The sequence below is a fragment of the Rhinatrema bivittatum genome, chromosome 14, assembly GCF_901001135.1.
Source record: "Rhinatrema bivittatum chromosome 14, aRhiBiv1.1, whole genome shotgun sequence".
Taxonomy (NCBI): domain Eukaryota; kingdom Metazoa; phylum Chordata; class Amphibia; order Gymnophiona; family Rhinatrematidae; genus Rhinatrema; species Rhinatrema bivittatum.
Window position 1 is genome coordinate 20,812,695 of NC_042628.1, and position 288,358 is coordinate 21,101,052.

At 46.4% G+C, this 288,358-nt stretch overlaps 2 protein-coding genes and 1 long non-coding RNA gene across 6 annotated transcripts; 1 reads left to right on the top strand and 2 right to left on the bottom strand.

Annotated features, from left to right (window-relative positions):
• Positions 1-893: 893 nt before the first annotated feature.
• On the bottom strand, positions 894-41,061 carry LOC115075727 (proline-, glutamic acid- and leucine-rich protein 1-like). 2 transcript variants are annotated; one of them, XM_029576413.1, is made up of 5 exons: positions 40,958-41,061; positions 10,433-10,610; positions 5,463-5,553; positions 4,691-5,243; positions 894-4,645 (listed from the first exon to the last, which is right to left on the bottom strand). In XM_029576413.1, the coding sequence occupies exons 1-5, from the start codon at positions 40,963-40,965 to the stop codon at positions 4,447-4,449; spliced, it is 1,029 nt and encodes a 342-aa protein (XP_029432273.1). In that variant the 5' UTR covers positions 40,966-41,061; the 3' UTR covers positions 894-4,446. The 2 variants fall into 2 exon arrangements, with proteins under 2 accessions (XP_029432273.1, XP_029432272.1); XM_029576412.1 differs by having other exon boundaries at positions 894-5,243.
• A 24,983-nt stretch (positions 41,062-66,044) lies between these two features.
• Positions 66,045-215,285, bottom strand: LOC115075742 (multidrug resistance-associated protein 1-like). 3 transcript variants are annotated; one of them, XM_029576438.1, is made up of 6 exons: positions 215,187-215,276; positions 77,330-77,530; positions 75,836-76,013; positions 74,291-74,452; positions 72,439-72,531; positions 66,045-66,214 (listed from the first exon to the last, which is right to left on the bottom strand). In XM_029576438.1, exons 1-6 carry the CDS (start codon positions 215,192-215,194, stop codon positions 66,095-66,097), a joined length of 762 nt encoding a protein of 253 aa, XP_029432298.1. In that variant the 5' UTR covers positions 215,195-215,276; the 3' UTR covers positions 66,045-66,094. The 3 variants fall into 3 exon arrangements, with proteins under 3 accessions (XP_029432298.1, XP_029432299.1, XP_029432300.1); XM_029576439.1 differs by lacking the exon at positions 215,187-215,276 and adding an exon at positions 88,753-88,800; XM_029576440.1 differs by lacking the exon at positions 77,330-77,530 and having other exon boundaries at positions 215,187-215,285.
• A 45,711-nt stretch (positions 215,286-260,996) lies between these two features.
• On the top strand, positions 260,997-266,971 carry LOC115075745. Its single transcript, XR_003852591.1, has 3 exons — positions 260,997-261,097; positions 265,024-265,096; positions 266,836-266,971. It is a non-coding gene; the product is annotated as an uncharacterized LOC115075745 (long non-coding RNA).
• The last annotated feature ends 21,387 nt before the right edge of the window (positions 266,972-288,358 follow it).

Sequence of the window (288,358 nt, forward strand, 5' to 3'; positions counted from 1 at the left end):
AAGCCTGTTGCTGCATTGTGTCACTTATTATATCACTATAAGCCTGTTGCTGCATTGTGTCACTTATTATATCACTATAAAGCCTGTTGCTGCATTGTGTCACTTATTATATCACTATAAAGCCTGTTGCTGCATTGTGTCACTTATTATATCACTATAAAGCCTGTTGCTGCATTGTGTCACTTATTATATCACTATAAAGCCTGTTGCTGCATTGTGTCACTTATTATATCACTATAAAGCCTGTTGCTGCATTGTGTCACTTATTATATCACTATAAAGCCTGTTGCTGCATTATGTCACTTATTATATCACTATAAAGCCTGTTGCTGCATTATGTCACTTATTATATCACTATAAAGCCTGTTGCTACATTATGTCACTTATTATATCACTATAAAGCCTGTTGCTGCATTATGTCACTTATTATATCACTATAAAGCCTGTTGCTGCATTATGTCACTTATTATATCACTATAAAGCCTGTTGCTGCATTGTGTCACTTATTATATCACTATAAAGCCTGTTGCTGCATTATGTCACTTATTATATCACTATAAAGCCTGTTGCTGCATTATGTCACTTATTATATCACTATAAAGCCTGTTGCTGCATTGTGTCACTTATTATATCACTATAAAGCCTGTTGCTGCATTATGTCACTTATTATATCACTATAAAGCCTGTTGCTGCATTATGTCACTTATTATATCACTATAAAGCCTGTTGCTGCATTATGTCACTTATTATATCACTATAAAGCCTGTTGCTGCATTATGTCACTTATTATATCACTATAAAGCCTGTTGCTGCATTATGTCACTTATTATATCACTATAAAGCCTGTTGCTACATTGTGCCACTTGTGTTTCTTGTAAAGCCTGTTGCTGCATTATGTCACTTGTAAACCGAGGTGAGGCACGGTATATAAAATATATAAATAAATAAAATCACATTAATAACCACTTGCCAACCTCAGCGAGTTATATATGGGAATGTTCTAAAGCGGTAATTAGGGGACATTGTATAGCAAAAGCGGCAGCTGATAAAAAGAAACGTGAAAGTAGCCGCCTCGTATTATTAAAAGAAATTAATGCCCTTTCAAAGCGGCGTTACCAGACTCAGTCGGAGCGTATCTACAAGCAACTAACAGAGGCTCGATTTAAATTGAACACATTAAATGAATGTCAGATTGCCCATCATTTAGAGCAGACTAAGCAAATTTATTTCGAGGGAAGTGATAAGGCCGCAAACTGCTGGTGCGCCAGCTAAAGGCACACATATCTCAAAGTATAGTCCCAAAAATAAAAAAGGATTCTAGTGATACAATCACTATGGACCCTACAGAAATCAGGAGATGCTTTACGGACTTTTATGCTTCCCTATATAGCTCAAATAATTCGATCCATGATTCAGATATCAAAAATTATCTAGCTACTGTGGAGCTCCCCATGTTAACCCCGAATCATCAACAAGCTCTAGACCACCCCATATTAGCTGAGGAAGTCAGTATGGCAATTAAATCACTTAACAATGGCAAATCGCCTGGTTTAGACGGACTATCTGGGGAATACTATAAAGCGCTCCCAGAGATTTTGGCTACTCACTTAATGGAACTGTTTAATCACATCCGAGAAGGCAGCTCCTTTTTCGCCCAATCCAACACAGCTGGGTAGGCTAAACTGGGCAAGGACCCTACCTTGCATGGGTCATATAGGCAGATATCAATCATCAATGAAGATCTAAAGCTTTTAGCTAGAATATTAGCGCTCCGGTTGAACAAATACTTACCCTTTTTCTGCTACACTTCGATCAGGTGGGTTTCGTGCCTCAACGCATGGTGACCGATAATGTGAGGAAGATTCTTGACTTTTCCCACCATACTAAGTGAGAATATAGCAGCTGCGCTACTCTCTATAGATACAGAGAACACCTTCCACATGGTCCACTGGCCTTATTTGTTTGAAACACTGATCAAAATGAATTTTGGCCCATTCTTTTTACAATGGATCTACCAGTTATATAACCAACTGCAGGCTATGGTTAAGGTGAATGGGGGATATGAGGATAGGTTTGCGATTGGCAGAGGTAGCCAACAGGGTTACCTGCTCTCCCCAATATTATTTGCCTTATTTTTGGAGCCCTTTGCAACCAGGATCCGGAAGTCATCCTCCATCTTGGGGATTCAACTGGGGAACCGCAGCTTTAAATTGTCACTTTTTGCAGATGACATCCTGTTTACCCTAGCACGCCCTACCCACTCTTTGACAAGGGTACAATCAGAATTAAATATTTAGCAGCGTGTCAGGGTTCAAAATGAATCTGGAAAAATCTGAGTTACTGAGTATAAATCTAACAGTGACACAAAATATAACTCTGAAGTTTCCCTTTCAGTGGGCCAAAAAGTCAATAAATATTTGGGAATTCACCTCAATGCAAATCTGGAGGACCTTTATAACCTTAATTATGTACCCCTCTCGAGAGCCACAGATAAAGATCTAGATAAGTGGCATAAAGGCCCATTTACGTGGATGGGGTGGGTCGTGATCATCATAATGAAAGTCCTACCCCGGTATCTATACCTATTTACTCCACTTCCCATATTCTTGTCGTCAGCCCTTCTCTGTAAAACGCAAAAGAAAATTTTTGACTTTATCTGGCACTGCAGGCCCCCTAGGGTGGCCAGACGCACCTTACAACAGGCTAAGATACACGGAGGTTTGGGAGTGCCAGATTTCCAAGCGTAGAAAGCAGCCGCACAAATGAAAGCAGTAATAGATATGGCAAGGGTACATGCTCCCAAACAATGGGTCACTGCTGATCAATTTATGCTCGGTGCGATGCCTATCAGAGCACTTCCATGGCAGCCGCGACAAACATGGAAACACATACATTGCTTACCCTGGTCTTTATTTATTAGTTTTTATATGTCGACATTCGTGGGTACATCATGCCGGTTTACAATATAACTGAAGGAGGAACTTTAAGGACCACATTACAGATTTGGGACAAATGGAAAGGCAAATTGGTTTGGAATCACACCTTTTACTATAAAACATTTGTATAATAACAAAGAGTTTGCTATAGGCTATCAGAGGCATTTCAAGATTGGCAACTGGCGGGCATCACCAATACAGGCCACTTACACTTCAGGGAGGCGAATTACTGACAATGGTGCAATTAATGGAAAAATACGCCTTAACATCGGCCAACTTTCTAATGTATGCTCAAGTCAGACATTTTATTAACGATATATGTAAAACGCAGAAACTTAGAGAATTGCAATCCCTTTTTGAGAATATATGCTTTGCAGCTGACACGCTAACCAAAATATATGGTATGTTGAATACAACCAGAACTCCCACTCTTAATCATATTTCCAAATGGGAAGTAGATCTAGTGGAGACTATTCCTGCCAAGTTGTGGGACGCTATCTTTCAGAGAGCCAGTAAATGTTTCATATTAGCACGTATACAGGACAATAGCTATAAAATGCTTTATAGATAGCACCTAGACCCTGAAAAACTACACAGGATATTCCCTGAGATCTCTAAGTGTTGGTGGGAATGCGGCGCAACAGGATCCTTCTTTCACATATAGTGGGAGTGTATAAAGATAGTCCCCTTCTGGCAATCCATTAAGCAGTGGATTAACCAACTTTAAGGCCTCCTTGTCAGTGGCTCCCATAGAAGGGTTGGATAAGCATCAGTAAAAGGTTATGCATATATATAGTGACTGCATCACGTATAGCTATTGCCCAGCATTGGAAATCCACAGATGTACCAACTCTGCAGGAGGTGGAGCTCAAACTGCAGAGCCACCGCTGCTTGGACTTCTTGACAGCGGTGAAACATGATAGAGTGGCCTCCCATTTTCAGGAATGGCAACCGCTTAGTACATGACCAACAGAGCAATAAGAACTACAAACTAACCACCTTCTGCAATGTGTTTTGCCCAAAACTACCTGGGAAAGCGGGAATGTTCAGGCCTTCACATAATCAGATGAGGAAGAAAAGATCAATTCTGAAACTCAGGATGCAATAATGTTTACGGACTTGTAATAATGTGCATTGACCTATTTATATTGATGAGTACAGTTGTGACAGAAGCTCAGCACCGCTATGACCGCAAACAACCCTGTCAACGGGTGATATCGCTGGACTGCGAAGATAGACTTTGGAGAACGTCCCATGGGATGAAAAACAATAGGGTATACTTGGGAGCGGGGGGATTAAACACTACAGAATGTTGTTCATGAGGAGTAAGAGTCAATACTCCTGAAACTGTTCTATTCTCTGTTTATTTTACATTATTGTATCCTGCACAACAGTTTGGACATTGTATTAAATTAAAATTTATTTATTTATTTTTTAATAGATGTACAGGGAGGTGGTGGGGATGGAAGGCAGGGATTAGAAATATTTCCCGGGGTGACGAGGAGAAGCATCACTGGGGGGGTGGCGGGGGCCTATTTGGCGGGGGCTGGGACAGGACCAGCGGCGATCCAGCTCCTGCCATTGCTGACAGAAGCTGGATTATCTGCTGCTGGCCCTGCACCAGCTCTGCCAAATGGGCCCCTAGGAGCCCCTCCAGTGCCTCCACCCTGCGGTCCAGCCGACCAATCGGTGCCAAGGCAGCATCCAGGCCTGCCTCGATTGAGGAAGGCCTGGATGCTGCCTCTTGCTCCTGGACCGCAGATGGAGCATCACTGGAGGGCTCCTCGTGCTCCTCGTCACTCCGGGAAACGGGGTAGGAAATGGGCAGGGAATGGGGCTGTGGGGGTGGCTGTGTTGGGGGTGGGCCTTCTGGCTCTTCCTCCTCAGCGGCCACGGCCGCCTCCTCCTCCTCCTCAGCGGCCACGGCCGCCTCCTCCTCCTCAGCCACGGCCTCCTCCTCCTCCTCCTCCTCAGTCTCCGTGGCCACGGCCTCCTCCTCCTCAGTCTCCGTGGCCTCCTCCTCCTCCTCCTCAGTCTCTGTGGCCACAGCCTCCTCCTCCTCAGTCACCGTGGCCACGACCTCCTCCTTAGTCACTGTGGCCACAACCTCCTCCTCCTCCTCCTTAGTCTCTATGGCCACGACCACCACCTCCTCCTCCTCAGTCTCTGTGGCCACGGCCTCCTCCTCCTTAGTCTCTATGGCCACGGCCTCCTCCTTAGTCTCCGTGGCCACGGCCTCCTCCTTAGTCTCCATGGCCACAGTCTCCATGGCCACGGCCTCATCCTCCGAGGTGGAACTGAAGGTGTCTGAAATCGGTAATAGCAAAAGATGTTGGGGGAAACAGAAAGACGGAAGGATAGAAGGAAAGATGTTTGGATAATACACAACAGATATAAACAAACCTTATCTTCACTCACAACAACTGTAATGATGGGAAGCCAAGGAAATGGACAAGTGCACGCATGAACATGAATATTATCGATTTAGGCAGTGTAACAATAGTCTGTAATTCCTAATATACTCACTATTCGGCTGCCCACGTCCGATGCGGAGGGCCAGGAACAACTCCCTCTCCTCCCGCCGCAGGCGTCTGGCCCTCTTCTTCAATGCCTCCACCTGGGGACAGAAATAAAAAATGCAAACATCACTATATGCACTACAGTATTTAATGCTGGGCCTGCACCTCCCACCCATCCTACAATTCCAGCTACCAAGGGAGGCCTTGCCCATACGCAGGGAGGGTAGGAATAAAAAGGAGAACAATACTATTTATTTATTTAAGGATTTTTATATACCGCGGCACATTTGGAACATCACCTCGGTTTACAATGGAACGTAATGCAGCAACAGGCTTTACATGTAACACAGCATAACGACGAATAATTCATACATTGAAACAGGGGTAGAACTGAAAAATTAGGGATAACTTAAACTTAATAAATTTAACACTTCATAATTAATTAACTTCATAATTAATTGGCATCAGAGTATGGGGGCATGATTATGGTACATATGGAACAGTCCATTATGTTCATGAAGCGAGGGGGGGAGAGCGCAGGGTACTGCAAAGCAGGGAAGAAGTCTTAGAGGGGGGAGGGCGAGAATGGTAGTGGTCAAGGGAAGATGACTAGAGTAAGGTCAAGTTAAGAGAAGGTCAGGAGTATGCCTGTTTGAAAAGCCAGGTTTTGAAGTTTTGTTTAAATTTCTTGGGGCATTGTTCCTGGCATAGATTAATTGGCATGTTATTCCAAAGAGTTGTTCCTGCGATGATAAGTGATCGTTCTCTGGTGGATACATGTTTAGTAAGTTTGGGTGAAGGAGTCTGGAGTTTTGCCTGGTGTTGTGTTCTGGTTGGTCTGTTTAGCTTACGGAAAATGAGTTGCTCAGAGAACCATTGCATATTTTGGTTGTGTATGGATTTATGTATGAGAGTGAGTGATTTATAAATTATCCTGGATGCGATAGGTAGCCAGTGTAGGAACTTGAGGACAGGAGTAATGAGGTCGTGACGGTGCGTGTTGGTGAGTATGCGAGCAGCTGCGTTTTGTAGCATCTGCAGCGGTTGTATTGAGTTCTTTGGAAGGCCTAGAAGAATGGAGTTGCCGTAATCAAGTTTGGCAAGGATTGTGGCTTGTAGTACTGTGTGGAAGTCGTTAGGGTGTAGGAGTGGCTTAATTCTTTTTAGTATGTGCAGCTTGAAGAAGCCATTTTTTATGGTGGTGGAGATGAATTTAGATTAAGGTGGTTATCAATCATAACTCAGAGGCTGCGAACATGTTGTGAGTTGGTGGAGGTGTTTGTGACGAGTTGGGGGATTGTGAGGTTTTGTGAAGTGTAAGGAGATTTATTATGAAGAGAAATAATGAAGAGCTAAGTTTTGCTGATGTTAAGAGCCAGAAAGTTGTCTGCGAGGAGCTTGTTTATGTCGGTGAGGGCTGAGTTCCAGGTTTTTAATGCATTTGGAAGTGAATCAGTTATGGGAATGAGGATCTGCATATCATCCGCGTAGATGAAGTGTAGGAGACCAAGTTTGGATAGGAGTTGACAAAGTGGGAGGAGGTAAATGTTGAATAGTGTTGATGAAAGAGAGGAGCCCTGGGGGACTCCTTATGATAGTTTGATCGGTTTTGATTTGCTGTGTCCGATTTTTACACTGTAGTGCCTGTCTTTAAGGTATGATTGAAACCAGAATAGGGGGTACCAGAGATGCCAATTTCTTTAAGGTGCATTAGGAGTGTGTTGTGATTGACCGTGTCAAAAGCAGATGAGATGTCCAGGTGTGTAAGTATGTAGGATTGCCCTTTGTCCAGAGTATGTATTCGGAGTGGGAAATGAGAAGGGTTTCGGTGCTGTGAAGTCTGCGAAATCCATATTGGGATGGGAGGAGTATTTAATGTTCATCAAGATATTCAGTGAGCTGCCGGTTGATGATTTTTTCCAGGATTTTGGAGAGGAAGGGGAGGTTCGAGACTGGGCGATAATTTGCAGGCTCGGCAGGGTCAAGTTTGGGTTTTTTTGAGGGTGGGTTTTATGATGGCATGTTTAAGTTGTTTTGGAACAACGCCAAGGGAGATAGATTTGTTGATAATGTTTGTTAAGGGTTTAGCTATTAGATTAGGGATAGTAAGAAGTGTCTTAGTGGGAATAGTGTCTGATGGATGCATCACAGGTTTGATTATTTTGAGTGTATTTTCTATTTCTAATATAGAAGTATTCTCAAAGGTAGTGAGTGAGGCTGTGGTGTTTGATTTTTGAGTGGAATTGTGTGGGGGAGAATTTTGGGTGGTGTTATAGTAGGGGGTGAGTATGGGTAAGTTAAAGATTGTGGGTGTAGAAGAAAAGCGTGCCATGAAAGAATAGGGCCAGTTTTTCGCATTTCGATTTTTCATCATTGTCAGGATTTGTGTTAAGGGGCAAGGTAATAAGGTTGGAGACGTATTGAAAAAGTGCTCGTGGGCTGAATTGGAACTGGTGAATTCTTAATGCATAAAAATCTTTTTTGGCTTTGTCAGTGGCTGTACGGTAGTTGTGGAGTAAAGCACGGAACTTTGCTTGTATGGTGGGGAGTTGTTTTTTACACCAGCTTTTTTCAAGTTTTCGGAGCTCCATTTTCATGGATCTGAGTTCTGGAGTGTACCAGGGTTTCTTTTTGATGTTATCAGTATTAATTTCTTTAGTTTGTATGGGGCATATTTTGTCAGCCACAGTACTGGTAAGTTGGAACCAGGATGATGTGGCCGTGTCAGCATCTGTGAGGTCTAATTTCGGGAGCTCTTCTAAGAGAGCTTCACTGTTTTCGGATTTGCATTGTTTTTGAAAATTTATGGGTTTTTTGGTAGGCATTGTGAGGGGAGTACTTTTTATGGTACAACTGGTGTCAATGCGGAAGTGATCGGACCACGGAATGGGAGTGCAAAGGGGTGTGTCAGTTTGTATGAGTGAGTTGGTGAAGATAAGGTCCATCGTGTGCCCTGCCATATGTGTGGGATTATTGACAATCTGTTTGAAGCCTAGAGCATTCATGGAGGCCAATATTGCTTCGCAGGAGGGGGGCAGCGGTCGACGTGGAGATTCAAATCTCCAAGAATGATAGCTGGGGTAGATATATTAAGATGTTTGGAAATGTATTCAGTAAGAGGGGAAGGGTTGTTTTCCAGAATGCCTGGGGGTGCATAAATTAGGCATATTTGGAGGGAGGGAGATTTAAAAAGACCTATTTTGAGTTTGTGTGGGGGAGGAATGGCTTGTAGCATAAGGTTGAATTTCTTTCTGGCCGCAAGGAGGATTCCACCTCCTTTTTTTGTGTCTTGGGAAAGAGAAAATGTTGTATGTGTCGGAGGGGAGTTGGTTTACTAATACTGTGTCTGTATCCTTTAGCCAAGACTCTGTGATAGCACATATGTCAGGGCTTTGGTCTGTGAGGATGTCATGTAGTAGGGAGGCCTTTTTTAAAATCGATTGTGCATTAAGAAGGAAAATGGTAAAGGTCACAATTCCGATAAGTTGTGTTAGGGGTGTTGCCATGATGGGGATAAGTGTTCTGTGGTGCTGGGTATGTTGTAAGTGTTTTGTTAATTTGTATGTGGTGTTGATATGTTTAAGGGGGGGGATGGGGAGTGGGTTCATACTGAGAAAATCAGGTGCTATCATTATCTGTAGGCTTCGAAAAGGGGGTGTGATAGGGACACAGTTGAAATTAAGATTCAAGGGGAAGAGGATCGGTACAAAAGGAGGAGGGGATAGAAGCGGACAGTGGGTGTTCCGGTGGGACTTGGTGGTAAAGGGAGAATTGAGGTCAGTGGGTATATAGTCTGTTGGAGAGTAGTGATTTTTGAGGGTGGATTTTTTTAGGTCCAAGGGTTCCACTGTGTGTGGTCTTTAGGAATCAGTGGTCTGTGATGAGTTGCCAAGTGCAGATCTGTCTCAGTTCCGGTTGCGTTTCCAGTTTCAAATGCGAGGAGTCCGTCGCAGGTTGTTAGTGTAGAGTGGGAGGAGGTATGAATTCTTGTTCCTTCTTAAGGGGACGCTGCTGGAATTTTAAAGCTTGAGCCACTTGTGGATCATATGTGTACGTCGTCTGAGATTCTAAGATGCTTGTATTGTTCGTAATTCACAGAAGGATCGCACAAAGAGGCGCAGTAAGGAGAATGCCCCTTAGGTCACGCTCCTCCGTGCGCGCGGCGCCGCAGGTGAGCACCCAGATTTAAAGGGCTTATCCTCTGTCTCCAGGATATGCCGTCGGTCGGTGGCCGAGTTCCGATTGGGTGGCGCTGGTAGTGGGGGCGCGGTCAGGGCCGGGCCATGCGGTTTGAAGGCCCAATCGGCGTTTTAGGGCCTCCAGGACTGTCGGCGTCGGGTCGGGCAGGCTCTTTCCCCGATGGGAGTGCGCTGATCGCGTAAGCCTAAGTCGGGGATGGCCGACGCGAAAAGGGTTCGCCGCAGGTGAGCGCCCAGATTTAAAGGGCTTACCCTCTGTCTCCAGGATATGCCGTCGGTCGGTGGCTGAGTTCCGATTGGGTGGCGCTGGTAGTGGGGGCGCGGTCAGGGCCGGGCCATGCGGTTTGAAGGCCCAATTGGCGTTTTAGGGCCTCCAGGACTGTCGGCGTCGGGTCGGGCAGGCTCTTTCCCCGATGGGAGTGCGCCGATCGCGTGAGCCTAAGTCGGGGACGGCCGGATGCGAAAAGGGTTCGCCACAGGTGAGCGCCCAGATTTAAAGGGCTTACCCTCTGTCTCCAGGATATGCCGGTCGGTGGCTGAGTTCCGATTGGGTGGCGCTGGTCGTGGGGAGCGCGATCAGGGCAGGGCCACGCAGTTTGAAGCCCAATCTATATTCACTACAGTATTTAATGCTGGGTCTGCACCTCCCACCCATCCTACAATTCAAGCTACCAAGGGAGGCCTCCCCCATACGCAGGGAGAAGAGAAATAAAAAATGCAAACATTTATTTAATGCTGGGCCACCCATCGTACAATTCGAGGCCTCAGCCATACTCACCTCCCTGGGGTAGCTTGCTTGGGCATTGAATCTCACCCTGAGTGCCTGCCAGGCAGCATCTGTCGTAGCCTGATTGCGCACGCACCCAGGGCGAAAATAGAGGTGCCTCTCATCCTCTTTCATTAGCTTTGCCAGGAGCCGCACATCTTTCTCCGAAAAATTTGGGAGGCGCCCCATCCTATAAAAGGCAACACTGCAAATATTACACAGGCCCTAAAACACCAATACACATCCTGTTAGGGAAACAGAACAAGCCAGGCTGCTGTGGATCCCTGCATGCACGCTAGCAGACTACTTCGCCTCAGTCACACAGACAGAGCCTCAAGAAATACAGAATAAAGAGACTAGAAAGCAGAACTAGAAATGTGCATACAAAAAGTGAACTGGAAACCAGAAATCAGAGCGTATGCACTGCAACAATGGAAAATCAAACATTACGCTCCTCATAAAACTTTAAAACAATAAAACCAAGAAATAAACACATCTAATTAGTAGAACCAGACTAATAAAATTAATAAATATTTTAAAACAGCTGATGAATAGAATATTCAGTAATGAAAAGCTCATATAATTTCCCCAAAATCAGTAAAATATCCCAAACACCTGACCTTTAAAACCCATAAGAACTTTAAAAATCCTCCAAGAAATACCTGGAATTTTCATTTACATTCACCTTGAAACTGTCATTGATTAGTGGGGGGTGGGACTGAGGATGCACAAACTTTCTCTTCTTTCTCACATATAAGAACATAAGAAATTGCCATGCTGGGTCAGACCAAGGGTCCATCAAGCCCAGCATCCTGTTTCCAACAGAGGCCAAATCAGGCCACAAGAACCTGGCAATTACCCAAACACTAAGAAGATCCCATGCTACTGATGCAATTAATAGCAGTGGCTATTCCCTAAGTAAACTTGATTAATAGCCGTTAATGGACTTCTCCAAGAACTTATCCAAACCTTTTTTGAACCCAGCTACACTAACTGCACTATCCACATACTCTGGCAACAAATTCCAGAGCTTTATTGTGCGTTGAGTGAAAAAGAATTTTCTCCGATTGGTCTTAAACGTGCTACTTGCTAACTTCATGGAATGCCCCCTAGTCCTTCTATTATTCGAAAGTGTAAATAACCGAGTCACATCTACTCGTTCAAGACCTCTCATGATCTTAAAGACCTCTATCATATCCCTCCTCAGCCGTCTCTTCTCCAAGCTGAACAGCCTTTTCCTCTTCAGCCTTTCCTCATAGGGGAGCTGTTCCATCCCCATTATCATTTTGGTTGCCCTTCTCTGTACCTTCTCCATCGCAACTATATCTTTTTTGAGATGTGGCGACCAGAATTGTAAACAGTATTCAAGGTGCGGTCTCACCATGGAGCGATATAGAGGCATTATGACATTTTCCGTTCTATTAACCATTCCTTTCCTAATAATTCCTAACATTCTGTTTGCTTTTTTGACTGCTGCAGCACACTGAACTGACGATTTTAAAGTATTATCCACTATGATGCCTAGATCTTTTTCCTGGGTGGTAGCTCCTAATATGGAACCTAACATCGTGTAACTTCAGCAAGGGTTATTTTTCCCTATATGCAACACCTTGCACTTGTCCACATTAAATTTCATCTGCCATTTGGATGCCCAATCTTCCAGGCTTGCAAGGTCCTCCTGTAATATATCACAGTCTGCTTGTGTCTTAACTACCCTAAATAATTTTGTATCATCCGCAAATTTGATAACCTCACTTGTCGTATTCCTTTCCAGATCATTTATATATATATATATTGAAAAGCATCGGTCCAAGTACAGATCCCTGAGGCACTCCACTGTTTACCCTTTTCCACTGAGAAAATTGACCATTTAATCCTACTCTCTGTTTACTGTCTTTTAACCAGTTTGTAATCCACGAAAGGACATCACCACCTATCCCATGACTTTTTAATTTTCATAGAAGCCTCTCATGAGGGACTTTGTCAAATGCCTTCTGAAAATCCAAATACACTACATCTACCGGTTCACCTTTATCCACACTCATTAATTCCTCTCCCTCACACACACACACTCGCATGTTCCTTTTCCCCTCAAACAAGCTCATTCATGCACACACTCCCTCTCATTTACACAAGCTCCCTCTTACTCACATGTTCCTTCTCACTCACACTGACACTGCTCTCTCAAATACAGACACACAAGCTCACACACTGGGCCTCTCTCTCCTGTCCACCAGCAATCCCAGGCCCTCCTCTTCATTCCAGCTGCCTTGGCCTCCTCTCCGTCTGGGCAGCCAGTGGGGTGGGACCTGCCGGACTGCCATAGCATCTTCTGAACTCTGGCAGCTGAGTTTGGATCCACCTGGGCCTCACAGCTGCCAGTGGATTGGGGTCCACTTGGTGGCACGTGGCATCTTCTTCACCTTGGCTGCCCATGGTCTGGGGGTCCTCTGGCTAGCCCATGGCATCTTCTGCACCTTGGATGCCCGTGCGTTGGGGGTCTGCTGGGCAGTCCGCAGCCTCCTCCTAACTTTGGTTGCAGGTGGCCCCTAAACCGCTGCCCCCCCCCTCTCCAAAGCCACCAGCCTGTGCAAATGCATGGCTTGCACAGTGGCTTGCACCAGCCCTGCAGGGAGGAAGGAGTAGAAGAACATGAGAAAACATTTACTGGTGGACGACACATGGAATACTCTACCAAGGGAGGCACCGACAAGTAAAACCAGGATGAAAGTTAAAAATGAGAACGGTGCTAAAGGACCAGTGGGAAGCTGTGAAAGGAAGGGACATACCCAAAGCAGCTCTAGAGGGCAGTATTGGGGAAATGGTCGAGAGCTGATGTAAATGCCCATTGCTGAAATCAACAAGTGGTAGAAAACGAGAGAGAACCTCCGTCTGCTCTTTATCTGTTTAAGCTTCACTTCCTTAGCCATGAAAACTGCTCCAACTGCCACCAGCTCAGCAGGGTTCAACATTTTACCACAAACTCAAGGTGGAATCCCTGTGTGACCTCCGACTGTCCTAGACCCGAACTAAGCGCACTTTCTGCACAAAGCGGGCCGGCCTGTTTATTCTCCCTTCCGTTGTGCGATGATAGATGCTTGGGCCACTCTGCAAGCCTTGTACTGCTCTCCTGCTGCTGCTCCTCACCTGTGCTATATTCCCCGCACAACGGAAATGAGCCAGCAAGGCAGAAAAGCAGCAAACCCAAAGGGCTAAAATACAATTTGGGATCTCGGGGAGAAATTTTAGTTGAGCTGAGAGGGGAAAACGCTTGCATTTGTGGTCTTACTTCCTGCTTGTCCCTGCTCTACTCATGCAGAGACAAATATCAGAGACCGGAAAGGCGACCAATCTGCAAAGCTATCGACGCTCTGGGGCAAGAGCACGTTCCAAAACAGAGGAAGAGTCCTAAAGCTCCCATTCAGACACGAACTGGAAATCAGTACAAGGAATGTTACAAAGTTGGAGAAGAACCTGCTCCCTGGGCCGGATGGGCTTGGAGAAGTGGCGATGGCCCAGACTTGGAATCCATGTTTTGTCAGGTTCTGAAGAGCGCCTGTCACTGCAACGACTGGGGAGAGTGAGAAGGGGGCAAACCCTGGGTAATGCTGAATGAAGACTCAAGCTGCAACCCTAGAGGGAGCAGGAAGAAACTGCCAGACCACAAATAAAGAAATAAAAGGCTGGAGGATACAGTCAGTTTGTCAGAAAAAGCTGAACGCTTCTTTTTTTGGGTGAGGGAGGGAGCGGCAGCAGATTCCACTTGCACCTTTGCACTTCCAGCTTGATTGGAACCAGGGCTGGGATATGGGGGTAACGAACCTGTTTTATAACCCCTCTCAACTCACCTAACCCGGGCAAGTCCTCAGCCAAGAGCCGGGCACCAGGATTCTTGCCAGAGCTCCGGAGTCATTAGCTCTAAACCCACCACTAGGTGTCGCCATTACACTTCATCTCCCAGGGCTGTGAACACAGCCTCTGCAACGTGTCTAGCCCCTGAAGCAGAATCAAACCCAGGCTCTCCGTCAGGCCAGACCCAGATGGCTTATTGGACCCGCTGACACTGCCCACCACCTCAGCCAGCTGCAACTTAAACAGAGCACTCATCCAAGAATCCCAATGTAGCGCGCAGAGGAGTGTGTCTGATTCTTCCACAGTAAAGGAACCAGATAAACAATCTTATCTGGTCAGGCAGCACTGACGGAGCCACCACCACCTGTTCTGTTGAAGGAATGGTCTTTGCAACTTTAGCTTCTGCATGGCAAACACCAACTGGTCCACTGGAAACTGGTTTGAGTCCAGTAGTATCCTTTAGAGCAGGGGTGGGCAATTCCGGTCCTCGAGGGCCGCAAACCGGTCGGGTTTTCAGGATATCCCTAATGAATAGAGATTTGCATGCACTCTGCCTCAGTCGTATGTAAATCGTTTTCATGCATATTCATTAGGGATATCCTGAAAACCCGACCGGTTTGCAGCCCTCGAGGACCGGAATTGCCCACCCCTGCATTAGAGCTTACACTGGGAATACTGCCACACAAATAATCCTTCTAATGCAAATGGAGAGCCCAGACCGTTCTGGGAAGCATAGGAAAGAAAGAGTCACCTATTTAAAATGCACTCGCGTGAGCACCGAGCCTCAACGTAAAAAGACGTGAGTAAAATCACACACATGCATTAGAGAACAGAGCCTCTGATGTAAGAAGATGCGAGTAAAAAAAAAATAACATGCAAGCACCTTCAGCTTTATTCGAGCAGTAGAAATGTTAACTCTGGGTGCAGTAAACTAAAGGCAGGCTAATGCATCGGGAGTGAAAAACAAAACAAGCAGGCTAAGCCAAAATGTGCATGCAAAAAAGCATGTTTTATGGACATATATTGCAAGTTCAGGATCCCCACACCATGAACTCCATGTTCAGGCCCAGTCCTGGGGCACACCTAGCCAGTCCGGTTTTCAGAATATTCACAATGAATATGTAGAAGCGAGGGCTGCCTGCTATGTGTTTTTGTATCTATTAGCAGTGTCCTGTCCTGAGGACTGGGTTGGGAGCCCCTGTCCCCGCTCTCCCCAGAACTTAAATTTCCAGCAGTATAAAACCTGAGTAATCCCAGCTCACCTCTTAGCATCGGGGAGTAATAGGTAATGCCTGGGGGGGGGGGGGGGGTGCGCGCTAAGTTGTGTGCACACTTTCTGCAAACCAAACTCCTTTTTATACAGAGAGTAAAGTTCCATGCTCCAAAACTAAATACACACAACCATGAGCTAACATGCATGCATGCGCCTTATTACTGCATCAGCTATTTTTAGGAGACGAGTTCTATCAGCTGTAGTAATATAATAATATATATATATAATATATATATAATAACATCACACAATCACACCAATTCATCATTGTCCAATAACTGCTATAAAATCATTATAATATACTTTAGATGATAATATAAAGGATAAGAGGTTACTTTTATGGGGTATATAGTTTTTAAGTGGATGAATGATCAATGGGTGTGACTGTGTGATATTAGGGGGTTAGGGTTGGTTAGGACTTGCCCGGACTGGGTGCATTCAAAATTGTGATTAAATATTGAATTCATTAGAATACAGATACTGTGATAAGATACATGTATGTTGAGGGGTAGTTGTATTGATGTATATGTACTGTTGAATATGGTGTCATTAGAAATGATGTGTTTAATGTAATGTAAATGATGTATTTAATGGTTGTTTTATTAAATGTGATATAATATATAATAATAAAGGATATAAACATTTTTGAAAGGTGATATTGAAGATAAATTTAAATTGATATTGTATATTTATGGCAATACTTTGGGAGTCCCTCAGTGTGTTGGATTGTGTACTACTGGATTACGACACTTTCATTTCTCCCCCTAAGCCTCTGACTAGATTGGGAAGTTAGTCTATATAAATAAAAATGTAAATGTTCGTTTGTTCAAAATCTTAAATCTTCCAAAGTTCTTCACCAATTGCTTTGAAATTTTGACACAACGTTGCAATCAAATACGCGCGTTTTTTATATACCTATATTATATAGATATCACACCTGTGACAGGTAAAAACATGTTTTTTGGGAAAAACAGCGCCATCTGTTGAACGTAAAAGTAACACACGTTATCTATCTAGATAAATGAAGCTTGACCGACGTGCCGCAAATGCGCAGTAGGGAGCAGCTCTACTGCGCATGTGCAGGCAGGAGCGCACGTCGGTCAGAGCGGAGCCAAGATGGCGTTGGGAGGAGCAGCAGTGGCGGAGCGGCAGCGATATCGGGCGTAGCAGCAGTGGTATGGGAGTGTTGGGCGGCCGAGCTACAATAGCTGGGAGGAGCGGCAGCAGCAATATCGAGCAGCTGAGGTGCGTGCCAGGGAGGGATCCTCGGAGACCTCCCGTTTCCGTGAGCGGGCCGCGCTGAAGAGCACAAGAGGGAAAGGGAAGGGGGTGTGGATGAGCTGGGAGAGGATTGAGAAAGGGAGGGGATGAGAGTGAGGGAATGGGATTGAGAGAGGGTGGGGAGTGACTGAGGGAAGGGGAGGGAGAATGAGGGGGGAGGTGAGATTGAGGGGAGGGAGAATGAGGGGAGAGGTGAGTGTGAGGGAAGGGAGTTTGAGTGGGGACAGGGGAGGGAGGGGAGTGACCAAGGGGGAGGAGGATGAGTGACTGAGGTAAATGAGCAAGGTGAAGGGGGAGTGAGGGAAAAGAACCAGACTGAGCCACTGCAACGCGTGGCTGGGTACAGCTAGTACATAAATAAAGATTGCACTGTAAATTAATTTGGAGTTTTTTTGTTTTAGTTTTATTCTACTTTTCTAGCAAATCATGAGTCCAGTCCTCCCAGTACACATAACTGGGATGAGGTAGGAGGGTCTTAGAAAGTGAAGGCAAATAAAATCTCTTCAGTTAGAATATTGCCGGTTGATATCACGGCAGGAGGGGCAGCTAACATTAAGGTAGAAGGTTAATAGTATCGACAGATGTCTTTTTGTGATATCTGGATGTTTGGAGGAATGGTAATAACATAAAAAGGATATTGGTAATTGGTGTAGTGGCAGCGCTCCCCCTCTGGGCTGTAAACTGTCTCACCCACCACAGCGTGCAATGTTTTCTTGGGCATTTGCATTATCAGATTGATGGAGAGCTCAACAGCAGCAACTATTGCATAAACCCCCCCCAATACAAAGTATTGGGATGTTAGTCCTCTTGAATGCATGGCAATAAGTTTCACAAAAAAAGAATAAGGGGATGCTTATTGATTGGGCATCTTTCATGAGCAGAGACTCCCTTCCTCAGGTCAGAACAGAATGAGCAGAGGATGCCATTACCAGAAAATAGAAGTGAATCATAAGAGGTGTCCTGAGCACACTGTTTAAACCACGGTTGGACACACGCCCACAACCCTTTATGCTATAAGGGGATTAGCATGTCCAAAATGCACATCCAAACCCCTCCGCCCCGCAAAATTAATAGCGCTCATCTCATCAAAAATTAATGCCTGCCCAGAGCAGGCTGTACATCATCCAACTTTATATTGTGGCGATATTAAGTCAGAGGAACCACAAGTTTATTAAAAAAAAAAAAAAAAGTGCCAGCGATCAGGTTAGGAAAAGAGACGCTAAATTAACAAGCCTCCATTTTTCTAACCCGTGGCTGTGCACAGGTAGGAAAATGGACACTCCTAAAGCTGAGCGTCTGGTTTCCTAACCCGCCTACAAGCCACCTGCTGCCAAGGAGGCGCTAGGAGCATACATTTGTCCCTAGCGCCTCTTTGGCAGCGTGACCTCCTCATTTAAATAGTCAATCTCAGGCCCAGGAGAGGTGCTGGGCGCAGGTTAGGAAAGCTCAGTTTTCCATGCTGATTTATTGCACTGGCCCCATAGTGTGAGAAGAACGCTAGATCTCAGAGTCTTTTCCTGCCACCACCCTGCACCAGGTGGGCCACAAAAAACAATAAGCCTTTCTCCAGGCCAATATGACCACAGGAACAAAAAACTTGGTGGGCCCTGCACTGCATACTCCACAGGCCAGATCCCGCCCACGAGCCATAGTATGGAGACCTCTGCCATAGCCCATTCTTGTGGTGGGATAGAGTGGATAAGACTAATATAACTATTTCTGCCTTAATCAGAGGACTGGCTCTTACAGTGAGCCTTAGGAGCCTGCAGCTAGGCCATAATTAAATCTGGAAATTAGTTCTTAGAACCTGCTGGTGAAACAGTAACTATTTAAAAATCTGTGCTGCAATAGTGGCTCATGATCAAAACCCTGCACCTCCACACACTGACGGCATCTAACAGACCAATTTGATGCTGCTCTTCAAAATGTCCATGCTCCAGCTGAATTACTTTAAAACGTTAACTTTAAAAAAAAAAAAAACAACTAGTATGGCCGAAGATGCGCACGCATTCAAGAATCTGCATCCAACCTAGACGTACACAATACGTACGCACGTCCCTTCAAATGGGTGTCGTACGTCCAAGTTGTGCACCCGTATTCAGGACATCACAGCCATCCTCTGCTCTACAGCAGATGTTTCTCACATCCATGACACACTGAACACGTGACCGTCATAAGGCTATATGTAAACATACACTCTTGACCCTTAACAATGGATGCAGAGCAGAACTAGGATATTACCCATAGAACTCTGATATTCTGGTTCTGATGACATCTCAGTACAAGCAAAACAAACTCCCTTTACTACCAGGCACAATAGCCCTTCTTATATGAAAAGGCAATAATTTACCACTAATGCATATCCTATTGAGAAAACACAACAAATAAGATTGATACAGTTGCCTACATGCTAGTAAAATACCTCACCTCTGGCACACACACAGAACAGACTTCACCAAGTACGGAAAGATCACAATTTATAAATATGGAGACAAACAGGAATGGAAAACCAAAAAGGCCACTCTGCATGCAGTGCAAACTTGGAGAAATGGAAAGAGAAATATAGCAGCTAACACAGTCCCAGGATCTGCAATAATGCACAGAAACTAATCTGCACAAAGTTACACCTGCATTATGGAACACATAACCCTATCTATGAAAAGGCAACACTACAAATATTAAATCAGGTCCCAAACACTAATTCACTTCCTATTAGGAAAACAGAACAAGCCAAGCTGCTATAGATCCCCACACAGAAATAACTGTAAAACTATATTAATAAATGTTTCAAAAACAGCTGATGAACTGAACAATGTCAAACAATTAAAACTCATAAAAATTAAAAAGTGGGGGAGTGAGAGGCGAAAGAGGCCGAAGGGAACAGCGTTTCTTTACAAACTTTTCTTCTACTATTACAAGTTACCTCTTGGACTTGGAGCCGCCGCCCGGTGAGCCACTTCCTGGTTCTCGCCCCTGACGTCAGCAAAGGGGAGGAGCCGGTAAGCTCAAAACCGGCACCTCTTGTGGAGTGAAACCGGGGAGTGAGAGGCGAAAGAGGCCGAAGGGAACAGCGTTACTTTACAAACTTTTCTTCTACTATTACAAGTTACCTCTTGGACTTGGAGCCGCCGCCCGGTGAGCCACTTCCTGGTTCTCGCCCCTGACGTCAGCAAAGGGGAGGAGCCGGTAAGCTCAAAACCGGCACCCCTTGCGACGCGTGCCGAAGCCGCGCGCGCCAAAGGGGCGCGCGCGGCTTTGTTTCCTGATACTGGAATCCAAGAAGGAAATGATTTAACTGAAACATATACGGAACAGTAAGTAAGCCTCTTAAATACCCCCTCACTCCCCCATCGGAGGTCCTGGGAATTAAGGTGTCTTTGAGAAATTATAAAGTACTGCCTCAACAAAAATGCCGCATATAAAGAGAAAGGGAAGACTACGCCCGGAGACCCCGACTGTGCTAGATCCTTCCCTTTCTCAGCCTTTAATAGAGAATTTTCTCAAAGTTGTAAATGTCAATACTCCTGGGGGCTCCGACTTGGATACTGAACAGGAGCAGGTTCAGGTATCCCAGGAGCAGTTCCAGATCACCTTAAGCCCAGGAGCGCCTTTGACTCCAGAGCCGCCGAAACCTCCTTTCAGACCAAATCCAGAAGTGCCAAGTCCTACTGAAGATGTTGGCCAGGCACTTAACATCGGGGGGGGAATTGGACCTGAAGGGGGAATGCAAGGGAATACCAGTAATCTCCTGTTAGATAACAGAGAAGTAAGCTTGCTGAGAATACCCCTATCTTCGACACCTGACGGAGCTATTGGAGGAGGAGTATCTTCAGATGTGAAGAAAAAGTACTACTCACAACCTGGAGAAGATATAGTCGAAAGAAAAACTAATCAAATGAAAGACAATCGTGGAATTACATTGGAAAATATTTGGGAAGTGTTAATAGATCTGAAAACCTCTATGAATAATTTAGAGGTTAAAATGTCTGGGGTACAAGTACAGGGTGAAATACTAGAAGAAAAAATTAAGAAAAATTCAGAAAAAAGTGAAAATATAGAAAAACAACTAAAACAAGTTCAGGAGGTTCAGACAGGATTGATTAAAGGGGAGATAGCTAATTCTAGGAAACTGGAGATGATTGAAAATAATCTACGTTATAACAACTTACGAATTTTGAACTTTCCTTCTGTTAATTTAATATCACCGTTAGAGCAATTTAAAAGATTTTTAATTGGAAATGTATTGATTTCTACTGAAAAGATTCTCTCAATTGAAAAAATCTTTTTTATTGCTCAAAGAAAGAGGAAGGATGCTAATTCTATAAATCAATCCCAACAAATTGTAAATCTTACAAACTATTTAGAAGAATCTATGGAAAATCAGGTTACTGTTAGAGGTACCTTATGTGTGAGGTTCTCAAAAATGGAGGATAGGGATAATATCTTAAAACTATTCTTAAAGAACCGAGAAAAATTATATCTTTCTGAAAAAATCTGGATTTACCCAGACATTACAAAGAACACCCAAATACGAAGAAAAAGCTTTATTCAGATGGGCCCCGAAGTTAAACAACTAGGAGCCCAAATGACAGTATATTTTCCTTGTAAATGCACTATAAAACATTTAAGTGAACGATTTGTATTTCTAGAACCATCTGAGCTTAGGAAATTCCTAGACTCTAGACAGGTTAAATAAGACATATATATATTCAGGTTGTACTCAGGCACTTAGTGAGTGACATTTAATTCACCTTATATTTGATTGTATTTTTTATATTTTTGCTCCTTAGTATTAAACCTAGGATTTTCAGATTCTTTATAACAGGGTCAATAGAGTTTTTCCTAATTTTGAAAATGTTTATTACTTACTTGCACTATGAATGCCCTAAGTTTGATTTGTAATTATACGGTCAAATAATTGTTGTAAAAATTCTATAAATAAAAAAAATAAATAAATAAATTAAAAAGTTGTCCAAATACCAATAAAATATTTCAAACAGCAGACTCATCACATAACACTCAATAATTAAAATGGCAGTCAATCAAGAAAAATAAACTTAAAATGCCACCTTTACTTACCCTCTCCAGCAACTCTCCTACTCCTTTCCCTTGAAAGCAAATACCAGGAGCAGCAGCAGCTGCTGAAGCTCTGTCCTTAAGGTCCTCTTCTTTAGGGCCCACAAGTTGCTCACACACACCCCAGTCACCTCCCTGCCCAGTCTCTGTCTCACACACACCCCCCCCCAGTCAAGGTGATGCGTTCAGGGAAAAATAACCCATGCTATAGTTACACAATGTTAGGTTCCATATTAGGAGCTACCACCCAAGAAAGATCTAGACTTCATAGTGGATAACACATTGAAATCGTCAGTTCAGTGTGCTTCGGCAGTCAAAAAAGCAAACAGAATGTGGGAATTATTAGAAAGGGAAAGGTGAATAAAATGGAGAAATTACTTACCTGATAATTTCATTTTCCTTAGTGTAGACAGATGGACTCGGAACCAATGGGATGTATAAAAGCTACTCCCGAACCGGGTGGGAGGCTGCCCGTGACCCACTTAGTACTGCCCTTGCAAATGCTGTGTCCTCCCGAGCCTGAACATCCAGGCAGTAAAACCAGGAGAAGGTGTGAATGGAGGACCATGTCGCCGCCCTGCAGATCTCGGCGGGTGACAGCATCTTGGTTTCCACCCAGGACACTGCCTGGGCTCCAGTAGAATGGGCCTTGACTTGTAAAGGCGGTGGCTTCCCTGCTTCCACGTAGGCCTCCTTGATGACTTCTTTGATCCAGCGGGCTATGGTTGCCCGCGAGGCCGCTTCCCCCTGCTTCTTTCCGCTGTGGAGGACGAATAGATGGTCCGTCTTTCGTACGGACTCTGAGCTTTCCAGGTATCTGGCTAGGAGCTTGCTGACGCTGAGATGTCGTAGACTTCGAGCCTCTTCCGAATTCTTCTGTTCATCTGGCGATGGTAGTGAGATGGTTTGGTTGAGGTGGAAGTGAGACACCACTTTAGGTAGGAACGACGGAACTGTGCGCAGCTGGATGGTTCCCGGAGTGAGCCTGAGGAACGGCTCCCGACAGGACAGTGCTTGTAGCTCCGATATACAACGAGCTGAACAGACTGCCAGCAGGAAGGCTGTTTTCAATGTTAATAGCCGGAGAGGCCTGAAGGAGGATCCTGATAGGTAATCTAGGACCAGGTTGAGGTTCCAAAGAGGCACCGGCCACCTTAGGGGTGGTCGGATGTGCTTGACTCCTTTTAAGAAGCGGGAGACATCCGAGTGAGAGGCTATGCTGCCACTCCCGCTCTTGGGTCAGTAGCATGACAAGGCTGCCACCTGTACCTTGATGGAGTTGAGGGACAATCCCTTCTGCAGGAATTCTAAAATGGTAGGAATTTTGATTGAGTGTGGTATGACATTGTGGTCCTCACACCAGGCTTTGAATACTCTCCAAACCCTTATGTATGTAAAGGATGTCGAGAATTTGCGTGCTCGAAGTAGGGTGTCAATTACTGCCCCCGAGGAACCTCTATTTAGGCGAGCCCCCTCGATGGCCAGGCCGTAAGAGAGAATCGAGCTGGGTCCTCGTGGAGGATCGGCCCCTGTTAGAGCAGGTCTCTGTGTGGAGGCAGCGGCAGGGGGTTCCCTGCCAGCAGTCTTCGCATATCTGCGTACCATGGTCTTCTTGGCGAGTCCAGGGGCCACTAGAAGTACTGGCCCCTTGTGGTGTTCTATCTTGTGATGATCGCTCCCAAAAGGGGCTATGGCAGAAAAGCGTATAACAGAGCCTCCTGTGGCCAGGTCTGTACCAGGGTATTGATTCCCTGGGACTGGGGTTTCCGCCTGCGGCTGAAGAAACTGGATACCTGGGCGTTGGACCGGCTTGCCAGGAGGTCCATGGCTGGTGTTCCCCAATTGTTTACTATCAATTGGAATGCTGTGGTTGACAGTTTCCATTCTCCTGGATCTAGGCTTTCCCTGCTGAGGTAGTCTGCTGTGACATTGTCTTTCCCGGCAATGTAGACGGCCGAAATCTCGTGGAGATTCACTTCCGCCCACGACATTAGGGGGTCTATTTCCAGTGACACCTGTTGGCTTCTGGTTCCTCCCTGACGGTTGATGTAGGCCACTGTTGTGGCGTTGTCTGACATTACTCTGACCGCTTTGCCTCGGAGTCTGTGAGCGAACCTTAGGCAGGCTAGCCTGACTGCCCAGGCTTCTAGGCGATTGATATTCCATCCCGACGCTTGTTCGTTCCATTGCCCTTAGGCGGTGAACTCCTGGCAGTGTGCTCCCCATCCTCATAGTCTGGCGTCCGTGGTGAGTAGGATCGAGGTTGGGGAGGATAGTCTCGTTCCCTGGCTCAGATGGGATTCTTGTAGCCCCCATCGTAGTTGGGCCCGAACTCTGTCCGGGAGCTGGAGCTGCACGGTGTAGTTCTGGGATAGAGGATTCCATCGTGATAGAAGAGAGCGTTGTAGGGGTCTCATGTGAGCCCTTGCCCATGGGACTACCCCAGTGTGGATGCCATGAGGCCGAGAACTTGTAGGTAATCCCATGCTGTGGGGCGAGGATCGCTCAACAGGGTTCGTAACTGGGTCATCAGTTTTGATCTCCTTGTCGGTGTCAGGATGACCTTGTCTCATTTGGTGTTGAACCGGACGCCCAGATATTCTAGAGATTGGGAAGGCTGCAGGCAGCTTTTGTTTGTGTTGATCACCCAACAGAGTCTCTCCAGTAGAGTTTTGACTCTGTTGGTGGCTTTCCTCTGGGGATTTCGCTCTGATCAGCCAATCGTCTAGATAAGGGTGCACGTGGATTCCTTCCTTCCTCAGTGCTGCTGCCACTACCACTATGAGCTTGGTGAATGTCCGGGGTACAGTGGCTAACCCGAAGAGTAGTGCCTGGGACTGGTAGTGGCGGTCCAGGATCGAGAAGCGTAGGAAACGCTGATGCTCTTGATGGATCGGGATGAGTAGGTAGGCCTCCAACAGATCCAGGGAGGTAAGGAACTCTCCCGGCTGTATCGCCCTTATTAACGAGCGTAGGGTTTCCATGAGGAAGCGGGGAATCTTCAGGTAACTGTTGACCGCCTTGAGGTCCAGGATAGGTCTGAACGTTCCTTCCTTCTTGGGAACGATAAAATAAATGGAATAATGGCCAGTATTTATTTGTTGTGGAGGCACCAGTGTTATTGCCTCTATGGATAACAACCTGGTCAGTGTAGCTTCCACTGCCAATCTTTTGGAAGGGTCGTGGCAGGGAGATTTCATGAACTTGTCCGGAGGGAGGTGGTGGAAATCCAGATAATATCCCTCTCGAATGATGGAGAGGACCCACTTGCCCAAAGTTATCTCAACCCATCTTTGGTAGAATAGGGCCAGTCTGCCCCCTATGGCTTCTTCCTTTAGACGGGTCATCTGATTCTCATGGTGGGGTGCGGCTGGGGCCTGGACACAAGCTGGCTCCTCTTTTATTGTGCTTGTTCCGAAAAGACTGACTCCAGCCTGCAGGGCGGGCCGCCTGATATGAGCTTCTATATGGGTTGAAGCGATGTAACCCTCTGCCCCTGGAGGTCCGTGGAAAGGATCGCTGGTTTCTCTTATTCCTGTCCTCCGATAGCCGCGGCAGTGGGGACTTGCCCCACTTGTTGGCTAGTTTCTCTAGTTCACTTCCGAATAGGAGTTGTCCCTTGAAGTCTTGTTTTGAAACTGACCAGTTTTGGAGCCAGATTTGTCTTCTGACTGCCACTGTGGATGAGACTCCTCTAGCTGCCGTGCATACCAGATCCGAAGCGGCGTCCGCGAGAAATGATACGGCTGGTTCCAGGGCTTCCCCAGGAGTGTTGTTCCTGGTTTGCGCTAAGCAGGTGCGTGTCACCATGGCACAGCAGGCCGCGATCTGTAAGGACATAGTGGAGACGACAAAGGACTGTTTGAGGATAAATTCCAGACGTCTGTCTTGAGCATCCTTGAGCGCTGCTCCTCCTTCCACTGGGATCGTGGTGCACTTTGAGAATGCACAGACCATGGCATCCACTTTTGGACATGCCAGGAGATCTTTGGCGGCGGGGTCCAGAGGGTACATGGTTGCCAGAGCCCAGCCCCCTTTGAATGTGATTTCTGGGGCCTCCCAATCAAGGTCAATTAGTTGCTGGACTGTTTGTAATAGTGGGAAGTGACGTGAGGTCTGACGAAGTCCCTCCAAAAGTGGGTTCGGCTTAGGTTCCCCCGAGGTGCTTGTGCCCGGGATGGCGAGCTCTTTCAAGCTTTGCGTGACTAGGTCATGGTTCGATGGGGCTCTGTCCCCGGAGGGAGTTCCCCTTCCTCCAGGGGTTCTGGCTCCTCCTCTGAGATGTCTATATCCCCGAAGGTGGGGCTTCTGGGCGGGTGGGCTCACTTCCCTGGGCTTAGAGGGCCCTGGTATGCTGGGGTCCTCTGGTGGTGCCTGTGGCCGCATTGCCAGAGGTCCCGGTTGCATGTGGACGAAGGTATGCACACCTTTGAAGAATTCCACCCAGGAGATCGAAGCTGGGTCTAGACTAAGGGGCGCCGCATCCCTGGGGTCCAGCGTACCGCTGGAAGGGGCGGCGCCCGGTACCGGCTGGGGAGGGTCATGAGCTAGGTCCCCTAGGGCTTTTTCGCAGTGAATGCACAGGGCCGTGGCATCCTCATGCTGTACCGCTCTAATATGGCATGCTGGGCAAAGGCGTTGAACTTTTGGCTTAATTTCAGGTGGAGCCATGGTTTTATGCACGTATATACAGTTGTGCGTCGAAGATGCGCGTGTAGGGCTGGTGTGCGCATATCTAGCAAGGTGCGCGCTGTTGCACGCACGGGTCGGAATTGTGTGCCCGGCACGGTAAGCGCATGGTTATGCGCTTAACTTGTCCGCCCAGCACTTGTGCGCGTGAGGTTGTGCGCACAAGGGATTTTGTGTGCACGGCTCGCCTGTGTGCGCACGGATCGAGACGGCAGACAGGGTGGTGAGCAGGCTAAGATGGCGACCACCTCGGAGGGTCTCCATGTGGGAGGACCCTCGGATCTGACCGGGGTCTGGCCCGGCTAGGACCTATCAACCCGGTGGCACTGGTCCCGGTTGGCGATCTGTGCGTCTCCTCGAGCTTCGGAGACTTTAAAATAGATTTCTACCATACCTTGTCCCGGCGCTTCCCGGTTTCGTTCCGGGCGGTCTCCAGCTGCGGGGGGAGAGGACAACTACCTTCACCGCCGCGCTCGAGGTTGTACCCGCTGCCTCTCAGCCTCACCCGATGTCGGGGGCTAGGTCCCTGCTGAAGGTCGGCCGCCGGACCGACACTCACCTCCGAGGGATCGCGGAAATCGCTTCGGGAATCTCGACTGGGGGAGGGACCCACCGGGTGTCACCGCAGGAGAGCGGGGCTCGTCTGTAGAGGTAAGATTTCTTCTTAATTTGGGCTTGTTTGGTAAAATTTACTCTAACGCTGTGCTAGCGTGCATAGAGCCCCTAACTGCTATGGAGACGGAAAATACTGAAGAGCTGCACTTCCTGCAGGGGTATATGTACTAGGGGCTGACGTCAGATTGAAATCTGATCCGTCTCCAACTGCTATCAGGAGTACATTATACCCATTGGTCTTGAGTCCATCTGCTACACGCTAGGAAATGAAAAATGTCATAATGCCTCTGTATCGCTCCATGGTGAGACTGCACCTTGGATACTGTGCAGGGGCAGATTGTGGGAAAATAGTGGCCCGGGGGGGGGATTTTTCTCCATACTGGCCCATGGGTACCCAATTACACAAACAATATAATTTACATATATATGCACACACCCCTTAAAACATGAAAAAAAGCTACCCGGCATGCACATGTTATAATATCCATGGGCCGCACCTACATATATCATTTATAAAATATTTCAGCAAGTACTTTCATTCAACAAGAAACCTGTTAGTTTGAGAACATTTACTATTTTCAGTAGAAGAGCAGGTGGCAGTACAACAGTCACCAGCAGCTTGAACCGACGGGCTTAATCCCAGAGTCAGAGCAAGCTGCTGACCTCACTCTACTGCTGAGGGTCCATTAGAAAGACAGAACTGGTTAAGTGTGAAAACTTACAGAGACTGCTGCTGGTTACCACTGAGCGAGAGAGCATAGGAATTCCTTATTAATCTGTATTAATTTATTTTATATTTATTGCAGTTTATAAATGCCCAAGCATATCATGTAAAAAGCAAGCAAAACAATCAGAATTAATGAATTCTTTCATGAATCCTCTTTGCAGAAAGCCAGAAATCATCAGAACTACAATAAAACTGCATTAATCATGAACACGTGCAGAGCAGAGCTAGGACAATTCACATTACAACATGAAAAAAAAAAATTTCAAATTCTTGTGTCACCTCAACAAAAAATATCCTTCCACTGCTATTTTGTGAAGTAACAAACTCCTGCAAAGAAAGAGGCATCTAGAACCTTGCCATACCAAACAGTCACAGCACTGACTCTCAGGATTCAAATAACAGCAACCTTACGAAAAAGCAGCAATGCAAATACTACACCAGTCCCTAGAACATTAATACATCACCTACTGGAGTAACAGAACAAGCTGGACTACTACTACAGAGAAACTACACGCTAGCAGAAATACTGCACTTCAGTCACACACAGGCAAAACAGAGAACAACACTTACCTAATATAGAAATGAGACTACAAATTAGAAACAGAATCACGCAAATAAAACTGAAATAGAAAGCCTGAGAAACTAGACTGTGAACAGAGGAATACTGAAGAAAGAGCAAAATACAAAAATATAAGAAATGCACATTCCCAAAGATGGCATATTCCAATTGCTAATATTTCAAAATAATTTATTTTTTTTTACCTTTGTTGTCTGATCTTTGTATTTTTCTAATCAGTTGGTCCTGGTCTCTTTTTCCCATTTTTCCCTTGTTGATCATTTCTTAATTCCTTTTCCTTGTCTGTCTTCTACTACTGTCTTCTTCCCTTCCTCTCACACACACACACTTTCTCTCACAGACTCCCTCACATACTCAAGCTCTCACTCTCTCACCCCCCCCCCACCTCAGGCTCCCATTCTAAACCCACACATACACACACACACACATTCAAGCTCCCATTCTAACCCCCCCCCACACACACACACACATTCAAGCTCCCATTCTAAACCACACACACGCACATTCAAGCTCCCATTCTAACCCCCCACACACACACACACGCACATTCAAGCTCCCATTCTAAACCACACACACACACATTCAAGCTCCCATTCTAAACCCACACACACACATTCAAGCTCCCATTCTAACCCCCCCCCACACACACACACACAAGCTCCCATTCTAACCCCCCCCCACACACACACACATTCAAGCTCCCATTCTAACCCCCCCACACACACGCACATTCAAGCTCCCATTCTAAACCACACACACGCACATTCAAGCTCCCATTCTAAATCCACACACACTAAATCCACACACACACATTCAAGCTCCCATTCTAAACCCCCCCCCACACACACACACATTCAAGCTCCCATTCTACCCCCCCCCCACACACACACATTCAAGCTCCCATTCTAACCCACACACACACACATTCAAGCTCCCATTCTAAACCCACACACACTCAAGCTCCAATTCTAAACCCACACACACACATTCAAGCTCCCATTCTAAACCACCCCCCACACACACACACTCTCAAGCTCCCATTCTAAACCCACACACACATTCAAGCTCTCATTCTAAATCCACACACACACACACACATTCAAGCTCCCATTCTAAACCCACACACATTCAAGCTCCAATTCTAAACACACACACACATTCAAGCTCCCATTCTAAACCCCCCACACACACACACTCTCAAGCTCCCATTCTAAACCCACACACACATTCAAGCTCTCATTCTAAATACACACACACACACACACATTCAAGCTCCCATTCTAAACCCACACACACATTCAAGCTCCCATTCTAAACACACACACACATTCAAGCTCCCATTCTAAACACACACACACATTCAAGCTCCCATTCTAAACACACATACACATTCAAGCTCCCATTCTAAACACACACACACATTCAAGCTCCCATTCTAAACACACACACACACACACACATTCAAGCTCCCATTCTCACCTACACACACACCCAGGCTCCCATTCTCACCACATATACACCCGTTCAAGCCCTAGCACAGCTTCCGCTCCCTCCCCAAGCAGGAAGATTGGTGCGTCTCTCCTGCTGCTGCCAGCCTCCTGCTATCTTCGAGCCGTACAGCCCACCGATCTTCCTGCTTCGGGGGAGAGGAAGCGGAAGCTGTGCGCAGCGCTTCCGCTCCCTCCCCCTCCCCAAACAGGAAGATTGGTGGACCCTACACCAGCAGGAGAGGCCGTGGGCCGCAGGCAGAGCCTAACCAGCCTGCGGCCTCTCCTGCCACCGGGTGTGCCGCTCCGTGGCTGAGCAAATGCACGGAATGCACACCTGGTCATGCCAGGCCTGGGTCCACCCAGGCCCACCCTTGGCTATGCCACTGCATAGGCCTCTAGAACCATGGCTGCAGCCACGGGACAAGAAAAGAAAACAAAAAAAAGGAAAATTAGTTTCTTACCTGATAATTTTCGTTCCTGTAGTACCAAGGATCAGTCCAGGACACCTGGGTTGTGACTCCGCACCAGTAGATGGAGACAGACTAAAACTTGTGGGCGGAGCCATATATGCCCCTGTGCCAGTCACAGCCCCTCAGTCATACGTAATGTCAAAGTAGAACACAACCAGAGAACTAAACTATCTATAAACCGCTAATAGAACGTGGAAAGAAACACCCCTCCTGGAAACGGACTCTCCAACCGAGAGAGCTAAACAAGCGGAACAGAATAATTCAGAACAAGAGCGGACTCTCCATTACTTCAGCGCAGCACTGCGGGCGGGATCCTGGACTGATCCTTGGTACTACAGGAACGAAAATTATCAGGTAAGAAACTAATTTTCCTTTCCCTGTACGTACCAGGATCAGTCCAGGACACCTGGGATGTACCAGAGCAAACCTAACGAGGGTGGGAAGCAGAGAGTCCCGCTCGGAGAACCCTCTCTCCAAAACCCCCGGAATCGGTAGCCCGGACATCCAACCGGTAATGCCTGATAAAGGTATGTAATGACTTCCAGGTAGCCGCCCTGCAAATCTCTTGAGGCGACACCTGCGAAGCTGCCGCCCAAGACGCCGCTTGAGGACGAGTCGAGTGAGCCCTAAGGCCCGCAGGAAGTGGTTTTCCCCCGTACCAAGTACGCCGACCCAATGTCCTCTTTGAGCCAACGGGCGATCGTTGTGCGTGACGCTGCGGCCCCTTTCTTTGGACCAGAGAACAGGACAAACAGATGATCTGTGACCCGAAACGGATTAGTGACCTCCAGATATTGAAGGAGGGATCTCCGCACGTCAAGCTTCCGTAAATCCCTTTCTTCTGGATCGGAGGACTCCCTTCCCGCGAAAGCGGGCAACTCCACCGATTGATTCACGTGAAAAAACGACACAACTTTCGGAAGAAAGGAGGGAACCGTCCGCAAAGAAACTCCGGAATCCGAACAACGCAAGAAAGGTTCCCTACAGGACAGGGCCTGTAACTCGGAAACACGCCGTGCCGAGGCAATCGCTACCAAGAACGCCGTTTTTTTTTTTAAAGTGAGATCCTTAAGAGTTGCGCGTTTCAAGGGCTCAAACGGCGCCGTGCAGAGAGCGGAGAGAATCCAATTGAGGTTCCAAGCCGGACAAGGGAGACGCAATGGAGGGCGAAGGTGCTTAGCACCCCGAAGGAAACGAGAAATATCCGGATGAAGCGCCAGGGACGTACCACGGACCTTACCTCGTAAACAACCAAGCGCCGCTACTTGGACACGTAGAGAACTGCACGCCAGACCTTTGGCCAGACCTGCCTGGAGGAACACCAGAATGTCGGAGACCGACGCCGAAATGGGGTCCACCCCACGCTGCACGCACCATTCCTCAAAGACCACCCAGACTCGGACATAAGCCAGAGACGTCGACTGTTTCCGGGAACGCAGCAACGTAGCCACCACCGCATCTGAGAAACCTTTTCTCTCCAGCCGCGTCCTCTCAAAAGCCATGCCGCGAGACAGAAGCGATCCGCATCCTCCAAACAGACAGGGCCCTGACGGAGTAGGCCCGCCATTCCTTGGAGCCGAAGGGGAGCCGCTACCGCCAGCTGGACGAGGTCCGCAAACCACGGCCGGCGCGGCCACTCCGGTGCCACCAAGATCACATTGGCCGGGTGCAACTCTATGCGCCGTAGAATCTTGCCGATCATCGGCCACGGGGGAAAACACGTAAAGCAGCACATCCGTCGGCCAGGGAAGCACCAACGCGTCGACGCCTTCTGCCCCCCGTTCTCGACGTCGACTGTAAAATCGCGGGGCCTTCACGTTGTGCCACGTGGCCATCAGATCCATGTGGGGCACACCCCACGTTTCGCAAATGAGAAGGAACGCTGCGTCCCCCAGCTCCCACTCTCCGGGATCTAGGCGCTGACGGCTGAGAAAATCCGCCTGCACGTTGTCGACTCCCGCAATGTGAGACGCTGCTATGTTGCTGAGATGCAGCTCCGACCAGGCCATCAAGCGCTGAGCCTCCTCCGCTACCTGGGGGCTCCTTGTCCCGCCTTGGCGGTTGAAGTATGCCACGGTGGTCGCATTGTCCGACAACACTCGGACTGCCCTTCCCCGCAGCAACGGCAGAAAAGCTTGCAGGGCCAGACGGACCGCTCTGGTCTCCGGGCGATTGATAGACCACTGGGCTTGTGACACTGACCATAGGCCTTGGACCGAGCTCCCTAGGCAGACCGCTCCCCAACCGGAGAGGCTTGCATCCGTGGTAACCACTGTCCAATCGGGCACTAGAAGGGAGACTCCAGAAGACAGATGACTGGGATCCCGCCACCAGAGCAGGCTGGACCTCTCCTCCAAGACCGGCTTCCAGCGGGACAGTAAGGACGACTGTAATGGTCGCAGATGAGCGAACGCCCAGGGCACCAGTGCTAGCGTTGAAGCCATAGACCCTAGGACCGTAAGGTAGTCGCAGACCCGCGGTTGGCGGAGAGACAATAAGCGCCTCACTTGAGATTGCAGTTTGCATACCCGGTTGTGCGACAGGAACACCTTGCCCTGTTTCGTGTCGAACACCGCTCCCAGATATTCCAAGGTCTGCGTGGGGGCCAGATGACTCTTTTTGAAGTTGACCACCCATCCTAGGGAATGCAGAAGATGGAGGACCCTGGCCACCGCCATCCGACACTGATCCTCGGACTTCGCCCGAATCAACCAATCGTCCAGATAAGGATGGACCAGGAGACCTTCCCGGCGCAACTGCGCTGCCACCACCACCATCACCTTTGTGAATGTACGGGGGGCCGTCGCGAGCCCAAACGGGAGCGCACGAAACTGGTAATGCCGTCCCAGAATGCAGACCTGAGGAAGCGCTGGAACGATGGCTGAATGCCTATGTGAAGATACGCCTCCGTGAGATCCAGGGAGGCCAGGAACTCGCCGGACAGAACCGCGGCTATGACGGAGCGAATCGTCTCCAGTTTGAAGTGAGGAACGCGAAGGCATCGGTTTACCCCTTTGAGATCCAGAATTGGTCTGGACGTGCCGTCTTTCTTTGGGACGATGAAGTAGATGGAATAACGGCCCTTGCCGTGTTGGCTGACCGGGACAGGGGAAATAGCCCCTAAGCCTTCCAAGCGTCGGATGGTGTCTAGCACCGCCACCTTCTTCTCGGGGGTCTTGCAGGGCGAGACGAGGAACTTGTCCCCTGGAGTGCGAGCAAAATCTAACGCGTAGCCGTGTCTTATCACGTTGAGGACCCACAGGCCCGACGTTACACCGGCCCATCTCTCGAAAAAAAGACATCAACCGCGCCCCGACGTTGGGAACGGAGTGCTGGGGCTGCGGCGGGAGATGGGCCGACCACCTTTCATTGTGAAGACTTGGCCCCTGTGATCGCCAGGGGTCCGCCTTGCCGTCCGAAGCGCTTCCCCCAAAAGGAATGCTGTTGCCACTGCGGGGTACGGGAGGAAAAAGACCTGGATCTAGCCTCGGGCAGCCTGAAAACCCTGTTTTCCCCCAGGGACATCATTAAATCGTCTAATTCCTTGCCAAACAGCAACTTACCTTTGAATGGTAGCGCCCCGAGGTGAGCCTTGGAAAAGCCGTCCGCCGCCCAGTTGCGTAGCCACCGGAGGCGACGCGCCGAAACAGCAGCCACCATAGATCTCGCCGAGGTGCGCTGCAGATCGTGGAGCGCATCTGCGCCATAAGCTATCGCCGCTTCCAACTTATCCGCCTGCGCTGCCTCGCCTGCAGAAAAATCCGCATTGGCTTGAAGAACCTGAGCCCAGCGCAAGCTAGCTCGCATCGCGAAAGTCGTGCAGATGGCGGCTCGTACTCCGAGCGCGGAGACCTCGAAAATATTCTTAAGCTGAACTTCCAGCTTCCTGTCCTGAAGATCCCTGAGGGCTGTCGCTCCTGTGACTGGGATGGTGGATCTCTTCGTTACCGCAGAAACCGCTGAATCCACCTTGGGCAGTTTGAGAAGGTCCAGCGCATCCTCCGGGAGCGGGTGAAGCTTGTCCATGGCTTTGCTGACCTTCAGACCCAATTCTGGAGTGTCCCATTCGCGAAACAGGATGTCCGTGAAGAAAAATGAAACGGAAAAGCAACTGCCGGGCCTGTGAGGCCTATCAGGACCGGATCCATGTTCGCCTCCTGCCGAACCACTACCGGAGGGGCCTCTATTCCCCGCTCTTGGAGAATGGCTGGAATTAGGGGCGGCAGTTCCTCCCTGCGGAAGAGCCGGACCACCTTGGGATCGTCTCCCTCCACTGCCTGTGATCCTTTTCCTGCGCCGGACGGAGCGGATCCGTCCGCTGCCACCTCGTCGGCCCCCCGTTGGGGCTCTTCAGTGGAATCAGTGTCCGAACCAGTGGAGGAATCTGAGTCTGCCTCCTGTGGGACGCCACGCGGAGGCCGTTTTGCCTTCGAAGCGCTCGGGGGCACCTCCGCAACCCCCGATGGCCTCTTGGACTTCTTCAGCCGTGGAGCCTTGCGGGATTCCCTCCGGCCGCGCTTGCTCTTCTTATATTTCAGGACTTTGCGCAGCAAGAGCGCAAAGTCCTCTGAAAACGAACCGGAACCGGAAGAAACTTCAGCGGGACTCCCCGGGGACCCCGAGGGACCCCTCTCCGTCGCAATTCGCTGAGGAGAAAACGCGGGGGGCAGGGCTGCAGGCCCTGCCGTTTCCCGCGCCATTTCGCGGCCCGTGGCCAAAATGGCCGCCGCACCCGCCCTGAGCGGGAAAAGCTCCTGGGGCTTCTCTATCGCGCCCCCCCCCCCCGCTCAGCGGCGCTCGCACGGGTCGCGACCGAGCCCCCCTCATCGCCCCGGACGACCCCTCATCGCCCGGGATGCAGGCCGCGCAAAGGCCGTCGCGTGAGAGGCGCGCGCGCCGAGCCGCAGGCCCGGCAAATCGAACCGCGAGGCATGCCGGCGAAAACGGCGCGAAGACGGGGAGCAACGGCAGGTAAGCAAAATAAAATTAGTGCGAACGGCCTCCCCCCTGTCAGCAGCGCCCCCCCCCCGAGAGCGGCGACGCAAAGAAACAAGAGAGCCGGCTCACAATAAAAAAACACTTTTTTTTTTTTTTTTACACAAAAAAGGCCTGTCGCTGACCAAGGTCCTGGAGCCCTAATCCAGCAGGGGTGAGAAACCGGGCTCCCCGGTGTCACCCCTGACGCTGCTACTTGGAATAGCCGGGTCCTCGACCCTAGCAGCGGCCTCAACCGGGGGAGGGTAGTCCCCTCAGGACCTCTCAACCCCCCTGGGAGGCAGGGCGGACGGGACGTCAGGGACAATTTAGTAAAAGAACCCAAATAAAACGCCTTATCCTAAACTGGCCTAAAATCAAGAAAAATATAACCAACCCTGAAGGAATACCAGAACCAGGGCAGGAAGGAGCTGTGACCGCACCTGCACCATCTACTGGAGACAGAGTAAGACTGAGGGGCTGTGACTGGCACAGGGGCATATATGGCTCCGCCCACAAGTTTTAGTCTGTCTCCATCTACTGGTGCGGAGTCACAACCCAGGTGTCCTGGACTGATCCTGGTACGTACAGGGAACCAGAAATGATCAGAGAGCCTCTGTGGAAGCTCCCTGCTCCACCAAAACTGCTGTGGGCCGGGTGTTAATTGCAGTGCTTCCATGGGCATGGGGCCGCTGCGAGCACCGCCAGTGTCACATGACTGCCCTGACCAGCCCACCAGGGCATGCCCGAAGCCCCAATAGGCCAATCCGCCCCTGATACTGTGTACAATTCTGGTCGCCACATCTCAAAAAAGATATAGTTGCGATGGAGAAGGTACAGAGAAGGGCAACCAAAATGAAAGTAGATGGAACAGCTCCCCTATGAGGAAATACTGAAGAGGTGAGGGCTGTTCAGCTTGGAGAAGAGACAGCTAAGGGGGGATATGATAGAGGTCTTTAAAAATCATGAGAGGTCTTGAACGAGTAGATGTGAATCGGTTATTTACACTTTCGGATAATAGAAGGACTAGGGGGCATTATATGAAGTTAGCAAGTAGCACATTTAAGACTAATCAGAGAAAATTCTTTTTCACTCAACACACAATTAAGCTCTGGAATTTGTTGCCAGAGGATGTGGTTAGTGCAGTTAGTGTAGCTGGGTTCAAAAAAGGTTTGGATAAGTTCTTGGAGGAGAAATCCATTAACTACTATTAATCAAGTTTACTTACGGAATAGCCACTGTTATTAATTGCATCAATTCTCCAACACCCACTTGTTCAAGGGAAAACCTTGCTCGGTGGTCTTTTTTGTACGGTGACTCTGTTTAAGGATAACCACTTTTTAGTTATCCCTCTCATTTGCCCCGTATATTGCTCTTTATTTTTCACATTTTATATTCATCTTTTTTGCTTTTTCACTTTTTACTTATAAAATCCCTTCTCCCTGGCTGCTTATCCGACCCACTTGTCCGTTTTTATTCTCATATACTTATCAAGGCTGCCGCCCTCATCACTTCCTTTGGGTTCGGCCAATTTGAATATGTCGGCTTTTGAGAAAAAGTGGGTATACGATAGCCCAGGGGTCCCCAAACCTGTCCTGGAGGGCCACCAGCCAGTCGGGTTTTTGGGATATCCTCAATGAATATGCATGAGAGAAAATTTGCATGCGCTGCCTCCATAACATGTAAATTTTCTCTCATGCATATTCATTGAGGATATCCCAAAAACCCGACTGGCTGGTGGCCCTCCAGGACAGGTTTGGGGACCACTGCGATAGCCCATACAGCACTCACATTCAATTATGGAAGAGATTTATTGACGACATATTCGTCATATGGCAAGGTGAAGAAGAAGAACTTAAGAAATTTATTCAATGGCTGAATGGATGTAACCCAATTTGCAGTTTACCAGTCAGTATAACAATCAAAGCATAGCATTTTTGGACATCCAAATTACATTAACGTATGAAGGTTTCAACTTTACGATTTTTCGTAAACCTACAGATAGGAATACACTGTTGCATTATTCTTCATTTCATCCAAATTATCTAAGAGACAATTTACCAGTGGGTCAGTTCCTCCGACTAAGAAGATTGTGTTCCTCAACATCAGAATTTAAGATCCAAGCGGAGGACATGGGGAGTAGGTTCTTGCAGCGGGGCTACCCAGCCTCCAGAGTGAAAAAAGCATATAATAGGACAAGATGGGCAAATAGAGATCTGCTTTTAAAACCTAAAGTTGACCAAATTAATGAGAGGTTAGTGTGTGTGTTACCATACACACCGCAAACACAGATGCTGAAGAAGAGCATTTTGAGACATTGGCCTATTTTACAAATACATCCCAGTTTTCGAGAGAAACCAATGTTTGCCCTCACAAAAGCTAAAAATTTAAAGGACCTGGTGGTCCATTCAAATCTGTTACCAATTAGTACAAGACCAAATGATCAACGAGGAAGTCAAAAAATCTGCGGAAAATGTAGTGCATGTAATTATTTATATGAGGGCACAGAATTAGACATCCCGGGACGAAGGACATTTCATTTTAGGGATCAATACACATGTGAGTCTACAAGGGTGGTATACGCTTTATGGTGTCCCTGTTACAAAGTATACATAGGTAAAACCATGCGGAAGATCAAAAATAGGGTACAGGAACATGTGTGTCACCTAAGACATCAAACAGAGGGTGCACCATTAACTGACCACTGGCAAGAGATGGGACATTCACCAGAAGAATTCAAAGTGGCAGTAATTTTTCAAATACAAGACCATCCACGAGGAGGCGACCTAAATTTGAAATTGATACAAATGGAGCAGAAATTCATTTATACCTGGGACACCATAGCCCCAAAAGGGTTAAACCGAGAAATTGATTGGACAGTTTATCTATAGGAGGGATGGCCCTTGGGAAAGGTGGAGGTGACTGACATGACATCATAGAATCGCGATAAGAATCGGAGAGGGGGGGGGGGGCAAAGTTGCACATCTGAGGGAGAAACATTGTTTAGTTAGGCAAGTAGGGAATTGGCAGACCAGTAATAAAAAGTTAGTGGGGATAATATCATGTATGATGGAAATATGGAGGAAGTTTTCAGATCTACTGATGAGCTCATAGTTCCATTTATTACTAGTGGCTACTAAGACAAGTGACTGTGTAAAGGAAGAAATATGATGGGTTGCTTAACACATTACATCACAAGATTAGACTCTGGATCCGGATGGGGAACCAATTAGGCCCCCACCAGGGCCGCTTATTTGTAAAGTAGGGATGGTTTAGTAAGAAGTGGAAAAGAGGACCGATAGACAAGATAGGGGAGAACCGCGTCCAGTAGGCGGGGCCTATTAAGAAGCAGGGAGGAGGATCGAGACAGGGGAGAGCTGTTTTTAGCAGGCGGCGTGTTTTATTAAATATTTCAGGAGAGATAAGGGAATAGGAAACAGTACTAAGGTGACAATGTTCACACACGTAGAATACATAAGAAACATGGAATACATATTTAGTTGATTAGGGGAGGGACTGCGCTAATCAGTTCTATACCGGAAACTGACATCACAAGCAAAGTGCGGACATGGAGGTGTTCAGTTCTCCATCAGGTCCACAGCACAATAGAATCGCAATGGGTGAAAGTAAGAACGGGCTTCCCCTAGGTCCGATACCTGTGACAGCGGGATTTCATTTGAAAGATAAAAAACATAAGGATAATAAATAAAGCATACAATAAAAAATAAGAGTAGATGAATAAAATTTGAGCGGGGGGCATAACAACCGGACTTGAACATAGGAACGGGAGACTGTGGAGGAAGTATTGGTAATTGAATTTGATTAAGTGCACCAGAGGTAGCCTCGGTCTGGGGAAGACAGGGAGGTGTCAGCCCGTGGTTGGTTTAAAAACAGGCTGAACAGGCAGAGACGCTAGAGTCGTGTACTGAAGGCGTCGCTTACATTACATACGTAGCACAAAAAAGTAAGTACTAAATACCTTAGAGGTGGTAGAAATTGTATTCATTCTGAAAGTTGGTTGTGAAAACACTGTATTTTATGTATTTAAGATAGGTTGACACTGTGAACCCAGACTGGACACTGTAGATTTCTCTCCCACAGTCCCTGAAGCAGGCACAAAGTCCGAAACATGGCCAATGTCGGGCCGGCGAATCCGAACCCATAGGAAGTGATGAGGGCGGCAGCCTTGATAAGTATATGAGAATAAAAACGGACAAGTGGGTCGGATAAGCAGCCAGGGAGAAGGGATTTTATAAGAAAAAAGCAAAAAAGATGAATATAAAATGTGAATAATAAAGAGCAATATACGGGGCAAATGAGAAGGATAACTAAAAAGTGGTTATCCTTAAACAGAGCCACCATACAAAAAAGACCACCGAGCAAGGTTTTCCCTTGAACAAGTGGGTGTTGGAGAATTATTCTGTAAAGGGAAAGAGGTTAGTTGGTGCATATTAATTGCATCAGTAGCATGGGATCCTCTTAGTGTTTGGGTAATTGCCAAGTTCTTGTAGCCTGGTTTGGCCTCTGTTGGATACAGGATGCTGGACTTGATGGACCCTTGGTCTGACTCAGCATGGCAATTTCTTATGTTCTAAAAGGACCCTGAAGCTCAGACTGTAAGCTCCCTGGGGCTGGGACTTACTGCACCTGAATTCTAATAATGCTGCAAACCACCTTGGGCATCCTTTGATGGGTGAAAAGGGAAAAAACAAACACTAAAGGAAGTCAGTGTTGGGGGTATTTAACTCCTATTCCTGCAGAACTCTGGGTTTTAAGTAATGACAAGAAATACAGAACTGAAATCCCAACATACTTTGGAAAAGGGATTTAATAGGACTGCGGGTGAAGTGGCCCAGTGTTATTGTAAATTTAGGACTAGCAGAAAAAAACTGGACCTTCACGACAGATTCTCCTCAGCCCCTCCATCTGCTGCACCTGGTCTCGACCCCCACCCCGTCTCCATTCGCCTGTGCGTCCTGGCTGCTAAATGGACTGACACCGCCCTCCCTTCTGACCAGTTTCCCCCCCCCCAAATCAAGAGGTAGCCACAAATCCCCCCCCCCCCGCCGCCGCATCCACCACCAACGAAAGAAGTGGCCCTCGTTGTGGAGGCCAAGGGAGAGTTGGGGCACCCCCTAGTACCCAGCCCCGGTCCATGTGACAAGGTGCCGGGTCTAGGACTAGGTGGAAAGGGAGGGGAAAGCAAGGGCCCAGAGCGGCCGGCTCAGACTACCGCGGTGCACGAGATGTTTGCCGCAAATGCATGCAGGAAGCTGAGGCAGCAGGGCCACAGGGCTCGGCGCCTGCTAATCGTTACCACAGTGGGAGGTGAAGAATTTCAGCCATTTTGGATTGCAGGGTGAGAGAAGGGAAAGGTAGATCAGATCGTTCAGATCCCAATTAACATGAGAACATAAGGAGTAACGGGAGAAAGGGGAGTTGAGCGAGTGAGTGAGGTAGGCTGAGGAGAGGGCCGGCGGGCAGCACACAGCCTCTCAGTCCCAGATATTTACCGCAGCATTTCTTATTCTCTGTAGAACAAGATGAGTTTTCAAACATCAGCGGGTCCATCACGTCTCCCACAGCCCCAGTTATACTTCCGTTTACCTTCTTCCTGCCCCCGCGGGCCAATGGGAAGCCTCCTCCCTTCTTCCGACCAGTGGGAGGAGGAAGCCTCTGATTGGCCGGTGGGGCAGGAAGACGGGGGCATCTCATAGCCATGGGGTGGTTTGGGGGGGAGAGGCTGGGAGGACTGGCAGTGCCAACCTCGCTTATTTACCGCGAGATTGGGCTTCTTTTTTGTAGTCATTCTCGGGTTTTTTTTCGATTCGCGGGTTGCTTTTAATTGGACTATTTTTTCTGCCAGTCGCTTGTTGGGCGGGACGTGTGCTCAGAATCATGTTACAGTGATTGGCTGCTGCTGCTACGATGAAGCCTGTCCATAGCAGGCGCACCCTATCCCTATATTGCAGCAGTAAGCCAATCAGAGCACAGCTGCAAGCCTTGTTGATGCACACGACAGAGCACATTTTGTGGGCAGGCCCAGCACGGCAGGCACAGTAACGCACGTGGGCAGACCTGGAACCAGAAGGCCAGCAGCAGGGCACAGCACAGTGTTGCCAACCTCGCTTATTTACCGCGAGATTGGGCTTCTTTTTGTAGTCATTCGCGGGTTTTTTTTCCGATTCGCGGGTTGTTTTTAATTGGGCTATTTTTTCTGCCAGTCGCGTTTTTTTGGGCTTGTTGGGCGGGACTTGTGCTCTGAATCATACAGTGATTGGCTGCTGCTGCTGCGATGAAGCCTGTCCATAGCAGGCGCACCCTATCCCTATATTGCAGCAGTAAGCCAATCAGAGCAGAAGCTGCGAGCCTTGTTGATGCACACGTCAGGAGCACATTTTGTGGGCAGACCTAGCACTGCACAGCATCGCAGGTGGGCGGAACGGGAAGGCCAGCAGCACAGCATTGGAGAGCAACAGCAAAGAAATCCAGAGTGTGCAGCTACAGCCAGGTATCAGGAGGGGAGGAATTAGTATGTTGGGAGGGGGAAATGAGAGTGTGGGGGCCAGAGATGTGCTCTGAGGGGTTAGGGAGGGGGGAATGAGAGTGTGGGGGCCAGAGATGTGCTCGGAGGGGTTAGGGAGGGGGGAATGAGAGTGTGGGGGCCAGAGATGTGCTCGGAGGGGTTAGGGAGGGGGGAATGAGAGTGTGGGGGCCAGAGATGTGCTCGGAGGGGTTAGGGAGGGGGGCATGAGAGTGTGGGGGCCAGAGATGTGCTCTGAGGGGGCTGGGGAGAGGGGACTGAGTATGTGGGGGCCAGAGATGTGCTGGGAGGAGGGAATCAGCGTGTGGGGGGCCAGAGATGTGCTCGGAGGGGTTAGGGAGGTGGGAATGTGTGTGAGGGGCCAGAGATGTGCTAGGAGGGGTTAGGGAGGGGGGAATCAGTGTGTGCGGGGCCATAGATGTGCTCGGAGGGGTTACGGAGGGGGGGAATGAGAGTGGAGGGGGGGGGGGCCAGAGATTTGCTTGTACGGGGGTGGGGAGAGGGGTATGAAAATGTGAGGGCATTAACTGCTATAAAAAAATAAAATGTTTCAATCTCATGTGTTTTGGGCTTTTTTTGGGCTTGTTTTTTTGGGAAAAAGTGCTTGTTCTTTCATGAAAACCTGGCAACACTGGCACAGCAGCAAAGGAATCTTTAGACTCTGCAGCTACAGTCAGGTATCAGGAGGGGAGGAATTAGTATGTTGGGAGGGGGGGAATGAGAATGTGGGGGTCAGAGATGTGCTCGGAGGGGGTAATGAGAGAGTGGGGGCCAGAGATGTGCTCAGAGGGAGGAATCAGTGTGTGGGGGCCAGGGATGTGCTTGGAGGAGGGAATGTGCATGAGGGAATTGACGTGTTTGTAGGGGGTGGGAGAGGGGAATGAGTGTGTGCCAGGGATGTGCTTGGTGGGGAGAGGGGAATGAGCATGAGGGAATTTGCTGTACCAGCTTCTTGCCAGGTATAAATATGCTGAAGCAATTTAATGAAAATATGTATGGTGACAATGCTGACAATATAGAGAATGAAGAACTGGCTGTTATCACTAATTGTCAGACCTTATTTTAGTTAACTGTTACAGGCTGATATAGTAAAAGTCGTGGGAGAGCGGGCGAGTGCCCAGGCCACTCTCCTGGGCGAGCGATTCAGGAGGGTGGCCTATGCAAATTAGGGCCCGTGGAAAAAAGAGGCGCTAGGGACACTAGTGTGTCCCTAGCGCCTCTTTTTTTGACAGGAGCGGCGGCTGTCAGCAAGTTTGACAGCCGACGCTCAATTGTGCCGTGTCGGATCTCAAACCCGCTGACAGCCTCGGGTTTGGAAACCGGACGCCGGCAAAATTGAGTGTCTGGTTTTCGAGCCGCGGGCCGATTTTACATTTTTTTTTAACTTTTGGGACCTCCAACTTGATATCGCCATGATATTAAGTCGGAGGGTGTACTCTATGCACTTTCCCGGCACTGGCAGAAATTAATGGCTACCTTTGGGTAGGCGCTAATTTCTGAAAGTAAAATGTGCGGCTTGGCTGCACATTTTAATTACTGAATTGCGCGGGAATAACGAATAGGGCCATCAACATGCATTTGCATGTTATGGGCGCTATTAGTTTCGGGGGGGGGGGGGGGGGGGGGGGAGGTTGGATGTGTGTTTTTGACACGCTATTACCCCTTACTGAATAAGGGATAAAGCTAGCGCATCGAAAACGCGTGTCCAAATATACTGTATCGGCCTGTGTGAGAGCTACAAAAATTTATTACAATAAAGTCAGCTGTTTTATGTGCTTTACAAAAGTATTTCAAGCATTAAATGCTATTAAAAATTTAAATTTCACGTGTTTTGGGCTTTTTTTGGGCTTGTTTTTTTGGAAAAAAGTGCTTGTTCTTTCATGAAAACCTGGCAACTCTGCTTCAGACTGTGCAGGTACAGCCAGGGATCAGGAGGGGAGGAATTAGTATGTTGGGAGGGGGGGATGAGAATGTGGGGGCCAGAAGGGAATGAGTATGTGAGGGCCAGAGATGTGCTCGAGGGGGGGAATCAGTGTGTGGGGGGCCAGAGATGTGCTCGGAAGGGTTAGGGAGGGGGGAATGAGAGTGTGGAGGCCAGAGATGTGCTTGGAGGGGGGTGGGGAGAGGGGAATGAGTATGTGAGGGCCAGAGATGTGCTTGGAGGGGGGGAATCAGTGTGTGTGTGTGGGGGGGGGCCAGAGATGTGCTCGGAAGGGTTAGGGAGGGGGGGAATAAGAGTGTGGAGGCCAGAGATGTGCTTGGAGGGGGGAGGGAAAAGCGGAATGAGTATGTGAGGGCGTTAAATGTTATAAAAAATTTAAAAAGTTGCAATCCCACGTGTTTTGGGCTTTTTTTTTTTTTTTGAAAAAAAGTGCTTGTTCTTTCATGAAAACCTGGCAACACTTGTCCAGGCCCCTGGCGGCCACGGGCTGGAAGCGCTGAGATTAAACACAGCAGTGAGCCACAAAGAAAAGAGGCCAGCTACCGGGAACCGCGATAGAGCAGGGATTCCTCAAAGCGGCAGTGAGTCGCAAGAATGAAGAGTCCGGTTGCTCCGTGGATTCTTACCCCCCCCCCCCCCCAACAATGAGCACGGCAGAACGCGTTTAAAGTAAAAGAGGCACTCAGCCATGCTGATTACAAATGGGGCAGTTGGAGCTCCCAGCGGCCGTAAAAGCAGGCAGATGGGAGGTGGGGGGGGGGGGGCAGCGGGAGCCTAGGGATATCCCAACAGCCAGAAGAAAGGCTTGAGTTCTGTGGCATACTTTTCTAAAATAAATGTTTGCTGGTTCAGTGCGGCTGAGAAGGCAGCGGCAGCACTAGGAAATCTGCCACTGCGAAATTAAAGGGGAACACAGCATTGGGGCTCTAAGCAAAGTGTGTGTGTGTGAGACAGACTGGGCAGGGAGGTGAGTGTGAGAGACAGAGGCTGGGCAGGGAGGTGACTGGGGTGAATGTGAGAGAGAGACTGGGCAGGGAGGTGACTGGGGTGAGAGACAGAGACTGGGCAGGGAGGTGACTGGGGTGTGTGTGTGAGAGACAGAGACTGGGCAGGGAGGTGACTGGTGTGTGTGTGTGGGAGGTTGAGCAGGTCTGGATAGGCATCCCAAAGCAGATCCCACACCCCAATCGCTTCCTCCTACTCTTAGGGAGGATTTGGAGGGGCAATTACATTCTAGGGGCAGTGTACTCAGGAAGGAAGCAGCTGTAATGGAAGGGGGCCCAGGGAAGGTATCAGCGAGAGGTCTATCTAGCCACCATGTGGGAGGTTGACCAGGTCCAGATAGGAGTCCCAAAGCAGATCCCACATCCCACCCCAAATCTCAAACCCCTTCTGGGAGAGTTGGACGTGCTCAATTTAGACGTCACGACTCTGGACGTGCAGAAGTCGGGAGTTCCACATTGGGATGTCCAGTTGGGATGTCCAGAGTCGGGACGTCCAAGTTGTTCTCGCCCAGCAGGGCAGCTTTCAGCCTGTTTGAAATTTGGGGTGGGATCTGCTTTGGCGGCTACAAAGACCTCTTGTGTCTACCTGTCCTGGGTTCCCTTCCATCACAGCCGCTGCCCTCCTGAGTACACTGCCCCTAGAATGTAATTGCTCCTCCGAGTCCTCCCTAAGGGTACAAGGAAGCGATTTTTTTTTTTAATGGAAAAGAATGATTCAGAAATTAAAAAAAAAAAAAAATTAAAGACATTCGCGACTTTCAATATTTTTTCAAAAGTTGGCCATCTTTTCAAAACTCTACCAATGGGGAAGTGTTTACGATTTAAAAAAAAATGAATCGTTTCCTCGCACCCTTAGGGAGGACTCGGAGGGGCAATTACACTCCAGGGGGAGTGCACTCAGGAGGGCAATGGCTGTAATGGAAGGGGGCCCAGGACAGGTGTCAGCGAGAGGTCTATCTAGCCGCTATGTGGGAGGTTGAGCAGGTCCCACATCCCACCCCAAATCTCAAACCCCTCCTGGGAGAGTTGCTTAACTTGGACGTCCCGACTCTGGACATCCAGAGTCGAGACGTCCAAGTTGTTCTGTCTCAGCAGGGCAGCTTTCAGCCTGTTTGAAATTTGGGGTGGGATGTGGGATCTGCTTTGGCGGCTACAAAGACCTCTTGTGTCTACCTGTCCTTGGTTCCCTTCCATCACAGCCGCTGCCCTCCTGAGTACACTGCCCCTAGAATGTAATTGCTCCTCCGAGTCCTCCTAAGGGTACGAGGAAGCGATTTATTTTTTTAATAGAAAAGAACGATTCAGAATTTTTTTTTTTTAATTAAAGACATTCGCGACTTTCAAAAGTTGGCCATCTTTTCAAAACTGTACCCATGGGGAAGTGTTGGACATAACCTGTCCGTTCTCTCTGCTGGGAATTTGCAGTTCTCACCCAGGTCGTTAATGTGGGCGCTTTCAACCAGGGATTTGAGATTTGGGGTGGGATGTGGGATCTGCTTTGGGACCCCTGTCTGGACCTGCTCAACCTGCTGAAACTCCCACATCGCTTCCTCGTACCCTTAGGGAGGACTCAGAGGGGCAATTACATTCCAGGGGGAGTGTACTCAGGAGGGCAGTGGCTGTGATGGAAGGGAGCCCAGGATCGGTAACAGCGAGAGGTCTATCTAGCCGCCATGTTGGAGGTTGAGCAGGTCCATATAGGATTCGCAAAGCAGATCCCACCCAAAATCTCAAATCCCTCCTGGGAGTGTTGGACATGCTCAACTGGCCGTCCCAACTCTGGACATCCAGAATGGCGGCTAGGGAGGATTCGAAGGGGTAATTACATTCCAGGTGGAGTGTACTCAGGAGGGCAGCGGCTGTGATGGAAGGGGGCCCTGCACAGGTAGTAGTGAGAGGTGTATCTAGCCGCCATGTGGGAGGTTCAGCAGGGGACGACCTCTTGCTGCTCTCACTCTCATATGCTCTCCCCCCACACACAAGCAAGCTCACATTCTCTGCAGACACACACATACAAGCTCTCAGTTTCTCACCCCTCCCCAGGCTTACATTCTTATGCACATTCAGGCACCCATTCTCACCCACAAATCTATGCTCTTATCCTCACCCACACAAACCCAGACTTTCATTCTCACCCGCACATACACATCTTGAAGCTGCCATTCTCACCCACACAAGCAATCCCAGACTCCCATTCTCACCCACACATGCACACATTTATGTTCCCATTCTCCACCACATATTCAAGCTTCCATTCTCACCCACACACAAACCCAGGCTTTTCTCTCACACGCACACACATACACATTCAAGCCTGTGAACAGCTTCTGCTTCCTCCCCCTCCCAAGCAGGAAGATCAGTTGGTCTCTCCTGCTGCCACCGGCCTCCTGCTATCTTTAGGCCCTCTGATCTTCCGGCTTGGGGAGGAGGAGAGGGATGGAGCGGAAGCTGGGTGCTGCCCTTCTGCTCCCTCCCTCCCAAAATGGGAAGATCGGCAGGCCATACGGCCGCAGGATTGCTTCCACGTGTGTGCCGTGCACCTAATGGCGCACGGGCGCTGGTTTCTCCTCTTCGCCGTGCGGAGATGGGATCCCTCGATGGGCTTGCAGGTCCGGTGCTCCACTTCTGGTTCCAATTGGGTGGGCAGCTGCCCGCCCAGGTTTGGAGGGGCCAGATGAGGTTCATCCCCGGCTACTGAGGGAGCTCAGAGATGTGATGGTGGGTCTGCTGCTTGACCTGTTCAATAGATCCATGGAAAAGGAATTGGAGAAGAGCAGTGGTGGTCCCACTTCATAAGTATGGGAGCAGAGAGGAGGCTGAAACCACAGGCTGGTTAGGCTCACCTCAATGGTGGGAAAATTAATGGAGACGCTGATATAGTCCTTGTGAATAGAATGAGAAGCTTGAGAGTGAGTACCAAGGTGGTGGAATGGATTACAAACTGGTTGACTTGTAGGAGACAGTTCTCTCTGAAGAGAGAACTGTGTTAAGTAATCGTTTTGGGGACCAGTTCTCTTCAATATGTTTGTGAGTGACACGGCGGAAAGGATAGAGGGTAAAGTTTATCTATTTGCAGATGATACTAAGATCTGCAAGAGTGGACACACCTGAAGGAATAGAGAAAATGAAAAGTGATTTAAGAGTGGTTGAAGATTTGGCAGCTGGGATTCAATGAGTGCAGAGTCATGCATATGGGATGCCAAAATCCAAAAGAGTAGTATGTGATGGGGGTGAAAACTAATGTTCATGGACCAAGAGAGGTTTGGGGTGATTGTGGCTGGCGATCTGAAGAAAGTGAAACAATGTGACAAGGAGAGAGCTATGGCCAGAGAAATTCTGGGCTGCATAGAGAAAGGAATTATTAGCATGAAAAAGGAGATGATAATGCCCTTATAAAGGTCCTTGGTGCCCATATTTCAAAAAGGATAGAGAAAGGATGGAGGTGGTTCAGAGATAGGTGACCAATGGGGCATGGGATAAATACTGTGGCTCTCTAAAGATTTAGAGGATGGAAATGAAGAAGAGGATGCATGGAGGTAACCTGCACGGAGTACCCTTAATAGAAGGCATAGGGATTACTACCCTCACTCAATAGCCTTGATGCTTTTGTCATAACTGCAACATCCCTCTCTGCTTTAACAGTGGAGCGGAACTGAGTACAGACTGCCATTCACTGCTGCTCTGTGGGCTTCCTGCCCCTCCCTTCCTGCTGTCGGGTCAGGGGGACTGGGCTGAAGCAGCAAGCAGGAGAGTTGGGCACTGTCCAGCAGAGTCAGACATAAGGGGAAAAGCACAGGACAACTCTTATGGCCAAGTTCCAAAGCAAAGAACATCAAGCAGCATTGTCTGAATTATCAAGAAGGCTCCTCACCTAGTAAAAATGTTGCTAGCAGTAAGTTTTGGGTTTGACAGTTACTACTCTTGAGAGAAATATGGGGGTATCCACAGCGCAGAAGATACTACCATAAGAAGCTTGCAGGGCAGACTGGATGGGTCATCTGGTCCTTTCCTGCCATCATTATGTTTCTGTGGTACTATATTCCTTATTCCCCTTCTCCTCCATTATTTCCCAGAATCCCTTCACACCCAAATCCCAGGGTCTTCTCCTTCCCTCTCATATCCCATTTCTCTCCATATTCCTGGATTATTTCTCCATTGCTACCTTCCCAGTATCTGGTCCCCCCCTCGCTCTCACTTTTCTCTATCCTTGGTCCTCTTTCCTACTCCATCACTCTGACCTTTATCCAGAGTCCTTCCTCCCTTCTTCCTTTACTTCAGTCCCTGATTTTCTCACTCTCTGTCACCTCTCTAGCACCCTCGCAATTTTCTCCCTCATACCTGATCCCCTCTCTCTCCCTCAGCCCCTCTTGGCTCCTCCCATGGTGTACTCATCTTGTCCTTCCAATCCTCTCCTTACCCCCACCCATCCCCCAGCATTCACCACTTCTCACCTCACTCCCTTTCAGCATTCACTCTCCTTCCCTTCCCACAAATTATTCTCACATGGCTGTATCCGTGGGTGACTTCCCTAACCTGCTTTTGACTGAGTCCCCAGTCCCTGCAGCACAGATGTCCAAAGCCTGGAGGAATGACTCTCCAAGCGAGCAGAGCATAGCAGAGAAGAGCGCTGTACTCGGGCTGCAGCAGGGAGCACAGGCTCTCTTCTGCATTCACTGCTGCTCTGTGGGCTTCCTGCCCCTCCTCCCTTCATGCTGTCTGGTTGCTGTGGGGTCAGGGGAATTGGGCTGAAGCAGCAAGCAGGAGAGTTGGACACTGTCCAGCAGAGTCAGAGCATGAGCCCAAGATAATCCTGGGGGGATTCTGCGCAAAAAAATTAAAATTCTGCAACAAAATATTGAAAACTCTGCGCACATTTTCTAATTTCTGCAAAACTCTGCACATCTATTTTTCAAAACACAATATATATTTTTTTTTTATTCACACTTTATTAATTTTTCAAAAGTGTACATTAAATCATACTTCCAGGCAAATAAAAATATGGATAAACATAATAACAATTTTTCATTACAACTCAATGTTTTCATCTACACATTTATGTTATCTCAGGCAAACAAAGAATGATTGGGGCCAAGACTAAGAAAACTTAGGGAGAAATCATAGAACCTTATTTTAGAATAACTGGCTTAACGTTTAACAAGTGGTGTCTTACTTTACTGACTGTCGATATTCCCTACTATGGGGCAGCCACATTTCTCGCATTTAAGAAGGATTTAAGCTGTTCAACAGCTGTAAATATAAAGCTTTCGCCTTTACCTTTAATGAAACACCTGCATGGGTATTTCAAAAGAAAAGTATAACCTAAGGCCAACACTTGCGGTCTTAGTTTAATAAATTCCTGCCTTCTTAACTGGGTAGGCCTAGAAAAATCGGGGAAAATCTTTACCGATTGACCATAGAAATTTTCTGCAATATTTTGAAAGTATGCTCTCATTACATTACTGATATCCCTTTCTGTAACAAAGGATACCAATAAAGTACCTCTGCCCAGAATTTCAATAGCAGAGCTTTCTATAAATTGCGTCAAATTTTCTAACAGGCCTAATTGGTTTCCTAAGATTCTCCCTTGTATCTTGGTAAGGAAATAAGCTTTATTAACTAAAGGCAAATTAGATTCTTGAAATTTCAAATTTTCAAGAAAGAACTTTTTTAAAGTACTTTGGACGTCCTCCCCCAAAGCACGCGGGAAATTTAGAAATCTCAGGTTCAAATGTCTGGTGTAATTCTCCAGCGATTCCAGTCTCTTAGACTGATTTCCAAGGTCTTTAATCAGCTTAACATTCACATTTTGAACTTGGACAGTTGTTTTCTCGATGTCTGTAAGCTTTTTTCCCCATTCTTTATAATGGCCGTCCACTTTAAGGGTCATGGATTGCATTTCGGCTTCCACTTTTCTATATCTACAGTCTGCTTCCTTCACAAACTGCCCAATGCCGGCCATTAATTCCCATAGTAGGTCCAGGGTCACAATGGGTGGTTTGGGGGGAATAATCAACTCACCCCTCTCCTGTTCCATCGTTAGTCCTGGAGTAGTCCCCATCTGAACTTCCAGCAACCTCTTCCTCTCCTCTCCGGGGGTTATAGGAGACACAGAAGGCTCCAGTTCTTCCACTCCCGATGCCCCTGCTGTTCCTAGCGGGCTTGAGGAGGTTCTCGAGGGCAGTGCTGCTTCTCCCTCTCGGCGTCCTCCATCCGGGGACAGAGTGATGTCATCAAGAATCGCTGCTTGCTGGAAGTCTACCCGTTCCACGGGCACCAGTGGGGGTCGGCAGTCCGGGGGACTGAGAGTCACTTCCCCAGGCAGCGCTGGAGCTCCCTCTCCAGACGCTGCAGCGGGGACATCGTCGCCCGTTGAAACACAATATTTTTTGCAAATTATTCTACATTACAGTGCAATGAGTGTCCTGGCAACTTGGCTCTTCTACCAGCACTGTCAATTAGGGATGTGCAGAGCAAAAGTTTAAGTTCATATGTCCATATGTCCAAAGGGGGTCCCATTTGCGGTCAATATGGACATAAACAAAATTCAATGAGTTGGGTATATGTTCATATGTCACCCATTAAAGTCAATGGGGGAAGGATTTCCAGCCTATTTTTGGCTGCAGAATTGGGGTTTTCTTATCAATTGGCCCAGGAGAGAGTTCCCTTTCCTTTCTGCAGGGAAGGACTCCCTGGAAAGGGTCCACCCCTAGAGTTGGGTGTACCCGGTGTTTACATTGGCGTCCAGTGAATATCGTTGGCGTCTAGTGAATTCAGACGGTACTTACGCACTTCAGCTGATGACAAAGGAATTGGAGCCTAGGATCTCTCACAAATAAGAATACATGTGGGAACACAAGGCCTGGATGAACAGGCACATCATTCGAGGACAGAGGTCAATCCCAGCTAGGGACACAAGGCCTGCATGAACAGGCACAGCAACCAGGTTAAAACACTTGTGGGAACACAAGGTCTGGATGAACAGGCAGGCACAGCAATGGAGTTAGAACACCAGTAGGAACACAAGGCCTGGATGAACAGGCACATCATTCGAGGACAGAGGTCAATCCCACCTAGGGACACAAGCCGCGGAGGAAAAGAAACTAACCAGGATTCCCTCAGTAACGGCGAGAGAAGATGGAAGAGCCCAGCGCCGAATCCGGAACACAAGGCCTGGATGAACAAGCACATCATTCGCGGACAGAGGTCGATCCCAGCTAGGGACACAAGGCCTGGATGAACAGGCACACAATCGAGTTAAAACACTGGAAGCTCGCCAGCATCTTTCTGATGCATGCTAGAATATTGGCAGCGGTATGGGCATGGACCGTCAGGTGGGTGTGCAGTAAAGCCCACCTCCACCCTCATGCTTGTTCAGGGAAGGACACCCTGGAACGGGTCCACCCCTAGAGTTGTGTGTACCCGGTGTTTACATTGGTGTCCAGTGAATATCGTTGGCGTCTAGTGAATTCCGTCTGTACTTACGCACTTCAGCTGATGACAAAGGAATTGGAGCCTAGGATCTCTCACAAATAAGAATACATGTGGGAACACAAAGCCTGGATGAACAGGCACATCATTCGAGGACAGAGGTCAATCCCAGCTAGGGACACAAGGCCTGCATGAACAGGCACAGCAACCAGGTTAAAACACTTGTGGGAACACAAGGCCTGGATGAAGAGGCGCAGCAGTCGAGCACAGAGGTCAATCCCAGCTAGGGACACAAGGCCTGGATGAACAGGCACAGCCACTGAGTTAAAACACTTGTGGGAACACAAGGCCTGGATGAAGAGGCGCAGCAGTCGAGCACAGAGGTCAATCCCAGCTAGGGACACAAGGCCTGGATGAACAGGCACAGCAACGGAGTTAAAACACTTGTGGGAACACAAGGCCTGGATGAAGAGGCGCAGCAGTCGAGCACAGAGGTCAATCCCACCTAGGGACACAAGCCGTGGAGGAAAAGAAACTAACCAGGATTCCCTCAGTAATGGCGAGTGAAGAGGGAAGAGCCCAGCGCCGAATCTCCGCCACTCCGGGTTCGGGGATCTGAACCAGACTCCCTTTCGATCGGCCGAGGGCGACGGCGGCCATCGCCCGTCCCTTCCGAATGGCTCTCGCCTATCTCTTAGGACCGACTGACCCATGTTGAACTGCTGTTCACATGGAACCCTTCTCCACTTCGGCCTTCAAAGTTCTCATTTGAATATTTGCTACTACCACCAAGATCTGCACCCGCATCGGCTCCACCCGGGCCCTCGCCCCAGGCTTCCGTGCCCACCACGGCGGCCCTCCTACTCGTCGCGGCTTAGCAACGTCGACCCATAAATATTCTGGGTTGGGTATCTTGATACATAAAGATTTGCATTTTGAACTGAAACAGTCTTAATAAAAATGGTTAATATAAAAAAAAAAAACCACTTGTGGGAACACAAGGTCTGGATGAACAGGCAGGCACATCATTCGACGACAGAGGTGAATCCCACCTAGGGACACAAGCCACGGAGGAAAAGAAACTAACCAGGATTCCCTCAGTAAAGGCGAATGAAGAGGGAAGAGCCCAGCGCTGAATCCCCGCCCATCCGGCGGGCGCGGGAAATGTGGCGTATGTAAGAACGCCTCCCCGGCGCCGCTCGGGGGCCCAAGTCCTTCAGATCGAGGCTCAGCCCGCGGACGGTGTTAGGCCAGTAGCGGCCCCCGGCGCGCCGGGACCGGGTCTTCTCGGAGTAGGGTTGTTTGGGAATGCAGGCCAAAGCGGGTGTTAAGCTCCATGTAAGGCTAAATACCGGCACGAGACCGATCAAACAGCTAGTAGCAATAGGAATCTCTGGATTGGCGCTCGCCTGGTTCAAATCGTTTCTAACCAACAGAAGTTATAAGGTAAAAATCCAGAACAAAGAATCACCACGCCACGACTCGGCCATCGGAGTCCCACAAGGTTCCTCTTTATCCCCTACACTCTTTAATATTTACCTCCTACCAGTCTGCCGACTCCTTACCAACCTCAATTTAATACACTTTCTCTATGTAGACGACATCCAGATCCTGATCCCCATCAAAGAATCATACTCGAAAACCCTCGAATACTGGGATTCCTGTCACCTAGAAATCAAAAGCCTCCTCAACAGCCTAAATCTGGTACTAAACTCCTCTAAAACTGAAGTATTACTCATAACTCCTGACAACAATCTCACAGCTTGTCTCCCAACCAACCTACAAACTACTAATGTGAGGGATCTAGGTGTGCTAATCGACAATTAACTGAACTTCAAAGCCCACATCAATAAAACCACCAAAGACTGCTTCTATAAACTGCAAGTTTTAAAAAGGATAAGACCACTCTTCCACGCCAAAGACTTCAGAACCATCCTCCAAGCCCTCATTTTCTACTACTGCAACTCTACATTACTCGGACTCCCTTCCTCATACACAAAACCACTCCAAATGGTTCAAAACGCAGCAGCCCGTCTACTAACACTAGGAAAAGAGACCACATTTCCCCAGTCCTAAAAGACCTCCACTGGTTACCAATTCAGTTCAGAGTCATTTACAAATCCATCACCTTGATATAAAAAATCATTCACCAACACACCATAATCGACCTACAAATTCCTCTCCGTTTATACAAATGCAAAAGACCGACCAGGGAAGCCTACAGAGGATGCCTCCTGTTCCACCCACCAAAACCACTAATCACAGCACCTTAAGAGATCGAGCCCTTTCCACAGCAGGCCCACCGTTATGGAACTCCATCCCCCCAGATCTCAGAAATGAACCTTGCCTCCTAACCTTTCGGAAAAGACTGAAGACATGGCTTTTCAGGCAAGCCTCCCCGAACTCCACCTAACACGCACCATCAATAAATTCTCTGCTCAGAAGCTTTATATATTGGACTCCATATTTATATTGTACTCTTGTATATTTATATTGTACACATGTATATAATTTTTAACCTCCTCTATCTCTCTTTATTTCTTACCCTCCCAGTTCATTAGCCCCTGTTAATTGTAACTGCATCTCTTCACCACGTGTATTTATGTTTTAGGTTGTTTTCTTTGCACCCCTGTTTTCTGTAAACTGACATGATGTTCAAGATTTCTTGAATGCCGGTATAAAAAAACCTTAAATAAATAAAATAAATAAGTAAGTACCGCAAGGGAAAGTTGAAAACAACTTTGAAGAGCGAGTTCAAGAGGGCGTGAAAGTGTAAAGAGGTAAATGGGTGGGGTCCGTGCAGTCCGCCCGCAGGATTCAACCCGGCGGGTTCGGTCGGACCGGGATTTCGGCGGATCCCCCACCCCCACCCTTTTCGCGGGGGTTGGGGGGGGCGGGGACCGCCTCCCGGAGGGCCCCGGCCCCCGCAGGGTGCATTTTCTCCGCGGCGGTGCGCCGCGACCGGCTACGGGTCACCTGGGAATGCCCAGGGGGGGGCAAGTGGCCCGCCGCTCCGGCAGCGCTTGTTATAGCCCCCCCCCCGGCAGCAGCTTCGCCGTTTCCCCCGGACAAGGGTCCACCTCCAAGTTCAACAATTTCTTCCTCTTTACTTTGTCTGTCGAGGCTTGACGTCTCTACAAGGGTTTGACCTTGATTGCTGTGCCCAGCGCCTGCTGTTTAATACCGCTCTTGCCGTACCGACCCGCAGGGTCGATATTTATATTATTACAGATAGCAATAGATGGAACGTAATATAGTTTTGTAAATCTATATGCTCCCAATCAGGACCAGGGGACATTCTTTAACGAAGTCAACAATCTTATCTTGTTGCATGGGAAGGGGAACCTCATTGTGGGGGGTGACCTCAATGTAGCCAGAAATACAGTCCTGGATGAACAAGTGTTCCGCAGGGTTCAACATTATCAGCCACCCTTTTTAATATTTATGTTTTACCTATATGTCACTTTTTAAATGGGCTTGGTTTCACATTTTATTTGTATGCTGACGATATTCAGTTTTTAGTACCTATTGAAAATTCAGTAGAGGCCACGTTAGAAATTGTTAAAATGTATATTTTATCTTTACAACAGCTACTTCAACAGTTGCGCTTAGTTCTGAATATGGACAAAACTGAAATTGTGCTTCTTGAACGCAAATGTCATGTTAAAAGTATTCCAGATTTGAGGTGAAATGCTAACACTAAAATAAGTCCTGTTTTTTATACCCGTGACTTAGGTATGATTATAGACACTGAATTCTCTTTTAAAAAGCATATTGCCGCCAAATTGAAAGATGGTTATTTTAAACTATTAACTTTAAGAAAGTTAAAGCCACTCTTAAATTTTAAAGATTTTAGATCCGTTTTACAGACCTTGATTTCTGCTAATTTAGATTACTGTAATTCTTTATTACTTGGCTTAGCTGTTTCAAATATTAGACCATTGCAGGTCTTGCAGAATGCAGCAGCACGTGTTCTGTCTGGTAAACGGAAATGCGACCAATATTACCGCCACATTGATCAAGTTTCATTGGCTTCCAATCCAATATCACATACAATATAAAGTGGCCTGTTAAATTCAAAATGTTGTACACGGGGAGATCTCATAATGCAGGCATCCAGGACATCGCTCGTTCGCATCCACCCCCGTTCACACCTTGAATAAATGCAACTGACAACAAACTTTGGGTTAACTGGGCCGCAGCTTTAATAACTTGGAGGTCCGAGCCATTGAATTAACATAACATTTTAACAACATCTCCGACCATCGTCCGCCACTCCTCTAGCAGGACGATCCCCCGCCAGCCATACGGCTCGTTCCTCGACCCTTCCCGGGTTCCGGCCCCCGCCATCTGCCAGCAAGGAGCCAACCCGGCGGCCCCCGCCGCTGACGAGCAAGGGGCCAGGCCAGGGGACTCCCGCCACTGACGAGCAAGGAGCCAGACCAGGGGACTCCCGCCACTGACGAGCAAGGAATCCACATCCGACAACTATCCCAGTTGTCCACCGTTCATTAATTACCACATAATTACATCTTACTCATTATGCTATACAAGCTGTACCGGCTCGGGCCATCCGCCAACTGCGACAAACAAGGAAACAACAAGTACAAACCAAACAAATTAGAAAAGGGGTGGGTGGGAGGGAAAACAGTCGACCGGCTCTCAGGGCAGTCGCGGCGAAGTGAAACCAACGCCGCCCTGCCCCGAGACTCCGCCCCCTCAAGATCCCCTCTGGGCTTCCCACCAATTACGGCCTGCCAACACCGCAGCCGTGCCTTGCCTACCCCTCCTCCTTACTCCACGCCCTCTGCTACTTCCCCTGACCCCTGCCTGACCTAACTGCCTCCCTTATGTGCTCCCCCCCCCCCCCCCGCTTTACCCTGCTCCCGACGCGCGCCTGAGCCTACATTATCCTGGCCAGCTGTGCACGGGGCCCAGCTGACCTTCCAGAAATGAACCTTGCCTCCTAACCTTTAGGAAAAGACTCAAGACATGGCTTTTCAGGCAAGCCTTCCCGAACTCCACCTAACACGCACCATCAATAAATTCTCTGCTGAGAAGCTTTATATATTGGACTCCATATTTATATTGTACTCTTGTATATTTATATTGTACACATGTATATAATTTTTAACCTCCTCTATCTCTCTTTATTTCTTAAACTCCCAGTTCATTAGCCCCTGTTAATTGTAACTGCATCTCTTCACCACGTGTACTGTATTTATGTTTTAGGTTGTTTTCTTTGCACCCCTGTTTTCTGTAAACCGACATCATGTGAACGATTTCATGAATGCCGGTATAAAAAAACTTTAAATAAATTAAATAAATAAGTACCGCAAGGGAAAGTTGAAAACAACTTTGAAGAGCGAGTTCAAGAGGGCGTGAAATTGTAAAGAGGTAAATGGGTGGGGTCCGTACAGTCCGCCCGCAGGATTCAACCCGGCGGGTTCGGTCGGACCGGGGGTTTCGGCGGATCCCCCACCCCCACCCCTTTCGCGGGGGGTGGGGGGGGGGGGGGCGGGGAACGCCTCCCGGATGGCCCCGGCCCCCGCAGGGCGCATTTCCTCCGCGGCGGTGTGCCACGACCGGCTCCGGGTCGGCTGGGAAGGCCCGGGGGGGGGGCAGGTGGCCCCCCCCCCCCCCCCCCCGGCAGCAGCTTCGCCGTTTCCCCCGGCGTTTCCTCCTTCCCCTTTGCCAACTGTTAACTAGTCTTAACCTCATTCACTACATCTATGCAGACGATGTTCAGATTCTTATTCCCATAACAGAATCTATTAAAAAGCCATCGCACTCTGGAACAGCAGCTTACAAGAAGCCATCACTAATGTCCTCAACAGTCTAAACCTGGTCCTCAATGCCTCTAAGACAGAACTCCTCTTCATTTCCTCCAACCAAGAAAACCTCCCGTCTCAGATCCATCACAAACACCTTCTCACCCACACTCATGTGAGAGACCTTGGAGTAATTATAGACAACCGTCTTCACCTAAAGAATATGATGAAAACCACAACTAAAGAGTGCAGACTTCAGGTGTTAAAAGGACTCAAACCTCTCCTATATTTTCATGACTTCAGGACTGTTCTCAAATCCCTAATATTTGGCAAAATTGACTACTGCAGCGCTCTCCTCATTGGCCTACCCAACTCAACAACCAAGCCCTTACAGATGATACAGAATGCCGCAGCGAGAATTTTGACAAGCACCAACCAGAGAGACCATATTACGCCCATCCTCCGTAATTTACACTGGTTACCAGTCAGTCACAGGGCTCTACACAAAGCTCTAACTCTAATTCACAAATCAATTCATAGCCTCCTCCATCTCGACCTCGAATTCCCACTCAAACTCTACACTTCCAACCGACCAATGAGAGAAACCTACAAAGGAGCACTACAAGCCCTGGGCCCCACCATCTAAAGCCACACGACTCATCTCTACCAGAGACCGAGCTTTTCCTACAGCAGGTCCAGCCATCTGGAACCACCTTCCTGCAGACCTCAGAATGGAACCGTGCCTACCAACATTTAAAAACAAACTCAAAACTTGGCTCTTCTTACAAGCCTTCCCTGATCCTTCAAACTTTCACTAGATAAGTACAACTACTCTGCTTTGAATATGGAACTTTGCCCCTCCAATATTCTCCTCATTTACTAGTTTGCTACCCTACTTAATATGCACTTCAGCTGATGACAAAGGAATTGGAAGATCTCTCAGAAATAATAATACGTGTGGGAACACAAGGTCTGGATGAACAGGCAGGCACAGCAATGGACTTAAAACAGCAGTAGGAACACAAGGCCTGGAGGAACAGGCACATTATTCGAGGACAGAGGTCAATCCCACCTAGGGACACAAGCCGCGTAGGAAAAGAAACTAACCAGGATTCCCTCAGTAACGGCGAGTGAAGAGCCCAGCGCCGAATCTCCGGCACTCCGGGTTCGGGGATCTGAACTCGACTCCCTTTCGATCGGCCCAGGGCGACAGAGGCCTTCGCCCGTCCCTTCCGAACGGCTCTCACCTATGTCTTAGGACCGACTGACCCATGTTGAACTGCTGTTCACATGGAACCCTTCTCCACCTCGGCCTTCAAGAAGAATGCTCAGTCTGTTTAAAATAAGAAAATTGAACAGACCCACTCAAGAAGAATGCTCAGTCTGTTTAAAACAACAACATGGAACAGCCCAGCTAGGGACACAAGGCCTGGAGGAACAGGCAGGCACAGCAATGGAGTTAAAACACCAGTAGGAACACAAAGCGTGGAGGAACAGGCACATGAACTAGGTTAAAACACTTGTGGGAACACAAGGCCTGGAGGAACAGGCACATCATTCGAGGACAGAGGTCAATCCCAGCTAGGGACACAAGGCCTGGAGGAACAGGCAGGCACAGCAATGGAGTTAAAACACTTGTGGGAACACAAGGCCTGGAGGAACAGGCACATCATTCGAGGACAGAGGTCAATCCCAGCTAGGGACACAAGGCCTGGAGGAACAGGCAGGCACAGCAATGGAGTTAAAACACTTGTGGGAACACAAGGCCTGGAGGAACAGGCACAACCATGGAGTTAAAACACCTGTGGGAACACAAGGCATGGATGAACGGGCACAGCAATGGAGGTATAACACTTGTAGGAACACAAGGGCTGCACAGTAAATGCCGGTCAGGCACAGCGATTCATGTCAAGAACATGTGCTGCAGTGCTTACATTATCTTGAGCATAGGAGGCAATTGGAACTGCTGCAAGGCTCCTTTCAATAGCTTTTATTCATCTTGCCATTCACAAGGAAAATCGGGAAAGCCAAGCAATGGCAGGTTAACTTTCAAAAACACTAGCATTTCCATCAAGACTGGTGACAGCCTTGAGCGGTGAGGGCTCATGATATCCCCTGTCATTGAAAAGACACGTTCACTGGGCACACTGGTTGGTGGACATGACAGATATCCTTCAGCCACTTTGGCTAGGTGTGGCCAGACAGTGGACTTGTGTGCCCAATATGCCAGCGGATCTGTCTGCGTGTTCTCTATCGGCTCTGAGAGATACCGTGTCACTGACAGCTCTGCTGCTGTCTCCTCCTGTGCTTGGGAGGGCTGAGAGTCACTCAATCCAGTTACTTTCTCTCTCGCCCGTTGCACAACTGATGTATCTTTATGGCCAACATGCCTTGGGCATTCTGACGTGGAGGAGGAGGCACTAATAATAGTATCTGTCACTGACACAGTCCTTCTCCTGCCAGGGCTAGCAGCAGCACAACTCTGTGACGTGCCTGCTGTTTCCACCTGTGCTTCAAGCCTAATCTGTCTCCGCCTATGGCGCTCCTGTTCACGGACCTGTGCTAACAACAGCTCCTTCACAAATGACAGACAATTGGTCTGTAGGGCGAGTTTACCTTTCACACGGGGATCACAGACAGAGGCGAGCATGTATGTGCTATCCTCTGTTAAAGGCCTTAATCTGTCTTTCACCTGCTGCTGCAAAACGTCCACACACTGCAGCACCTCAGCAGTCATTCCCTCTTGCCGTTTAATGCCCTCCAAATGGTCATCCAGGAATTTCACTATAGGGATGATGTCAGCCAAGGTGGAACTTCTGGAACTCAGCTCCTCCGTGACATCCTTGAAGGGCTGCAGGATTTTTACCAGCTGACTCATGACTAGCCAATCGTGATGCCCTAGGGGATTCTGCACACCTATGTCTATTGTACCAGAAAGTTCATGAAGGGGTGTCTGCAGCTCCAGTAACCTCTCCAGCATCATAAAGGTGGAATTCCACCGGGTGGCAACGTCTTGAATGAGACGCTTCTGAGGCATATCCAAATCAGTCTGCTTTTCTCGGAGAACCTGCCCCGCCCTGACACTTCTGTGGAAGTGTGCTGCTATGTTCCTGCACTTGTGTATTAACCTACGCAGGTATTCAGTCTCCTTGTCCTTGGACTCCAAGCCCAGACCTGACTTCACTACCAGATGCAGAGTGTGTGCAAAACATCAGATGTTCTTAAACCGCCCATCGCTTATTGCCTTAACCATGTTTGCACCGTTGTCTGTGACAAAAAAGCCTGCCCGCGTTTTACTGTCTCGCTGGTGTACTTGCCAGCTCGCCAGCATCTTTCTGATGCATGCTAGAATATTGGCAGCGGTATGGGCATGGTCTGTCAGGTGGGTGTGCAGTAAAGCCCACCTCCACCCTGATGCTTGTTCAGTAATAGAGCTGCTGGCTGCCCCTGCCTCTGCCATGTCCCACCAGTGTGCTGTCAGAGAGAGGTAAGAGTGTGCAGCATTCATGGCGGTCCAGATATCGCAGGTGAAATGCACTCTTCCGTCTGCCTTACCTAGCAGTGCTTGCAAGCGACTGAGACAGTGCTTGTACAGGCTGGGGATGACCTTTCTACTAAATGTGGTTCTGGAGGGGACTTTGTAATTTGGAAGTACGACCTTCAAAAAACGTTTGAAACCCACATTCTCCACTAACTGCAGGGGCTGGTCATCAAGGGCAATCATTTCCCCAATGCTCCTGGTTACAACTTTTGCGGCTGCCTGCCTCCTACCCCGGGATAGCGTTACCGCACTCCACCCCATTTCCTCCATGGTGCATTGTCGCTTCTGCCACATGTCAGTGGGTTGCTGGCCTGCCGCCTGACTGCTAGAAGGATATGAGGGTGTGGGCTGACTCTGCTGCTTTTCTACCACTGCACCCTGGTTGGAAGGGGAAGGGGTCCCCCGACGGAAACTGCCACCATCCCCAGATGGCAGTAATCTTGTTGGGTGTTGCCTCTTAATATGATGCTCCATGCCAAAATTTGATAGATGTCCCAGTTGCTTGCCTCTGCTAATATCCCTGGCACAGTAATTACACTGAGCATAATGCCGGTCTTCTGTCACTTTAAAATGTGCCCAGATCGCAGATTTCTTTTCTGATCCTCCTCTCTTTCCCACCCTGGGGGTGGATGGTGGCACTGGAGTTGAGGTACTACTGGGTGTGGGTGGTGCACCCACTGCACCCGGCGAAGCAATGCCAGCGGGGGCAACAGTCACCCTCTGTCTCCCTTCTGACAGCTCTTCCTCCTCCTCGATATCAGTGGAATGTCTCCCCTGCCGCAGAATTCTGGAGGTGGAGGCTAAAACAGGAGTAACTGACAATTCTACCGAAGATTCCTCAGGTATTACATCTTCCGTTTCTGATGAGAATCCCATCCAAGAAGATTCTTCTTCTGAATCAGAAGCTAACAGTGCCAGCGCTACCTTGTCACCGCGAAGTTTAGCTGGACACTTCTGTCCCCTGGCTGCTCTTGGGTGTGCAACTTTTGTCTGGCTAGACTGTGCCTCATCTTCACTCTCCTCCAAAACTACAGGGCCAGAAACACGTGGTGGCGATTGCAAAGTTTCATGGTCTGATTTCTTTTTTTTTTGCCATGGAACTGCCATCCCCTACAAAGACGTTTGATTGCGACAGTTGCCTTTTTAGCTGTACTGGTGGTGTTGCACTGGTGTCTTTTGCGGTGCCTCTGCTGCCATTCCCACTAAGTCGCTTGCATCTCTCTTTCCCTGACATTATGGATTTAATGTCAATGAGTACTAGTGGTAACACTGCCCACTGTCCCACAATAATAATGTTCGGTCTGTTTAAAATAACAAAATGAACAGACCCACTCAAGATGAATGCTCAGTCTCTTTAAAATAAGAAAATTAACAGACCCACTCAAGAAGAATGCTCAGTCTGTTTAAAATAACAAAATGAACGGACCCACTCAAGGACAATGCTTTTAAGTCTGTTTAAAAATAGCAAATTGAACAGACTCGCTGAAGGCAAATGTTCACTCTGTTTATGCCCACTGCCTGCCTGGCAATGCACGGAATTTGTGTGTGTGTGTGCAGTGAGTCCACACAGGACTAGCTTCCTTTTAAGTAGATAAGAGGCAGAGTACTGCCAGTGCCACCCCTGGCACTGCCCACCCAGCACTGAACCACTCAAGGACAATGCTTTTAAGTCTGTTTAAAAATAGCAAATTGACCAGACTCGCTGAAGGCAAATGTTCACTCTGTTTATGCCCACTGCCTGCCTGGCAATGCACAGAATGTGTGTGTGTGTGTGTGTGTGCAGTGAGTCCACACAGGACTAGCTTCCTTTTAAGTAGATATGAGGCAGAGTACTGCCAGTGCCAACCCTGGCACTGCCCAGAATAAAATGAACAGACTCACTCAATAACAATGTTCTTTTTTTTTTTTTCCCTAACAAAGAATCTGTTCTGTGTTGTCTATCAATTGTGGTTCTGTTCTGTGTTGTGTCTATCAAATCTGGTTCTGCTTTCTTGTCTGCCTCAGCCTGCCTGAGCCTGCACCCAGCCCGATCCCAAGCCCACCTCCCAACACAATCGCTGAAAATGTCCGTGATTCCTCGTGCTGCTGCTGCTTTTATAGTGCTGGCTCGTCAGGAAATCCTCAGAGAAGCACTGAATGACAGCGCGATTCGCTGCATTCAGTGCTTCTCTGAAAACGTGAACGCAGATTCGCTGCGTTCCGGTATCCATGCTGACCTGTCCCACCCTTTCCTGTGAGTCACTGCGACTCACAGGACAGGGTCAGACAGGTCGGCATGGTTACCGCAGGGGCGCCGCCATTTTCAGGTAATCCGGGGCGCGCATGGCGGTTCGCCGTATCCAACATAGCTATGTTGAATATGTTGGAAATCCGCTCGTATACGCCCCATCACTTTAAGTTAAAAAAAAAAAAAAAAGTAGCGTTTTACATATGCGGTCAATACGAATGCACACCCCTAGTGTCAATTGCTGCTGCTGGCAGATGAGCCAAGCTGGCAGGGACTGCTGCAGTTGTTGCTACCCTCTCCACCTGAGTATCCCTGCTCACTGTCTCTCTTACCTGATATCAGACATGTGCTTTCTCTCACATGCCATCTATCACACACGTTCTGTGTCTCCCCACATACGACTCTCTCTCACACACACATACACATTCCCCCCCCGTACAGACTCCCAGGTACACACCTACCCACTGGCTCAAACATACACTCTCAGGGCCGGGGCCTCTTCTTTAGCCCCTCTTTCCCCCTCCTCCTTTCTCTTTCTCTGTCCCCCTCCTCCTCTGTTCCCCTCCCTTCTCTCTCCCCCTCCTTGCTTCTTACCGCAAGCCGCCTGTGCTGTGCTGCATGGACATTTTGAAGATCAACAGTATGTGCAAATGGGCTATTTGCATATAGGGAAAGAAGGCCAATTCTGGTAAGTTATTCTGGAGTTGCAAGTCTGCAAAGGAACGCAAGCCTTGTGGTCCCCAAATGTGTGCCCAGGTCGTAATTCCCTGAAGCTACCATATACGAAAAGCAGGATTCTCCTGTCCAGGCCTAAATACCTTATGAACATAAAGGCTGGAACTGGTATGGTATTCCCTCTGTCCCAGAAGTCGAGCCCCATAAATCGGTGCCACAGTACTAATGTATCGAGAATGGAGGAGGGTAGCGTGGTCCCCAATTCTATAAGCCAAGTTCCCTTTGGTTGCCAAAGAAGGCTACAGAGCAGGACATGTCCAAGAATTTCCTGATTAATTTGCACCCCTTGTTTAGGTTGACGTATTTTATGCCAGTCTACCAATTTTTTTAAACTGGGCAGCCCAATAATATCGAGAAGGATTGGGAACATTTAGCCCTCCCAGAGCCTTAGAATGGAAAAGTACCCGCCGAGCCACCCTTGGTCTCTGCCCAGCCCAAATGAAGGACTGAAGAAACAGCAAGGAAGGCTGTCTAACAAAGCCATTGGGGCAGCAAAACAGGATTAGCAGCCAGTTTGGCTGCTAATCCTGTTTTGCTGCCCCCACAGCCCAAATGAAGGCCATGCATTTCCGCTGCCACAATTGAAGTTGGGAGTCAGACACTTTAGTGGGCAACGTCTGAAATAAGTACAGCAATTTCAGCAGGAGGGTCATTTTAAAGACCGCCATCCATCCCATCCAAGAAATGTGATATCTGCTCCACTCCTCCATGTCTTTAGCTAGTTTATTCCATAAGGGAATATAATTGAGGGCAAAGAGATCACGAGAGGCACTGAGTTGCACCCCCACGTATTTGATGTGGGAGCATGCCCCATCGGCATTGAAACTGCCCTTGTAATTGAGAGGCTACGTGGGGAGAAAGATTGATATTTAAAATCTGACTTTTCTACCTTTTTGCATATGGTGGACGTGCCCAATAGTGAGGAAATATTGGGACACAGTGACACAATGGCTCTCAGATATCATGGGTAGTACGGTAACTCAGGACCCAGTGGTCTTTCTGCTCCAAGCTCCCAGGGATACACACTATAGTACAGAAGATTATTTTTTACAAGCGTTATTAGCGGCACGTATGGAATTAGCGTGCTGTTGGAAAACAGAACGGATTCCCACCCTAGGAAGAGTGATAAAACGCTTGAAAAGTGTACATTATCTGAATAAACTCACCGCTCTTAGGTGGAAACAACTCGCCAAATTTGAATTGCGATGGCTATGTTGGATATCATGGAAGGGAGAGACACCTATTTCATAAGGTTCATAAGTATGTATAGATCCTGGAGACACTAACATAGCTAGGGGTACAATGTGCTTTCCAACACGGGATAGTTGCTCAGACTTGCAAAGGGAAATAGGACAGGGGTGGGTGGGAAGTAATAAAAACTCAGACACCTGTTAATAAACCATCAAAATTGTAACCTTTAAGTAAGTTGCTGGTTATGGATTATCCCAGTTTCTGGCCTCATGTTGCAAAATTGGGACCTTTTCTATGAGCTTCAGAGCATGATGTATAATATGTTTTGTTTGTGGTCCACTGGAGTGTTGGGATGTCTTGATCGGCCTCATCCAGGAGGAGGGAAGTCTACAAGTACAGAAAGTTAAACAGATAATTTAAGAAAGATGTTAAGTCGTGATATATCAATCTTTCTTCAATGTTCATCTCTCCCTTTCTACATGTATCATTATGATTTTATTATTAATATGCTGATTTTGTTTCAGCCACAGATGTAACCAAATTGGTTATTTTTGTCTTGTATTTCTGCTTAAAATTAGAAATAAAAAAAAAAATCTGACTTTTCCCAATTAAGTCTGAACCCTGAGACCCTGGCAAACGCCTCCATTTTGATAGTCAGGTTGGTTAGTGAAGTTTCAGGTTCAGTAAGCATGAGCAGGATATCATCAGCATATAGGGAGAGTTTAGATGAAATCTGTCGCACGGTCAACCCCCTTAGAGCCGCATGTCACCGAACAGTAAATCGCAAAAGGCTCTAGAAAGAGGACAAACAGCAGGAGGAAGAGAGGGCAGCCATGTCTAATGCCCCTACCTACTATAAAGGTAGATGAGTAACCATCATTAATCTTTAAGCAAGCCTTGGGGGCAGTATATAGTTGATGTAACCATTGTAAGTAGGGAGCCCCAAACCCCATTCTTTCCATTGTAAAGAAGAGGTATGGCCAGTGCACCATATTGAACGCCTTTTCGGCATCAATGGAGAGCGCTATGGTGGGTATGTTGTGTTTTGCAAACCATGTGCTATCACAAATTTTATGGACATTGTCTGCTGTTCTCCCAGGAATAAACCCTGACTGGTCCGAATGAACCAGTTGAGAGATAACTGTTCAACCAGTTCGCCAGGATTTTTGCCAAAATTTTCACATCAATATTCAAAAGGGATATAGGCCTATAAGATCCACAGAGAGTGGGATCCCTACCTGGCTTCACAAGTATAGTAATCCCAGCTGTGTTGGCATGAGAAGACAAGGTGGAGCCCGTCCTTAGAGAGTTAAAAAAGTTTAGGAGTACAGGAGCTAACACTGTTGCAAATTGTTTATAGAATCTAGGGGTATATCCATCCAATCCCGGAGATTTGCCCGATTTTAGGGTTTTGATAGCTTCATGTACTTCTAACAGGGTAACGTCTTTATCTAAAAATTGCCGCTGAATTGTCGTCAATTCGGGCAGGGGAATATCAGACAGGTAGTGATCTATATCCCTGTCTAAAATGATGAAGTCCGTACTATAAAGCTGAGTGTAAAACTGATGAAATCTGTGTCTAATTTAGGTATTATCCGTAAGAAGGGTGCCCTCTGAACTCTTAATTTTGGGAATGGTAGCTTGTGCTTGCCTGCATTTTAGCGTTTGTGCCAGATACCTCCTCGCTTTATTCCCTCCCTCAAAAAAACCGCTGTTGCGCCAGTGCTAACTGATGGGCAATCCGCGCCGAATCAAGTTGTGCTATTTTGTCCCTTGTTTCCTGGATAGCCTGTCGCAAAGGGAGGCGGGTAGTGTCGCGCATATGGGATTTTTCTAAGTTGTGAAGATGTGTCATCAGACCCTGCCATTCCCTGTCTATTTAATAAAAGATGCCCGGGATATAAAAGAGCCTCGTATAACACTTTAAGCATTCCCGGGATCCATACTCCCCGTATCATTAAGGTGCAAGTATTCTTGTATTTCCCTCACTATCTGACACTGAAACTCGCTATCGTCTAGTAAGGAATCGTTAAGGCGCCAGGAACGTTGTCCCGTATTATAATTTTGTAGTTGTAGTTGTAGCTTAAATCATATGGGCGCATGAGCCAACCAAACTATTGGTTCGATGTCTACGGCACGGACCAAATTTATTCGTGTCTTATCCAGCAGGAACATATCTAAGCGAGAGTAACAACTATGAGGATGCGAGTAAAAGGAACAACATCTGGATGTGGGAAATAGAGACCGCCAGATGTCTATCTCAGAAATAAGTGTGATTATGTTCTTGAGTGCTTTTCTCACAAGAAAAGAGTCTGAGCTGTATCCTGTCGAGTTGCCTAAATGAGGGTTGAGTGTCGTATTAAAATCACCACCCATAATCACACTCCCCCCTGCGTTATCTGCTATAATGGTGTGCAAGTGGGTATAAAAAGCCTCTTTTTGCCATGTCGGACCATAAATAGAAATGTGTGAATACCTTACTCGCTAGTTTTACATTGAGCAGAAGATAACGGCCTTAAGGGTCTGAGTGGGAATTCAGCAATACACAATGCAGGTCTTTACTAATGAGAATTCCCACCCCGTCATATTTAGCGTTTTTCGTCGCTGCAGCCCTATACTGCTGCAGGTAATTAGGATTTGTCATGAGGGCCTCATCACGCTTTCTAAGATTTGTCTCCTGAAGATAGATCACATCTGCCCTCAAAAGGCTCATTTCCTGAAAAAGAAGTCTACGGTTACGACCTGAGTTTAAGCCCTTAACTTTAAGGGATACAAATTTAAACGGAAGCCATTGAGAGCTATGTGTCGCCCCGCCATCTGTTCAATATATTCCAACATAAAACTTCTCTGCGATATGAAGAGATTGTAGAGTGTCCAAACCATATATATTGAAAGTGTCTGGTCCAATAAGGTAGAGTTAAGACCTGATACATAGATTTAATACTACACCATTTGCTCCCCTGTTCATTGCCACTTTTATGCATGTGAATGTTAGTTATCCCCTCTTCCCCCTCCCCTTAACCACCTGGGAAGAAACTAATCGTTCCCAACATCTACTGGAGAAATGACCCATACTGAAACAAAGATGAGGCCACCCATCTTCGGAGCTTCTGTAAATAAAGCTATCAGAGCAATAACTGACATCTCTCACTAAGTCCCATCAAACAAAATCTCAAAATACAAGAACATGTAGCCTCCAAAGAAAATAAAAAGAAAACAAAAACCAACTGAATACCAGTTGGTTTTTGTTTTCTTTTTATTCCCCAATCTAGGTCCCAGAGATGTGTGTGCCATCTTGATCTGGGTGCTGAGGTTGGGTCCCCAGTCATCTGCGTGCGTCTCCCCCAGTATCAAGGCACATTTTTTGAATCACCAAAATACAGTCTGTATATTATCCTAGGACAAGCAGGATGCTAGTCCTCACATATGGGTGACGTCACCAAAGGACAGGTTTTACTTTACCCTTCGGTGCAAAGTAAAACCTGTCCTTTGTGAAATCAGAGAGGGATTGTCAAATAGTTCAGGTAGGTGCATCTTCTCTGGAACCATCGCTAGTATTCCTCCTCAGTCTGCGGCTGCCTTTGAGTACACGTTGCCAACGGGGTATCACAGGGCGAGATCCTTTAGGGGGCGGTGGGATTTGAGGCCGGGACCTCCACTGACATACCAGCCTCCTTCACAGCCTGTATTGCTTCATCCAGCATGTGTGCTCTGTATGATTTCCCATCCACTTGAAACCATAGTCCAAATGGGAAGAGCCACCGATATTGCACTTTCCCTGCTGATAAAGCTGTGGTAATAGGTTTAAACACCAACCTCTTCCGCAATGTAGTGGCAGCAAGATCCGCATACACAGCAATATCATGTTCTTCCCAGCGCCAAAAGCGTTTGTCTCGCTGCAGTTGCTATTTTGTCCTTATAAGCGTAGGAATGGAAACATACCACTATGTCTCTTGGTTTATTCCCCAATCTAGGTCCCAGAGATCTGTGTGCCATCTTGATCTGGGTGCTGAGGTTGGGTCCCCAGTCATCTGCGTGCATCTCCCCCAGTATCAAGGCACATTTTTTGAATCACCAGAATACAGTCTGTATATTATCCTAGGACAAGAAGATGCTAGTCCTCACATATGGGTGATGTCATCGAACCGAGCCCAGCGTAGGAAACCTGTCAAAGTTTCTAGAAACTTGTCTGGCCCTGAGAGGCCACTGAGCATGCCCAGCATGCTATGATATTCTCTGCCACAGGTGTCTCTTCAGTCTTCGCTTTTCCGCGCTGCCTCACGCATCGCGGGACTGGAGCCATTGCGTTCTTCGCAAATTCTTGCGTGACTAAAAAAAATATTAGAATTCTCAATATTCTCTCAAAAGTCTCACGGGATATTTCTCGCCGGCTGGTCGCCCTTCTCTGTACTGCTTCCATCTTGTCTTTGTCTTTTTGTAGATACGGTCTCCAGAACTGAACACAGTATTCCAGGTGAGGCCTCACCAAGGACCTGTACAAGGGGATAATCACTTCCCTTTTCTTACTCGATATTCCTCTCTCTATGCAGCCCAGCATTCTTCTGGCTTTTGCTATCGCCTTGTCGCATTGTTTTGCAGACTTCATATCATTAGACACTATCACACCAAGGTCCCTCTCCTGCTCCGTGCACATCAGCCTTCCCCCCCCCCATCAAATACAGTTCATTCGGATTTCCACTCCCCATATGCATGACTTTGCACTTCTTGGCATTGAATCCCAGCTGCCATATCTTCGACCACTCTTCCAGTTTCCTTAAATCCCGTCTCATTCTCTCCACTCCTTCCGGCGTGTCCACTCTGTTGCAGATCTTAGTGTCATCCGCAAAAAGACAAACCTTACCTTCTATCCCGTCCGCAATGTCGCTCAAAGATATTGAACAGGACCGGTCCCAACACAGATCCTTGTGGTACACCACTTAAAACCTCTCTCTCTTCAGAGAAAGTTCCATTTACCATCACGCATTGTTTTCTGTCCGTCAACCAGTTTTCAATCCAGGTCACCACCTCGGCACTCACTCCTAAGCTTCTCGTTTTATTCACCAGTCTCCTGTGCGGAACCGTATCAAAAGCTTTGCTGAAATCCAAGTAGATGACAGAGCGCTCTTCCTTGATCCAATTCCTTGGTTACCCAGTCAAAAAAGTCAGATTTGTCTGACAGGATCTTCCCCTGGTGAATCCATGTTGCCTCTGGTCCATCAATTCTCCAGACTGTAGATATTTCACTATTCTCTCTTTCAGCAGTGATTCCATTACTTTTCCCACCACCAAAGTGAGGTTAACCGGTCTGTAGTTACCAGCCTCCTCTCTGTTCCCACTCTTGTGAAGCGGGACCACCACCGCTCTTCTCCAATCTCTCGGCACCACTCCCGTTTCTAGGGATCTATTGAACAGGTCACACAGTGGACCCGCCAGAACATCTCTGAGCTCCCTCAGTATCCTTGGATGAATCCCATCAGGCCCCATGGCTTTGTCCACTTTCAGATTCTTTAGCTCTTCCCATACATTTTCTACTGTAATATAATTGACAGGCTGATACAGTACAGTGCACTCCGACAGAGCGCACTGTTAGCCAGCATTTGGATGCGCGTTTGACGCGCTAGCTTGACCCCTTATTCAGTAAGGGATAATAGCGCGTACAAAAAGCGCGTCCAATCCCCCCCGAACCTAATAGCGCCCGCAACATGCAAATACATGTTGATGGCCCTATTAGGTATTCCCGTGCGATTCAGTAAGTAAAATGTGCAGCCAAGCCTTAACTAAAATATGATAAACTCCCATGTGGATGTTTGAGAAAACAAAATTGCTTACCTGGAAGATGTGCGTGGCTCATTATTCTGTTATCCATGGAGAACAATCGCTACAGGTAAGTAATTTATTCCCCCACCCACCGACGAGCAGGATAAATCAGCCACAAGGGTGGGAGTCCCTAGCAAAGAACTTGACTTGATGCCCTGAGTGAGCAGATGCCACCCTCAAGGACATCTCACCCTTGGTTTCAAAACAATGCCTACACAGTTTGTGATGATCACAGCCAGAGACATCTCAAAGATGCAGCAGGGGTAACACTTGAAATCTCTCAGCTTTTTGGTCATTATACAGAAAACAGCCTAAACAAGATTAAAATCTGAAATCTTTGCAGAAAAGGCAGTTGATCAAGGTCATGGAAAGAGGCCACACAAAAAAACAGCAGGGCCAGGTGACCCAACAAAACCCCCTTAAACTTGAAAAATGCTACTAAACCTAAGGGAAACCACCGATTTTTTGGAGAGCCGAGGATGCCTGAAACTGTGAGAAAAATACCCGACGTATGAAGAGAATGGAAGAAAGATGCATCCAGCACCACCACCTCAGACAAAAAAAAAAATAGACTGAGAGGGCCCCACGCAGCAGTGGCAGTGGCTACAGGATAGGTGGGAAGTCCCGAGCAGGCCCCAAAGATTTGGAAGCTTTACAGAGCTTTTAAGAAAAATGTTCCGTGCCGATGACACCACCCAACTTGTGTGGTTGATATATCCTTCGTGCCTATGCAAGAGTAGGAAAAAGAACCGGGGATGAGCTTGGCACCGTTCCATCAGTTAAGGTTTGGATACCTGCAGTTTTTTAACCTTCACACCAAAGACGATCATGAGTGGGACGTTCAGGAAAAAGACAGCCACGCCGGCCAGTACTGCTACTCCCAAAGTCTTGGACGAAAGAGAAGAGAACATCGGAAAGGTTAGAGTCCATTCACAGACTGCGACAGTACAAGGCTGAAGCCTCCTTCCCCTGCGGGTCTCCGATTTTCCAGGGAATGGCTGCACTGTTATCCCCGAGTCTTTTGGGGCTTTCTGTGTGTACACAGGCAGGATCTAACCTCTCAGGGGGATAAGGTCAGTTGATAAGTGTTTTATCAATCAACCATCGACAGCTACAGAACCTTCCCACTTCCGTGGTAATCAGTAAGTCGGGAATACAAGAAGAGGCAGTCTGAGCAATTTTGCACATTAGGGAGATGCAAAGGGTTCTTATTTATTTTTTGTTTCATGGGTGGCAGGTTTCCATTCTGCTTTATTTTTTAAATGTTAGTTTTGCTTCGTGTAGCAGCCAGCCTTCCCCTGCAGGGAAAAATTGAAATTCTGAAAAATAAAATGAAGTCGCGCCGGTCCTTCTCCCCATCCCCCCCCCCCCGATCACCCTCCCTCCCAGCATAGCCATCACCATAAGCGTCTTCGCAGAGCAGGAGCACCCCCACCCCATATGCTCCTACCTCAACAGTGCTGTATTCAAAATGGCGCCGGTGAGTCCTGAGGCGGGAACGAAGGTTCGGATTTATATCCATGCAACAAAATGGCACCGTCCTCCGAGCCCAGCGGCGCCGTTGTAAATAGAGCACCAGTGGGGCGGAAGCATTTGAAGGATCGCTCCGGCTCTGCCGCTTACGATTATGGGTAAATCGGGAAGGAGGGTGTCCAGGAGATAAGGGGGGAGGGGGGATGGGGAAAAGGTTCCCCCGCTAATTTATTTTTCAGAATCATGATTTTGCCAGCAGGGGAATGGAGTCCCAGGCTTGGTTGCTACTGCCATTTTTTTTTTTTGTGAAAAGAAATCAAACTACATTTTCTTCATTTTTCATTGGTTTCATTTATAAAATGAAAAAAAAAAACATTCACAGACATTCCTGTTTCATGTTAAACAAAAGCACATCCTTACCTATACTGGGAACGGGGTAGATTAAAAAAAATTGGTTGATGATAATTTACAATTGTAGCACAGTACAGTGCATGTCTACATAACACACACCATTATTGCTAGAAATAAAATCTTGCCCTGTAACACAAGTATATGTTACAGCAGTCTCATAAAGCTAACAAATTGTGTTTATAATACGTTGCTTGGCTCCAAGTCAATTAATTTGTTCCACTTAATAAGGACTGAATGGATATTAGCTCAGTCCATTAAAAGGAGTGAGTGTTTCAACTTAAAAAAAACAAAACACAACACAAGGCAGTTTGCTAGGCCTTTATAAGTTATTACTCAGCAGCCTGAGCTAAAAGGGATTTATTTGGGGAGGGGACCTGCCAGTAACCTCCTGCTTCTTAGTAGCCAGAGATTGTTCCCAGCTCACTTAATCCGGGCATTGCAGGGACGGCCAGAGAGGCATCATCCAGAGCCCTGCAATCACGCGCCCTAAATCTGGCCACTAGGTGTCGCTGTTATGAAATGACGGAGAGAGACCTCCCTCCCCACCCAGGGGACGAGAACGCTGCCTCCGCAGCAACCCCGGCCAGCCTGAAGAATGGAAGACACGAGTCAGGAACGCTGCTGCTGCTTAGCCATCAAGATAACCCATGAGGGGTCTTGAAGGACACAACACTACCAGCCCCAACTCAGCTAAGGTAAAGACGCCCCCGAGGTTAAACTTGTGGTCACGGACTAAGAGCACACCCCCCTTGTTGGTGCTACCTGCCACAAGAAGTACATTGCCACCGCAATAGTCAGTGGTGCTGACCACATGTAGTTGAGGCAGGTGGCAAGATCCATCAGTTTCTGTATGTCTGAAGAGATCAGATTAACAATCTCCCCGGCAGATGAGTTCTTTCTTCCTGCATGTGATATAATCAAAGCCTACGCAGAGAGAAATTTAAGATGAGACTGCACCCGAGAATCTTCTTCCATGTTTTTAAGCGGAGATTACACAGGAAAATCATAAAGCAGGGCCACCTTTACGACCTTAGAATCTGTAAAAATTTAAAAGGTGGAAGGTGCGATCTATGCTTACAGTGCAGTAGCTAAGCATGTACCCAGCTGATTTTAGTCAGGAAACCGAGCACAAGAGTTGTAGATAGGGTGATCAGCCTCTATACTCCAGCTTCTGTTTTATAGTATTTCACCTTAAACTCCCAGAATAATTGTAAGTCAGAGAAAAGGAGCCAGGACTGAATCACCTGATTATCAAATTGAGGCAGGTGTCCAATTTAGCTGAAGACCAATGGAATACTGGTATAGTACATGACATCCTACTGAAAGGCTCCTGTCTTTTTTGGCTCAGCAGCTTCCTCCTCTTCCTTTTGGCTTCTGGCTTAAATCTGAACTGGACTACGATGCCAAAAGCCTTCATTTCCCGTTTTCCTGGATTTCCCCCATTTTAGAATTCCATTCCCCAGACCGACTGCAGCTCTCTCCAGAACCCTAGTATGCATGCACCCTGAAACTGTCCACTAGGTGTTGCTGTTGTGTAGAGGCAGAGACTCTCTCTTCCCGCCCTGGTGCTGTGGACCCTGCCTCTGCGGCAACCTTAGTTCCAGCAGGCTAGGCCAGGGAACTGAATCCTGGTCTCCTGCACGGCAGTGGGCTGCATGGTCAAACCAATCACCCAGCCCAGGGTCTTATTTTTACAATGTGGCTTTTAATCACTAGAAAGATGCTCGGTTGAATCATAAGTGGAAAGCAATTTGGGCTAGTTTCACGATTCAGCCTAGAATCTTCCTCGTGATAAAATGTATGGGTGCCCGGATGATGCAGTGAGATTAGGGTTTATTCTGGAGCCCAGCTCCTGGTTCTAGAGCCACCTGGGATCGGACATGCTGTGAAGGTACTGCTCACAGACCCTGGGGTTGGGGCGGGGAAAGATAGGGCGTTCCGGTCACCTGCAACAGTGACATCTAATGGTCAAACCCAGGGTGTGCACACCAAATTCTGGAGAAAGCAGCAGTCTGGAGCCCTCAGCCAGAAGACCCTCTCTCCAGATTAGGCGTAAAACCTGGGGAGGGGAATTGAAGGCCATTGGCACCTAGCAAGGACCATTTCCACTTGAGTTGGAAGGCCAAGGAGGAGGAAGATTCTAGGGCAAATAAATACATTTTTTTTTAAAAAACCCTCTGAATGTGTAAAAATGTCTCTATCCGACTTGCACATTTCCTTTTCACAAATGTCGTTACTTCTGCCAGGCCGACACAGCACTCGTTCCCTGTTTACCAACATGCAAGCGCTAGCAATGCCGGCTCTCACCTTCCTATAGACGCAGCCCACCACCGCCGATTTCAGCCTCATTCCCGTCACGCAGCAGACGTAATCATGGTGATGAATAAAGAGGGACTGTGCGCAGGGGCAAACGAAGAGCAGAGCGGCACAGAGAAACCCCTGCCAGGAGGGAGCGGCGGGATCCTTCGAAAAGGTCAACAGCCACCTGAGTCGGGAAAAGCAAAATCAAGGGAAGGGTCGTTACAGCTCCAGGTCCCCGGTTCATTTCCCACTGCTGGCGGACCAGCCGTCCCACATTCAGCTTTCCGCAAATCAAAAAGAAATGGGAGGTTAATAACAGGGAAAAAATAATTCTGGCAATCAGTCCGTTCAGTTCCCTAACTCTTTGAAAGTTCCTCCGGACTCTGAGGAAGTTCAGGCTAAGTGAAGGTTAAGAAAAAAAAAAAGGATGCCACATGGCTTAACAGAGCCAAGCCCAGATGATTTGAGTTGGAAATCTAATCAGCCACCCTGCTACAGACCAGATCCGAGGCATGACCCTAAGGATTCTTGGATGCTCGGCAGAGGTGCTTCAGAACATATTTTCTCATTGATTTCTATCCAGAAGTCCCTGCAGTTTTCAGGACTAAATTCTCAAAAACGGTCAGGAACTAGAAACACAAAATCTGAAGAGGCGCGTGTAAATCAGGCATACGTGCACAGCATGGATTGCCAGCAGGCCATAAAGTTCTGAATACGTGGCTTCCCTATATGGACTCATTATCGCCACATACTAGAAAGTCTGTTCTGAACTCCTATTGCTGGGCCTATCTTGGTTGATGGGGGAGTGGGGGGGGGGGGTATATGGAATTTCAAGCCTTTGACTTTTCTCTCGTCCGAGTTTACTATGTGCCTGATCTGTTAAGGAATAAAACCATCAGGTTACCCTTTCTGTTGTGTATGATCTATGCTGTTGGAGTTATTGTACTGCTCATCCTAATAATAAAAAAATAGATTTAAATCAACAATGGTCACGTAAGTGCATCTCGATACATGCAGTAAAGGGCCACTCGAGGAAGGCTAATGGCTTACACCTATAATCGGCCCAATTTCAAACTCAGTGTACGGGTTTTACCTTGTGTTTGAAATTCAAAGAAGTTTTTTGTGCTCGCCTGTAAGCAGATGCAAACATCGGCCATTATGCAAAATGCTTTGGGATGGCAGTGCAAGATGATTGCCGTAGAACTAAGCATGGTTTCCTTCTCTCAGATAAGTGCACACTTAGCTACAGGACACCAGAAGAAAGGAACTCAGGGCACCAAGGGATAAATCGAATCTCTGAATCTAAGTCACCTGATGCTTTTGGCACCAGCTTAATTCAGCCAAGGCAAGGCAGGTAAGTGCTTTTACACGCTCGTGACAACGATGGCCACCAACACGACACTTCACAACAGTGACCAAATCGTGCGAGCTCCAGACGTTTCCATTCAATGGCACCTGGTCCTTACTTCTATTTGATACTCAAGATTCCCTTGTAAGTACCTCAGTATTTGTGGTGTGATGAATATGAAAAGAGTGAACAAGACCATAAAGAGAGTAGCCAGCAGGTAATAGAGCCCAAATGCTTTACAGATGATCTTCAAAAGCAATTTCCAATCCATCTCCATTTTAGGACATTTTATAAGGACCTCTGCTTCGCAGCCTCCTCCGTTTTGTTGTGTCTGATCTCTCTGGACCTCAATTCTGCCAAGAGAAAACATGGGTACAAACGCCTTGGGGTAATTGTTTAACGATTTTTCATTTTTTTTTTTTTTAACTTATAAAAGATTTGGTATCCAGGCCAATGTTCGCTGTACACTACGCACAATTGCGCGCGCAGACACGGATCTTAAAATAAGCGCACAGAGGAAAACAGCACACAAGGAAAATAGAGTGGAGTTTCAAAGAACACTGCACAGAAATGCACACACTTACGTTGCACACGAGAACTTTTTTCTGCAAACAGTCCACAAAAAATTAGAGGGACTGTGTGCACAACACCAAGACAGTTCACAATAAAAACTCATTTATAAAGCTGATAAACATAACTATGCAAAAAGAATAAAACATCTCATTACAATTAAATGTGTGTCATCACTTTCACCCCTTTACTAACCGCACTGTTCTATCCATTTCAACATTCGGTTTCTTTTTGCCCTATTCTGTTACCCACTCTCCAGCCACGTGACCTTAACTCAGTATTTCACCTTTGGCCCCCCCCATAGACTTCCTTGAAAAGCCACAATTTAATCTTCTTTCTAAAAAAAAAAAAAAAAAAAGCCCGATGGAAATCCCTGGAGAGTACATTTCAGAAAGCCGGGCCGTAATAAGCAAACACCAGCCGCTACTAGGAGCTCAGCCTTCTCTCTTTCAGAGACGGTAACATCAGTAAACCTTGCTGTGCACGTCTTCACGACCGGCCGAAGCGCTCTGCTAAACAGTTTGGGAAACCACTCAAAAATAAAAAGTGAAGCCTTAAATTTGGATCTCATCTCTTGTTGGACTGTTTGCAGTTTCCTACTCAGCTCTTTCAGCTGTGGCAAAGGGCTGTAGATCACTGGTGCGGATGGAAGTTCCACCTCCCCTTTTCCAAGGTAACTCACATCACCTCCACCACCCTCCCACACACCCTGAATTTCAGTTGCTTTAATGTGGAGGTCAGTATTGAAAACCAGCACCCTGAAAGAGTGATCTGGCTAGCTGCATAAGTTGGTGGGTTCCGGAGGCAGGCGGGAGGCGTTTTGGGGAGGAGTGGAGATAGCTGTATAAGTTAACCAGCTAATTCTGATATTCGGAGTTAGCCGGTTAAGTTATGAGGCTAACTCTTGTCGTGCCTCAGTTCCTTTTGTTGGTTGGACCAGCGCTCTTCATGGTCATCCAGCCGAGTGTCTGCCTTGTCAATCCGGCGTGCCATTTCAGCATGATCATCCCGCATCTCTTGTAAGGTAATGGCCAGCTCAGATTTAAACGTTTTTAGATCTTGGCGGATTTCAATGAACCAGGATCTCATGTCAGTGCGGGTCAGGGGTTCAGAGTTCGCTCCCCTCGTGTCACCACCGCCATCACCTGGCTTCTCAGACTCTATATCTGCCGCCATCTTGTGTGTTTCTGCCTCAGAATCTTCTCCCGTCTTGTTGTAGGAGAATTTTTTGAAATCTATCGGGGTTTTTTTTTTTTGGCGGTCATACTCCGGGGGATTTCCTGTACCGATTGTGATGGGTTTTGTTCCAAAGCGCTAAGATGGCCGCTGTTTTCACCCAAAAATAGCTCTGGTAGAAGAGGAGCTCCGCTCCTAAGCGTCCAGCATGGGAAGTGATGTCACTTCCTCCCAACCTAACTAATTTTTGAATGTTTTGTCCATTCCTGCAGCTGCTGTGTCAGATGTGACAAGAAACAATATGGATGAGGGTGTAGAAGGTGATTCAGACTCTTTCCACGCCTGAATTCATATTCCGACATCACCGATGAGAACCCTCCCACTGAGACCTAAGTGGTCGAGGACATGCAGCCTGAACAACTTTGGATGCTGACCCTGCAGGAGGACACCCTTGAAACACAGCCAGCAGAGCAGCAAGTGGAGGAGGTTGGCATGCCCATCATCTGCCTAAATGAGCTTGCCAACATGGTGACCAACCTAATAGAACATCAGCAAGGTCACAACGCTGCTGTTGGAGGGGTGGACGGAGTCCAATCGGTCCTCCTCAGTGGAGCACAGGACTTGGTGAGAGAGGTAACGGTGGTGGGGCCGCTTGGCAATAGTGATCATAATATGATCAAATTTGATTTAATGACTGGAAAAGGAACAGTGTGCAAATCCAAGGCTCTCGTGCTAAACTTTCAAAAGGGAAACTTTGATAAAATGAGAAAAATGGTTAGAAAAAAACTGAAAGGAGCAGCTACAAAAGTAAAAAAATGTCCAAGACGCGTGGTCATTGTTAAAAAATACCATTCTAGAATGGAATACATCTGGTATTTTCCAGATGTATTCCACACATTAAGAAAGGTGGAAAGAAGGCAAAACGATTACCGGCATGGTTAAAAGGGGAGGTGAAAGAAACTATTTTAGCCAAAAGATCTTCATTCAAAAATTGGAAGAAGGATCCAACAGAAGAAAATAGGACAAAGCATAAACATTGGCAAGTTAAATGTAAGACATTGATAAGACAGGCTAAGAGAGAATTTGAAAAGAAGTTGGCTGTAGAGGCAAAAACTCACAGTAAAAACTTTTTTAAATATATCCGAAGCAGAAAGCCTGTGAGGGAGTCAGTTGGACCGTTAGATGATCGAGGGGTTAAAGGGGCACTTAGAGAAGATAAGGCCATCGCGGAAAGATTAAATGATTTCTTTGCTTCGGTGTTTACTGAAGAGGATGTTGGGGAGGTACCCGTAATGGAGAAGGTTTTCATGGGTAATGATTCAGATGGACTGAATCAAATCACGGTGAACCTAGAAGATGTGGTAGGCCTGATTGACAAACTGAAGAGTAGTAAATCACCTGGACCGGATGGTATACACCCCAGAGTTCTGAAGGAACTAAAAAATGAAATTTCAGACCTATTAGTAAAAATTTGTAACTTATCATTAAAATCATCCATTGTACCTGAAGACTGGAGGATAGCAAATGTAACCCCAATATTTAAAAAGGGCTCCAGGGGCGATCTGGGAAACTACAGACCGGTTAGCCTGACTTCAGTGCCAGGAAAAATAGTGGAAAGTGTCCTAAACATCAAAATCACAGAACATTTATTTATTTATTTATTTAAAATTTTTATATACCGGCATTCATGTTGCAAACACATCATGCCGGTTTACATATAACAGGGGTGTACAGTAAACAATTCAATAACCTATTTGTGTAGAAGGAAGCAGTTGCAAATAACAAGGTAATAGAACTGGGAGGAGAGAAGAAAAGAAAGAGAATAACATTAGGTATAGGTATTTACATTAGTAATAACATTTTTACATGTGGAAGTGGTAGAATCTGGCTGAATAGAATTAATCGGTGTCCGGGAAAGCTTTTTTAAACAGCCAGGTCTTAAGTCTCTTCCTGAAGGTTGGGAGGCTGGGCTCCTGTCTAAGGTCCGGTGGGATGGAGTTCCATAGAAGGGGGCCGGCTGTTGAAAAGGCCCGATCTCTCAAGGTAATGTGTTTGGTAGTTTTGGCTGGGGGCACTTGAAGAGATCCTCTGAGTGTGTCTCTTGTTGGTCTGGAGGAGTTATAAATTTGGAATGGGACTTGTAAGTCGAGTGGGGTGTGTTGATGGATGGTTTTGTATATTATGGAAAGAGATTTGTAGAGGATTCTAAAGTGAACAGGCAACCAGTGGAGATCTTTTAGGATTGGAGATATATGGTCCCTCCTCCTGGAGTTTGTCAGTAATCTTGCCGCAGCGTTTTGTAACATCTGGAGGGGTCTAGTATAGGAGGAAGGTAGGCCCAGAAGGATAGAGTTACAGTAATCGATCTTAGAAAAAATGATAGCTTGTAGAATGGTTCTGAAGTCCTGAGTGTGGAAGAGTGGTCTAATTCTTTTCAGAACTTGGAGTTTGTGGAAACAGTCCTTGGTGGTTCTGTTGATGTAAGCTTTAAGGTTCATCCGGTTATCAATTAATACTCCTAGATCTCTCACCTGTGTAGTAGTTGGGATAGTTGGAGGATTAGAGATGGCATTATTATCTGGGGAGATGAGAAGCAGTTCTGTTTTAGAGGAGTTTAAAACTAGGTTTAGGTTAGCCAGGAGATGTTTAATTTCGAAGAGACAGTTTTCCCAGTGAACCAATGTTTTTGTGTAAGATTCTTTAATGGGTATCACGATCTGGATGTCGTCGGCGTAGAGGAAATGTTTGAGGTTAAGGTTGGAGAGGAGTTGGCAGATAGGTAAAAGATAAATGTTAAAGAGTGTAGGTGACAGTGAGGAGCCCTGGGGGACTCCTATGGATGCGTCCATTCGTGAAGATTCTTTGTTCTGTATCTTAACCTTGAAGCCTCTGTTGGAGAGAAAAGATTTAAACCATGAGAGAGCGGTGCCTGAGATACCTATAGAAGCCAGAATGGAAGTGAGAATGGAATGATTGACCGTATCAAAGGCGGCTGATAGGTCCAGTAGAATTAAGAGGAAGGATTGGCCTTTGTCAAGGCCCATTAATATGAAGTCAGACATGGAGATGAGGAGGGATTCTGTGTTCAGTGACTTGCGAAATCCGTATTGTGATTGGAATAGGATTTTGTTTTCTTCTATGTATTCGGAGAGTTGAGTATTGACAACTTTTTCTAGAATCTTGGCTATGAATGGGAGATTGGCGATAGGACGGAAGTTGTTGGGGTCTTTAGGATCCAAGTTGGGTTTCTTGAGTAGAGGTTTGATGGAGGCCAATTTGAGGTCGTCAGGATATAGTCCTTGGGAGAGTGAGCAGTTTATGATGTCCGACAAGGTTTTAGCGATGGAGTCAGGGATGGCCAGGAGCAGTTTGGTGGGGATAGTATCCAAAGGATGGGAGGAAGGTTTCATTCTTCTTATAAGAGTTTGTATCTCTAAGATAGAGATGGGTTCAAGTGTTTCCAGACCATTGTTGTTGAGGGATGATTGTTGAAGAGACTGGTAAAGAGCAGGGTCGGTGGGATTAGAAGGCAGATGAGTTAGAAGGCTGTTGACTTTGTTGTGAAAATGAAGAGCAAGTTCTTCAGCTTTGGGTTGTGCTAGGTCGTTGGGAATCTCCTGTGGGATGATTTGGGTGAGATTGGAGACATAGGCGAAGAGGGCTTTTGCGTCGAAGATTAAGTGGTGAATCTTGGATGCATAGTAGTCCCTTTTGGATTTAGAGGTAGTTGACTTGTATTGATGGAGGGTGGCTTTGTAGATGGATTGTGTATTGGTGCTTGGGGATTTGCGCCAGTCGCTCTCTTTCTGTCTTAGATTTTGTTTTAGCTTTCTTAGTTCTTCCGTGAACCATGGTTGTCTTTTGGAGGCGTTTGGGAGTGATTTTTTGGTTGCTAGCGGACATAGCTTGTCGGCTATGGAATCTGTGATGGTTTTCCAAGAGCGGAGAGCTGTGTTCGGGTTTGAGAGATCAATGGATGGAAGTTGAGAGGCTAGGTGGGAGCTGAGGTCTTCTGTAGAGCAGGATCTTCTGTATGGGAAAGATGGTGAGGGCCCTTTGGAGGTGGAGGGTTTGTTCAATGAGAATGCGGTTGAGATAAGTGAGTGATCAGACCAAGGGACCTTCTTGCTTTTGAGGCGTGAAGAATGTTTGATGCCTGGGTTAATAAAGATAAGATCCAGCGTGTGGCCTGCTTTGTGTGTGGGTTTGGTAACTAGTTGTTTGAAACCCAGGGCTGAGAGGGCAGAGAGAAAGGATTCACAGCTGGATGATGGGGTAGGATTGTCCACATGCAGATTAAAATCTCCTAGGATAATTGCTGGAGCGTCCAGTTTGATGAGGGTTGTGATTTCCTCTACTAAGGGGGAGGGGTCTGTCTCAAGGAGGCCCGGAGGGGCGTAGACGAGTAGGATTTGTAGTTGTTCCGAGGTGAAGAGACCCATTTCTAGTTTAGAGTCTGAGTTGTATGGGTGCTGGATGAACCCGAGGTCTTTTTTTGATGCAAATAGGAGTCCTCCTCCTCTTTTTTTCAGTCGGGGGATGGAGAAGATGTCGTAGTTTGATGTGGGAAGTTGGTTTATAATTGCTGTGTCCGTGGGTTTGAGCCATGTTTCTGTTATAGCACATATATCTGGTTTGGTATCAAGGAGATAGTCGTTGAGGATTAGAGATTTCTTGGACAGAGATTGTGCATTGAATAGTGAAAGTGAGAATACAGTGAGGCCTAAGAGTTGGGTGATGGGTGTTATCAAAATTGGGGTGAATGATTTAAGGTTTCGGTGTAGCGCCTGTCGTTTGTGTTGTAGTATGAATGATCTGTTCGGTTTTCCTATTGCTGACAGGCTGTGTTGTAAAATAGGTATTGGGAAGGTGGGGAACATTTTAGCGTGTAGCGCTTGTGTTGTAGTGGTGCTGCGTTAGTGCTGTTGATGGACCGGGGGGCGAAGGCAGTCTTTGTGAGTCTTTTGTTTTAATGTAGAGTGCTGAGAGGTAGTTGTTTTGCTGTTGCTTGAGTGTTGTTTGCTCAGGATGGTTGCTTGTTCAGGATGGTTGCTTGCTGAATGCTTGCAGGATGGTTGCTTGCTGAATGCTTGTAGTATGGTTGTTTGCTCAGGATAGTTGTTTGCTGACTGTTTGCAGGGTGGTTGTTAGCTGAATGCTTGCAGGATGTTTGTTTGTTTGCTGAGCACTTGTTGAATGCTTGCAGGATGGATGCTTGTTGAGAGCTTGCTGAGATGACACTGGCTGGGTGCAGTATGGTGCTTGCTGGGAGAGAGCTGGAAGAACGTGAAGCAAGATGGATGCTGGCTTACTTATGGGGGTTCACATTGGTTTCAATATAACCAATTAGGTTACTTGCTGTTAGGAGGATAATGGATGAACCAGCTATTATCTTAGTCATGTGAGAAGTTGGTGGAAACCATCAAACATTTAGAGGAAGGATCCCTCAATATGGGAAAGGTCTTTTTGTTTAGCCTGGTGTTGCTTGGGCTGGTCGTCCAGGAGTTTCACTGTTCATTCCGAGGAAGCGGTGCGGTGGTAATGCTTAGAGATGTCCGAGCGTGCAGGGAGCCACATCTATGTCCTTCTGGGCTGTCTGCAGGGGCTGCTCGAAGGGGCGCTCAAAGGGGCAGGCCCCTTTTTTGAACATATAGAAAGACATGGTTTAATGGAACAAAGTCAGCATGGCTTTACCCAGGGCAAGTCTTGCCTCACAAATCTGCTTCACTTTTTTGAAGGAGTTAATAAACATGTGGATAAAGGTGAACCGGTAGATATAGTATACTTGGATTTTCAGAAGGCGTTTGACAAAGTTCCTCATGAGAGGCTTCTAGGAAAAGTAAAAAGTCATGGGATAGGTGGCGATGTCCTTTCGTGGATTGCAAACTGGCTAAAAGACAGGAAACAGAGAGTAGGATTAAATGGGCAATTTTCTCAGTGGAAGGGAGTGGACAGTGGAGTGCCTCAGGGATCTGTATTAGGACCCTTACTGTTCAATATATTTATAAATGATCTGGAAAGAAATACGACGAGTGAGATAATCAAATTTGCAGATGACACAAATATGTTCAGAGTAGTTAAATCACAAGCAGATTGTGATAAATTGCAGGAAGACCTTGTGAGACTGGAAAATTGGGCATCCAAATGGCAGATTAAGTTTAATGTGGATAAGTGCAAGGTGATGCATATAGGGAAAAATAACCCATGCTATAATTACACGATGTTGGGTTCCATATTAGGTGCTACAACCCAAGAAAGAGATCTAGGTGTCATAGTGGATAACACATTGAAATCGTCGGTTCAGTGTGCTGCGGCAGTCAAAAAAGCAAACAGAATGTTGGGAATTATTAGAAAAGGAATGATGAATAAAATGGAAAATGTCATAATGCCTCTGTATCGCTCCATGGTGAGACCGCACCTTGAATACTGTGTACAATTCTGGTCGCCGCATCTCAAAAAAGATATAATTGCGATGGAGAAGGTACAGAGAAGGGCTACCAAAATGATAAGGGGAATGGAACAACTCCCCTATGAGGAAAGACTAAAGAGGTAAGGACTTTTCAGCTTGGAGAAGAGACGACTGAGGGGGGATATGATGGAGGTGTTTAAAATCATGAGAGGTCTAGAACGGGTAGATGTGAATCTGTTATTTACTCTTTCGGATAGTAGAAAGACTAGGGGACACTCCATGAAGTTAGCATGGGGCACATTTAAAACTAATCGGAGAAAGTTCTTTTTTACTCAACGCACAATTAAACTCTGGAATTTGTTGCCAGAGAATGTGGTTCGTGCAGTTAGTATAGCTGTGTTTAAAAAAGGATTGGATAAGTTCTTGGAGGAGAAGTCCATTACCTGCTATTAAGTTCACTTAGAGAATAGCCACTGCCATTAGCAATGGTTACATGGAATAGACTTAGTTTTTGGGTACTTGCCAGGTACTTATAGCCTGGATTGGCCACTGTTGGAAACAGGATGCTGGGCTTGATGGACCCTTGGTCTGACCCAGTATGGCATTTTCTTATGTTCTTATGTTCTGTTGGATCCTTCTTCCAATTTTTGAATGAAGATCTTTTGGCTAAAATAGCTTCTTTCACCTCCCCTTTTAACCATGCCGGTAATCGTTTTGCCTTCTTTCCACCTTTCTTAATGTGTGGAATACATCTGGATTGTGCTTCTAGAATGGTATTTAACAATGACCATGCCTCTTGGACATTTTTTACTTTTGTAGCTGCTCCTTTCAGTTTTTTTCTAACAATTTTTCTCATTTTATCAAAGTTTCCCTTTTGAAAGTTTAGCACGAGAGCCTTGGATTTGCACACTGTTCCTTTTCCAGTCATTAAATCAAATTTGATCATATTATGATCACTATTGCCAAGCGGCCCCACCACCGTTACCTCTCTCACCAAGTCCTGTGCTCCACTGAGAATTAGATCTAAAATTGCTCCCTCTCTCGTCGGTTCCTGAACCAATTGCTCCATAAAGCTATCATTTATTCCATCCAGGAACGTTATCTCTCTAGCGTGACCCGATGACACATTTACCCAGTCTATATTGGGATAATTGAAGTCTCCCATTATTACTGCACTACCAATTTGGTTAGCTTCCCTAATTCCTCTTAGCATTTCACTGTCCATCTCACCATCTTGACCAGGTGGACGGTAGTATACCCCTATCACTATAGTCTTCCCCGACACACAAGGGATTTCTACCCATAAAGATTCAATTTTGTATTTAGTCTCATGCAGGATGTTTATCCTGTTGGACTCTATGCCATCCCGGACATAAAGCACCACACCTCCTCCCAAGTGCTCCTCTGTCATTGCGATATAATTTGTACCCCGGTATAGCACTGTCCCATTGGTTATCCTCTTTCCACCATGTCTCTGAGATGCCAATTAAGTCTATGACATCATTTACTGCTATACATTCTAATTCTCCCATCTTACTTCTTAGACTTCTGGCATTAGCATACAAACATTTCAAAGTTTGTTTTTTGTTTGTATTTTTATTCTGCTTTTTAATTGATAGGGATAAGTTAGAATTTTTTAGCTCAGGTGAGTTTTTAGTTACAGGCACTTGGACTACTTTTCTAATTATTGGAACCTCACTGTCGGGATGCCCTAATCCTAATGCATCATTAGTATCCTTTAAAGATACCTCTCTCCGAACCATGCGCTGCTGAGCGACTGTCGGCTTTCCCCTTTGTTCTAGTTTAAAAGCTGCTCTATCTCCTTTTTAAAGGTTAGCGCCAGCAGTCTGGTTCCACCCTGGTTAAGGTGGAGCCCATCCCTTCGGAAGAGACTCCCCCTTCCCCAAAAGGTTCCCCAGTTCCTAACAAAACTGAATCCCTCTTCCTTGCACCATCGTCTCATCCACGCATTGAGACTCCGGAGCTCTGCCTGCCTCTGGTGACCTGCGCATGGAACAGGGAGCATTTCAGAGAATGCTACCCTGCAGGTTCTGGATCTAATCTTTCTACCTAAGAGCCTAAATTTGGCTTCCAGAACCTCCCTCCCACATTTTCCTATGTTGTTGGTGCCCACGTGTACCACGACAGCCGGTTCCTCCCCAGCACTGTCTAAAATCCTATCTAGGTGACGCGTGAGGTCCGCCACCTTCGCACCAGGTAGGCATGTTACCAGGCGATCCTCACGCCCACCCGCCACCCAGCTATCTACATTCCTAATAATCGAATCACCAACTATGACGGCCGACCTAACCCTTCCCTCCTGGGCAGTAGGCCTTGGGGAGATATCCTCAGTGCGAAAGGACAATGCATCACGTAGAGAGCAGGTCCTTGCTACAGGATCCTTTCCTGCTACACCTGGTTGGTGCTCTCCCATTATGAGACCTTCTTCCTCCAAGGCAGCACCAGGGCTGCCAGTCTGAAGTTGGGACTTGACTACTATGTCCCTGAAGGTCTCATCTATATACCTCTCTGTCTGCCTCAGCTCCTCCAGGTCTGCCACTCTAGCCTCCAGAGATCGGACTCGTTCTCTGAGAGCCAGGAGCTCTTTGCATCACATGCACATGTACAACTTCTCACCGGTGGGTAAAAAATCATACATGTGACACTCGATGCAAAAGACTGGGAAGCCCCCCTCTTGCTGCTGGACTGCTGCCTTCATCTCAATTTTGATCAGTTCCTAGTTAAGTTTTAGGTTGCTATGGGAGTAGGAATGTGTCTAACTTCCTTTAAATGTATTAGTGAATTCACTATATGTCTGGTAGTGGCCTACCGGGGTCTGATCGAATTCTCAATAAAGTTTTTGTTGATGGTTTTTTTTTTTTTGTGAAAGTGGCACCTGCCTATAAATTAAGGGATGAGCTAGGGGTGGGTTGGGAAATACAAACAGTCTAACTTTAGTTAGTCAGCCTGAGTGACTCACTGCTCCCTTGATTAACAAATGTTGTTCCCTATTCAAACCTAATCACACTACCTCAACACCTTTCCAAGGTGAGTAACTGAGCTGAACTATTCAACTTTTTTACTTTGGTATATACTGCTCCTAGCTTATTTCTAGGTTCTGGCTACTTTTGTGGGTTTTTTTTTTTGTGGTTTTTTTTGTTTTTCAATACAATGCACTTAGTTATTATTAAATAAAACACTCAGCTCTTTAAAAGTCTGGAGAACACTCAGTTCTGCAGACTTTTAAAAATAAAACACTACCTACTGCTACCTTATTGACTGACTAAAAATACAAACAGTCTAACTTGTTTATTCACTGCCTTTCTGACTATTAAAGGCACAAACACTAAATAATATTCCCAAATAGTTAACTTTGCCCCAATACTTTTAAAAAAGTCAATGTCCCAAGCAAAAACTTACTGATTCCTTTCAGCCACCAGCAAGGTGATCCTCTCCTCTCAGTGTTTCCACTGGAATGTGGGTTACTGAGCTCTTTTCTTTTAATTTATAATGTGCTTCTAAAGTAAATTAGTGCAAGACAATCCCTTAGGAGATGTACACTTCAGTTAGATTTCCTGCGTGACCTTTCAGTTAGATTTCCTGCGGATCCTGTGTTTGACAGGAAGCCAGTGAAGGTTACGGAGGATTGGCTGCTGGAGTTTGAGAGGATTCTTGCAGCAGCATTCTGAACCATCTGTAAGTGTTTTATAGTATTTGTGGGGAGTTCGAGAAGAAGGGAGTTGCAATAATCGATCTTAGTTAGTATGATGGATTGAAGTACTAGCCAGAAGTCATTAAAGTGGAGGGGTTTTAGCTTTGAGGACTTGCAGTTTGTAAAAGCAGTCCTTTGTGGTAGTGTTTATAAACTTTTTTAGATTTATATTGTTGTCCAGCCAGGCTCCTAGATCCCCGACGTCAGTTGAGAAATTGATGTTTAGACTTGTTGATTGAGAGGAGCTTGATGAGATGGTGGAGGGGTCCTGGGAGAAAATGAGCATTTCCATTTTATTGTTGTTCAGAACTAAGTTGAGGCTAGAGAGTAGGTCTTTAATTGGCTGAAGGCAGTCATTCCAGTAGGTGATAGTTTTGTGGAGGGATTCTGTGAGTGGGATAAGGATTTGTATGTCATCTGCATAGAGGTAATGGGTGAGCTTAAGGTTAGCGTGTAGGTGGCAGAGGGGGAGGAGGTAGATATTGAAGAGGGTGGGTGAAAGTGAAGATCCTTGAGGGACTCCTTGGTCTGAGGACGGGGTGAGATTCCTTGTTTGTCCTGACTTTATAGAACCTGTTGCTTAGGAAGGACTGGAACCAACTTAGAGCTGAGCCTTTAATGCCTATGTTGGCTAGTTGGTCTATAGGTATTGTGTGTTTTACCATGTCAAACGCTGCAGACAAATCTAAAAGAACAAGCAGGTAGGATTGTTTTTTCTCCAGGTTTAAGAGGATGGTGTCCGTGAGTGATAGTAGGAGTGATTCGATGTTTGGAGATTTGCGAAAGATGTACTGAGCCAGGGAGAGAATGTTATGATCTTCCAGGTTTTCTGACAGTTGCTTGTTGGCAATTTGGGGTAGGTTTGCAATTGGTCGGAAGTTAGCTGGATCCGATGGAGAGGCATTTCGGGTTTTTTTTAGCAGAGGTTTGAGGATTGCCAGTTTTAACTGGTTAGTTACTAAGCCTTGAGATAGAGAAGTATTAATTTCCGAAATTGGTTTTGAAATGGTGTTCGGGATGGCGATGAGCAGGTTTGTCGGTAATGGGGCTGATGGGTGGGAGGATGGTTTGAGTTTGAGAGTATTTTCTATCTCAAGAGAAGAGGTGGGCTCAAATGACTCAAGACTAGAGTTTTGTTGAGGCAGGGTTATGAGATGGTGTATTGGGGGAAGGCTGTTGGTTGAGAGAGAATAGGTAAGGTTGGAAATTTGTCTTGAAATAATTGGCAAGTTTGTTGGCTTTGAGTGCTTGGTGGGAGGAGATGATTTGGTAAGTGAAGAGACACAGGAGAAAAGTGCCTTTGAGTAAAAAATGAAGTTGTGGATTTTTTTTGCGTAGAAATCTTTCTTGGTTCTAAGGATGGCATTCCTGTATGTGTTGAGAATGGATTTGTAGATAGTATGTGACGAAGTGGTCGGGTTTTTCCTCCAGCTTTGTTCTTTATTTCTTAGTATTTGTTTGAGGGATTTAAGTTCAGGCGTAAACCAAGGTTTTCTGTTGTCAAGTGCAGGTTGTATGGTTTTGGTTGATATTGGGCAGATTTGATCCGCAATTTTATTGGTGAGATTGATCCATGAGGTGGTTGCTGTAGTTGCGTCTGTGAGGGCTAGTTGGTTTAGTGCTTTGGATATCTTTTCGCTGAGTAGGTCCAGTGAACATGGTTTCCTGAAATGGATGGTGGATTTTTGATCTTAAGGGTCGTGTAGATGATGCGGTGGTCTGACCAGGGAACTAGAGAGCAGGTGGGATTGGAGTAGATGGCAAAGCTATCGTTAATGAAGATGAGGTCCAATGTATGGCCTGACTTGTGGGTGGGGCCATTGACAATTTGAGAGAAACCCAAGTGACTGAGTGAGGAGAGAACTGTTTCGCAGTTGATGGATTGTGGAGAAGCATCTACATGCAGGTTAAAGTCTTAGGATTATTGCGGGTTTGTCGGCATTAATGTGTTTGGCTATAAGCTCAAAGGAGAGGGGTCTGATTCTAAGGTTCCTGGTGGGGCGTAGATTTAACATTTTTTATATACCGAGGTTCTGGTAACAATGTTACCAATCACTTCGGTTTACATATAACATTAGGATGACTAAACATATGAGTCTTACATAGAACAGGAGAGTGAACTTGGAAAAAAATTGAATTAAAAATAAGGCATAATACAACAAATAACAATCTTATAGACAGGCAATTAGAATGATGAGGGCTAATTGAAGCTGTTCCGATTTAAAGAGGGAGAATTCTAGTTTGGTGGAGGTGTTTGTTGTAAAGTTATGCCTAATCCTTTTTTTGCTGCCAGGAGTAGCCCTCCTCCTCTTTTTGGGTCTGGGGACTGAGAAGAGGTCATAAGATTGCGTGGGAAGCTGGTTTGTTAGTACAATATCTGTAGATTTTAACCATGTTTCTGTGATTGCACAGATGTCAGGGTTGACTTCTATAAGATAATAGTTGAGGATATGTTTTTTTTAGAGAGCGACTGAGCGTTGAATTGAGTAAGAGTAAACAGTGAGAGACCCAAGAGTTGTGTAATTGGCGATATCATTATTGGGATTAGCCTTTGTTGTCGTGCAATGTGATGATGTGCAGGTTTTGTGTGCATTCTGAGTTTGTTCCAGATTGTGGGAATGGTGCATAGATGCATCTTTGAGGCGAGGTTGATGGGAAATATGTTAAGAGGGTGTAGAGAAACTGCTGTGAAGCAGAATTGCTCCTGTCGCTGTTATGGTCTGGGAGAACAGCCCTAGATATATCAAGACCTAGGATCATAACCACATAAGGCTAGGGACTGAATCTCACTCCAAGTTTCTCTTTGCTTGGGGTAGCACTAGGGGTCTGCACGAAGGGGCACACCGAGGAAGCGGACCCATCTGATGGGTGAGAGTTTGTTTTTTTCCTGCCTCCTTTCCAGGCACTGCGATCAGCGCAGTTCCTACCTAGGATTGGCTTGTGGCACGGCTGTAGTCTGGACGAGTGCTGAAGGACAAGGACAAGGAGATTGCTAGGTGGAGTTGGGCGAAATCTGCAGTATGGTTGTATTAGGTGAATGCTGGATTGGTTGGAAGGACACTGGAATGGCTAGATGAGTGCTGGAGAGGCTGAGCTTTAACTAAAATCTGAACTTTAACTAAAGCTGAGACTGAGCAGCAGCGTACACAGTGGGACAGACTAAGAACACACCGCAGAATTTTACGACCCCTGACGAAGCCCACAAAACACGAACCATGTCGGGCCAGTGTTATAGCTGTGCAACCAACGCAATGATAAGTGTTTCGTCTCCTTAAAAATTTCATCAACAAAAGAAAAAAAAATTCAAAGTGAGTGTGGTCACCAATGATTAAAAAAAAGGTTATCCAGTCTCAAAGCAATACAATAGACTGGCAAGTAGCATCCAAAACACTATAATACCTGTTTGTGAGCCTTCTTAAAATATAAAGAAGCTCAATTGATATATAAGGTGTCCACATTCACCCAATAGACTACTCGGCCTGAAATGATTTTCAGCTTGTGATTATGTTTATTTAATAATTATTGCTACATTATGTCACTTGTGTTTCTTGTAAAGCCTGCATGCAGAGGTGATGTTCTGAATGTGCCGCGGTATATTAAAATACTTAAATAAAATCACATTAATAACCACTCGCCAACCTCAGTGAGTTGCATATGGGAATGTTCTAAAGTGGTGATTAGGGGACATTGTATAGTAAAAGCGGCAGATGATAAAAAGGAACGGGAAAGTAGCCGCCTCGTATTATTAAAAGAAATTAATGCCCTTTCAAAGCGACATTACCAGACTCAGTATGAGCGTATTTACAAGCAAGTAACAGAGGCTCGATTTAAATTGAACACATTAAATGAAAATCAGATTGCCCATCATTTAGAGCAGACTAAGCAAATTTATTTTGAGGGAAGTGATAAGGCTAGCAAATTGCTAGCAAATTGCTGGTGTGCCAGCTAAAGGCACACATATCTCAAAGTATAGTCCCAAAAATAAAAGATTCTAGTGATACAATCACTATGGACCCTACAGAAATCAGGGTATGCTTTATGGACTTTTATGTTTCCTTATATAGCTCAAATAATTCGATCCATGATTCAGATATCAAAAAATTATCTAGCTACTGTGGAGCTCCCCATGTTAACCCCGGATCAGCAACACGCTCTAGACCACCCCATATTAGCTGAGGAAATCAGTATGGCAATTAAATCACTTAAAAATGGCAAATCGCCTGGTTTAGATGGACTACCTGGGGAATACTATAAAGTGCTCCCAGAGATTTTGGCTACTCACTTAATGGAACTGTTTAATCACATCCGAGAAGGCGGCTCCTTTTTTGCCCAATCCAACACAGCTGGTATCAAGGTGTTACCTAAACCGGACAAGGATCCTACCTTGTGTGGGTCATATAGGCCGATATCCCTCAATCAAGACCTAAAGCTTTTAGCTAGAATATTAGTGCTCCAGTTGAACAAATACTTACTCTTTCTAGTACACTTCGATCAGGTGGGTTTCGTGCCTCAGCACATGGTGGCCGATAATGTGAGGAATATTCTTGACTTTGTCCACCATACTGAGAGAATATAGCAGCTGCGCTACTCTCTATAGATGCAGAGAATGCCTTCGACATGGTCCACTGGCCTTTTTTGTTTCAAACACTGATCAAAATGAATTTTGGCCCATTCTTTTTACAATGGATCTACCAGTTATATAAACAACCGCAAGCTATGGTTAAGGTGAATGGGGGATATGGGGATAGGTTTGCAATTGGCAGAGGTACCCGACAGGGTTGCCTGCTCTCCCCATTATTTGCCTTATTTTTGGAGCCTTTGCAACCAGGATCCAAAGTCATCCTCCATCTTGGGGATTCAATTGGGGAACCGCAGATGACATCCTGCTTACCCTAACACACCCTACCCACTCTGACAAGAGTACAATCAGAATTAAAACGCTATTTAGCAGCGTGTCGGGGTTCAAAGTGAATCTGGAAAAATCTGAGTTACTGAGTATAAGTGGGAGCAGAGAGGAGGCTGGTAACTATAGGCCAGTTAGCCTCAACTCAGTGGTGGGAAAAGTGATGGAGTCGCTGCTGAAAGAAAGAATAGTGAACTATCTACAGTCTGAAGAATTGCTGGACCAGAAGCAGCATGGATTCACCAGGAGAAGATCCTGTCAGACAAATCTGATTGACTTTTTCAACTGGGTGACTAGGGAGTTGGATCAAAGAAGAGTGCTCGACGTCATCTACTTGGATTTCAGCAAGGCTTTTGATACGGTCCCACACAGGAGGCTGGTGAATAAAATGAGAAGCTTAGGAGTGAGTGCCGAGGTGGTGGCCTGGATTGCAAACTGGTTGACGGACAGACGACAGTATGTGATGGTAAATGGAACTTACTCTGAAGAGAGAGCGGTGTTAAGCGGAGTGCCACAAGGATCTGTGTTGGGACCGGTCCTGTTCAATATCTATGTGAGCGACATAGCGGACGAGATAGAAGGTAAGATTTGTTTGTTTGCGGATGACACTAAGATCTGCAACAGAGTGGACACGCCAGAAGGAGTGGAGAGAATGAGACGGGATTTAAAGAAACTGGAAGAGTGGTCTAAGATATGGCAACAGATTCAATGCCAAGAAGTGCAGAGTCATGCATATGGAGTGTGGAAATCCGAAAGAACTGTATTCGATGGGGGGTAAACGGTTGATGTGCACAGAGCAGGAGAGAGACCTTGGGGTGATAGTGTCTAACGATCTGAAGTCAGCGAAACAATGTGACAAGGTGATAGCTAAAGCCAGAAGAATGCTAGGCTGCATAGAGAAAGGAATATCGTGTAAGATAGGTATAGGTCCTTGGTGAGGCCTCACCTGGAGTACTGTGCTCAGTTCTGGAGACCGTATCTCCAAAGAGACAGGATGGAGGCGGTCCAGAGAAGGTGGATGGTCTTCAAATGACTTATGAGGAATCTAAATATGTATACCCTGGAGGAAAGGAGGAGCAAAGGTGATATGATACAAACCTTTAGATACTTGAAAGGTTTTAATGATCCAAAGATAACGACAAACCTTTTCCGTTGGGAAAAAAATAAACAGTACCAGGGGTCAAAATTTAAAACTCCAGGGAGGAAGACTCAGAACCAATGTCAGGAAGTATTTCTTCACGGAGAGGGTGGTGGATGCCTGGAATGACCTTCCGGAGGAAGTGGAAGGACTTTAAAAGGGCGTGGGATAAACACTGTGGATCCATAAAGTCTAGAGCAGAGCTTTCCAAAGTGTATGTCGCGACAATTTAGTGTGTTGCCTGCAGTGTGCCAGTGTGTCGTGCAAGCCTGGTGCACGTGAGCGGGTGGAGGAAGTGGTATACCGAGGGGAGGTCAGGGGGAGCCAATGTGGCCGTTGGTGGACCTCATCCCACTGGCGGCTGAGAGCTACTGCTGTGCTGTGTGCCGGACACAAACAGCAGGAAGATCGGCAGCCTGAAGAAAAAGGTTGCGTCCAATGCAGGTGCTCCTCCTCCTCCTTCTGCCCGCGCGGCCTCGGAAGAAAACGTTGCCGGCGGCGCGCAGGCAGGAAGGAGGAGGAGCAGCCACGTGCAGAGGAGCAGCACTTACAGGCCGCCACGAATCTCGTCGCAGTGGCCTGAGAAGAGGAGGCGGCCCAAGAAGATCAGGGCCGCTGCAGAGCCCATCCTGCGGCGACCTGTGAAGAGGAGGTCCAGAGGTAAGAGAGAGGCTGAGGGCCTGTAGTGTGCGTGTGTGTGTATGAGATGAGTTGAGAGACTGTGTGGGAGTGAGGACCTGAATGTTTGCAGAGACAGCATGTGAGAGCGACAGCATGTGCCAGTGAGAGACTGTGTATGAATGATTGTATGAGAGAGAGCATGTGACAGTGAGAGCCTGTGCTTGAGCAAGACAGCATGTGGGAGGGAGAGAGAGCCTGTGTGTGTGTGTGTGTGTGTGTGTGTGTGTGTGTGTGTGTGTGTGTGTGTGAGAGAGAGACTAAGAAATGGCAGAAATATTAAATGAATACTTCAGTTCTGTGTTCACTAAAGATGACGCTGGAGAAGGTCCGTCGCTAGTTAACAAGAAACTGGAGGGGAGTGGAGTAGATGTAACCATCACCACACATAAAACTAAACTATCTGCAAAAAAAACCAAAACCCATGGTACTCCCCAGACCTCAAACTAATGAAATATGAGCTCAGGCAGAAAGAACGCACATGGCGTAAAGACCCATCCCCGCAAAAAGCATCCATATTCAAATCTTCACTACATCTCTACAGGCTAGCCACCCTTAAAGCCAAACAAGACTACTACGCCCTAAGAATCCACGATTACAAATATAACCCCAAAGCCCTCTTCACCTATTAACATATTAACATAAGAACATAAGAAATTGCCATGCTGGGTCAGACCAAGGGTCCATCAAGCCCAGCATCCTGTTTCCAACAGAGGCCAAAACCAGGCCACAAGAACCTGGCAATTACCCAAACACTAAGAAGATCCCATGCTACTGATGCAATTAATAGCAGTGGCTATTCCCTAAGTAAAATTGATTAATAGCCATTAATGGACTTCTCCTCCAAGAACTTATCCAAACCTTTTTTGAACCCAGCTACACTAACTGCACTAACCACATCCTCTGGCAACAAATTCCAGAGCTTTATTGTGCATTGAGTGAAAAAGAATTTTCTCTGATTAGTCTTAAATGTGCTACTTGCTAACTTCATGGAATGCCCCCTAGTCCTTCTATTATTCAAAAGTGAAAATAACTGAGTCACATCTACTCGTTCAAGACCTCTCATGATCTTAAAGACCTCTATCATATCCCCCCCTCAGCCGTCTTCTCCAAGCTGAACAGCCCTAATCTCTTCAGCCTATCCTCATAGGGAAGCTGTTCCATCCCCTTGATCATTTTGGTTGCCCTTCTCTGTACCTTCTCCATCGCAACTATATCTTTTTTGAGATGCGGCGACCAGAACTGTACACAATATTCAAGGTGTGGTCTCACCATGGAGCGATATAGAGGCATTATGACATTTTCCGTTCTATTAACCATTCCCTTCCTAATAATTCCTAACATTCTATTTGCTTTGACTGCTGCAGCACACTGAGCTGACGATTTTAAAGTATTATCCACTATGATGCCTAGATCTTTTTCCTGGGTGGTAGCTCCTAATATGGAACCTAACATGTAACTACAGCAATGGTTATTTTTCCCTATATGCAACACCTTGCACTTGTCCACATTAAATTTCATCTGCCATTTGGATGCCCAATCTTCAAGTCTTGCAAGGTCCTCCTGCAATGTATCACAGTCTGCTTGTGATTTAACTACTCTAAATAATTTTGTATCATCTGCAAATTTGATAACCTCACTCGTCGTATTCCTTTCCAGATCATTTATAGTCCAAGTACAGATCCCTGAGGCACTCCACTGTTTACCCTTTTCCACTGAGAAAATTGACCATTTAATCCTACTCTGTTTCCTGTCTTTTAACCAGCTTGTAATCCACGAAAGGACATCGCCTCCTATCCCATGACTTTTTAGTTTATGTAGAAGCCTCTCATGAGGTACTTTGTCAAACGCCTTCTGAAAATCCAAATAAACTAGAACAAGGAGGAAAGCAGACAGTCACTCAGCAGTGCATGGTTCGGAGAAATGTATCCTTGAAGGATACTAATGAAACAGGAGAGTTAGGGCATCCCAACAGAGAAGTTCCATTAAATGCAAACATAGTTCATATACCTATATGTAAAAAATCACCAAAGCTAATGATTTCCAAATTATCCCAAACAACTGAAAAGCAGGTTGTTAAATCAAGCAAAACACTTTGAAATGTCTGTATGCCAATGCCAGAAGTCTAAGTAGTAAGATGGGAGAGTTAGAGTGTATAGCAGCAAATGATGAGTGACATAATTGGCATCACAGAGACTTGGTGGAAGGAGGATAACCAATGGGACAGTGCTATATCAGGGTACAAATTATATCGCAATGATAGGGAGGATCAACTTGGTGGGGGTGTGGCACTTTATGTCCGGGAGGGTATAGAGTCCAACAGGATAAAGATCATACAAGAGACTAAATGCTCAGTAGAATCTATATGGGTAGAAATCCCATGTGTGTTGGGTAAGAGTATAGTGATAGGAGTATACTACCGTCCACCTGGACAAAATGGTCAGACAGATGATGAAATGCTAAGAGAAATCAGGGAAGCAAACCAATTTATTTATTTATTTATTTAATTTCTTTTACTATACCGATGCTCAAGACTAGGTCTTATCGTACCGGTTTACAATGTAACTGAGGGGAAACCAATTAACATCAAGGTAGAAAGTAAAGTTACATTAAACAGGGAGCGTAAAACCTGGGCAATGGAAGACAGTACAGAATTTAAACTAAGAAACAATTAGAGAGAGATAAATATATATAATCAACAAAAACTATAAGATACATAAATATAGATTTATCCTAGGCAGTTATTAGCATGGTATGTCCAGTGGGAGAAGGAAAGGGTGAGGTTGGGTGGGGGAGAAGGGGATAGGGAAAAGAGGGGGGGTAGGGATTAGGGAGGGGTGGGAGAGTGAGAGTCAGTGATGGTTGAGGAGATCCTTCAGCGGTAGGCTTCTGCGAACAGCCAGGTTTTCAATTTCTTTCTGAATGTTGAATGGCATTGTTCTTGGCGTAAGTCTTGGGGAAGTGAATTCCAATGAAGTGGACCTGCTGTTGAAAGTGCTCGCTTGTGAATAGAGTTGTGGACCGATGATTTGTAGGGGGGGGCCTTGAGCGAACCTTTGTAGGCAGTTCTGATCGGTCTTGCGGAAGTATGTAATTCGAGTGGGAAGGTGAGTTGGAGAGTGGATTGCTGGTAGACGGATTTGTGGATGATGGTGAGAGCCTTGAAAAGTATTCTATATTGGATGGGCAGCCAGTGTAGGATTTTTAGGATTGGTGTGATATGGTCCTTGCGACCAGTGTTTGTAAGGATCCTAGCCGCTGCGTTTTGCAGCATCTGAAGAGGTTTGGTGGACGAAGCGGGGAGACCAAGTAATAGAGCGTTACAATAGTCGATCTTTGAAAACAGTATGGCTTGAAGCACCGAACGGAAATCCTTGAAGTGTAAGAGCGGTCTAAGTTGCTTCAGGACCTGTAGCTTGAAGAAGCATTCTTTAGTTGTGGCGTTAATGAATTTTTTGAAATTCATTCTGGAGTCAAGGGTGGCCCCAAGATCTCTGACCTGGTTTGCTAATGGGATGTTAGCATTATTTGCGAGGGGGTTGTTGTCACTAGGGGAGATAACCAGTAGTTCCGTTTTGGAAGTATTTAGGACCAGGTTGAGACTCGAGAGCAGAAGGTTGATGGCGTGTAAGCAGTTGTTCCAGAAATTTAGAGTAGAGATGGGGTCCGAGATGGGGATTATGATTTGTACATCGTCCGCGTATATAAAGTGGGTGAGATTGAGACTATTGAGTAGCTGGCATAAAGGGAGTAGATATATATTGAACAGGGTAGGGGAAAGTGACGAACCCTGAGGTACACCTTGGTTTGGCAGTGCAATAATAATGGGAGATTTCAATTACCTCAAAACCAATATGTTACAAGCTACAAACTTTATCATTTTTGTGCATTCATTTATTCATGACTGTGGGACCATCATAACACCCGCGGTTTGTCGGCAGTAAGCCTGAATCTAGACTGCAACGGGTCACATTTAATCGGTCCTTAAGAGTCCTACTTTTATTATCCAACAAATTTTTTTCTTTTTTGTATTTTTATAAGATAAATGTGAGACGGTACTTTCCTTACTTGCCAATAGCGCTGCTGCGCTTTAGAGATCAAGTTGTTCAGGAAGATGTATTTATCCGTGAAGATGGCGTTACCATGCTTCGGGTCCAGAAGACACTTATGTAGTCCAGTCCGACATACGTTTCGCACCAAGCTGCTTCAGGGACTGTTGTAGTATCTGCAATCTATTTTCCTGAACTTTGAAAGTGAGAAGTTTAAATTCCGTCGTTTTCACACGTACTTAATACCTTTTGAGAGTATAGTTAAAACAGGAGATATGGTCATTTTTTACCACAATACATGAATACCTTATAGAAACATATAGAAACATAGAAATGACGGCAGAAGAAGACCAAATGGCCCATCCAGTCTGCCCAGCAAGCTTCACACATTTTTGCTCTCATACTTATCTGTTTCTCTTAGCTCTTGGTTCTATTTCCCTTCCACCCCCAGTTTTAATGTAGAGAGCAGTGATGGAGCTGCATCCAAGTGAAATATCTAGCTTGATTAGTTCGGGGTAGTAGCCGCCGCAATAAGCAAGCTACACCCATGCTTATTTGTTTTACCCAGACTATGTTATACAGCCCTTATTGGTTGTTTTTCTTCTCCCCTGCTGTTGAAGCAGGGAGCTATGCTGGATACGCGTGAAGTATCAGTCTTCTCCCATGCTGTTGAAGCAGAGAGCCATGCTGGATGTGCATTGAAAGTGAAGTATCAGGCACATTTGGTTTGGGGTAGTAACCGCCGTAACAAGCCAGCTACTCCCCGTTTTGTGAGTGCGAACCCTCATTTTCTCCCCTGCCGTTGAAGCAGAGAGCTCTGCTGGATGTGTGAAGTATCGGTTTTTCTTCTCCCCTGCCGTTGAATCAGAGAACTATGCTGTATATGCATTGAAAGTGAAGTATCAGACTTATTTGATTTGGGGTAGAAACCGCCGTAACAAGCCAGCTACTCCCCTCTTTGTGAGTGTGAATCCTTTTTTTTTCCACATTTCCTCTTGCTGTTGAAGCTTAGAGCGATGTTGGAGTCACAGTAAGCATGTGTATGTTTATTTAATAAGGGTATTGACTCCAGGCAGTAGCCATCATTCTGGCGAGTCACCCACTCTTCATTGGCAGCCGCTTGACTTTATGGATCCACAGTGTTTATCCCACGCCCCTTTGAAGTCCTTCACAGTTCTGGTCTTCACCACATCCTCAGGTTTCTACATCCTAATGTTTCTACCCCGGGTGTATGCAATGCGGATGGGTTCCTTGAATAATGGATGGATTTCCTGCAGGATTGCCCAATGTTTTTTTTTTTTTTTTTTTTTTTTTTTTAATTTGAAATGTTTTATTGCTTAAAATTGCAACATTACAAATGTCAATTCTGCATGTAAATGCATAACTTGTTATGTACTTGCATAAGAGTAATGAACAGCACAATAAAGACTTAACGTATAACAACAAACGCCTTGTCAAATGTCAATTAACTCACTTATGCACGGTATCAAAAAGGAACTTAGTAATACCTCAACAAGTACCTATAGTGCATAGAGACAAGATTCAATTCCCTCTTCCCTCCCCCCCCCCTCTCTGTTTAACATGAGTGTTATAGAGCATGTAAAAATGAAAGCGTGTAATATTAAAGAAAAATGTCCTGTCCCATCCTGTACAATCTCCTGGGCCTGTCTGTCCGTGTAGGACTCTTCCCTCGCTTAGGGTGCCGAGGCTCCCGCTGATAAATCCTGGCTTCTCTTCCAAATAGAAAACAATCTCCAGGTACTCCTGAAGGGGATCTCAGTGTGCCGAAGATAAGCTGTGATTTCAGCCAGTCTATAAATTTGCTCCACTTTTCGTTGAATATCCAACAACGAGGGAAGTCGTGGTGATCTCCATTGCCTTGCTATTTCAATCCTGGCTGCTGTAAAAATAAAGTTAACCATGGTATTGGTGTGTTCTTTTCCTTGATGTAAAGGGAAACCCAGCAGTGCTTGTTGAGGAAGGACTGATATGGGAAAATGATATAATTGGGTTAACCAAGCTTCCAGTTGTATCCACAGAGGGCGAATTTGGTTACACTCCCACCACATGTGAAAGAAACTACCCTTCGTCTGACATCCCCTCCAACAACTACCGGAAAATGAAGGATACATGTGATGTAGCCTCTCCGGCGAATAGTACCAATGAAATACCATTTTCCAACAATTTTCAATAATATGGGAGGCTATAAGACCCTTTCCCATTCTAGAAAAAAGATCTTCCCAAGCACCCTGGGAAAAGGTTCTATGTAGATCGGTTTCCCATGCCCGTATATAGGTGGGTGTTTGGTACCGTTCCTTCCCCAAGAATACATAAACATTGGAAAGTAATTTTGTGGTTTGGTGAGAATTTAAACATAAACGTTCAAAATCAGATGGCCCTTGTGCGAAGTGTATAGGTAAATGGTGGGAATGAGCAAAATGGCGCAGCTGTAAATACAAATACACATCAGACTGTCCTAAGCCAAATTTCTGCTGCAGTTCCGGAAAACCTATCATATGTTGTGCCCCCCAAAGCTGTCCCCAATTACAAATACCCTTCTTTTCCCAAGCCTTGAACGCTGGGTTTTCAAAGCCCGGAGTAAATAAGGAGTTAGCATATAAATAAGTGCTAGAATAATATTCTTGGGTCCCCACCAACCGGGATTTCCTGGTATCCCACAGCTGCAGAGATAACAGCATAGAGGGTGGCAAAACCTTCCAAGGTTGTGTAGTCCAGGTCTTTTTAGGTTGCCATAATAAACTAGATAGTGGAACATGGGCCAACAGCTGTTGGCTAAACACTATCCACGGTTTCTGCAAAGCAGGTCTATGCCACTCTATTAAGGTCTTTAACCTGGCCGCCAGATAATATTGCTCTAAATGAGGGACACTCAGGCCCCCCTGTATTTTGGATCGATACAAAGTCGTGCAAGCAATTCTGGATCTCCGGCCTCCCCATACATAAGATAACAAGCGTTTCTGCCATTTAACAAGACTGGGTTTGGGAATGGCTAGTGGAAGCGTCTGGAAGAGATACAGAAATTTAGGCAAAATTGACATTTTTACAGCAGCTATTCTTCCAAACCAGGATATTCTATAGCGGTTCCATTCCTCTAAGTCTCTCGTAATCTGAGCCCACAATCTATCGTAGTTAAGATGAACCATATCTTGCGTGACGCTTAGATATACCCCCAAGTATTTAATAGATGATTTTGCCCAACGAAATCGGTATTTCTCCCTTAAAGAGTTTTCCAAAGCAGTAGAAATATTGACATTGAGTAGTTCGGATTTATCCCAATTTATGCGGAAACCCGATACTTTACCAAAGGCCTCCAAATCCTGGGAGACCAGTGGCAAAGATCGCTCCGGTTCTGTGACCAGCAGCAAAATATCATCTGCAAAGAGAGATAATTTTGTCTCAAAGGCCCCCACTCTTATTCCCTTAATTTCTGGATTATTCCGGATTTTATTTGCTAGAGGTTCGATAAAAATAGCAAATAACAAGGGCGATAGGGGACAGCCCTGTCTAGTACCCCTTTGTACTGCAAAAGTGGACGAGTAGCCCCCATTTACCTTTATACACGCTAAAGGATGTTGATATAGCTGGTGTAGCCATTGAAGAAAGTTAGCACCAAAATTTAAGCGTTGTAGCAAAGCAAATAAATAAGGCCAATGAACTACATCAAAAGCCTTTTCAGCGTCTACCGAGAGAGCCACCGCTGGCAGCTTATTTTGCTGGACCCACCAAATCATATCCATTATTTTATGCACGTTGTCACTAGCTTGTCTACCTGGTATGAACCCAGCTTGGTCTGGATGAATAATTTGTGCTAAAAACCCATTCAGCCTGTTGGCCAAAATCTTTGCCAAAATCTTCAGATCAATATTAATAAGGGAGATTGGCCTATAAGAGCCACACGCGGTAGGGTCCCTTCCGGGTTTGGCCAAAATCGTAATACCAGCCGTATTAGCTGTAGACGAGAGCGAATTACCTTCCCTTAAGGATTTAAAGAACTTAGCCAAGACAGGAGCCAACAAAGGAGCAAATTGTTTATAAAATCTCCCTGTATAGCCATCGATGCCTGGAGATTTACCTGGTTTTAATTCTTGAATAACTTTCCGTATTTCTAATTCTGAAATATCTTTATCCAAAATAAGCCTCTGGGAGGGATCTAAAATTTGTAAATCAGAATTATCCAGATAACTATCTATCCCCTCCTGGGAAATCGTTGTATTAGCAGAATATAATTCAGCAAAATATTGCTGAAAGCGCTGTCTAATTTCTTTACCATCCACAAGCATAGACCCGTCTGGACTTTTAATTTTTACAATAGACGCTTGATCCTGTTTACGCTTCAATTTGTGTGCCAGCAGCTTCCCTGCTTTGTTGCCCCCTTCAAAGTATTTTTGTTGAATCCGCTCTAACTGATATGCTATGGTTACGTTGTCAATAGCGGATATTTTAGACCGCACCTCCTCAATAGATCGAAGTAAACCCCTCCGAGTGGGACATAATTTGTGATTTTTCTCTAGTGTTGTTAACTGCTGCACTAAGTGTGATCTCTCACGAGCTCTTTGCCGCTTGACATAAGAGGCTCGAGCTATAATTTTACCTCTGAGTGTCGCTTTTAAACATTCCCAGAGCGTCCCCGCTGTGACTTCTCCAGTATCATTAAGCAATAAGTATTCCTGAATATCATTTTCCAGCTGAGACACAAACCGGGGATCATTTAAGAGGGAGTCATTTAATTTCCAAAATCTTATCCCTCTATCGTAGTCCTGGAGGTGCAGAGTGAACCAAACAGGAGCATGATCTGACCACACCATAGCCTCAATCTCGACCTCTTTTATCCTAGGGAGTAAACTCCTGCTACCCAGGAACATATCAATCCTCGAATAACTATTATGGGGATTGGAATAAAAGGTATAATTCCTGGATCTAGGAAAACGTGTTCGCCATACATCCACTAATCCCATGCCTGTAATCAAACGTTTAAGTGCTTGTCTAGCCACCCTAGGGTCCGAGCTAGTCCCAGTAGAAGTATCTTTACTGGGATCCAATGTGAGATTAAAATCCCCTCCAATAATTACAGAGCCTTCTATTTTGGACAACAGAGTACTGCTCATTTGGTTAAAGAAGTCAGCCTTATGATCAGTAGGCCCATACACCGAGATCAAAGAAAGGATTTCCCCCCCCAACAATATTTTCAACATTACCAGCCTGCCCGATGCATCCATAAACTGGTCTTTAAATTCAAAATGCATTTCCTTATGAATAAGAATGCCAGTACCCGCATATTTTGCAGTGGGAGTGGCTGCAGCCCAGTATTGATAAGGAAATTTAGGGTGCCTCATTAAACCCAGATAGCGTTTTCGCAAATGTGTTTCTTGGAGAAACACCACATCCGCTCGGATGCGATCCAACTCCTTAAGCAATAAACGACGCTTACCTGGACTATTAAGCCCTTTAACATTAAGGGAATAAAATTTAAGCGTCACCATGGTAACAAGACCCCACCGCCTGTTTGCTGGAGTTTGCCACTGAAAATCCTTCCAAGTGCCAAACTCTGTGCCACAGCCATCTTAACTCCTGCATGTTAAACAGAAACAATCCCAACCCCATCCCCCCTCCCCCCACCTTCTGTGATCCCTGAAGCACAAACCCTGTGCTTCTATTAATCATGGAGGAAGTCAACCATCACTCCTCATGACCCCGATCGGGTAGTGAATGCCAAAATCACCGCCTGTGGCACTCATATTACTGTCAGATATGGCGAAACTGCAAGCCTACTGAGTAAAAATACGCAGTCAGTCCGGCAGGTCGGTCTGAGGCTCCTCCTCGTGATTCCGCTGGAGCCTTTTGCGCCCCTTCATGGCCCGCTGCCATCGAGGTTGAGCCTGAAGCGTGGTAGCGATGTGCGCCAGGGCGGCACCTGCTCCTTTTGGCGCCTGGGGAACATCAACTGTAAGACCAATCTCCTTCAGAATCCCGCAGGCTTCCAGGACTGTTTTTGCCTTATGTGTTGTGCCCTGGAACTGGAATGATAAGCCTCCCGGATAGAGCCACCGGTATCTAATATTGGCCTCCACAAGCTTCGCTGTGATGCAGCGAAAATCCTGGCGCTTTTTTAGAGTAGCTGAGGATAGATCCGCAAAAATGGCAATTTCATGCCCCTCCCAGGTCCAGGAACGCTGGCGCCTAGCAATGTGGTATAGCTGTTCTTTGAGAGCAAAAGAGTGGAAACACACCACAATGTCTCTAGCTCTGTTGCCGATCCGGGGGCCCAGAGTTCTATGGGCTCTGTCAATAAGAATGGTAGGAGAGGCAGCATCAGGTTCAATCCCAGGGGATTCCAATAAAAAGGCCGCTATTTTCTCTACTACAGCAACACAGTCCTTATATTCTTCTAGTTCCGGTACGCCTCTTATCCGGAGATTGCTTCTCCGACTGCGGTTTTCCATATCTTCTACCTTGTCTGCTAGGGCTAGGGCTAGGCACGTGGCTGATAGATCCTGATAACTTGATTGCATCTGCAGCCAGCCCTCCCCCTGGGTGTCCAGCCTGCACTCCGCCTCCTCCACTCTCCTGCCGAGCTCAGCAGTCTCTGCTTGCATCCCTGCAATTAGGGAGGTAATCTCAGCTTTATACCCCTTAATATCTTGCCTGATCTCGACGAACCAGCTTCTGAGTTCTTCACGGTTTGGGAAATCAGATGCAGGGGCAGGCAGAGCGATCACACCCTCTTCACTCTCCATGCTTTCAGCACTCTGCTCCTCCGGCGCCATCTTGTGGTTCCCTGCCTCGGAATCGCAGCAGCCTTTCACATAAGAAAACTTTTTTAAGTCAGCTGTCTTTCTTTTTGTGGCCATTCCGCCAGCCTCAGGACACCTTCCCCTCTCTGAATCGCGTGGTTGCCAGCAAAAACGAGCGGTTTTTGCGATTTTTTTTTCAAGCTGAAACCCGCGGGGCTCACGGAGCTCTAGATTTTTGCAGCTCCCATGAGGGGTGACGTCACTTCCTCCTGCCCAATGTTTTCTAATGGCTTTACTGATAAGTGATGAGGCCAGTGTGTGCTTCATAACCAAGGTCTGCTGGTTTGAATCTTCATGTTTTGGTAAAAATAAAAAGTCCCGATTTGAATAGAGGGCTCGTCGATAAGCTTTTTTAACACTGGATGCGGGGTATCCTCGTTGTAGGAATCTTTCTGCCAAATCTTGAGCTTGTTTTTAAACTCAACGTTGTCCATGCATATGCGTCGTATACGCATGAATTGACCCACTGGGAGATTTAATTTGAATGTGCTAGGGTGAAAGCTGTCAAATTTCAACAGATTATTCCGATCATTACATTTGCGATACAGAGTGGTAGTAACTGAATCTCCATCTCTGGTGATGAGAATATCTAAATATGACACTTGGTGATGGGGAAAGTTTATGGTAAATTTAAGACATGAATCCAAATTGAGCCAGGAATGAAATTCTAAGAGGGCTGCCTGAGATCCTTCCCATACAATGAATACGTCGTCTATATATCTTTTCCAATGTTTCAAATTTGACAACCACTGATTCTGCTGTATATATTGTTTCTCAAACGCTGTGATGAACAGATTTGCCACATCTGGTGCCATTGCTGCCCCCATGGCTGTTCCCCGAATTTGTTGAAAGAATTTTTCTTGGAACATAAAATAATTATGGCTCAGTGCTAAATGTAGAAGCTCAATGATGAATGAAGTCGGTATGCGTTGTGGTTGAGGGCGATTTTTCAGTACAGCGGATATGACTCAGTAATTCTTCTTGAGGAATCACTGTGTATAGTGACTCTATATCCATGGTTACTAGGAGGCTATTACTGGTTAAGGAAATGGTAGACAAAAATTGAAGCATGTATGATGTATCTTTGACGTATGACGGTGCTTGTGATACAAAAGGCTGTAATATTTTATCCAGAAAGATTGAAACTGGTTCCAATATTGATTCTTTGGCCGAGACGATTGGTCTCCAAGGAGGATTTTGTAGGTTCTTATGGATTTTTGGTACAATGTATAGTACTGGGATTATGGGGTGTTTATTAATCAAAAACTCACATTCACTATTAGTGAGGAACCCCTGTTGACGCCCATGTTCAACAATTTGAGTAACTTCGGCTTGGATGCTGTCTGTTGCATCCATGTCTAGTGTCTGATAGAATGCTGTATTTGAGAGTTGACGTACTTCTTGTAAATATGCTGTTGCACTCATTACAACGACTGCACCTCCCTTATAGGCCGGCTTTATTACAATATCACGTCTGTCTTGTAATAGGTGTAATGCTTGTGACTCCTCTTGGGTGAGGTTAAATTAAGCGTGGGGTCGTGATTTCTCAATGTTTTCAACATCATGCATCACCAATGTGTGAAAAGTATTGAATGCTTCATCTCCTGGAGGTGGTGGACTCCATTTTGACTTAGGTTTGACAATAGATGTAATCATAGAAGGTGGACTTTCAAAAGGAGATTATGAAAAATAAATTTTTCTTTGAAGTTGTCTAATGAACTTCTGAAAGTCACAACAGAATTGGAAGGGGTCATGTCTCTGGGTGGGCACAACATTTAAGCCGTTATTCAGCACTTTTTCCTCAAGTGTTGAAAGGGGGCTCCCCGATATATTAATAACTGCTGATGTCATGTCCATTCTGTTTGCCCCGAAGTTTGGGGGTACTTGTTGGAGGGATACTGTGACCTGGTTCCACTCTGTATGTTGGTAATTGCGGGACCCTCTTCTTGTGCCCCTGGATGGTTGCCCCCGCTGGTATGTGGGCTTTGGGTGGTCCCCCGAAGGGGTCTCTTCATCACTTCCTGAAGATTTGTCTGATAGATTGAAGGTTACTTTTTTTGGCTTTGCGTCCTGATTCAACCATGGGTAGATTGACCCCTTCTTGTAATCCCCTTTGTCTCTCCGAAATTTGTCAACTTTAGTTATCTTAATTTCATCTTTGAACTTCTCCATGTTGCGTTTAAACTCTTGGAGGGTATTATCAAACAAATCCAATGCTACATTTTGCTTCAAGGATTCTAACAGTTTGAGACTGTTCCTGAATCTCTTGAGCTATTTTACGTGTCTGACTAACAATTAACAACATCAGGTCCATTGAGCATTTAAGAGTGTAGAACCATTGTTCCAGAAAATCTGGATATATATACAGTAATGTAATTGTGCGAAATCAGACATAAGGTATTCATGTATTGTGGTAAAAAATGACCATATCTCCTGTTTTAACTATACTCTCAAAAGGTATTAAGTACCATGTGAAAACGACGGAATTTAAACTTCTCACTTTCAAAGATCAGGAAAATAGATTGCAGATACTACAACAGTCCCTGAAGCAGCTTGGTGCGAAACGTATGTCGGACTGGACTACATAAGTGTCTTCTGGACCCGAAGCATAGTAACGCCATCTTCACGGAAAAATACATCCTCCTGAACAACTTGATCTCTAAAGCGCAGCAGCACTATTGGCAAGTAAGGAAAGTACCGTCTCACATTTATCTTATAAAAATACAAAAAAGAAAAAAATTCGTTGGATAATAAAAGTAGGACTCTTAAGGACCGATGATTAAATGTGACCCGTTGCGGTATAGATTCAGGCTTACTGCCGACAAACCGCGGGTGTTTGATGGTTCCACAGTCATGAATAAATGAATGCACAAAAATGATAAAAAATTTTGTAGCTTGTAACGTATTGGTTTTGAGATACTGTGGCTCGTTGCACTTTGATAATTAACTGTTCATTCTATTGTAGATTTCAATTACCTCAATATTGACTGGGTAAATATAACATCGGAACTTGCTAGAGACAAAGTTCCTGGATGTAATAAATGATTGCTTCATGGAGCAATTGGTTCAGGAACCAACAAGGGAGGGAGCTATTTTAGATTTAATTCTTAGTGGAACGCAAGATTTGGTGAGAGAAGTAATGGTGGTGGGGCCACTTGGCAACAGTGATCATAACATGATCAAATTTAAACTAATAACTGGAAGGGGACAATAAGTAAATAGATAGAGGTGTTTAAAATCATGAGAGGTCTAGAACGGGTAGATGTGAATCGGTTATTTACTCTTTCGGATAGTAGAAAGACTAGGGGGCACTCCATGAAGTTAGAATGTTGCACATTTAAAACTAATCGGAGAAAGTTCTTTTACACTCAACGCACAATTAAAGTCTGGAATTTGTTGCCAGAGAATGTGGTTAGTGCAGTTAGTATAGCTGTGTTTAAAAAAGGATTGGATAAGTTCTTGGAGGAGAAGTCCATTACCTGCTATTAAGTTCACTTAGAGAATAGCCACTGCCATTAGCAATGGTTACATGGAATATACTTAGTTTTTGGGTACTTGCCAGGTTCTTATGGCCTGGATTGGCCACTGTTGGAAACAGGATGCTGGGCTTGATGGACCCAGTATGGCATTTTCTTATGTTCTTATGCAACTCTAACATTAAATTTTAAAAAGGGAAACTGATAAAATGAGAAAAATAGTTAGAAAAAAAAACTGAAAGGTGCAGCTGCAAAGGTTAAAAGTGTTCAACAGGCATGGACATTGTTTAAAAATACAATCCTAGAGGCGCAGTCCATATGTATTCCGCGCATTAAGAAAGGTGGAAGGAAGGAAAAATGATTACCGTCATGGTTAAAAGGTGAGGTGAAAGAGGCTATTTTAGCCAAAAAACATCCTTCAAAAAACTGGAAGAAGGATCCATCTGAAGAAATAGCATAAAACATAAGCATTGTCAAGCTAAGTGTAAAACATTGATAAGACAGGCGAAGAGAGAATTTGAAATGAAATTTGCCATAGATGCAAAAACTCATAATGTTGAGATTACTTACCTGATAATCTCCTTTTCCTTAGTGTAAACAGATGGACTCAGAACAAATGGGTATAGTATGCTCATGCTAGCAGTTGGAGACTGATCTGACATCAGCACGGGTGTATATATACCCCCACAGGAAGCGTAGCAACTTAGTAATCTTCCTTGCAAAAGCTGTTATGGATGTATGTACTGACGCTCAGTGAAAGGTGATACAGGATTCCCCTGACCGATTGACAGTAGCTGGAGACCGCCAGCATTTCCAACCGGAAGGCGTTGACACCCAGTAGAGTGTACGCTCTTATAGAAACAGATGACATGGCTTACCTTGAGTCGGTGAAACCCATGTGCACAGGCAGCTGGGCGGGATGCTGAGTCCATCTGTCTACACTAAGGAAAAGGAGATTATCAGGTAAGTAATCTCAACATTTCCTGGCGTGTAGCCAGATGGACTCAGAACGAATGGGATGTACAAAAGCTTTACTCCCAGCCTGGGCGGGAGGCTGCCTGAGGACCATGTAGTACCGCCCTCGCAAAAGCTGAGTCCTCCCTGGCCTGGACATCCAGACGGTAGAACCTAGAAAAGGTATGGAGGGAGGACCACATCACCGCTTTACAGATTTATGCAGGCGACAGCATCCTGGATTCTGCCCAAGATGCCGCTTGTGCTCTGGTAGAATGAGCCTTGACCTGTAGAGGCGGAGACTTCCCAGCCTCCAAGTAAGCTGCTCTGATAACTTCTTTAATCCAGCGGGCAATGGTGGGCCGAGAGGCCGCTTCCCCTTGTCGTTTCCCGCTGTGCAGGACGAACAGATGGTCCGTCCGAACTTCTTCTATCAGTTCCAGATATCTGGGCAGCAACCTGCCAATGTCGAGATGGCGCAACAAACGCCCTTCTTCAGTTTTCTTCAAACCCGCCGTGGTAGGCAAGGATATGGTTTGGTTAAGATGAAACTGTGAAATCACTTTAGGGAGAAAGGAGGGAACCGTACGAAGATGTATAGCCTCCGGAGTGATTCTGAGAAATGGATCACGGCAGGACAGTGCTTGTAGCTCTGAGATGCGGCGTGCTGAACAGACTGCCAGTAAGAACACCATCTTTAAAGTGAGAGAACGTAAAGACAGGCCTCGAAGGGGCCTGAAGGTGGATCCCGCGAGGAAATCCAAAACTATGTTGAGGTTCCACAAAGGCACTGGCCACTTCAGTGGCGGACGAATGTGCTTGTTTCTCGCTTCCTGAAAGGAGTCATCTGGATGTGTGGCAATGGTCTTGCCATCCCTCCTGGCCCCATAGCAAGACAGCGCAGCCACCTGAACCTTGATGGAGCTGAGGGAGAGACCCTTCTGAAGTCCATCTTGCAGGAAATCCAACACAATAGGGATTGTGGCCGCGTGCGGATTGGTGCCATGAGTGTCGCACCATGCTTCGAATACTCTCCAGATCCTTACGTAGGTGAGGGATGTGGAAAACTTGCGTGCTCAGAGGAGTGTATCTATCACAGGCTCCGAGTAACCTCTTTTCTTCAGTCGAGCCCTCTCAATGGCCAGACCGTAAGAGAGAATTGAGCCGGATCCTCGTGAAGGATGGGACCTTGACGTAGAAGGTCCCGGAGAGGAGGCAGGGGAAGGGGCTCCCCTGCCAGTAGTCTTCTCATGTTTGCGTACCAGGGTCTTCTTGGCCAGTCTGGTGCCACTAGAAGAACTAGGCCCCGGTGCTTCTGAATCTTGCGGATGAGGGCGCCCAGCAGCAGCCACGGAGGAAAAGCATATAGCAGAGTCCCTGGTGGCCACGGCTGAACCAGGGCATCGACGCCGAGTGAGAACGGATCACGTCTGCGGCTGAAGTAGCGGGGTACCTGAGCATTGGACCTATCCGCCAGTAAATCCATGTCTGGAATCCTCCAGTGATCCACAATCCTCCGGAAGGCTGTGGGTGACAACTGCCACTCTCCCGGATGTAGGCTTTCTCTGCTGAGGAAGTCTGCCGCGGTGTTGTCCTTCCCGGCTATGTGGACGGCGGAGATGTCCTGAAGATTCGCCTCTACCCAAGCCATCAGTGGGGCTATCTCCAGAGAGACTTGTCGGCTTCTGGTTCCGCCCTGACGGTTGATGTATGCCACCGTGGTGGCGTTGTCGGACATCACTCTGACTGCCCTGTTCTTCAGTCTGTGATCAAATCGAAGGCATGCCAATCGGACTGCCCGGGCCTCTAGACGATTGATGTTCCACGCCGACTCTTCTCTGTCCCACCGCCCTTGTGCGGTGAGGCCTTCGCAGTGTGCTCCCCAGCCGCTCAGGCTGGCATCTGTGGTGACCAGAGTCCACGTGGGTGATGGCATCCTCGACCCCCTGCTCAGGTGGTTGGACTGCAACCACCACCGCAACTGGGTCCGTACTCTGGCCGGCAGAGGAAGGCGCGTGGAATAGTTCCGCAAGCGGGGGCTCCAACGAGAGAGCAGGGAGTGTTGTAACGGCCTCATATGGGCCCTCGCCCAAGGTACCACTTCCAGGGTGGATGCCATGAGACAGAGAACCTGTAGATAATCCCAAGCTATGGGCCGGCTGGCTCCCATCAAGTACTGAAGACGCTGCTGAAGTTTCAACTTCCTCTTGGCAGTGAGACTGACTGTCTGCCCGGGTGTCGAACTGTACTCCCAGGTATTCCAGGGACTGGGAAGGCTGTAGGCAGCTCTTGCTGAGGTTGATTACCTAGCCCAAGCTTTCCAGAAGGGCGATCACTCTGTTGGTTGTCTGATAACTCTCCTCGCGAGATTTCGCCCTGATCAGCCAGTCGTCTAGGTAGGGATGGACCAGAATTCCTTCCCGCCTGAGTGCCGCTGCTACCACTGTGACCACCTTTTGAAGGTCCGCGGTGACGTGGCCAACCCGAAGGGCAGAGCCCGAAACTGGAAGTGACCTCCTAGAACCTTGAAGCGTAGGTAGCGCTGATCATCCAGATGAATCGGGATATGCAGGTAGGCTTCTGACAGGTCTAATGCCGTGAGAAATTCTCCTGGCTCTACTGCGGCTTTGACAGAACGCAGCGTTTCCATGCGAAACCTCGGGATCCTTAGGTATCGATTGACTGACTTGAGGTCCAGTACGGGCCGAAAGGTGCCCCCTTTCTTGGGTACCATAAAATAAATGGAATAGTGTCCAGAATTCACTTCCCAGGCAGGTACTGGGATGATGGCTTTCAAGGACAGGAGCCTCGCCAGGGTAGCTTCCAATGCTGCCTTCTTGTGCGTGGGACAGGAAGATTCCACAAACTTGTCTGGAGGGAGATGAAAATCCAGATAATACCCCTCTCGGATGATGGCGAGGACCCACTTGTCTGACGTAATCTCGACCCATCTGGGGTAGAAGAGGGTCAACCTGCCCCCTATGGCTCGGTCCCCCAGACGGATCGGCAGACTCTCATTGTGAGGTGCAGCCGGGACCGGAGCCCGGGCCTGCTCCCCTCTTGCGCTGCTTGGTCCGAAAGGACTGGTTCCTGGCCGGAGGACGAGGTGCCTGATAGCGACTCCTGTAGGGAATGAAGCACTGAGAGCTTCTACCCCTGGAGGTCCTTGAAAAGGCGCGCTGGTTCCTTCTGACCCAATCTTCTGGCAGTCGAGGTACTGGAGAAGCGCCCCAAGTGCTGGCCAGTTTGTCCAGGTCGCTGCCAAACAGAAAAGAGCCATTAAAGGGCATCGGCTGACCATTTCCGGATCCAGAGCTGCCTCCTGGCAGCTACAGAGAATGAGATCCCCTTGGCTGTTGTTCGGACTAGGTCTGATGCAGCATCAGTGAGGAATGAGAGAGCGGACTCCATGTCCGCTGCTGGAGCGTTGTTCCTGACCTGTGACAAACAGGCACGCGTCACCACTGTGCAGCAGGTCGCGATCCGCAAAGACAAAGCTGCCACCTCAAAAGTCTGCTTCAGAATGGTGTCCAGTCGCCGGTCATGAGGCTCTTTGAGGGCCGCCCCCTCTTCAACTGGAATGGTAGTGCGCTTGATCACAGCGCTAATCAAGGCGTCCACCTGAGGGCACGCCAGCAGCTCCTGGATAGCCGGTGGCAGTGGGTACATGCCTGTCAGGGCCCGACCCCCTTTGAATGCGGCCGCCGACGCAGCCCATTCTAAGTCTATCAATTGCTGTGCTGCTTGCAAGAAAGGAAAATGGCGGGCTGTAGGACGAAGACCTTCCAGCAGGGGGTTCTGCGCGGTGGGCACCGTGGCGCTGGGACCTGTAATATCCAACTCCGCTAAGCACTGAGACACCAGGTCCGAGAGATCTTCTTTAGGGAAGAAAAGCCTCATGGTTTTATAAGGCTCAATCCCTGGGGAGGGGGGGGGGGGGGGGGGGGAGAAGGTCCCCCTCGTCCGGGAGGTCAGACTCGTCTGGTGAAACCTCCTGGTCTGACTGATCTGGACTGTCCATCGGCGGAAGATCCCGCTCGCGATACGGGCGTGAAGGTCCAGGAACAGGATCCGCTGGAGCCGCCACCGCAGCGGCAGCCGCAGGCACAGGCACCGCAGCCACAGCAGGAACATCAGGAACAACTGAAACCGTAGGGCCTGGACGGGACGCTGTTTGCATCTGTACAAAGGCATGAATCCCCTTAAATAAATCCACCCAGGAAATTGAAGCAGCCTCTAATCGCCGGGGTACAAGATCCCCTGGGATACCCGATGGGTCGAGACTTACCGCTAAATCCGGGGTAGCCCCTGGGGAACTGTCAGCAAAACGTGGCCGAGACTGGTCCTGGCCCGAAGGTCCCACGGCCTCCTCACATTGGGCACAGAGGGAGTCTGGCTCTTCACTGTGCGTGGCTCGAAGCTGGCAAGCAGAGCAGAGGCCAAGGGCTTTAATGCCTGAGGCCGAAGGCGCCCCTGCTGAAGACGCTGAGGCATTCTGTTCCATGGAATAAAACGTGGCAGCAATATGCGCTGAATACAACAGGCACTTAACAATAATAAGATGCGGCAGCAATATACGCTTAAGACAACAGGCGCTTAATAATGTGTGGCAGCAATATACGCTGAGCACAACAGGCACCCAATAATGTGCAGCAGCGCTCAACGATAAGCCCTATGTGCTCAGCAATATGCGGGCAGGAATACACGCTCACTGTGAAGGAATATGCGCTCAGCAAGAAGTGGTAAGCAATACACGCTCAATATGTATCAGTATGCACTCAGCAATAAGCGGTTAGCAATACACGCTTAATCTCATTCAAATGCTCAGCACTCAGCGGGTAGCAATACACGCTCACTATGGATCAGTATGCACTCAGCAATAAGCGGTTAGTAATACACGCTCAATATTTGGCAGTATGCCCTCAGCACAAAGCGGTTAGCAGTACACGCTCAGTATATATCAGTATGCTCTCAGCAATAAGTAGTACCCATACAATGGTAATGCAACAGGCGCTTAGCCAAAAACCTGCGCCTATCACGGGCGCTCAATACCTGAACAAGGCCACAAAATGGCGCCCTCCTCGGCGTACCACGCCGCCGATCCTCGAAGACCAGAAATAAAAGCCGTACATCTTACCTGATCCTCGGCGCTTCCCGGCTGGAACCCGGGCGGTCTCCGGCTGCGGGGGAGAGGGGAATTACCTTCGCCACCGCGTTTGAGAATATACACCCGCTGCCTCGTCCACGCTGGGACCGAGGCGCGTTGTAAGCCTCACCCGAACCTCGCCCGGGGGCTGTGTCCCTGCCGCGATTTGGCCACCAGACCGAGGACTTAGACCTCCGGGGGACCACGGAAATCACCCTGGGAAGCTCAACTGGGGGAGGGACCCCCTGGGTATCACCGCAGGAGTGCGGGGCTCGATGTCGTAGAAGTTTTAGTAAGTAGATTTGGAAAACACGCTCAACCAGCGTGCAGGCTCTCCAAACTGCTTTGGAGACGGAAATTACTAAGTTGCTACGCTTCCTGTGGAGGTATATATACACCCGTGCTGACGTCTGATCCGTCTTCAACTGCTAGCACGAGCATACTATACCCATTTGTACTGAGTCCATCTGGCTACATGCCAGGAAATGTATATGATTTTAATTAATAGAAATTCTATTTATCAGTAGTTTTAAAATATTCTTTTATTAGTATGGTTTTACTATTATAACTGATGCTTTGTTTCTTGATTTTATTTGTTTTATGAGGAATGGTGGTTCTGTTTTTCCATTGTTAATACACGGAGTCTGACTTCTTGGGGTTTCCATTTCAGTTTTTGTCTAATTTGTGCTCCTTTATTTTGTAATCTGTATTTGGTGAGGATCTGTCTCTGCTCCGAGTGTGTGACCATGATGAGAGATTCTGCTAGCATAGGGATCTATAGCAATCGGGTTTGTTTTGTTTCCTCAGTAGGTGGTGTATTTGTATTTTAGGACCCAGTGTAATGTTTACCCTTGCTTTTTCACAGGTAGGGTTATTGTTGTTTGAGTCCTTGGTGTTATTACTGTTATGTTACGATGGGATTGCAGTATAGATTTTGAGTGTCTTTTTTGTGGGATTTTGTGTTAGTTCACAATGTGCCTGGCAGTGGAAGGTGTTTGTTCTGCTGTTACTAGGAGGTGACACCAGAATTTGAAAATATCTTTTAGTATGATGAGCTGTAAGGGAAACATCCAAGCTCCATTGTCTGGGGGAATTTCAGTGGATGCATGAGTTACAGAACTGGAGGTGCAGGATTTATATTGACATTCTGTTCCTTCCTATATATTCCAGACTTCTCTCTCATAGCCATATAGAATTAGTTGAATGAGGCTATCAAAAAATTTAATAGTGTGAAACTGGCCAGCTTTTTAAAATTACACAGAAGACCCTTTGGACTTTTTTTTTTTTTTTTTTACACCAAATATTCAAAAGCTGTGTTCATCCCATCAAGCTCATACATCTCATTAAAAAGGTAAATTGAATAACATAACTGTTTTATTATTGTTATTCAAATTATAACATTAATCTTGGATTATTATATATTTTTAATATAAATGAAAGGGTTTCACAAGATAGGTTGTGTCGTGAAACTTTATTTATGTATATATTTAAGGAAACATACATAAATTGTCAAAATACATTTCGTTCATTTAACCTCTAACCTCTGGTTTGCTAGTAGACTGGATTACTGTGTCACGAAATTATGTTTGTCTAAAGAGTGTGTCACGAGGGGAATCTAAGATGGCCGCCGCCTGAAACGGATGGTGAAGTCACTCTCTCCCTGCTTCTTTGAAAGAAATAACGATGCCGCATTCAAAATGAGAGGCCAAACTCAGAAATTACTGCCTCATCGTCGGTTGCTGAGAATGGCCAGAAAAGGACTGAAACGTTCTTTGCTACCACGGTAACAAGAGAATCGCCGGAGGAGGCCGCTGCAGGCACCGATTTAGGGCGAATTTCAGCCCTGCTGGCCAGCGAGATCACGCTTCGTCTCGGCGCTCCGACGACCCCCCCCCTCCCATCTCTGGTGCCACCTGATGCTGCGGTTGCTGGGGTAAGTCCTCAAGGACTATATCTTTCTTCTACGGTTGCTGATTTAAACAATATAAAAATGAGTGACTTATCCAAGAGCAGCGAGGAAGCAGAAATAAAAATTCGAGGAGGTAGTGAAAGGGAGCACAGCAGGAGAAGAAAAGCGGGCTCAGAAATTATCTCTGGAACAGCTTGTACCAATGGAGAAGCCAAAGGTTATAACAATGGAATCCCTATGGCAAGCTATGAAAGGCCTGGAAAAAGCTATACTGAACTTGACTATGACAACACTTGAATCAAACAACAAGTTCTTAAGCATAGAAAAAGAAATCAATACGCAAACTACTAAAATGCAACAGATGGAAACTCGAATGGAGAAAGTGGAGACTACTCAAGTTGAGATATTAAGGGTTGAAAATATTAACCTGAAAAAAATAGAAAATATTGAAAATCAAACAAAGTATCTGATCTTATGTATATTGAATTTCCCTTTTATTAGGGAAATTTCAGCGTATGAAATGCTTAAAGTGGTAGAGCTTCAAAATATATGCGCGCAAACAAAAGTACACCAGATTTTATAAGATACGCGCGTAGCCGCGCGTATCTTATAAAATCCGGGGTCGGCGCGCGCAAGGCTGCGCAAAATCGGCAGCCTGCCTCCGTTCCCTCCGAGGCCACTCCGAAATCGGAGGGAACTTCGCTTCCACGTCCCCCCACCTTCCCCTCCCTACCCCACCCCCCAGCCCTATCTAAATCCCCCTTATCTTTGTTGGGCAAGTTACGCCTGCTTGAAGCAGGCGTAACTTGTGCGCGCCTGCCTGGCATTCCCCGGCACAGGCCGCAGTGCCGGGGGACGTGGGACCGCCCTCCTGCGCCGCCCTGTCACCATGCCCTTGGACCCGCCCCTGGACATGCCCCCTCCCGCCCCTTTTACGAAGCCCCGGGACTTAGGCGTGCCAGCGCATGCGCGCAGGGGTTTTAAAATCTACCCCTATATGATAAAAATACCATCAAAAGGACTTCCAGTAATATCCAGAGTTTATTACCTACCAGAAAAAGGAAAGAAGCTTAAAGAGAACTTGGGTCAAGAGGAAGATAATCAAGAAAAGTCAAGATAATCATTTAAATCTGACTCAAAGTTTGGAATTATGTCTGGAATCCGTAGTCAAGAATAGAATGACGCTATTTCTGTCATGCACTTTTGTTACTGACAGACACTTGTTACTGGCGACTCATGGCGGCCTCCCCTTGCCGCCATGAGTAGAGTCGCACGGCCGATGACGTCATAGAAGAGCGACTAAGGCGGGGGATTTAAACCTCCGCTCCAGCCAAAAACACTCCTCTTCTTGCTGACCAGTGCGACCGACGAACGGAACCAGCACTCTCCACGATCCCGTAGGCGCTGGGAGAAGGGCCGCGCAGCCGGCGCAGGACCCATCGGGGTAAGGCCTTAACTTCTCGCCCTACCACCGACGGCACCGCACCGGCCACGAGGCTTTACCTACGCTCTCAATACACGATTTACTTACCTCCAGCCGGCCTCCCCTTGCTGCCACGAGTAGAGTCGCACGGCCGATGACGTCATAGAACAGCGACTAAGGCGACAGTCAATCTATAAAGCTCAAAGCAAGCTAGGCGTCACACGCCAAGCATCACGCGCCGAAGGAGCGCAACAAAGGGGCCTGCCCCTTTGAGCGCCCCCTTCGAGCAGCCCTGTCAGACAGCCCAGACGGTCTTCGTCTGTTTTCCTTTCATACGCGGTCATATCCAAGCGGACACTGAGCATTGCAGTAAGTTCCAACTACTTTGTTACGCACTTTCCGGAAATGACAGCAAAGTACCCCGTATGACCAGCCCAAGCAAAGCCCGGCTAAACAGTACTGCTGGTAAAGTATTTAAGACCAGCCAAGATCTAATGGTAAACTGAATTTCTGAGTGATAACTCCTTGATTTGTCTCCCGTTTCTGTTGCTTAATAGTTATGCTACCTAATCCTCTGAGCCATCCCTACATTCCCTCCCCCTACGTAAGTTAGGTTAACAAATTAATGCGCCTTCCCTAGGACCCCCTTAAGAGAAGACCCCGTCTCTTGTCTCATGCTAGACATACTGCTTTTGTACCTCAGTCAGCTGCTCTTAACCTGCTTTGTTCTCCAGACACCCTAAAATGTGATACTTTGTCATTGTATAACCTGCTTTATACATTGTAAAGTGCATTATATTTGTATTCTGTAATTTGCATTATATTTGTATTCGCCCAACTCGCTACCTGCATTACACTGCAGTTCAACAATGCCTCCTTTAATCGGCGACTGCTCCTTATCCTATCAGCCAGGACACCACCCAAATTTTCCCCTTTCATTCACACATCAGACCACACACCACAAGACCACTCACAACAAAAGAAGGCTTATCCCAATACACACCCTCACACGCACTCAAGCCATCAGTCTCTCACTCATTTCCATTATCCTTTTCAACGCATAATCACTCCAAAAGAAAACCCATCTCTTACATGACGTATTTACTGATTCTAAACCAGAAATATGCGCGGTCACTGAAACCTGGTTCAAACAACATGACACTCCCCTCATCAACCAACTACCCTTAGATAACTACGATGTGTTCTCAATCCCTCGGAAAAAGAAGAGAGGAGGCGGCATACTCCTGGCTGTAAAAAAGGACCTACAACTCTTGTCCCAGAAATGTGATATCCCAAATCAGTACGAAATTGGCTTCTTCAAATCGAAATCACTCCAACTGTGTCTCATTTATACCCCCCCAGGTCTCCTAGAGAAAGATTCATCCCCCCTTATTGAATTCTTTGCAAACTCACTATCCCCTGACGTACCCACGATTCTCCTAGGAGACTTTAACTTACACGTGGATACCTCCCCGCAATCCCCGGCCTGCGAAGCATTCCTTTCCTCCCTCGAAGCTATGGGTTTCCAACAAATTGTGAACTCTCCCACACACAAAGCTGGCCACACTCTTGATCTGATTTTTATCAACTCCCCCATCAACATAAGCAATCCCCCCTCATGCATGGCAGTACCCTGGTCTGATCACTCCCTGATTCAGACTAAACTTACCATTCCACAAAGTTCCCCTACCCTGCCCAGTCAGCCCATATCTTTCAAATTCCGCAAATCCTGCACTGTAGATATCACACAAGCATGCTCGGACATAGACAATCAAATTGACCTCTCATCCCCAGATAACGACTTCTCCACCTGGGTCAATCTCACCCTTAGCATTGCCAATAAACATTGCCCTCTAATAACGAAAACTGTCAACCCGAACTGTAGAAATAGAAAACCCTGGTACACGCCTGACCTCAGAAATCTTAAAACCCAACTCAGAACTGCGGAAAGGTCCTGGCGCAAACACCAATCCCCCACAACCAAAACAATCTACTACCAACGTATGCACGAATATAGAAATTCCATCCTTCAAACTAAACGTGAATACTACGCCAAAAAAATACATGGTCTGCAACATAACCCCAAGGCCCTCTTCTCTATGGTTGCTGACCTAACCTATCCCTCCCTCCCACACACACCACAACCAGCAAATTCCTCTAAAAATCGTTGCAATGAGTTAGCACAATTCTTTAAAAATAAGGTCTCCTCCATCACCGCACAATTCTCTCACAATAACCGCAATATCAGTCTTCCTACTATCAACTCTTCAGTTTCCCTCTCCTCTTTTGACTCCTCTTCCTCCCTGGAAGTAGAGAACATCCTAAAAAAAAATGAAACCCTCATCACATCCCTCTGAAACCATCCCTTCTAAACTCCTTCTATCTATACCCAAGGTGATCACCAAACCACTATCGAATATTCTTAACTGTTCTCTAGAGCATGGCACAGTCCCTAACTTTCTCAAACAAGCAGTAGTGAAACCGCTACTCAAAAAACCCAATCTTGACCCCGCCACTTTGTCTAATTACAGACCTGTTTCCAACCTACCCCTCCTAGCTAAAGTCCTTGAAAAATTAGTTAACTCGCGCCTCTCCGATCACCTTGAACAAAACAATATTCTCCCGTCCACCCAACATAGTTTCAGGAAGCATTTAAGTACTGAAAAACTTTACTGCTCTCCCTACACGATACACTCAGAGGAACCGACTCAGGATCCTCTTATCTGATTGCCATGCTTGACATCTCTGCTGCGTTCGACACAGTCAATCACGATGTCCTCCTCAACATCCTCAGGAGTATTGGGATCACTGGCAATGCCCTCGCCTGGATACAATCGTATCTCCAAAATCGCTTTTTTACTGTCTTAGTGGATAACAATGAATCTGACCCCATCAGTCTTCCCCAAGGTTTCTCCCTCTCCTCTACCCTCTTTAATATATACATGCTTCCCCTTACCACTCTTCTCACTAACCTTCACGTCAAGCATTTCATTTATGCTGATGTGCAACTCATTTTCCCTTTCTCTGACTCTCTCCAAACTGCTCTACAAAACTGGGAATCCTGCCTTTCCTCCATCAACCAACTCCTCAATGACATGCACCTGGCTCTAAATCCCAACAAGACTGAACTATTAATCATATCTAATAGGCAACCGCTCCCAGACATCCCACTTGCATACTCATCCACCATTTTCCCCTCGCACATTCGCAACTTAGGTGTCCTTATTGATAATCATCTTACCTTTAAACCATTCATTAAATCCATCATAAAGTAATGCTATTTTAAGCTACAAACGATAAAAAAAAACTTAGACCACTGCTACACTTCTCTGACTTCCGTACAGTACTCCAGTCTATTATCAAACCCCTCCCCAATTATAGAGCTAACAGCAAAACACCTGAACTCCGGAAAACCAACCATCTTGATGGGAGACTTCAACCTCCATGTGGATGTCCAACCTCAATCCTCCAACTGTAAAACTCTTCTCTCCTCCCTCAACCATATGGGCTTCAGACAAATAGTAAAAGATCCCACCCACAAAGCAGGTCACACCCTAGACCTTATCTTCATAAACGAAGGCTTTTCATCCCACACCACTCCTACATGTTCCACTGTACCTTGGTCTGATCACAGCATCATCACATCCATGTTAGAGATGGCGGAGCCACCCTCTCATACAACCCAAACAATCTCCATTTCGGTTAGAAAACAGTGCTCAGGAGATCACCTCAGCAAACACCTGACCAAGGAGCTAATGAATCTAGACCTTACGGACACCAACTCAGCTACAGCATCATGGCTCAACATCACCAACAAGGTCGCTGATCAAGTGTGTCCCAAGAAAACAAAGTCCATCAACCCAGATAAAGACAACAGGAAACCGTGGTTCACTACAGAGCTGAAAGCACGCAAACACGAGCTTAGAGGCAAAGAAAACCAATGGCGAAAAAACCCAACTAAAACATCCCTTCTCAACTACAAATCATGTCTCAACACCTACAGAAACGAAATCAACATAACCAAGAAAGAGATCTTCTCCAAAAAAATACACCACTTCATTTGATTCAAGAGCCCTCTTCGCCTATGTCTCAGCCCTTACCAAACCTCCTGGACGGTGCATCCCCGATGACCAAGCTCTTAAAAAAGCCAATGAACTAGCCAACTACTTTGACAACAAAATTACCTCACTCGTTGCCCCTCTCAAAATGACATTCCCGCACACAAGCGCCTCCAGCAACCACAGCTCCCAAGCATCTATAGCACCCGTTCTTCAACCCAACACTTACACAGCTGAACTTACATCTCTCGAACCCACCTCCACATTGGAAATATCAAACATTCTGAAGAAGATAAAACAGTCTTCTCACCCCCTAGACCATATCCCATCAAACCTGCTGAGTTCCATCCCTGACATTGTGGCCAAACCACTTGTAGACATTATCAACCTCTCTCTCACCCAAGGCCAAGTTCCCAACCAACTCAAGTCTGCAATGCTTAAACCTCTCCTCAAAAAACCCAACCTTCCCACCACAGATCCTGCAAACTACAGACCTATAGCAAACCTTCCTATGTTAGCTAAAATTATGGAGAAAGTGGTCAACAGACAACTCTGAATTCCTTGATGACAACAATATCCTTACCAATAACCAATACGGATTCCGGAAGAAAAAGAACACCGAATCACTATTAGCCACTCTAGCTGACACCATTATCTTCAATCTTGAGAAAGGCCAACCTTGCCTTCTCGCACTCTTGGATCTGTCAGCAGCGTTCGACACTGTGAATCATTCTGGCTTACTACGACTCACAGACATCGGCATCACAGGAGCAGCGTACAACTGGTTTAAATCCTTCCTAGAGAACAGAACATACAGAGTTAAAACAAACAAGGAATCCCACCCCATCCAAGCCAAAATGGGGGTACCACAAGGATCCTCACTCTCCCCCACCCTTTTCAACATCTATCTTCTCCCACTCTGTCACCTCCTCACTAACCTCAAACTTACCCATTTCCTATATGCGGATGACATACAAATTATCATCCCCATAACGGACACCTTACAGAAGACCATGGCCTACTGGAATAAATGCCTCTCAACCATCAACGAGCTTCTAACCAGCCTCAACCTGGTTCTAAATACCAATAAAACGGAAATCCTTATAATAGCACCGGAAAAATCTACCCTGCCTACCTCCAGCAACTCTCCAGACACCTCAGGATACACCACCTCACCGCAAGTCAGAGATCTGGGTGTAATTCTAGACGACAGACTCAGCCTCAATAAATTCATTAACACCACCACCAAAGAATGCTTCTTTAAACTACAAGTTTTAAAGAAAATAAAGCCACTCCTACGCTACAGAGATTTCCGCACAGTACTCCAAGCCATCATTCTCCCGAAACTAGACTATTGCAATTCACTTCTGCTGGGACTCCCCGCATGCTCTACCAAACCCCTCCAGATGGTCCTAAATGCCACAGCAAGAATTCTCACCAACACAAAAAAAAAAGACCACATCACCCCAATCCTCCAGCACCTCCACTGGCTTCCCATTAAATACAGGATACAGTTCAAAAGCAGCATGATGATTCATAAGGCCCTTCATAACATATCCCCACTCAACTTAACCTTCAAGCTGCAACTTCATATTTCGAATAAGCCGACTAGAAGAGCTTATCAAAACAGACTGATTACCCAGCCAGCTAAATCCTCCCTGAGAAAACGCGCTCTATCAACTGCGGGCCCGTCTCTCTGGAATTCCCTACCACCAGACCTCCGCCTTGAGCCGTGCCACATTACCTTTAAGGCGAAACTCAAGACTTGGCTCTTCCTGCAAGCATTCCCAGAGAGCTAAGAACTAGAATATTTAACACCCCAGTCCTTGGTTTTAATGTATTGTTCTCTGCCTTTAGACAAGATTATCAATTGCCTTATTTATATGCTAAAAGTTAAACTCAGTTTTGTTCTTTTACTATTTATTTAGATTAAGTGTTCTGATTTGTTCCAAGATTTGTTCCATGTAAACTGCCCCCAGCAGTTTTGTTCTTTTACTATTTATTTAGATTAAGTGTTCTGATTTGTTCCAAGATTTGTTCCATGTAAACTGCCCCCAGCAGTTTTGTTCTTTTACTATTTATTTAGATCAAGTGTTCTGATTTGTTCCATGTAAACTGGCAGTAGTTCTTACTGTTATCTGTAAACCGGAGTGATATGTATTGTATACAGGAACTCCTGGTATATAAAAACTATAAATAAATTATTTTGTCTAAAATAGACTACTGTAACGCACTCTCTTGGCATCCCCACAACACACACCAAGCCGTTACAACTATTACAAAACGCCGCCGCTCGGATACTGTCAAATTCTAAAAAAAAGAGACCATATCACTCCCACACTTATCGAACTACATTGGCTCCCAATACACTCACGAATTCTTTATAAAGCATGCTCCATCATCCACAAAAGTCTGTTAAACTCCAACCTCAATTGGATCAACCCCCCCCCTCCTCCCCCGCACCTCCAATAGACCCACCCGCCCAGCCCTCCAAGGAACCCTACGTGCCCAATCCATCAAATTCTCCTCCACTATAAGCAGAGCTTTTTCTCTCGCCGGCACCACCATATGGAACTCCTTGCCTCATGATATACGCCTGGAGACATACACATCCAAATTAAAAAAAAACTGAAAACCTGGCTCTTCCAGCAAGCCTACCCCATGTCACCCCCCACCACATAAAATTCCTCTGTAATTTATCCATCGATCTATGACTAAGAATGCCTTATGTCTGCTGATTTTTGTACATTGCTATTTGTTTATAGTTATGTTTATAGTTTGTTGTATCTATTTATTGATTTATTGATATTGCGTTGCCTAGTCAGTATTATCCACTCTCCCTGTTTAGTGTATTTATTCGGTTATATGTAAGGGCACCGCCCAAAAGTTCTTGTTTTTTGTGAACCGATGCGATGTGCGAACGGATATCGGTATAGAAGAGACTTTAAATAAATAAATAAATAAATAAAGGAAGAGGTTTATACGAAATCGTTTAGAGTTATACTACGGAAAAAAGATCTGGATATACCCAGACATTTCTCACATAATCCAAGAAAGGTGAAAAAAGCTCCTGTCTTTAAGGCCAGAAGTAGTTGTGAGGGGGGCCAGTTTTAGCCTGAGGTACCCAAGTAAATGTGTTATTAGATGTCATGAAGCAAAGTATTTCTTTATAGAACCAAATCAATTGCAGAAATTTCTAGAACCTGCTAACCCTTAGACTCCTGTAGTGTATCGTAGCAAATAATGACTCTCGCTATATTCATGTGATGCACCAATAAACTTAATTTTTTTTCGTGATAGTAAAAAACTGCTTATAGAAGATTCCCCCAAGAATTTCTTGGAACAGTAGATATGTTTAATTTATGTTATATGAAAGATTTATTCATTTGAAATTGTTTTGGTTCTTTGGTGTAAATATTGAAAAATTGAATAAATAAATGGAAAAAAAAAAGTGTCACCAACATGAAGTTTGGAAAGCTCTGGTCTAGAGGATCTGAATGAAGAGTGAGTGGTTCACGGGAACAACAGCTACTACCTGGAGATAATACAAAAAAGCGGGGAGTAGCTTGCTTGTTACGGCAGTTACTACCCCAAACCAAATAAGCCTGATACTTCACTTTCAATGCATATAAAGCATAGCTCTCTGCGTCAACGGTAGGGGGGAATGTAAAAAGGTGGATCAATATACAGGCAACAATCAACAAGGACTGAATTACATGGTCTGGGTAAACAGATAAACATGGGTGTAGCTTGGTTAATACCCCTAACTAATTAAGCTATTTCACTTAGATGCAGTTCCAACACTGCTCTCTATATTAACGGTGGGGGTGGAAGGGAAATAGAACCAAATAGGTTACTAAGGGCCAAGAGTAACAGATAAGTATGACAAAAAAAAAAAGTAAAGTACATAAGCTTGCTGGGCAGACTAGATGGGCCATTTGGTCATCTTCTGCTGTCATTTCTATGGAAGTTTCTCTTTCAGTGGGCCAAAAAGTCATTAAAATATTTGGGAATTCACCTCAATGCAAATCTGGAGGACCTTTATAACCTTAATTATGCTCCCCTCTTGAGAGCCACAGATAAAGATCTAGATAAGTGGCATAAAGGCCCATTTACGTGGATGGGGCGGGTCACGATCATCATAATGAAAGTCCTACCCCGGTATCTATACCTATTTACTACACGTCCCATATTCTTGTCATCAGCCCTTCTCCGTAAAACACAAAAGAAAATTTTTGACTTTATCTGGCGCCGCAGGCCCCCTAGGGTGGCCAGACGCACCTTACATCAAGATACGTGGAGGTTTGGGAGTGCCAGATTTCCAAGCGTACCACGCAGCCGCACAAATGAAAGCAGTAATAGATATGGCAAGGGTACATGCTCCCAAACAATGGGTCACTTCCATGGCAGCCGCGACAAACATGGAAACACACATTGCTTACCCTGGTCTTTAAGGAGCACATTACATGTTTGGGACAAATGAAAAGGCAAAGTGGCAGGGAATCACACCTTTTACAATAAAACATTTGTATAACAACAAAGAGTTTGCTATAGGCTATCAGAGGCATTTCAAGATTGGCAATTGGCAGGCATCACCACTACAGGCCACTTACGTCAGGGAGGCGAATTACTGACAATGGCGCAATTAATGGAAAAATACGCCTTAACATCGGCCAACTTTCTAATGTATGCTCTAGTCAGACATTTTATTAACGATATACGTAAAACGTAGAAACAGAGATTTGCAATTCCTTTTTGAGATTGTGCTTTGCAGCCGACACGCTAACCAAAATATATAGTATGTTGAATACAACCAGAACTCCCACTCTTAATCATATTGCCAAATGGGAAGTAGATCTAGGGGAGACCATTCCTGCCAAGTTGCAGGACACTATCTTTCAGAGAGCCAGTAAATGTTCCATATTAGCACGTATACAGGACAATAGCTATAAAATGCTTTATAGATGGCACCTAGACCCTGAAAAACTACACAGGATATTCCCCGATATCTCTAAGTGTTGGTGGGAATGCGGCGCCATGGGATCCTTCTTTCACATATGGTGGGAGTGTATAAAGATAGTCCCCTTCTGGCAACCATTAAGCAGTGGATTAACCCACTTCAAGGCATCCTTGTCAGGGGCTCCCATAGAAGGGTTGGATAAGCATCAGCAAAGGTTATGCATATATATAGTGACTGCATCACGTATAGCTATTGCCCAGCATTGGAAATCCACAGATGTACCAACTCTGCAGGAGGTGGAGCTCAAACTGCAGAGCCACCGCTGCTTGGACTTCTTGACAGCGGTGAAACATGATAGAGTGGCCTCCCATTTTCAGGTATGGCAACCGCTTAGTACATGACCAACAGCGCAATAAGAACTACAAACTAACCACCTTCTGCAATGTGTTTTGCCCAAAACTACCTGGGAAAGCGGGAATGTTCAGGCCTTCACGTAATCAGGTGAGGAGGAAAAGATCAATTCTGAAACTCAGGATGCAATAATGTTTACGGTCTTGTAATAATGTGCATTGACCTATTTATATTGATGAGTACAGTTGTGACAACAGCTCAGCACCGCTATGACCGCAAACAACCCTGTCAACGGGTGATATCGCTGGACTGCGAAGATAGACTTTGGAGAACGTCCCATGGGATGAAAAACAATAGGGTATACTTGGGAGCGGGGGGATTAAACACTACAGAATGTTGTTCATGAGGAGTAAGAGTCAATACTCCTGAAACTGTTCTATTCTCTGTTTATTTATTTATTTATTTATTTATTTACACACAGATGGAGGGCAGGGTGGGGATGGAGGGCAGGGAATGGGGATATTTCCCGGGGTGACGAGGAGAAGCGTCACTGGGGGGGGGGGGGGGGGGTGGCGGGGGCTGGGACAGGGACAGCGGCGATCCAGCTCCTGCCATTGCTGACAGAAGCTGAATCATCTGCTGCTGGCCCTGCACCAGCGCCTCCACCCTGCGGTCCAGCCGACCAATCAGTGCCAAGGCAGCATCCAGGCCTGCCTCGATTGAGGAAGGCCTGGATGCTGCCTCTTGCTCCTGGACCGCAGGTGGCGCATCACTTGAGGACTCCTCGTCCTCCTCGTCACCCCGGGAAATGGGGCAGGGAATGGGGCTGTGGTGGTGGTGGGGGCAGGGGTGGGCCTTCTGGCTCCTGAGCAGCCTCCTCGGCCTCCTCGGCCACTCCTCCTCCTCCTCGGCCTCCGCCGCCGCCTCGGCCACCTCCTCGGCCTCCGCCGCCGCCTCGGCCGGCCGCCGCCATGGCCGCCGCCTCGGCCGCCGCCGCCATGGCCGCCGCCGCCATGGCCGCCGCCTCGGCCGCCGCCGCCATGGCCGCCGCCGCCATGGCCGCCGCCTCGGCCGCCGCCGCCATAGCCGCCGCCGCCATGGCCGCCGCCGCCATGGCCTCGGCCGCCGCCTCCGCCGCCATGGCCATCTCCGCCTCGGCCTCCGCCTCGGCCTCCGCCTCGGCCTCCGCCTCGGCCTCCGCCATGGCCTCCGCCTCGGCCTCCGCCATGGCCTCCGCCTCGGCCTCCGCCATGGCCTCCGCCATGGCCTCCGCCTCCGCCATGGCCTCCGCCTCCGCCATGGCCTCCGCCATGGCCTCCGCCTCCGCCTCCGCCATGGCCTCCGCCTCCGCCTCCGCCATGGCCTCCGCCTCCGCCTCCGCCTCCGCCATGGCCTCCGCCTCCGCCATGGCCTCCGCCTCCGCCATGGCCTCCGCCTCCGCCATGGCCTCCGCCTCGGCCTCCGCCATGGCCTCCGCCATGGCCTCCGCCTCGGCCTCCGCCATGGCCTCCGCCTCGGCCTCCGCCATGGCCTCCGCCTCCGCCATGGCCTCCGCCTCCGCCATGGCCTCCGCCATGGCCTCCGCCTCGGCCTCCGCCTCGGCCTCCGCCATGGCCTCCGCCTCGGCCTCCGCCATGGCCTCCGCCATGGCCTCCGCCATGGCCTCCGCCTCCGCCACGGCCTCCGCCTCCGCCACGGCCTCCGCCACGGCCTCCGCCTCCGCCACGGCCTCCGCCTCCGCCACGGCCTCCGCCATGGCCTCCGCCTCCGCCATGGCCTCCGCCTCCGCCATGGCCTCCGCCTCGGCCTCCGCCTCCTCCATGGCCTCCGCCTCCTCCATGGCCTCCGCCTCCTCCATGGCCTCCTCCATGGCCTCCGCCTCCTCCATGGCCTCCGCCTCGGCCTCCTCCATGGCCTCCGCCTCCTCCATGGCCTCCGCCTCGGCCTCCTCCTCGGCCTCCTCCTCCTCCTCCGAGGTGGAACTGGTGTCTGAAACTGGTAATAGCAAAAGATGTTGGGGGAAACAAAGAGGAAAGGATGGAAGGAAAGATGTTTGGATAATACACAACAGATATAAATAAACCTTATCTCCACTCACAACAATTGTGGTGATGGGAAGCCAAGGAAATGGACAAGTGCACGCATGAACATGAATATTATCGATTTAGGCCGTGTAATAGTCTGTAATGTTGAGATTACTGCCTGATAATCTCCTTTTCCTTAGTGTAGACAGATGGACTCAGAACGAATGGGATAGTATCCGCGTGCTAGCAGTTGGAGACGGATCTGACGTCAGGCACGGGTGTATATATACCCCCACCGGAAGCGTAGCAACTCAGTAATCTTCCTTGCAAAAGCTGTTATGGAAATGTGTACTGACGCTCAGTAAAAAGTGAAAACAGGATTCCCCTGACCGATTGATAGGAGCTGGAGACTGCCAGCATTCACAACCGGAAGGCGTTAACACCAGGTAGAGTGTACGCTCTCATGGAACAGAAGACATGGCTTACCTTGAATCGGTGAAACCCATGTACACAGGCAGCTGGGCGGGATGCTGAGTCCATCTGTCTACACTAAGGAAAAGGAGATTATCAGGCAGTAATCTCAACATTTCCTGGCGTGTAGCCAGATGGACTCAGAACGGATGGGATGTACAAAAGCTTTACTCCCAGCCTGGGCGGGAGGCTGCCTGAGGCCCATGTAGTACCGCCCTCGCAAATGCTGAGTCCTCCCTGGCCTGGACATCCAGACGGTAGAATCTGGAGAAGGTATGGAGGGAGGACCACGTCGCCGCTTGACGGATGCCCGCAGGCGACAGTATCCTGGAGTCAGCCCAGGATGGCGCTTGTGCACTGGTAGAATGAGCCTGGACTTGTAGAGGCAGAGACTTCCCGGCTTCTACGTATGCTGCCCTGATAACTTCTTCAATCCAGCGGGCGATGGTGGGCCGCGAGGCCGCTGCACCTTGCTTCTTCCCGCTGTGCAGGACGAACAGATGGTCCGTCTTTCGTAGTTGTGTCACTTCCAGATATCTGGGCAGCATTCTGCCAATGTCGAGGTGGCGTAATAGACGCCCGTCTTCAGATTTCTTCAAACCCGCCGTGGCAGGCAAGGATATGGTTTGGTTAAGATGAAACTGTGAAACCACGTGCGGTAGAAAGGAGGGGACCGTCCGAAGAAGGATAGCCTCCGGAGTGAGTCTGAGAAAGGGATCACAGCAGGACAGTGCTTGTATCTCTGAGATGCGGCGGGCTGAACATACAGCCAGCAAGAACACCATCCTCAGGGTTAGAGAACGGAGAGACAGGCCCTGAAGGGGTCTGAAGGTGGACCCCGCAAGAAAATCCAAAACAAGGTTGAGGTTCCACCAAGGCACAGGCCACGTCAGTGGCGGACGAATATGCTTGACTCCTTGCAGGAAACGAGAAACATCTGGGTGCTTGGCGATGGTCGTGCCATCCCTCCTGGGACCATAGCAAGACAGCGCAGCCACCCGAACCTTGATGGAGCTGAGGGAGAGACCCTTCTGAAGTCCATCCTGCAGGAAATCCAACACAACAGGGATTGCGGTCGCATGTGGATTGGTGCCATGAGTGACGCACCATGCTTCGAATACCCTCCAGATGCGAACGTAGGTGAGGGAGGTGGAAAACTTGCGAGCTCGGAGGAGTGGATCAACCACGGGCTCCGAGTAACCTCTGTTCTTCAGTCTAGCCCTCTCAAGGGCCAGACCGGAAGAGAGAATTGAGCTGGATCCACGTGAAGAATGGGACCTTGATGTAGAAGGTCCCGAAGAGGAGGCAGGGGAAGTCTGCTGTGGTATTGTCCTTCCCGGCGATGTGGACGGCGGAGATGTCCTGAAGATTCACCTCCGCCCAAGTCATCAAAGAGGCGATCCCCAGAGACACCTGTCGGCTTCTGGTTCCGCCCTGACGATTGAGGTATGCCACCGTGGTGGCGTTGTCGGACATCACTCTGACCGCCCTGTTCCGCAGTCTGTGGGCAAATGGAAGGCAGGCCAATCGGACAGCCCGGGCCTCTAGACTGGTGATGTTCCACGCCGCCTCTTCCCCGTTCCACCGCCCTTGTGCGGTGAGTTCGTCGCAGCGGGCGCCCCAGCCGCTTAGGCTGGCATCCGTGGGGAGCACAATCCACGTGGGTGAGGACATCTTCGATCCCCTGCTCATGTGGTTGGACTGCAACCACCACCATAACTGAGTGCGCACACGGGTAGGTAGAGGTAGGTGCGCGGAGCAGGTCCGCAGATGGGGACACCAGCAAGAGAGCAGGGCGTGTAGGCGAGGCCTCATATGGGCCCTCGCCCAGGGCACCACTTCCAGGGTGGATGCCAGGAGACCAAGAACCTGCAGATAATCCCAGGCGGTGGGTCGACTGGCTCCCATCAAAGACTGGATATGCTGCTGAAGGTGCAACGTCCTCTAGGTAGTGAGACCGATCGTGGCTGCCCGGGTGTCGAACTGTATTCCCAGGTATTCCAGGGACTGGGAAGGCTGTAGGCAGCTCTTGCCGAGGTTGAGAACCCAGCCCAGGCTTTCCAGAAGGGCCATCACCCTGTCGGTGGTCCAAAGGCTCACCCCTCGAGACTTTGCCCTGATCAGCCAGTCGTCTAGGAAGGGATGGACCAGGAGTCCTTCCCGCCGGAGCGCCGCCGCTACTACTACCACCACCTTGGTGAATGCGCTGATGATCCGGACGGATCGAGATATGCAGGTATGCCTCTGACAGGTCTAATGCCGTGAGGAATTCCCCTGGCTGTACTGCGGCCTTGACGGAGCGTAGAGCGTCCATGCGAAACCGCGGGACCCGTAAGTAGCGATTGACAGACATGAGGGCCAGGACGGGCCAAAAGGGACCCCCTTTCTCGGGAACAATGAAATAGATGGAACAATGGCCAGAATTCACTTTCCAGGCAGGTACTGGGACGATGGCTGTCAAGGACATGAGTCTCGCCAGGGCAGCTTCCAATGCTGCCTCCTTGTGTGCGGGACACGAAGATACCACAAACGTGTCCGGAGGGAGATGATGAAAGTCCAGATAATATCCCTCCCGGATAACGGCGAAGACCCACTGGTCCGATGTAATCTCGACCCATCTGGGGTAGAAGAGGGTCAACCTGCCCCCTATGGCTCCGGCCCCCAGATGAATCGGCGGATTCACATTGGGAGGCGCGGCCGGGACCTGAACCCGGGCCCGCTCCCCTCCTGCGCTGCTTGGTCCGAAAGGACTGATTCCCGGCTGTAGGACGTGGTGCCAGGTAACGACTCCCGCAAGGAACGAAACACTGGGAACTCCTGCCCCTGGAGGGCCTTGGAAAGGCGCGCTGGCCCCTTCGGAACCGATCGTCCGGCAATCCGGGCACTGGAGAGGCGCCCCATGCACAGGCCAGTTTATCAAGGTCGCTGCCAAATAGAAAGGAGCCCTTGAAGGGCAATCTGGTGAGGCGGGATTTAGAAGGCGCATCAGCCGACCATCTTCGGATCCAGAGCTGCCTCCTGGCCGCTACGGAGGATGAAATCCCTGTAGCGGTTGTCCCTACCAGGTCGGATGCCACATCCGTAAGGAATGAAAGAGCAGAATCCATGTCCGCCGCTGGAGCGTTGTACCTAACCTGTGACAAACAGGCACGCGTCACCACCGTGCAGCAGGTGGCGATCCGTAAAGATAAAGCCGCCACTTCAAAGGCCTGACGCAGAATAGCGTCCAGTCGATCGTGCGGCTCCCTGAGGGCCGTCCCCCCGTCAACTGGAATGGAAGTGCGCTTGACCATCGCGCTAATTAAGGCGTCCGCCCGAGGGCACGCCAGCAGGACCTGGATAGCCGGCGCCAATGGGTACATGCTCGTCAGAGCCCGACCCCCTTTGAAGGCCGCCGCTGGAGCTGCCCATTCTAAAGCAATCAGGTGTTGTGTCGCCTGTAAGAATGGAAAATGGCGGGCCGTAGGATGAAGACCTTCCAGTAGGGGGTTCTGCGCAGAGGGAATCGAAGCGCCGGGACCTGTAACATCCAAATCCGCCAGACCCTGAGACACCAGGTCGGAGAGATCCTCCTTAGGGAAGAACCGCCTCATGGTTCGATATGGCTCAGTCCCTGGAGGGGGCCCCCCTCGTCCGGGAGGACAGACTCGTCCTGCGAGACCTCCTGGTCTGACGGATCTGGGCTATCCATCGGTGGGAAGTCCCGCTCGCGAGAAGGTAGTGAAGGCCCAGGAACCGGATCCGCAGGAGCCGCCACCGAAGCAGCCGTCGCAGGCGCCGCCACCGCAGGAACCACAGGAACCGTAGGGCCTGGATGGGCAGCCGTTTGCATCTGTACAAAAGCATGAAGTCCCTTAAAGAGAGCCACCCAGGAAATGGAAGCCCCTGGGGAACTGTCCACCAATCGTGGTGGAGACAGGTCCTGGCCCGAGGGTCGCAGGGCCCCCTCACATTGGGCACACAGAGAATCTGGCTCATCACTGCGCGTGGCCCGAAGGTGGCATGCGGAGCAGAGGCCAAGGGCTGCAATGCCCGAAGCAGGGGGCGCCGTCGCGGAAGACTCCGCCACTTTCTGCGCCATGGAACAAAAGGTGCTCACAAATAATATGCGGCAGCAATAGGCTCTCAATAGCAATAGGCGCTCAATAGCAATAGGCGCTCAATAGCAATAGGCGCTCAATAGCAATAGGCTCCCAAAAATAGGCTCTCAATAGCCATAGGCGCTCAATAGCAATAGGCTCTCAAAAATAGGCTCTCAATAGCAATAGGCGCACAATAGTAATAGGTGCCCAATAGCAATAGGCTCTCAAAAAGAGGCTCTCAATGGCAATAGGCTCTCAATAGCAATAGGTGCCCAATAGCAATAGGTGCCCAATAGCAATAGGTGCCCAATAGCAATAGGCTCTCAAAAATAGGCTCTCAATGGCAATAGGCGCACAATAGCAATAGGTGTGCAATAGCAAATAGGCTTTCAAAAATAGGCTCACAATAGCAATAGGTGCTCAATAGCAATAGGCTGTCAAAAATAGGCTCTCAATAGCAATAGGTGCTCAATAGCAATGGGCGCTCAAAAATAGGCTCACAATAGCAATAGTAATAGCAATAGGCTCTGAAGAGCAATATGCGCTTAATAGCAATAGGCGCGCAACAAGAAGAGGCGGCAGCACTAGGCGCTTAGTGTGCCCTCAATAGGCACTCAGCGACAAGCGACCAGCAATATGCATGCAATAGGCATTCAATACGCATTCAGTAACAATCGGCCAGCAATATGCGCTTAATAAACAGTCAATAAGCTTTCAATAAGAAGCGGTCAGCAATAGGCGCTAAATAGGCATTCAATAAGCTTTCAGTAATAAGCGGCCAGCAATATGCACTTAATAGGCATTCAATAAGCATTCAGTAATAAGCGGCCAGCAATATGCTCTTAATAGGCATTCAATAAGCGGTCAGCAATATGCTCTTAATAGGCATTCAATAAGCGTTCAGTAATAAGCGGCCAGCAATATGCTCGTAATAGGCATTCAATAAGCTGTCAGTAATAAGCTGCCATCAATATGCACTTAATAGGCATTTAATAAGCTTGTCAGTAATAAGCGGTCAGCAATACGCTCTTAATAGGCATTCAATAAGCTTTCAGTAATAAGCGGCCAGCAATATGCTCTTAATAGGCATTCAATAAGCTTTCAGGAAGAAGCTGCCAGCAATATGCACTTAATAGGCATGCAATAAACTTTCAGTAATAAGCGGCCAGCAATATGCTCTTAATAGGCATTCAATAAGCTGTCAGTAATAAGCGGTCAGCAATACGCTCTTAATAGGCATGCAATAAGCTTTCAGTAATAAGCGGCCAGCAATATGCTCTTAATAGGCATTCAATAAGCTGTCAGTAATAAGCGGTCAGCAATATGCTCTTAATAGGCATGCAATAAGCTTTCAGTAATAAGCGGCCAGCAATATGCTCTTAATAGGCATTCAATAAGCTGTCAGTAATAAGCGGTCAGCAATATGCTCTTAATAGGCATTCAATAAGCTTTCAGTAATAAGCGGCCAGCAATATGCTCTTAATAGGCATTCAATAAGCTGTCAGTAATAAGCGGTCAGCAATATGCTCTTAATAGGCATTCAATAAGCTTTCAGTAATAAGCGGCCAGCAATATGCTCTTAATAGGCATTCAATAAGCTTTCAGTAATAAGCGGCCAGCAATATGCTCTTAATAGGCAGTCAATAAGCTTTCAGTAAGAAGCGGTCAGCAATATGCCGAAACAAAGCCAAGGAGGAAACAAAAGCCGCGCCTATTACGGGCGCGGAGTACCTGAGCCAGGCCCTACGAGGGCGTCCTCCACGGCGTGCCATGCCGCCGATCCTCTGCGCTTCGGAGACCCGTAGGAAGAGACGTACTCCGTACCAGGTTCGGCGTCCCAGCTGGAACACAGGTGGTCTCCGGCAGCGGGGGAAGGGATCACCTCACCACCGCAATTTGAGGAAATGCACCCGCTACCTCGTCCACGCCGGGACCGAGGGCCTCGTATACCTCACGCGGACTGTGTCCGGGGACTGTGCCACTGCCGCGCTTCGGCAGGACCGAGGACTTTCCCACCGGGGGAGCACGTTAATCACCCCGGGAGCTCGCTGGGGGAGGAACCCGTGGGTATCTACCGCAGGAGCGCGGGGCTCGCAGTCGAAGAGACAGGAAAAAACGAATCTAGAATGAGAAGAAAAGAGAAAAATTAAAGTAGTCTTGGAAAGCACGCTCAACTAGCGTGCAGGCACTCCAAACTGCTTTGGAGACGGAAATTACTGAGTTGCTACGCTTCCGGTGGGGATATATATACCCCCGTGCTGACGTCAGATCCGTCTCCAACTGCTAGCACGCGGATACTATCCCATTCGTTCTGAGTCCATCTGGCTACACGCCAGGAAATTCCTAATATACTCACCATCCGGGTGCCTAAGTCTGTTGCGGAGGGCCAGGAGCCACTCCCTCTCCTCCCGCCGCAGGCGCCTGGCCCTCTTCTTCAACGCCTCTACCTGGCGACAGAAATATAAAATGCAATCATTACCTTATGCACTACAGTATTTAATGCTGGGCCTGCACCTCCCACCTATCGTACAATTCGAGGCCTCAGCTATACTCACCTCCCTGGGATAAGAGGCTTGGGCGTTAAATCTCGCCCTGAGCGCCTGCCAGGCAGCCTCTGATTCAACCTGGTTCCGCAGGCGCCCAGGGCGATAAAACAGGCGGTCTTCATCTTCAACAATAAGATGCGCTAGAAGTTCTACATCCCGTGGTGTAAAATTTGGGAGGCGTCCTCTCCTATAAAAAGGCAACATTGCAAATATTACACAGGCCCTAAAACACCAATACACTTCCTATTAGGAAAACAGAACAAGCCAGGCTGCTGTGGATCCCTGCATGCACGCTAGCAGACTACCTCACCTCACTCACATAGACAGAACCTCAAGAAATATAGAATAAAGAGACTAGAAAGCAGAACTAGAAATGTGCATACAAAATGTGAACTGGAAACCAGAAGTCAGAGCGTATGCACTACAACAATGGAAAATCAAACATTACATTCCTCATAAAACTTTAAACAATAAAACCAAGAAATAAACACATCAAAATAGTAGAACCATACTAATAAAAAGAATATTTTAACACAGCTGATGAATAGAATATTCAGTAATGAAAAGCTAATATAATTTCCAAAAACTCAGTAAAATATTCCATACACCCAAACATTAAAACCAATAAGAATTTTAAAAGTCCTCCGAGAAGCACCTGGGAATTTTCATTTCCAGTCACCTTAAAACTGTCATTGATTAATGGGGGTGGGACTGAGGATGCACAAACTTTTCGCTTCTCTCTCACACACACACACCACATACACGCATGCTCATTCATGCACACACTCCCTCTCACTTACACAAGCTCACATACGCACAAGCTCCCTCTTACACATGTTCCTTCTCACTCACACTGACACTGCTCTCTCAAATACAGACACACAAGCTCACATACATTGGGCCTCTAACTCCTGTCCACCAGCAATCCCAGGCCCTCCTCTTCATTCCAGCTGCCCTATGGGTTGGAACTGCCAGGCTGAATTGGCCTCCTCTCCGTCTGGGCAGCCAGAGGGGTGGGAACTGCCAGACTGCCATAGCTAGAAGCTGAGTTTGGATCCACCAGGGCCTCACAGCCGCCAGTGGATTGGGGTCCACTTGGTGGCATGTGGCATCTTTACCTTGGCTGCCCATGGTCTGGGGGTCCATTGGCTAGCCCATGGCATCTTCTGCACCTTGGATGCCTGTGAGTTGGGGGTCTGCTGGGCAGTCCGCAGCCTCCTAACTGGCTGCAGGTGGCCCCTAAACCACTGCCCCCCCTATCCAAAGCCACTTTCATCCTGGTTTTACTTGTTGGTGCAAATGCATGGCTTGCACAGTGGGTTGCAACAACCCTGCAGGGAAGGAGTAGAAGAACATGAGAAAACATTTACTGGTGGACGACGCATGGAATACTCTACCAAGGGAGGCACCGACAAGTAAAACCAGGATGAAAGTTAAAAATGAGAACAGTGCTAAAGGACCAGTGGGAAGCTGTGAAAGGAAGGGACATACCCAAAGCAGCTCTAGAGGGCAGTTTTGGGAGAAGGGTTGAGAGCTGATGTTTGTTTTGGCAATGGGAATTTACAAGTGGTAGAAAACTAGAGATAACCTCAGTCTGCTCTTTATCTGTTTAAGCTTCACTTCCTTAGCCATGAAAACTGTGGAATCCCTGTGTGACCTCCGACCGTCCTAGACCCAAACTAAGCGCACTTTCTGCACAGAGCGGGCCGGCCTGTTTATTCTCCTCTCTGTTGTGCGATGGTAGATGCTTGGGCCACTCTGCAAGCCCTGTACTGCTCTCCTGCTGCTGCTCCTCACCTGTGCTATATTCCCCGCTCAACAGAAATGAGCCAGCAAGGCAGAATAGCAGCAAACCCAAAGGGCTAAAATACAATTTGGGATCTTGGGGAGAAATTTTAGTTGAGCTGAGAGGGGAAAACGCTTGCATTTGTGGTCTTACTTCCTGCTTGTCCCTGCTCTACTCATGCAGAGACAAATAGAGACCGGAAAGGCGACCAATCTGCAAAGCTATCGACGCTCTGGGGCAAGAGCACGTTCCAAAACAGAGGAAGAGTCCTAAAGCTCCCATTCATTCAGACACGAACTGGAAATCAGTACAAGGAATGTTACAAAGTTGGAGGATAACCTGCTCCCTGGGCTGGATGGGCATGGAGAAGTGGCGAATCCACGTTTTGTCAGGTTCTGAAGAGCGCCAGTCACTGCAACGACTGGGGAGAGTGAGAAGGCGGCAAACCCTGGGTAATGCTGAATGAAGACTCAAGCTGCAACCCTAGAGGGAGCAGGAAGAAACTGCCAGACCACAAATAAAGAAATAAAAGGCTGGCGGATACAGTCAGTTTGTCAGAAAAAGCTGAAAGCTTCTTTATTTTTTTTGGCTGAGGGAGGGGCAGCAGATTCCACTTGCTCCTTTGCACTTCCAGTTTGTTTGGAACCAGGGTTGGGATCTGGGGGCAACGACCCTGTTTTATAACCCCTCTCAACTCACTTAACCCAGGCAAGTCCTCAGCCAAGAGCCAGGCACCAGGATTCTTGCCAGAGCCCCGGAGTCATTAGCTCTAAACCCACCACAAGCTGTCGCCATTACACTCCATCCCCCAGGGCTGTGAACACAGCCTCTGCAACGTGTCTAGTCCCTGGAGCAGAATCGAACCCAGGCTCTCCGTCAGGCCAGACTCAGCAGGTGGCTTACTGGACCCGCTGACATCGCCCACCACCTCAGCCAGCTGCAACTTAAACAGAGCACTCATCCAAGAATCCCAATGTAGAGCGCAGAGGAGTGTGATTCTTCCAGATAGATAAACAATCATATCTGGTCAGGCAGCACAGACGGAGGCACCACCACCTGTTCTGTTGAAGGAATAGTCTTTGCAACTTTAGCTTCTGCATGGCAAACACCAACTGGTCCACTGGAAACTGGTTTGAGTCCAGTAGTATCCATTAGAGCTTACACTGGGAATACTGCCACACAATGTAGAGATTACTTACCTGATAATCTCCTTTTCCTTAATGTAAGGAGATGGACTCAAAACAAATAGGTATAGTGTGCTCGTGCTAGCAGTTGGAGACTGATCTGACGTCAGCACGGGTACATATACCCCCACAGAAGTGAAGCAACTCAGTAATCTTCCTTGCAAAAGCTGTTATGGATATCTGTGTACTGACCGATCAATTAATTTAAACAGGATTACCCTGACCGATTGATAGTAGCTGGAGACTGCCAGCGTTCCCAACCGGAAGGCGTCGACACCCGGTAGGGTGGATGCTCTTATGTAAGAAAATAACATGGCTTACCTTGAATCTGTGAAACCCATGTATACCAGCAGCTGGGCGGGTTGCTGAGTCCATCTGCATACACTAAGGAAAAGGAGATTATCAGGTAAGTAATCTCTACATTTCCTAGCGTGTAGCAGATGGACTCAAAACAAATGGGATGTACAAAAGCTACTCCCGGACTGGGCGGGAGGCTGCCCGAGGACCGTGTAGGATTGCCCTCGTGAATGCTGTGTCCTCCCTGGCCTGGACGTCCAGACGGTAAAATCTGGAGAAGGTATGGAGGGAGGACCACGTCGCCGCTTTACATATCTCTGCAGGTGACAGCATCCTAGTTTCTGCCCAAGAGGCCGCCTGCGCTCTGGTAGAATGCACCTTGACCTGTAGAGGCGGTGATTTCCCGGACTCTACGTAGGCCGCCCTGATAACCTCTGATCCAGCGGGCGATGGTTGGCCGAGAGCCCGCTTCCCCTTGCTTCTTCCCGCTGTGAAGGACGAACAGATGGTCGGTCTTTCGTACTGCTTCTGTCATTTCCAGGTATCTGGGCAGCAATCTGCCGATGTCAAGATGGCGTAGCAAACGCCCTTCTTCAGACTTCTTCAAACCTGCCGTGGTTGGCAAGGATATGGTTTGGTTGAGGTGAAATTGTGAGACTACTTTGGATAAGAAGGAGGGAACCGTGCGAAGATGGATAGCCTCCGGAGTGATTCTAAGAAATGGATCACGGCAGGACAGCGCTTGTAGCTCTGAGATGCGGCGTGCTGAACACACTGCCAGCAAGAACACCATCTTCAAAGTTAGTGAATGGAGAGACAGGCCCCGGAGGGGTCTGAAGGTGGATCCTGCGAGGAAATCCAAAACTAGGTTGAGGTTCCACAGGGGCACTGGCCACTTCAGTGGCGGACGAATGTGCTTGACTCCTTTCAGGAAGCGTGAAACATCTGGGTGCATGGCAATGGTGTTGCCATCCCTCCTGGGACCGTAGCAGGACAGTGCAGCCACCTGAACCTTGGAGCTGAGGGAGAGACCCTTCTGAAGCCCATCCTGCAGGAAATCCAGAACGATAGGGATTGTGGCTGCATGTGGATTGGTGCCATGAGTGTCGCACCAGGCTTCAAATACTCTCCAGATCCTTATGTAGGTGAGGGATGTGGAAAACTTGTGTGCTCGAAGGAGTGTATCTATTACCGGCTCCGAGTAACCTCTTTTCTTCAGTCTAGCCCTCTCAATGGCCAGACCGTAAGAGAATTGAGCTGGATCCTCGTGGAGGATGGGACCTTGACGTAGCAGGTCCCTGTGAGGAGGCAGGGGAAGGGGCTCCCCTGCCAGTAGTCTTCTCAAGTCCACGTACCAGGGTCTTCTTGGCCAGTCTGGTACCACTAGAAGAACTAGGCCTTTGTGCCGCTGAATCTTGTGTAGAATGGCCCCCAGCAGGGGCTACGGAGGAAAGGCATATAGGAGGATCCCTGGAGGCCACGGCTGAACCAGGGCGTCGATCCCATGAGAGAACAGATCCCGCTTGCGGCTGAAGTACCTGGGTACCTGAGCATTGAACCTGTCCGCGAGGAGGTCCATGCCCGGAGTCCCCCATCGATCCACAATCATCTGGAAGGCTGTGGGGGACAGCTGCCATTCTCCCGGATTTAGGCTCTCTGCTGAGAGTCTGCCGTGGTGTTGTCCTTCCCAGCAATGTGGACGGCGGAGATGTCCTGGAGATTCGCTTCCGCCCAAGCCATCAGCGGGGCTATCTCTAGGGATACCTGTTTGCTTCTGGTTCCGCCCTGTCAGTTGATGTATGCCACTGTGGTGGCGTTGTCGGACATCACCTTGACTGCTCTGTTCCGCAGTCTGTGAGCAAATCGTAGGCAGGCTAACTGGACTGCCCGTGCCTCTAGTCGGTTGATGTTCCACCCCGACTGTGTTCCACCGCCCTTGAGCGGCGAGCTCTTCGCAGTGTGCTCCCCATCCGCTCAGACTGGCATCTGTAGTGAGCAAGATCCACGTTGGGGATGATATCCTTGACCCCCGGCTCATGTGGTTGGACTGCAACCACCACCGTAGCTGGGACCGTGCTCTGGCTGGCAGAGGTAGATGCACGGTGTAATTCCGGAACCGTGGGCTCCATCGAGAGAGGAGGGAGCGTTGCAATGGTCTCATATGGGCCCGCGCCCATGGCACCACTTCCAGGGTGGATGCCATGAGACAGAGGACCTGCAGGTAATCCCAAGCTGTGGGCCGGGTGGCACTCAGCAAGGACCGTAGACGAGTCTGGAGTTTTAATCTTCTCTTGGAGGTTAGGCTGACTTTGTCTGCCTGGGTGTCGAACCGGACTCCCAGGTATTCTAGTGATTGGGAAGGCTGTAGGCAACTCTTGTTTAGGATTTGACTACCCATCCCAAGCTTTCCAGAAGGGAGACCACTCTGTTGGTTGCCCGATTGCTCTCCTCTCGTGACTTTGCCCTGATCAGCCAGTCGTCTAGGTAGGGATGGACGAGGATTCCTTCCCGTCTGAGCGCCGCTGCTACCACTACGATCACCTTGTAAAGGTCCGCGGCGCCGTGGCTAACCCGAAGGGCAGAGCCCAGAACTGGAAGTGCCGTTCCAGAACCTTGAAGCATAGGTAGCGCTGGTGATCCCGATGGATCGGGATATGCAGGTAGGCTTCCGACAAGAACAGGGCTGTGAGAAATTCTCCTGGCTGTACTGCGGTCCTGACTGACTGCAGAGTTTCCATGCGAAATCTCGGGACCCTTCAGTATCGGTTGACTGACTTGAGGTCCAAAACAGGTCTGAAAGTGCCCTCTTTCTTGAGTACCATGAAATAAATGGAATAATGCCCAGAATTCCTTTCCCATGCAGGTACTGGGATTATGGCTTTCAAGGACAGGAGCCTCGCCAGGGTAGCTTCTAATGCCGCCTTCTTGGGGAATGGACACGGAGATTCCACAAACCTGTCCGGAGGGATGCGATGGAAATCTAGGTAATACCCCTCTCGGATGATGGCGAGGACCCACTGGTCCGATGTAATCTCGACCCATCTGGGGTAGAAGAGGGTTAACCTGCCCCCTATGGCTTCGTCCCCCGGATGGATCGGCTGATTCTCATTGGGGGGTGTGGCCGGGTCCTGAACCCAAGCCAGCTTCCCTCTTGTGATGCTTGGTCCGAAAGGACTGTTTCCTGGCCTGAGGACGAGGTGCCTGGTAGCGACTCCTAAAGGGATTGAAGCGTTGGGAGCTTCTACCTCTGGATGGCCTCTGATAAGGTCGCTGGCTCCTAGGGGTGTGCATTCGTATTGACCGCATATGTAAAACGCTACTTTTTTTTTTTTTTTTTTTTTAAACTTAAAAAAAGTGACGGGGCGTATACGAGCGGATTTCCAACATATTCAACATAGCTATGTTGGATACGGCGAACCGCCATGCGCGCGCTTTCTGGTCGCCATTAGCTGCGAGCTCGGAGCCCCGGATTACCTGAAAATGGCGGCGCCCCTGCGGTAACCATGCCGACCTGTCTGACCCTGTCCTGTGAGTCGCAGTGACTCACAGGAAAGGGTGGGACAGGTCAGCATGGATACCGGAACGCAGCGAATCTGCGTTCACGTTTTCAGAGAAGCACTGAATGCAGCGAATCGCGCTGTCATTCAGTGCTTCTCTGAGGATTTCCTGACGAGCCAGCACTATAAAAGCAGCAGCAGCACGAGGAATCACGGACATTTTCAGCGATTGTGTTGGGAGGTGGGCTTGGGATCGGGCTGGGTGCAGGCTCAGGCAGGCTGAGGCAGACAAGAAAGCAGAACCAGATTTGATAGACAACACAGAACAGATTCTTTGTTAGGGAAAAAAAAAAAAAAAAAGAACATTGTTATTGAGTGAGTCTGTTCATTTTATCCTGGGCAGTGCCAGGCAGGGCTGGCAGTACTCTGCCTCATATCTACTTAAAAGGAAGCTGGTTCTCTGTGCACTCACTGCACACACACAGACAGACACATTCCGTGCATTGCCAGGCAGGCAGTGGGCATAAACAGAGTGAAGATTGGCCTTCAGCGAGTCTGTTCAATTTGCTATTTTTAAACAGACTTAAAAGCATTGTCCTTGAGTGGGTCCGTTCATTTTGTTATTTTAAAGAGAATGAGCATTCATCTTGAGTGGGTCTGTTCATTTTGTTATTTTAAACAGACCGAACATTATTATTGTGGGACAGTGGGCAGTGTTACCACTAGTACTCATTGACATTAAATCCATAATGTCAGGGAAAGAGAGATGCAAGCGACTTAGTGGGAATGGCAGCGGAGGCACCGCAAAAGACACCAGTGCAACACCACCAGTACAGCTAAAAAGGCAACTGTCGCAATCAAACGTCTTTGTAGGGGATGGCAGTTCCATGGCAAAAAAAAAAAAAAGAAATCAGACCATGAAACTTTGCAATCGCCACCACGTGTTTCTGGCCCTGTAGTTTTGGAGGAGAGTGAAGATGAGGCACAGTCTAGCCAGACAAAAGTTGCACACCCAAGAGCAGCCAGGGGACAGAAGTGTCCAGCTAAACTTCGCGGTGACAAGGTAGCGCTGGCACTGTTAGCTTCTGATTCAGAAGAAGAATCTTCTTGGATGGAATTCTCATCAGAAATGGAAGATGTAATACCTGAGGAATCTTCGGTAGAATTGTCAGTTACTCCTGTTTTAGCCTCCACCTCCAGAACTCTGCGGCAGGGGAGACATTCCACTGATATAGAGGAGGAGGAAGAGCTGTCAGAAGGGAGATAGAGGGTGACTGTTGCCCCCGCTGGCATTGCTTCGCCGGGTGCAGTGGGTGCACCACCCACACCCAGTAGTACCTCAACTCCAGTGCCACCATCCACCCCCAGGGTGGGAAAGAGGAGGATCACAAAAGAAATCTGCGATCTGGGCACATTTTAAAGTGACAGAAGACCGACGTTATGCTCGGTGTAATTACTGTGCCAGGGATATTAGCAGAGGCAAGCAACTGGGACATCTATCAAATTTTGGCATGGAGCATCATATTAAGAGGCAACACCCAACAAGATTACTGCCATCTGGGGATGGTGGCAGTTTCCGTCGGGGGACCCCTTCCCCTTCCAACCAGGGTGCAGTGGTAGGAAAGCAGAGTCAGCCCACGCCCTCATACCCTTCTAGCAGTCAGGCGGCAGGCCAGCAACCCACTGACACGTGGCAGAAGCGACAATGCACCATGGAGGAAATGGGGTGGAGTGCGGTAACGCTATCCCGGGGTAGGAGGCAGGCAGCCGCAAAAGTTGTAACCAGGAGCATTGGGGAAATGATTGCCCTTGATGACCAGCCCCTGCAGTTAGTGGAGAATGTGGGTTTCAAACGTTTTTTGAAAGTCGTACTTCCAAATTACAAAGTCCCCTCCAGAACCACATTTAGTAGAAAGGTCATCCCCAGCCTGTACAAGCACTGTCTCAGTCGCTTGCAAGCACTGCTAGGTAAGGCAGACAGAATAATGCATTTCACCTGCGATATCTGGACCGCCATGAATGCTGCACACTCTTACCTCTCTCTGACAGCACACTGGTGGGACATGGCAGAGGCAGGGGCAGCCAGCAGCTCTATTACTGAACAAGCATCAGGGTGGAGGTGGGCTTTACTGCACACCCACCTGACGGACCATTCCCATACCGCTGCCAATATTCTAGCATGCATCAGAAAGATGCTGGCGAGCTGGCAAGTACACCAGCGAGACAGTAAAACGCGGGCAGGCTTTTTTGTCACAGACAACGGTGCAAACATGGTTAAGGCAATAAGCGATGGGCGGTTTAAGAACATCCGATGTTTTGCACACACTCTGCATCTGGTAGTGAAGTCAGGTCTGGGCTTGGAGTCCAAGGACAAGGAGACTGAATACCTGCGTAGGTTAATACACAAGTGCAGGAACATAGCAGCACACTTCCACAGAAGTGTCAGGGCGGGGCAGGTTCTCCGGGAAAAGCAGACTGATTTGGATATGCCTCAGAAGCGTCTCATTCAAGACGTTGCCACCCGGTGGAATTCCACCTTTATGATGCTGGAGAGGTTACTGGAGCTGCAGACACCCCTTCATGAACTTTCTGGTACAATAGACATAGGTGTACAGAATCCCCTAGGGCATCACGATTGGTTAGTCATGAGTCAGCTGGTAAAAATCCTGCAGCCCTTCAAGGATGTCACGGAGGAGCTGAGTTCCAGAAGTTCCACCTTGGCTGACATCATCCCTATAGTGAAATTCCTGGATGACCATTTGGAGGGCATTAAACGGCAAGAGGGAATGACTGCTGAGGTGCTGCAGTGTGTGGACGTTTTGCAGCAGCAGGTGAAAGACAGATTAAGGCCTTTAACAGAGGATAGCACATACATGCTTGCCTCTGTCTGTGATCCCCGTGTGAAAGGTAAACTCGCCCTACAGACCAATTGTCTGTCATTTGTGAAGGAGCTGTTAGCACAGGTCCGTGAACAGGAGCGCCATAGGCGGAGACAGATTAGGCTTGAAGCACAGGTGGAAACAGCAGGCACGTCACAGAGTTGTGCTGCTGCTAGCCCTGGCAGGAGAAGGACTGTCAGTGACAGATACTATTATTAGTGCCTCCTCCTCCACGTCAGAATGCCCAAGGCATGTTGGCCATAAAGATACATCAGTTGTGCAACGGGCGAGAGAGAAAGTAACTGGATTGAGTGACTCTCAGCCCTCCCAAGCACAGGAGGAGACAGCAGCAGAGCTGTCAGTGACATGGTATCTCTCAGAGCCGATAGAGAACACGCAGACAGATCCGCTCGCATATTGAGCACACAAGTCCACTGTCTGGCCACACCTAGCCAAAGTGGCTGAAGGATATCTGTCATGTCCACCAACCAGTGTGCCCAGTGAACGTGTCTTTTCAATGACGGGATATCATGAGCCCTCACCCCTCAAGGCTGTCACCAGTCTTGATGGAAATGCTAGTGTTTTTGAAAGTTAACCTGCCATTGCTTGGCTTTCCCGATTTTCCTTGTGAATGGCAAGATGAATAAAAGCTATTGAAAGGAGCCTTGTAGCAGTTCCAATTGCCTCCTATGCTCAAGATAATGTAAGCACTGCAGCACATGTTCTTGACATGAATCGCTGTGCTTGACCGGCGTCTACTGTGCAGCCCTTGTGTTCCTACAAGTGTTATACCTCCATGGTTGTGCCTGTTCCTCCAGGCCTTGTGTCCCTAGCTGGGATTGACCTCTGTCCTCTAATGATGTGCCTGTTCCTCCAGGCCTTGTGTTCCCACAAGTGTTTTAACTCAGTTGCTGTGCCTGCCTGTTCATCCAGGCCTTGTGTTCCTACTGGTGTTTTAACTCCATTGCTGTTCCATTTTGTTATTTTAAACAGACTGAGCATTCTTCTTGAAGGCTGAGGTGGAGAAGGGTTCCATGTGAACAGCAGTTCAACATGGGTCAGTCGGTCCTAAGACATAGGCGAGAGCCGTTCGGAAGGGACGGGCGAAGGCCTCCGTCGCCCTGGGCCGATCGAAAGGGAGTCGGGTTCAGATCCCCGAACCCGGAGTGCCGGAGATTCGGCGCTGGGCTCTTCCCTCTTCACTCGCCGTTACTGAGGGAATCCTGGTTAGTTTCTTTTCCTACGCGGCTTGTGTCCCTAGGGGGGGATTGACCTCTGTCCTCGAATAATGTGCCTGTTCCTCCAGGCCTTGTGTTCCTACTGCTGTTTTAAGTCCATTGCTGTGCCTGCCTGTTCATCCAGACCTTGTGTTCCCACACGTATTATTATTTCTGAGAGATCTTCCAATTCCTCTCTCATCAGCTGAAGTGCATATTAAGTAGGGTAGCAAACTAGTAAATTAGGAGAATATTGGAGGGGCGAAGTTCCATATTCAAAGCAGAGTAGTTGTACTTATCTAGTGAAAGTTTGAAGGATCAGGGAAGGCTTGTAAGAAGAGCCAAGTTTTGAGTTTGTTTTTAAATGTTGGTAGGCACGGTTCTATTCTGAGTTCTGCAGGAAGGTGGTTCCAGATGGCTGGACCTGCTGTAGGAAAAGCTCGGTTTCTGGTAGAGATGAGTCGTGTGGCTTTAGATGGTGGGGCTTGTAGTGCTCCTTTGTAGGTTTCTCTCATTGGTCTGTTGGAAGTGTGGAGTTTGAGTGGGAATTCGAGGTCGAGATGGAGGAGGCTATGAATTGATTTGTGAATTAGAGTTAGAGCTTTGTGTAGAGCCCTGTGACTGACTGGTAACCAATGTAAATTACGGAGGATGGGCGTAATATGGTCTCTCTGGTTGGTGCTTGTCAAAATTCTAGCTGCGGCATTCTGTATCATCTGTAAGGGCTTGGTTGTTGAGTTGGGTAGGCCAATGAGGAGAGCGCTGCAGTAGTCAATTTTGCCAAATATTAGGGATTTGAGAACAGTCCTGAAGTCATGAAAATATAGGAGAGGTTTGAGTCCTTTTAACACCTGAAGTCTGCACTCTTTAGTTGTGGTTTTCATCATATTCTTTAGGTGAAGACGGTTGTCTATAATTACTCCAAGGTCTCTCACATGAGTGTGGGTGAGAAGGTGTTTGTGATGGATCTGAGACGGGAGGTTTTCTTGGTTGGAGGAAATGAAGAGGAGTTCTGTCTTAGAGGCATTGAGGACCAGGTTTAGACTGTTGAGGACATTAGTGATGGCTTCTTGTAAGCTGCTGTTCCAGAGTGCGATGGCTTTTTAATAGATTCTGTTATGGGAATAAGAATCTGAACATCGTCTGCATAGATGTAGTGAATGAGGTTAAGACTAGTTAACAGTTGGCAAAGGGGAAGGAGGAAACGCCGGGGGAAACGGCGAAGCTGCTGCCGGGGGGGGGGGGGCTATAACACGCGCCGCCGGAGCGGCGGGCCACCTGCCCCCCCCGGGCCTTCCCAGCCGACCCGGAGCCGGTCGCGGCACACCGCCACGGAGGAAATGCGCCCTGTGGGGGCCGGGGCCTTCCGGGAGGCGTTCCCCGCCCCCCCCACCCCCCGCAAAAGGGGTGGGGGATCCGCCGAAACCCCGGTCCGACCGAACCCGCCGGGTTGAATCCTGCGGGCGGACTGTACGGACCCCACCCATTTACCTCTTTACAATTTCACGCCCTCTTGAACTCGCTCTTCAAAGTTGTTTTCAACTTTCCCTTGCGGTACTTATTTATTTTAAGGTTTTTTTATACCGGCATTCATGAAATCGTTCACATGATGTCGGTTTACAGAAAACAGGGGTGCAAAGAAAACAACCTAAAACATAAATACAGTACACGTGGTGAAGAGATGCAGTTACAATTAACAGGGGCTAATGAACTGGGAGTGTAAGAAATAAAGAGATAGAGGAGGTTAAAAATTATATACATGTGTACAATATAAATATACAAGAGTACAATATAAATATGGAGTCCAATATATAAAGCTTCTCAGCAGAGAATTTATTGATGGTGCGTGTTAGGTGGAGTTCGGGAAGGCTTGCCTGAAAAGCCATGTCTTGAGTCTTTTCCGAAAGGTTAGGAGGCAAGGTTCATTTCTGAGATCTGGGGGGATGGAGTTCCATAACGGTGGGCCTGCTGTGGAAAGGGCTCGATCTCTTAAGGTGCTGTGATTAGTGGTTTTGGTGGGTGGAACAAGGAGGCATCTTCTGTAGGCTTCCCTGGTCGGTCTTGTGCATTTGTATAAACGGAGAGGAATTTGTAGGTCGATTATGGTGTGTTGGTGAATGATTTTTTATATCAAGGTGATGGATTTGTAAATGACTGAACTGAATTGGTAGCCAGTGGAGGTCTTTTAGGACTGGGGAAATGTGGTCTCTTTTCCTAGTGTTTGTTAGTAGACGGGCTGCTGCGTTTTGAACCATTTGGAGTGGTTTTGTGTATGAGGAAGGGAGTCCAAGTAATGTAGAGTTGCAGTAGTAGAAAATGAGGGCTTGGAGGATGGTTCTGAAGTCTTTGGCGTGGAAGAGTGGTCTTATCCTTTTTAAAACTTGCAGTTTATAGAAGCAGTCTTTGGTGGTTTTATTGATGTGGGCTTTGAAGTTCAGTTAATTGTCGATTAGCACACCTAGATCCCTCACATGAGTAGTTTGTAGGTTGGTTGGGAGACAAGCTGTGAGATTGTTGTCAGGAGTTATGAGTAATACTTCAGTTTTAGAGAAGTTTAGTACCAGATTTAGGCTGTTGAGGAGGCTTTTGATTTCTAGGTGACAGGAATCCCAGTATTCGAGGGTTTTCGAGTATGATTCTCTGATGGGGATCAGGATCTGGATGTCGTCTGCATAGAGAAAGTGTATTAAATTGAGGTTGGTAAGGAGTCGGCAGAGTGGTAGGAGGTAAATATTAAAGAGTGTAGGGGATAAAGAGGAACCTTGTGGGACTCCGATGGCCGAGTCGTGGCGTGGCGATTCTTTGTTCTGGATTTTTACCTTATAACCTCTGTTGGTTAGAAACGATTTGAACCAGGCGAGCGCCAATCCAGAGATTCCTATTGCTACTAGCTGTTTGATCGGTCTCGTGCCGGTATTTAGCCTTACATGGAGCTTAACACCCGCTTTGGCCTGCATTCCCAAACAACCCTACTTCGAGAAGACCCGGTCCCGGCGCGCCGGGGGCCGCTACCGGCCTAACACAGTCCGCGGGCTGAGCCTCGATCTGAAGGACTTGGGCCCCTGAGCAGCGCCGGGGAGGCGGTCTTCCGTACGCCAGATTTCCCGCGCCCGCCGGACGGGCGGGGATTCGGCGCTGGGCTCTTCCCTCGCCTTTACTGAGGGAATCCTGGTTAGTTTCTTTTCCTCCGTGGCTTGTGTCCCTAGGTGGGATTGACCTCTGTCCTCGAATGATGTGCCTCTTCATCCAGGCCTAGTGTTCCTACTGGTGTTTTAAGTCCATTGCTGTGCCTGCCTGTTCATCCAGACCTTGTGTTCCCACAAGTGTTTTAACTCAGTTGCTGCTGTGCCTGTTCATCCAGGCCTGGCCTTGTGTCCCTAGGTGGGATTGACCTCTGTCCTCGAATGATGTGCCTGTTCCTCCAGACCTTGTGTTCCCACAAGTGTTTTAACTCCGTTGCTGTGTCCGTTCCTTCAGGCCTTGTTTTCCTCTGGGGATAGGGAAATAATACATACAGTACCTGAGTGGCTGAGTGTAATCAAGTATGAAGTGCTACAAACTTTTAAAAAAAAGAATATAGATCCATTAAAAAAAAAATTTACTATCCGAGTATCCGTGTTCATCCATGTTCCTACTTGTGTTTTAACTCCATTGCTGTGCCTGCCTGTTCATCCAGGCCTTGTGTCCCTAGGTGGGATTGACCTCTGTCGTCGAATGATGTGCCTGTTCATCCAGACCTTGTGTTCCCACAAGTGGTTTTTTTTTTTTATATTAACCATTTTTATTAAGACTGTTTCAGTTCTAAATGGAAATCTTTATGTATCAAGATACCCAACCCAGAATATTTATGGGTCGACGTTGCTAAGCCGCGACGAGTAGGAGGGCCGCCGCGGTGGGCACGGAAGCCTGGGGCGAGGGCCCGGGTGGAGCCGCCGCGGGTGCAGATCTTGGTGGTAGTAGCAAATATTCAAATGAGAACTGTGAAGGCCGAAGTGGAGAAGGGTTCCATGTGAACAGCAGTTCAACATGGGTCAGTCGGTCCTAAGAGATAGGCGAGAGCCGTTCGGAAGGGACGGGCGATGGCCTCCGTCGCCCTCGGCCGATCGAAAGGGAGTCGGGTTCAGATCCCCGATCCCGGAGTGGCGGAGATTCGGCGCTGGGCTCTTCCCTCTTCACTCGCAGTTACTGAGGGAATCCTGGTTAGTTTCTTTTCCTCTGCGGCTTGTGTCCCTATGTGGGATTGACCTCTGTCTTCGAATGATGTGCCTGTTCCTCCAGGCCTTGTGTCCCTAGCTGGGATTGACCTCTGTGCTCGACTGCTGCGCCTCTTCATCCAGGCATTGTGTTCCCACAAGTGTTTTAACTCCGTTGCTGTGCCCGTTCCTCCAGGCCTTGTGTTCCTCTGGGGATAGGGAAATACATACAGTACCTGAGTGTAATCAAGTACGATTTGCATTGAATACAAGAATGTCAGTATATAAAAATGAAAAAATAAATAAAGTGCTATAAACTTTTTTAAAAAAGTATATAAATCCATAAAAAAAAAAAATTTACTATCCGAGTATCAGTGTTCATCCATGTTCCTACTGGTGTTTTAACTCCATTGCTGTGCCTGCCTGTTCATCCAGGCCTTGTGTTCCCACAGGTGTTTTAACTCAGTGGCGGTGCCTGTTCATCCAGGCCTTGTGTTCCTCTGGGGATAAGGAAATACCTACAGTACCTGAGTAATCAAGTATGAAGTGCTATAAACTTTTTAAAAAAAAAAATGTAAATCCATTAAAAAAAAAAATTTACTATCCGAGTATCCGTGTTCATCCAGGCCTTGTGTTCCCACAGGTGTTTTAACTCTGTTACATTCTGGGAATTGGAAAGCTTGCCTGAAGAGCCAGGTTTTTAATTTTTTTTTGAACTCTGGTAGACCGGGTTCGAGGCGTAGGTCTGGTGGAAGAGCATTCCATTGGTGTGGTCCCCCACTTGAGAGACCTCTTTTTCTTAGTGTTGATTTAGCTGGAGTTGCGACTAAGGTGCCTTTGTAGGCGCTTCTGATGGGTCTGGAGGATAAGTGTGGACGAAGTTGAGTTTGTAGTGATATAGGTGCGACGCTGTGAATTGCTTTATGAATATGCAAATTTATGGATTTAACTTTATGGATTGCAAATTGGTTGATGGACAGAAGACAATGTGTGATGGTAAATGGAACCTTCTCTGAAGAGAGAGTGGTTTTAAGTGGTGTACCGCAAGGATCGGTGTTGGGACCGGTCCTGTTCAATATCTTTGTGAGCGACATTGCGGACGGGATAGAAGGTAAGGTTTGTCTTTTTGCGGATGACACTAAGATCTGCAACAGAGTGGACACGCCGGAAGGAGTGGAGAGAATGAGACGGGATCTAAGGAAACTGGAAGAGTGGTCGAAGATATGGCAGCTGAGATTCAATGCCAAGAAGTGCAAAGTCATGCATATGGGGAGTGGAAATCCGAATGAACTGTATTCGATGGGGGGGGGGGGGGGGGGGAAGGCTGATGTGCACGGAGCAGGAGAGAGACCTTGGGGTGATAGTGTCTAATGATATGAAGTCTGCGAAACAATGCGACAAGGCGATAGCAAAAGCCAGAAGAATGTTGGGCTGCATAGAGAGAGGAATATAGAGTAAGAAAAGGGAAGTGATTATTCCCTTGTACAGGTCCTTGGTGAGGCCTCACCTGGAGTACTGTGTTCAGTTCTGGAGACCGTATCTACAAAAAGACAAAGACAAGATGGAAGCGGTACAGAGAAGGGCGACCAGGAAGGTGGAGGATCTTCATCGGATGACGTACGAGGAGAGATTGAAGAATCTAAATATGTACACCCTGGAGGAAAGGAGGAGCAGAGGTGATATGATACAGACTTTCAGATACTTGAAAGGTTTTAATGATCCAAAGGCAACGACAAACCTTTACCATAAGAAACAAATCAGCAGAACCAGGGGTCACGATTTGAAGCTCCAGGGAGGAAGATTCAGAACCAATGTCAGGAAGTATTTCTTCACGGAGAGGGTGGTGGATGCCTGGAATGCCCTTCCGGAGGAAGTGGTGAAGACCAGAACTGTGAAGGACTTTAAAGGGGCGTGGGATAAACACTGTGGATCCATAAAGTCAAGAGGCCGCCAATGAAGAGTAGGTGACTCTCCAGAATGATGGCTACTGCCTGGAGACAATACCCTTATTCAATAAACATACACATGGTTACTGTGACTCTAACATCACTCTATGCTTCAACAGCAAGAGGAAATGTGGAAAAAAGGATTTGCACTCACAAAGACGGGAGTAGCTGGCTTGTTACGGCGGTTACTACCCCAAACCAAATAACTAAATTACTACCTCCACATTCCTCTATTCCTGATGCCTTTCAACTAGCTTGATCACTCCATTCTTATACTTCACTTTCAATGCATATCCAGGAGAGCTCTCTGCTTCAACGGCAGGGGAGAAGAAAAAAGGGTTCGCACTCAAAGCGGGGAGTAGCTGGCTTGTTACGGCGGTTACTACCCCAAACCAAATGTACCTGATACTTCACTTTCGATGCATATCCAGCATAGCTCTCTGCTTCAACGGCAGGGGAGAAGATAAAAAACTGATACTTCACGCATATCCAGCATGGCTCCCTGCTTCAACTGCATGGGAGAATGACTGATACATCACGAAATTCCAGCATAGCTCTCTGCTTCAACGGCAGGGGAAAAGAATAACTGATACTACAAGCATATCCAGCATAACTTCAATGGCAGGGGAGAAGAAAAAAGGATTCACACTCACAAAGTGGGGAGTAGCTGGCTTGTTACGGCGGTTACTACCCCAAACCAAATGTACCTGATACTTCACTTTCGATGCATATCCAGCATAGCTCTCTGCTACAACGGCAGGGGAGAAGATAAACAACCAATAAGGGCTGTATAACATAATCTGGGTAAAAACAAAAAAGCATGGGTGTAGCTTGCTTATTGCGGCGGTTACTACCCCTACTACCTCCAACTAATCAAGCTAGATATTTCACTTGGATGCAGCTTCATCACCGCTCTCTACATTAATGGTGGGGGTGGAAGGGAAATAGAACCAAGAGCTGAGAGAAAAAAAGAGTGAAGCTTGCTGGGCAGACTGGATGGGCCATTTGGTCTTCTTCTGCCGTCATTTCTATGTTTCTATGAATAATGGTTAAGGTTTTAAATAGGATTCTCTGTTTGATGGGTAGCCAGTGGAGGTTGCTCAAGATGGGGGTGATATGGTCTCTTAGTGTTAGGATTCTGGCTGCGGCATTTTGTACCATCTGTACAGGTTTGATCCTGGTGGAGGGGAGGCCAAGTAGGATTGCGTTGCAGTAATCGAGTTTAGAAAAAATAATGGATTGTAGAACTAGGCGAAAGTCATTGAAGTGAAGGAGTGGTTTTAGCTTTTTTAGGACTTGTAGTTTATAGAAGCAGTCCTTGGTGGTGGTGTTTATAAAATTTTTTTAAGGTAAGTTGGTTGTCAAGCCATGCTCCTAGATTCCTGACATCTGCAGAGAGATGCATGTTTAAAGATGTGGATTGTGCAAGGCTAGGTGAGTAGGTGTTTGGGTTGTGTGAAATAAGTAGCATCTCTGTTTTGCTGGAGTTTAGAATCAGGTTCAGGTTGGAAAGTAGTTTAATTGGTTGAAGACAATTCTCCCAGAAATCGAAGGTTTTTTGAATTGATTCTGTGATGGGGATGAGGATCTGGATGTCGTCTGCATAGAGGTAATGAGTAAGCTTGAGTTGTGATAGCAGATGGCAGAGGGGGAGGAGGTAAATGTTGAACAGGGTGGGAGAGAGGGATGAACCTTGTGGTACGCCTTGGTCTGATAGGATGGGGTCAGATTCCTTGTTGTTAATTCTGACCTTGTAAAACCTGTTTGATAGGAACGACTTGAACCAACTGAGAGCTGTGCCTTTGATTCCTATGTTTGATAGTTCTTCCAGGCCTTGTGTTCCTCTGGGGATAGGGAAATACCTACAGTACCTGAGTGTAATCAAGTATGAAGTGCTAGAAACTTTTTAAAAAAAGAATATAAATCCATTAAAAAAAAAAATTTACTATCTGAGTATCCGTGTTCATCCAGGCCTTGTGTTCCCACAGGTGTTTTAACCTGGTTGCTGTTCCTGTTCATCCAGGCCTTGTGTCCCTAGCTGGGATTGACCTCTGTGCTCGACTGCTGCGCCTCTTCATCCAGGCCTTGTGTTCCCACAAGTGTTTTAACCTGGTTGCTGTTCCTGTTCATCCAGGCCTTGTGTCCCTAGCTGGGATTGACCTCTGTCCTCGAATGATGTGCCTGTTCATCCAGGCCTTGTGTTCCCACGTATTCTTATTTGTGAGAGATCCTAGGCTCCAATTCCTTTGTCATCAGCTGAAGTGCATAAGTACAGTTGGAATTCACTAGACGCCAACGGAATTCACTAGACGCCAATGTAAACACCGGGTACACCCAACTCTAGGGGTGGACCCTTTCCAGGGAGTCCTTCCCTGCACAAAGGAAAGGGAACTCTCTCCTGGGCCAATTGATAAGAAAACCCCAATTCTGCAGCCAAAAATAGGCTGGAAATCCTTCCCCCATTGACTTTAATGGGCGACATATGGACATATACCCAACTCATTGAATTCTGTTTATGTCCATATTGACCGCAAATGGGACCCCCTTTGGACATATGGACATATGAACTTAAACTTTTGCTCTGCACATCCCTACTGGCTCCTCGACTTGTCTTCTGGCAGTCGGGGTAATGGAGAGGCGCCCCATGTGTTGGCCAGTTTCTCCAGGTTGCTGCCGAACAGAAGAGAACCCTTGAAGGGCATTCTGGTGAGGCGTGTCTTAGGAGACCAGCAAAAGTAAGAGATGTACGCCTTACCTGATCTTTGGCGCTTCCCGGCTGCAACCCGGGCGGTCTCCGGCTGAGGAGGGAGAGGGTGATTACCTTTACTGCCGCGTTCGAGGAAGTGCACCCGCTGCCTCTAAGCCGCGCCCGAACTCGTCTCGCTCGGGGGCTAAGTCCTCACCACGAACGGATCGGGACAGAGGCGCCTCTCAGCCGAGCCCGAGCCCTTCTCAGTCGGGGGCTAGATCCCTGCCGCGATTCGGCCACCGGACCGAGGCCTGTACCTCCGAGGGACCATGGAAATCACCTCGGGAAACTCAACTGGGGGAGGGACCCGAGGGTATCACCGCAGGAGTGCGGGGCTCGTCTTCAGAGATTCTTCTTAAGAAATTTAGTAGTTAGAATTTGGAAACACGCTCAGCGAGCGTGAAGGAGCTCCAAACTGCTTTGGAGACGGAAATTACTGAGTTGCTTCACTTCCTGTGGGGGTATATGTACCCGTGCTGACGTCAGATCCGTCTCCAACTGCTAGCACGAGCACACTATACCCATTTGTTTTGAGTCCATCTGCTACACGCTAGGAAAATAATCTAATGTAAATGGAGAGCCCAGACCCTTCTGGGGAGCATAGGAACGTCACCTATTTAAAATAATGCACTCACGTGAGCAACGAGCCTCAACGTAAAAAGATGAGTGTAAAATCACACACACATGCATTAAAGAACAGAGCCTCTGATGTAAGAGGATGCGAATTAAAAAAAAAAAAAAGTGGAAGCGCCTTCAGCTTTGAGCACTAGAAATGATAACTCTGGATGCAATAAACTAACGGCAGGCTAATGCATCGGGAGTGAAAAACAAAAAAAAGAGTAGGCTAAGCCAAAATGTGCATGCAAAAAAGCATGTTTTATGGACACATTTATTTAAAAGTTTTTCGATACCATCATTAAGTTATTTACCATCATAACGGTTTACAATAGGGCACAAATAGAAGAAAAAAAATAGTAAGAAAAAACTATACAATGAAGGTGCCATTAATAAAATCGGTAACAACTGAATCGCTAGAAACTATTTGATTTCTGATGTAAGATGTCTATTGGTATCTGTCTCATGGGTGGGTACCTACTGTTTTAATGTTATTTACGCTTAACAGTGAGATAAATATAATTTCCAGGTTGGTACCTGGAGATTGTGTGTTAGGTGCTTTATGCTGGCTCTTCCTTATCTGTTTTCAACATTCTTTGTTAAAAGCCTGTTTGAAAAGCCATGTTTTGAGGTTTGTTTTGAACATTTTGAAATCTCTCTGTAGTCTTAGTTCTAGGGGCATGGTGTTCCATAGGGTGGGACCAGCCCGTCCGTGATAGTGCACGCTACCTCACCTGTGTTAGTCTTGCTGTTTTTACTGATGGGATGGTTAGAGGGCTTTACTTGCTGATTTTAAATTTCTATATATTGCAAGTTCAGGATCCCCACACCATGAACTCCATGTTCAGGCCCAGTCCTGGGGCACATCTAGCCAGTCCGGTTTTCAGAATATTCACAATGAATATGTAGAATCGAGGGCTGCCTGCTATGTGTTTTTGCATCCATTAGCAGTGTCCTGTCCTGAGGACTGGGTTGGGAGCCCCTGTCCCTGCTCTCCCCAGGACTCTACTCCATTTCCCACCAGGACTTAAATTTCCAGCAGTATAAAACCTGATTAATCCCAGCTTACCTCTTCGCATCGGGGAGTAATTGCTAATGCCTGGGGGGGATGCGCTAAGTTATGTGCACACTTTCTGCAAACCAAACTCCTTTTTATACTGAGAGTAAAGTTCCATGCTCCAAAACTAAATGCACACAACCATGCGCCAACGTGCATGCATGCACCTTATTACTGCATCAGCTATTTTTAGGAGACGAGCTCTATCAGCTGTTGTAAACAGTGAGACTCCTTTCCCCAGTCAAGAAGTCAAATCAAATCAGCTTAACACAATAATTAGTAGCCAGCTCAGTGATCTGGAGAGGAAGATTTCTGTATAGCTCAGGATTACAGGAAGGAGCTCTGAACTCAAGCCCATTCAGCATTGACCCAGGATTGCAACACCATGTTTACCCCTTCCAGATGCACTAGGTGAGTTGGGGTGGGGGTAATTATAAAAGAAAGGACAAAATCCTTGAGTAGTTGCAATTTAAAGCTTATGGTATCAGATCCCTGGTTCTGACTCAATTGAAATCCACAGGAAGGAAACTGCTCATACCCCCCTCCTCCCCCACAGGTCAACTGTGCTGTAAATGTCTGGCAGATTGTGCCATAAAAGAAAATATAAAAGCCTTAAATGCATCTGTTGACTGTTTCTCATCTCTTTTCTGCCTTTCTCCATCCCAGTTGGCAAGATGGCTGCCTCCGCTTCCACATGCTGACTTCTCTGGCGTCCCCAGACCAACAAGGGTGATTGCATTCGCTATTTTCCCTTTGGGATCACCTAGGCCACACACGGGTGTTGGCCCTCCTTTTACGCACGTCATGGCGGGAACCTCGGGGGCTTCCCCACTGCATGACGTCACTACCTCCGGGTATTTAAACTCCAAGCTCCATTCCAACTACGAGTTAGCAAGGATTCCTTCCTGCTGATTTTGCTTAGGTTACAGATGCCTTCGCTCTGTTTGCTACTTGGTACCTGTTCCTGAGGGGCCTTGCCTCATCCTGGGCCTCCATCTGCCATTTTGATGCCCAATTTTCCAGTCTCACAAGGTCTTCCTGCAATTTATCACAATCTGCTTGTGATTTAACTACTCTGAACAATTTTGTATCATCTGCAAATCTGATTACCTCACTCGTCGTATTTCTTTCCAGATCATTTATAAATATTAAAAAGTAAGGGTCCCAATACAGATCTGAGGCACTCTACTGTCCACTCCCTTCCATTGAGAAAATTGTCCATTTAATCCTACTCTGTTTCCTGTTTTTAGCCAGTTTGTAATCCACGAAAGGACATCACCACCTATCCCATAACTTTTTACTTTTCCTAGAAGCCTCTCATGAGGAACTTTGTCAAACGCCTTCTGAAAATCCAAATACATCTACCAGTTCACCTTTATCCACATGTTTATTAACTCCTTCAAAAAAGGGGGAAGCAGATTTGTGAGGCAAGACTTGCCTTGGGTAAAGCCATGCTGACTTTGTTCCATTAAATCATGTCTTTCTATATGTTCTGTGATTTTGATGTTTAGAACACTTTCCACTATTTTTTCTGGCACTGAAGTCATGCTAACCAGTCTGTAGTTTCCCGGATTGCCCCTGGAGCCCTTTTTAAATATTGGGGTTACATTAGCCATCCTCCAGTCTTCAGGTACAATGGATGATTTTAATGATAGGTTACAAATTTTTTACTAATAGGTCTGAAATTTCATTTTTTAGTTCCTTCAGAACTCTGGGGTGTATAACATCCAGTCCAAGTGATTTACTACTCTTCAGTTTGTCAATCAGGTCTAGCACATCTTCTAGGTTCACCATGATTTGGTTCAGTCCATCTGAATAGTTACCCATGAAAACCTTCTCCAGTACGGGTACCTCCCCCAACATCCTCTTCAGTAAATACCGAAGCAAAGAAATCATTTAATCTTTCCACGATGGCCTTATCTTCTCTAAGTGCCCCTTTAACCCCTCGATCATCTAACGGTCCAACTGACTCCCTCACAGGCTTTCTGCTTCGGATATAATTTTAAAAAGTTTTTACTGTGAGTTTTTGCCTCTACGGCCAACTTCTTTTCAAATTCTCTCTTTGCCTGTCTTATCAATGTCTTACATTTAACTTATCATACGTCATATCACAAAGTCATATAGAAGACAAGTTTTGTAGGACCAATACCGAAGGGATCTGTAAAACAATCAGACCCCGTTTAGGACAGGTCACATTACTTTATTTAATGTATCATTTAAAGTCTCAAAAATTTGTCTCTTCCTAGGTTGTAATCCTTTCAAAAATTATTTTGCCACGGGATGAAAAAACAATTTTATAAAGCAACATGCTTAATACTTAGCTTCCAGACAGGATCAGAGTTAAAATCCCGACGCGATCACGTTTCGAACCAGAAAAGGTCCTGCTTCAGGGGTCAATTCTTCTCCATCCTTAATATTCAAGCTGCAACACCATCCTTCACAATGCGGGTTCCAAATTCGGACCGCCAAAAAATATTGGAAGATAAAGAAAACATCATTTACTTTTGCCGCATTGTGAAGGATGGTGTTGCAGCTTGAATATTAAGGATGAAGAAGAATTGACCCCTGAAGCAGGACCTTTTCTGGTTCGAAACGTGATCGCGTCGGGATTTTAACTCTGATCCCGTCTGGAAGCTAAGTATTAAGCATGATGCTTTATAAAATTGTTTTTTCATCCCGTGGCAAAATAATTTTTGAAAGGATTACAACCTAGGAAGAGACAAAAAATTTTTCAGAGACTTTAAATGATACATTAAATAAAGTAATGTGACCTGTCCTAAACGGGGTCTGATTGTTTTACAGATCCCTTCGGTATTGGTCCTACAAAACTTGTCTTCTATATGACTTTGTGATATGACGTGTGATAACTAGATCAATTCGAAACCTTATTATATTGGTGTGTATGCGTACTTTTGGTTTCTGGTTATTAAGGTTTATTGTGTGTGAGTTACATTTAACTTGCCAATGTTTATGCTTTATCCTATTTTCTTCTGTTGGATCCTTCTTCCAATTTTTGAATGAAGATCTTTTGGCTAAAATAGCTTCTTTCACCTCCCCTATTAACCATGCCAGTAATAGTTTTGCCTTCTTTCCAACTTTAATGTGTGGAATACATCTGGACTGTGCTTCTAGGATGGTATTTTTTTTTAACAATGACCACGCCTCTTGCATACTTTTTACTTTTGTAGCTGCTCCTTTCAGTTTTTTTTCTAACAATCTCTCTCATTTTATCAAAGTTTCCCTTTTGAAAGTTTAGCACGAGAGCCATGGATTTGCTTACTGTCCCCCTTCCAGTCATTAATTCAAGTTTGATCATATTATGATCACTATTGCCAAGCGGCCCCACCACCGTTACCTCTCTCACCAAATCCTGTGCTCCACTGAGAATTAGATCTAAAATTGCTCCCTCTCTTGTCGGTTCCTGAACCAATTGCTCCACAAAGCTATCATTTATTCCATCAAGGAATTTTATCTCTCTAGCGTTTGCCAATGATACATTTACCCAGTCAATTTTGGGGTAATTGAAGTCTCCCATTATTACTGCACTACAAGTTGGTTAGCTTCCCTAATTTCTCTTAGCATTTCACTGTCATTCTCACCATCTTGACCAGGTGGACGATAGCATACTCCCATCACTATAGTCTTCTCCAACACACAAGGGATTTCTACCCATAAAGATAGCAAATGTTGCTTACCTGTACCAGATGTTCTCACAGGACAGCAGGATGTTAGTCCTCACATATGGGTGACATCATCAGGATGGAGCCCAATCATGGAAAACTTCTGTCAAAGTTTCCAGAACTTTGACTGGCCCCTACTGGGCATGCCCAACATGGCACTAACCCTGCAGCCAGCAGGGATCCCCCTTCAGTCTTATTTGAAAGCTACAGGCAGTGCCGAAAAATAAAACATTACGAACCCAACACCGCGGGGCGGCGGGTGGGTTTCGTGAGGACTAATATCCTGCTGTCCTGTGAGAACACCTGGTACAGGTAAGCAACATTTGCTTTCTCACACCACAAGCAGGATGGTAGTCCTCACATATGGGTGAGTACTGAGCTGAGGATGCCCGAACATGCACCAAATGTACCCAACGGTGTGCAACAGGCACAACAACTGGGGTGGAATTTGGTAGAGGGCATCCTGAACCCCACCGGGCAGGCAGAAGGGTGTTGGTACATCACGTTGGAAAAAAAGGTTATGCAGGATAGACTGGCCGAAGATGGAATCTTGTTTTCCAGCTTTGTCCAAGTAATAGTGGGCTGCGAAGGTATGGAGAGAACTCCAGGTGGCAGCCCTGCAAATGTCAGGAAGCGGCAGGTTGTAGGTGTGCTACTGAAGTCATGGCCCTCACAGAGTGTGCTTTAACATGGTCTTGAAAAGGAATGCCTGCTTGCTGATAGCAAAATGATATGCAGTCTGCCAACCAGGAGAAGAGAGAGTCTGCTTCCCCACAGGTTGCCCTAATTTGTCGGGGTGGAACGAGATGAATAACTGAGTACTTGTCCTGTGGGCAACTGTACGGTCTAGATAAAAAGCTAGAGCCCGTTTACAGTCAAGGGTATGCAGAGCCTGTTCCCCTGGATTGGAATGGGGCCTGGGAAAAAAGGTAGGTAGTATGATGGATTGATTAATGTGAAACTCCGAAACTACCTTAGGTAAAAATTTAGGGTGAGTGCGGAGTACCGCCTGGTCCTGCAGGAATTTAGTGTAAGGCAGATAGGTAACTAGGGCCTGTAACTCACTAACCCTGCGAGTTGAAGTGATAGCCAAAATGAAAATCACTTTCCATGTGAGATATTTTAGATCACAGGAGTGAAGAGGCTCGAAAGGCGGTTTCATGAGCCGACCGAGAACCAGATTAAGGTCCCAAGAAGGGGCCGGAGGATGCAAAGGAGCTTTGATGTGGAGCCAGCCCTTCAGAAAGCGTGTTACCAGGAGTTGTACTGATATGGGGACATCCCCGACCCCTTATGGAAGGCAGCTACTGCACCAACATGCATTCTGATGGAAGATGTCTTAAGACCCGACTGACAGATGCCAGAGATAGTCCAAAAACTGTGGGATTGGACAGGAAAAGGGATCAAAGGACTAAGAAGAGCACCATGATGTGAACCTTTTCCATTTGTAAGAGTAAGCTTTTCTCATGGAAGGCTTCCGTGAGGCAATCAAGACATGGGAAACTGGGTCTGAAAGGTTAAGTGGTTGAAGGACTAACCTTTCAACATCCATGCCATCAGGGACAAGGTCTGAAGACTGGGATAGCGTAGGCTCTCATTGTTTTGAGTGATCAGAAGCAGGTCCTTTCCCAAGAGAATGTGCCTGCGGATGGAGAGATCCTGGAGTATGGGAAACCACACTTGGCGTGGCCAGTGAGGCGCTATCAGGATCATGATTCCCTTATCCTGACATAGCTTCACAAGAGTCTGAGAGAAGAGGAAGTGGAGGGAATGCATAAAGCAGACCAGTTGCCCATGAGAGGGAGAATCATCGCCGGGCTGAGAGCATTTGTTGCGAATGAGGGAGCAGTAATTGTCCACTTTGTGGTTCTGAGAGGACACAGAGGTCTATCTGAGGATAACCCCATTGTCGGAAGATGGAGTTCGCTACAGAGGAGTTGAGAGACCACTCATGCCGTTGAAAGATGCAACTCAGCTTGTCTGCTAGAACATTGTCCACTCCCGGTAAGTAGGTGGCCCCGAGGTACATCGAGTGGGAGAGCGCTTCCGCCCAAGTCTGCGCAGCTTCCTGACACAGAAGGAAGGAGCCTGTGCCTCCCTGCTTGTTGATGTACCACATGGCTACCTGGTTGTCAGTCTGAATCAGGATGACTTGGTTTGATAGGCGATCCTGAAAAGTCCTGAGCATATCGCATTGCTCGAAGTTCCAGGAAATTTGGTGATTGGCTTCCTCTGGAGACCAAGATCCTTGTGTCTGCAGATCGGCCACGTGGGCTCCCCACCCGAAGTTGGAAGAGTCGGTGGTGAGAATGTCTTGAGGATCTGGCACTTGAAAGGGCAATCCCTGAAGGAGATTGTTCTGATTTTTCCACCAGGCGAGAGACAGACTGAGTGAGTCTGTGATGTGGACAATGGTCGACAGAGGCTGAATAGCTTGAATCCATTGTGACCTCAGAGTCCAATACATGAGTCTCATGGCCAAGCGGGCCATTGGTGTGACATGGACTGAGGACACCATGTGTCCCAGGAGGATGAGGAATTGGCGAGCTGTTGCAGTATTCGTTGTTGAGGTAGAAAAGCTTTTGCCTGCAAGGTGCCCCAATGAACGACAAGGCTTGAGATGGGACTAAATAAGATTTTTTGTAATTGACGAGAAATCCCAGTGAAATTAGAGTATGTAGAGTCAAATCGAGGGACGACCAAGCAGCTTGCTGGGTTGGAGCCCTGATTAACCAATCATCCAGATAGGGGTAGACGTGAACACCTTCTTTCCTGAGGAAAGCTGCGACAACTACGAGACATTTGGTAAAGACTCATGGTGCAGACGCTAGGCCGAACGGAAGCACTCTGTATTGATAGTGCTTGGGGCCTACTAAAAACCTCAGGTACTTGCGATGAGTTGGAGTTATCGCAATGTGTGTGTATGCGTCCTGGAGGTCCAGAGAGCAGAGTCAGTCTCCTCCCCTTTGTAGAAGAGGTAGAAGTGATCCCAAGGTTACCATCTTGAACTTTTCCAACTGGAGATACTTGTTGAGCGCACATAGGTCCAGAATTGGATGAACCCCCCCCCCCCCAATTTTTTGGGGATCAGAAAGTACCGGGAATAGAACCCTAGGCCTTGCTGCAAGTGCGGAACGGGTTCTATTGCTCTTGACTGGAGAAGGAGGGAGACTTCTTGATCGCTCCGTGGATTTCCGGAGTCCTTGAGGTGTAGCCTGTGGACATAGACGTTAGTCTCAACTCCGATGCCTGGTATGGTGGTGCAGGTATAGAAGAGACAGGCTAGGTGTGGCTGGCACTTACACCATAATTAGCGGAGGGCCACAATCCCGCACTGATGATGATAGGGCATGCCTGGGAACAGGGGAGCTAATTAACGAGCTCGTGATCCCGATCTTCATCGCAGCAGCTCGATGTCTCGTGACGCCAGTGCAGAATTCTTCAGACCTCGATCCAGTGTTTTTGCAGCACCAAGGACTGCCATAACTGCGTGGACCAGTGCCGATGGCAGTGGTGATGTTGCTTGGCCTGAGCATTGTCCAGCATGGAGAAGTTGCACTGATGTGCTGGATGGCGTCGGTGGCGGACGGTCACCGTGTCAGTGACTAAGCATGCCATGGTGCTTGGCCCGGTCTTTCCCCAGCACAGAGATGGAAGCCCTCGCTGTCTTTGATGGTGACTGATAGACTGTCAGCATGCCTGCTCTGCTCTGGGCACTATGTAGTGTCATAGGCTAATACGGGGCTTTAATAAGAACCCAAAGCATGGAGCACTGTGTTCAGGTGAGGGCATTACATGGCAGTGCTATGTCAGTATTGACTGTGTCGATGGCGGACGAAGTGGCTTCGAGGGTATCTTCAAAAATGTATATGAAAAAACGATGACTTGGCCAGAGCAATGACGACAGTAACGGAGCGCTGATGGCATCGGCTTAGGTATCTATGGGAACGATGTGGCATCGAATAGTCGAAAAAACATCGTTGGTATCGGAAAAATGATGCCGGCATCAATGGAGTCAATGACCGCATCGATGGGAACGTTGAAGACACCGATTGAAATGACGTGGGCTCAGATGGCATGACCATGGACATTGATGGTATTGATTGGATCAACTTGGGCAGCAATGGCATGCATGGCATGGACCTGGGGCACCAACGGCATCGATGGAAGTGCCCCTGGCGACAGTGGCATCGACAAGACAAGGGTGTATGTCGATGGCATCCATCTGGGCGGTGATGGCACCAAATGGAACCCAAGAAAAAAAAAAAAATCAGTGCCATGGATAAAAACATGGACATCACTGATAGAAACGATGCAGGGAGGATGGCATCAAGGTACCATAGGTGGGGGGGGGGGGGGGGGGGGGGTGTACCGATGGCTGAGGAAATCGAGGACCTGATCTACAGGGGCCCTGTCAGCAACAGAAACCATGGAAGTCCTTGTCCCACTAGCGCTAATAACCATGCAGAGTGTCTCAGAGGGACACTTGCAGGCTATATGTACCGGTAGCTAACTGAAAAAATAGGGAGGGAAGGCCACAGTCTGTTGGCAGGCCAGAAAGGTGACAGGAACAGACCGAAAAAACAGGGCACAGTACTCACCGAACGTCGAATAAACGCACACGGAGGGAGACCCGTGCAGGGAAAAGTGTTTTTGAAGTAAACGCTTAAATTTTTCCATGAGGAAAAAATGTTAAGATTTCTCACAGAGCTCCTAACAGCTGTGCTTACTTGCACAGCAGAAAAACGAAGACTGAAGGGAGACCCCTGTGGCTGAGAATATCATGGCATGCTCAGTGTGCCAGCCAAAAGTTAATAGAAACTTTTGACAGAAGTTTCCGTACCAGGGCTCCATCTGATGATGTCATCCATATGTGAGGGCTATCATCCTGCTTGTCTTGGGATAATACTGGGTTACCTATTGGGAGTAATTACCCATTGTGATGGTCGAAGCCATCACAACACACATCAACCTACAAGAACCAGCCATCATACTAGGAGACTTCAATCTCCATATTGACACCCACCCACCATCTCCCACCTGCGAACTGCTCCTATCCACCATGACTGCCCTCGGATTCTCCCAAATCATTAACACCCCCACTCAGAAATCAGGGCACACCCTTGATTTAATCTTCATTAACAATAAAATATCTGCAACTGAACCACCCACTACAACCCCAACTCCATGGTCCGACCACTACCTCATTCAAGCCAAGCTTAAACATCAATCGACCACAGCGAAAACAGACTCCTGCTTCATTGAATACACCAAACCTTGCTCCAGTTAAGACCTAGCAGAGCTGCTCCCGGAAGCACTAAACAATTAACCTACATGATGCCAACTCAGCGACAAACTCCTGGATCTCCATCAACGCTACATAGCCAACACATTATGCCCCACAATAAAAAAGGAAATCAGACCATCTACTAAACAAAATGCTCCTTGGTACACCCCTGAACTGAAAACATCCAAACGATCTGAGACAAACCGAAAAACAATGGAGACGAACACCTACACCAAACCTGAAAGACAAATACAGAACACTACTACACAAATATACAGCTGACCTCAACACAGCAAAGCGCAATTTCTACACATCTAGAATTCATGAATACCAATTCAACCCGAGGACCCTCTTCTCATACGTCAAAGAACTCACCAACCCTATCCAGAATGACACAACGCCAAACTCCAACAACATCTCCAGTGACAAACTAGCTCAATTTTTCAAGGACAAAGTCGACAACATCATTGCCAAGATTCCCCAATCCCACAACGACTCAAACATCCCTCCACCCATCCACACATGGACCCAATTCACACCTGTTGCATCTACAGAAATTGAACCCATCATAAAAACAACCAGACCAGCTTCCCACCCCGTAGACTCCATCCCCATCAAAACCCTAAAACTCAAAGAGATTATTGCCAAACCTATAACCCAAATCATCAACCTATCCCTCGAGCAAGGAATCTTCCCAGACAAACTCAAAAACGCCATCAAACCAATCATCAAAAAACCACAACTCGACAAATCAGATCCTGCAAACTACAGACCAGTCTCCAACCTCCCATTCCTAGCAAAAATCATCGAGAAAACTGTCAATCAACTCACAGACCACCTTGACGCCCACAATTTTCTCCACCCAACAGAGCACGGCTTCAGAAAATTCTACAGCACAGAAATTCTCCTCCTCTCTCTCACCGACACCATCCTCAGAGGTCGTGACAGTGGCAAAACATTCCTTCTGATCCTCCTCGATATATCAGCCGCATTTGACACCATCAACCACAGAACTCTCCTAACCAGGCTTAAAGAAATCGGTCTGCAAGACACTACACTCAATTGGTTCAAATCATACCTCACTAACAGATCCTTCATTGTCAAGACAAACTCTTCTGAATCCTCCCAAGTGCCCCTCACCCATGGCGTCCCTCAAGGTTCTTCACTATCCTCGACCCTCTTCAATATCTACCTCCTCCCACTATGCGAAAGCTTAAGACCTGGCTCTTCACCAAAGCATACACTTAAATTCTCCTTGCTCTCATCTATGTTCCCCCCTTGACCTTGCTTTTCACCAATAGTGGGTGAGTCTCCCCTCTCGACCTGGCTTTTCACTAAAGCATACACCCAACCTCCCCTCCCTCCCTTCTGTGTTACCCTACCCCTCTTCCTATCTCTCCTCCCCCCCCCCCTGCACAATTATTAAATTATGTTTTTCCCTATAATTGTACATTTTGTATATACCTGCAAACTTTGCCTACAATAATTTATTAACCTAACTTTTTCTTCTGTCACTTCCCCCCCTCCTTTTTTCCTCTTTTACCCTCTTGTAAACATGTTATTTTAATTTTAGTTTAAATCTTTATTTCCCCCGCCTTTCCTTTACTCTCTAGTTATAATGTTTCAATATGTTTCAATTGTATTATGTTAAACATGTTCGATGTAAAGCGCCGCCACAGGCACTAGTTTCATGTTACGCTGTGAACCGATGTGATATCATTGATGAATGTCGGTATATAAAAACTTTTAAATAAAATAAAAAATAAATATGCAAATACCTCTCAGATGCCAACCTCACCTACTTCGTTTATGCAGATGACATTCAAATTCTACTCCCCATAACCAAATCTATTGAACTCACCATGGAAAGATGGAACAAACTCAGTTCAAAACTCACAACTGCTATCCCAACTATCACTCTGCCTCAACCAAGCCAAAACAGAAATCATTCACATCCAGGACGACCGTCCCTCTTCCCCCCTCGAGAGCACCCCCTCAAACAACCCAGGAAGCTCAAACACGGGGATGCCAAACTTATCAAGAACCTCACTCACACCATCCACAAAAAACCTAGGAGTAACCATCGACAGCCAACTCAACTTTAAACGACAAATCTCCAATACAATCAAAGATGGATTTTTCAAACTTCAAACACTTAAAAAACTCAAACCTCTCCTCCAACCGCATGATTTCCGAACAGTACTGCAATCAATTATTTTCTCAAAACTCGACTACTGCAACTCACTCCTCCTTGGACTACCTGAAATCCACATCAAGCCCCTCCAAGTCCTACAAAACGCCGCCGCCAGAATTATCACCAACCACAGAAAATCCTCCCACATCACACCCACTCTCAAAGACCTCCACTGGCTGCCCATCACACAAAGAATCCAGTATAAAACCCTCACCCTTATACACAAAAAAATAAACAAAATGGTCTGGCTAAACACCATCCAACCATATATCACACAAAGAACCCTCAGATCCTCCAACTCAGGTCTCCTCTCCATCCCAAATCTCAAAAATGCTCACCTCAATGCAACACGCAAACGAGCCATTACAATAGCTGGCCCTACCCTGTAGAACTCCCTCCCCACACATCTCAGAAACGAACCCTCACCTCAAGTCTTTAAAAAACAGCTCAAAACATGGCTGTTCTTAAAAGCCTTCCCCCCTGAACCCCAACATCCTAAAATACATGTTCTTGAAAGCCTTCCCGCTTGACTACTACCCTGCACTAACGCATAACCCCCCTCCCCCCCTCACCACCCCTCCCCCCACCTTTCCCTCCCTCTCCCCTTTCCTCCAGGCTACTCGTAACCAAGTCATATTGTACATATTGTATATAGGCTATATGCCATATCTCTATACCCACTTTAAATTATATTCAACTGTTACAATGTTTCATATATTGTTTAATTAACTGTTATCTTGTTACAATGTAAAATAGGGCAGTTCTCGCCCTATTCAACCTGTTATCTGGAAACCGATGTGATATCTCGATCGAATGTCGGTATACAAAAGAAATAAGAGGAAAAAAAACCCCAAAAAACTTTGTAGTCACTGTGCACAATAACTTGAAATCCTCAGCTCAGCCTGTGGCAGCGGTCAAGAAAGCAAATCATGTGCTAGGAATTAGTTAGAAAGGAATAGAAATCAAAATGGGGAATTATATACTGCCTCCATATATATCCATGCGGTGACCACACCGGAATTATCAGTCAATCTGTTTGCAGTCAAAAAAGCAAACAGAATGTTGGGAATTAGAAAAGGAATGGTGAATAAAACGGAAAACGTCATAATGCCTCTGTATCGCTCCATGGTGAGACCGCACCTTGAATACTGTGTACAATTCTGGTCGCCGCATCGCAAAAAAGATATAATTGCGATGGAGAAGGTACAGAGAAGGGCTACCAAAATGATAAGGGGAATGGAACAACTCCCCTATGAGGAAAGACTAAAGAGGTTAGGACTTTTCAGCTTGGAGAAGAGACGACTGAGGGGGGATATGATAGAGGTGTTTAAAATCATGAGAGGTCTAGAACGGGTAGATGTGAATCGGTTATTTACTCTTTCGGATAGTAGAAAGACTAGGGGGCACTCCATGAAGTTAGCATGGGGCACATTTAAAACTAATCGGAGAAAGTTCTTTTTCACTCAACACACAATTAAACTCTGGAATTTGTTGCCAGAGGATGTGGTTAGTGCAGTTAGTATAGCTGTGTTTAAAAAAAGGATTGGATAAGTTCTTGGAGGAGAAGTCCATTACCTGCTATTAAGTTCACTTACAGAATAGCCACTGCCATTAGCAATGGTTACATGGAATAGACTTAGTTTTTGGGTACTTGCCAGGTTCTTATGGCCTGGATTGGCCACTTTTGGAAACAGGATGCTGGGCTTGATGGACCCTTGGTCTGACCCAGTATGGCATTTTCTTATGTTCTTATCATGTGCAGCGCTTAACCACATCTCAGAAAACATAGCAGAATGAAAAAAATAGACCAGAGAAAGTCAACAAGAATGGTATAAGGGCACAAAGCGGCACCCTTATGAAGAAAGGCTGACGAGGACTGGGTCTCCCCTGGTGACCTGGACTGGCCACTATCAGGAGATAGGATGCTGGGATCCGGGGGAGCGAGAGAAGGAGCGGGCTGTGTGCCGAGCTACCTAGAGACCACCGCCAAGTAAGGACTTTACCTTTTACCAACTGCAGCTTCATTAACGCTGACTGCCAAGGAAAGCCCTGAACTGTAACATCCGTGGGTGAACAGACGCATTCCCGACGCCGGAGGGGGTGTGCCCTCTCTTTAAAATCAGCTGTGGTGCGGCGCTGTGATGCCGCTGGCGTGCGGCTTTGTCCGGCTTCGTCCGGATGAGTTTGGCCACAATTTCATGCCGGATACCTTTTACTCCTGATGCGGAAGAAGAGGAAAGCAAGAAATTTGACTTCGTCACCAGTGCAATCTGTAAGCACCGGCCCAATGGATCAGCATGTCGTGAGGCATAGAACTGACCCAGGGGAGGAGGGGGTAGGAAGCCTCTCTTTAGCTTCCATAAGCCCAAGAGAAGGACCTAATTTACCACCACAGCCAACTAGGAGCTCACCCTCACAGATGGCTACAGAACTGGTAGGAATTAACCCCTTGGAGGCCAGCCTAGAAATACAGGCTGGAAACCAAGGAGTTGAGAAACCTTTGATCACTGTTTTACCTGTGGAGTCTATTCCAGTTCTTTCAGATAGCAATGTTGGGGAATTTTCTCCAGACAATGTTAATTTTCCACATATCTGATAACGTATCTCTAAATTAGACAATAATACTACCTTAATGAATAAATCAGTCAGCCGTGATAAATGCTAATGTTGAAAAAATAAATGAGCAAGGGTTTAGGATGGTGAATATAGAAAAGGAAATGTCTGATTTAAAAAATAAAATGCAATTAGTTCACTCAGAAAATACTTTTATGCGGGACAGTTTAAACATTCATAGAGAGTTAGAACGAATGGAAAATATTATGCGTGTAAAAAATTTAAGGATAGTAAATTTTCCTATAATGCGTTTACTCTCCCCTATGGAATTGTTTAGGAAATTTCTTAAAGAGATATTGATGTACAAAGATGAAGAAATTCCTAATTTATCTAAAATATATTATCTTAATAAGAAGGAGGGAACTGTTCGGAATCAGGGTCAGGAGAGTCCCCCAAGTTTAGGTATTTCTACCTAAACTTGGACTCTCTTGATACTATTGGGAGCAGGGCCACTCTCTTCATTTCTTTTTTATCTGAGCAAGACAAGGATAAGGTGTTCAGAAAATTTTTTCCTAATAAAGATCTCTCCTTTTGTGGACAAAAAAATCCAGATTTTCCCCGATGTAGCTAGACCCACCCAAGCCAGGAGAAGGGCTTTTTTTGTCATTAAAACATCATGTTGTGGCTCTGGGTGGAACATTCTTTTTGAAATTTCCCTGTATATGTTATGTGAACTATGAGGGGAAAAAATTTGGGTTTACAGATCCAACTCATCTGGAGACCTTCTTATTAGATAAATTCGAGTCTAATGGTGAGATTACTTACCTGATAATCTCGTTTTCTTTAGTGTAGACAGATGGACTCAGAACAAACGGGTATAGTATGCTCGTGCTAGCAGTTGGAAACGGATCTGACGTCAGCACGGGTATATATACCCCCACAGGAAGCGTAGCAACTCAGTAATCTTCCTTGCAAAAGCTGTTATGGATGTGTGTACTGACGCTCAGTGAAAAAGTGAAAACAGGTTTCCCCTGACCGATTGATAGTAGCTGGAGACCACCAGCATTCCCAACCGGAAGGCATCGACACCTGACAAAAGGGGACGCTCGTATGTAAACAAATGACATGGCTTACCTTGAATCGGTGAAACCCATGAACACAGGCAGCAGTGCGGGATGCTGAGTCCATCTGTCTACACTAAGGAAAAGGAGATTATCAGGTAAGTAACTCACCATTTCCTGTCGTGTAGCCAGATGGACTCAGAACAAATGGGATGTACAAAAGCTTTACTCCCAGACTGGGCGGGAGGCTGCCTGAGGACCCTGTAGTACCGCCCTCGCAAATGCTGTGTCCTCCCGGGCCTGGACATCCAGACGATAGAACCTGGAGCAGGTATGGAGGGAGGACCACATCTCCGCAGGCGACAGCATCCTAGATGCCGCCCAGGATGCCGCTTGTGCTCTGGTAGAATGAGCCTTGACCTGTAGAGGCGGAGACTTCCCAGCCTCTACGTAAGCTGCTCGGATAAATTCTTTAATCCAGCGGGCGATGGTGGGCCGCGAGACCGCTTCACCTTGTTTCTTCCCGCTGTGCAGGACAAACAGATGGTCCGTCTTTCGTACTTCTTGTGTCACTTCCAAATATCTGGGCAGCAATCTGCCAATGTCGAGATGGCGTAACAAAAGTCTGTCTTCAGATTTCTTCAAACCCGCCGTGGTAGGCAAGGATATGGTTTGGTTAAGATGAAACTGTGAAACCACTTTAGGGAGAAAGGAGGGAACCGTACGAAGATGGATAGCCTCCGGAGTGATTCTGAGAAATGGATCCCGACAGGACAGTGCTTGTAGCTCTGAGATGTGGCGTGCTGAACAAACCGCCAGTAAGAACACCATCTTCAAAGTGAGAGAACGGAGAGACAGACCTCGAAGGGGTCTGAAGGTGGATCCCGCGAGGAAATCCAAAACTATGTTGAGGTTCCACAAAGGCACTGGCCACTTCAGTGGTGGACGAATGTGCTTGACTCCTTTCAGGAAGCGAGAAACATCTGGATGTGTGGCAATGGTCTTGCCATTCCTCCTGGGACCATAGCAAGACAGTGCAGCCACCTGAACCTTGATGGAGCTGAGGGAGAGACCCTTCTGAAGTCCATCTTGCAGGAAATCCAACACAATAGGGATTGTGGTCGCGTGCGGATTGGTGCCATGAGTGTCGCACCATGCTTCGAATACTCTCCAGATCCGTACGTAGGTGAGGGATGTGGAAAACTTGCGCGCTCAGAGAAGTGTATCTATCACGGGCTCCGAGTAACCTCTTTTCTTCAGTCTAGCCCTCTCAATGGCCAAACCATAAGAGAGAATTGAGCCGGATCCTCGTGAAGGATGGGACCTTGACATAGAAGGTCCCGGAGAGGAGGCAGGGGAAGAGGCTCCCCTGCCAGTAGTCTTCTCATGTCCGCGTACCAGGGTCTTCTTGGCCAGTCTGGTGCCACCAGAAGAACTAGGCCCCGGTGTTTCTGAATCTTGTGGAAGATGGCGCCAAGCAGTGGCCACGAAGGAAAAGCATATAGCAGAGTCATGGCGGCCATGGCTGAACCAGGGCATCGATGCCGTGTGAGAACGGATCGCGCCTGCGGCTGAAGTATCGGGGTACCTGAGCATTGGACTTGTCCGCCAGTAAATCCATGTCTGGAATCCACCAGTTATCCACAATCATCTGGAAGGCTGTGGGTGACAGCTGCCACTCTCCCGGATTTAGGCTTTCTCTGCTGAGGAAGTCTGCCGTGGTGTTGTCCTTCCCGGCAATGTGGACGGCGGAGATGTCCTGAAGATTCGCCTCTGCCCAAGTCATCAGTGAGGCGATCTCCAGAGATACTTGTCGGCTTCTGGTTCCGCCCTGACGGTTGATGTATGCCACCGTGGTGGCGTTGGACATCACTCTGACTGCTCTGTTCTTCAGTCTGTGAGCAAATCGAAGGCATGCCAATCGGACTGACCGAGCCTCTAGACTGTTGATGTTCCACACAGATTCTTCTCTGTCCCACCGCCCTTGTGCGGTGAGGCCTTCGCAGTGTGCTCCCCAGCCGCTCAGGCTGGCATCTGTGGTGACCAGAGTCCACGTGGGGGAGGACATCTTCGACCCCCTGCTCGTATGGTTGGACTGCAACCACCACCTTAACTGGGTCCGTACTCTGGCAGGCAGAGGTAGGTGCGTGGAATAGTTCCGGAAACGGGGGCTCCAGCGAGAGAGCAGGGAGCATTGCAGAGGCCTCATATGGGCCCTTGCCCAAGGTACCACATCCAGGGTGGATGCCATGAGGCCGAGAACCTGCAGATAATCCCAAGCTATGGGCCGACTGGCTCCCATCAAGTACCGGATACGCGTCTGAAGTTTTAACCTTCTCTTGGTAGTGAGACTGACTGTCTGCCTGGGTGTCTAACTGTACTCCCAGGTATTCCAGCGACTGGGAAGGCTGTAGGCAACTCTTGCTGAGGTTGATTACCCAGCCCAAGCTTTCCAGAAGGGCGATCACTCTGTTGTCCGATGGCTCTCCTCTCACGATTTCGCCCTGATCAGCCAATCTTCTAGATAGGGATGGACCAGGATTCCTTCCCGTCTGAGTGCCGCTGCTACCACTAAGACCACCTTGGTGAAGGTCCGCGGTGACGTGGCCAACCCGAAGGGTAGAGCCCGGAATTGGAAGTGGCAGCCTGCGGTCTTGACAGAGCGCAGAGTTTCCATGCGAAACCTCGGGACCCTTAAGTATAGATTGACCGACTTGAGGTCCAATACGGGCCGAAAGGTGCCCCCTTTCTTGGGTACCATGAAATAAATGGAATAGTGTCCAGAATTCACTTCCCATGCAGGTACTGGGATGATGGCTTTCACGGACAGGAGCCTCGCCAGGGTAGCTTCCAATGCTGCCTTCTTGTGTGTGGACATGAAGATTCCACAAACCTGTCCGGAGGGAGGTGATGAAAGTCCAGATAATACCCCTCTCGGATGATGGCGAGGACCCACTGGTCCGATGTAATCTCGACCCATCTGGGGTAGAAGAGGGTTAACCCTGCCCCCTATGGCCCCTTCCCCCGGATGGGCCGGCGGATTCTCATTGGGAGGCACGGCCGGGACCTGAGCCCGGGCCTGCACCCCTCTTGCGCTACTTTGTCCGAAAGGACTGATTCCGGGCCTGAGGACTAGGTGCTTGGTAGCGACTCCTGTAGGGAATTAAGCGCTGGGAGCTCCTACCCCTGGAGGGCTTTGGAAAGGCATGCTGGTTCCTTCGGAATCGATCTTCTGGCAGTCGAGGTACTGGAGAGGCGCCCCATGTGCTGGCCAGTTTGTCAAGGTCGCTGCCAAACAGGATAGAGCCCTTAAATGGCAATCTGGTGGCCTGTCCTGGGGGGGCAAGATGGCGGCATAGGCAGAACGCTGTTCGCACGCTCCTGGAATTTTCTTCATTATTTTAAGTTCTCTTTGAAATTATGCCATCGAAAAGGAAGGGGAAAATAAGGATTTTTCCGCCCGAATCCTTACCTCCCCTAGGGCAGCTGGACATCTTGCGCTACATGCGCCAACTGGACCCTGAGGGAACCGGGGAATCCGGTGTGAGCACCAGCGAGGGAGAGCTGGGTGCCCCTGCGGACGAGGCGTCCCTCAGCCCTGTTCCAAGACCGCCTCCAGCGCAGCGTGACCCTGACCGAGTCATCCCCCAGTCGCAGATCGACGCGGCCGGAGCGACAGGGGGGGTGGAGGCAGACTCGATGCAGGCGCTGACAGCAAGGGATCCCACCCGGGAGCGCAGCATTCTGACTGCTGCAGAGCCCCGAGGGAGTCCGGAGATGGTGGTTCGCCTCGGAGAGGAAGTTGGGGAGGCGCTACCAAACGGACAGTGGGCAGCAATATCACCCGACGCTGATAGTGAGTTTTCCGCTGCAGTACTTAGACCGGAGGCAGTGACCTTAGAGTCACTGTGGGACTTAATGGCGGGACAAGGGCAGGCTATGAAAAGACTGGAAAAAAAATGGATTCCCTGAATTACAATATTCAACAAAGAATACAGGAGGTGCAAACACAGGCCACTGAAACTACAGTAAAAGTTTGAGGCTGAAAAGAAGATTCAGTCACTTCAAGTAGTTAATGCCGCAGTGATAAGAGAGCAGATGGCCTGTTCTAGACGTCTAGAAAATAACATACGGCATCTTAATCTACGTATGTTGAACTTCCCCAAAATAGCTGGAGAAATTCCTTTCATCACTTTAAAGAGACTTTTTAAAGAAGGTCTGGGTTATACGGAACAAAATATGCCCTCAATTTTTGTAAATTTGTGAGTAACAGAACCTCTACTATAAGGCCTACTGCAACTCCAGCTATTCCGTTGAATCTGAACAGCTTTTTAGAGAACTCAGAGACGGATGTCTTGGAAAGAACTACATTGCTTGTGGCATTTATAACTGTGCAAGATCTAAACGGAGTCATGAAGAATTACTTTCGTAAATTTCCCCTATTATTTTATGGTCAGGCAATACGTATCTATCCAGATTTAGCACAGATCACGCAGATTAGAAGGAGAGAATTTCTAACGTTAAGACAGGATGCTATTTCTCTAGAGTATTCCTTCACACTCTGTTATCCTAGTAAATGTATTTTGAGGAAAGGAGATGAATGTTTTATCTTTTTCCAGGTTGATCAACTCCGTCAATTTATAGATGCACGTAGACCCACCACTTCTTCCCCGGTCGATTAGTACAGAGCTATTAAAAAGTAATGATCCAGTTTAGTCCTATGTTATTGCTATGTATTGTTTGTATTTCTTAAAATACTCCCTTTAAAAATTTTCATTGCCCCCCACTGTTCATATTCGAATACCACTAAATAGGAAGAGGAAATCCACATATAGGTATGATTATGATTAGATATCTAATTTTTATGTTTTGTATTTTCCATATGAAAAGAATTGGATTAGTATATATTTTCTGTAACAAAGAGTTATATTTCTATATTTTTTCTTCTCATTATCCAGAATGAATGTAATTATATCTAAGAAAAATGTTACTTTTTGTGCAACTGAAAAATCGATAAAGAATTAAAAAAAAAAAATTGGCAATCTGGTGAGACGTGTCTTCGAAGGAGCATTGGCTGACCATTTCCGGAGCCAGAGCTGCCTCCCGGCGGCTACGGAGGATGAGATCCCCTTGGCTGTCGTCCGGACCAGGTCTGATGCCGCATCCGTGAGGAACGAGAGAGCTGACTCCATGTCTGCTGCCGGAGGGTTGTTCCTGACCTGCGACAAACAGGAACGCGTCACCACTGTGCAGCAAGTTGCAATCCGCAAAGATAAAGCTGCCACCCCAAAAGTCTGTGCCAGAATAGCGTCCAGACGCCGGTCATGAGGCTCCTTGAGGGCTGCCCCCCCTTCAACTGGAATGGTAGTGTGCTTGACCACAGCGCTAATCAAGGCGTCCACCTGAGGGCACGCCAGCAGCTCCTGGATAGCCGGTGCCAGGGGGTACATGCCCCTCAGGACCCGACCCCCTTTGAATGAGGCCGCTGGTGCAGCCCATTCCAAATCAGTTGTTGAGCCGCTTGCAAAAATGGAAAATGGTGGGCGGTAGGACGAAGACCTTCCAGCAGGGGGTTCTGTGCAGAGGGTACCGTAGCTCTAGGACCTGTAATATCCAACTCCGCCAGGCACTGAGACACCAGGTCGGAGAGATCCTCCTTAGGAAAGAACAGCCTCATGGCTCTATATGGCTGAATCCCTGAGGGAAGTTCCCCTTCGTCTGGAAGTTCGGACTCGTCCGGTGAAACCTCCTGGTCCGACTGCTCCGGACTGTCTAGCGGCAGGGAAGTCCCGCTCACGATAAGGGCGTGAGGGTCCAGGAACAGGATCCGCTGGGGCCGCAACCGCAGCAGCCGCCGCAGCAGGGCCTGGACGGGAGGCTGCTTGCATCTGTACAAAGGCATGAATCCCTTTAAAGAGATCCACCAAGGAAATTGAGGCGGTCTCTAACCGCCGGGGTACAAGATCCCCCGGGAATCCAGATTGGTCGAGACTGCCCGCTAAATCCGGGGTAGCCCCTGGGGAACTGTCAGCAAATCGTGGCTGGGACAGGTCCTGGCCCAAGGGTCCCACGGCCCCCTCACATTGGGCACATAGGAAGGCTGGATCGTCACTGTGCGTGGCTCTAAGCTGGCAAACGAAGCAGAGGCCGAGGGCTTTAATGCCGGAGGCAGGAGGCGCCCCCACTGAAGACGCTGAGGCGTTCTGTTCCATGGAAAAGGAAGCACTTAATGATATGCGGCAACAATATACGCTTAATAGAACAGGCGCACAATAATAAGCGGCAGCAATATACGCTTAATAGAACAGGCGCACAATAAGCGGCAACAATATACGCTTAATAGAACAGGCGCACAATAATAAGTGGCAGCAATATATGCTCAATGATAATCCACATGCTCTCAGCAATAAGTGGTCAGCAATACACGCCCAATGGTATTCAGTATGCTCTCAGCAACAAGCGGTTAGCAATACACGCTCAATAATGTATATAATATGCGCTTAGTCAGAAACAGGTGCCTATCACGGGCATTCAATACCTGAACAAGGCCAACAAAATGGCGCCCACCACGGCGTGCCGCCGACAGGCCACGCCGCCGATCCTCGGTTCCTCGGAGACCAACAATAAAGAATATACGCCTTACCTGATCCTTGGCGCTTCCCGGCTGTAACCCGGGTGGTCTCTGGCTGCGGAGGGAGAGGGCAAGTACCGAAATGCACCCGCTGCCTTGTCCACACCGGGACCGAGGCACCTCGCTCGCCTCACCCGGGGGCTATGTCCCTGCCGCGATTCGGCCACCGGACCGAGGACTTAAACCTCTGGGGGATCATGGAAATCACTCCGGGAAGCTCAACTGGGGGAGGGACCCCCTGGGTATCACCGCAGGAGCGCGGGGCTCGAAGTTGCAGTAGAAATTTAGTAAGAAGAAAGTAGAAAGTAGATTGGAAACACGCTCAGCGAGCGTGCAGGCTCTCCAAACTGCTTTGGAGACGGAAATTACTGAGTTGCTACGCTTCCTGTGGGGGTATATCAGTCTCCAACTGCTATCAGTCTCCAACTGCTACCTTCCTGTGGGGGTATATCAGTCTCCAACTGCTAGCACGAGCATATTATACCCATTTGTTCTGAGTCCATCTGGCTACACGACAGGAAATTTGGGATTGTTAGAGGTAAAAGGTCCTTAAATTAAAGAATAAATCTCCTTCTCAATTATTGTTGGCTGAGGTCTCCATATACCCTCTTAAATAGAGGGATAACTAGATTTCCTTTATATAATATTTGGAGAATGTTCTCCCCCAATTATGTTTGGTATCACATAAGATATTTTTATTTTAGTATACCGACTGATAATATTGGATGTATGTGATATACAATATGTAAAATTCTTTCCATGATTGTATCATTGAAAAAACAATAAAGAATAAATTGAAAAAAAAAAAAAAGGATGCTGGGATCCACAAAGCATGGCACCGAAACACAGATAAAGGGGCTCCTGGATCCTATGACATATCCACTTCCAACTGATGACCATCTGACACCCTACAGGTCTGCTACTGCTTATTAACTCCCTTTCTCAAAGAGCTTAGGGGTCTGTAGCGCTGCATGCGATGACCAAGTATAGCTTTTGGAAATCTTTGGACTTCTAAACGTTTGGTGAAAGGAGAAAGAGAGAGATATATTATTTACAGAGTTTGTGCATGTCTGAGGTAATAAGCAAGCCAGAAATAGTTAATTCTAGTCTCTGTCTTTTCCACCCACTCAACCCTTGATTTTTAGGCAAGAGACATTCTCATTAAAAATCAGAGTCTTATCTAAATCATACTATTGTACCAGCCCTCATTGAAGTTTAATCATCCCCTTGTAGGACACTTGCTGATTAAACTACAGGTGAATTAAAGTACTCTAATTCTGAAGAATAGGCCGAGCAGACAACCAAGAATACCCAGACGCCTCTGCTGTACTGTGGCTTGTCAGAGGTGAATGAACTCCGAGTGCTTTTCTGAGCATGACTTGCAGAAAATCCCTGAGACAGATTTGCTGGCAACAACAGGAAAAAGGCCTATTTAATGGCAACATTTACTTCACAATACAGAGAAGCTGGGTCCAGGATGCAAGCTTTTGTCTTACAGATGCCTATCTCAACTGACAAAAACCAGGTGAAAAGAAGATCCTGTGAAGTTACAGTTTTAATTAAATCCTGGTGCCAAGAAACGGAATTCAAGCCTAGCTCCTATTCAAGACCCAGACTGCGATTTGTTTACACAACAAAGAATATCAATAGAAGAACAGAAGACCACAGTGCATCAAAGCCAGGGTGATAGAGGAACTTTTATCATGGAAGGGTGGTTTCAGGAAAGACTAGTAAATGAATGATTTTTACAACTGAATGGAGGATGTCCTCACAAGCATTTCCTATACATGATAGATTGTCATGACTACAGCATAATGTATCTTTGTAAAGAAGTCTTTGGGCAGTCACGTCATGGATTCTGGAAACTTCGGTAGTGTTGTATTTTGATTATATAAGTCAGGGCATGTCACATATTCATGGAGATGCTACTTATTACAGATAGAGGGCATATGGCAACTCCCAGGAACACTTGTCTTTGACTTGTCTTTTAAAAAGCCAAATAAACTAAAATTTTAAACTTCTTGCTGATTGGAAGTGTTCTTGTTGCCCTAGCTTTGAGTCCAGAAATTATAGACAATTCCAACTCCCTTAGTATCCTAAACTAGGAACTCAATAAAACTAAGATGAAGGCAGCAGTCCAGCAGCAAGAGGGGGCTTTCCAGTCTTTTGCATCGAGTGTCGCGTATGATTTTTTACCCACCGGTGAGAGATTGTATGTGTGCACTCGGTACAAAGAGCCCCTGGCTCTTAGGGAACGAGTCTGATCTCTGGAGGCTAGAGTAGCAGACTTGGAGAAGCTGAGGCAGACAGAGAGGTTCATTGATGAGACCTTCAGGGACATAGTAGCCAATTCCCAACTCCAGTCTGGCAGCCCCAGTGCGGCCTTGGATCAGAAAGATCTCCCAGTAGGAGACCATCACCCTGGTATAGCAGGAAGTGATCCTGTAGCAAGGACCTGCTCTCCAGGTGATGTATTGTCCTCTCGCACTGAGGACAAGTCTCCCAGGGCTACTGCCCAGGAAGGAAGGGTTAGGCCAGCCATCATAGTTGGTGATTCAATTATTAGAAATGTAGATAGCAGGGTGGCTGGTGGGCGTGAGGACTGCCTGGTAACTTGCCTGCCTGGTGCGAAGGTGGCAGACCTCATGCGTCAGATAGGATTATAGACAATGCTGGGGAGGAGTACAGTCATGGTACATTTACTTACTTTTTTATACCAGTATTCGAATGGACATCATGACGGTTTACATAAAACTGTTGAGAAATACAATGAACAGGGGTGGGAGTAGGGGAAAGGGGGAAAAGAGAACAGAGAAAGGGAGGAAGGAAAAAAGGATAGAGATAACATGAGAACAATGGTGCAAGGGCTAACAAAAGGGCCTTATTTACAAATTTACAGTAGACATCATACGGAGTACAAAGAAGGCAGTTGAATAATGTAGCAATTTACAGGAGGTTAGCAATTTACAAAGTACAAAGTACTTTGTACATGTGGGCACCGACATAGGAAAATGTGGAAGCCAAATTTAGGATTTTAGGTAGAAAGCTGAAATCCAGAACCTCCAGGGTGGCATTCTCTGAAATGCTTCCTGTTCCACGTGCAGGTCCCCAGAGGCAGGTAGAGTTCCAGAGTTTCAATGTGTGGATGAGACAATGGTGCAGGGAAGAGGGATTCAGTTTTGTACGGAACTGGGGAAATATTTGGGGGAAGGGGGAAGACTTTTCCGAAAGGATGGGCTCCACCTTAACCAGAGTGGAACCAAGCTGCTGGCACTAACTTTCAAAAAAAGAGATAGGCAGCTTTTAAACTAGAACAAGGGGGGAAGCAGACAGTCTCTCAGCAGTGCATGGTTCGGAGAAATGTATCCTTGAAGAACACTAATGAAACATGTGAGTTAGGGCATCCCAACAAAAGGTTCCAATAAAAGCAAACATAGTCCATCTGCCTATATGTAAAAAAATCACCAAAGTTAATGATTTCCAAATTATCCCTAACAACTGAAATGCAGGTTATAATACAAACAAAACACACACTTTGAAATGTCTGTATGCCAATGCCAGAAGTCTAAGTAGTAAGATGGGAGAGTTAGAGTGTATAGCAGTTAATGATGAAATTGACATAATTGGCATCACAGAGACTTGGTGGACAGAGGATAACCATTGGGACAGTGCTATATCAGGGTACAAATTATATTGCAATGATAGGGAGGATCAACTTGGTGGGGGTGTGGCAATTTATGTCTGGGAGGATATAGAGCCCAACAGGATAAAGATCATACAAGAGAGTAAATGCTCAGTAGAATCTATATGGGTAGAAATCCCATACGTGTTCGGTAAGAAGTATACTACTGTCCACCTGGACAAAATGGTCAGACAGACGATGAAATGCTAAAAGAAATCAGGGAAGCTAACCAATTTGGCAGTGCAATAATAATGGAAGATTTCAATTACCCAAATATTGACTGGGTAAATGTAACATCAGGACATGCTAGAGACAAAGTTCCTGGATATAATAAATGACAGCTTCATGGAGCAAATGGTTCAGGAACCAACAAGAGAGGGAGCTATTTTAGATGTAATTCTTAGTGGAACGCAGGATTTGGTGAGAAAGGTAAATGGTGGTGGGGCTACTTGGCAACAGTGATCATAACACGATCACATTTAAATTAACTGGAAGGGGACAATAAGTAAATCTACAGCTCTAACACTAAACTTTCAAAAGGGAAACTGATAAAATGAGGAAAATAGTTAGAAAAAAAAAAGAAAGGTGCAGCTGCAAAGGTTAAGAGTGTTCAACAGGCATGGACATTGTTTAAAAATACAATCCTGGAGGTGCAGTCCAGATGTATTCCACACATTAAGAAAGGTGGAAGGCAGACAAAACAATTACCATCATGGTTAAAAGGTGAGGTGAAAGAGGCTATTTTAGCCAAAAAAACATCCTTCAAAAATTGGAAGAAGGCTCCATCTGAAGAAAATAGGATAAAACATAAGCATTGTCTAGTTAAGTGTAAAACACTGATAACACAGGTGAAGAGAGAATTTGAAATGAAGTTGGCCATAGAGGCAAAAACTCATAATAAAAATTTTTTTAAATATATCCGAAGCAAGAAACCTGTGAGGGAGTCGGTTGGACCTTTAGATGACAGAGGAGTTAAAGAGGCTCTTAGAGAAGATAAGGCCATTGCAGAAAGACTAAATGAATTTTTTGCTTCCGTGTTTACTAATGAGGATGGAGGAGATACCAGTTCTGGAGATGGTTTTCAAGGGTTATGAGTCAAACGAACTGAACCAAATCACTGTGAACCAGGAAGACGTAGTAGGGCAGATTGACAAACTAAAGAGTAGCAAATCACCTGGACTGGTTTGGGGGGTGGCCAATGTAACCCCAATATTTAAAAAGGGCTCAAGGGGTGATCCGGGTAACTATAGACCAGTGAGCCTCACTTCAGTGCTGGGAAAAATAGTGGAAACTATTCCAAAGATCAAAAATCGCAGAGCATATAGAAAGACATGGTTCAATGGAACACAGTCAACATGGATTTACCCAAGGGAAGTCTTGCCTAACAAATCTGCTTCATTTTTTTGAAGGGGTTAATAAACATGTGGATAAAGGTGAACCAGTAGATGTAGTGTATTTGGATTTTCAGAAGGCATTTGTCAAAGTCCCTCATGAGAGGCTTCTAAGAAAAGTAAAAAGTCATGGGAGAGGTGGCGATATCCTTTCATGGATTACAAACTGGTTATAAGACAGGAAACAGGATTAAATGGAGAAATTACTTACCTGATAATTTTGTTTTCTTTAGTGTAGACAGATGGACTCAGGACCAATGGGTATAGTGTACTCCTGATAGCAGTTGGGAGTCTGAGTCAGATTTCAAGCTGACATCAGCCTACATATACCCGTGCAGGAAGCTTAGCTCTTCAGTAATCTCCTTGAAAAGCAATTGTGGATGTGTGTGTGCTATAACTTCTTGGTTATCTTGATTAACTAGGACTGGTTCAACTGATTTCCAATTGGAGACCACCAGTGCACTCAACCGAAAAAAGCAGACACCCGGCAACTATGGGCGTCTTGAACTAGGAGTAATACCTAGCTTACCCGTGCTAGTCTTTCTCTCGGGGATTGTCACCCGAGATTTCCTGATTTTGGGGCAGCTGGGGGGAGGGGGGGGAAGGATGCAGAGTCCCATCTGTCTACACTAAGGAAAACGAAATTATCAGGTAAGTAATTTCTCCATTTCCTAGCATGTAGCAGAAGGACTCAGGACCAATGGGATGTACAAAAGCTACTCCCGAACTGGGTGGGAGGCTGCCCATGGCCCACTTAGTACTGCCCTTGCAAATGATGTGTCCTCCCGGGCCTGGACATCCAGGCGGTAGCATCTGGAGAAGGTATGTATGGTCGCCCGACAGATTTCGGCAGGTGACATCTTTGTTTCAGCCCAGGACACTGCCTGGGCCCTTGTGGAATGTGCCTTGACTTGTAGAGGTGGAGGTTTCCTTGCCTCTATGTAGGCCGCCTTGATTACTTCTTTGATCCAGTGGGCTATGTTTGCCCGCGAGGCCGCTTCCCCTTATTTCTTCCCGCTGTGAAGGATGAATAGGTGATCCGTCTTTTGTATGGATTCCGATCTTTCCAGGTATCGGACTAGGAATCTGCCGACATTTAGGTGGTGAAGACTGCATGACTCTTCAGAGTCTTTACATTTGTCTGGAAATGGTAGAGATATCGTTTGGTTGAGATGAAATTGAGAAATCACCTTCAGAAGAAAAAAAAAAAAAGAGGGGACCGTGCATAGTTGTATGGATCCCGGTGTGAACCTGAGGAACGGTTTGACAGGATAGGGCTTGTAGCTCGGAGATGCGACGGGCTGAACATATTGCCACTAGGAATGCAGTCTTCAAGGTCAGTAGCATTAGTGACAGACCGCGAGTAGGTCTGAAGGAAGCTCCTGCTAGGAAGACTAGTACTAGATTGAGATTCCATAGGGGCACCGGCCACTTTAAGGGTGGTTGGATTTGTTTGACCCCTCTCAGGAAGCGGGAAACATTTGGATGGGTTGATAAGACTGATGCTGTCCACTTTGGCTCTGAAGCAAGCCAGCGTGGCCACCTGAACCTTGAGGGAGTTGATTACATACATTGTTTCACATATACTTATTGTATAATATATTTTTATTTTTTTTTGTATCATCTGCAAAATTTGATAACCTCACTCATCGTATTCTTGCGAGATCGTTTATCAAATTTGCAGATACAAAATTATTCAGAGTAGTTAAATCACAAGCGGATTGTGATACATTACAGGAGGACCTTGCAAGACTGGACATCCAAATGGCAGATCAAGTTTTATGTGGACAAGTGCAAGGTCCCTATAGGGACCTTGCACTTGTCCACATAGGGAAAAATAACCCTTGTCTGTAGTTACACGATGTTAGATTCCATATTAGGAAAAAGATCTAGGCATCATAGTGGATAATACTTTAAAATAGCTCAGTGTGCTGCAGCAGTCAAAAAAGCAAACCAATGTTGGGAATTATTAGAAATGGAATGGTGAATAAGGCGGAAAATGTCATAATGCCTCTATCGCTCCATGATGAGACTGCACCTTGAATACTGTGTACAATTCTGGTCGCCGCATCTCAAAAACGATATAATTGTAATGGAGAAGGTACAGGGAAGGGCTACCAAAATAAGGGGAATGGAACAGCTCCCCTATGAGGAAAGACTAAAGAGGTTAGGACTTTTCAGCTTGGAGAAGAGATGGCTGAGGGGGGATATGATTGAGGTGTTTAAAATCATGAGAGGTCTAGAACGGGTTAATGTGAATCGGTTATTTACTCTTTCAGACAGTAGACTAGGGGCACTCCATGAAGTTAGCATGTGGCACATTTCAATCTAATTGGAGAAAGATCTTTTTCACTCAACACACAATTAAACTCTGGAAATTGTTGCCAGAGGATGTGGTTAGTGCAGTTAGTATAGCTGTGTTTAAAAAAGGATTGGTTAAGTTCTTGGAGGAGAAGTCCATTACCTGCTATTAAGTTGACTTAGAAAATAGCCACTGCTATTACTAGTTTTTGGGCACTTGCCAGGTTCTTATGGCCTGGATTGGCCACTGTTGGAAACAGGATGCTGGGCTTGAAAGACCCTTGGTCTGACCCATTATGGCATGTTCTTTTTTTCTTACATGCAGAAAAGCTGTGCTTTCTTTGCATAACTCCTTCTGAAAGTGAGGCCTGAAAAGCTTTAAAAAAGTGTTTGAATGGATTTGAGGGTCTTGTTTGCATCGTTTGCTATTATGTATTCATTTTTCTGAGTATATTTTTTTGGTTTTGTTTATGTAATATGTTATTTTGTGTTTTTATACCTTTATTGCTGTTTCACGTATACTTATATTGTATTTGTTGGGCTATTTGTTCCCCGCTCTTGTACTGATTGATGGAAAGGTGGAATATAAGCACAATAAATGAATACATACATTTTTAATTTGCATTAGGATTTTTTTTTTTGCGCAAAAAAAAAAAAAAAAGAGCTGGGCTCAGCCTGTGCTGAAATCCTTTCTAAAGCAGGTAAATATAAATATTATTCAGGTAGGCACAGTGCAGCCTTTCAGGAGCTATCTGCATTTAGGGGAAAGATATATGAAAGAAATCTGTATATGCACATCTCTTATTAATGTGGGAGAGTTAGTTTCGTGTGCTCGCTCAATAGGCCTCTGACAGTAATTGCTGATGGGGTTTGCCTCAGTAAAATGATTTATACAAAGTCCCTCATCCGCAGCTGAAATATATATGGTACATGTCCTGCGCTCATGGAGGTGTGAGCAGTGATGAATGAGCTGCTCAGCTATTCTTCCTAACTGCAAGGCCTTTGCTAAAGGGACTGGGACTCTGCAGTCCAGCAGCAAGCACATGGGCAAGTGACGAGGGTACAGACACCGGGGTTGGTAAATTTACAGTGGGGGGGGGGGGGGGTCTGCTCATGCTTGTCTTCTTTTTCTGCCCTCCCCCCCATGCCATTTTCAGGGGTTTCATCAATTGTAGTATTTGTCCTGCCCCTCCCCCTTCCAAAATCACATTGTATTTCTTAATATATTAGTTTAATTCCGTGTAAGGCTGCTGAGTGCAAAATGATGCAAGCTGGATAGGAAGGAGTCAGGCTGACACAGAGTATTCACTTTCAATCCATTCTAGAGTCACAGCCTCTCCCATCAATTATTCTGCTTGTTGCACCCTTTTCCCACCTGTCCTTAGCCCTGCACTGGTTCTGTCCCAAATATGTTTAAATTCTGGCACAGGTTGGTTAATACTGGATCACAACACTTTCATTTCCCCCCTATTAACTTCCTAGATTGGGAAGTTAATACATAAATAAAGATTGCACTGTAAATTAATTTGGAGTTTTTTTGTTTTAGTTTTATTCTACTTTTCTAGCAAATCATGAGTCCAGTCCTCCCAGTACACATAACTGGGATGAGGTAGGAGGGTCTTAGAAAGTGAAGGCAAATAAAATCTCTTCAGTTAGAATATTGCTGGTTGATATCACAGCAGGAGGGGCAGTTAACATTAAGGCAGAAGGTTAATAGTATCGACAGATGTCTTTTTGTGATATCTGGATGTTTGGAGGAATGGTATTAACATAAAAAGGATATTGGTAATTGGTGTAGTGGCAGCGCTCCCCCTCTGGGCTGTAAACTGTCTCACCCACCACAGCGTGCAATGTTTTCTTGGGCATTTGCATTATGAGATTGATGGAGAGCTCAACAGCAGCAACTATTGCATAAACCCCCCCCAATACAAAGTATTGGGATGTTAGTCCTCTTGAATGCATAGCAATAAGTTACACAAAGAAAGAATAAGGGGATGCTTATCGATTCCCAGACTCCCTTCCTCAGGTCAGAACAGAATGAGCAGAGGATGCCATTACCAGAAAATAGAAGTGAATCATAAGAGGTGTCCTGAGCACACTGTTTAAACCATGGTTGGACACACGCCCACAACCCTTTATGCTATAAGGGGATTAGCATGTCCAAAATGCACATCCAAACCCCTCCGCCCTGCAAAATTAATAGCGCTCATCTCAAATGCATGTTGGATCTCCCCAGATCCAAAGAAAAATGTGCACCTGACCTGCACATTTTTACACTCAAAAATTACTGCCTGCCCAGAGCAGGCTGTACATCATCCAATTTTATACTGTGGCGATATTAAGTCAGAAGAACCACACGTTTATTAAAAACAAAACCAAAAAAAAAAAAAAAACGTGTACCAGTTAGGAAAAGAGATGTTCAATTAAAACTGAGCGTCTGGTTTCCTAACCCGCTGACAAGCCACCTGACTGACACCTCTCTTGGATACCTGCTGCCAAGGAGGCACTAGGGGCATACATTGGTCCCTAGCACCTCCTTGGCAGGGTGACCTCATTTAATATTCAAGCTCTGGTCCAGGAGAGGTGCTGGGCGCAGGTTAGGAAAGCTCAGTTTTCCATGCTGATATATTGCACTGGTCCCATAGTGTGAGAAGAACGCTAGGTCTCAGAGTCTTTTCCTGCCACCACCCTGCTACAGGTGGGCCACAAAAATCTATAAGCCTTTCTCCAAACCAATATGGCCACAGGCACAAAAAAAACTTGGTGGGCTGGCAAGGCATATGCCACAGGCCAGATCCAGCCCACGAGCTGTAGTATGGAGACCTCTGCCATAGCTCATTCTTGTGGTGGAACAGAGTGGATAAGACCAATATTTATTTAAAATCTTTTGTATACCGTCGTTAAGTTATATATCACCACAACGGTTTAAAGAAAGGCACATATAAAATTATGGGGGTTGTATATATTAACACTATCTATAAAATTGCCACAAAGGTCAGTAACAGTTTCATAATAAAGACAAGTTGATGAACGTTATAAATATTGTCTGTTTATGCATAATTCTATTGAACTATATATTTTTACTTATGTTAATGGTGCAATAAAACAACAAAGTCGCACATCTTGAGTGAAGTGCTGTGCTGGTGTTCTGCTGCCTGTATTCATTACTCTCCTAAACTTCGTTTTCTCTAATGAATGCTTGTTTAAAAAGCCAGGTTTTCAAACGCTTTTTAAAATCTCTGTAATTTAATCTCTAGAGGCATGGTGTTCCATAATATGGGTCCGGCTAAAGATAGCGCCCGTTCTCTGACTTGGATCAGTCTTGCTGTTTTAACGGAGGGGATGTTAGGAGGGCTTTGTTAGCGGATCTTAGGTTTCTATGTGGGATGTGTACCCGTAGTGCTGTGTTCAGCCATTCGGCTTTTTCATCGTGAATTAATTTATGTATAGTGCATTGTAGTTTGTATTGTACTCTGTGTTCAATGGGCAGCCAGTGTAATTCAGCTAGAGTTTCAGTGATGTGATCCTTTTTCTTTTACCGGTAAGTATTCTCACAGCAGAGTTTGAGTTTTTGGAGAGGTCTTAATGTGCAGTATGGTAATCCTAAGAGAAGGGCATTACAGTAGTCTGTGCTCGCAAATATTAATGCTTGCAGGATAGTTCTAAAGTTTGTAGGTGTTTGTAAAGGTTTTAGTTTCCTGAGAACCATAAGTTTAGCATATCCTTCTTTGACTTTTAGAGATACGTGTTTTAGGCTGAATTCTGTGTTAATTATCACACTGAGGTTCCGAACTTTTTCAGCTAATTCTATTTTCTCTTTATGTTTAAGTTGTATTGGAGTTTGAATCACTGTCATTTGTTTTCCGTTCTAGATGTAAGAATTCTGTTTTTTCGATATTAATCACTAGCTCCATCTGGTTTAGTAACTGTTTGATGTCTAGGTACATGTTAGCCAGGTTTAGTGTTTTTTCGATTGTGTCTTCAATGGGTAGTAATAATTGAATGTCATCATCTCTCCCACCAGGAACATTGCCATATCACTTTCAGAAAAAAATTAAAAGCTTGGCTGTTCGCCCAAGCATACCCTTGAAGAAACCTCAGGATCACCCACACAGTCACATACCCCACGGTTGCGTCCCTTTCCGCAACTCAAAGGAACTGTTTTTTCGGCTAACTGCACTTTCATATAACTTGCCTAATCATATACACTATGTAAATTTGTATATAATGCTTACCATGTAAGCACTTACTCCTGCTTATATGCCCTGCTCTCCAGTTAGAAAAAAGGATAGGTTAAACAATTACTAACAGCCTAGTTCCACATTCCCTGTTATAATGTAACTTTTTGCTTTCATTGTTAACTGGTTTCCCCCTAGTTTATTGTAAACCGGTACGATAAGGCCTGGTCTTGAGCATCGGTATATTAAAAGAATTTAAATAAATAAATATGTAGTGTATGATTCCCAGGCCTGCTAGTAGATGGCACACGGGAAGCAGGTAAATGTTAAAGAGTGTTGCAGAGAGTGCAGATCCCTGTGGTACTCCAGTTTGAAGATTTATTCTCTCAGACAATACGTTTTTAATTTGGACTTGAAAAAAATCTGTTACTGAGGTATGATCTGAAGCAGTTGATAGTTTTTTGGTTTAGTCCTATTTCTTCTAGTCTTTTTAGAAGTATATCATGATTTACTGTGTCAAGGGCTGATGATAGGTCTAGCATCACCAGGATGTAGTGTTTTCCACTATCAAAACGTTATTGGTCAGAGAGCAGCACTTTCTACGGAATCCATGTTGTGAGGGGTACGGTATATTATTGTCCAGATGATCAGCCAGTTTTTGTACAGTTTTCTATTAATTTAGCAATTAGTGGTAGATTGGAAACTGATCTGTAGTTGCTTAGGCACGGGGGGGGGGGGGGGGGAAGGGGGCACTGTTTTTTCTCTTTATGATTGGTTTAATACTTGCCCCTTTCAGTATGTCTGGCATTGACCTTTCCACTAAGAACAGGCTCTTACAGTGAGGCTTATGAGCCTGCAGCTAGGCCATAATTAAATCTGGAAATTAGTTCTTAGAGCCTGCTGGTGAAACTAACTATTTAAAAATCTGTGCTGCATTAGTGGTTCATGATCAAAACCCTGCACCTCCACACACTGACGGCATCTGACAGACCAATTTGATGCTGCCGTTCAAAATGTCCATTCTCCAGCTGAATTACTTTAAAATGTTAGTTTTAAAAAACAAAAAAAAAAACCTAGTATGGCCGAAGATGCACATGCATTAAAAAAAAAATCTGCATCCAACCTGGACATACACAACACACACTCATTCTGGACGCACGTCCCTTCAAATGAGCGACGTACATCCAAGTTATGCACCCGTATACAGGACAGAGCCATCCTCTGTTTGCTCTACAGCAGATGGTTCTCACATCCATGACACACTGAGCATGTGGCCATCATAAGGCTATATGTAAACATACACTCTGCATTCACGGGAACTTCCTTGACCCTTAACAATGGATGCAGAGCAGAACTAGGGCATTACCCACAGAACTCAGATATTCTGGTTCTGACGACATCTCGGTAAAAGCAAAACAAACTCCCTTTATTACCATAACCCTCCTTATGAAAAGGCAATAATTTACCACTAATGCATAACCTATTGAGAAAACACAACAAATAAGATTGATACAATTGCCTACATGCTAGTAAAATACCTCACCTCGGGCACACACACAGAACAGACTTCACCAAGTACAGAAAGACCACAAATGGAGAGATTACTTACCTGATAATCTCGTTTTCCTTAGTGTAGACAGATGGACTCAGAACAAATGGGTATAGTGTGCTCGTGCTAGCAGTTGGAGACTGATCTGACGTCAGCACGTGGTACATATACCCCTGCAGGAAGTGCAGACGCTCAGTAATCTTCCTTGCAAAAGCTTTCTGGATATATGTTGTGACTGACCGATTGATCAACCCAATATGATTGCCCTGACCGATTGACAGAGCTGGAGACCGCCAGTGTTCTCAACCGGAAGGTGTCGACACCCGGCAGGGTGGATGCCCTATGTAAGAAAAACATGGCTTACCTTGAATCGGTGAAACCCCATGTATATTGGCAGCCGGGCGGAATGCTGAGTCCATCTGTCTACACTAAGGAAAACGAGATCATCAGGTAAGTAATCTCTCCATTTCCTAGCGTGTAGCCAGATGGACTCAGAACAAATGGAATGTACAAAAGCTACTCCCGGACTGGGAGGGAGGCTGCCCGAGGTCCGTTTAGGATTGCCCTTGCGAATGCCGAGTCCTCCCTGGCCTGTACATCCAGACGGTAGAACCTGGATAAGGTATGGATGGAGGACCACGTTGCTGCCCGACATATCTCGGCAGGCGACAGCATTCTAGTTTCTGCCCAGGAGGCCGCTTGTGCTCTGGTAGAGTGGGCCTTGACCCATAGAGGTGGTGGTTTTCCCACTTCTACGTAGGCCGCCGTTATAACTTCTTTGATCCAGCGGGCGATAGTCGCCCGTGAGGCTGCTTCTCCTTGTCTTTCCCCACTGTGCAGGACGAACAGGTGGTCCGTCTTTCGTACTGCTTCTGACATTTTCAGGTATCTGGCCAGTATCCTGCCGATGTCGAGATGGCGCAGTACTCGACAGTCTGACTTCTCCAACCCTTCCGTGGTTGGTAAGGAAATGGATTGGTTGAGGTGGAAGTGTGAGACTACTTTGGGTAAGAAGGAGGGAACCGTGCGAAGATGGATAGTCCCTGGGGTGATTCTGAGAAATGGATCACGGCAGGACAGTGCTTGTAGCTCAGAGATGCGGCGTGCCGAGCATACCGCCAGTAAGAACACCATCTTCAAGGTTAGTGAACGGAGGGACAGGCCCCGAAGGGGTCTGAAGGTGGATCCCGCTAGGAGTTCCAAAACTAGGTTGAGGTTCCACAGGGGCAGTGGCCACTTCAGTGGCGGACGAATGTGTTTGACTCCCTTCAGGAAACGTGAAACGTCTGGGTGTGTGGCAATGCTGTTGCTGTCACTCCTGGAGCCGTAGCAGGATAACGCTGCTACCTGGACCTTGATTGAATTGAGGGACAGACCCTTCTGAAGTCCATCTTGCAGGAAATCCAAAATGATGGGAATTTTTGCTGCATGTGGATTGGTGCTGCGAGTTTCGCACCAAGCTTCAAATACTCTCCAGATCCTTATATACGTTAGTGATGTGGAGAACTTGCATGCTCGGAGAAGTGTATCTATTACTGCCCCTGAGTATCCCCTCTTCTTCAGTCGAGCCCTCTCAATGGCCAGACCATAAGAGAATTTAGCTGGATCCTCGTGGAGGATGAGACCTTGTCGTAGCAGGTCCCTGAGAGGGGGCAGGGGTAGAGGCTCCCCTGCCAGAAGTCTTCTCATGTCTGCATACCAGGGTCTTCTTGGCCAGTCTGGGGCCACCAGCAGAACTAGGCCTCTGTGCCGCTGAATCTGTGTAGGACGGCGCCCAGCAGGGGCCATGGGGGAAGGTGTATAGCAGGATCCCCTGAGGCCATGGCTGTACCAGGGTGTCGATCCCGTGGGATAACGGATCTCGCCTGCGACTGAAGTATCTGGGTACTTGAGCGTTGGACCTGTCCGCTAGTAGGTCCATGCCCGGAGTCCCCCATCGATCCACAATCATCTGGAAGGCTGTGGAGGACAGCTGCCATTCCCCTGGATTTAGGCTCTCTCTGCTGAGGAAGTCTGCCATGGTGTTGTCCTTCCCGGCAATGTGGACGGCGGAGATGTCCTGGAGATTTGCTTCCGCCCAGGCCATCAGGGGGGCTATTTCCAAGGATACCTGTTGGCTCCTGGTTCCGTCCTGTTGGTTATTTATGCCACCGTGGTGGCATTGTCAGACATCACCGACTGCTCTGTTTCGAAGTCTGTTGGCAAATCGCAGGCATGCTAACCTGACTGCCCGTGCCTCTAGTAGGTTGACGTTCCACCCTGACTCTTCTCTGTTCCACCGCCCCTGGGTGATGAGCTCTTCGCAGTGTGCTCCCCATCCGCTCAGACTGGCATCTGTAGTGAGCAGGGTCCACGTTGGGGAAGACATCTTTGACCCCCGGCTCGTGTGGCCGGGCTGCAACCACCACCGTAGCTGGTTCCACACTCTGGTTGGTAGAGGTAGATGCATGGTATAGTTGTGTAACCATGGGCTCCACCGAGAGAGGAGGGAGCGTTTTAACGGTCTCATATGGGCCCGGGCCCACGTCCAGAGTGGATGCCATTAGACCGAGGACCTGCAGGTAATCCCAAGCTGTGGGCCGGGTGGCGCTCAGCAGGGTCTGTAGACGATTCCAGAGTTTCGAACTCCTCTTGGAGGTCAGGCTGACCTTGTCTGCCTGGGATTCGAATCAGACTACTAAGTATTCCAGCGACTGGGAAGGCTGTAGGGAACTCTTGTTTGTGTTGACCACCCATCCTAGGCTTTCCAGAAGAGATACAACTCTGTTGGTTGCCCGATGGCTCTCCTCCCGTGACTTTGCCCTGATCAGCCAATCTTCCAGGTAGGGATGGACGAGGATTCCTTCCTGAGTGACGCCGCCACCACTACTATTACCTTGGTAAAGGTCCGCGGCGCAGTGGCTAACCTGAAGGGTAAAGCCCGGAACTGGAAGTGTCGATTCAGTACTTTGAAGCGTAAGTAGCGCTGATGATCCAGATGGATAGGGATATGCAGGTATGCCTCTGACAGATCCAGGGACGTGAGAAACTCTCCTGGCTTCATTGAACTTCTGACCGACTGCAGAGTTTCCATGCGAAATCTCGGGACCCTTAAGTGTCGGTTGACCGACTTGAGGTCCAGAACGGGCCAAAAAGTGCCCTCTTTCTTGGGTACGATAAAATAAATGGAGTAATGCCCCGAATTTATCTCCCATGCAGGCACTGGGATTATGGCTTTTAGGGACAGAAGCCTCAACAAGGTAGTTTCCAGTGCCGCCCTCTTGGGGGGTGGACACGGAGATTCCACAAACTTGTCCGGAGGGATGTGAAGAAAATCCAGGTAATATCCTTCTCGGATGATGGCGAGGACCCACTGGTCCTAAGTAATCTAGACCCATCTGCGGTAAAATAGGGTTAGCCTGCCCCCTATGGCTTCTTCCCCCGGATGGGTCGGCTGATTCTCATTATGGGGTGAGGCCGGGACCCAAACCCGAGACGGTTCCCCTCTTGTTGTGCCTGGTCCGAAAGGACTGGTTCCTGGTCTGAGAACGAGGTGCTTGATAGCTATTCCTATAGGGGTTGAAGCGATGAGAGCTTCTACCTCTGGACGGCCTAGGAAAAGGGCGCTGGTTTCTCCTTGACTTGTCTTCTGGTAGACGGGGTAATGGAGAGGCGCCCCATTTGTTAGCCAGTTGCTCGAGGTCACTGCCGAACAGAAGGGATCCCTTAAAGTGCATTCTTGTAAGGCGTGTCTTGGAGGAAGAGTCGGCAGACCAATTTCGTAGCCAGAGCTGTCTCCTGGCTGCCACTGAGGATGATACTCCCTTGGCTGCTGTACGAACTAGGTCGGAGGCAGAGTCAGTGAGGAACGAGAGAGCTGATTCCATGTCTTTTGGTGGAGGAGGAATAGCCTAGTGGTTAGAGCAGTGGACTATGAACCAGAAGACCAAGGTTCAAGTCCCGCTGTCACTCCTTGTGACCTTGGGCAAGTCACTTTACCCTACAAAAAAAAAAACAACAACTTAGATTGTAAGCCCTCTGGGGATAGAGAAATACCTACAGTACCTGAATGTAAACCGGTGTGATCTCAATTGAGATGAATGTCAGTATATAAAAATAAATAAATAATAAATAAAATGTCTTCTCCCAGAGTGTTGTTCCTGGCTTGTGATAAACAGGAATGCGTCACCACTGTGCAGCAGGCCGCAATTCATAGAGACATGGCTGCCACCTCAAAGGCTTGTTTCAGAATGGCGTCCAAGCGCCGGTCATGTGTATCCTTGAGGGCCGCCCCTCCCTCCACTGGAATGGTGGTGTGCTTCACAATTGCGCTAACTATGGCGTCAACCTTAGGGCACGCCAGCAGCTCCTTGGTAGCCAGATCCAGGGGGTACATGCCAGACAAGGCCCGACCCCCTTTGAATGAAGCCTCCGGCGCATTCCACTCCAGGTCGATTAGCTGTTGCGCTGCTTGTAGGAGGGGAAAATGGTGGGCCGTTTGACGAAGGCCTTCTAGCAGGGGGTTCATTTTAGGTTCCCCTGGGGTGCCTTGGCCTGGGATAGCCAGTTCCGACAGGCATTGAGAGACCAGGTCCGGGAGATCCTCCTTAGGAAAGAAGCGTCTCATGGTTCGATACAGCTCTATCCCAGAGGGAAGTTCTCCCTCAGAGTAATCTGAATCCCCATAAGTGGGGCTTCCAGGTGGCAGGTTTCCGTGTCTAGATCTAGAGGGTCCAGGGGCAGGGTCATCCGGCGCATATGGGTCCGTTCGGGGTTCAGACTGCATCTGGACAAAGGCGTGAATCCCCTTGAATAATTCCACCCAGGAAAGCGAAGCAGGTTCAAGCCTTAAGGGCACCAGGTCTCCCGGGTTCCCCAGCTGCTCAGCTTGGCTTGCTGGATCCGGGGTGTTCCCTGAGGAACTAGCAATCAATCTGGGCTGAGACCGGCCCTGGCCTGGAACTCCCAGGGCCTCTTCACATTGGGCGCATAGGGAGTCTGCTTCCTCGCTCTGAGTAGGCATGCTGAGCAGAGGCCTAGAGCTTTTATGCCCGATTCTGGAGGTGCCGCCTCTGAGGACGCATGGGCTCTCTTACGCTCCATCGCGTCTGTGCGCTCTCAGCCTAAGTATACGCTTTGTAGGATGCGCGAGGCTTATGCGCGGAGATGTGCCCACTATTAAGCGCGCCTAACAATGTGCGCCTTATCCTTCGGGCGTCTTATCCTATGCGCCCGTTACCTGTGAACCAGGGCAGATGGCTACGGCGAGCAGGCAGGCAAAATGGCGACCTCCTTGGCGGGTCTTCACATAGACAGACGCCGCCAATCCTCGCTCTTCGGAGACCAGCAAAAGTAAGAGATGTACGCCTTACCTGATTTTCGGCGCTTCCCAGCTGCAACCCAGGCGGTCTCCGGCTGCGGGGGGAGAGGGTGATTACCGTCACCGCCGCGCTCGAGGAAGTGCACCCGCTGCCTCTAGGCCGCGCCCGAACTCGTCTCGCTCGGGGACAAAGTCCTCACCGCAAACGGATCGGGACCGAGGCGCCTCTCAGCCGTGCCCGAGCCCTTCTCACTCGGGGGGCTAGATCCCTGCCGTGATTTGGCCACCGGACCGAGGCTTCTTACCTCCGAGGGACCACGGAAATCACCTTGGGAAACTCAACTGGGGGCGGGACCCTCTGGTATCACTGCAGGAGTGCGGGGCTCGTCTTCAGGTAGAATTCTTCTATGAATTTAGTCGTTAGAAATTGGAAACACGCTCAGCGAGCGTGAGGTAGCTCCAAACTGCTTTGGAGACGGAAATTACTGAGCGTCTGCACTTCCTGCAGGGGTATATGTACCACGTGCTGACGTCAGATCCGTCTCCAACTGCTAGCACGAGCACACTATACCCATTTGTTCTGAGTCCATCTGGCTACATGCTAGGAAATTATAAATATGGAGACAAACTGGAACGGAAAACCAAAAAACCACTATGCAGGCAGTGCAAACTTGGAGAAATGGAAAGAGAAATATAGCACCTAACAGTCCCAGGATCTGCAATAATGCACAGAAACTAATCTGCACAAAGTTACACCTGCATTATGGAACACATAACCCTATCTATGAAACGGCAACACTACAAATATTAAATCAGGTCCTAAACACTAACACCTCCTATTAGGAAAACAGAACAAGCCAAGCTGCTATAGATCCCCACACAGAAATAACTGTAAAACTATATTAATAAATGTTTCAAAAACAGCTGAACAGAAAAATGTCAAAATTAAAAATTAAAAAAGTTGTCCAAATATCAATAAAATATTTCAAACAGCAGACTCATCACATAACAATAATTAAAATGGCAGTCAATCAAGAAAAATAAACTTAAAATGCCACCTTTACTTACCCTCTCCAGCAACTCTCCTACTCCTTTCCCTTGAAAGCAAATACCAGGAGCAGCAGCAGCAGCTGCTGAAGCTCTGTCCTTAAGGTCCTCTTCTTTAGGGCCCACAAGTTGCTCACACACCCCCCAGTCACCTCCCTGCCCAGTCTCTGTCTCACACACACACACCCCCAGTCAAGGTGATGTGTATAGGGAAAAATAACCCATGCTATAGTTACACAATGTCAGGTTCCATATTAGGAGCTACCACCCAAGAAAGATCTAGGCATCATAGTGGATAACACATTGAAATAATCGGTTCAGTGTGCTGCAGCAGTCAAAAACCAAACAGAATGTTGGGAATTATTAGAAAGGGAATGGTGAATAAAATGGAAAATGTCATAATGCCTCTGTATCGCTCCATGGCGAGACTGCACCTTGGATACTGTGCAGGGGCAGATTGTGGGAAAATAGTGGCCAGGGGATTTTTCTCCATATTGGCCCATGGGTACCCAATTACACATACAATATAATTTACATATATATGCACACACCCTTAAAACATGAAAAAAAAAAGCTACCCGACACACATGTTATAAAATCCATGGGCCGTGCCCACATATAATCATTTATAAAGTATTTCAATAAGTACTTTCATTCAACAAGAAACCTGTTAGTTTGAGAACATTTACTATTTTCAGTAGAAGAGCAGGTGGCAGTACAACAATACAACAGTCACCAGCAGCTTGAACTGACGGGCTTAATCCCAGAGTCAGAACAAGCTGCTGACCTCACTCTACTGCTGAGGGTCCATTAGAAAGACAGAACTGGTTAAGTGTGAAAACTTACAGAGACTGCTGCTGGTTATCACTGAGCGAGAGAGCAGAGGAATTCCTTATTAATCTGTATTAATTTATTTTATATTTATTGCAGTTTATAAATGCACGAGTATATCATGTAAAAAGCAAGCAAAACAATCAGATCCAATCAATCATGCAATAAAACAAAAATTAATGTATTCTTTCATGAATCCTCTTTGCAGAAAGCCAGAAATCATCAGAACTACAATAAAACTGCATCAATCATGAACATGTGCAGAGCAGAGCTAGGGCAATTCACATTACAACATGAAAAAAAAAAATTCAAATTCTTGTGTCACCTCAACAAAAAATATCCTTCCACTGCTATTTTGTGAAGTAACAAACTCCTGCAAAGAAAGAGGCATCTAGAACCTTGCCATACCAGTCACAGCACTGACTCTCAGGACTCAAATAACAGCAACCTTACGAAAAAGCAGCAATGCAAATACTACACCAGTCCCTAGAACATTAATACATCACCTACTGGAGTAACAGAACAAGCTGGACTACTACTACAGAGAAACTACACGCTAGCAGAAATACTGCACTTCAGTCACGCACAGGCAAAACAGAGAACACCACTTACCTAATATAGAAATGAGACTACAAATTAGAAACAGAATCACGCAAATAAAACTAAAATAGCCTGAGAAACTAGACTGTGAACAGAGGAATACTGAAGAAAGAGCAAATACAAAAATATAAGAAATGCACATTCCCAAAGATAGCATATTCCAATTGCTAATATTTCAAAATATATTTTTCTTTGTTGTCTGATCTTTGTATTTTTCTAATCAGTTGGTCCTGGTTTCTTCCCCCCCCCATGTCCATCATTTCTTAATTCCTTTTCCGTGTCTGTCTCCTACTACTGTCTTCTTCCCTTCCTTACACACACTCACAGACTCCCTCACATACTCAAGCTCTCTCATATACTCTCCCCCTCTCCCACCCTCCACACGCACAAGCTCTCACTGCCCCCCCCCCCCCCCCACACACACACTCTCAAGCTCCCATTCTAAACTACCAAAACCAAAGGAGGATTCTATAAACTGCACGTCCTGAAAAGTCTCAAGCCACTTCTCCACCATCAGGAATTCCGCACAGTCCTTCAATCACTAATTTCCAACAGCACTGACTACTGCAACTCGATTTTATTAGGTCTTCCCAAATCTACACTAAAATCACTCCAGCTGCTACAAAATGCCACAGCCAGAATCCTAACAGGCAAAAAAAAGTCAGAACATCACCCCTGTGCTAAAAAGTCTTCACTGGCTCCCAATCAAGCAACGGATCGAATTCAAGACCCTAACTATAGTGCACAACGCCTTATAAAAAACGGAGAACACTCAGCAACATGATACACCAACAAAGACCTCAACGTCACACCAGATCGGCAAGCAAACTATTTCTCGACATACCATCACTCCCAACAGCGAAACTCACGAGTACAAGAAACAGAGCCTTCTCAATTGCTGGCCCATTCTTATGGACCACCTTACCCCAATACCTTAGATCGATATCAGACTGCAAATCCTTCAAAAAAAGAACTGAAAACCTGATTATTTAGCCAAACTTTCAGAGACGGCGTGGGCTAAATGTTATAACCCCTCCACTAGAACTTCCCTTCCCAGATGAACTCAATAAGCTACACTAGAGTTTTGTACCTTGTACTTTTGTTCTCTATAAACTCATTTCCCTGTGCTTTCATGCAATGCAAAGTTTAAAGTTAAACACGACGCAACCCTGTTCAAGTATTTAAGTTTTGTTCTATGTTTTCTATGTTACCAGTTCGATGTATTCTCTACCTCTCTTGTTCCATGTACTGGTTTCGATGTAATAAGTTGTTCTACTGTAAACTGGGGTGAAGGCTAACTGCTAAACCTCGGTATATAAAAGCACCGAAATAAATAAATACACACACACACACACTCAAGCTCCCATTCTCACCACACATACACCCTTTCAAGCGCTCGCACAGCTTCCGCTCCCTCCCCAAGCAGGAAGGTTGGTGGGCCTCTCCTGCTGCTGTCAGCCTCCTCCTATCTTCAGGCCGTACGGCCCACGATCTTCCTGCTTTGAGGGAGAGGAAGCGGAAGCTGTGCGCGGCGCTTCCGCTCCCTCCCCCCTCCCCAAACAGGAAGATTGGTGGACCCTACGGCAGCAGGAGAGGCCGCAGGTAGAGCCTAACCAGCCTGCAGCCTCTCCTGCCACCGGGTGTGCTGCTCCGCAGCCGTGCAAATGCACACCTGGTCATGCCAGGTCTGGGTCCTCCTCTTCACCATCGTAGGGATGGGATCCCTTGCTGGTCTTGCAGTTCCGGCACTCCTCTTCTGGTTCTAGTTCGGTGGGCCTGGGTCCAAATTGGATGGACAACTTCCCACCCAGGCCCACCCTTGGCTATGCCACTGCATAGGCCTCTAGAACCATGGCTGCAGCCATGGGACAAGCAAAGAATACAAACCCCCACCCCCCCCCCAGAAATGACCAGAGAGCCTCGTGGAAGCTCTCTGCTGCACCAGAACTGCTGCAGGCCGGGTGTTAATTTCAGTGCTTCTGTGGGCATGGGGCCGCTGCGAGCAGCACCAGTGTCACATGACTGCCCTGACCGGCCCACCAGGGCATGCCCGAAGCCCCAATAGGCCAATCCACCCCTGATACTGTGTACAATTCTGGTCACCGCATCTCAAAAAAGATATAGTTGCGATGGAGAAGGTACAGAGAAGGGCAACCAAAATGATAAAGTGGATGGACCAGCTCCCCTATGAGGAAAGGCTGAAGAGGTTAGGGCTGTTCAGCTTGGAGAAGAGACCAGTGGCGTAGCCACGGGTGGGCAGTTGCCCACCCAATTTGGACCCAGGCCCACCCAACCTGAAGAGGCCTTTCGGAGCAATGCCGTCATAGGATCCGATCCCCGCTGACCCAGCTGCTCCCCGGTCCTCCTCCGCCCGGGCTTAAAATGCTGTCAGCCCGGGCGGAATGCGGCAGGACAGCTGGAGTCAGCTGAGCGGCACAGGCATGGTCTTCTTCCCACCCCGCCCCCACGGCCCAGAAGCGGAAGTGGTGAGTAGCGAGTGCGTGCGCGGGAAGGAGAGACCATGCTAGTGTGGTCAGCGTCGGCCCGAAGAAAAGAAGAGAGGCGTGGCCGGAAAAATGTGCAGCGCGGCTCGGAGGAAAATGAAGATCGTCAACCCCTGCCGCCGATGGGACTCCTCCTCCGCGAGGGCTGAAAGTGAAGTAGGTTGCTGCTGCCTTTAAGGTTGGACGTGGAGGAGGCTGTTGCTGCCGCTAATTCGGGGGGGGGGGGGGGGGGGGGGGGAGTGAGTGAATGAGTAAGCATGTGTGTTGAGATCGTGTGTGTGTGTGTGTGTGTGTGTGAGTGAGATAGCATGCATGTGAATGATTGAGAGCTGGTTTAGGTGAGGGAGTATGAGATTGAGAGCCTGTGTGTAAATAAGAGAAAGAGAGAGAGCATGTGTGTCTTTGTGTGATTGAGAGCTGGTTTAGGTGAGAGAGCATGTGAGTATGTGATTGACAGCCTGTGTGTAAATGAGAGAAAGAGAGAGCATGTTTGTAAGCATGTGAATGAGAGTCTGTGAGCGAGAGAAAAAGGCAGCCTGTGTGTGTAAGCGTGAAAAGATAGACAGCATGTGTGTAAAAGTGTAATTAAGAGTATATGTGAGCGATTGAGAGCCAGTGTGTGAGAGAAAGAAGAAAGTTGCAAGCAAACCATCCCTTCTCCTGCTAATTCAAAACATTTTCAGGGCACCTGGATATCAAACATTCTCAAGTATACAGAGCAAACAATTTTTGTATCCTTATTTTTCATTACTGGGTCTTTGTGTCTGCTATTTTGAAATATTTTATTGGTATCTAGACATTTTTTATATGATATTTTAATTATTGGATATTCCATTCATCAGCTGTTTTGAAATAACCTGTTCTTTTTGTTAATATGGTTTTACTGCTACTGATTTTATATTTCTTGATTTGTTTTATAAGGATGGGTGATGTTTCTTTTTTCCTTTATTGCACTGCATGCAGAGACTCTGGCTTGTTGCGGTTTCCAATTCGGTTTTTGTCTGTATGCTTCTAGTTATGCGTTTTGGTCTCTTTCTTCTTTGTTAGGTGAGGGTCAGCACATGTGACTGAGGTGAGGTTTTCTGCTGGTGTGTAGTTTCTGTGTAGGGCTCTATAGCAGCCTGACTCTGTCCATTTTCCTAATATTTTTATTTATTTAAAAACTCTTCTATACCGTCGTTAAGTTGGAGAACCATCACAACATAGGCACGATAATTATGATTGGTATAGCTTACAACTTGAACATGTGCCATCATAGTACGGTAACAATAAAGTGCAATAAGCTATGAGTTTAAGTAAACTAATCAGTTTGGTGTGACAATTTCTCAACGGTACAAAATTAACATTACTGTGGGTTTGTTCGGTGATGTATTGGTGTCTTAAGGCCTGGTGTAATATTTTCAGTGTTGCCTTTTCTTAGGTAAGGTGGTTACTGTTTAAGTGCTGGAAATTGGTGCTGTTTTGGTGTGGGATGTTTACTATTTATGCAATTTCTGTTCAGACAGAATAAGCAAGTTTGCTTACCGTAAACGGTGTTTCCGTAGATAGCAGGATGAATTAGCCATGCTGTATGGGAACTGTCCATCAGGGCCCAGGAGGCGGAGCTTTGTAGCAGAGTGTAGATCTTTGATCCTCTGCGGCTGCGCGTGGGTTCCCGCGCAGTATCAACGGTTCTCCTCAGTCTGTATTTAAGCTAGCGCATATCGCGGACCTATCGACTGCCAGGGAGGCGGGTGGGTCAGCATGGCTAATTCATCCTGCTATCTACGGAAACACCGTTTACGGTAAGCAAACTTGCTTTTTCCCGTCGATAGCAGGGCTGAATTAGCCATGCTGTATGGGAGTCCCAAGCCTCCGTACACGCTGTTTCCTTCCGGTAGCGTGAGTTGTTGTGGCAGTCGTAGATCACTTGGTGACTGCTTGTAAAATTGTGTGTCCCAGAATTGCATCTCCTGCTGACTGTTTATCTATGCAGTAGTGAGATGTGAAGGTGTGCAGGGAAGACCACGTGGCTGCTTTGCATATATCTACTGGTTGAACGTTGCGGAGATGTGCTACCGATGTCGCCACGGCTCTTAATTGATGAGCTTTGGGTTGTGCAAGCAGCGGGGTTCCTTTTTTGGAATAGCAAAACTTGATGCATTGTACTATCCAGCTGGCTATGGTGCGTTTAGTTACTGCTAAGCCTGGAGCATTTGGATTAAATGACACAAACAGTTGTGATGTCCTGTTTGGGGAATGTGTCCTCCTTTTATAGTATGCCAATGCTCTTTTACAATCTAAGGTGTGTAACAAGCGTTCCCTGTCGTTAGCGTGTGGTTTTGGAAAAAATATCGGCAAATCTATAGTTTGATTGAGATGGAATGTGGAAATAACCTTTGGTAGGAACGAAGGGTGAGTTCGCAGGACAACTTTGTCATGATGAAATTGTAAATACGGTTCATAGTGTACCAGTGCTTGTAGCTCACTGACCCGTCGTGCTGACGTGATGGCTACCAGAAACACTACCTTCCAGGTGAGAAACTTCAGGTGTGCCGACTCCAAGGGTTCGAATGGCGGCAGGGTTAGTTGTTCCAGGAGTACATTAAGATTCCACGGTATCGGTGGTTTCACGACCGGAGGACGTAAACGTAAAAGACCTTTAAAGAATCTTGATAGTAGCGGGTGTTCCGCCACCGAGTGGTTATTCATTGGTTTATGATGCGCCGCTATTGCACTGAGATGCACTCTGATCGACGAGGTTGCCAGTCCAGAGTCATAGAGAGACTGCAGGTAATCCAGTAACGATGCTGGGGAACAGTCCGTAGGTGAAATACTCCTTTCGCTGCACCAGTTGTAGTAGCGTTTCCATTTGAACGAGTAACACCTCCTTGTGGACGGTTTCCGAGATTCGAGAAGAATGGTTTGCACCGTCTGAGATATCCCTTGCTCCGTTAAAGATGCCCGCTCAATCTCCATGCAGTTAGATGGAGGGAGGATAGGAGTGGGTGAATGAGCACTCCGTTGTCTTGCAGGAGAAGGTCTGGCCTGTCCGGAAAGCGGATTGGGGTCGCCACTGAGAGCCGTAACAGATAGCTGTACCACGGTTGTCGAGGCCACGCTGGTGCGATGAGTATGAGTTGACTGTGATCTGCCATACATTTTTGTATGGTTCTCGTTATTAATGGGATTGGCGGAAAGGCGTATAGGAGACTTGCCGACCAAGGAATTAGGAAGGCGTCCTGCGTGAAGCGGGACGGGCTGGGTCGGACTGAGCAGAATTGCGGTAGTTGGGCATTTTCTTCCGTGGCAAAGAGGTCTATGGCTGGTGTTCCCCAGCTGCTGAAGATGTCTCGTAGTACTTCGGGATTCAATTGCCATTCGTGTGGGTAGAAGATGCGGCTCAATCTGTCCGCTCTGGTGTTTACTATACCCGGAAGATAGGTCGCTTGAAGATGAATGGAATGTCTGTAAGCATGAGAAAAAATCTGAAGCGTCTCCCTGCAAAGGGGCCATGATCCCGACCCCCCTTGTTTGTTTATGTAGAACATCGCCACCTGGTTGTCTGTGTAGACCATCACTCTTCGTCCCCGCAGATAGTTTTGGAACGTGAGTAGGGCATTCCGGATTGCCCGGAGTTCTAGGAGGTTTATCTGCAGCTCCTGTTCTGACTGGGACCAGAGGCCTTGCGTCTCCAGGTGGTCTAAATGCGCCCCCCATCCCTTCCGCGAAGCGTCCGTCGTGAGGACTGCATTGTGAGGTGGGGGGTTGAGCGGTGCTCCTTTTTCGAGAGTGGGTTTCCTGAGCCACCAATCGATATCTTGTCGCATCGGGTTGGTTACCTGAACTCGCTTGTGTAATGGCTGGGAGTGTTGTGTCCATTGCCTCTTGAGACCCCACTGCAGGAGCCGCATGTGGAGTCTGGTATTCGGGACTGTAAATATCGCTGCTGCCATATGCCCTAGAATTTTCAAGATGGACCGGGCTGTGGTACATCCTGTGTGTTGCAGAACCCTGAGTAATGAGCACATCTGGAATTTCCTGTCCTCTGGTAGGAAAGCCCTGACTCGAATTGTGTCCAGTCGAGCTCCTATGAATTGTAGGATCTGCGAGGGTTGTAAATGTGACTTTGGAAAATTGATCATTAATCCTAGGCGTTGTAAGCATGTTATCGTTATGTTGAGATGCGACTTCAGGACGTTCGGGTCCGATGCTATTATTAACCAGTCGTCGAGGTAAGGAAATATGGTCAGACCTTGTAGACGAAGGTGGGCCACCACCACTACCATGCACTTGGTAAATACCCTGGGGGCTGCTGACAGTCCAAACGGCAGGACCTTGTATTGGTAATGTTTGTTGCGATACTGGAAACATAGGTACTGCCAACAGGATCTGTGGATAGGAATGTGCGTGTACGCATCCTTGAGGTCTATAGAGCACATCCAATCCCTGGGTTGAATTAAAGGTAGGATGGATTTCAGAGATACCATCTTGAACTTCTCTCGTACCAAGCACTTGTTGAGCTCTCTGAGGTCGAGGATGGGTCGATCGCCCCCCGTTTTCTTTGGAATGAGGAAGTATGGAGAATAGAAACCCTGGCCTCTCAGCGCCCGCGGGACTATGCGGATTGCGTTCTGATGGAGAAGATTGATTAACTCCTGGGCCAGTTGTGGATGTGTTAGGTGTCTCTGATTCCGGGGGCGATGAGGTATGACCGGTTGGGATTGGAAATGTAACCGATATCCCTCCTTTACGATGTCGAGTACCCACTGATCTGTCGTGATGGCCTACCAGTTGGTCAGGCAAGCCGTTAATCTGCCCGGGGGATATTCCGGTAACTTGGTTGTTGGTGGTGGCCGGGAGTTCAAAAAGACTGTGTGGTCTTTGCCGGAACTGTTGACTGTTGTGGCTGTTGTTGGCGTTGAGCGCGAGGTCGCCCCCTCCTTTGCTGTTGCTGCTGCGGAGGGTTGTTGTTTGGCTGCCGGTTATACGGTAGGTAGTTCTGCTGTCTGAAATTTTGATAGCTCCTGTACTGTTTCCTGGGAAACTGTGGTCGACGCGTCGAGGAGAAATATCGTTTCGCTGGCACTGGGGCAGCGAGGGACTGGACCGCCATCGCTTGATCTTTTAGCTTACTCACGGTATCTTGGAGGCGGTCTCCAAAAAGGTTCTCCCCCGTGCATGGCAAATTTGCGAGCTTCTCATGAAGGTCCTCTCTAATCGCACTAGCTTTGAGCCAGGCCAGACGTCTAGCTGCGATCGCCATGGCGGAAGCCCTGGATGAGTTTTCGAATCCCTCGTATACCGCCCTTAGCATATGTCGAGTGCACTCCTCCATATCCGAAATCACTGCCGGTGTTGACTCCCCTAAGGACGTGAACAGACCCTTAGTGGCTTGCAGGCACTCATACATATATTGGACCATATAAAAATTATGGTGTTGAATTCTCGCTGTCAGCATAGCGTTTTGGTAGACGCGCTTGGCAAAATCGTCCAAGGACTTATTGTCCTTCCCTGGTGGGGCGGATGCATGCGTCTTCGCTTTTTTAGATTTTTGTAAGGCGGATTCCACCACTATGGAGTCATGTGGTAGTTGTGGAGTTGCATACATTGAAGGCTTTTGGAGCTTAAATTTTAAATCAGTCTTTCTGGATACCGACTGTAAATTAAAGGGGGTCTCCCATGATTTTTGCAGGACCCCATGGAGTATTGCATGAGGTGGGAGAGCCGCCGGCTCTTCAGGCGCATCAAAAATTTTTAGCAATCCCAAGGTTTCTGCCCTTGGTTCCGGTAGTTTTTGAACCTCTAACTTTAGGATATTTCCCATCTTTGCAATGAACTTGGGATATGTAAGATCCTCCGGAGGGGAATAAGGTTCCGCTGGCTGCTCTGGAGGATCCGACGGGTATCCCGTTGAAGATAGAGGCGAGGAATGCATAGATTCGATAGTCCTCGTCGGAGACGGTGAGTGGGCAGCCGATCCCTGTGGAGAAGGGGATCGGGAAGATGGCAGATCTCTTTGCGCACTCTGTGTGGCTGGGCTAGTAGTGTCTGCCGGGCTCGCAGCCTCCGGTGGTAGGGTGTATGTCGACTGCAATGTCTCAAAAAATCCGGCTAGGGAGTGTGTCAAGTCCCAAAAAGCTTTTGATGTGTGGGGCGGCATCGATGGTGGTTTTTCCCCTTGTGTGGATTGATAGGGTACTTCTACTGGTGGAGGACCATAAGTACCTTCCCTCTCCGAATCTTCACTCCATCCCATTCCTTCTCGAGCAGTGGATCTTATACTCCTCGATTTTCTGGATGATGAGGATGAAATTGGGATAATCCCCTGAGAAATCGAGCCCGATCTCTCAGATGTACTCTTATGTCGTGACGACGAAGAAGAAGAGGATCTCCTTTCTTTACGATGAGAGGCATGATGCCTTTTTGCATGACCCGGCTCCCTAGTGGTGGATCTGGACGAGCCCGAATGATGCCGATGCCTTTTTTGAGTTGAAGGCCGTGTATTGTCTCGGGATTTCCTGTCTGACTGTGTTTGTAAACGCTGTTGACAACCCGGACCTTTTTCCCTATGCGAGTCCGCCCTCCGTTGCGGAGGGGATCCCTCTATCAACTGCTTTGAAGTGTGACCTGAGTGTTCATGGTGAGTATGTGTGGTACTCCGCGAGTTCCCCTCTGGATCTGTAAACCGCCGATCTCTCTGGGAATTTTTAACCTCTGTCAGGGATTCTGACCAGGGCTCCCGTTGTTCGGGTGTAAGTGATGATTCGCTGTCTGCTGCAGCGGTGTGTGTAGGCCTTGGTGCTGCCCTTGATTTGGAGCGCGATGGTTTTGGCTCTCCTTGTTGTTGAGGTTGCGGCCCCGATTGAATTGTCGGCGCCGACTTAGTCTCCGGCGCCGATCGAGATTCCGGCGCCGACCGAGATTTCGGAGCCGGGTGAGGTGTCGGCGCCGAGTGGGTCTTCGGCGCCAATTGGGTCTTCGGAGCCGAGTGGGTCTTCGGCGCCGAGAGAGGTTTGGTCTCCGACTGGGTTTTGGAACGCTTCGGCGCCGCCTGTGACGTCTCCGGCGTCCTTTCAACCCTCTTTTGAACCTTTTCCGGAGGTTCTGTGCCTCTATTTGGGTCCTCCTTCCGTGATAATAGTAAGGATCGGACCGGGTTGTCTTTAGTATGCGTTAGGGTACTAGGCTCAGTCAACCTGAAAGGCCTCTGTGTCCCTACGTGCAGCGGTTCGGAATTTAGACCAGGGCCCTGGTCTCCCTTGTCCTTGGGTTTCCGCTTTGCGTCTCGGATTTTTGGCGATTGAGGGTCCCACGAAGTTGCTCTCTTACCCGCTTTCGCAGTTTTTGATTTTGGGGCCGGAGAGGAGTGAGTTGTGGACGCTTTGTCCTCCGCAGAGAGCGCTAGCCAACGGTAGCTTCTGTGTCGACGGGCCCTCGGGGACATCTTCGCGCAATGTTCGCAGTCGGACTGGTCATGGTCGCGTCCTAAGCAGCGGTAGCAGCGATCATGTCCGTCCGTGACGGACATGATCTTACCGCACGGACACGGCTTGAACCCCGACTTCTGCGCTGACATTCTTTTTTTTTTTTTTTTTTGAGGAGAAAAGGCTCCGCGTGCGCTCCCGCGCGCGGAAAAAAACAGACTGAGGAGAACCGTTGATACTGCTCGGGAACCCACGCGCAGCCGCAGAGGATCAAAGATCTACACTCTGCTACAAAGCTCCGCCTCCTGGGCCCTGATGGACAGTTCCCATACAGCATGGCTAATTCAGCCCTGCTATCGACGGGAAAATGTATCTTTCCTTGTGTCATTCTTAACAATAAAAATAATACTGGACCTTTATTTTTTATTTCCGCCTTGAATTGTAATGAGCAATGTGTCACACATGTGAGCATGGTCTGTCAGGTGTGTCACAATGGGGAAAAAGGTTGAAAACCACTGCATTAAAGAGTCAACGTGGACAGGAAGGGGCCAGACAGGTCACTGTAGGATTCCATCCCCACGGTGGCAGAAGTAGGACTTTGGTTCTAGATGTCTTTGCAGGAGTTTGTATTACTTCACAAAATAGCAGTGGAGGGATTATTTTGCTGAGGTGACACCAGAATTTGAATATTCTGGGTCAGACCAAGGGTCCATCAAGCCCAGCATCCTGTCTCCAACAGTGGCCAATCCAGGCCATAAGAACCTGAAAAGTTCCCAAAAACTAAGTCTATCCCATGTTACTGCTGCTAGTAATAGCAGTGGCTATTTTCTAAGTCAGCTTAATTAATAGCAGGTAATGAACTTCTTCTCCAAGAACTTATCCAATTCTTTTTTATGCCCAGCTACACTAACTGCACTAAGCACATCCCCTGGCAACAAATTCCAGAGTTTAATTGTGCGTTGAGTGAAAAAGAACTTTCGCCGATTAGTTTAAAATGTGCCACATGCTAACTTCATGGAGTGCCCCCTAGTCCTTCTATTATCCGAAAGAGTAAATAACCGATTCACTTTTACCCGTTTTAGACCTCTCATGATTTTAAACACCTCTATCATATCCCCCCCTCAGCCGTCTCTTCTCCAAGCTGAACAGTCCTAACCTCTAGTCTTTCCTCACAGGGGAGCTGTTCCATGTGAATTGTCCTAGCTCTGCACCTGTTCTGATGTTAAATGCTGTTTTATTGTAGTTATGATTTCTGGCTTTCTGCAAAGAGGATTCATGAAACAATACATTAATTTTTGTTTTATTACATGATTGATTGGATCTGTTTGTTTTCTTTGCTTTTTACATGATATACTTGTGCATTTATAAACTGCAAAAAATATAAAATTAAATACAGATTAATAAGGAATTTTTAATGCTGGTAAGTGCTGGAAATAGTTGAGGTAAAATATTTTAAAGTTTCTTGCATGATGCATAATGGCTGTTGCAAACTACTTAGAAAGCCATTACAGGCTGCAGTATATGGCATTATTTATCAATAAGAATACAATTAGTAGGTCTCACACCTGCATGCCTATAGCCCACCCATGTTAACCTTGTGCCCACCCAAAAAATCAATTCTGGCTACGCCACTGGAAGAGACAACTAAGGAGGGTTATGTTAGAGGTCTTAAAATCATGAGGGGTCTTGAACGAGTAGATGTGAATCGATTTACACTTTCCGATAATAGAAGGACTAGGGGGGCATTCTATGAAGTTAGCAAATAGCACATTTAAGACTAATCAGAGAAATTTTTTTCACTCAACACACAATTAAGCTCTGGAATTTGTGGCCAGAGGATGTGGTTAATGCAGTTAGTGCAGCTGGGATCAAAAAAGGTTTGGATAAGTTCTTGGAGAAGTCCATTAACGGCTATTAATCAAGTTTACTTAGGGAATAGCCACTGCATTAATTGCATCAATAGCATGGGATCTTCTTAGTGTTTGGGTAATTGCCAGGTTCTTGTAGCCTGGTTTGCCTCTGTTGGATACAGGATGCTGGGCTTGATGGTCCCTTGGTCCGACTCAGCATGGCAGTTTATGTTCTAAAAGGACCCCGAAGCTCAGACTAAGCTCCCTGGGGATGGGACTTATTGCACCTGAATTCTAATAATGCTGCGAACTGCCTTGGGCATCCTTTGGTGGGTGAAAAGGAAAAAAACAAAACAAAACACTAAAGGAAGTCAGTTTTGGGGGTATTTAGCTTCTATTCCTGCAGAACTCCGGGGTTTTTAGTAAATTACAAGAAATGCAGAACTGCAAATCCCAACGTCCTTTGGAAACGGGATTTAATAGGATTGCGGGAGAAGTGGCCCAGTGTTTTGTAAATTTAGGACTAGCAGAAAAAAACTGGATCTTCACGACAGATTCTCCTCAGCCCCTCCATCTGTTGCACCTGGTCTCAACCCCCACCCCGCCTCCATTCGCCTGTGCGTCCTGGCTACTAAATGGGCTGATTAGCTTTAACTTACTACCGACGGCGCAAAGCGGCAATCACATAAGGCAGAAAGTAAAGCCGTAGTGAGAAAGCAGCAATCTGGAGGGGATACCTGCATGCACCGCAACCCGGGAGAGAAGAGCCAGGCTGCGAGCAACTGGTGGCAGGAAGGGAAGGGTCAGGAGCACAGCAGGACAGGGCAGAGCAAAGGCACAAAGTGCAGGAGTCAGCGGCCACACTCACTGCAGTCATCCGAGTCGTAGCCATCGGCATCCACCTTCTCCTCGCGCATGGCCGCAGCGGCTCCGTACACCCCAGTTTGTTCACGTCCTCCTCCTACTCGGGCAGGATCGGAGGGGCTGATTGAGGACTGGCTCACGTTGGAGCGCAGAGAGGCGGCAGGAAGTCCGCATGGGAAGTAGAGATCTGCTTGATGGGGCCCAGGCACACAGCGATGGCCATGTGCTCCTGGATGCTGATGCATGCGGCTCTGTGCTGCCTCCCACTCCAGGGAATTGAGGCAGAGCCCTTGCAGGCTGCAGCGGGTCAGGTGGTGGTTACCCTGCCAGCTGCTGCCGAGCTCAGGAAGACACGAGTCTTCCTGAGCACTGGTGGGGCCCCAGTGATGTAAGTCGGGCTGGGCATGGCGGGAGGGGGGCAGCTCGGGTTCAGGCCACTGGGAATACGCGAGGGCTGAGTCGTCTGCTTGCGGCATTTTAACTGGAGCTTTGTTGGCCCCCCCATAAACCCTTGGTGCTTCTTTATCGTAGCTCCCCTGCCTTTCTCTTTTTTTTCTCTAGGCTGCTTAGCCTTTTCTTACTTTTGTACTTCTCCCACACCATGAATTGCAGCACCCGCTCTGCGCCTACTAATCGTTACCATACTGAGAGGTGAAAAATTTTCAGTCATTTTGCATTGCATAAATAATTCCAGGGTGAGAGAAGGGACAGATAGATCAGATCGTTCAGATGCCAATTAACATGAGAACATAAGGACTAACGGGAGGCAGGTGAGGGAGCAAAGTAGGCTGAGAAGAGGGCCGGAGTCCAGCACACAGGCTCTCAGATATTTACCGCAGCATTTCTTATTCTCCGTTGAAAGACGACTTTTCAAATAGCAACTGGCTCTCTGGAACAAGATGAATTTCAAACATCGCGGCTACTCGTCTCCCACAGCCCCAGTTATACTTCCGTTTACCTTCTTCCTGCCCCCGCGGGCCAATGGAAGGCCTCCTCCCTTCTTCCTGCCCCCGCGGGCCAATGGAAGGCCTCCTCCCTTCTTCCTGCCCCTGCGGGCCAATGGGAGGCCTCCTCCCTTCTTCCTGCCCCTGCGGGCCAATGGAAAGCCTCCTCCCTTCTTCTTACCAGTGGGAAGAGGAAGCCTCTGATTGGCTGGTGGGGCAGGAAGAAGGAGGGCATCTCATAGCCGTGGGGTGTTTGGGGGGGCTGGGGGGACTGGCAGTGTCTAGGCTCGTGGTCGCCACCGGCTGGAAGTGCTGAAATTAAACACAGCGGCGAGCCACAAATAGAAGAGGCCAGCCGCTGGGAACCGCGATAGAGCAGGGATTCCCCAAAGCGGCAGTGAGTCGCATGAACGAAGAGTCCGGTTGCTCCGCGGATTATAAACCCCCCCCCCCCCCCCATGCAACAATGAGCGCGGCAGAACCGCGTTTAAAGTAAAAGTGGCACTCAGCCACGCTGATTACAGATGGGCAACTGGAGCTCCCAGTGGCCGTAAAAGCAGGCAGATTGGGGGTTGTCAGCGGGAGCCTAGGGATATCCCAACAGCCGAGGTTCGAGTGCTGTGGCATATTTTTCTAAAATAAATGTTTGCTGGTTCAGTGCTGCCGAGAAGGCAGCGGCAGCACTGGGAAATCTGCCACTGCGAAATTAAAGGGGAACACAGCATTGGGGCTGTAAGCAAAATGTGTGTGAGAGACAGAGACTGGGCAGGGAGGTGACTGGGGTGTGTGTGAGAGAGAGAGAGACTGGGCAGGGAGGTGACTGGGGTGTGTGTGTGTGTGAGACATAGACTGGGCAGGGAGGTGACTGGGGTGAGTGTGTGAGAGAAAGAGACTGGGCACGGAGGTGACTGGAGTGTGTGTGTGTGAGAGACAGAGACTGGGCAGGGAGGTGAATGGGGTGCGTGTGTGAGAGACATAGACTGGGCAGGGAGATGACCGGGGTGAGTGTGTGAGAGACAGAGACTGGGCAGGGAGGTGACGGGTGTGTGTGTGGGAGGTTGATCAGGTCTGGATAGGTATCTCAAATCAGATCCCACACCCCAATCGCTTCCTCCTACACTTAGGGAGGATTCGGAGGGGCAATTACATTCCAGGGGGAGTGTACTCAGGAGGACAGCGGCTATGATGGAAGGGGGCCCAGGACAGGTAGCAGCGAGAAGTCTATAGGGGTCCCAAAGCAGATCCCCCATCCCACCCAAAACCTCAAACCCCTCCTGGGAGAATTGGACGTGCTCAACTTGGACGTCTCAGGAGGGCAGCGGCTATGATGGAAGGGGGCCCAGGACAGGTAACAGCGAGAGGTCTATCTAGCCGCCAAGTGGGAGGTTGAGCAGGTCCAGATAGGGGTCCCAAAGCAGATCTCACATCCCACCCCAAATGTCAAACCCCTCCTGGGAGAGTTGGACGTGCTCAACTTGGACATCCCGACTCTGGACATCCAAAGTCGGACGTCCAACCTGAAGGACGTCCAAAGTCAGATGTCCAACTTGGGGACGTCCAGAGTCGGATGTCCAACCTGGGGATGTCCAGAGTCGGAAGTCCAAAGTCAGACGTCCAGAGTTGGACGTCCAACATGGGGGATGTCCAGAGTCAGACGTCCAACTTGGGGACGTCCAGAGTCGGACATCCAACCTGGGGACGTCCTGAGTCGGGACGTACAAGATGTTTGTTGATAAGATAAGACTTTGTTGTGCCATGTATATCTTGCCATTTGATAAGATAAGACTTTGTTGTGCCATGTATATCTTGTTCTTATGTTTATATTTAGCCATGTATTTTTTTGCCACTGTTTAAATGTTACTCAAAAAGTTATACAATATGTTACTCTAAAAAGTTCTTTATTATATGTAATTGCCCACAAGCAAGCTTTTCAACTGTTCTCTGTAAACCGATTTGATTTACATATTATGTAAGAAGATCGGTATATAAAAACCATAAATAAATAAATAAATAAATAAATAAATAAATAAATGTTCTCGCCCAGCAGGGCAGCTTTCAGCCTGTTTGAAATTTGGGGTGGGATGTGGGATCTGCTTTGGCGGCTACAAAGAACTCCTGCGTCTACCTGTCCTGGGTTCCCTTCCATCACAGCCGCTGCCCTCCTGAGTACACTGCCCCTAGAACGTAATTGCTCCTTCGAGTCCTCCGAAGGGTATGAGGAAGCGATATATTTTTTAATGGAAAAGAATGATTCAGAATTTTTTTTTTTTTTTTAAATTAAAGACATTCACGACTTTCAATATTTTTTCAAAAGGTGGCCATCTTTTCAAAACTGTACGCATGGGGAAGTGTTGGACATTTCCTGTCTGTTCTCTCTGCTGGAAATCTGCAGTTCTCACCCAGGTCAAGTTAATGCGGGCGCTTTCAACCAGGGGTTTGAGATTTGGGGTGGGGGGTGGGATGTGGGATGTGGGATCTGCTTTGGGACCCCTATCCAGACCTGCTGAACCTCCCACATGGCAGCTAGATAGACCTCTCGCTGCTATCGGTCTTTACGATTTAAAAAAAATAAATCGCTTCCTCGTACCCTTAGGGAGGACTCGAAGGGGTAATTACATTCCAGGGGGAGTGTACTTAGGAGGGCAGCGGCTGTGATGGAAGGGGGCCCAGGACAGATAGCAGCGAGAGGTCTATCTAGCCGCTATGTGAGAGGTTGAGCAGGTCCAGATAGGGGTCCCAAAGCAGATCCCACATCCCACCCCAAATCTCAAACCCCTCCTGGGAGAGTTGGACGTGCTCAACTTGGTCCCAACTCTAGACGTCCAAAGTCGGACGTCCAGAGTCGGATGTCCAGATTCGGACGTCCAACATGGGGGACGTCCAGAGTCCAACCTGGGGACGTCCAGAGTCGAGACGTCCAAGTTGTTTTCGCCCAGCATGGCAGCTTTCAGCCTGTTTGAAATTTGGGGTGGGATGTGGGATCTGCTTTGGCTGCTACAAAGACCTCTTGCGTCTAACTTCCATCACAGCTGCTGCCCTCCTGAGTACACTGCCCCTAGAATGCAATTGCACCTCCGAGTCCTGCTAAGGATACGAACAAGCAATTTTCTTTTAATGGAAAATATCGATTCAGAAATTTTTTTAAAATAAATTAAAGTCATTCGCGACTTTCAATATTTTTTCAAAAGTTGGCCATGTTTTCAAAACTGTACCCATTGTTGTGCGTAAGCTGTTTAGTGGACCCTTGGGCCGACCTGTGAGAGACTGGGGAGAGGTGTACTATAGTCTCTAGTGATTGACAGGTCGGGAGGGAGATACCAGGCAAGAGCTGGGCTTGAGCTTCACCCTGGAAGCCGGTGCTCCCCCGGGAGGAGCCCGTAGGAGCCCAGCTGCTGGGACTTAGTAGATCACTGAAGCTGGAGCTGCAGCAAGCAGGCAGGGATCTGGAGTCAGGCTGGAACTGAAGCGGGCTGGAGCTGAAGCAGAACTGGCTGAAGCAGGACTGGCCAATGGAACCAGACAGGAGCTGAAGCAGGACTGGCTACTGGAACCAGACAGGAACTGAAGCAGGACTGGCCACTGGAACCAAACAGGAACTGAAGCAGGACTGGCCACTGGAACCAGACAGGAACTGAAGCAGGACTGGCCCCTGGAACCGGACAGGAACTGAAGTAGGGCTGGCTACTGGAACCAGACAGGAACTGAAGCAGGACTGGCCACTGGAACCAAGCTGGAACTGAAGCAAGATAGGTTACTGCAAGCAAGCCAGGCAGAAGCAAGACTTGGGCACAGAGTGAAACAAGTCTCATGCAGGAACAGAGTTGCTAACACAGTAGCACACTCCGGGGCTCGGCGCAACAGAGAACCGCAAGGAACCCCGTTGCAAGGCAAAGTCCTGGGCTCCGCGGTGGCCTTACATAGGCCGCAGCGTCTGACGTCATGGATAGGGCGGAGCCTTCAGTGGCAGGAAACGGCCTTCATAAGTGCGGCTTGTGCGAGCGCGCCTAGGGAGAAGGCGTCCAGGAAGGGCTTCTCGGCGGCGGCCCCCCGGCAGGGATGCTGCGAAACAGGTCACAGACCCTCGGAGACGGGCCGGGACCAAGGAGGTAAGGGCCTAGTCGCGACTGTCGCAACTGGGACCACAACAGTACCTCCCCTCTTATGCCCCCTCTTAGTAGGCCCGGGTTTACCTGGATGGTCTTGATGGTTTAGTAACTCCTTTTCAAGGATGTTGCGGGCTGGCTCCCATGTGTTATTCTCCAGTCCACAACCTTCCCAGGCGATTAGGTACTCCCAGCGATATTGATGAAATCTGACATCAAGAACCTCCCGGACTTGGTAGGTGGTATCTCCTGGCACGGAAGGATCTGCAGAGTCGGGAGCTCGGGGATGGTACCTGGAGAGGATGAGAGGCTTCAAAAGCGACACATGGAAGACATTGTGCACATGCATAGAGGAGGGTAAGCGCAAGCGATAGGAAGTGAGGCTAACCGGTCTGTAGTTACCAGCCTCCTCTGTTCCCACTCTTGTGAAGCGGGACCACCACCGCTCTTCTCCAATCTCTCGGCACCACTCCCGTTTCTAGGGATCTATTGAACAGGTCACACAGTGGACCCCCCAGAACATCTCTGAGCTCCCTCAGTATCCTTGGATGAATCCCATCAGGCCCCATGGCTTTGTCCACTTTCAGATTCTTTAGCTCTTCCCATACATTTTCTACTGTAATATAATTGACAGGCTGATACAGTACAGTGCACTCCGGAGCGCACTGTTAGCCAGCATTTGGATGCGCGTTTGACGCGCTAGCTTGACCCCTTATTCAGTAAGGGACAATAGCGCGTCCAATCCCCCCCGAACCTAATAGCGGCCGCAACATGCAAATACATGTTGATGGCCCTATTAGGTATTCCCGTGCGATTCAGTAAGTAAAATGTGCAGCCAAGCCTTAACTAAAATATGATAAACTCCCATGTGGATGTTTGAGAAAACAAAATTGCTTACCTGGAAGATGTGCGAGGCTCATTATTCTGTTATCCATGGAGAACAATCGCTACAGGTAAGTAATTTATTCCCCCCCACCCACCGACGAGCAGGATAAATCAGCCGCAAGGGTGGGAGTCCCTAGCAAAGAACTTGACTTGATGCCCTGAGTGAGCAGATGCCACCCTCAAGGACATCTCGCCCTTGGTTTCAAAACAATGCCTACACAGTTTGTGATGATCACAGCCAGAGACATCTCAAAGATGCAGCAGGGGTAACACTTGAAATCTCTCAGCTTTTTGGTCATTATACAGAAAACAGCCTAAACAAGATTAAAATCTGAAATCTTTGCAGAAAAGGCAGTTGATCAAGGTCATGGAAAGAGGCCACAAAAAAACAGCAGGGCCAGGTGACCCAACAAAACCCCCTTAAACTTGAAAAATGCTACTAAACCTAAGGGAAACTACAGATTTTTTGGAGAACCGAGGATGCCTGAAACAGGTAGCATAAAATCGTAAGCAATGATTTGCTTTGCCACTTTTAAGGTAAAAGGTCTTAATACCTATAGGAAGTGTTAATTGCTCCTGAGAGACTTGAAAAGATTGAACATCGCAATAGCCTTCATAAAGAGAGACACATTCGAAAGAGGTATGTACACTTGCTTTCATTTAGGGAATTTCCACATGTGTATTTAGCAGTGGCAGATAAATCTAATAAATACGCTGGGATGGGCATCTTGATACCCTCGGCAGTCATATTTGACACACACTAGAGCAAATTATAGACATCAAAGGCAGATATGTGTATCTCAAGATTAAAATGGGTAAGGATATATTTTCCTTATTGTCAATTTATGCGCCCACACCAGACCAGATGACCTTTTTTCCAGTGATTGAAGGGTCACATAATATGGGGAGGGGATTTCAACCTTACAATCAACACAGAGATGGATAATGCCTATCAAAGTACTAAGAGCAAAAGCCCCCAAGGGGAAAAAAGCAAGATCTGGCATAAGCTCTATTATGAAGGACTGGCATTTAGTGGATATATGGCACCAATGTAATCTCTCCTCCAGAGCATACACATTTTACTCCAAACCACATAACTCTTATTCCCGCATAGATTTTTTTTTTAGTGGACACCTGCTTGGTCTGTAAAGTCACACAGAGTGAGATCGATTCGATTAACTGGTCTGACCATGGCATTGTATGGGTAGACATCTCGGTCCAGAGTGGTCGTGGAGGACATTCATTTTGGTGGCTTGATACTTCTCTGCTCAAACAAAGGGCCTTTTATTTTATTTATTTATTTAAGGCTTTTATATACAGACTTTCTTGATACAAATCAAATCAACTCGGTTTACATTGAACTAAGCAGAAACTATAACCAACCAGTCAACAAGTGACAATTTAAAGGAGCATAAAGTTACATTATAACAAGGGTGCCTTAACTGGGAGAAGGAAAAAAAAAAGAGGGGGAGAACAAAGATAAATTACTATATACAATGGAATATGGGAGGGAGGCAAGGAGCCAACCTCATGACGACATGTCAGCATGATTAGTGTTTGTTTATTTATTTACATAAGCAATATGAAAGTTCTAAATCAGGCTGTTGGGCTAGTAACGGGGAAGGCTCGGCAGAATAGCCATGTCTTTAGTTTCTTTTTGAACGTTAGTAGACAGGTTTCCTGCCTGAGGTCCGGGGGCATAGCATTCCAGAGGGAGGGTCCTGTGATAGAGAAAGTCCTGTCTCTGATATTTGAATGGTGTGCAATTTTGATTGGGGGAACATAAGGATCCCTTGTAGGCATCTCTTAAGGGTCTTGTCCAGAATTTCTGGCCTTTGTCCAGAAATTAGCAGATAGTCTAAAAAATATTAAGCCTGTTGCTGCATTATGTTACTTGTAAACCGAGGTGATGTTCTGAACGTGCCACGGTATATAAAAATACTTATATAAATAAAATCACATTAATAACCACTCGCCAACCTCAGCGAATTGTATATGGGAATGTTCTAAAGCGGTAATTAGTGGACATTGTATAGCAAAAGCGGCAGCTGATAAAAAGGAACAGGAAAGTAGCCGCCTCGTATTATTAAAAGAAATTAATGCCCTTTCAAAGCGGCATTACCAGACTCAGTCGGAGCGTATTTACAAGCAAGTAACAGAGGCTTGATTTAAATTGAACACATTAAATGAAATTCAGATTGCCCATCATTTAGAGCAGACTAAGCAAATTTATTTCAAGGGAAGTGATAAGGACGGCAAACTGCTGGTGTCCCAGCTAAAGGCACACATATCTCAAAGTATAGTCCCAAAAATAAAAGATTCTAGTGATACAACTACTTTGATGCTTCCCTATATAGCTCAAATAATTCGATCCATGATTCAGATATCAAAAATTATCTAGCTACTGTGGAGCTCCCCATGTTAACCCCGGATCAGCAACAAGCTCTAGACCACCCCATATTAGCTAGGAAGTCAGTATGGCAATTAAATCACTTAAAAATGGCAAATCGCCTGGTTTAGATGGACTACCTGGGAAATACTATAAAGTGCTCCCAGAGATTTTGGCTACTCACTTAATGGAACTGTTTAATCACATCCGAAAAGGTGGCTCCTTTTTCGCCCAATCCAACACAGCTGGTATCATGATGTTACCTAAACCGGGCAGGGACCCTACCTTGTGTGGGTCATATAGGCAGATATCCCTCATCAATCGAGACCTAAAGCTTTTAGCTAGAATATTAGCGCTCCGGTTGAACAAATACTTACCCTCTCTAGTACACTTCGATCAGGTGGGTTTCGTGCCTCAGCACATGGTGGCCGATAATGTGAGGAAGATTCTTGACTTTGCCCACCATACTAAGAGAGAATATAGCAGCTGCGCTACTCTCTATAGATACAGAGAACACCTGCGACATGGTCCACTGGCCTTTTGTTTCAAAACACTGATCAAAATGAATTTTATTTATTTAAAGTCTCTTCTATACCGATAACCGTTCGCACATCGTATCTGTTCACAAAAAACACAAACTTTTGGGCAGGGCCCTTACAAGTAACTGAAAAATACAATTAACAGGGAGGGTGGATAATACTGAAAGGCAAAGCAAAATCAATAAATATATACAACAACTATAATATAAATAGCAATGTACAATAATCAGTGGTCATAAAGCATTCTTAGTCAGAAATCGGGGGAGGATTCACAGAGGAATTTTTATGTAGGGGGGTTGGCATGGGGTAAGCTTGCCGGAAAAGCCAGGTTTTCAGCTTTTTTTTAAATTTGGGAGTGGAGGTCTCCATGCGTATATCATGAGGCAAGGAGTTCCAAATGGTGGGGCCGTCGAGTGAAAAAGCTCTGCTTAGTGGAGGATAGTTTGAATGATTTGATGGATTGGGCACGTAGGGTTCCTTGGAGGGCTGGGCAAGGAGGGGGGGTTGATCCAATTAAGGTTTGAGTTTAACAGACTTTTATGGATGAGGGAGAGTGCTTTATAAAGTATTCCTGAGTGTATTGGGAGCCAATGTAGATCGATAAGTGTGGGAGTGATATGGTCTCTTTTTTTAGAATTTGACAGTATACGAGCGGCGGCATTTTGTAATAGTTGTAACGGCTTGGTGTGTGTTGCGGGGATGCCAAGGAGGAGTGCGTTACAGTAGTCTATTTTAGACAGAATAATAGACTGAAGTACTGTACGGAAGTCAGAAGTGTAGCAGGGGTCTGAGTTTTTTTTTATCATTTGTAGCTTAAAATAGCATTCCTTTATGATAGATTTAATGAATGGTTTAAAAGTATGATAGATTTAATGAATGGTTTAAAAGTAAGATGATTATCAATGAGGACACCTAAATTGCGAATGTGCGCGGGGAAATTGGTCGATGAGTATGCAAGAGGGATGGCTGGAAGCGGCTGCTTAGAAATGATTAATAGCTCAGTCTTGTTGGGATTTAGAGCCAGGTGCATGTCAGTGAGGAGTTGGTTGATGGCAGAAAGGCAGGATTCCCAGTTTTGTATAGCAGTTTGGAGGGAGTCAGAAAAGGGGAATATGATTTGCACATCATCAGCATAAATGAAATGCTTGATGTGAAGGTTGGAGAGAAGAGTGGTAAGGGGAAGCATGTATATATTAAAGAGAGTAGAGGAGAGGGAAGAATCTTGGGGCACACCTTGGGGGAGACTGATGGGGTCAGATTCGTTGTTGTCCACTAAGACAGTAAAGAAGCGATTTTGGAGATACGATTGTATCCAGGCGAGAGCATTACCAGTGATCCCAATACTCCTGAGGATGTTGAGGACAGCGTGATTGACTGTGTCGAACGCAGCGGAGATATCAAGCATGGCAATCAGATAAGAGGATCCTGAGTCGGTTCCTCTGATGAGTGTGTCGTAGAGGGAGAGCAGTAAAGTTTCAGTACTTAAATGCTTCCTGAAACCATGTTGGGTGGGCGGGAGAATATTGTTTTGTTCAAGGTGATCGGAAAGGCGAGAGTTAACTAGTTTTTCAAGGACTTTAGCTAGGAGGGGTAGGTTGGAAACCGGTCTGTAATTAGACAATGTGGCGGGATCAAGATTGGGTTTTTTGAGTAGCGGTTTCACTACTGCTTGTTTGAGAAAGTTAGGGACTGTGCCATGCTCTAGGGAGCAGTTAAGAATATTCGATAGAGGTTTGGCGATCACTTTGGGTATAGATAGTAGGAGTTTGGAAGGGATAGTTTCAGAGGGATGTGATGAGGGTTTCATTTTTTTTAGGATGTTCTCTACTTCCAGGGAGGAGGAGGAGTCAAAAGAGGAGAGGGAAACTGAAGAGCTGAAAATAGGAAGATTAATATTGAAATTGTGAGAGAAGTGTGCTGTGATGGAGGAAACCTTATTTTTAAAGAAATGTGCTAACTCATTGCAACGATTTTTGGAGGAATTTGCTGGTTGTGTGTGAGAGGGAGAGGTCAGGTCAGCGACCATAGAGAAGAGGGCCTTGGGGTTATGTTGAAGACCATGTATTTTTCTGGCGTAGTATTCACGTTTAGTTTGGAGGATGGAATTTCTATATTCGTGCATGCGTTGGTAATAGATTGTTTTGGTTGCGGGGGATTGGTGTTTGCGCCAAGACCTTTCAGCAGCTCTGAGCTGAGTTTTAAGATTTGAGGTCAGGTGTGTACCAGGGTTTTCTATTTCTACAGTTCGGGTTGACGGTTTGTTATTAGAGGGCAATGTTTATTGGCAATGTTAAGGGTGAGATTGACCCAGGTGGAGAAAGCGTTATCTGGGGACGAGAGGTCAATTTGATTGTCTAAGTTCGAGCATGCTTGAGTGATGGTATCTACAGTACAAGTTTTGCGATATTTGAAAGATATGTGCTGACGGGGCAAGGTAGGGGAAATTTGTGGAAGAGTAAGTTTAGTCTGAATCAGGGAGTGATTCGACCAGGGTACTGAGATGCAAGAGGGGGGATTGCTTATGTTGATGGGGGAGTTGATAAAAATCAGATCTAGAGTGTGGCCAGCTTTGTGTGTGGGAGAGTTCACAATTTGTTGGAAACCCATAGCTTCGAGGGAGGAAATGAAAGCTTCGCATGCCGGGGATTGCGGGGGAAGTATCCACATGTAAGTTAAAGTCTCCTAGGAGAATTGTGGGTACATCAGGGGATAGGGAATTTGCAAAGAATTCAATAAGGGGGGATGAAACTTTCTCTAGAAGACCTGGGGGGGGGGGGGTGTAAATGAGACAGTTGGAGTGACTTAGATTTGAAAAAGCCAATTTCGTACTGGTTTGGGATATCACATTTCTGGGACAGGAGTTGTAGGCCCTTTTTTGATCTATTTTGGCCCATTCTTTTTAGAATGGATCTACCAGTTATATAACCAACCGCAAGCTATGGTTAAGGTGAATGGGGGATATCAGGATAGGTTTGCGATTGGAAGAGGTACCCGACAGGGTTACCTGCTCTCCCCAATATTATTTGCCTTATTTTTGGAGCCCTTTGCAACCAGGATCCGGAAGTCATCCTCCATCTTGGGGATTCAATTGGGGAACTGCAGCTTTAAATTGTCACTTTTTGCAGATGACATCGTGTTTACCCTAGCACGCCCTACCCACTCTTTGACAAGGGTACAATCAGAATTAAATGCTATTTAGCAGCGTGTCAGGGTTCAAAATGAATCTGGAAAAATCGAGTTACTGAGAATAAATCTAACAGTGACACAAGATATAACTCTGAAGTTTCCCTTTCAGTGGGCCAAAAAGTCATTAAAATATTTGGGAATTCACCTCAATGCAAATCTGGAGGATCTTTATAACCTTAATTATGTTCCCCTCTCAAGAGCCTCAGATAAAGATCTAGATAAGTGGTGTAAAGGCCCATTTACGTGGATGGGGTGGGTCACGATCATAATGGAAGTCCTACCCCAGTATCTATACCTATTTACTACACTTCCCATATTCTTGTCGTCAGCCCTTCTCTGTAAAACGCAAAGGAAAATTTTTGACTTTTATCTGGCACAGCAGGCCTCCTAGGGTGGCCAGACGCACCTTACATCAAGATACACGGAGGTTTGGGAGTGCCAGATTTCCAAGCGTACAAAGCAGCCGCACAAATGAAAGCAGTAATAGATATGGCAAGGGTGCATGCTCCCAAACAATGGGTCACTTCCATGGCAGCCGCGACAAACATGGAAACACATACATTGCTTACCCTGGTCTTTAAGGAGCACATTTCAGGTTTGAGACAAATTGAAAGGCAAAGTGGCTGGGAATCACACCTTTTACTATAAAACATTTGTATAATAACAAAGTTTGCTATAGGCTATCAGAGGCATTTCAAGATTGGCAACTGGCAGGCATCACCACTACAGGCCACATACATCAGGGAGGCGAATTACTGACAATGGCACAATTAATGGAAAAATACGCCTTAACATCGGCCAACTTTCTAATGTATGCTCAAGTCAGACATTTTAACAATATATGTAAAACGCAGAAACAGATTCGCAATCCCTTTTTGAGAATATGTGCTTTGCAGCCGACACGCTAACCAAAATATATGGTATGTTGAATACAACCAGAACTCCCACTCTTAATCATATTGCCAAATGGGAAGTAGATCTAGGGGAGACCATTCCTGCCAAGTTTACTGGCTCTCTTTCAGAGAGCCAGTAAATGTTCCATATTGGCACGTATACAGGACAATAGCTATAAAATGCTTTATAGATAGCACCTAGACCAGGGGTCGGGAACCTTTTTGGCTGAGAGAGCCACGAACGCCACATTTTAAAATGTAATTCCGTGAGCGCCATACAAGACCTACCAAATTTACTACAAGCCTCCACCCCCCCCCCCCCAAGACCTGCCAAAAGTCCCTGGTGGTCCAGCGGGGGTCCAGGAGCGATCTCCTGGACTTGGGCTGTTGGCTGCCAATAGTCAAAATGGCGCCGATGGCCCTTTGCCCTCACTATGTCACTGGGGTCGACCAATGGCAGCAGTAGCCCATGTGACATAGTAAGGGCAAAGGGCCGTCGACACCATTTTGATTACTGGCAGCCGACAGCCCAAGTCCAGGAGATAGCTCCCGGACCCCCGCTGGACCACCAGGGACTTTTGGCAGGTCTTGGGGAAGGGGGGGCAGGAGGGTGGGGGGGTTTTATTAGATTTTTACTTTATTAAATATTTGTCTGTGAGCCAGATGCAGCCATCAAAAGAGCCACATCTGGCTCGCAAGCCATTGGTTCCCGACCCCTGACCTAGACCCTGAAAACCTACACAGGATATTCCCCGAGATCTCTAAGTGTTGGTGGGAATGCGGCGCTACGGGATCCTTCTTTCACATATGGTGGGAGTATATAAAGATAGTCCCCTTCTGGCAATCCATTAAGCAGTGGATTAACCAACTTTAAGGCCTCCTTGTCAGTGGCTCCCATAGAAGGGTTGGATAAGCATCAGTAAAAGGTTATGCATGTATATAGCGATTGCATCACGTATAGCTATTGCCCAGCATTGGAAATCCACAGATGTACCAACTTTGCAGGAGGTGGAGCTCAAACTGCAGAGCCACCGCTGCTTGGACTTCTTGACAGCGGTGAAACATGATAGAGTGGCCTCCCATTTTCAGGTATGGCAACCGCTTAGTACATGACCAACAGAGCAATAAGAACTACAAACTAACCACTTTCTGCAATGTGTTTTGCCCAAAACTACCTGGGAAAGCGGGAATGTTCAGGCCTTCACATAATCAGATGAGGAATTCTGAAACTCAGGATGCAATAATGTTTACGGTCTTGTAATAATGTGCATTGACCTATTTATATTGATGAGTACAGTTGTGACAGAAGCTCAGCACCTCTATGACCGCAAACAACCCTGCGAACGTGTGATATCGCTGGACTGCGAAGATAGACTTTGGAGAACGTACCATGGGATGAAAAACAATAGGGTATACTTGGGAGCGGGGGGATTAAACACTACAGAATGTTGTTCATGCTGAGTAAGAGTCAATACTCCTGAAACTGTTCTATTCTCTGTTTTACATTATTGTATCCTGCACAACAGTTTGGATATCGTATTAAATTTAAATTATTTTTTTACAGATGTACAGGGAGGTGGTGGGGATGGAGGGCAGGGATTGGATATATTTCCCGGGGTGATGAGGAGAAGCATCACTTGGCGGGGGCCGGGACAGGACCAGCGGCAATCCAGCACCTGCCATTGCTGACATAAGCTGAATGATCTGCTGCTGGCCCTGCACCAGCTCTGCCAAATGGGCCCCTAGGAGCCCCTCCAGTGCCTCCACCCTGCGGTCCAGCTGACCAATCAGTGCCCAGACAGCATCCAGGCGTGCCTCGATTGAGGAAGGCCTGGATGCTGCCTCTTGCTCCTGGACCGCGGATGGAGCATCACTGGAGGGCTCCTCGTCACTCCGGGAAACGGGGCAGGAAATGGGGCTGTGGTGGTGGGGGCGGGCCTTCTGGCTCCTCTGCAGCCTGCATGGCCACAGCTTCCTCCTCCAAGGTGAAACTGGAGGTGTCTGAAATCGGTAATAGCAAAAGATGTTGGGGGAAACAGAAAGATGGAAGGATAGAAGGAAAGATGTTTGGATAATACACAACAGATATAAACAAACCTTATTATCCCCAGGACCTGAAGGGTTTCAATCCAGAGTTCTGAAAAAATTTCAATAAGAAATTACAGACCTGCTGCTGGCAATAATGTCATCTCATAAAATAGCATGAAGTGCCTCCAAGTTCTACAAAAATACAGCTGCCAGAATTCTGGTAGGAGCCAAAGCAACAGAGCACATAAAAAGCAAAGCTGCAGTCAAAAGGAAGATATAATTGAAAACTCTGCTTCATCTCCCAATGCATGAATAAACAGGCTACAGCTTACCTCTCACCTTCTCCTGTACACCCCCATAAGAAAACTGTGATCCACCCCAATGTGGCCTCTGCCAGATAGCCCAGAGTCTAGCACAGGGCATTCTGCTACTATGCACTAAAACTCTGCAATAAGATACTACTAACTTTACACCTTGAGAGCAGCTACCTTACTTTCAGAAAAAAAGCTGAAGCAAAAAGCATGGCTCTTCACCCAGACCTTCCCTGCAGAAAGCTCTATCTGTATAAGAACATGCCATACTGGGTCAGACCAAGGGTCCATCAAGCTCAGCATCCTGTTTCCAACAGTGGCCAATCCAGGACATAAGAACCTGGCAAGTACCCAAAACCTAAGTCTGTTCCAAGTTACTGTTGCTAGTGATAGCAGTGGCTATTTTCTAAGTCAACTTAATTAATAGCAGGTAATGGACTTCTCCTCCAAGAAATTATCCAATCCTTTTTTAAACACAGCTATACTAACTGCACTAACCACATCCTCTGGCAACAAATTCCAGAGTTTAATTGTGCATTGAGTGAAAAAGAACTCTCTCAGATTAGTTTTAAATGTGCCCCATGCTAACTTCATGGAGTGCCCCCTAGTCTTTCTACTATCCGAAAGAGTAAATAACCGATTCACATCTACCCGTTCTAGATCTCTCATGATTTTAAACACCTCTATCATATCCCCCCTCAGTCGTCTCTTCTCCAAGCTGAAAAGTCCTAACCTCTTTAGTCTTTCCTCATAGGGGAGTTGTTCCATTCCCCTTATTTTGGTAGCCCTTCTCTGTACCTTCTCCATCACAATTATATCTTTTTTGAGATGCGGCGACCAGAATTGTACACAGTATTCAAGGTGCGGCCTCACCATGGAGCGATACAGAGGCATTATGACATTTTCCGTTTTATTCACCATTCCCTTTCTAATAATTCCCAACATTCTGTTTGCTTTTTTGACTGCCGCTCACTGAACCGACGATTTCAATGTGTTATCCACTATGACACCTAGATCTCTTTCTTGGGTTGTAGCACCTAATATGGAACCCAACATTGTGTAATTATAGCATGGGTTATTTTTCCCTATATGCATCACCTTACATTTATCCACATTAAATTTCATCTGCCATTTTGATGCCCAATTTTCCAGTCTCACAAGGTCTTCCTGCAATTTATCATAATCTGCTTGTGATTTAACGACTCTGAACAATTTTGTATCATCTGCAAATTTGATTATCTCACTCGTCGTATTTCTTTCCAGATCATTTATAAATATATTGGAAAGAAAGGGTCCCAATACAGATCCCTGAGGCACTCCACTGAAAAAATTGTCCATTTAATCCTACTCTGTTTCCTGTCTTTTAGCCAATTTGTAATCCATGAAAAGACATCGCCACCTATCCCATGACTTTTTACTTTTCCTAGAAGCCTCTCATGAGGAACTTTATCAAACGCCTTCTGAAAATCCAAGTATACTACATCTACCGGTTCACCTTTATCCACATGTTTATTAACTCCTTCAAAAAAGTGAAGCAGATTTGTGAGCCAAGACTTGCCTTGGGTAAAGTCCTGCTGACTTTGTTCCATTAAACCATGTCTTTCTATATGTTCTGTGATTTTGATGTTTAGAACACTTTCCACTATTTTTCCTGGCATTGCGGTCAGGCTAACCGGTCTGTAGTTTCCCGGATTGCCCCTGGAGCCCTTTTTAAATATTGGGGTTACATTAGCTATCCTCCAGTCTTCAGGTACAATGGATGATTTTAATGATAGGTTACAAATTTTTACTAGTATGTCTGAAATTTCATTTTTTAGTTCCTTCAGAACTCTAGGGTGTATACCATCTGGTCCAGGTGATTTACTACTCTTCAGTTTGTCAGTCAGGTCTACCACATCTTCTAGGTTCACCGTGATTTGATTCAGTCCAACTGAATCATTACCCATGAAAACCTTCTCCATTACGGGTACCTCCCCAACATCCTCTTTAGTAAACACTGAAGCAAAGAAATAATTTAACCTTTCCGCAATGGCCTTATCTTCTCTAAGTGCCCCTTTAACCCCTCGATCATCTAACGGTCCGACTGACTCCCTCACAGGCTTTCTGCTTCAGATATATTTTAAAAAGTTTTTACTGTGAGTTTTTGCCTCTACGGCCAACTTCTTTTCAAATTCTCTCTTAGCCTGTCTTATCAATGTCTTACATTTAACTTGCCAATGTTTATTCATTATCCTATTTTTTTCTGTTGGATCCTTTTCCCAATTTTTGAATGAAGATCTTTTGGCTAAAATAGCTTCTTTCACCTCCCCTTTTAACCATGCCGGTAATCGTTTTGCCTTCTTTCCACCTTTCTTAATGTGTGGAATACATCTGGACTGTGCTTTTAGAATGGTATTTTATAACAATGACCATGCCTCTTGCACATTTTTTACTTTTGTAGCTGCTCCTTTCAGTTTTTTTCTAACAATTTTTCTCATTTTATCAAAATTTCCCTTTTGATAGTTTAGCACTAGAGCCGTGGATTTGCATACTGTTCCTCTTCCAGTCAATTCAAATTTGATCATATTATGATCACTATTGTCAAGCAGCCCCACCACCGTTACCTCTCTCACCAAGTTCTGTGCTCCACTGAGAATTAGATCTAAAATTGCTCCCTCTCTCATCGGTTCCTGAACCAATTGCTCCATAAAGCTATCATTTATTCCATCCAGGAACGTTATCTCTCTAGCGTGACCCGATGATACATTTACCCAGTCAATATTGGGGTAATTGAAGTCTCCCATTATTACCGCACTACCAATTTGGTTAGCTTCCCTAATTTCTCTTAGCATTTCTCTGTCCGTCTCACCAACTTGACCAGGTGGACGGTAGTATACTCCTATCACTATAGTCTTCCCCGACACACAAGGGATTTCTACCCATAAAGATTCAATTTGGAGGGCGAGCTGGGAAAGAGAGGAGTTTGTTTAACATCAAGCCGGGTAGGACTTACCCCGACACACCTGGAGGGACCTGTGCTGCCAGAGGCAGAATGACGCGGGACCAGAACTGGCCATAAAAGCGGCCAGTCTACGGTGCGCAGCAGAGCTGGCACGCCGTTGAAGCCGCGTGCGCTAAAGGGGCACGCGCACAGCGGGCTTTGCCAGGCTTCGCCGGTGATTCGCCCTGTTTGAAAAGATCCAAGTAAGTTCTTTATGTATTTTCTCCTTTGAAACTCTCCCAGCTCTGGGTCATCAGTTTTAGATTTAAATACACTCTAGCTGCGTGGAGTTAAGGTTTGTTTGATCCTGCGCTTATGGTTAGGCATTATGCCTCCAAAGAGAAAGGGGAAAGTTAGAGTTTTCCCTACCCTCTTGCTTCCATCTCCCATCCAGCAGGAAATTATGAACTTTATGCTCACCCCTAACCCGTTAAATAAAGGAGCTGAAGACTCTGGTGAGCCACGAGTGCAGGGAGACTCTCATGTGCCTGCAGAGGAGGCTTCCTTAAGTCCCAATATAGGGCTTCCGCCACTTCAGAGATTAAAGGAAGGCCCCTCTGAAACTGTTTGTGAAGAACTGGAGCCTGTGGCAGGTGGTTCCCAACCCTGGCAGCAAAGCCCAAGTATTGAAATTGACCCGTCTGCCTCCTTAGATTTAAATGGAGGCATAAAAGGAATGTTTCAAGCGGGAATACAAACCACTCCGCCAGTTTCAGAGTTGATAGATGTTCCAATTCGACCATTAACGGTGACTATGGACACATTGTGGGAATTGATGGCGGGCATGACAGTTAATATCAAAATTCTTGAGAGGAAAGTTGATTTAATTTCCCAGAGTAAACAACAGGAATTTATTGATATACAAAAACAGATAAAGGATACAAATGATAAAGTTAAACATCTCGAGATACAGGAAAAGAATAATCTTGAATTTAAAGCTGCAGTAGTAAAAGATAAAGAAATTCTGCATAGACGTATAGAAATGTTAGAGAATAATTCTAAACGTTTTAATCTTAGGTTTTTGAATTTTCCTAGGATTCTCGGTGAAGATCCTATTATTACCTTAAAAAAAATTCTGATAGAGAATCTTGGTTTTTCAGTGGATCAAGCACCTACAATAAACACCTATTATTTTCTTCCGAAATCTCGAAATGCTGAAAGGAGGGAAATGTTCCAGGGTAATCTTTCACATTTTTTGGAGGATTCCGCTGAGAATATTATCTCTTGGAGTACTATATTGGTGTCCTTTTATGCAATATCTGATATCAATGTAATTATGAAAAAGTACTTCAATAAGTATCCTGTTATGTTTCATGAGAAGCCAGTTAAAATTTTTCCTGATTTGGCTATTGCAACACAAATTAGAAGGAAGGCATTCCTGGCCTATCGCCAGGAGGTCCTTTCATTAGGATACACTTTTCCTTGTAAATGTATGATAAAGAGACAGAATGATTTATACTTATTCGTTGATCCAGATCAGTTGAAAGGATTTCTTGAGCAAACTAGAATGCCGACACATTCCCCTGTGCCCAGTTAAATAACAAAAATTTGGATTAGGGAGAACTAGAGTGTTTTCATTTTGTACTTTATATTTTCTTAGTTAGATGCTCCCGATTGATAAACTAAATACCCTCCAGTTGACAGTTAAGAAATGGTGAGAGTTATGTTTTCTGTATATTGCATTTTATATAACTGCAAATATTTTCTGCTCCTAAGATATTCTTAAGATGCTTCTTTATTTTTCTTTTTTCTCTTTCTTTATCTCTCCCATGTCATTGTCTGATGAATAATATGCATTGTATGGTATTATTTGGAAAATTGAAAATAAAGAATTAAAAAAAAAAAAAAAGATTCAATTGTGCATTTAGTCTCATGCAGGATGTTATCCTGTTGAACTCTATGCCATCCCGGACATAAAGCGCCACACCACCTCCCGGGTGCTCCTGTCTGTCATTGCGATATAATTTGTACCCCGGTATAGCACTGTCCCATTGGTTATCCTCCTTCCACCCTGTCTCTGAGATGCCAATTATGTTGCGGTCCCAACCGCTTTCACCCCCGTCGGGCTCAGGGCCTCTTACCTTCCCGCGGACGAGGACCCCTGGACTGCCAGACCGCGTGGCTCCCGTGCTGCCTCGTGAGGACTCCCCGCTCGGCCCTGACCGCGCTCCACTCAAGCCGGGGCTCTCTTGCCTTCCTCCGGTCCACGGAGAGGGACGCCGGGGCGCACCCGGCTCCAGCCGCATGGCTCCGGCCTTGCCTCACGAAAATGCCGCCGAAGCCTCTCTGGACTCCGCCCACCTCGACAGCCTCGCGCGAGCGAGGGCTGGGTATTTCAGCCCCGGTACCCGTGCGTTCCTACAGGGGATGAGTGAAGTCATGCACAAGAATCAAGGGGGTAGACTGATTCGGCGGAACCTCAGAACATAAGTCTCCATGGTAAAGGTGGGGAATGCCTGGAATAGCTCTCTGCTTGAGACAAATCAGTGCCAAATTCACAAAGGTGGGATGAGCACAGAAGATGTGGATACAGCAGTTAGTGTAATTCGGTTGAAAAAAGGTTTGGATAAGTTCCTAGAGGAAAACTCAATAAACTGCTTTTTCGGTGATTAATAAGCAATAGTAGCTTGTGATTTATCTAATGTTTGGGTACTTACCAGGTACTTGTGATTTGGATTGGCTACTGTTAGAAACAGGATTCTGGGCTTGATGGACCCTTGGTCTGACCCAGTATGGCATATCTTATGTTCTTATGATGTGAAGAAATGAAAGAAAAAAGAGTACTAGGAAGTAAAGCAGGCAGACCACACAGGTCTTATAGTCCCCCGATTTAAATTAGAAAAATAAAACATTTTTTTTTCTTATGCATGGCCTAGTACCCTCAGGGATCTCCTGCTGCTTACCATATACATCATGTTCAGGCAATCAGAAATCCCTTGGCTGTCTCAGTTGCAGCTACTGGTAATTTTTTTTTTTAATTTTATTTCCCTTTCTAAATCTGAGCTCAGGGCACATTATAATCAGTTACAGCAGGCACTTCCCTGCTCCAGAGAGTTTACAATCTCACTTTGTACCTGAGGCAATGGAAGGTGAACATTCAATAATTAAAAACTCATCTCTATCCATTTCTAAATGTCAATAAAATATTTAAAAGGAGCTGATACATCAAATAACACCCAATAATTAAAACTAATAAGGATGCAAAACCCCCTGGGAAATTTTGATTTCCAGATGACCTGAGATTGTCAAGGATTAGCAGGGAGAGGGGTGGAGGTTGTTGTATACAAACTTTCTCTCACACTTGCTCAATCATATACACATACACACTCTTTCACTCTCACATGCTCAATCATATATAAACTCACGCACACACACACACACACACTTGTTTTGTTTGCTCATTCTCAATAATACACACATGCATTTGCTCACTTGCTCTCTCTCATACTCAGTCATATACACACACATACTCGCTTGTTCAGTCACTCTCATGTGCTCAGTCACACACACTCACATGCGCTCTCTCACTTGCTCAGTTATACACATGCTCATAGGCTCTTTCACATGCTCAGTCTTATGCACACGTGCTCATACATTCTTTCACATGTTTAATCATTCACACATGCTCATATTTCTCTCACTTTCTTCTAGCCTCCAGATGTGCTGCAGCATTGGGAGGAAGATCAATGCTTCTTGGCATCGGGTGGCCCACACTGCTCTTCATTGCTGCTCCTTTAGGCCCCACTGTGCTAATCCTCATTCTGGGCTGGGAAAGGATAGGAGGCCAATGCTTTTTGCGGCCCAGTGGGCCGCATTGCTCTGCACTATCAAGGAGAGCAGGGAGGGAAGAGGAGGCGGCTGATATTTTTCACTGCGCAGCAGGCCACTCTGCTGTTCGTTGCTGGGGCGGGGAGAGATGAGGAGTGTGGGCCGTGCTGTTCTGCACTATCAGGGTGGCAGGGAGGGAAGAGGAGGTTGATGGTTTTCAAGGCCCCGCAAACCACACTACTGTTTGCTGCCAGGGCAGGGGGAGGGAGGAGGAGGCCAATAGTTTTCACTCAGAGGTGCTCCTGGTGGATAGATAGCGCCTATTGCCGAGGCATTATTGGCCTTAAGCTAGCTACGGTGGCTCTGCTATTATTTGCTGTAATTTCAGAGAAGAAGATAAAACGGTATTGTGATGTGTACCTCTCATAATCCGCTGAACTATTAACACTAATTGAAGGAGTCTGAACGCTTCAACCTGACAAAGGACTTCATGTACCAGAATTCCCTGCTTCATGACGGGTTTACTTACAGTCTGCAATACAGCTGTAATTAGGACATTGAGAAACTCTCTGTCAGCACATTGCACATTTTCATTTTTTTGGCTTCGCTGTTCTTATTCTCTGATAAGCTTTCACTGCTGTAACCTAGATTAGAACAATGGATGTATTATGTGATGGGCTGTATTACTGCAGACTCGCGTATTCCTTTCCAGAACTGCAAGTCCCAGCAGCCTCTCCTGCAGAACATGGGAGAAGTTTCACGAAAGTTCCAGGGTGTCTAGGGAGGGGGTCAGTAGCCCCTTCAGCCGGAATATGCTCGCTCAGCAGTGCTTAGAACGCATGTGTAAAAGATAAGAACTGTAAAGTGCATAAGAGTCTGCTCCTGAAGGGGAGGGGCATGCAGTTGTACTGAGCCTTTGTCTTAGCTGCATCTTGCTGGCAATAAAAGTCTATCTTTACGGATCAGTTGTCTGGACCTCCTTACTGACGAAAAAGAGACGGTTACATTGGCGAGCTCAGCCAGGAGGTACCGGAGACGCTATTTTAGCTCTCCAGAAGGTCCGGTAGTTTGGTGGCGGAGCAGTCCCCCTGATACACCTGGTGAGTGGCCACCGCTGAGTTCAGCGATCAGGTTTCTAAGGGGATCGTTCCACAGAAATTCTGCCAGGACCTCTGGATTGATGATCCGGGAAGAAGGCTTTCATGACGATCGGAAGACCCCTGCAGGCGAGTATTCTGGGAATATGGAAATAAGTAAAGACTAGCTAGCTCAGGAAATAGCCCGGTCTTTTCTGGCTGACCGAGGGGGCCTTGATCACACCCCACGCAGTGTGTTAGTAGGAATTACGCTCCGAAGACCACGCGGATAATCTGTCTGGAAATAATAAGTAACGTATACGATAGTGGGAATAGGTTTCTTGTTGTGTGAAAGAGAGTGAATGGCCTCGCAGTTCTAGTCGGGGCAATTGTGACCCTTTGTGTCTGACGGATACGGACCCCTTACCTATCCGTCTTCCCTTCCCTCCCTTGTCTGTGAACTCTATCCTAAGGGGAGGGAGCGGGTCGACTCCGTTAAAAGTCATGACGGAACACTATAGCGAAGTGTTCGATGAACATAAATGTACAAAACCCAGAATGATTCAACGATGCACCCATAAATGGCCCGGTTTCTGTGTAAATTGGCCTCCTACAGGAACTTTTAATTTCCAAACGGCCACACAGGTCCATAAAATAGTCATACGAGAAGGGAACCCGGTTTGCCCTGAGGATATACCATACATAACCGGGTGGATCGCAGTTATTGAAAATCCTCCGTCGTGGGCAAAGAAGCTAGTAGAGGGAGCCGCCCTCATAATGGTAACTCAAGTACGCAAAATGGGGAACCGGAAGTCCCCAGTGTCTGTCTGTCTGTAAGGTACCTGAAAAAAAAAAAAAAAAAAAAATTCTACTGTGGTAGATCGGTTAGACAAATTTCTTTTTGTGATCAAATGCATTATTTCTTTTGATAACTGCTATCTGTGAATTGCAAGCACATGTACCAGGGATTTTTTTAATTGTTTTAAACCCTAATAAGAAGAGTTTTGGTTTACAGATGCTGCACAAGACTACTATACAACAAATTAATGTACAGTGTTAAGTTAAAATACTGATTTGATTACTGAGAATGCATTTACTGGTGTTGAAGTTTAGAACTTGATGGCAGTTAAGGGTTAACGGCAGAGATACTTACAGGAGAGAGGAGGGGATCGAGCCAGAGAGAGAAGAGAAAGGAAGAAAAAAAAAAAAGGGACATTTGGCTAGCCTGGGTGAATGAAAATTGTTTCGTTTGTTTTAACAGAACATTATTGAAAGTTAGTTGATGGTGTGCGTATGTGAATAAAGATAGAATTGTGGTATGTTAATTAAAAGAAATTGTAGCTCCGAGTTTCTGCTGATTAAATTTATTCTCCAAGGTCCTTGCTAAAACTGTCTGTAATCTGACAAAGGATTGCTACTTGCAAAGAAATACTAGAACCAAGGGTCCCTTACAAATCATTTAGTGCCTTATGATGCAGGCTATTTTTAAGACATTTTATAGCAGCAAATTCATTGCGCCTTCACTCGATACATCCACAGGTTAGTCAATTATTCTCTAATACCATGTTAATTATTGTTCTTACTTGTCTCCTATATATTATCTGTTATTTAAAAGTTACATTGGAACGCATGATAAAATATGAACTCTCTTTTGCTGACGCAGTTTATTTTGAAGCTGTCTCTGGGAAATTTAGAGAAATGATTAAGAATGGGTTCTTTGTTAAAGTTTTTCTTGTTGCTTCTTTGGCTAGCAGTAGTTAAATATGCAGAGCTACTCCCTGTTTTAAGGAACTGGCAAGATAAGACAGCCAAGCATGTACAGCGCTGACTGTGGGAATTACAGGATGCCGTTTGTAAAAAAACAAAAACAAAAACAAAAACGGAGAAAACAAAGACTTAATATTAAAAATTTTGATTCAGTGGCAGGCGCAAGATAAGGATTATTGGAAGTTGTGGGCAAGAAAAGGGGCCACTATGCAAGATTAGGAACAAGAGCAAATATGAGTCGGCCCAAATGATAAAGTAGTAGCACACACACACACATCCTATCTAATAAACGAAGCTTGACCGACGTGCCCGCAAATGCGCAGTAGAGAGCAGCTCTACTGCGCATGTGCGGGCGAGCACGTCGTTCTTAGGCAGCGTCAAAAAAAAAACAACATGGCGGCGGCGGCGATAGCGGCAGCGGGCGGCGGCGGCGATAGCGGCAGCGGGCGGCGGCGGTAGCGGTAGCGGGTGGCGGCACCTGCGGTAGCGGCAGCGGGCGGTAGCGGCAGCGGGCGGCGGCGGCGATAGCGGCGGCGGGCGGTGGTAGCGGTAGCGGCGGCGGCGGGCGGCGGCGGTAGCGGGTAGCGGGCGGCAGTAGCGGTAGCGGCAGGTAGCGGTAGCGGCAGCGGCCAGGAGAGAGGGAGGGACTGAGTGAGAGTGGGAGGGAGGGACTGAGTGGGAGGGAGGGACTGAGTGGGAGGGAGGGATTGAGTGAGGGGGAGGGGCTGGGAGGGAGGGATTGAGTGAGGGGGAGGGGCTGGGAGGGACGGACTGAGTGAGAGGGAGGGGCTGGGAGGGAGGGGAGAGTGAGAATGAGGGAGAGGTGAGAGTCAAGGCCGCAGCGGCGAAGACGGGCGGCAGCAGTGAGGGAGGAGAGAGAGAGGGAGGGACTGAGTGAGAGGGGAGGAGAGAGAGGGAGAGGGAGTGGGACTGAGTGAGAGGGAGGGAGTGGGAGTGTGAGAGGGGGGGAGGGAGGGAGTGGGACTGAGTGAGAGGGAGAGGGGGGAGTCAGTGGGACTGAGGGAGGGGGGGAGGGACTGAGTGGTGGGGGGAGGGAGTGAGTGGGACTGAGTGAGAGGGATAGAGGAGGGAGGGAGAGAGGGGGGTGGGAGTGAGTGAGACTGAGTGGGAGGGAGGGACTGAGTGGGAGGAGAGGGAGGGTGGGGAGGAGTGGGTGAGTGTGAAGGAGGGAGGTAGGGGGTGGTGAAGAGTGAGGGGAGAGAGAATGAGGGGGAGGTGAGAGACAGAGGGATGTAGCCCGTTTTAACGGGCTTAACGGCTTGTATATATATATATTGCAATTATGTTCTTTTTCATTTAATTCAAAAAGAGGATAGCATATATCTTTTAATCATTTATTGATACAAAACTTCATTAATTAATTTCAAAAATGTGTCCAATTTAAAACAACACACACATCCCTACACACTCATACCTTAAAAAAATACATTTCAAGGAAGGTACACATAAAAACCCTTTTGATACCCGTAATAACTTGATGCAAGAACCATTATACCCTGTGGGAAAAACCCACTTACAGTCTATTTGTACACATTTATCTACGACGAACGAACTCCTCGAGTGTCTCCTTCCTTCTTGACGCTATGTTTGAAATTATGTCTGGCTTGTCTCGATGTAATCAACCCCAACAAGCGGCCCCTGTTTCGCAATCGTTTGCTTCCTCAGGGGGAAAAACCTCTGAGAAAACCAAACGAAACATAACATTAAAAATCAGGACACATTCCCATATTGCAATTCTGTTTCAACATAATTACAAAAACTCAAACAATCCCAAACCATTACCACCTCAACACTTACCCGACCAGAACTCTTCTGTGCTCACTTTCAACCTGAATCTCAAACCGTCTCCTGTGCTCACTTTCAACCTGAATGTCAAACCGTCTCCAACGCGGTCTTTTTCATATCGAGTGTAATATTGTAACAAGGGAATTCCATCTGTAACATATCCATGTTTATGACTATAAGGTACTATGATTTCAAAACTCCTACATTATTCCATTATACCCCTATTGAAACTCACATACCTTACAAACATTTTTTCAATCTCTCTTCAGCGGCAAAAAACGCCCAAAGGTGAACCACCCTCTTACGCTGCGTCAAAGAATGTTAACCCTATACTGACACCTCAAAGCTTTATTGTGCCGCGTCGGCCACCACTCCCTTCTACGTCTCTTCAACGTCAAAAACGCACAAAGATAAACCACCCTCTTGCACTGCGTCAATGTGTTAACAATTCCAAGTTTCATTATACCGCGTCGGCAACCTCTCCCATCTACATTCTTAGTTTAAAAAAAACGTGTATACGCAACCACGCCCCCCACCGGATCAAAACAAACAACAACTATGCACCCTCTCCTATTAATTCAAACAGCGTAATGGGGAACAAAACCTTCAGTATCACTGGCAAAATGAAGTATCTGCCCTACTACATTCAAAAAAATGCTCCTTCAACTATAAACCTCGGCAACCTGCCTTACTCCATTGCCCAATCCTCAGGTATAAATCCACAACACCCCTCATTTAAGATATCCATAGTATAGCATAGGATCCAAAATAAAAAACGCTCTAAAAGCAAGCCTGCCACTCAATTTCAGCGTTTAAACCAGTCGGCAACAAAGTCTGCCACTTAAATATACATTGTTGTTCCCATTTAATCAATAAACGATGCACATCACCCTCTTTGCTGACACATTGTCTTATAACAAAGTATCTAACATCTTCCACAGTATGTCCCATCTGTAGCCAATGTGTTACCAATGGGGCAAATTCCTTTTTTGTTCTGATGCAACTTTTATGTTCTATTATCCTCTGTCTGATGGCTCTCGTTGTGTGGCCAATGTATATCATGTCGCAAGGGCAAACTATTGCATAAACCACTTGCTCAGAAGAGCATGTATAACAACCTCGCAATTCATATGGGACCGACAACGTTTTACATCGATATTGTTTAATTAGTAAAACACTGAAATTGAGTGGCAGGCTTGCTTTTAGAGCGTTTTTTATTTTGGATCCTATGCTATACTATGGATATCTTAAATGAGGGGTGTTGTGGATTTATACCTGAGGATTGGGCAATGGAGTAAGGCAGGTTGCCGAGGTTTATAGTTGAAGGAGCATTTTTTTGAATGTAGTAGGGCAGATACTTCATTTTGCCAGTGATACTGAAGGTTTTGTTCCCCATTACGCTGTTTGAATTAATAGGAGAGGGTGCATAGTTGTTGTTTGTTTTGATCCGGTGGGGGGCGTGGTTGCGTATACACGTTTTTTTTAAACTAAGAATGTAGATGGGAGAGGTTGCCGACGCGGTATAATGAAACTTGGAATTGTTAACACATTGACGCAGTGCAAGAGGGTGGTTTATCTTTGTGCGTTTTTGACGTTGAAGAGACGTAGAAGGGAGTGGTGGCCGACGCGGCACAATAAAGCTTTGAGGTGTCAGTATAGGGTTAACATTCTTTGACGCAGCGTAAGAGGGTGGTTCACCTTTGGGCGTTTTTTGCCGCTGAAGAGAGATTGAAAAAATGTTTGTAAGGTATGTGAGTTTCAATAGGGGTATAATGGAATAATGTAGGAGTTCTGAAATCATAGTACCTTATAGTCATAAACATGGATATGTTACAGATGGAATTCCCTTGTTACAATATTACACTCGATATGAAAAAGACCGCGTTGGAGACGGTTTGACATTCAGGTTGAAAGTGAGCACAGGAGACGGTTTGAGATTCAGGTTGAAAGTGAGCACAGAAGAGTTCTGGTCGGGTAAGTGTTGAGGTGGTAATGGTTTGGGATTGTTTGAGTTTTTGTAATTATGTTGAAACAGAATTGCAATATGGGAATGTGTCCTGATTTTTAATGTTATGTTTCGTTTGGTTTTCTCAGAGGTTTTTCCCCCTGAGGAAGCAAACGATTGCGAAACAGGGGTCGCTTGTTGGGGTTGATTACATCGAGACAAGCCAGACATAATTTCAAACATAGCGTCAAGAAGGAAGGAGACACTCGAGGAGTTCGTTCGTCGTAGATAAATGTGTACAAATAGACTGTAAGTGGGTTTTTCCCACAGGGTATAATGGTTCTTGCATCAAGTTATTACGGGTATCAAAAGGGTTTTTATGTGTACCTTCCTTGAAATGTATTTTTTTAAGGTATGAGTGTGTAGGGATGTGTGTGTTGTTTTAAATTGGACACATTTTTGAAATTAATTAATGAAGTTTTGTATCAATAAATGATTAAAAGATATATGCTATCCTCTTTTTGAATTAAATGATATAGTACTTATAGAGGAGTTAGTTCTATTCACCCAGTGTATATACCTTGTACGGTTACCTAACCTTTTGGGTGGGTTATAACATGGAGGACTCCATGTGGAGCTTCACAGACCAGGCGGCTCAGGATATTCTGTCAGGGTTGCGTTTACTTGATTCAGAGACAGTGGAGCCAGTGGTGGAGGCGGATTGGGAGTCTTATATGAAGTTGAGTAAGAAATTGATACGCATGGAGTTGCATGCAAAGACCCTCTCAGAATATTGCCACGTGAAGCGCATACCGCGCGGATTGAGAATGAACAAAGCACCCTCGTTTTATTCAAACAATGATAATTTTGTGGCTAAATGGAACGCTATACTAAGCAAGTGTTCATACGATCTTATGCTGCTCACTATTTCATACATTAAGGAGGAAGTGGTTGAGATTAATGAATCGGCTTCTAAGGAATTACAGAGTATAGCCAGTTCATGCCCTACTGAGGGTTATGATGTACAGTTAGAGGACTACCAAAAACAGTTGGACACCTTTAGAGAAGAGATAAAAAAGGTTAAACTGAGTAAATATTACAGGGATGAGAGGGATTATACCCAGGGGTATGTGTATGCTTGGATGCAAAAGGGTAAAAAATACAATGCCAGACCACGAGCCGGCTTTTCATCCTCTGGAGACTCTTCCGATGATGATAAATCAGGGGAAGAGATTCCACCTAGGAGGGTTACATTTCAAACAGGATCGGGGGAAAGAGCTGTATCTGGGGATGGTAATCAGCGAGTGCCTTTTTTACGCTCACAGATGAAACAGACACAAGGAGATACAGGACAAAGAAATTTACAAAAGGGGGGGATCCATCGACATCGACGTTATTGAGGGATAATGTGGAGAAAGATGCTAATATAGTTATTAATATCTCCAATAAAAGATTATCCAAGGAAATGATATCAGTTTTGAGTAAAGGAATGACCTTTGTTCCGTCGGAGAGACATGCCCCTTTTGATACTAGAGTAGAATTGCAGAGATTTTTTAGGCGCATTAGATTGAGGGACTTTTTTGGCCCTAGAGATATTGATAATGAGTCTGATAAAAAATTATATCGTGTATCCACTTGGATGCCTCCGGTCCCTCCACATCCGCTTATAGTTGCTTTTGAACATTTAGTATTGGACGATTTGGTTCAGATTGAATCTGAACAAGAAATCCTCAAATACAATTTGAGTAGAGTGGAATATGAAGCGATTGGTGAATTACAATCTGATTCCTCTATAGTTATAACTGCAGCGGACAAGGGAGGAGCTGTTGTTGTTTTAGATGCTGTTTTGTATCAAGAAGAAGCATTACAACAATTAATGGACACTTCCACATACATTGTTTTGGGGCAGGACCCTACAGGCATATTATGTATTAGAATTAAGGAATTATTAGATCAGGCCTTAAAAGAGCGAGTTATTTCTAAACAGGAATTTAAATGGTTGTTTCAAGCACATCCTTCTGTGCCGTATTTTTACACGGTCCCTAAGATTCATAAATCTTTGGAGCGGCCTCCGGGCAGGCCTATAGTGTCGGGCATTGGGTCCATTTTTGAGCCCATAGCTAAATACATTGATAGCTTACTTCAAGCAAAAATTATTCAGGTACAGTCTTATGTGAGGGACTCCATGGATTTTTTATCCAGCTTAACTGATACATTGGCATCCACAGCACAATGGTTGGTTACAGCCGACATCTCATCCCTTTATACCAACATACCGCAGTCAGAGGCGGTTTCGATAGTAAGAACCATCTTGGACGATATGGGTTTTTCTTATCGGAAACATAAATTGTTAATGCAACTGGTTAAGCTTGTGTTAACTGAGAGTTATTTCCGGTTCGAGGGGGTTTACTATAAACAGGTGAGGGGTATCCCTTTGGGATCCCCTTTAGCACCAACTGTAGCGGGGCTGTATGTAGCCCGATATGAAGATTCACACATATATTCCTCTGACTTTTTTACCCAGATTACAACCTGGAAGCGGTATATTGATGACCTGTTCTTTATATGGACCGGTGACGATGAGTCATTAGCTGAATTTTGCCATTATATGAATAGGTGTGATGTCAACTTACAGTTCACATTTGTGAAAGATAGAATGAAGGTACCATTTTTGGATATAGCCATCACTAGATGTAGGAATCACTTTGAGACATCAGTTTTCAAGAAACCCACAGATAGGAACACCTTACTCCATGCGAAGAGTTTTCATCCCCGTAGGTTAAAAGAGAACATCCCAGCAGGTCAATTCCTTAGATATAGACGGTTGTGCTCCTCTGTGGAGGAGTACAAAGTCAAAGCTCAAGAGTTATCCAACCGCTTTGTGGAGAGGGGTTATAGTAAAAGAATCATCAAGAAAGCGTATAAAAGGGGATTGTTTGCTAATCGTGATAATTTGTTATCAGTGCAGGTCAAAGATAAGATTTCCAGAGTGGTATGCACCCTTCCATATTCCACGAAAACTACAGCCATTAAACAGAGTATTAAGAGACAATGGAGGATCATATCAGCATTACCGGGTTTTTCTGAGCCACCTATATTTGCTACCAAGAAGGGTAGAAATTTAAGACAACGATTGAAACACAGAAAACCAGTGGACATAGACACTACTGTCATGGGTCAGTTCCAGTGTGGACATTGTTCTGTATGCAATAACGTTTTACTAATTAAACAATATCGATGTAAAACGTTGTCGGTCCCATATGAATTGCGAGGTTGTTATACATGCTCTTCTGAGCAAGTGGTTTATGCAATAGTTTGCCCTTGCGACATGATATACATTGGCCACACAACGAGAGCCATCAGACAGAGGATAATAGAACATAAAAGTTGCATCAGAACAAAAAAGGAATTTGCCCCATTGGTAACACATTGGCTACAGATGGGACATACTGTGGAAGATGTTAGATACTTTGTTATAAGACAATGTGTCAGCAAAGAGGGTGATGTGCATCGTTTATTGATTAAATGGGAACAACAATGTATATTTAAGTGGCAGACTTTGTTGCCGACTGGTTTAAACGCTGAAATTGAGTGGCAGGCTTGCTTTTAGAGCGTTTTTTATTTTGGATCCTATGCTATACTATGGATATCTTAAATGAGGGGTGTTGTGGATTTATACCTGAGGATTGGGCAATGGAGTAAGGCAGGTTGCCGAGGTTTATAGTTGAAGGAGCATTTTTTTGAATGTAGTAGGGCAGATACTTCATTTTGCCAGTGATACTGAAGGTTTTGTTCCCCATTACGCTGTTTGAATTAATAGGAGAGGGTGCATAGTTGTTGTTTGTTTTGATCCGGTGGGGGGCGTGGTTGCGTATACACGTTTTTTTTAAACTAAGAATGTAGATGGGAGAGGTTGCCGACGCGGTATAATGAAACTTGGAATTGTTAACACATTGACGCAGTGCAAGAGGGTGGTTTATCTTTGTGCGTTTTTGACGTTGAAGAGACGTAGAAGGGAGTGGTGGCCGACGCGGCACAATAAAGCTTTGAGGTGTCAGTATAGGGTTAACATTCTTTGACGCAGCGTAAGAGGGTGGTTCACCTTTGGGCGTTTTTTGCCGCTGAAGAGAGATTGAAAAAATGTTTGTAAGGTATGTGAGTTTCAATAGGGGTATAATGGAATAATGTAGGAGTTTTGAAATCATAGTACCTTATAGTCATAAACATGGATATGTTACAGATGGAATTCCCTTGTTACAATATTACACTCGATATGAAAAAGACTGCGTTGGAGACGGTTTGACATTCAGGTTGAAAGTGAGCACAGGAGACGGTTTGAGATTCAGGTTGAAAGTGAGCACAGAAGAGTTCTGGTCGGGTAAGTGTTGAGGTGGTAATGGTTTGGGATTGTTTGAGTTTTTGTAATTATGTTGAAACAGAATTGCAATATGGGAATGTGTCCTGATTTTTAATGTTATGTTTCGTTTGGTTTTCTCAGAGGTTTTTCCCCCTGAGGAAGCAAACGATTGCGAAACAGGGGCCGCTTGTTGGGGCTGATTACATCGAGACAAGCCAGACATAATTTCAAACATAGCGTCAAGAAGGAAGGAGACACTCGAGGAGTTCGTTCGTCGTAGATAAATGTGTACAAATAGACTGTAAGTGGGTTTTTCCCACAGGGTATAATGGTTCTTGCATCAAGTTATTACGGGTATCAAAAGGGTTTTTATGTGTACCTTCCTTGAAATGTATTTTTTTAAGGTATGAGTGTGTAGGGATGTGTGTGTTGTTTTAAATTGGACACATTTTTGAAATTAATTAATGAAGTTTTGTATCAATAAATGATTAAAAGATATATGCTATCCTCTTTTTTAATTAAATGATATAGTACTTATAGAGGAGTTAGTTCTATTCACCCAGTGTATATACCTTGTACGGTTACCTAACCTTTTGGGTGGGTTATAACATGGAGGACTCCATGTGGAGCTTCACAGACCAGGCGGCTCAGGATATTCTGTCAGGGTTGCGTTTACTTGATTCAGAGACAGTGGAGCCAGTGGTGGAGGCGGATTGGGAGTCTTATATGAAGTTGAGTAAGAAATTGATACGCATGGAGTTGCATGCAAAGACCCTCTCAGAATATTGCCACGTGAAGCGCATACCGCGCGGATTGAGAATGAACAAAGCACCCTCGTTTTATTCAAACAATGATAATTTTGTGGCTAAATGGAACGCTATACTAAGCAAGTGTTCATACGATCTTATGCTGCTCACTATTTCATACATTAAGGAGGAAGTGGTTGAGATTAATGAATCGGCTTCTAAGGAATTACAGAGTATAGCCAGTTCATGCCCTACTGAGGGTTATGATGTACAGTTAGAGGACTACCAAAAACAGTTGGACACCTTTAGAGAAGAGATAAAAAAGGTTAAACTGAGTAAATATTACAGGGATGAGAGGGATTATACCCAGGGGTATGTGTATGCTTGGATGCAAAAGGGTAAAAAATACAATGCCAGACCACGAGCCGGCTTTTCATCCTCTGGAGACTCTTCCGATGATGATAAATCAGGGGAAGAGATTCCACCTAGGAGGGTTACATTTCAAACAGGATCGGGGGAAAGAGCTGTATCTGGGGATGGTAATCAGCGAGTGCCTTTTTTACGCTCACAGATGAAACAGACACAAGGAGATACAGGACAAAGAAATTTACAAAAGGGGGGGATCCATCGACATCGACGTTATTGAGGGATAATGTGGAGAAAGATGCTAATATAGTTATTAATATCTCCAATAAAAGATTATCCAAGGAAATGATATCAGTTTTGAGTAAAGGAATGACCTTTGTTCCGTCGGAGAGACATGCCCCTTTTGATACTAGAGTAGAATTGCAGAGATTTTTTAGGCGCATTAGATTGAGGGACTTTTTTGGCCCTAGAGATATTGATAATGAGTCTGATAAAAAATTATATCGTGTATCCACTTGGATGCCTCCGGTCCCTCCACATCCGCTTATAGTTGCTTTTGAACATTTAGTATTGGACGATTTGGTTCAGATTGAATCTGAACAAGAAATCCTCAAATACAATTTGAGTAGAGTGGAATATGAAGCGATTGGTGAATTACAATCTGATTCCTCTATAGTTATAACTGCAGCGGACAAGGGAGGAGCTGTTGTTGTTTTAGATGCTGTTTTGTATCAAGAAGAAGCATTACAACAATTAATGGACACTTCCACATACATTGTTTTGGGGCAGGACCCTACAGGCATATTATGTATTAGAATTAAGGAATTATTAGATCAGGCCTTAAAAGAGCGAGTTATTTCTAAACAGGAATTTAAATGGTTGTTTCAAGCACATCCTTCTGTGCCGTATTTTTACACGGTCCCTAAGATTCATAAATCTTTGGAGCGGCCTCCGGGCAGGCCTATAGTGTCGGGCATTGGGTCCATTTTTGAGCCCATAGCTAAATACATTGATAGCTTACTTCAAGCAAAAATTATTCAGGTACAGTCTTATGTGAGGGACTCCATGGATTTTTTATCCAGCTTAACTGATACATTGGCATCCACAGCACAATGGTTGGTTACAGCCGACATCTCATCCCTTTATACCAACATACCGCAGTCAGAGGCGGTTTCGATAGTAAGAACCATCTTGGACGATATGGGTTTTTCTTATCGGAAACATAAATTGTTAATGCAACTGGTTAAGCTTGTGTTAACTGAGAGTTATTTCCGGTTCGAGGGGGTTTACTATAAACAGGTGAGGGGTATCCCTATGGGATCCCCTTTAGCACCAACTGTAGCGGGGCTGTATGTAGCCCGATATGAAGATTCACACATATATTCCTCTGACTTTTTTACCCAGATTACAACCTGGAAGCGGTATATTGATGACCTGTTCTTTATATGGACCGGTGACGATGAGTCATTAGCTGAATTTTGCCATTATATGAATAGGTGTGATGTCAACTTACAGTTCACATTTGTGAAAGATAGAATGAAGGTACCATTTTTGGATATAGCCATCACTAGATGTAGGAATCACTTTGAGACATCAGTTTTCAAGAAACCCACAGATAGGAACACCTTACTCCATGCGAAGAGTTTTCATCCCCGTAGGTTAAAAGAGAACATCCCAGCAGGTCAATTCCTTAGATATAGACGGTTGTGCTCCTCTGTGGAGGAGTACAAAGTCAAAGCTCAAGAGTTATCCAACCGCTTTGTGGAGAGGGGTTATAGTAAAAGAATCATCAAGAAAGCGTATAAAAGGGGATTGTTTGCTAATCGTGATAATTTGTTATCAGTGCAGGTCAAAGATAAGATTTCCAGAGTGGTATGCACCCTTCCATATTCCACGAAAACTACAGCCATTAAACAGAGTATTAAGAGACAATGGAGGATCATATCGGCATTACCGGGTTTTTCTGAGCCACCTATATTTGCTACCAAGAAGGGTAGAAATTTAAGACAACGATTGAAACACAGAAAACCAGTGGACATAGACACTACTGTCATGGGTCAGTTCCAGTGTGGACATTGTTCTGTATGCAATAACGTTTTACTAATTAAACAATATCGATGTAAAACGTTGTCGGTCCCATATGAATTGCGAGGTTGTTATACATGCTCTTCTGAGCAAGTGGTTTATGCAATAGTTTGCCCTTGCGACATGATATACATTGGCCACACAACGAGAGCCATCAGACAGAGGATAATAGAACATAAAAGTTGCATCAGAACAAAAAAGGAATTTGCCCCATTGGTAACACATTGGCTACAGATGGGACATACTGTGGAAGATGTTAGATACTTTGTTATAAGACAATGTGTCAGCAAAGAGGGTGATGTGCATCGTTTATTGATTAAATGGGAACAACAATGTATATTTAAGTGGCAGACTTTGTTGCCGACTGGTTTAAACGCTGAAATTGAGTGGCAGGCTTGCTTTTAGAGCGTTTTTTATTTTGGATCCTATGCTATACTATGGATATCTTAAATGAGGGGTGTTGTGGATTTATACCTGAGGATTGGGCAATGGAGTAAGGCAGGTTGCCGAGGTTTATAGTTGAAGGAGCATTTTTTTTAATGTAGTAGGGCAGATACTTCATTTTGCCAGTGATACTGAAGGTTTTGTTCCCCATTACGCTGTTTGAATTAATAGGAGAGGGTGCATAGTTGTTGTTTGTTTTGATCCGGTGGGGGGCGTGGTTGCGTATACACGTTTTTTTAAAACTAAGAATGTAGATGGGAGAGGTTGCCGACGCGGTATAATGAAACTTGGAATTGTTAACACATTGACGCAGTGCAAGAGGGTGGTTTATCTTTGTGCGTTTTTGACGTTGAAGAGACGTAGAAGGGAGTGGTGGCCGACGCGGCACAATAAAGCTTTGAGGTGTCAGTATAGGGTTAACATTCTTTGACGCAGCGTAAGAGGGTGGTTCACCTTTGGGCGTTTTTTGCCGCTGAAGAGAGATTGAAAAAATGTTTGTAAGGTATGTGAGTTTCAATAGGGGTATAATGGAATAATGTAGGAGTTTTGAAATCATAGTACCTTATAGTCATAAACATGGATATGTTACAGATGGAATTCCCTTGTTACAATATTACACTCGATATGAAAAAGACCGCGTTGGAGACGGTTTGACATTCAGGTTGAAAGTGAGCACAGGAGACGGTTTGAGATTCAGGTTGAAAGTGAGCACAGAAGAGTTCTGGTCGGGTAAGTGTTGAGGTGGTAATGGTTTGGGATTGTTTGAGTTTTTGTAATTATGTTGAAACAGAATTGCAATATGGGAATGTGTCCTGATTTTTAATGTTATGTTTCGTTTGGTTTTCTCAGAGGTTTTTCCCCCTGAGGAAGCAAACGATTGCGAAACAGGGGCCGCTTGTTGGGGTTGATTACATCGAGACAAGCCAGACATAATTTCAAACATAGCGTCAAGAAGGAAGGAGACACTCGAGGAGTTCGTTCGTCGTAGATAAATGTGTACAAATAGACTGTAAGTGGGTTTTTCCCACAGGGTATAATGGTTCTTGCATCAAGTTATTACGGGTATCAAAAGGGTTTTTATGTGTACCTTCCTTGAAATGTATTTTTTTAAGGTATGAGTGTGTAGGGATGTGTGTGTTGTTTTAAATTGGACACATTTTTGAAATTAATTAATGAAGTTTTGTATCAATAAATGATTAAAAGATATATGCTATCCTCTTTTTGAATTAAATGATATAGTACTTATAGAGGAGTTAGTTCTATTCACCCAGTGTATATACCTTGTACAATTATGTTCTTTTACCACTGGTGAGGGCTGGGCTCTGGCTATTACCATATGTTCTTAGTGTTTGCAATGTAATTGGTACAAGGCTTCCAAGGGTTTGATCATCACTCCTGCACACCTAAAGCGCCCCCCCTGGATCCTTGCCTGCAGATCCAGGTTGACTTTATTGAATTAACCCAATGCCAAACTTACAAGTATGAAGGAAGCAATGTTTTGCAGCTTCTCAGCCTCGTCAGAATTGATTTGCCTCCAGGCGCAGGTCACCTATTCAATTTCCAGATGGACTGTGATCTTTTCATCGTATTTTGAGATGTATGGGAACAGGGATCAGGAAGAGAAGAAAAGGGGCCCGTCCCTGCAACCAGGAACTTAATAATAGACCTGACATCCGAAAGAACCTGCAGAAGGCCGAAGGCTTTGAGGGCATGAACCTCAGCCAGTTAAAAGCTATAGCAGACCAAGTATGTGGAAATAGAGAAGTGGAAGAGAAAAGAGAGAAGCAAGTAGAGACATGAAGGAGAAAGTGACTGTTAGCCGCCGCTCTCGAGGACACTCGGGACGGGAAGGAGCCAAGACAATGGCAGACCGCGAAGAGGAGGGGGAACAAGACCCCCCTTTGGGAAAGAATCAGTGTGCGTACTGCAAAAATGAAGGCCATTGGAAGAGAGACTGTGAAGAATGGCAAAAGAAATACGGGAGCCCTGCAGTGAATACTAACGACAAAAATGGACCTGCACCGACACAAAGGGGCCGAGAAGGAAGGAGATTGGACAACCCCCACTGGCAGATGGCGTGGGAGGCGACAAGGAGCATACAGCCTGAAGAGATCGGGAGGGAAGAATCCCCACTGACCCTCTGGTGGAGATCCATGAGGTAACACAACAAAAATCAGGGGCCTGTTGGAGTCAGAAGCCAACGATCTGTCATGACTGCACCAATCGGCCCCCCCGACGAAAGAGACTGTTTCTATAGTGGGTGCCTCAGGTCAGGTACTCACTGCCCCTCTGCAGAAAGAATGAAGTATACAAGTAGGCGGGACCATGGTATCCCTTATCGGATGGAACCTGCTGTGTAAGCCTCAGACCACATTGAGATTTCAACCAACAGGGGAAGTTAAAGCCTCCTTCGGGGACCATCCAGTGATACTCATCTGTCCCCTCCAAGAAGAATGGAGACTACATCTTCCCATAGTCGAACGAACCATCGAACATCGATATGAAAACAACACCCCCCTCAACAAAAACGAAGACAACTGATGGATAGAGATGAAACAGAATGCACAGGTGATTAATCAACCTCAATACCCCATTCCATATATGGCCAGGCAAGGAATCCAGATACATCTGCAAAGACTGTATGATTTGGGAATTCTCAGGCGAATCCGATCTGCTTGGAACACCCCTCTACTGCCCGTAAAGAAACCCGGTTCTTCTGACTACCGACCTGTACAAGATTTACGGAAAGTGAATAATCAAGTAGCAGATCTAGTAGCCCTTGTACCAAATCCATACTCAATCTTGGCTCAAGTTTCCCCTACCTCCAAGTGGTACAGTGTCATTGACCTCAAAGACGCTTTCTTCTCCGTTCCAGTAGCAGAAGAATGCCAGAAGATCTTTGCCTTCACATGGGAAAATGCACAAACTGGACTCAAGCAGCAGTACACATGGACTCGCTTACCGCAAGGATTTAAGCACTCACCCAAGATGTTCGGGGAGCAACTGGCAAAAGACTTGAAGATGTACCAAGTCACGTATGGGCCAGTAATACAGTATGTGGATGACCTTCTGTTGTTTCGTGAAACGTATCACGAATGTGCTATAGCCACACTCCACTTGTTAAAGACGTTGTACTCAAAAGGATACCGTGCAAGTAAAAAGAAGGTGCAAATTTGTGAATTGGAAGTAGAATACCTGGGATTCCAAATCCGGGAAGGTACCCGCTGCCTTGGAATATCCCGTACCAGTTCAATACGAGGTCAACCTGTACCCACTTGCAAGAAAGAGCTCCGAGCGTTCCTTGGAGCTGCAGGATACTGTAGGCTGTGGATTGCTAACTACGCTGTTATCGCCCAGTCCCTGTACGACAAGCTGCGGGGAAAGGAGGCAGAATCTCAGCCTTTTCAGTGGGAAACCCATGAACTGACAAGCTTACAACAACTGAAAGATGCCTTGATTGAACCACCTGCTCTAGGATTGCCAGATGTAATGAAACCATTCCATCTATTCGTCGATGAAAAGAAAGGCATGGCCATTGGGGTATTGACTCAAACTCTAGGCTCATGGGAGCGACCTGTTGCATATCTCTCAAAAGGAATGGACAATGTTGCAAAAGGATGGCCAGGTTGTCTTCGAAGCATTGCGGCTGCATGCTTACTAATTCCAGAAGCAGTCAAATTAACTTTTGGACAAATCTTGAATGTAACGACCCCCCACACTATTCAAGGACTACCAGAGACCCATGGACCAAAATGGATGACTAATTCACGTCTCGTCAAGTATTAAGCCTTACTGTGTGAAACACCTGAACTTCAAATACAGGACAGCAAAAACTTGAAACCGGCCACTCTTATGCCGGCACCTGAACCAGTTGCCCATGACTGTGAAAAAGTCATGACTACAATACATTCCAGTAGACCAGACCTGAGGGATCAACCCTGGCAGGGAGCTTGGACTTTATTCACTGATGGGAACAGCCAAATCATTCATGAGATACGTTCTGCTGGATATGCTGTTGTATCCGAAGATGAAATCATTGAGGCTCAACCTTTTCCCCCAGGAACGTCTGCACAAAAAGCTTAATTAATTGCTCTTACTCGAGCTCTGCAGTTGGCAGAAGAAAAACTGTAAATATCTATACAGACTCTAAATATGCCTTTCTTACAATTCAAGTGCATGGAGCATTATAGAGGGAAAACAACTGAACAATCAGGCTTCAGGCAGTCCTGGAGCTCATCACCAACGACTGCTCTCGCTCTTAAACTCTGGGCAAAAGAAAATACCAAAATTATGACTGCAGTGTACCAGAATAGTTTGGTTTTAGATTACCCTCTGGCCCAGGAAGGAGGGTTTGTGGAACATTTAACCTCTCCAATTGTTGTTTACAGGTAGATGACCAAAGCAAGGTTATCCAAGATATCACTGATCGCATGGTCAAGATGGCACACGTCCCTGTCGAGCAGTGGAATAGTGCATGAGACTGGACCAATGGATTCCGTGGTTGGTTTTCCATGATCGATGGATTTAAGAGCTTGTTTGTTATCCCAGCCAGTTTAATTCTGTTTAGTCTTTTAGGACCCTGAATTATTCCTTTCTTGCTCAAACCGCCTTCGTCGGGTGATGAAGGACATTGCTGAACGCAAAACAGCCACGCAGCTCCTGTTACTGTACATGTATTCCTCTGAGCCTATAGAACCTGTTTAACCATCCTCATGTTTTATCCTGGGCCATCTTCCCTTACATGACAAGTTCGGGCTACAAAGGGGGGTGGAGCCATTAGGGCCCATCCGTCTCAAACCCGTGAAGAAACCATCGGACTGTTTGGGAAATTAGGGCCCCCTGAGAACTCAAATTGCTAATTTTTCTTGTTTCTGTTTCTTTCAGTTCCACAGTTGCGTTGTGATGGTGTGATACTTTTCATAGAGAATGATAAGTATCAAAGGGGGGAATGAAGGAGTCTGAACGCTTCAACCTGACAAAGGACTTCATGTACCAGAATTCCCTGCTTCATGACGGGTTTACTTACAGTCTGCAATACAGCTGTACTTAGGACATTGAGAAACTCTCTGTCAGCACATTGCACATTTTCATTTTTTTGGCTTCGCTGTTCTTATTCTCTGATAAGCTTTCACTGCTGTAACCTAGATTAGAACAATGGATGTATTATGTGATGGGCTGTATTACTGCAGACTCGCGAATTCCTTTCCAGAACTGCAAGTCCCAGCAGCCTCTCCTGCAGAACATGGGAGAAGTTTCACGAAAGTTCCAGGGTGTCTAGGGAGGGGGTCAGTAGCCCCTTCAGCCGGAATATGCTCGCTCAGCAGTGCTTAGAACGCATGTGTAAAAGATAAGAACTGTAAAGTGCATAAGAGTCTGCTCCTGAAGGGGAGGGGCATGCAGTTGTACTGAGCCTTTGTCTTAGCTGCATCTTGCTGGCAATAAAAGTCTATCTTTACGGATCAGTTGTCTGGACCTCCTTACTGACGAAAAAGAGACGGTTACATAATGACTGAAGTTCTGATGACTTTATGGTTGTCTCATTGTGATACCATTGAAATTTGGAGATGAATGACTTGGCCAAAAAGGTAGTTGCTGTCCTATGAGGACACATTGTGTAAGATGCTAATAAAAATGTATACCATGCAGGGTTGCCAATTTATGTTTTGTTTTGCTTTTTACTCTCTTCCACATTTTTAGACAACTTTTTTACTGACATTGTTGACCATTTCCATTTTGTGCATAGCTGGATTTACTATGCAGAGATTTACACCAAGACATAAGTCTTGATTCCCACATACTACAACCTAGCAGAGCCACAGCCCCTGTTATCCATGATGTTTTTACTGGCATGAAATTATTTTTACACACATATCTTTATTTGTTTCTTTTCTATTGCCAGTCATTTTTACTTTCTTTTTTTTTTAAGAAACATTACTTAACAGTGACAACAGGCAACCCTGATACTTTGAGAGTAAATAATATATAATATAATGCCAGCTCCACGAGCACAGGACGTACTACATATACTTCAGTGCCTGGGGCATTTTAGGAGGCCCAGGCTTTACAGCGGTCTCCATAGTAACCTGGCGTCAGGCTGGGCGGGGTTAGGCGAGCCGGAAGTGAGGCTCAGCGCGCAGGCGCCGGGCGGGCACGTGGTATATTTGAAACGAGGAAGCGGGGCAGTCTCTGGCAGCGTGTAGTTCGTGCTGGGGCGGATTCGGAGCTCTGCATAGTAGCCGGGGGAGATGGGCTTGTGGTGGCCGGCAATCCTCCTGCTGGCGGCGGCGCTTTGGTGCGGCTCGGTGGTGGGCTTGTGAAGTCCGAGGTGGAGATTAATTACTCCCTTGAGAGAGGTAAGCGCGACCCGCCTGCGGTCGGGGGCAAGCGTGCATGACAGTAATGACTGGACCGAACCGGGGCCTTTCTGTTAGGGGATTCTGAGGGTAAAAAGGAACGGGGAAACCTATATTTTATTAGGAGTTTTGGGAGCAACATGAGGTTTTATTGATTTAGCATTCTTTAGTGGCTTATTCTTTCTTAACCATGTATGTTCTAGTTTTCATATATTAGGGCTTTGCTATTGTTGCATCTTTGTTACATCTTGCAATAGGGTTTCCCGAATCTGTGCTGGGGACCCCTACAGCCATTCAGGTTTTCAGGATATGCACTATGAATATGAGGGAGATAAACATGCATATCATGAACAGTCAGTATATGCACATTTATGTCCTGCATATTCATTGTGGATATTCTGAAAAACCGACTGGCTGTGGGGTCCTCAGGGCAGGTTTGGGAAGCCCTGTTTTACAGGCAAAGTGTATATAGCATGTTAAGTTCATTTTAATTTATTTTGAGAGGTACATGTTGGAAATGTATCTTACAATTTAGTGTGACTTAAACCGCATTCAGGATAATTTTAAAACTTGTTTACTTATTAGAATGTAACTTTGTTCAACCAAACTTATTTATTTATTTTAAAACATTTATATACCGGCACCTCACTGCCACCAGGGAAAGAGCCTTCTCTATCGTGGGCCCCTCCCTCTGGAACTCCCTCCCGGCCAAACTCCGTCTAGAACCATCCCTGAGCCACTTCAAAAAAGGAATAAAAACATGGCTGTTTAAACAGGCCTACCCCAACTCCTCCCAACCCTAGGCCTCCCACGCATGCAGGAACCTGCATTCTCCATACAGCCCTTCCCACCCTGGTAACCTTTCCAGCACACCCCATGCTCCCCCCACACTCCCCCCTCCCACTCCCCCCCCTCCCCTCCTTAGCCTCTACAGCCTCTCCCTCCCTGCCTTCTTTACCTTTATCAAGCCCTCTCTTATCTTTACCTCCTCTTTCTCATCTATTCTCCCCCCTTTCCCTCCCCCCTCAATTTTGTAAATAAGTTTACATATGTAATTTAAAATATATGCAACATATCTAATCCATACTGTTCCAATTAAGTTATCCATGCTTGCTTACGCTATCTCTTGTACTTCACTATTTACCTTGTTCTTTATTACCCAATTATTATCCAATTATTTCCCAATTTCTCCCAGTTAAACACCCTTGTTCAATGTAATTTCCTTCTCAGTTAACTGTGAACCGACATGATGTGTCCTACGAATGCCGGTATATAAAAAATGTTAAATAAATAAATACATTAGTTGTGGACATCATGTCGGTTTACATCGACCAGGTTAAGCTAGGAAATTACATTTTAACAGGGAAGTCAAACTGGGAGAGGGGGTAACAAAGATAGCTGAGAATAAATAGAATAACAAAAAAAGTGTTTCCTCAAGGTGAGGAAAGGTAGTATAATAAAACATAGTTCCTCAATATGAGGAAAGAGGTAGAAGTAGTGTGGTCTACTTTGGCATGGAGTGATAGCTTTTTATTCTGGGTAAGCTTGTTGAAACAACCATGTTTTTAGCTTCTTTTTAAAGTTGTTCATACATGGTTCAAGGTGTATGTCGGGTGGTAATGTGTTCCAATGGGTAGGACCTGCAATCGAGAGGGCACACTCACGTGTGGAGGAGAGATGGGCTATTTTCAAGGAGGGCACAGATAGGGTGCCTGAATTTGCTGTTCTGGATGGTCGACTGTACTTGGGAGTTGCAAATGGGAGGTCTAACCAGTTGGAGTTGTGAGTGAATCAATTTGTGAATTATGGTGAGGCTTTTGTAAATGCGTGATGCTATGGGGAGCCAATGTAAGTCTCTGAGGATGGGGGTGATGTGATCGTATTTGTGGGAGTTTGCGATGAGTCTCGCTGCAGCATGTTGTAACATTTGCAGAGGTTTGATAGTAGAGTAAGGGAGCCCTATGAGTAAAGCATTACAGTAGTCTAGTTTGGATGTGATGGTGGCCTGGATAACTGTACGGAAATCTTGGGTGTGTAAGAGAGATCTAAGTTTTTTGAGCACATTAAGTTTGAAGAAGCAGGATTTGAGTATGGAGCTTACGTAATTCTTCATACTTAATTGATGGTCGAGTATAACTCCAGGGTCTCTCACAAAGGGTTGTGTTGAGGGAAGGTTGAGTTTGGTAGTATTGGGTGTAAGGGGGGAGGGGGATGCATGGGGGGAGATAAGTAGAAGCTCCGTTTTATTCGTGTTGAGGGCAAGATGGAGGTTAGAAAGAAGGGAGTTGATGGCTGAGAGACTCAAAATGGGGAAAGCCCTTTAGTATAACGTGCTCTGTCAGAAGGTCTTTGTGGGATTAGCTAGTTGTGTTCAGGTTAGCTGAAACCATGGCAATCCACCAATTTTATTTCTCCCCCCCCCCCCCCCCAAGAGTTCTTCTGAGCTAAAGTCTAGGTTCTAACATGCTCCATGTCACAAAGAATATGAAAATCCAGTCCTGGTTTTATCCATTGTCTGTAGGGGCTTGTAGTGCTGATTGGCCTTTGATTTACCTAAGCAAATCAGAATTATAAATTCCTGCATGCAGTAATATGTCTGGAGTGGATTAGCCTGTTCCTTTATGACATGGAGCCAGGTGACAAACCTAGTACTAGCAAACTTTGAATAGCTGCATGCAGACTTGTTCTCTGACCCTGTATGGTCCCCAGGTATTAGTACCAGTATCTCTCTCCCCCACGCCCCTGCATGCTGTCCCATCTTTTGGGGATTATTTGGTAAATATCTTGGAGAACTGGAGTGTAATATGCCACTATATACATAGAAACTTCTTTTACTGAGGGGTTAGACACCCTGAATCGCCTACCAGTGAAGGTGCCAACAGCCAAAACCTGAGACGTCAAGCATGCTTGAGACAGTTACGGGGGGCAGTCAAGAGGGAGCAAGCAGGTAGATGAAGGCCTTATCTGTTGACAAATACATCAAATATGATAGAATCAGTATAAAGTAATTTTTAATGAAATGGAAGGCCTTCCAGAATTTATAGGCTGGACTTCTTTTTGACGTACTCATCTTTACATTAATTAGCTGACTAGCAGCCTGAATGCACATGTATAACTGTTTTTAACACGGTCACAATGTCATAGGCTTAGACTTGCAGAGCTTGACTGCATTATTCACGTCTTTGTGAAAAGTAATAGAGCAAATGTCCGATAAATTGTTTTTCCTACACAGAGGCTGTGCTGTCATTTGTAGGTGCTGGAGGCCAAGTTGGTGGTTGGACTGCATTTGCACATCTACATCCATCTGATTTCATTTACCTTTCACATACAAGGAACATTAGTAGTTTAGACTACATTTAATGTAAAATATAGTAATCTACTGAGATTTGTGGTCAAGTTGTATACTATCTGGCCAAGAGCAAGTGTCTCTTCTCTGCAGTCCTATTCTCCATCAAAAAATGGTAATGAAACAGAAAAAGTGGTATTTGGTAGGTTTTTTATTTAATTTTGGCCACTCTGGTACTTGCATGAGGTTTTTTTTGTTTAACAGTTATTAAACTCTTAGTGATGGTTGTGGGTTTTGGAGCTCTCGGGTGGCTATCCTGTTTTAATAGGAATGCTGTGCTATCTTTTTCTGGGAAAGTTTGAATTGTGTAACATTTTACAGGTACTCAGTAAACGTCAGAATTTAGGCCCTGCTGGCGTCCAGGTTGCACTACGAAAGGCCGGAACAGAGACTGTCATTCAGACCACTGCAACTCAGCCGGGAGGGATGTGAGTGATTTTGTTTCTTTCTAACAGACATTTTCATGTGTGGAGGAAAATGTTAAATGTTGCATGCAAATGCAGGGCTTCCCATACCCACTCCGGGGATCCCTCAGCCTGTTGTGTTTTCAAGCTATCCGTAATGAATATGTATGATAGAAATTTTGCATGATTGGAACCCAGCATAAGAACATAAGAAATTGGCATGCTGGGTCAGACCAAGGGTCCATCAAGCCCAGCATCCTGTTTCCAACAGAGGCCAAACCAGGCCACAAGAACCTGGCAATTAACCATGCTACTGATGCAACTAATAGAGGTGGCTATTCCCTAAGTAAACTTGATTAATAGACGTTAATGGACTTCTCCTCCAAGAACTTATCCAAACCTTTTTTGAACCCAGCTGCACTAACCACATCCTCTGGCAACAAATTCCAGAGCTTTATTGTGCGTTGAGTGAGAATTTTCTCCGATTAGTCTTAAATGTTACTTGCTAACTTCATGGAATGCCCCCTAGTCCTTCTATTTGAAAGTGTAAATAACCCATTCACATCTACTTGTTCAAGACCTCTCATGATCTTAAAGACCTTTATCATACCCCCCTCAGCCGTCTCTTCTCAAGCTGAACAGCCCTAACCACTTCAGCCTTTCCTCATAGGGGAGCTGTTCCATCCCCTTTATCATTTTGGTTGCCCTTCTCTGTACCTTTTTCATCGCAACTATATCTTTTTTGAGATGCGGGGACCAGAATTGTACACAGTATTCAAGGTGCGGCCTCACCATGGAGTGATAGAGGCATTATGACACTTTCTGTTTTTTATTAACCATTCCCTTCCTAATAATGCCTAACATTCTGTTTGCTTTTTTGACTGCCGCAGCACACTGAGCTGACGATTTTAAAGTATTATCCACTATGATGCCTAGATTGTTTTTCCTTGGTGGTAGTTCCTAATATGGAACCTAACATTGTGTAACTACAGCAAGGATTATTTTACCCTATATGCAGCACCTTGCACTTGTCCACATTAAATTTCATCTGCCATTTGGATGCCCAATCTTCCAGTCTTGCAAGGTCCTCCTGTAATGTATCAGTCTGCTTGTGATTTAACTACTCTGAATAATTTTGTATCATCCGCAAATTTGATAACCTCACTCGTCATATTCCTTTCCAGATCATATACATAGGGACTGTGCCTCTAGGATTGTGTTTTTAAACAATGTCCATGCCTGTTGGAACACTTTTAACCTTTGCAGCTGCACCTTTCAGTTTTTTCTAACTATTTTCCTCATTTTATCAGTTTCCCTTTTGAAAGTTTAATGTTAGAGCTGCAGATTTACTTATTGTCCCCCTTCCAGTTATTAGTTTAAATTTGATCATGTTATGATCACTGTTGCCAAGTGGCCCCACCACCGTTACCTCTCACCAAATCCTGCGTTCCACTAAGAATTAAATCTAAAATAGCTCCCTCTCTTGTTGGTTCCTGAACCAATTGCTCCATGAAGCAGTCATTTATTGCATCCAGGAACTTTGTCTCTGCAAGTCCTGATGTTACATTTGCCCAATCAATATTGGGGTAATTGAAATCTCCCATTATTGCACTGCCAAATTGGTTTGCTTCCCTGATTTGTCTTAGCATTTCATCATCTGTCTGACCATTTTGTCCAGGTGGACGGTAGTATACTCCTATCACTATACTCTTACCCAACACACATGGGATTTCTACCCATATAGATTCTGTGCATTTAGTCTCTTATGATCTTTATCCTGTTGGACATTTCAAAGTGTTTTTTGTTTGTATTAACAACCTGCTTTTCAGTCTTTAGGGATAATTCAGAAATCATTAGCTTTGGTGATTTTTTTAGATAGATGCACATGGACTATTTGCTTTTAATGAAACGTCTGTTGGGATGCCCTAACTCTCCTGTTAATGTCCTTCAAGGATACACTTCTCCGAGCCATGCACTGCTGAGTGACTGTCTGCTTTCCCCCTTGTTCTAGTTTAAAAGCTGCTCTATCTCTTTTTTTTTTGAAAGTTAGTGCCAGCAACTTGGTTCCACTCTGGTTAAGGTGGAGCCCAACCTTTCGGAAAAGTCTCCCCTTTCCCCAAAAGTTTCCCCAGTTCCTTACAAAGCTGAATCCCTCTTCCCTGCACCATTGTCTCATCCACGCATTGAAACTCTGGAGCTCTGCCTGCCTCTGGGGACCTGAATGTGGAACAGGAAGCATTTCAGAGAATGCCACTCTGGATTTCAGCTTTCTACCTAAAATCCTAAATTTGGCTTCCAGATCCCCTCCCACATTTTCCTATGTTGGTGTCCATGTACCACTGCATAGGCAGATCTACCTCCTGCATACTCATTTCCATGTCCTGAGCAGGTTTTGGAAGCTCTGCATAACTGTAACTGTTAGAGATCTGCTTTTAACAAGTTCAGACCATGATGATTTAGGAGTCTTAAAGTGCCTAGTGACCACACCTTGAATACTGTATACAATTCTGGTCACCTAATCTCAAAAAAAGATATAATTGTGATGGAGTAGGTACAGAGAAGGGCTACCAAAATAAGGGGAATGGAACAGCTCCCCTATGAGGAAAGGCTGAAGAAGTTAGACTTTTCAGCTTGGAGAAGAGATGGCTGAGGGGGGATATGATAGAGATGCTTAAAATCATGAGAGGTCTAGAACAGGTAGGTGTGAATCTGTTATTTACTCTTTCAGATAATAGACTAGGGGGCACTCCATGAAGTTAGCGTGTGGCACATTTAAAACTAATCGGAGAAAGTTGTTTTTCACTCAATGCACAATTAAACTCTGGAATTTGTTGCCAAAGGATGTGGTTAGTGCAGTTAGTATAGCTGTGTTTAAAAAAGGATTGGATAAGTTCTTGGAGAAGTCAATTACCTGCTATTAAGTTGACTTAGAAAATAGCCGCTGCTATTACTAGCAACAGTAACATGAACCGACTTAATTTTTGGGTACTTGCCAGGTTCTTATGGCCTGGATTGGCCACTGTTGAAAATGGGATGCTGGGCTTGATGGACCCTTGGTCTCACCCAGTATGGTATGTTCTTGTGCCATTAAATTGCTGATTACACAAATCCATCACCACTTTTGTGTTTTTTTTCAAAGGGGTTCCATGCATAAAAGTAGCCTATATTCCATGCACATGCAATACTATAAACATCAAATGTGAGTGTTGGGTTTTGTGCACACATTTACTGGCTCATAAAAGGGATGGTCTAGGGGTGTTCTGGGGTGGGGTCATGAAGTACATGTGGCTGTTTTATAGGTCAATCACATACACTTGTTCATACACTTGTTCATACACTTTTATACTTACTAACTGACTTGGGGGGGGTGTTTCCTGGTGAACTGGCAGAGGTATCTGCAAACTGAGCTCAGGTATGAGTGCAAGAAAGTATTTTATAAAATGGCATATGCACGTAGTTCATAAAATAGCTTCCTCTGCATGTAAATAAGGGATTTTATACATGCATGTGTTAAATAGAGAAATTAAATGCTTTCATACCTTTGCAAATTTTCACGTGTGATGCAACGTGCACTTTCAGTGTAGAGCTGTGCTCTTGCACGGTTGGTAAATACTAGGAAGAATCTCCATTTATGCCGGTACCGCAGAGAGGTTTGAAAGTTAGGCTTTCTGTATCCTCATAATGAAAAATTTAGAAATTGCTATTACTCTTTTTTACTTTGTAGAAGAATAGAAATGAGACTGCAGGAAAAGACTTATTTGACCTATCTAGTTTGCCCATCTGCAGAACTGCCCAGCCATGTACAATAATTAGCCAAAACAAGGTTGTTTTTAATTAATTTTATCTACCTGGGATACATCCTGTGCAAACAGAGCACTCTTGTGAATATTTTGAAAAAGTTGAGAATTTTTCAAGAAGGTAAGACAAAGCCACATTTTTCTGTCTTGCAGGTTTGCCTTTTTTAAAGTACTTCCTGGAGAGTATGACATTTTTGCGTCCCATCCCACTTGGACGTTGAAAGAGGTTAGATATCTAACTTTTGTAGTTTAAGAGTTAGATAATACTACTGGATTAACTGTTAATGACTGACCCTGAAAAGCTTGAGTTAAAGATACTATGTTTTTTTCAAAAACAGAAATAGCATTCCATAATACATCAAGTGTGACAACTTCTGGTTTTTTTAACAATGATACCTCTGGTATGATTACTGAGAACCTCTGAGCAGAAGTAGGTACATGGTCCCTTCCAGCTAATGTTTCCCCTTCAGTGGATATTGGAGTAGAACCTCCTATACCAGAAATCGTCCCGATATTAATCTCCCTCAGGGCAGATAAAACTTCCTCACCCTGAAGGAGTCCATTATTTACATCGACTGTTACTCCCTCGACCGCTGCTCCACCTTGTGACATCTTTGGTCTCAGGGGACTAGCAGTATCAGTCGAAGTATCATGGTGGGGATGAGAAGGGGTAACAGGAGCACCAGGGCTGAGAGATTTCGTCAAGGGGTACAGGATTCTGCTCCTGATCCTGTAACCCAACTGACTCTCCTGGTGTAGACCCCACTGCAGAGTAGAACTCTCTTTGATTTGGGGAAGTCTGGCGAGGAGTCGAGGTACCTTCCCTCACTTCCCCTTTCTTTTAGTATGGGGTATTGAATAAACAAGGAAAAGTAAAAGTCAACAAAGAGTCAGAGTTCCACTTACTGGTTCCAGTTATAGTCAAGTAGAACAAATTAAGAGGTACAAACAACTTTAATTCAAGGAGAGAGTAGAAATGATAAAAGAATAGAGATGTTAGAGAATAGACTCAGATATAATAATCTGAGATTTATAAATTTTCCAAAATGCAAACTTATTTCTCCTAATGAACAACTAAATATTTCAGGGAAATACTTTCCTACTCCCCCACAAGCATGCCTAATGTAATTAAAGTGTATTTCTTACCAGATACTTTGAAGAGTGGTGATGGAGAAGGAGTAAAAAGTATCCCTAAAGAAAATATGCCATCACCATCTCCTTTAGAAGATCTATCAGGTTTTTTAGAGACCTCTCTGGAAGAGCAGATAGAGAGGAGAGGTATTTTACTGGTCACATTTGCTATATCTGTGGAAAGAGATATTGTGTTAAAGAATTTTCTTAAAAGCAGGAACAAACTATACTTGGGGGAAAAGATCTGGGTTTACCCAGATGTGGTAAGAGTGACACAAATTCGTAGGAGAAAATTTTTGAATCTTTGCCCCAGAGCTCGTGCACTGGGGGCACAAATGATAAAATTTCCAAGTAAATGTGTTTTGTCAATAGATAATATACAGTATGTATTTCTGGAACCTGAGCATTTAGAAAAATTTTTAATTTCTAGAGAAGAATCTGGTTAGTTTGTGTCTTTTCAGTTGGTGGATTCAGGATAGTAATTGTTAACTCCACTACTTTCTATTTTAGTAGTCAATTTCGATGCAATTTTCTGCTCTATTATTTCCTAAAAATTTCTCAGATTTCATGGTATGAATAAGGTAAATAGCATAGAAATATATATCAAGTTTGATTAATATAAGTTCATGATTATTCTATTATGTTAAACTATGCTATTCCTTATGGTAAGGTGTGATCCTTATTTGTATTATAAGTTGAAAAATTAATAGAGATAATTAAAAAAAAAAAGGTTAGATAGCTGTTGCCGTCTACAGACTTTGGGACCTGGCTAATGAGCTGCAAGCACTCCTTCTAGCAGTGTGAACAGTTACAGTGCTTGATTTCATGTTGCAGGCTGCCAGCACGGTGAGGGTGACCACTTCCAATGCTCAAGCTGCTAGCTCTTTAGTGGTCCTTGGCTATGATGTTTTCGGCTTTGTGCGGAGTGATGGGGAGCCAATGAAGGGGGTCGTGTTCCTTCTTTTCTCCTCATCCGTGAAGGAGGAGGTATGAGAGCATAACAGTACATGCAAATGTTTTTTAGACTCTAAAAGCAAAACCTTTAATTCTTTTGTTTGCAGATTCTGACCGTTCCCTCTGAATCTTTTTACCTGTACATACATTTATTTTTGTGTTAAATACTATTGGAGCCCATCCTCGCCTAGATAAATTAGGCCACTTTATGCTTTACAAAGTATTACAATTTCAGTTTAGATGGAAAAGATTGTATTAGTTCCAATTATCAAAATGGGAAATGTTCCATTTCCTAGAAGTTGGAACATCTGAAAAGGATTCTCTGAATTAACCCTTAGGGGCCTGTTCCATAGCCATGGAATAAGAGAAACCGTAGTGAATCGGGTCCTTTGGTTTGTGTTCCATATGAACAACTAACTGGTGTTTCTTCCTTCTGCATTAAATGTTGTAGTAGTAGTAATGGGGTAGATTTTAAAAGGTGCGCATGTGCCGATTTTATAACATATGCGTGTTATCCGTGGGCCGCATGCTTGTGCAGGCGGAGCGCACAGAGGGGCCTAATTTTAGAAAAGTGTGTGCAGCGACTAGATCGGGCCCCTCCCAGTTCGCACCCCCTAAACTCTCGTACCTTTTTTGGTTTTATTTTGTTGCTTACTGCTCTGTTGGAGCAGAATGGGATGCCCCCAAATAGATATCAGCTTGGCAATTGTTTGTCCCACTGTGGTAGTACTAGGATTCAGCTTTGATAGATACCTTCATAATATTTTCCAAATTCAGTTCAATATGTATATTTAAAGAAAAAGTGCACTGGTTGTTTCAAAACACCTTTCTAAGACTTCAGTCCCAGTGAAGCAGATGAATTTATTTGTTCCCAGATGCTGATCTTAGCTTCTGCATCTTTTTTCCAGGCTTAGGGACACTGGTGTATAGAAGTGAGCTAATCCCTGTGGGTCTTCGGGGGGGGACTTTGTTTATCACACGGTGACAAACCTGAGCACTGTAACTCGGACCACGGGCTTTTCAGTATTCTTAAAAGCTGAGAAGACACAAATCTCTTGGGCATGAAGTACTGGGGGGGACTTGACAGCCTTACATTAATTTCTGTCCAGTCAGTACCTGAGGAGAGTGACAGCTGATAGTGGCTAAAGGTGATGCCGGCACACTCTTTCTCTGTTTGTTGAAGGGCTAGAGCATTAATTCACTGTCTGAGAGATTGTTCACAGACTGCCCTCGCTCATCTGTCATATCCTCTCCATGTCTGACAAAAAAAACTCTCTATGAAAAGGACATCCCTGCCATATTTTATGTCCCCAGATGAGGCCTACTAGGACTATCTGCCAGGCTTGTTAAATGAAAAAATCTGCATTAAAGTAGAGCAAAGCTTTATTAGAAGAGGAGCTAAATTTTCAAAAGGGGTTGCAGGAGTAAAACTGGGTTTTTGAAAACTGCTCCTTTTTTTGCTTGTGTAACACCTTTTGAAAATTCACTCCGTAGGGCTGATTTTCAAAGGGCTTTATGCGCACAAATGGGCTTTTGAAAATTGCTACTGTACATGCTACTTTTACACAGAATGCGTTTGGAAATTCACGCTTTAGAGGAGTTTTTTCAAATACATCCTTACCTGCTTCAAATTACCTTTTGAAAAACTGCCCCTCCCCTTACCAATGTAGGTAAAAGTACATGTGCTGCTTGATAGGCATAATTTTACCTGAGAAGGGGAGGAAAAGTGCATGCAGTGATTTCATTATGAAATGCTTGTACATGCTGAAGTGAAACTAGCCTCAGAATAAGGCAAGAGATTGTATGCAGGTTACATAGGCTAATGTGGGTGTAAGGGGAGACAAACCAGTTTTTGAGGGTAATTTTCAAACAGCCCAAGCAGACTTTACCCAGGATTTTCAAAGCGGATTTACACACTCAAATCTGCTTTGAAAATCCTTGGGTGAGAACATAGGATCTTTCTAATGCCGGCAACAAGCAGCGGCTGTTCCCTATTGATTGGCAGTTACTGCACGCAGGAGTGAATTTTCAAAGGAGCTGCATGCATAAAAGTAGCGCATAGCAATTTTCAAAAGCCCATTTTACACGTGTAAAGTCTTTAGAAAATTCAGCCCTATGGGAACAAACTTTCAAAGGAGCTGTGCATGTAAAAGCAATTTTCAAATGCCCATTTGTGGGTGACAACCTTTTGAACACTTCCTCCTAAATGCATAAGTGCCAACTCTGCCCCATGCCCTGGAAACACCTTTTCCCCTTGTGTAAAACGGAGTTACCTGCATGATTTTACTCAGGCTCCTGAATGGTTTACATGGATAAATGCCTTTGAAAATCCTCCCTAAAAGATGAGCACTGTAACCCCCAATGGAGAAAAGCTGTGATTGGCCCTTCAAAAGCAGCTTCTTTAAAAAAAAAAAAAAAGTGGTTAATATTTTCATGGTGGTGTGAGTTAGGGCTTGTTTAAGGTATGGGAGCTGTTCATGTTCAAATATCTTGTGTTTGGGCTATAACCGACATTATTAAATATTTTTTTAAATATATTTTCCTTGTATGTACCCAGATCTGGGTTGAGCCTCCTGTCCAGATGGAGACAGACCAAAACTGAAATAGTATCCTCTATCAGGACAGAGCCTACCCTGCTTCCCTTCGGTATTTGTCTGTCTCCAGCAAATGCAGACAGCTGAACCTGCGGTTCCCCTTCTTACCTTCTGTTCCCTGCGGGGATCTTGTACCTTTCTTTCAGGCTGTTTGGATGTGTGTGTTTGACACGCTAGCTTTACCCTTTATTCAGTAAGGGGTAATAGTGTGTCACAAATGCACTGCCAACCTCCCCGAAATTAATAACACCCGCAACATGCAAATGCATGTTGATGGTCCTATTAGTTATTCCTGCGCAATTCAGTAAGTAAAATGTGCAGCCAAGCCGCACATTTTACTTTTAGAAATTAGCGCCTACCCAAAGGTAGGCGTTAATTTCTGCCGGCACCGGGAAAGTGTACACCCTCTAACTTAATATCATGGTGATATTAAGTCTGAGTTCCCAAAAGTAAAAAATAACAAATTTTTTTTAAATCAGCTCACCGGTTGAAAACCAGGCGCTCAGTTTTGCTGGCATCCGGTTTCCAAATCCATTGGCTGTCAGTGGGTTTGAGGACCGATGCCAGCAAAATTGAGCGTCTGCTGTCAAACTTGCTGACAGCTGCTGCTCCTGTCAAGAGGCGCTAGGGACGCGCTAGTGTCCCTAGCGCCTCTTTTTACAGCAGGCCCTAATTTGAATATTTTTTTTTTTTTACTGAATTGCGCGCACAGGAGAATGGCCTGTGTGCGCATCGAGCCCGCTCTCCCGCGTTCCTGTATCTCCGTTTGTCAGATCAGGCAATTATTTGTAGTTTATATTAAAAAAATTTCATAACATTTTGAAAGATTTCTCTTGTTTCTGGGAGACGGTTCTGTCTCCTTGCTCTGCTGGGGGCTTAGAGGGGCTTGCCCCTTGAATTCTTCAGCCTAGGCTCGCCATTCCCAGTGACCTTTTGGGGTGATACTGGTGGTCCAGTCACTCCTCCCTTGGCGAGCTGTCCACCTTTGAAAAGTGTCCTTTCTAGGTTCTGTGAAAAGAGCTTTCCTGCACTTGCTGAGCTTAAGAGAAAAAAAAAGGAAGTTTTCATACTAAGCCCTATTTAGTAATTTAAGAACTTGGGACAGCTCCAGCAGTGTGCGGGCTCAGCTGTCTTTCCATTCACAGCGATTTTTTTCTCTGTAGCTGATGCCGCGTTCCAGAGTCTGTACCGCCTGCAGGGATCCTGCCACCCAGCTCTCCCACAGCAGGCTCTGCTTCGGGTGCCTGCCAGGTGGGGAGGGCCCTTCCTCGGCACCCGTGACTACTGCAGCCCGGGGGCAAGCCGCACACTGTGGCCAGGCCATTCCTGACTCTGAAAACCACGAGAACAGTGGCCATTTTGGGAGCACTTTCTGAAGCTGAATTGGGGCTGCAGGAGGAAGGTGAGCCCAATTCTTAAATTTCCCCTCCAGATTTGAGCCCCCTGCCTAAGAACCCACAGTTGTCTTCTCCACAACCTCCTAAGGTGCCAGAGGGGCACAGCTCCATTAGGGTCAGGGTGGTCCTGGGGGTCCCGCCGCCTCCGGGCTGCCGTCGGTCCCTGATCCGGATGCTGATTCACGGGTGCTTCACTTATTACAAAGGGAGGAACTGCTCATTCCCTTCATATTGCAGGAACTGGGAATTGAGATGCCCCTTGAGGATACAGTTACAGCCACTATGCATGTTAACGTTGACCCGTTCCTGGCAGGACTTAGGGCTCCTCCATGTACATTCTTGTTCTATCCTATGCACAAGCTGATGCTTCTTTGGGAATGGGAGTCCCAGGAGGTGGGACTCTGAGCGGGTAGGGCTATGGACAAGCTCTATCCCCTTCCTGAGGACTGCTTGGATATGCTTAAGATACCCAAGGTGGATTCCTCAGTCTCTGCGGTTACCAAGCACACCACCATCCTGGTGGTGGGGGCTACGGCATTGAAGAATGTCCAAGACCGTAAATTGGAATTTTATCTCAAGCACATCTTTGAAGTCTTGTCCTTAGGAGTTTGGGCGACAATCTGCAGCAGTCTCATGCAGCGGGCAACCTCAGGTGGGTTCAATTACTCAGTACCCAAGACCTCTCGTCTGCAGAGGCGGATCAGCTAAAGGTGCAATTGCGTATGGGGCCAATGCCAGTTAAGATCTTCTAAGGATGCAAGCCAGAGCATGGTCTCTGCCAGGTGTCTCCTCTGGCTGAGAAATTGGTCTGAGGATTCCTCTTCTAAAGTGCAGTTAGGCACTCTCCCCTTCACGGGTCAATTGATTTTGGGGAGGACCTTGAGCAGCTTATTAAATCTCTTGGGGAAAATAAGGTTCATAAGCTGCCAGAGGACTGCCCAAAACAGTCTAAGGCTTTCTTTCCTTCCCGCGCTCGCTTCAGAGGTCAACAGCGATATAACAGCAGAGAACGGGGTTCCTTTCCAAGAGGTAATGCTTCCAGATCCCAATCCTGGTCTCCTTCCTTTTGTGGACATCCTACCTTCAGGGATGGTAGCCAGCAACATTACTCTGTTCTAAACTTAGGTGGACAGCTGTCCCTGTTTCTTGAGGAATGGGCCAAGATTGCAACGGATCAGTGGGTCCTAGAGGTAATAGAAAAAGCTACGCATTAGAATTTGCTCGAGACCTACCAGACCGTCACTTAATCTCTCCCTGCGGAAGTTGAGAGGCCTGTGGTCGACCAGACCCTGAGCAGGCTGCTGGAACTGGGTGCCATAGTTCAGTCCCGGTGGAGGAACAAGGGTCCGGCCAATATTCCATCTATTTCCTCGTTCCCAAAAAGGAAGGTGCCTTTTGTCCAATTTTGGATCTCAAGCGAGTCAACCGGGCTCTCGATGTTCCCCATTTTCAAATGGAAACCTTAAGGGCTGTAATAGCAGCAGTTCGCTCTGGTGAATTCCTGGCATCATGTGACCTGATGGAGGCCTACTTGCACATTCCAATTAGTCTCGACCATCAGCAGTATCTCCAGTTCGAGATCCTGGCCCAATATTTCCAGTTTAGAGTGCTCATATTTGGTCTCGCCACTGCACTGCACACTTTCACCAAGGTCATGGTGGTAGTGGTGGCCTCTCTTCGTTGAGACTGAGTCCTGGTCCACCCTTACCTGGACGATTGGCTCATCCGGGCCAAATCGGAGTTTCTCTGCAAGCTGACGGTTGACAAGGTCCTAACTTGTCTGACCTCCCTAAGGTGGATAATCAACTTTCCCAAGAGCAAGCTTCAGCCATCCCAGACCCTGGAATTTTTGGGGGCGCGATTTGACAAGTTCGCAAGATGCTCCTTCCAGACGCACGAGCACTCAAACTCAGGGACCAAGTGCACACTTTTCTCTCACTTGCTCTGCCCACGGCCTGGGATTACTTTCAGGTTCTGGGGTCCATGGCCACCACTATCTGGTTCCTTGGGCTTTTGCATATATGCGTCCATTACAGAAAGCTTTGCTATCCCACTGGAAGCCGGTGTTGGAGCAATTTTGGACACCCTTCTCTCCAAGTCTACTGTTGCCAGCTGCAGTGGTGGCTCTCGCCTGCCCACCTTCTGAAGGGGGTGTCCCTTCAGATGCTGCAGTGGATTGTCACAATGGACGCCAGCCTCTTTGGCTGGGGAGCAGTGTGCCAGACCCAGTCTATACAGGGATACTGGTCCCCAGTCACATCTCGCTGGCACATCAATCGATTGGAAGTTAAAGTGTTATGCCTGGCTCTCAAGGTCTTCCTTTTACTCCATCATAAAGTGGTGCAGGTCCTCTCAGACAACTCCACCACGGTAGCTTATATCAGTCGGCAGGGAGGCACCAGGAGTAGCCTGGTGGCTCTGGAAGCCAGCAAGCTCTTCACCTGGGCAGAGTGTCACCTAGAGTGCTTAGCAGCTTCCCACATTGCGGGGAAGGAGAATGTTCAAGCTGATTTCCTCAGTTGCCAGCAGTTAGACCCCAGTAAGTAGAAGTTGTCAGTGAAGCTGATCATCCACAGTTGGGGTCCCCCACACTTAAATCTGATGGCCCAACTGAGCAATACAAAAGCTCCCAGGTTATTCAGCTGCAGAAGGGAACATTGCACGGAAGGAGTGGATGCATTGGTCCTTCCCTGGCCTCACTACGTTCTCCTGTACCTGTTCCCTCCTTGGCCACTAGTGGGCAAAGTGCTCAGAAGAATTGAGCTTAATCAGGGTCCAGTCATTCTAATGGCTCCAGAGTGGCCCCGCAGACCGTGGTTTGCAGATCTGGTGACCCTCACCATGGACGGCCCTCTTGCCTCGGTCATCTTCCCCCATGTTCTTCGGCAGGGTTTTGTATTTTTCCATCAGGCAGATCACTTTTGTCTAGCAGCCTTGTCTTGAATGGCGGAGACTGAGAGAGAAGGGATATAAGGAAGTTAAATCCACTCAGAGGGCCCGGAAGCCAGCTACCTCTCTCACTTATGTCCGGGTATGGAAGGTTTTTGAAAATGCGTGTGCTGCTTCGGGGTGTCTGCTCGTAAGGCTCAGGTTTCCCAGGTTCTTTCTTTCCTCCAAAAGGTCTCTCCAAGGGCTTGTCTTTCAGTTCTGTGCAGGTTTCCACCCTCTGCTCCCTCTTAGGCAACATTTGACTGTTACTGGCGACTCATCTGGATGTAGTTTGCTTCCTCAAGGGGGCCAAACATTTGAATCCACTGATACGGGCTACTTATCCCTCATGGAGTCTTAATTTGGTTCTTTGGGTTCTCTACGGAGGGCTACACGTAAGGCTTTGACTCTTAAAAACAGTCTTCCTATTGTCCATTTGTTCCACCAGACTGGTATCAGAGCTCCAAGCTTTATCTTGCAGGGAACCTTTTCTACATTTTTCTGATTCAGAGGTATCCCTCAAGACTGTACCCTCCTTGCCAAAGGTCGTGTCTTTCACGTCAGTCAATAGAACTCTGGGCCTTTTCTGAAGACCTAGCAAACACATCTGGGCATGATCTGCGTTGCCTGGATGTAAAATGGGTTTTACTACATAACCTCCAGGTTACAAATGAGTTCCGGATCTTGGATCACCTATTTATCCTGTGGAATGGCCCAAATGAGGGTAATAAGGCTTCAAAGGCCACTATTGCACGTTTGCTAAAGGGAGGCTATTGAGTCGGCTTACATCTGTAAGGGCCGATCGGTTTCAGAAGGCTTAAAGGCCCACTCCTTGCGTTCTCAGGTCACTTCTTGGGCAGAGAGTCAGTCTCTCCGCAGGAAATATGTAGGGCAGTTACTTGGATATCTCTGCATACTTCTGCTCGTCATTACCGCCTTGTACAGGCTCCAGTTTTTGGCTTCTTCAGGTGGCAGGTTCTCCGAGCAGGACTCTCGGTCCCACCCTGTTCAGGGAATCTTTGGTACATCCCATGGTCTGGACAGATCTGGGTACAAGGTACAAACACTGGGTAATTCGAACTAATTCCTCTATGTATACAATGTTATATAATTCAAAAAGAGGATAGCATACAACTTTTAATCATTTATTGGTACAAAACATTAACAAATGTGTCCAATTAAAAAAAAAAACACACACATCCATACATACACACTCACACCTTAAAAATATATATATCTAGGAAGGTACACATGAAAACCCACTTAATACCCATATTCACCATGTATATTGTTATCCAATAAACACTTTCCTCCCTGTGGGAAAATCCCACTTACAATCTATCACCACACTCTATAGTTTTATACAATATTTTTCAAAAGCGGTGCAACTGCTCCAGTGTATCCTCCCTTCTTGACGCTTTCTTAATTTGTATCTGGCTTGTCTCGAGGAAGCAAACGAGTGCGAAACAGGGGCCACTTGTTGGGGTTGATTACATCGAGACAAGCCAGATACAAATTAAAGCGTCAAGAAGGGAGGATACACTGGAGCAGTTGCACCGCTTTTGAAAAATATTGTATAAAACTATAGAGTGTGGTGATAGATTGTAAGTGGGATTTTCCCACAGGGAGGAAAGTGTTTATTGGATAACAATATACATGGTGAATATGTGAATATGGGTATTAAGTGGGTTTTCATGTGTACCTTCCTAGATATATATATTTTTAAGGTGTGAGTGTGTATGTATGGATGTGTGTTTTTTTTTTTTTAATTGGACACATTTTTGTTAATGTTTTGTACCAATAAATGATTAAAAGTTGTATGCTATCCTCTTTTTGAATTATATAACAGATCTGGGTACATACAGAGACAGGAAAATTGGTTCTTACCTGCTAATTTTCATTCCTGTAGTACCACGGATCAGTCCAGACACCCTCCCGTGCTAGATCTGCTCCGTCCGCTCAAAGTTTTCTTCCTTTACAGGTTTCCGGATACCTGAATCTTCTATTACTTAAGGCACCGGAAGTATCTCACAGATGAAAATGAAAATAAATCTTTATGCAAGAACATTTTTGTTTATACAGAATTTTTCAATTCAATTTATCAGTTTTGTTCTTTTGAGGAGTTATCTGCTTTGAAAGTCTTATACTGAAGGAATGCAGGGTAGGTTCTGTCCTGATATAGGATACCCTTTCAGTTTTGGTCTCATCTGCTGGACAGGAGGCTCAACCCACGGTCTGGACTGATCCATAGTACTATAGGAACGAAATTAGCAGGTAAGAACCAATTTTCCTTTTGTTTATGGTTGTTTCCATTTTTTCAATCTTTATTTATTTTATTTATTTCTTTTATATACCGACATTCGATTGAGATCACATCGGTTTCCAGATAACAAAAGGAATAGGGTGGTAACAGCCCTATTTTACATTATAACATGGTAATAAATATAACAAGTTATAACAGAACTAACAGGAATACATGGAACATTAGATTATAGTATATAACATATGTACATAAATGGCTTGTTGATGTGGATAATTTATGGTAAAGATAGCGGGGAGGATAGAGGGGGGGAGAGAATGGGATGGGTGGGAGGAAGGTAGTGATAGGGAGGGAAAGGGGTGGGGCGAGATGCTTGTGTAGGGGGCGTGGTGTGGTGCATTTGGGTAGGCTATGTGTCAGGTGGGAAAGCTTTTAAAAATAGCCATGTTTTGAGGTGTTTTTTGAAGACTTGCGGTGAAGGTTCGTTTCTGAGACAGGTGGGGAGGGTGTTCCATAAGGTGGGGCCCGCTATTGTTATGGCTCGTTTGCGGGTGACATTGAGGTGTGCAGCTTTGAGATTGGCGACGGCTAGGAGTCCAGTGTTGGTGGATCTGAGAGTTCTTTGTGTGGGGTAAGGTTGTATTCCGTTTAGCCAGTCCATTTTATTTGTTTTTTTGTGCATGAGGGTGAGGGTTTTATACTGGATTCTTTGTGTAATGGGTAGCCAGTGGAGTTCTTTGAGAGTGGGTGTGATGTGAGAGGATTTTTTGTTTGGAGATGATTCTGGCGGCAGCATTCTGTAGAACTTGGAGGGGTTTGATGTGGATTTCTGGTAGGCCGAGGAGGAGGGAGTTGCAGTAGTCGAGTTTTGAAAATATAATTGATTGAAGGACTGTTCGGAAATCGTGCTCTTGGAGAAGGGGTTTGAGTTTTAGTGTCTGAAGTTTGAAGAATCCATCTTTGATTGTATTGGAGATGTGTCGTTTAAAGCTGAGTTGGCTGTCGATTGTTACGCCTAGGTTTCTTGTGGACAGCGTGAGTGAGGTTTGAGATTTGTGGCACTCCTGGGTTGATTGAGCTTCCTGGGTGGTCAGAGGGGGTGCACATGAGTGGATAGGAGGGATGGTCATCGTGGATGTGAATGATTTCTGTTTTGGTTTGGTTGAGGCATAGTGATAATTGAGATAGTAAGTGGGATAAATTTGAGCTGAGTTTGTTCCATTTTTCCATGGTGAGTTGAATGGACTTGTTTATGGGGAGTAGTATTTGTATGTCGTCTGCATAGACAAAGTAGGTGAGGTTTACCTCTGAAAGGTATTTGCATAGTGGGATGAGGTAAATGTTAGAGGGTTGAGGATAGGGAAGAACCTTGTGGGACTCCATGAGTGAGGGGTACTTGTGAGGATTCAGATGAGTTCGTCTTGACGATGTAAGATCTGTTTGAGAGGTAGGATTTGAACCATTTGATTGTGGTGTCTTGGAGACCAATTTCTTTAAGTCTGGTGAGGAGTGTTCTGTGATTGATGGTGTCGAAGGCGGCTGATATATCAAGAAGTATCAGGAGGAACGATTTGCCTTTGTCGCGGCCTCTGAGGATGGTGTCAGTGAGGGAGAGGAGGAGGGTTTCAGTGCTGAAGAGTTTTCTGAAACCATGCTGTGCAGGCTGAAGAACATTATAGGTTTCAAGGTGGTCTGTGAGTTGATTGTTTTTTCGATGATTTTTGCTAGGAATGGGAGGTTGGAGACTGGTCTGTAGTTTGCTGGGTCGGATTTGTCGAGTTGGGGTTTTTTGATTGGTTTGATGGCGTTTTTGAGTTTTTCTGGGAAGATTCCTTGTTCTAGGGATAAGTTGATGTAGGTTATTGGTTTGACAATAATCTCTCTGAGTTTTAGGGTTTTGATGGGGATGGGGTCTAAGGGGTGGGATGCAGGGTTGGTTTTTCTGATGATAGGTTCAATTTCTGTGGAAGCAACAGGTGTGAATTGTGACCATGTTTGGATGGGAGGGGGGATGTCGATTGAGTCATTGTGGGTTTGGGGAATCTTGGCAATGATAACTTTATCCTTGAAGAATTGTGCTAGTTTTTCACTGGAGATGTTGCTGGAGTTTGGCATATTGTCATTTTGGATGGGGTTGGTAAGGTCTTTGACATAGGCGAAGAGGGTCCTCGGGTTAAATTGGTAATCATGAATTCTTGAAGTGTGGAAATTGCGCTTTGCTGTGTTGAGGTCAGTTGTATAGTTGTGTAGTAGAGTTCTGTATTTGTCTTTCAGGTTTGAGGTGGGGGTTCGTCTCCACTGTTTTTCAGTTTGTCTCAGTGTTCGCTTTGAGGTTTTCAGTTCTGGGGTGTACCATGGTGCTCTTTGCTTTGTGGATAGTTTTATTTCCTTTTTTATCGTGGGGCATAATGTATTGGCTATGTCTGCGTTGATAGATATCCAAGAGTTTGTGGCTGTGTTGGCATCATTTAAGTTGATTGTTTTTAGTGCCTCAGGTAACAGTTCGGCGATGTCTTCACTGGAGCATGGCTTGGTGAATTCGATGATTCGGTTGTTTGTAGTGGGTTCGATTGGAGTTGAAGCTTGGCTTGGATGAGGCTGTGGTCAGACCATGGGGTGGGGGTTGTAGAGGGTGGTCCAGTTGCAGATATTTTGTTTATGAATATTAAGTCTAGGGTGTGGCCCGATTTTTGAGTGGGTGTGTTGATGATTTGGGTGAATCCAATGGCAGACATGGTGGATAGGAGCAGTTCGCTTGTGGGAGAAGGAGGGTGGGTGTCGATATGGAGGTTAAAGTCTCCTAGTATGATGGCTGGTTCTTGTAAGTTTATGTGGGTTGTGATGGTTTCAATCAGGGGGGAAAGGTTGTGCTGTAGGCAACCAGGAGGTGCGTATAGGAGGAGTATTTGGAGATGTTTTGATTTGAATAGGTTGATCTCGAAAGGGGGTGGTAAGTTTAGGGAGTGGGAAGAAAATTTAAGTTTTTTGTGAGCTAGGAATAGTAGGCCACCTCCCTTTCTTTTGTTTCTGGGTATGGAGAAAATATTGTATGTGTTTTTGGGCAGTTGATTGAGTAGGACTGTGTCAGAATGTTTCAGCCAAGATTCGGTTATACAGAATATGTCTGGTTGGTCATCTGTGAGTATGTCATGGATGATTGGGATTTTTTTGGTGATTGACTGTGCATTAATGAGGAGTAGAGTAATGAGTGTGATTGTGGTATAGGGTATGTTAGGGTTGGGGTGAATTTTGGTGAGGCGTCTAGTGGTGGGTGTGGCTTTAGGAGTGTGGTGGTTGTTGTGGCGATGGGTAAGTTTGGGGATGTATTGGGCTGAGGCCATTGTGTGTTTTGTGTGTGAAGGCTGTTGCTTGGTTGCTGAGTGAGAGGTGGCAGGGGTTGTTAGGTTGTTTGAGATTTGGATGATTGCTTTTCAGTGATTCATGTGTTGAGTGTTGGGATGAATATAAGGGGGCTGGCAGTTGTTGAAAGCTGTGGGGGGATTGGAGGGGAGGAACAGTGAAGACAGAGGAGTATACGGGAGTACACAAAGGGGGTGCACGAAGGAGCACGCCAAAGGAGCAGGCTCCTTTGGCGTGCGGCGCCCGGGAGCCTGCTATATTTATAATTAGAGGAATAATCAGGGTTGTCCCCTGATTGGCTGTGCGTCGGCAGCGTGTCCCTCGGAGGCGGAGGAAGGTCGGCCGATGACGTCAGCGTTTCCCGGAGGAAGGCAGGGGCTGCCTCGTGGTCGGGGTCGGAGGCGGTCGTGGGTAAGTGTAAGTAGGCCTTACCCCGGCGGGCCTCCGGCGCCGATCGCGCAGGCCCTGCACCGCTCCAAGTCGTCCTCTCCCTTCGGCAGCGTCCGAATTATTGGATGAATCAAGCCTTTTGTGTGTTAGCAAGCATTGGATTAATGTAGATATTAGCAAGATATCAGCTTATAAAGAAAATATCAGTAAAAAAGAATTCTAGCCATCAAGTATATTTAAGTGCCAGCTACCCTCATTGTGGATTAGTCTGTATTTCCTTTGTAGATGGGTTTTCTGTCCACCTTTTACTGGGCATAGGAGCTATTAGATGTTTCCATATCCAAAAGTTTTAAATCTTTCAAACTAGAGACCTTTCCTCCTGTGCATCCTTCTTAAAATATCTTAAGTCAAACGATAGTTGCCTGCTTAACAGTTGTGTCTGATCAATTCTCTTTCATATTCCATTCTACAGGAGTGAGAGAATTACTTTTGGCAAGATTAAGCCAGGAACAGGATCCAGCCTCAGCTTCTCCTCTACCCAAGGTGATCAGACTAGGAGATACCAGGGATTCTGCAAGGGTCCTCCCATGTCCGCATAGTTTTCCATCCCCCTCATACCTGATCTGCCGCCTCAGGATCCTAATCTTGATCTGGACTTGGATGATCCAACTCCATATAACAAATGGACGGAGATGATCCTCAAGTGTTATGCCTATTTCAGAAGGATGAGTTAGATCTTCTCTTCCCTCATGTCCTGGCTGAATTGGATATTGAGGCCCCACAAGATACTGCAGGGCCCAGTGCGGTGGCTAAGAAGGGGGACCCCGTCCTGGCAGGCCTCCGCCCACTAGCAAAGGTCTCATATGTGGCAGGCATGGACAATATCAGTTGTGTGTACTGCCCTTTGAGCCAGTGGGTCAGGCCTCTCTCAAGGACCTGACCCTGAAGACTGTCTTAGTGGCTATTTCCTCACCAGGCACATCCTCGGATGCTGCCTCTTGCTCCTCTGGTCCCGGACTGCTGAAAGAGCATCAATGGAGGGCTCCTCATCCACCTCATCACTCTGGGAAATGGGCAGGTGGGGTGAGAAATGGGGCTGCGGTGGGGAGCCAGGGGTTGGGGGGGGGGCCTTCTGGCTCCTCCACAGCCTCCTCCTCAGCAGCAATGGAACTGGAGGTCTCTGAAACTGGTAATAGTAAAAGATGGGGAGGGGGGGGAAGACTAAAGGATGGAAGTAAAGATATATGGATAATACACAACAGATATAAATAAACCTTATAAGAACATGCCATACTGGGTCAGACCAAGGGTCCATCAAGCCCAGCATCCTGTTTCCCAACAGTGGCCAATCCAGGCCATAAGAACCTGTCAAGTACCTGAACACTAAGATCCCATGCTTCTGATGCAATTAATAGCAGAGGCCATTCCCTAAGTCAGCTTGATTAATAGCAGTTAATGGACTTCTCCATGAACTTATCCAATCCTTTTTTAAACACAGCTATACTAACTGCACTAACCACATCTTCTGGCAACAAATTCCAGAGTTTAATTGTGTTGAGTGAAAGAATGTTCTCCGATTAGTCTTAAATGTGCTGCTTGCTAACTTCATGGAATGCCCCCTAGTCTTTCTATTTGAAAGTGTAAACAGATTCACATCTACTCATTCAAGACCTCTCATGATCTTAGACCTCTATCATATCCCCCCTCAGCCGTCTCTGCTTCAAGCTGAACAGCCCTAACCTCTTCAACCTTTCCTCATAGGGGAGCAGTTCCAACCCCTTTATCATCTTGGTTGCCCTTTTCTGTACCTTCATCACAACTATATCTTTTTTGAGATGCGGCGAACAGAATTGTACACAGTATTCAAGGTGCGGTCTCAACATGGAGCGATACAGAGGCATTATGACATTTTCAGTTTTATTCACCATTCCCTTTCTAATTCCCAACATTGTTTGCTTTTTTGACTGCCGCAGCACACTGAACAGATTATTTCAATGTATTATTCACTATGATGCCTAGATCTTTCTCCTGGGTGGTAGCTCCTGATATGGAACCTAACGTCTTAACTACAGCAAGGGTTATTTTTCCCTATATGCACCACCTTGCACTTGTCCACATTAAATTTCATCTGCCATTTGGATGCCTAATCTTCCATTCTTGCAAGGTCCTCCTGTAAACTTCCCCTTTCTGTCGTTCGAATGTACCTATACTGGCTACAAACTGGTCCTTTGAATTCACACGACTTGAGCTTCATCTCTTCATTTCCTTCATTTTGCAAAGGTAACTGGTTGCCTTTTACTCATATAAACACTTTTTTAATATTATATGAGATTTTTTTGACTAAATTGTTAATGAACATCCCTTAAGTGTTTGAGGATAGAGTACATTAAAGATAAATGTCTGAGAACAGGGAGTCACAAAATCAATGGGTCTGCTGGTATTGGAAAAGTGTGTACAGGGAGCAAACCTTTTCATAAGATAAGCGTTTCTGAAGATTTTTCTTGGCAGTTTTGTCGGCGTCCTATTCCTGTATGCCCGGCTCACACTGTAGATTGACGTCTCATGCTTGAATGTTTATAATACCTGGAGGCAGCCACCCTCGGCACAGACATTCTTGTCCACTTTTTGAACATTTGTTAGCTTCGTAAACTATGCTCGATCCCTGTATGCTGAAGCATGAAATGTATGAATCTTAGTTTTATCTTTGAAATATATCTAAATTATTTACAGTGTGGTGGTGGGGATGGAGTACAGGGATTGTGCATGCTTCCCGGGGGGACAAGAAGTGTCACTGGTGGGGACCAGGACAGGACCAGCAGCTGAATGATCTGCTGCTGGCCCTGCACCAGCTCTGCCAAATTGGCCCCTAGGAGCCCTTCCAGTGCCTCCACCCTGTGGTCCAGCCGATGCAGGTGTGCCTCTATTTTAAAGAAGGCCTTCCTTCCTCACCAGGCATGGCCTGGGATGCTGCCTCATACTTCTGCTGGTCCCAGGCCGCAGATGGAACATCACTGCAGGGCTTCTTCTCATCACTCCTGGGAATGGGGCTGTGGTGGTGGCAGCAAGCCTTCTGGCTCCTTGGCCACAGACACCTCCGCCACTTCAGCCACCTCTTCCTCTGCCATCTGTTCCTCCTCACTGGAACTGTGAACGGGTGATATCACTGGACTGCAAAGATAGACTATGGAGAACGTACCATGGGACGAAAAACAATAGGGTATACTTGGGGGAGGGGGATTAAACACTACAGAATGTTGTTCATGCTAAGAGTCATACTCCTGAAACTGTTCTATTCTGTTTTTCACATTGTATCCTGTTTGGATATCGTTTTTGTGGTTTTTTTTTTTACACAGATGTAAGGGAGGTGGTGGGGAGGGAGGGCAAGGATTGGATATATTTCCCGGGGTGATGAGGAGAAGCATCACTCAGGGGGTGGCGGGGGCTGGGACAGGACCAGTGGCGATCCAGCTCCTGCCATTGCTGACAGAAGCTGAATCATCTGCTGCTGGCCATGCACCAGCTCTGTTAGGAGCCCCTCCAGTGCTTCCACCCTGCGGTCCAGCCGACCAATCAGTGCCAAGGCAGCATCCAGGCCTGCCTCGATTGAGGAAGGCCTGGATGCTGCCTCTTGCTCTTGGCCTGCAGATGGAGCATCACTGGAGGGCTCCTCGTCCTCCTCGTCACTCCAGGAAACTGGGTAGGGAATGGGGCTGTGTTAGGGGTGGGCCTTCTGGCTCCTCAGTCTCCGTGGCCTCATCAGAGGTGGAACTGAAGGTGTCTGAAATCGGTAATAGCAAAAGATATAAACAAACCTTATCTTCACTCACAACAATTTGTAATGATGGGAAGCCAAGTAAACTAAGTAGTGCACACATGAACATGAATATTATCGATTTAGGCAGTGTAACAATAGTCTGTAATTCCTAATACTCACCATCCGGCTGCCCAGGTCTGGTGCGGAGGGCCAGGAACAACTCCCTCTCCTCCCGCCGCAGGTGCCTGCCCCTCTTCTTCAATGTCTCCACCTGGGGACAAATAAAAAATGCAAACATTACAGTATACACGACAGTATTTAATGCTGGGCCTGCACCTCCCACCCATCCTACAATTCAAGCCACCAAGGAGGCCTCGCCCAAACGCAAGGAGGGAAAAAATAAAAAATGCAAACATTTATTTAATGCTGGGCCACCCATCGTACAATTCAAGGCCTCAGCCATACTCGCCTCCCTGGGGTAGGTGGCTTGGGCGTTGAATCTTGCCCTGAGCGCCTGCCAGGCAGCGTCTGACGTAGCCTGATTTCGCAGGCGCCCAGGGTGAAAAAAAAGGTGTCTCTCATCCTCTACCAGCAGGTTTGCCAATAGTTCTACATCCTGTGTTGAGAGGTTTGGGAGGCGTCCTCTCCTATAAAAAGGCAACACTGCAAATATTACACAGGCCCTAAAACACCAATACACCTTCTATTAGGAAAACAGAACAAGTCTGGCTGCTGTGGATCCCTCCATCCTCGCTAGCAGACTACCTCACCTCTGTCACAGGCAGAACCTCAAATATAGAATAAAAACTAGAAAGCAGAACTAGAAATGTGCATACAAAAGGTGTTCTGGAAACCAGAAGTCTGTGTATGCACAGCAACAATGGAAAATCAAACCTTACAAAAGCAAGACCGTGTACTGTGGAAAGTAGTCTTTTATTTGTTAAACGCTAGACTCTGGCCGAGTTTTGCCTAATCAGCTGCATCAGGGGCTGTAATAGTAAAAGTTAGTATATTATCAAATTTGTTTATAATCTCAATCAGTCTAGATATCAAAACACATCTAAAGATAGATATAGTCTTTGTATAAGTTTAAAAAATATATATATTTTATTAATGCACAGTTATATGTAGCAATACATCAAAGATGGCTGAAAACCTAAATGTATGGACAGAATTTAACAGATATTCAAGATATTTTATAGCAAGACAATTAGTGTTCTAAAATCAAATATAATTTACCAATTAGTGAACTTAATTTCATATTGGGATTTACAAGTTATAAGTTCTTATATTTCATAGGTTGAATCCAAAAGTATGTAAAAGTTCCATCTAATTTTAATAATCTAGAGATATATCTAGTTGATTAGTTTCAAAAAGGGTTCTTTTTATGTATCTAATTCAATGATTAAAGGGTGTGTATATAGTTGACCACTTTCAAAACAATTTTACACACCCGTCAACTGAGTTTCATATTAATTGGTTTCATGATTTCTATAAAAAACAAATGTACAATCAACTTTATGAAACACATGGAGTGTAATCTCTACTAGAATCGAAAAATATTAACTATATTCATTCATAGATTAAATATGATGGCTCAAGAGGTCCAGTCTTCATACTGAAAATTGATAGTAAAGTGTAATCTTCCTTAAACATGTTTTTGTGCAAAACCAAACTAATAAGAAAGGTATTAAAGGAGTGTTAAGCATTGCTTAATTGTCAATTTAGATAAAACTTATCAATGAAATAAATCAGTACTGTAATGGTTTTTCAAAAGGATGGCATTTCATACTTATATAATGTAATGGATTTTCTATTACACTTTTTACCATGAATAAGATTGAACTAAATAAATAACATTAGCAGCCACCACTTGCTCAATTTGTATTGGCATTCCTTTTTCGCCAACCCTCTTCCCCATCTTGTTTTCACCTGTTTAACACACCCGTGATCGAAATAAACACACTACAACTGTTATATGGTATAAACAAAAGGCCGCAGCTTTATTCCTTATACATTTGAATAAATTTGTCTGGTAAAACCGAGCCGATGTGCTTCCCCTAACTGCCTGCCGTACCTAGCCAGGCGTCTTTTAGCCAGGGCCGCTGGGGGTCCCGCCATGTGGTCTTTGCGGCCCCACCGCCTTTTTCACACCTCCCCTGGCGCTGACGGCTATCACGCCGTCCGATGATGCCTCCGGCATCCCTTACCATATAGTCAACCGGCCCGGGTAACCGCCATAACGTGAGGTAGGTGTAACCTTGCCTCGCGTTCCCCATTTTAATTACTTAGCTGCGGCCTTTTTCTAACTGTAAACCCACTGCTTCTATGGCCTCTTGTAACATATTATTAAATGTCATATCCTATTTCGGATAAGTGTATCCCGTCCTTTCTGTACAAACCCTGACACCCATCTTCTGCCCACTGATGCCTAATCTGATGCCAACCTTTTTTATGCGTCCATGTCTCCATCTGCTTGTTAACCTTCTTTCTGCCTCTGTTCCATAATTTAGAGTCCCTCCATTTTGGCCTCGGAATGATTTCTGACCAGACCAATGCGGTGTTCGGGAATATTTCCGATATTGAGACTAAATCTCTCTGTACCATTTGTATCAAAGTTTTGCATGTCATAGAATTCAGGTCGTTGCCCCCCAGGTGCAGGATTATCACGTCTGGAGCCGCCTTCCTTTAGGCGCCGTAACCAGGGCAATAATTGCTTCCAATGCATGCCCGATTTTTCCTAGCCAAGTGATGTTCCACCCGTGTGTTGCCAAACCGAGATGTTGCCCGTACGGTCGTCCGATCGCTCTCTTGGCTGCCCATCTTACATATGAGTGGCCAATGATCCATGCTGACCGCTGTACCCGCTGTTCTGTAAAATAGAATCAATAGTTTGGTTAATTCAGTGGGATGTAAACCTTGTCCAGTCGTACGTAAGAGTCGACGGCGTTCGATCTCCATCTTCCGATCCTTTTAATTGTCTTTGTCTAATCCGGCCTGCGCCGCACTTGTTGCCGCGCCGATTCGGAACGAATGGGAGCTAAACTTCCTGTTGTCCCACTCCAGTTTGCTTGCCACTGATTTTAGTACTGTTATCAGCTGGAATCTTGTCAGTGGTGATCCGTCGTGATGTGTATGTAGATGTTTTCCTCCTGGGCGGGCAGCTAGATATTCTTGTGAGTTAAAGATTGGGCATGTCTTACAACCCACTATTCTATTGAGATTTAATATAGCGCCTTTCCCTTGCTGATCGGTCTTTGATCTGTTTAAAGTGATGCTGAGGGTCTCTGTGCACTGGACATTCTTCCGCAGCAACCCGTTCTCTCCCTCGTCTTTCTTGTTGCGGGCTACTAATTCGCTTATTCTGAGCGCTCCGAAGAATGCCAACGAGAAAGCAAGTCTGAATAACTTGATCTCGTAATTAGATGAGCAGATTTCCACTAGCGCTACCCATAGCGCTTTCAGCATGTTGTGTGTAATAGGGTGCCTCCCGTCTCTGCTTGGGCCGATCTTCCTTGCCCAACCCATCAACATTTTTCTTATCAGGAATGATTTCGTGGGGTCGCCCCATCTGAAGGCTTTGAAAAAGAATGCTGTTCCGGCAAGGCGCTTGATAACTGTGTTCCTGGATACACCGTTGTCTTTTTCAGAGGCAATGAATTTAATGAGAAGCTCGTCTTTTGCCGGTCCTTGTCTCCAGCAGTTTTCCCAAAGGAAACTGGATACTACTTCGTAGCTCTTGCAATAAGAGGTCCATGTCGTTGTTGCTACTGATCTTCGGAGCAGGTCTATTGTAGTAGACCAATTTGCCATAACCAATCTGGCATTGCTGTTGGTGATTCGTCTGCTGTAGGGACTTGCTTATGAAATTCCATTTAGCACGGGATAACGCGTTGGCAGCGCCGTTTAACACCCCTGGCACGTGTCTAGCTCTTATGGTTATGTTGAATTTTAGCGCCTGCAACACTATATCCCTCAGTAAGTTAACCACTATCGTGCATTTTGCTGATTGTGTATTCAAGACGTGAACAACCGCCTGGTTGTCACACCAGAATATGATGTGTCGGTTGCTTAGCTTTCTGCTCCACAGCACCAGTGTTACCCATATTGGGAAAAGCTCTAAGAATGTGATGTTTTGTTATGCCCTTCTCTTTCCATTCCTCCGGCCAAGGTTCCGCGCACCATTCCCCTTGACATAGGGCATCGAATCCCCAACCGCCCGATGCGTCTGTTTGTATGTTCAGGTCCCGATTGGATAGAGGAGTGTCTTGAACGACTGACACCCCGTTGTAGCTGTCCAGGAAAGAGTTCCAAATTCTGAAGTCATCTCTAATTTCTTTTGAAACCCTCAGGTAATGATGCAGCTGCTTTATCCCTACGGTTGCTGCTGCTAGCCTTCTCAAACGCTCTTCCCATAGGGATCACACGGCATGCGAAGTTCAGGGTTCCCAATATGGCTTGCGCGTCACGTAGCATTATTTTCTTTGCGGATCCAGATTGCCGGATCATGTCGCGCAGCTTCGCTACTTTTTCTACGGGTAGCCTCGCTATCATTCTCATGGAATCTAATTCTATTCCTAGGAATGATATGGTTGTTGCTGGGCCTTCCATCTTGTGGGCTAATGGCACTCCTAATTCGGCGGCGATTAACTGAAATTGCGCTAGCAGTCTTCCGCATGAGTTGGAATCTTGGGGGCCAACGAATAGAAAGTCGTCGAGG

Coding starts and splice junctions, on each gene's coding strand:
- LOC115075727 (XM_029576412.1), bottom strand. Junction 5,554..10,432: donor AAGCAAGCTACCCCAGGGAG/GTGAGTATGGCT, acceptor TTCTGTCCCCAG/GTGGAGGCATTGAAGAAGAG. Junction 5,244..5,462: donor CGGACGTGGGCAGCCGAATA/GTGAGTATATTA, acceptor TACCGATTTCAG/ACACCTTCAGTTCCACCTCG.
- LOC115075742 (XM_029576438.1), bottom strand. Junction 74,453..75,835: donor TGGGCTGCGTCTATAGGAAG/GTGAGAGCCGGC, acceptor CTCTCTGCGTAG/GCTTTGATTATATCACATGC. Junction 72,532..74,290: donor CAATGTACTTCTTGTGGCAG/GTAGCACCAACA, acceptor CTTTCGTCCAAG/ACTTTGGGAGTAGCAGTACT.